The sequence below is a fragment of the Bombina bombina genome, chromosome 9, assembly GCF_027579735.1.
Source record: "Bombina bombina isolate aBomBom1 chromosome 9, aBomBom1.pri, whole genome shotgun sequence".
NCBI lineage: Eukaryota > Metazoa > Chordata > Amphibia > Anura > Bombinatoridae > Bombina > Bombina bombina.
Genome location: NC_069507.1, coordinates 72,203,693 through 72,462,236, shown reverse-complemented (window position 1 = coordinate 72,462,236; position 258,544 = coordinate 72,203,693). Strand labels below are relative to the sequence as shown.

The 258,544-nt window shown below is 37.5% G+C and overlaps 2 protein-coding genes and 1 pseudogene across 3 annotated transcripts; 2 read left to right on the top strand and 1 right to left on the bottom strand.

Annotated features, from left to right (window-relative positions):
- Positions 1-15,015: 15,015 nt before the first annotated feature.
- On the bottom strand, positions 15,016-35,441 carry LOC128639530 (uncharacterized protein C8orf76). Its single transcript, XM_053691670.1, has 6 exons — positions 35,295-35,441; positions 33,526-33,621; positions 31,946-32,089; positions 28,622-29,085; positions 19,979-20,111; positions 15,016-15,393 (listed from the first exon to the last, which is right to left on the bottom strand). The coding sequence occupies exons 1-6, from the start codon at positions 35,391-35,393 to the stop codon at positions 15,238-15,240; spliced, it is 1,092 nt and encodes a 363-aa protein (XP_053547645.1). The 5' UTR covers positions 35,394-35,441; the 3' UTR covers positions 15,016-15,237.
- A 76-nt stretch (positions 35,442-35,517) lies between these two features.
- MINPP1 (multiple inositol-polyphosphate phosphatase 1) lies at positions 35,518-149,736 on the top strand. 2 transcript variants are annotated; one of them, XM_053692220.1, is made up of 6 exons: positions 35,518-35,568; positions 41,380-42,124; positions 43,878-44,075; positions 46,059-46,159; positions 47,821-47,954; positions 147,029-149,736. In XM_053692220.1, the coding sequence occupies exons 2-6, from the start codon at positions 41,509-41,511 to the stop codon at positions 147,417-147,419; spliced, it is 1,440 nt and encodes a 479-aa protein (XP_053548195.1). In that variant the 5' UTR covers positions 35,518-35,568; positions 41,380-41,508; the 3' UTR covers positions 147,420-149,736. The 2 variants fall into 2 exon arrangements, with proteins under 2 accessions (XP_053548195.1, XP_053548194.1); XM_053692219.1 differs by lacking the exon at positions 35,518-35,568 and adding an exon at positions 35,577-35,718.
- On the top strand, positions 52,415-52,533 carry LOC128640618 (uncharacterized; annotated as a pseudogene).
- Positions 149,737-258,544: the final 108,808 nt, after the last annotated feature.

The window sequence follows — 258,544 nt, the reverse complement described above, 5'->3', positions numbered from 1 at the left end:
GCTAAGAATACCAAGAGTACAAAGCAAAATTGGTGATAAAAGTAAATTGGGAAGTTGTTTAAAATTACATGCCCTACTGTAGTTTCTTTTGGACTTGACTGTCTCTTTAAATATTATTTGGTATAAGGCAGATTTGCATAGTAGTAAACAATTGCACCATTTTACAATACTTTATGCTTGATCTTATGAAATGACAGAACCCTTTGGACGTAGGTACTATGTCACACAGAACTTTGCCCAGCATATCGTGTTACCATAGTACCTACGTCCAGCACAGAGGAGCATGTTGCAGTCCCAGGCCTCCTTTACCATATGTAGCCAGATCGCCGATTGTTAAAGATAGTGACACTGTCTGTGTCAGAAAAAAAATAACGCTTGGAGGGGAGGGGGACCCCTACACTAAAGAAAAATATATTAAATGAATAATTATATAAAATACAATTTAAAAAATATATCATAAATGTATTATCAGCAGACTGTCTGCTAGTAACAAACATGGCAGTGGACAGTGGGAGGTAGGGAGTGTAAGAGAGCTGTTTGGGGGGGGGGGGGGGGGTCAGAGAGGTGGGAGGATACCAGTACCTACATTGGTAAAGACTGGGAGGGAGTTCATTTGTGCCATATATATACCATTATGCTCACTCCCATGGAGTTAGTTATGAGACAGCACTGACTGGCTAAAATGCAAGTCTGTCAAAAGAACTGTGATAAGGGGGCAGTCTGCAGAGGTTTAGACACAAGGTAATCACAGAGGTAAAAAGTGTATTAATATAACAGTTTTGGTTATGCAGAACTGGGGAATGGGTAATAAAGGAATTATCTATTTTTTAAACAATAAAACATTTCAAGAAGACTGACCATTTAAGCTATTCAAAGCACACATTAATTGTAGAATTTAACATAAATTGATTTCATAATAATTTGTGCAATAAACATAAAAACAAAATATATTAGCTTAAAGTGTCAGCAATGTCACAACTGGGCTATAAGTAGTGTGCATTATGTCTGTGAAGACTTAATTTATGTCATACGAGCTACTGCTGACTCTTTGGGAAGGTGAAGTTTTTGAAAAACAATCCTAAAAACTATTCCTTATTTAGGATGAATAACCTTTGAATTATAATGTATCTTAAATAGAAAAACATTTCAAAAAATAATGAGACACATAAAGTATGTTAATGTACTCATAGTAATAAAATGTTACTGGGCAGTAAACCATAGTGACATGATAGGTAAAATAATACACTGTATACAGTACAAAATGTTATAAAAAAAAATACAAAATATTTAATCAACTATAGCTGCAAGTAGTTGTTTGTTTTCTTTAACTACTTACCAATTAGAAACAGCTTATTTTCTTCATACTGGGTGGTTTTTACAGCACTATAAGGGGCCTATTTATTATTGTGCGATCGGACATGATGGGATGTAGCGTATCATGTGTGCCGCACATTTATAAATGCCGACAGCATACGCTTTAAAGTGATGGTAAATTCTAGCGTAAGTGAAACACTAGGCTTTACCATCATAGCAAATAAAGGGGACTTTCATTCATGAAGAATAAAATAATTCATTCTGAAAGCCCCTTTATTTGTTAGCAGTGTTTGCTGTGCTGAGCTGCTAAAGGCAGCCCACGGCAGAACTCTATTTGGCTGAGAGGTGACGTTTCCATCTCTTAGCCAATAGCCATGCTGGAAATCCAGCTTTGTGCCTCAAAACACGGCGCCAAGCTGGAGTTCCCGCACGGCTATTGGCTAAGAGGTGGAATTTACAGCACTCTAACTGTAAGCCCATCTGCATCTGCCTATATTGTCTAACAGTTGATAAGAACATATCTGTGGTCCATACTAAGACAAAAAAAAAAGGACAACTCTGATTCACATTTATTTGTATGTAATATTCACGCTCCACAAAAAAACAGACACAAGAAGTACAAATATAAAATGCACATCTCATGAAAACATGATCAATCAAATCACTGTAGGGGGCCGAATTATCAAGCTCCAAATGGAGCTTGATGCCCCTGTTTCCATGTGAGCCTTCAGGCTTGCCGGAAACAGTAGTTATGAAGCAGCGGTCTAAAGACCGCTGCTCCATAACTTGTCCGCCTGCTCTGAGGCTGTGGACATCAATCTGCCCGATCCTATACGATCGGGCTGATTGACACCCACTGCTAGTGGCCGATTGGCCTCAAATCTGCAGGGGCGGCATTGCACAAGCAGTTCACAAGAACTGCTTGTGCAATGATAAATGCCGACAGCGTATGCTGTCGGCATTTATCGATGTGCGGTGGACATGATACGCTACATCGTATCATGTCCGCTCGCACTTTCATAAATCGGCCCCTAGAACTCCCTAAAGTAAGTGCCTATTTGACACCATCAATCAAGAGAATAAATACCTTCCATAGTAAACTACGAAGGTCCATGTAGCCCAACACTGCCTCTGATCTATAGAAAACCACTATAGCATACATGACACAAAAATAGATCAACGTGTTTCATTCTTAAAGGGACAGCCTAGTCAAAATAAAACATGGCGCCAAGCTAGATTTCCCACGCAACTAAAAAATGTGTTAATATAACAGTGTTGGTTATGCAAAACTGGGGAATGGGTAATAAAGGGATTATCTATCTTTTTAAAAAATAAAAAAAAATTCAAAAAGCTTTATTGATATTATAACAAGGTTTTACTGAAAAAGTTGAAATAAGCATGGCATATTTCGATGTTTTACAAAACAGTTAATATATGTGGATAACAAACAACAGCTATAGTTATACGATACTCAGTGAGTGCATGATAAAATCAAACAATCCTGAATTAGGGTACTGAATATAAAATCTAGAAATATGGCGCAGGAATAATCCCTCGTCCATTTCATGTATAATATCCATTGCTTAAAAAGTATGAGCAATATTTTATAAACCTTTATCTTTCCCCTGTTGTCTTAACGGGCCTCTCTGGGGTCCTTAGAGAAAGCAAAATTAAATGTTATGTGGGGTTACTTATTGAAATAAGATATACAATAGTAAAGTTGAATAAGCCAAAAATAAAAAAACAGTTAGAACTAAATTGAGCCATCAGTAAGTGTTATAAGAAACATGTGAACATACTTAACACCTTGTGCCATCAGTTGCCTTGTCCCTAAGGGTTAAAAATATGAAATGGTTTAAACATTTGGTTTTAAACATCGATAAACTTTGGTACACAAAGAAAGGGGAACACATCAAACTTTTTTTTTTTTTTTTTTTATAAAGGTAGCTACGATTCAATAATCTTGTTTTAGAACTGTGTAGAGAAAAAGGCGACCCCTCAAGTATGTGTTTTCCACTATCCTCTCCCCTGCGGTCCCGGCCGCAGGACGCAAAGGGAATATTTAGATTTGAGAAAAGAAGGGTTGCCAAGTTATTGTGATATCAGCTATCACCACATGGTAAGGGAGAAAGATATATGGCAACAAAATACAGTTTAAAAACTAAGTATACACAATCAAAGCGGGCCAGAGCCTTTTACTAAAATCAGCCACAGTTGTATGATGATCTTGTAACTCGGTTGTGAAGATTAGACAAGATTAGTCCCTTGTTTTTGCCTGAGCACACAGACCAACACCTATAAAAGTCAATGACGCTGTTATTAGGATAATATTAGACCAGTTAATTTGAGCAAACGCCGTCTCTGGTATGACAGAATGCTGTAGCACCACATGTATAATCAGATTAAAGGTGACTATACTTGCCGAGTCTGATGTGCTCAAATCAAGGTCTCAAGGTCGCTTTGTCTGCCAGTCAGGAGAATGGAGTATGACAGGTGGCTTAGCAAATCAGTAATCTTAATTAGTCGAGAGAACCCCTCTAGCTCCCCCAAAAACGCACTCAGCTTTAAGTTCTAGCTTGTTTGCGGATCCAATCGAGGCCTACTGCAGCGTTCCAGTGGTCTCCTGATGTTTAAGCAGAGATCTCCTGCGTGTAACTGCTTTTCTCTGGAGACTGTGATGTTGTCTATTGAATTGATGGGATTGAGCAACAACTCCATAGCGATATCTAATTGCTCTGGTGTAGAGAAAATAAGATTCTGTATGATCGTGTCCCTGAAAGTCCAGAGGGAGTCTGCTGCGGCACACCGATGGCGTCATGTCTGAGCAGGGATCTCCTGTGAGTATCCGCCTTTCTCTGGAATCAGATGTAATATCAAGTAGGTTGAGACGTTTTAGAGGTAGCCCCATAGCGGTGTCTGAATTTCCAGGTGCAGGGGTAGTATGGCGACACTCTGTATGCTCTTGTTGCTGTGTAACTATTTCTGAGGTGCGCACATTTTTCAAAGCGCCATTTTGGGTTCCTTGCTTCTCTGTGCTCTTTGTAGTTTTAGGCAGTGCAGCAGTGTTATTCAGCTTGTTGAGCAGGATATCGTACGGAGCTCTTTCCATCAGCATACTCATAAGCTTATCAAATCGTTCAAAATGCGAGCTAAGATGTGTTGCTAGATCTGCGTCTGCCATAGTCGTCACTTTCCTTTAGTGTTACATAGTTCCCAATTGTGTGTTCAGTCAGTTTTGCAGTTCAAAAGTTCCTGATGTTTTTTTTGTGCTCAGCAAAGTATATGTGGTAATATCAGCGTCAAGTAGTTGTAAGCTCAACTTAGGTAAGAAACCTCGGCAAGCCAAGGGGGGTAACGCCACCTGCTCGTGAGCCGCTGCTCCAGGCCCTAATCGTCCAATGCAGTGCCCCAACATCAAAAATACAGCAAGATTTTAATGATTATAGCAATGCCACTGCAAGTGTAACAAATGGTGATAAGATGCTGTAGGATATCTCAGCAAAACGGCGGATTAGAGAGTTATCAGTAGGAGCCCCTGGAAAATGTGACCGCACAGAATCGCTACTCGGACACGCCCCCCCCCCCCCATTATCTATCTTTTTAAACAATAAAAATTCTGGAGTAGTCTGTGTCTTTAAGAAGTAACTCAATAGCCCATACTGAACCAATATGAAATTTACATACAGAAGAAAATATAAAAAAGATAGCACAAAGCACTACAGGTATCTTTACCACTTTCAATTTGATTAAAATGTTACTTGTAGCTTAAAGTGATATGAAACCAATTTTTTTTCTTTCATGATTCAGATAAAGCATGCATTTTTAAACCCTAATTTCTCAACCTGTCGTAAGTGTACACCTGGGGGTAGTTGGGGCATTGGCAAGGGGTACTCCAGAGATTGGCATTCATTTATTTTTTTTCCCCCGATGTTGCTATTGTAAACATGACATATCAAAAGGAAGCTGTGTTTCTCATTTCTACCCCCAGCACTTCTACAGGGAGTGCAGAATTATTAGGCAAGTTGTATTTTTGAGGATTAATTTTTTTATTGAACAACAACCATGTTCTCAATGAACCCAAAAAACTCATTAATATCAAAGCTGAATAGTTTTGGAAGTAGCTTTTAGTTTGTTTTTAGTTATAGCTATTTTAGGGGGATATCTGTGTGTGCAGGTGACTATTACTGTACATAATTATTAGGCAACTTAACAAAAAACAAATATATACCCATTTCAATTATTTATTTTTACCAGTGAAACCAATATAACATCTCAACATTCACAAATATACATTTCTGACATTCAAAAACAAAACAAAAACAAATCAGTGACCAATATAGCCACCTTTCTTTGCAAGGACATTCAAAAGCCTGCCATCCATGGATTCTGTCAGTGTTTTGATCTGTTCACCATCAACATTGCGTGCAGCAGCAACCACAGCCTCCCAGACACTGTTCAGAGAGGTGTACTGTTTTCCCTCCTTGTAAATCTCACATTTGATGATGGACCACAGGTTCTCAATGGGGTTCAGATCAGGTGAACAAGGAGGCCATGTCATTAGATTTTCTTCTTTTATGCCCTTTCTTGCCAGCCACGCTGTGGAGTACTTGGACGCGTGTGATGGAGCATTGTCCTGCATGAAAATCATGTTTTTCTTGAAGGATGCAGCCTTCTTCCTGTACCACTGCTTGAAGAAGGTGTCTTCCAGAAACTGGCAGTAGGACTGGGAGTTGAGCTTGACTCCATCCTCAACCCGAAAAGGCCCCACAAGCTCATCTTTGATGATACCAGCCCAAACCAGTACTCCACCTCCACCTTGCTGGCGTCTGAGTCGGACTGGAGCTCTCTGCCCTTTACCAATCCAGCCACGGGCCCATCCATCTGGCCCATCAAGACTCACTCTCATTTCATCAGTCCATAAAACCTTAGAAAAATCAGTCTTGAGATATTTCTTGGCCCAGTCTTGACGTTTCAGCTTGTGTGTCTTGTTCAGTGGTGGTCGTCTTTCAGCCTTTCTTACCTTGGCCATGTCTCTGAGTATTGCACACCTTGTGCTTTTGGGCACTCCAGTGATGTTGCAGCTCTGAAATATGGCCAAACTGGTGGCAAGTGGCATCTTGGCAGCTGCACGCTTGACTTTTCTCAGTTCATGGGCAGTTATTTTGCGCCTTGGTTTTTCCACACGCTTCTTGCGACCCTGTTGACTATTTTGAATGAAACGCTTGATTGTTCGATGATCACGCTTCAGAAGCTTTGCAATTTTAAGAGTGCTGCATCCCTCTGCAAGATATCTCACTATTTTTTTACTTTTCTGAGCCTGTCAAGTCCTTCTTTTGACCCATTTTGCCAAAGGAAAGGAAGTTGCCTAATAATTATGCACACCTGATATAGGGTGTTGATGTCATTAGACCACACCCCTTCTCATTACAAAGATGCACATCACCTAATATGCTTAATTGGTAGTAGGCTTTCGAGCCTATACAGCTTGGAGTAAGACAACATGCATAAAGAGGATGATGTGGTCAAAATACTCATTTGCCTAATAATTCTGCACTCCCTGTAACAGGGCAGAGTATATTTCCTTGCCTAGGTTTAAACACTACTCAATCACTTATTCGCCTCAAATTGGTAAAACCTTAGATCTGGCTTGTTAGTGACATATTAGGGCTGGAAATGAGCTTCACTGATATGAACAGAGAAAGTGTATTACTGTGACCAAGTGTCACACAGACAAGTGCCATTGTGAAATAGGGTAAAGTGCATCCTACTTAAGTGTGACGCAGTAAAGCAAGACAGATACATATACATCCATAGATATTAATAATTATATGTAATATTGCCACATATTAAATTCTGGAAAACATAAAACAAATAGATTCCTATACGATTACTTAATTTACCTATTAGAAACAAGCTTTGTGAAATCAAGTGATACACATCATTTCCATGTTTGCTCATATAAAAGATCAATAATATTTGTGCTATTTTTTTCTAGATTCTACTATTCCCTTAACATGAGCGTTGTGAAGAAGAATCTCAGTCCTCTAGATTTGTAATTATTTTGTAAATTTAATTTTTGTATTTTGCACTTCAATGCAACTATGTAACACTGTTAGACTTGTTTAGAGATATAATTTTATATACTGACCACTAGGTGGCGTTTATATATTCAAATGATAGGTTTTGATGAAACTGAGCTAAAATGTAATTAGTAACACCTGTTGTAATAGGTATTTAAGTAAGGTGACTAGTGTAGAAAGGTCATATGATTAAGGGCATTTGAGCCCGAAACGTCATGTATTATTGCCTCCTGGTACAATAAAATTGGATAATCATTTACCTCTGATGTGCTGCTGGAATTTTTTATTGGAGATTTGTGCTACAGTTGGGGAACAATCAAATGAATGCCTTTAGGGGTACTTGCTACAAAAAGTTTGAGAAACACTGTTTTAAGCAACTTTCTAATTTACTTCTATTATCATTTTTTTTCTTTGTTCACTTGGTATCTTTATTTGAAAAGCAGGAATGAAATCTTAAGAGCTGGCCCATTTTAGGTTCAGCACCTGGGTAGCGCTTGCTGATTGGTGGCTAAATGTAAATTGATGATAGGAGTAAATTAGAATGTTGCTTAAAATCCCATGCTCTATCCAAATCATAAAAGAAAAAAAATGTAAGTTTGAGTTTGGGAAAGTAAATGATTTAAATGTAACAGAGTGATCTATTACGTGTTGCTGCACTCACTATGGAAGGTTTTTCCCCCACAGCTACTTTGAGACTGGTTTAGGTGTCATACCGAAACTCAACAATGCAACAATTATCTATCATGTAATGATGTATTCTAATAAGGTTGAAACATCTGTCCCAGTGTTAATTCCAGCTGTTATAAAGCTGTCCAGAGAAGCATTGAACTTGTATAGAATACTTTGAAGAAAAACATTAGATATTGTGATGCTCATGTGTGTATGATTACCTAGAATCCACTGTTCAAACAGAAATAGAGTTTCTGTGTTACACAATGATCTATTGTGTATTGTCATAGATAAAAGGGAATATACTACCCAAAACAACACACCAATACATTGTTGTACTATACAGATTCTATACAGATTCCATTATATATAGATAGATAGATAGATAGATAGATAGATAGATAGATAGATAGATAGATAGATAGATAGATAGATATACTCTGTAATAATTTGAAGGTCTTATGCTAAACCACACTACAAGTAATAGAACAGGCAGTGAGTTTTTATTCTTAATCAATAATACAGGGATATAGTGGTTGTTCATCTAAATAACCCCCTAATTTAAACAAATTTAGAGATATTTCCCTAAATGTACTTCAGTTCAAGAAAATGCCTCAATTTGTCATTATATGTCTATTATAATGACCACCTTCCCACACCACCTTAGAGCGCAAAGCTCAATCCCAATGCCAGAGTAAGATGTATATGACAGCGATGCAATATCATTTAAGGCCAATAACATTTTATATCTCATAATATAAGTGCGTCTGATGAAAAAAAATACCCATAACTCTTCTTAGTGATAATAAATTACTGTGCTGATAATTCCAACATCAACACTATATACTGTAAAATTGTTTTGTTTAAAACAAATGAGTTCTAAAACTAATTAATCAGATCTTAGATTGGAAAATTAATTTATATATAATAGCATAACAACCTACAGCAATCCTCCAGGACTGATTTCCTATAAGACAGCCAGGATGATGCTAGATAGATAGATGATAGATAGAAAGATAGATAGATAGAAAGATAGATAATTAGATATGCAAGTGTATTACAGGAATTCAAATGTAACATTTAGTTGAATACACATAAATCCATAAACACAGGCTCACACACACAAGTGATCACACATACATGCATACATTATTTACATATATGTGTATTTGTGTGTGTTTCTATATACAGTAAGTATATATATATATATATATATATATATAGTATATATATATATATATATACATATATATATATTATGATACACACACATATGCAAGCCTATGCAATAAATGTTTACATCGAGACATGTATTTACCCATATCTATTCATATACACAGGTGCACAGACCCATACATACGTGTGTATGCACATATAATCTGATATATTCACTGTATACATATAGTAGTGGCAAATACACACACACGTCACAGGGAGCCGGTTACATAAGGATGGTGACAGCTGCTCTCCAGCAGGTTAGCAGAGAAGAGCAGACGCGCATATCATGCTGTGTACGCGCACTCCGCTATTAGTGGGTCAGTCCTGGCTCTTCCCCCACCCGGGGCATCATGCCCCCAGCCTGGCACATACACGCACAGGCGCTCACCTGTTAGGGACTGGGGATCTCTGCTGGACTCCCGGTTGGGTGGATCACTCAGCACATCTCCCCATACGGTTCCTTAGATAGCGGCTGACCAGATACCCTGCCCACAATCCCCCGGCGTTACTATGAAATTGGGAGACTCTGTGATGAAAAGAAGCGGAGCTTGGAGCAACATGCCTGCCCGACCGCTGGAAAAGTCTGGGGCCACCTAGTGGGGCTGTGAGCTCACTGCAGAGCACAGTGTGGATGGTAGTTTATATAGGGCTTAGTATAATCTGCATTTATTTTAACATTTCTGAAAAATGAATTTGACTTAATATTCAGTTTTACTCAAACAAAATGCATTTGCCTTAGTGGCTGCTTTAAAGGGACATGAAATCAAAATGTTTCCTTTCATTATTCAGATAGAGTATACAATTTTAAATAACTTTTCCATTTATTTCTATTATCTAATTTCTTTCTTTTTCTGTGTATACCTAGGTAGGCTCAGAAGCTGCCGATTGGTGGCTGCACATATATACCTCTTGCTATTGGTTTTCAACTAGCTTATAGTGGTGCATTACTGCTCATTTAACAAAGGATACCAGGAGAATAAAGCAAATTAGATAACAGAAGTAAATTTGAAAGTTGTTTAAAAATGTATGTTCTATCTGAATCATACAAAACAATTTTCATGGTGCATTGTGCCTTTAAACTATCTATTTTACAAATTTGTGCAGAATTTTAGCGCCCACATTAACTCTAACACTTATTTAGAGACCCATAGGGTATAGATAAATTTCCACACTTGTTTCAAATTTTTCCTTTTTAAAGGGACAGGATACCCAAATGTTGAAACCACTTGAAAGTGATGCAGTATAGACTGTAAAAAAGTGGACTAGAAAATATCACTTGAACATATTTATGTAAAAAAGGAAGATATTTTACCTCAACATTTCATCAGTAGCCACATTCCATTGTAATTGGACTTTAAGTAGCCAATCAGGATGCTAGTTCCAGGACTTGCAAGGTAACGTGCACCTGGCATGTGCAGGCACAGTCATGTTCTTTCTCTCCACAGTTTAATGAAGTTTACTATCAAACTTTTGGAGATTTAAGTGGAAATCTCATGAGATCACAGTAAAGCAAAGTGTGACATCAGCACTGGTGAAACTGATTGGATGTTTTTTATTTATTTGACATGCAGCTGGCAGTAGCTGTTCACCAGAGCACTTACTGTTGCAAGATTAAAATTCTTTGAGGTAAAATATCTTCCTTTTATACATTTAGCCACTAATCAGTAAGCGCTACCCAGGGTTCTGAACAAAAACATGGGCCAGCTCCTGCTTTTTCAAATAAAGATACCAAGAGACCAAAGAGACATTGATAATATGAGCAAATTAGAAAATTGCTTAAAATTGCCTGCTCTATCTCAATCATTAAATAAATAAATTAGATTTAATATCCCTTTAACCAAAGAATTACAGCTATGTGCCTCACAGGTACATGAGCTAGATGGCCATGCCTGGTTGCTTCCATCACTCTAAGGGAAAACAGGTAACCTGGGGACAGGGAGCTCAGTAGCTTTCCCCCCTATGGGTTGATGCCCACCCAGGACGCAGACTCTTCCAGCCTTTTTCTATTGTTTGTATGCAACAAATAATTGGGAATATAGACCTCCCTAAGGGTGATGGTGGGCAACCAGATGAGGACCATTAATTCATTATACCCATTTTGCATGTCTGTCTATGATTTCAATATGGTTAAAGGTATATGAAGCCTTTTTTTTAAAAAAAAAGTCATTTGAAAGAGAAGATGGTCATTAATAAAATCTTTGTTCAAATACATTACTGTTTTAAAAATGCATAATCCGCACCAGAATATTTAATTATTTCCAAACCCCCCTGTGACACGCATTATGCGAGTCCTGACACAACTAAAATTTGTTTTAAGCAAAAATTTGTTAAGACAATCATAAAAAGGCCAAATAAAATGGAAAAAGCAGAAAGAAAAAAAAATCTCAATATTTATACTTCTTTATAACTATTAATTATTTAAAGGGGTAAATATTTCATGATTCAGGTAGAGCATTGCAATTTTTAAAATTTACACCTATTACTACCATTTTTTTCTTCGTTCTCTTGGTATCTATTCGAAAAAGCGGTAAAGTAAGTTTAGGAGCCAGCCCATTTTTGGTTCAGAACTAAGGTAGCGCTTGCCGATTTGTGGCTAAAATGTAGCCACCAATCAGCAAGCGCTACCTAGGGTGCATGAACCAAAATTAGGAGCCGTCCCATTTTTGGTTCAATTGCATATTCTCTGGACTAACTAACCAAACAGAAAGGGTAACTCAATATCACTGAGAATCAGCACCTCTTTTTATAGGCCAGAATGGGCACTATCGTCAGTGAGGTCTAGTTAAGCCTCTGGCTCCCATTCATGGAAGAATACCCAGGTAGGATTCAAAACACGGACTCTATAAACATTCTACACAGTGCTTGTTAATTGCAGGAGCTCAACATAGTTCTAATTTGTCAATGCAAAAATTACTATTTATTAAGTTTAACCAACTAAAAACTGAATGACAGTAAATGAGTCATTTGCAAAAGTTTGATCACAAAATAAAATAGTCCTTACTCGTTTAAAAGGATTGTAACACCTGTTTGTCAGAGGGAAATTAAAGCCTAACAATTAATTTAAAATGACAATGATAATATGGACACATTCTGTATAGCCAAAAGTATGTAGACACCCCTACTAATTACTGAGTTTGGTATCAGCCACACCCACTGCTAACAGGTGCATAAAATTCAGCACATAGCCATTGAAATCACCCATAGACAAACATTGGAAGTATAATGGGTTGCACTGAAAAAACTCAGTGACTTTAATGGGATATTAAACACTTGAGATGGTAATATAAAATTAAACATTGTATATATAAACAAATTCGGCTTTATACTTTCATTATTTATTTTTGTCCCCTTTTCCTGTAATTTCAGTTGGAAATGTGAGCTTTTCAGTTCCTGTTTAGAAATAGAAGTGCAGAATACTATATTCCACACAACCATTGGCTGCACACTCTAGTGACACTATTTATAAGCTGTCCCTAATTGGCCACAGCAGAGAAGGTAACCTAAGTTACAATATGGCAGCTCCCTTTGTTTTATAGACACTAGTGTACACTTTTTTTTTCCAATATTATAAACAGCTAATGAAACTTTAAAAAAATACATCTACATGTTATTCTTAGACTAATCTTTTCCTTTGAATGCATCATTCTATCTAGCATTTATTTAGTGTTTATGTCCCTTTAAAACGTGGCACTGTAATAGAATTAAACCTGTGATACAAGCCACCCCTTTCTACGCTTTTAGATCTGCCTGGTCATCTGTAAGTGCTATTATTGTGAAGTGGAAGCATCTAGGATTATCACCAGCCCAGCCCTGAAGTGGTACATTATTGCAAACTCACAGAGAGGAACTCTAATTCAGGAACTTCATAGAGCTGTTGTACAAAAACCTCACATTAACGTTGTACAATGCCAAGCATCAGCTGCAGTGTGTAAAGAACTCTGCAGCAGGGTGTTTCTGCAGATCAACCGATTCCTACAGAATTAGCCAATCATGTCACTTCGGTGACGTGGAATCAGCTGCTTGACCAAAATTAACTCACTGTGGCATGTGTCACCGCATTCCAAATGCCCCACGACACTGAATTATCATTATAGCCATCGGATTTGGCGATGGCCTTTAAAGCGCATGCACCATCATTGTTAACTACAAATCCCTTCATGACCCAATAGATTACATAGAGGAGCGCTGACGCAGAATATTGACCAACCTAAAAATTTGATCAGATAAAAGACACCTGTTGCTAGGCCAGAATTTATAACAAAGCGCATCCCCCTACTATAATTCTGTATTACTGTTTGTTTCCTAAGAATAGGTTAATGGAAATTGCAAACAAAAATATAAAGAGAATGGTGACGTGGATTAATTGATCGCACCACCCAATTATATAGTATCAATTTCATTCTGTTTAAAATGAAGGCATGATGGGATTTGTAGTTAATGACGAAGGTGCATGCTGTAAAGGCAATCGACAAATCTAATGGCTAGAATGTTTATTCAGTGACGTGCGGTGTGAGGAGTGCATGCTCAGTGAGTTAATTTTGGTCAAACAGCTGATTCCACATCACCAGAAGCGACGTGATTGGCTAATCTGAGGATTTGGCCATCTTTTATCACTTTCACTTCAGCTTTTGGACATTGAAGTTGTGTGTGCCTCTGTTAGCTATTTCTCATTGTGTGCTAATTTTTTATCTTGGAAAAAAAAATCTTTTTCGATCAGTTTTTAGCTTTATTGAGTTGTAGCATTTAATCTATAATGCAATAAGGCCATTGCTGGACTGGTAGGGCTCCTGCCTGAAACTTGCCCTTGTTGGGGGGGGAGGGGGGGAGTTTTCGTTTTAAAAACTGCATATTACTGCACTATTTTGTTTTCTCTGGGGAGCAGGGATTATAATTTTTTATGTTTTAAGGAGTTGTAGCATTTAGTTTATATTACAGTGAGTGCATTGTTGGGCTGGTAGGGCTCCTGCCTGAGACCAGGCCCTTGTTGAGGGAAAAAAAGTTTTACATTTAAAGCTTTTGTCATTTTTTTTTTTTCTTGTAGTGAGTGCACCACAGTTTAACTGTACATCACTGCCTTTCAAACAGCTGATGGATGCAGTTGCCCCCCAATACCCCTTCCAGTCATGCACCATTTTTAGCAGAAGCATAGTCCCCTCACTTTACCATTCCTGCGTTGTAGTGTTGAAGGAGGAGTTGGCAAAGGCTGTGTCCAATGAGCACACGTTTGTCCTTCTCCTCCCTTGGAGGTGTATTTTTGAGGTTTATGTACTGTTAGGCCTACCGAGTTCAGTAACTCTGCTGCCTGCCTCTCCTGCTCTGTGATGCTCATCATCCGCCAATACCAAATCCTTAAGGAACTGCTGGCCGCTGTGTCCAAAGGACTCTAAGTAATTCTTTCTCCTCCTCATCTCCTACCAGCAGCTGTAAAGCACTGCATAGAATGATGGGGCTTTATTAAAAAAAAATAATAATAATAATAATTGATTAATAGTTCCAGTGACAATCTTTTCTTTGGGTGTTACTTTACCAACTATGAATGTCAGGGACAGACACTCTAGGTTGACCGTAATCCACAGCTGTTTAACCAATGGGTAGGTCATTTTGACAGTTCTCATATACTCTCATAATAGAGACGTGATTATGGATTATGTGACCAGGAAGCTACTGTAACAACAAGATTCCCAACAAAAATTATAGATTGGTCTTTGTTTATGAAAAAAATAAAAACAAAAAATGTAAGTGCAATTGTATTGTTTGAAATGTATAAATAGATTGCATGATACATAGGGATTTACATAATGTTAAGAACTCTTTAAACAATACAAAGCTTCATTATGATTTGCACCTTAAAATGTTTTAATTTTCCTAACATGTAGAAACACATGACAATATAATTTATTTTAATAAAGTTAATAAAAAATAGTTTTCTCCAAGTGGTCATCAATAGTCTTTATCCTCAAAGTAACTGAATTAAAGGGTTAATCTTTTTAAACCACTTGTTTCTAAATTCTGTATCTGACGGAATTACAAACGATGTCAATGCCAAAGTAGTTTTCGTGTCAACCTGTCCCTCTTCTCTTATTCTGTCAGATGACAAATCTTCTCCCATGACCTGAAAAAAAAAAATGGATTTCGTATTAAGACAGACAAAGACGACGTGTTTTTAACTGACGTTTTGTAGGTCAAGAAAGTCCTAGGAAGTAAATTGCTTAAAGGGACAGTAAATACCGTGTAATTACAACATATTTCGGTTTTGATATGACTGTGCGACACCAGTTATCCTTGCTGCTAGGGTTGCACCGATACCATTTTTTTAACACCAAGTACAAGTACCGATACTAGTTTTCAAATACTCGCCGATACCAATTACCGATACTTTTTTTTTTAATGTCATGTGACAATTTACCAAGCACAATACAGACTATAATTATAAATAAGGAATCTTAAATAATAAAAGGACTGTAATTCAAAAGACATTATGAAATAATAAAACAGTTTTATTTGTCAAAAGTTTACTGAACATGTTTATAAATAAAAAATATACAATAAAATATTAAATTTAAAGGGGTGATGCAATTGGGTTGTAGGGCTGTTATATAACATCAATCTGACATTTGTATGGAGGTTCGACTCTTAAGTTGAACAGTCTTTCACTTTCCACCATACTGCATGGGGCAGAAAGATATTTTTGGGCCATTTTAGCCAGAGCTGGAAATCTGTTTATTAACTGCCCAGTACTTCAGGGGGTTTGTCTGAACGAGGTACAGTGATCTCTCCTACAATAATACAAATAACAGCAATTTGTATTGGCAGAACAGTAGTAAACAATGTTTAGTTTAGTCTCCACTCCAGTTTAAAATGAAATGGGAACGTGCAGTTTGAAAAAACGCCACAAGGTAGCATATGGGTAGGAAGTGGAGGTATCGGTTTAAGTATCGGTGCATTTGCACGAGTACAAGTACTCATGCAAATACTTGGTATCGGTACCGATACCGATACTAGTATCGGTATCTGTGCAACCCTACTTGCTGCAAACATGACAAGGGGGTGCTCACATCATCTCCTCTATGAATAACTATAGAGCACATGAGAAAGCCATTCCCTGCTCTGAGGAGGTGGACAGCAATCACTAGAAATCAACCGTTTTGAATGCGATCGGGTTGATTGACACCCCCTGCTGGTGGCCGATTGGCTACAAATCTGCAGGGGGCGGCATTGCACCAGCAGTTCACAAGAACTGCTGGTGCAATGCTGAATGCGGAGAGCGTAATGCTGTCCGCATTCAGCAATGTCTGTCGAACATGATCCGCTGATCGGATCATGTCAGACGGACATTTGAAAATAGGCCCCAATGTCTTTATTAACAACAATACAAGTAGAAATACCTTTGTGCAATACAAAATCTTTTTTGTTTCCATTTGCTATTATAATCTTATAGTAATACAGCAAAGTAAACATTTAAATAAAATCTATTTAAAATGATATTTCCCACTTACACTTCCATACAAATAAATACAAAACTCATTACACAGAGATCCATTACACTCACATTTATTTAGAAAATTAATCACCATATCTTTTATGGGGGGGGGTTCTGTGTACAATACTAAAATGTACCAAATTTTAAGGAAAATTAAACCTAATACAATACATTAAAAAAATATATAATATATATTTCCAATTCATTTCTATTATCAAATTTAATTTGCTGAAAAGCAGGTAGGTATGCTTAGGAGCGTGTACATGTGTGGAGTACTATATGGCTGCAGTTTTGCTCCAATGTTTTTAACAGTTATATATTATGCAAACACTGCTGCCATCTAGTGCTTTAAAGTGTATAATATTGTAATAGCATCTATTGCCCAATGCATGTGTCTGCTACCTACCTAGGTTTGCTCTTGAAAAAGTGAATACCATTGGAACAAAGTAAATATGATAATGGGCATAAATTAGAAAACTTTCTTAAAATTGTAAGTTGTTTCTGAATCATTGAAGAAAAAATTGGGGTTTCATGTGCCTTGTAGCAACAGTTTTTTTGTTGTTGTTGTTGTTTTTGTTTTTTTTAAATCCTAAACATTTTAACTTTGAAGTAAGCAGTCCTTAAAAGGGACATTATACACTTTGAGATGATAATATCAAATGATAAAATTATATATATATATACAGTGGGGCAAAAAAGTATTTAGTCAGCCACCAATTGTGCAAGTTCTCCCACTTAAAGGGACACTGAACCAAAAATGTTTCTTTTGTGATTCAGATAGAGCATGCAATTTTAAGCAACTTTCTAATTTACTCCTATTATCAATTTTTCTTCATTCTCTTGCTATCTTTATATAAAATACAAGGCATCTAAGCTTTTTTTTCTTGGTTCAGACCTCTGGACAGCAATTTTTGATTGGTGGATGAATTTATCCACCAATCAGCAAGGACAACCTAGGTTGTTCACCAAAAATGGGCCGGCATCTAAACTTACATTCTTGCATTTCAAATAAAGATTCCAAGAGAATGAAGAAAATGTGATAATAGGAGTAAATTAGAAAGTTGCTTAAAATGTCATGCTCTATCTGAATCACAAAAGAAAATTTTTGGGTACAGTGTCCCTTTAAGAAGATGAGAGAGGCCTGTAATTTTCATCATAGCTATACCTCAACTATGAGAGACAAAATGTGGAAACAAATCCAGACAGACAATCTCATTGTCTGATTTGGAAAGAATTTATTTGCATATTATGGTGGAAAATAAGTATTTGGTCACCTACAAACAAGCAAGAATTCTGGCTCTCACAGACCTGTATCTTCTTCTTTAAGAGGCTCCTCTGTCCTCCCCTCATTACCTGTATTAATGGCACCTGTTTGAACTTGTTATCAGTGTAAAAGACACCTGTCCACAACCTCAAACAGTCACACTCCAAACTCCACTATGGTGAAGACCAAAGAGCTGTCGACGGACACCAGAAACAAAACTGTAGACCTGCACAAGGCTGGGAAGACTGAATCTGCAATAGGCAAGCAGATTGGTGTGAAGAAATCAACTGTGGGAGCAATAATTAGAAAATTGAAGACATACAAGACCACTAATAATCTCCCTCGATCTGGGGCTCCACGCAAGATCTCACCCCATGGGGTCAAAATGATCACAAGAATGGTGAGCAAACATCCCAAAACCACACGGGGGACCTAGTGAATAACCTGCAGAGAGCTGGGACCAACGTAACAAAGGCTACCATCAGTAACACACTACGCCGCCAGGGACTCAGATTCTGCAGTGCCAGACGTGTCCCCCTGCTTAAGCCAGTACATGTCCGGGACCGTCTGAAGTATGCTAGAGAGCATTTGGATGATCCAGAAGTGGATTGGGAGAATGTCATATGGTCAGATGAAACCAAAGTAAAACTGTTTGGTAGAAACACAACTCGCCGTGTTTGGAGGAGAGAGAATGCTGAGCTGTAACCAAAGAACACCATACCTACTGTGAAGCATGGGGGTGGCAACATCATGCTTTGGGGCTGTTTCTCTGCAAAGGGAACAGGACTACTGATCCGTGTACATGAAAGAATGAATGGGGCCATGTTTCGTGAGATTTTGAGTGCAAACCTCCTTCCATCAGCAAGGGCATTGAAGATGAAATGTGGCTGGGTCTTTCAGCATGACAATGATCCCAAACACACCGCCCAGGCAACGAAGGAGTGGCTTCGTAAGAAGCATTTCAAGGTCCTGGAGTGGCCTAGCCAGTCTCCAGATCTCAACCCCATAGAAAACCTTTGGAGGGAGTTGAAAGTCCGTGTTGCCCAGCGACAGCCCCAAAACATCACTGCTCTAGAGGAGATCTGCATGCAGGAATGGGTCAACATACCAGCAACAGTGTGTGACAACCTTGTGAAGACTTATAGAAAATGTTTGACCTCTGTCATTGCCAACATAGGATATATAACAAAGTATTTAGATGAACTTTTGATATTGACCAAATACTTATTTTCCACCATAATTTGCAAATAAATTCTTTCCAAATCAGACAATGTGATTGTCTGGAATTTTTTTTGCACATTTTGTCTCTCATAGTTGAGGTATACATATGATGAAAATTACAGGCCTCTCTCATCTTCTTAAGTGGGAGAACTTGCACAATTGGTGGCTGACTAAATACTTTTTTGCCCCACTGTGTGTGTGTGTGTGTGTGTGTGTGTGTGTGTGTGTGTGTGTGTGTGTATATATATGTCCGGGACATATCTCAATAAACTCTGCAATATACTTTTGATTATTTATTTTGTCCCTTTTCCTCCTGCTAGAAATGAAAGTGCAGAACACTGTTATATTCCACACAGCCATTGGTTGCACACTTTAGTGACCTATTTATAACTGTCCCTAATTGGCTACAGTAGAGAAGGTAACCTAAGTTACAACATGGCAGCTACCATTGTTTTATAGACACTAAAACTTTACACTTATTTTGTCAATATTTAAACAGCTAATGAAACTTTAAAAAATACATCTACATGTTATTGTCAGACTAATCTTTTCCTTGAATGCATCATTCTATCTAACATTTGTTTAGTGGAAGATATTATTTTGTGGAAGCTTTAGAGTTGCATCTACTCCATAGTGTGAAGTAACTGCTTCTTCCAATAATAATCATTTATCAGTAAAGGAAAATGACTAACACCTGCACCTTACAAAGTGATCTAACAAAAATAAACTCGCCTCCATCATCAATGTTCTGTTTTCTTCATTTAGTCCAAAATGCGTTAAATATTCTTCTATCTCTTCTTGGCTTTTCAGATTACTTTCCAAAGCAAATGATACCTGTTGGGGCTGTATAAGCTGCAGGAGAAGACTACAAAAGTGCAAAAGTTAGAATATCATGGGTGTTTACCGCTCGTCATTAACATTACAGAAATTATCATATATATGAAAAAACAGCAATCAAACTTGTTTCTGTAAAACATTTTAAAGGGACAGTCTAGCCAAAATTAGGCTTTCATGATTCAGATAGGTTTAGCAATTGCATGCCCTAGGTAAGCTCATATGCTAATTTCTAAGCCCTTGAATGCCACCTCTTGTGCATTTCGATAGTTTTTCACAGCTAGACAGTGCTAGTTCATGTGTACCATATACCAACATTGTGCTTTTATATAAAATGATAAACATATATATATATATATATATATATATATATATATATATATATATATATACTCTGCAATATACTTTTGATTATTTATTTTGTCCCCTTTTCCTGTACTTCCATTCTGAAGCTTTTCCGTTCCTGTTAGAAATAGAAGTGCAGGACACTGTTATATTCCACACAGCCATTGGCTGCACACTCTCGTGACCTATTTATAACTGTCCCTGATTGGCGACAGCAGAGAAGGTAACTTAAGTTACAACATGGCAGCTCCCATTGGTTTATAGACACTATAACTTTAGTTTGGCAATATTTAAACAGCTAATGAAACTTTAAAAAATACATCTACATATTATTCTCAGACTAATTTTTTATTTGAATGCATCAGTCTATCTAGCATTTATTTAGTGTTTAATGTCCCTTTAATGCTAGTACAAAACTGATCCTCAGTGATCTATTATTTACATAAAACTTTTAGCACAGACAAATCAATTTTTTTCATGATTCAGATAAAGGATGTAATGTTAAACAACATCCTAATTTACTGCTATTATCAAATTTGCTTCATTCGCTTAGTATATTTTGTAGAAGAAAAGGCCCGGGAGCAAAAATGCACTATTGGGAGCTAGATGAATACATCAGGTGAGCCAATGATAAAAGCAATATATGTGCAGCTACCAATCAGCAGCTAGCTCACAGTAGTGCATTGCTGCTCCTGATCTTACCTAGGTATGCTTTTCAACAAAGGATACCAAGGGAACAAATACAATTACATAGTAGAAGTCAATTAGAAAGTTCTTTACAAATGTGTGATCTATCTGAATCATGAAAGTTTAATTTTGACGTTGAAGTCAAACAAGTTACTAAGCAGATCTCATATAAAACCCTGCCTGACTGCTACATTATTCTTTCATGGTTCAGATCCATGCAATTTTAAACAACTTATTTACTTCTATTACCAAATTTTCTTCATTCTCATGGTATCTTTTCTTGAAAAGCAGGGATGTTTTGCAAAAATATTATCCATTTGCAAGAACACTAGATAGCAGCAGTATTTCCTGCCATAAAGTGCTCCAGATGCCTACCTAGGTATCTCTTCAACAAAGAACACCATTAGAACAAAGCACATTTGACAATAAAAGTTGGCTTTCATGTCCTTTTAACTTGAGGGATAAAAATGAGGTTTTCTAAAATGTTTTACATTAATATCATTTTCTGGAGTCTGTGAACTTAGGATGGCTATTTAGTTTTATGAATTAGTTAAAACCCTGTGCTGTTCTGCTGAAACAATACAAATCAAACATCAGAATTTAACCCTTTCGTGATGGGCCTAAATTGATGTAAACAAATTGAAATCACATGATTGTGCATGCGATCGCCAGGTTTCAATGTTGGGATCGGATCAGGGAGGCGTTGCCTACGACGCTAGGCACTCCCCTCCAGGCTGCTATCTGATTCAGGAAGCGCTGTTGTCTTCAGTACAGCTAAATGGCTAGGACATTCCATGCCGTCCTAACGGTGCTAAAGCCCAGTGCATGGAACGTCCTAACGTCTGGAAAGGGTTAAGGGACATCAAGTCCAAACATTGTCTTTCATGATTCAAACAGAGCTTACATTTTAAACAACTTTCCTATTATTAAACTTTTTTTTATTCATTTGGTATTCTTTGTTGAAGGAGCAGCAAGGCACTACTGGGAGCTAGCTGAACACACGGAGTGGGCCAATGACCAAGCAGCTTATATGTGCAGCCACCAATCAGCAGCTAGCTCCCTGCTGCTCCTCAAACTATTTAGGTATGTTTTTCAACAAAAGATACCAGAAGAACAAAGCAAATGAGATAATAAAAGTACACTGGAAAGCGGTTTAAAATTACATGCTCTATATATCCCTTTAAATTACCAAATAGAACAGATTGTGAATGTGTTATTGGTTGAAGATTCATTTTAGAGCAGGGATCCTCAATTTTAGTCCACAGAACCAACTACCAAGACCAGATCTTAGTGATACAGTAACTATGGTTACCATCCTGCTCTTACCCAAGGTAATGCCGTAAAGCTGGCTTGTTAGTGATCCTGGGGACTAGAATTGAAGAATTCCATTTTATAACTTCATTTTTTATTTTTTTTTAAACTTCAAGTATGGTGTGCTAGAAATAAAATAGACTTTGGTGATGGCACTGAATGGTTCAAACCTGTATTCAACTAGCCCCTCATTTTAAATGTTGGTTTAAAGAAATTATTTAATACTCCATAGCTATTACTTTACTCTATGATCCTCTGTCCCATCCTGCTGTATATTTTTCCCATTCCCAGCCTTTTTATTGTAAGCTCTCCCTCGGTTTTCTCCTGTCAGTGGTCCCTGTATATCTCCAGCTAGACCTGCCTCTCTTTTTCTGGTCTCACAATGAATTTACCTTGTGCTTCTCCCAGAGCCAACTTAAGGTATTTTGGTGCCTGGGTTCAAGAGTGAAATGATGCCTACCCCGGTATTAACATTTACTAATTAGCATATCAACATACTACTAACCTGGGCACTGACCTTACTAAGCCTGCCTACCTGAATGCACCCAATGCTCACACAATAAGTTGGAAGGAAGTTAGGGAAGAGTTGCCCTTGTCCCACCTTGAATGTCAACCCTGACTGGGCTCTATGTCTTTGTGCATGACAAGGTTATTCTGCTGGGAGCCTGCAACTTCCCCCACTGAGTTAGAGGTTCTGCCTGGGTCTGTTGGACCCACTAGGTCCTATGGTTGAGCCGGCCCTGGCTTCTCCTACTTTCTATATTGTTCTCCTTTACATACAAATACATGACCAGCATGTAATTACCTCTTCTAAAGTGATATATTGAAAGCGCCACTACTGTATACAGACTGATTGCTGCTTTTAGTAGTTTATATTCCCAGCATTCTGCTAATCACTGGGACATGACAGCTTTACTTGTTTTCTACCATGATGAATATCAAGTAGCTTAAAAATCAACAGGCAAATTACAAATTATAAATAAATAAACATATATATATGTGTGTGTGTGTGTGTCCATTGGCTTGTATGGGTTATCATTTTTAGTAATAGTTTATGCATCAGACATTATTAAAGGAACAGTCAAGTCCCCAAAAAAACTTTCATGTTTCAAATAGGGCATGTAATTTTAAACAACTTTCCAATTTACTTTTATCACCAATTTTGCTTTGCTCTCTTGGTATTCTTAGTTGAAAGCTAAACCTAGGAGGTTCATATGCTAATTTCTTAGATCTTGAAGACTGCCTCTAATCTGAATGCATTTTGACCACTAGAAGGCATTAAATCATGTGTTTCATAAAGATAACATTGAGCTCATGCACGTGAAGTTACCCTGGAGTGAGCACTGATTGGCTAAAATGCAAAGAACTGAAATAAGGGGGCAGTTTGCAGAAGCATAGATACAAGGTAATTACAGAGGTAAAAAGTGTATTTCTATAACAGTGTTGGTTATGTAAAACTGGGGGAATGGGTAATAAAGGGATTATCTTTCTTTTTAAACAACAAAAATTCTATGTTGACTGTCCCTTTAACTACATTGGAAATTATCTACTAGTAAAATAATTGTTTTTACAGGGACAGTAAACATCTTGTAATTACAAGTAATTTCTGTTGTGTTGCTGTAGAATAACATAATCAGCCAAGTCATAACATTTGTAAAACTATTTAACATCTTTTTTCTGAAATTGTTTTTCAACAGCCAAACTCCACCCTCCATTTGCTTTATTTGGAAGAGCCAATCAGGCTTGAGTCTGCAGACAAGAAGGCTAAAAAATGGTCATAATGTTAGTATAAAGTGCATTTTTTTGCAGCCATTATAAGTTAAGCTTATTAGGGACATATATGCACCAGAGTTAGCTTTGAGAAGTCAGCAGGGTGAATGAAAAGGGGCAAAATAAATAACAAAAATATATTGCAAAAGTGTTTACGTATGCATAAATAAACTATTACAATCTCAAGAGGTTTACTGTCCCTTTAAAACAAATGCATTGTTTTGTAGTCCCAGGACACATCTCTTTAATGTTGTTTAACTTATTTTGCTGTGGTTAAACACATAAGAGTTGCAGTGTCACTAATCATAACATTATTATTATTTTTTTATCACTATAATGGCCTTTTAAAAAATAAATAAGAAAATATGGCCTAGATTTGGAGTTTTGCGTTAGAAGGGGTGCGTTAGCTACGCATGCTTTTTTTTCGCTGCACCTTTTAAATACCGCTGGTATTTAGAGTTCACAGAAGGGCTGCGTTAGGCTCCAAAAAAGGAGCATAGAGCATAATTTACCGCCACTGCAACTCTAAATACCAGCGGTGCTTACGGACGCGGCCAGCTTCAAAAACGTGCTCGTGCACGATTCCCCCATAGGAAACAATGGGGCAGTTTGAGCTGAAAAAAACCCCAATCCAATCAGATTGAGCTTGCATTCTATTGGCTGTTCCGATCAGCCAATAGAATGCGAGCTCAATCTGATTGGCTGATCCAATCAGATTGAACTTGAATCTGATTGGCTGATTCAATCAGCCAATCAGATTTTTTCTACCTTAATTCCGATTGGCTGATAGAATCCTATCAGCCAATCGGAATTCGAGGGACGCCATCTTGGATGACGTCCCTTAAAAGGAACCTTCATTCGTCGTCTAGTCGTCGAAAGAAGAGGATGGATCCACGCCGGAGGTCTTGAAGATGGAGCCGCTCGTCATCGGATGGAAGAACATAGAAGATGCCGCTTGGATGAAGATTTTTGCCGGTCCGGATCTCCTTTTCTGCCCGGATAGGATGAAGACTTCTGCCCGAAGATGGACTTCTTCAGCCGCCGCTTGGATCAAGACTTCAGCCGGAGGATGGACGTCTTCAGCCCCCCGCTTGGGCTTGGATCAAGACATCGGAGCCTGGACCGATCGGTGATACCTGGTGTGGTGAAGATAAGGTAGGAAGATCTTCAGGGGCTTAGTGTTAGGTTTATTTAAGGGGGGTTTGGGTTAGATTAGGGGTATGTGGGTGGTGGGTTGTAATGTTGGGGGGGGGTATTGTGTTTATTTTTACAGGCAAAAGAGCTGTTTTCTTTGGGGCATGCCCCGCAAAAGGCCCTTTTAAGGGCTGGTAAGGTAAAAGAGCTTTTCTATTTTAATTTTAGAATAGGGTAGGGCATTTTTTTTATTTTGGGGGGCTTTGTTATTTTATTAGGGGGCTTAGAGTAGGTGTAATTAGCTTAAAATTGTTGTAATATTTTTCTAATGTTTGTAAATATTTTTTTATTTTTGGTAACTTAGTTCTTTTTTATTTTTTGTACTTTAGTTAGTTTATTTAATTGTATTTATTTGTAGGTATTGTATTTAATTAATTTATTGATAGTGTAGTGTTAGGTTTAATTGTAGATAATTTTAGGTATTGTATTTAATTAATTTATTGATAGTGTAGTGTTAGGTTTAATTGTAGATAATTGTAGGTATTGTATTTAATTAATTTATTAATAGTGTAGTGTTAGGTTTAATTGTAGATAATTTTAGGTATTGTATTTAATTAATTTATTGATAGTGTAGTGTTAGGTTTAATTGTAGATAATTGTAGGTATTGTATTTAATTAATTTATTGATAGTGTAGTGTTAGGTTTAATTGTAACAAAGGTTAGGATTTATTTTACAGGTAATTTTGTAATTATTTTAACTAGGTAACTATAAAATAGTTATTAACTATTTAATAGCTATTGTACCTGGTTAAAATAAATACAAAGTTGCCTGTAAAATAAATATTAATCCTAAAATAGCTACAATATAATTATTATTTATATTGTAGCTATATTAGGATTTATTTTACAGGTAAGTATTAAGCTTTAAATAGGAATAATTTATTTAATAAGAGTTAATTTATTTCGTTAGATTTAAATTATATTTAACTTAGGGGGGGTGTTAGTGTTAGACTTAGCTTTAGGGGTTAATACATTTATTAGAGTAGCGGTGAGGTCCGGTCGGCAGATTAGGGGTTAATATTTGAAGTTAGGTGTTGGCGATGTTAGGGAGGACAGATTAGGGGTTAATACTATTTATTATAGGGTTATTGAGGCGGCAGTGAGGCGGATTAGGGGTTAATAACTTTATTATAGTAGCGGTGAGGTCCGGTCGGCAGATTAGGGGTTAATTATTGTAGGTAGGTGGCGGCGACGTTTTGGGGGGCAGATTAGGGGTTAATAAATATAATATAGGGGTCGGCGATGTTAGGGGCAGCAGATTAGGGGTACATAGGTATAATGTAGGTTGCGGCGGTGTGCGGTCAGCAGATTAGGGGTTAAAAAAAATTATTAGAGTGGCGGCGATGTGGGGGGGGCCTCGGTTTAGGGGTACATAGGTAGTTTATGGGTGTTAGTGTACTTTAGAGCATAGTAGTTAAGAGCTTTATGAACCGGCGCTAGCCCAGAAAGCTCTTAACTCCTGGCTTTTTTCTGCGGCTGGAGTTTTGTCGTTAGAGTTCTAACGCTCACTTCAGCCAAGACTCTAAATACCAGCGTTAGAAAGATCCCATTGAAAAGATAGGATACGCAAATGGCGTAGGGGGATCTGCGGTATGGAAAAGTCGCGGCTGCAAAGTGAGCGTTAGACCCTTTCCTGACTGACTCTAAATACCAGCGGGCGGTAAAAACCAGCGTTAGGAGCCTCTAACGCTGGTTTTGACGGCTACCGCAGAACTCTAAATCTAGGCGTATGTTTGTTGTTTGAGCCATAATTGTATGTGAAACTGCATTCATTGTTCATTATTGCCTGAGTTCACATAAACAGCCTATTACTGACATTACGGGAAGTTAAAATTAACTTTTGTGATTCAGACAAAGCATAAAGTTCTCTTGCTATCTTTATTTTAAAGGCAGGAATGTAGATCTTAGCAGCCAGCCCATTTTAGGTTCAGCACCATAGATAGCACTTGCTTATTGGAGGATTACATTTACCGACCAATGAGCAAGCATAACCCAGGTTCTCAACCAAAAATGGGCCGGCTGCTATGCATCACATTCCTGCTTTTAAAATAAAGGTAGCAAAAGATTGAAGAAAAAATGATAATAGGAGTAAATTATAAAGTTGCTTAAAATTGCATTCTCTATCTGAATCATGAAAGAAAAAAATTTGGGTTTAGTGTCCCTTTGTCTATTCACAAATTCACTACTTCCTTTTGTTATCCTTTGTTGTAAAATAGTTCCCTTCCATAGGTAGGCTCAGTAGCGTGAACGTCTTAAAGGATTACTTTCTGTTATAATTTTTAAGCCAAACAACTAACATATTAAAGTTAATAAACATTAATTAAAACCTACTGACCTATATTTTCTCCAAAACGAAGTTTCATAACGTTCTAAAAGTTATATCTTTTATTCGCTGATGATGTCACGTTATCCTGCCCACTATTTTCAGCACTGCATGTTCAAAATACTTAAACCAATAACTTTGTGTTTAAAGCGCCATTTTGAAACCTAGGTATTGTAAACGGATTGGTACAGAGCAAAGGATACCCACGGAGTGGGTTTGGAAAACAATTAAATTTGCAGACAAGATTTCTGATATACGGTAGAGATATGTTAATGAAATGCTATTGATAAAAAGCGTATTTGGGGTAGTTAGTTAGTAACAGGCATAGAAAATATTTACTTACAGTGGCCCTTTAAGTACTACATGCAACATTTGCAAAAAAGTGGCACAGCTATACACATAGTGCTCGACACGTGCACACACCTGAGTATGCTCTCAAGGAAAGGTGCTAAATTTTAAAGGATACCAAGAAACAAAGGGTGAAATTGATAACAGAAGAACATTGGATTTTGTTTTTTGTTTCAATTGTATGTTCTGTCTAAATCGTGAAACTTTAATTTTGACTCAGATACATTATAATTGTCCTTTCTATTTGCACATTGTTTAGAGGTCTAAACTATTTATAAATCACTAACACATTGGAAGGGGGGAAAAAAATGAAATAAACTCTTTAGATTTTTTTTTAAGCTTGTGAAATTTTATAACTAAATAATTGGGTATATGAGCTTTTAATTTATAGACCTAATATAAAATGCACATTTTAATAAAGGTCACTCATCACATCCGAACTTTCCCGATACAAGATTTCGAATGACAAAAATAAACAATAATAATAAAAAAAAAAAACAAGGAAATGATAAGAAAAAGGCTAATTGTACAAGCCTATGAGTATAATCTAATTAAACAATTACCTCGCTCTAATGAAGGATGCACAGGAATATATCTGTAGCTCTTCCCTTATTGAACAGTGTTTCAATAAAAATAGTTTGTCCATATCCTCTGATCTGTTATTGAGTCTTGGTTGGACTGTATGATCAACACAGTTACACGTGTGATCGCCTTGGTCAGAGATGTGCAACCTGTGTTGTTCTTCACCAATTTGCTCCTCGTCAGTGGCAGACTTGTTTTCATTCACTACTGTATTGGTTACACTTAAATTTCCATCATGGCGGCACTCTGATATATTAGCGGTAGCAATAAACAACCTCATGTACAGTTCTGCCAGCTGTTTCCAAAACCACGGATTAAAGGGATGTAAAGAAACCAGTTGCTGTAGAGTGGATATGGACTGTAACAAATTTCCTAATCTGTTGTAAATAGTTGTTTGAAGGTTCAGGGCACACGTCAAGTGATCGGTGTTGGATGCACCTTTTTTCTAAAATAGGGCAAGAAAGAAGAATACATTATATGTTAGAATAATGTCACAGTGGTATTTAAATCTATAAAAAGTTAGACTTTTCTCACTTAAAGGGAAAATTAAACTTTCATAATTCAGACAGAGCATGCAATTTAAAAAACCATCAACAACAACAAAAAAAAACTTTCCAATTTACTTTCATTCTCAATTTGTGATCAATCTTTTATGTGCATACTTGCGAAGGCTGCGGCTCCTATAGAGCTTGAGCAAGAGTTCACAGTGTATACATATATGAGTCTGCAATTGGCTGATGGCTGTCACATGATACAGTGGATAGGGAAATAGAATCAATCTTTGAATTTTTTTTAGAAAAAAAAAAATCTGATAATTTCAGATTCTGAGTAAGTGCTATTGCATTATCTTTTTATTGTGCATTTGTGGACTAGGCAATTCTAATGTATTAATTTAGTGGTCCTTTTACAGGCACTTTTGAATAGATTATCAGCCTGCCTATCGCACTGCTAAAATACAATACAATGCAACGTATCCTTTTTATCTTAGGTATATTTGGAAGCTAGAAAAAGCTCATCTTTTAGATTTACTACTATTCTGAAGGAGAGATCGATATCAAAGCGTTATCCTCGGAAATGTAACCTTCCTTCATTGTATGTCTTGAACAGATTCAAAATATTGCTCTGCCCTTAAAGGGACATGAAACCCAAATGTTTTCTTTCATGATTCAGAAAGAACACTCAATTTTAAACAACTTTCCAATTTACTTCTATTATTTAATGTGGTTCCTTCTCTTGTTATCCTTTGCTCAAAGGTTTATCTAGGTAAGCTCAGGAGCAGCAAAGAACTTGTGTTCTAGCTGCTGATTGGTGACTGCATATTTATACTGATCGTCATTGGCTCACCCATTTGTTCCGTTAGAAACCAGTAGTGCATTGCTGCTCCTTCAGCAAATGATACCAAGAGAATGAAGCAAATTTGATAATAGAAGTAAATTGGAAAGTTGTCTAAAATTGTATGTTCTACCTAAATCATGAAAGAAAAACTTTGGGTTTCATGTCCCTTTAATGTGGATGAACAGAAACTCGACAATGAATACTGCCCATTCATTTTTAATTTCTCGTTTTCTGAAATACACTTCCTCCTTCACTGTTTTTAAAACAAATAATTTAATGAATCAAAGGAGACATGACAGAGAAAATTCAACTAATACCAAATTTGCATATGCCTCATTGAATATGGGGTGTTCAACCCTTTCTCAAATTAAAGCCATGAAGCGTCACAGAATAAACCTTTGCTGTGCCTTAAATCCAGAGAGTGCGATTTCTTTGATGGATTGTATTGGCATTTTCTGCACCCTGGTACTTTTTGTTTTCTGTGAATGAGAGTGCGCTGTAAGCTACTTTGTGTGTATGTATATAATATAATTATATACACACACATATACAAAATAGCCCATCCCAGTCAAATACCTTTTTAATATACCATATCCGTTTAACCCTTATAAAAATGTTTTATTAATATTTATATGATTTTTTTTTTACTAAAGGGACACTGAACCCAAATTTTTTCTTTCGTGATTCAGATAGAGCATGACATTTTAAGCAACTTTCTAATTTACTCCTATTATCAAATTGTCTTCATTCTCTTGGTATCTTTATTTGAAATGCAAGAATGTAAGTTTAAATGCCGGCCCATTTTTGGCGAACAACCTGGGTTGTTCTTGCTGATTGGTGGATAAATTCATCAACCAATAAAAAAGTGCTGTCCAGAGATCTGAACCAAATTTGTTTTAGATGCCTTTTTCAAATAAAGATAGCAAGAGAACAAAGACAAATTGATAATAGGAGTAAATTAGAAAGTTGCTTAAAATCGCATGCTCTATCTGAATCACAAAATAAAAAATGTGGGTTCAGTGTCCCTTTAAGAAAGTGTATATATGAGTGTAATCGATTATTTTAATATGTTATTGATGTGTTTGGTGAAGATTTTAACCCTTACACACTTTACTTGAGGTCTTCAGTCACACTAATACTTTGAGTGCAATTTCTGTTTGCGTTCGAGCACAACCTTTTACTTTCAACAACCTCAACCACATGCTTTGGAGTGAAACGCACCGCTGCGGATATCTCAACACTGCTCTTTAATAGACAACGTCTGAATATCTAAATCTTGTTGTTAATAATGATACTCATAATAATATTGCTAAATTTACTTTACAGAGATACCATTACTGAGAGACTGAATTCTGATGTAGGGCCTTTGAGTTGTATGTGTTTCACATATATATTCCCATCTTTACCCTAAAGGTTCCAATCAAATAAGAAGAGTGGATCTGAGCCTAATTGACTTGTTTAAAGGCTGAGGAAGTCATAACAAGTTTTTGACCTTTCACCATAATGATAGCGTTTGTCCAACTGGTGAATAAAGAATAGAAAACAAAATGGTAGCATATAATGTTAGTATGTTTATCTAATCCTGTAATTAAATGCCAGTGTATAAACAGAATCAGCATGTCAAGGAACAAAAAATATTCTTGAATAATAAATAATAAAGCTTTGTGTGGAATAAAATCTGAAACAAATATATAAGGTTCACTAATTCTCCTCAAATTGGTAAAACGCAACTTATATTTTTCTCCTAGATATCAATAATCTATCTATTGGGTACTTAAAGAGCGCAAACTAATCACCCGTGAGGGTCTCAAGACGCTATGAGGGCTAATGAGAAATAATGTTTAACTGTATCATAGAAAAGTGATATAATAAATGTGTGCAAATAATCTGCTCATTTCTACATTTAGTGAATTATCACATGGATTCAACCAATCACTATATAAACAAAAAAAACAACAATAGTATTTCACCAGAATTTCAGCAAGTTCCAAAGCTTCCTCATATCGTCCTAGATGAGCTAAACAGCGTGCCTGGCTTTCCTGCACATCCCTCCTCATAGCAGCATTAGAAGGTGGCAACAGCAGAAAGCAGCTGTTGTATTCTTGAAGTGCTTTCTAAATAATAAAAAAAAATAATTGTGTATATTTCACTCATATTGATGTGTGTAACCACAAAAATGTATCTAGCTGCCAAGTCATTAAAGAGAAACAATATTGTCAATTGCCAAATAAATTAAAGGAACAATAAAGTCAAAATTTATTTTAGTTTAATGAGAAAGTGCACGTTTTTTAAAAATACTATTAAAATCAGGGGCACTTTCATTCATTAAACTTTACATTGCAGCGTATTTTTACAAATATTTACCTTTTTCTTTAGCAAACCCAGACCGCGATCCTCCGCCCACAGCTCCTCTGTACTTACCTCAGCAAACACGAAACCGGGTTCGTCATTGAAGTGCTAAGTACAGCATGAGAAACGGACGGAGGGTCGCGGTCTGGGGTTCCTAAAGAAAAAGGTAAGTATTTGTAAAAATACGCTGCAATGTAAAGTTTAATGAATGAAAGTGCCCCTAATTTTAATAGTATTTTTAAAAACCGGGCACTCAGTCATTAAAATTTACATTAACTTTAAATAAATGGATTAGATAGAGTACAACATTTTAAACTACTTTCCATTTTACTTCAATTATAAATTTTGCTTCGTTGTCTTGGTATCCTTAGTTAAAGACTAATCCTAGGTGAGCTCAGGAATGTGCATTTGTCTTTAGCCTTCTGGCAGCAGTGTTTGTAACTATGTATAACATTACTATAAACATTGTTGCAAACACTGCTGCAATAAACTGCTACAGACACGTGCACACTCCTAAGCTTCTATCAGTCTACCTAGGGTTAAACAAAGAATATCAATAACAAAACAAATTTAATAAAAGAAGTATACTGAAAAGTTGTTTAACTGCATGCTCTTGCTGAAGCATGAAGGAAACATTTTGGGTTTAATTTCCCTCTCTGCAGGTCCTGAGCAACACTTCTACTCTGTATTTAACCCCTTTGCAGGGGTTAAACACACAGTAGTCCTGGGTAAATAGTCACAAAATGACATGCTCTAATGAATTAGAGCATTGTTTCTCAAGCGCTCCTCAAGTACCCCCAACAGGTCAGGTTTTCATTATAGCTGAACCAGTGCACAGGTGAAGTAATCAGTTGATGGGTGAGAGCAGGTTAGTAACCATGGTTACTGATCAGCTGATTATTTCACCTGTGCTCTAGTTAAGATATAATGAAAATCTGGACTGTTGGGGTTACTTGAAAACCACGGTTGAGAAACACTGAATTAGAGCAGGTTATTTTTCCACTATTATGGCCCTTTATTGGCCATTGTGATGCAATTTCTGGCTATATTAACTAAATGCATAAAAGGGAACTGTACAGAAAAAGAAAGATTAATCATTAAATAAATGGAGAAACTAAAACAAAATAAAACACAAATATTTTAAAAAATACAAAAGAAAAAAAAAAAATCTAAAACCTAAATAAATATATTATACACATACCTCAAAGTCTTGCTGTCGGTATGCTAAATCGCCTCTAAATTTTATAGCTGTGATAATCTCAACACTGTCTTCACTATTCACAGCTTTAGAAAACCACTGTGGGGGGAAGCAAGTGCATTAATATTTTTAATATTACTTCTTTCAAACAAATTTAATAGAAAAAAAGAAGACTTACTTTTAGTGCTCATTATTATAATAATTACTACTAATAATACAATTATTATTGCTATTATTATTAACATAACTTAAAACTTAAATAATTTTCTCAGCATTCTCCAATCAAATAGCGGGTTGTGCGTACATGCCTATTTAATATCTCTTATATACTACCACCGCTTACTCTCTGGTTAAAGTTATTTATTAGTTAAGAGAACTAATCTTAAAACATTACAGTTAATACATTTTTTTATGACTTCTAAAGGGTCTGCACCAACCGTCTTTATTGAAGGGACACTGAACCCAATTTTTTTCTTTTGTGATTCAGATAGAGCATGCAATTTTAAGCAACTTTCTAATTTACTCCTATTATCATTTTTGTTTTGTTCTCTTGCTATCTTTATTTGAAAAAGAAGGCATCTAAGCATTTTTTTTAGTTCAAAACACTGGACAGCACTTTTTTTATTGGCGGATACATTTATCCACCAATCAGCAAGGACAACCCAGGTTGTTCACCAAAAATGGGCCGGCATCTAAACTTACATTCTTGCATTTCAAATAAAGATACCAAGAGAATAAAGAAAATTTGGTAACAGGAGTAAATTAGAAAGTTGCTTAAAATTCCATGCTCTATCTGAATCACAAAATAAAAATTTGGGTTCAGTGTCCCTTTAATATAATCTTTATTTTTTGGGGTCAAAATACTAATGGCTGCCCTAACTTTTTTCTACAATAAACATGTTTGTTTACGTATATTAAAATTCTTCTCTTAATACACAGTAGCAGGGCACTCTTTTAAAAAATTATTAACTTTAATGTTTAAAGTTGGTGCACTGCACACTCTTTAGAAGTAATTCAACAAATGAATGAAAGGAGAGAGTATAGAGGGTGACGATAAACCCACTAGATATATAGATAAGAACGTATTAACTTTCATGTTTTAAAATAAGTTCTCTGCCAAAATTTGCTACCACATAATGTTACTGCGCATGCGCACATGTATGTGACCGCTTTCATGAGGAATGTGGCTACTAATTTTCCTCTCCATTGGAATTCCCTACAAAATGATCAATTTGTATAGCCCATATGGACTGGGACTTCATTTTAAATAATAGTGTGATGATTTTCAGATTCCTAATCAAGCCCCAAAGTTTTACATGAATACTGATGTCTACAGAATCCTGCTTGCTCCTTTTTGTGTAATGGGTCTTTTCATATGCAGGGGAGGGGGTCTGCTCTTGCTGCTTTCTCAGCCCCTTCCAGTTGGTGTCCCAATCAACCTCATCAACAGTGCTAAACTGGGAGCTTCTAAGTACGTTTTTAAAAGGTTTCACACTGGATTTTTATATCAATATCTGTGCATATTCTTCTTTATAGTAGGGTCTATTATTATTATGAAAATCGGTGTAAAGTGTCCCTTTAAAGCCAAATAGGGAAATAAATGTAACAAGGTTAGCATTAAGAAATCAGCAGGGTGCATGTCCAGTTTTGAGAGTTAGGCAGGGACACAATATTACAAACTTGTATTACTACAAATAACTAAACATTTCAATGTGTTTATGGTTATGTGAATTCTGTCTTTATCAACCGAGAAGAAGTTCCTCCTAACAAACCTTCGGTTCGCACTGTCTAACGGTGTAAAGTTGACCGCATCGCTTCGTCCGGTCTCTGGGCTCAGCAAACACCGAATCTTCAAAACCCATGAACTCCATACTGTCACTGTACAATACCTAATACTTCCCCTAAGAAAATCAGACACTGCAAAATAGGTCCCACAGATATTTCAACTGCGCATGCTCATTGCCTTTCTTGAAACTTGCTTTTCTACCACGCAGGCGCGGTGCGTTTGCAGGGCTGATGCTGTGATACGCATGCGCACATGATATGGTGAGGAAAGTTGAGGATGTATTGTTTGTTTTTCTGGAGAGGTATCGATGACTGACACTTGGAATCTGTTGTGTTGTATGGGGTGAAGCTTGTTGTGTGACACGGGAGCTAAAAAACACTGCAGAGGCCAGCGAGGTCCTGGTGACTCAGGTATTTGTCATTTTTATTAGCTTCAGACATTTATTCTGAATTGCTGTACTACCTATTCATCAAAATGGAGAGGTTACTTCAAAGTGCATTGCAGATATTTATAAACCATTTATTTACATCAGTACCACCCAAACTTAGTTTGCCAGCTATCCTCAAACCAACTGGTGAACAAGGGGGATCATGTTTATAATTTACTGTGTAACATAGCAGTTTTATTATTCTGCCTCCCCAGGAATTGTATGGGCTCATTTACCCACAGGTGCAGACTTTTATTTAGCTATTGTAGATGCCAACTGGGAGAATTTCATGGTATTAAAGTGAAAATGTTTACATCATTTGTTTTGGTGAGTATTCAAGGGTGCCTGCATATAAACAAATCCAATTAACCCTTTGAGTGCTAAGCACTTTCCCACCTGGGTGCTAAGCTGGATTTGAGTTTTTGTTGTTGTTTTTTTAAGATCCCAAGACCCCCCAACGTTGGGTCTTGGGGGTCTGTAGCTGCTTAGATTCCTAAGATACAGGCTTCTAAGCAGCATACCCCATTTCCCTATACTGTCTATTGCATTTTTTTTTAAATAAAGTTGCCTGGTGATGTCATCATGTCATTGCGCGTGACGCAAAACGTGAAGCCCTGGCAATGCCTGTCACTAAACAGGCCCGATCGCCGGGGTGGGAGTCGATGGGAGCCCTCAGATTGCCCTCAAGGTGGGTGAATGCTAGCAACGGCTCTGAGCCGTCGTCAGCACATGACTGGGAAAATTTGCGACGGCTCAGAGCCGTCGTTAGCACTCAAAGGATTAAAGGGACAGTCTAGTCAAAATTAAACTTTCATGATTCAGATAGGGCATGCAGTTTTAAACAACTTTCCAATTGACTTTTATCATTAAATTTGCTTTGTTCTCTTGGTGGTATTTTTGAAAAGCTAAACCTAGCTAGGCTCAAACTGATTTCTAAACCTTTGAAAATCGCCCCTTAGCTCAGAGCATTAAAAAAAAAATCACAGTTAGACAGTACTAGTTCATGTGTGTCATATAGATAACATTGTGCTCACTCCCGTGGAGTTATTTAGGAGTCTGCACTGATTGGCTAAACTGCATGTCTGTCAAAAGCCCTGAGATAAGGGGGCAGTCTGCAGAGGCTTAGATACAAGGTAATCACAGAGGTAAAACATATATTAATATAAATGTGTTGGTTATGCAAACCTGGGGAATGGGTTATAAAAGGATTACTATCTTTTTAAACAATACAAATTCTGCTGTAGACTGTCTCTTTAAGGAGCACAGCAACTCCCAAGCAGTGCAAGCTGTAATAAGGTAGCCACCACACCTTGAATCACATATCCACACCAGCAGCACTTGAAATATTATAATTACCTTTATTTTACATGTATTAAATTAAATGTAGTAAAATAACTTTGCAATATACTTTATTTGTTCTCCTTTCCTTTAATCTATTCTGATGTTTGTGGGCTTTATAATTCATGTTAAATATGAAAGTGAGGACACAGCTATATTCCACACAGTCATTGGTTGCACACTCTAGAAAACCATTTATAACCATTCCTAATTGGCCTCAGCGGAAAAGGTAACCTTAGTTACAATATGGCGGCCCCCACTGCTTTATCGACATTAAAGGGATACTAAACCCAATTTGTTTCTTTCATGATTCAGATAGAGCATGCAATTTTAAGCAACTTTCTAATTTACTCCTATTATCAATTTTTCTTCATTCTCTTGCTATCTTTATTTGAAAAAGAAGGCATCAAAGCTTTTTTTGGGTTCAGGACTCTGGATAGCACTTTTTTTATTGGTGGATTAATTTATCCACCAATCAGCAAGGACAACTCAGGTTGTTCACCAAAAATGGGCCAGCATCTAAACTTACATTTTTGCATTTCAAATAAAGATACCAAGAGAATGAAAAAGTAAATTAGAAAGTTGCTTAAAATTTGGGTTCAGTGTCCCTTTAAGAGCCGGTCCATTTTTGGTTCAGCACCTGGGTAGCGTTTGCTGATTGTTGGATAAATGTAGCCGCCAATCAGCAAGCGCTACCCAGGTGCTGAACCAAAAATAGGCCGGCTCCTAACCTTACATTTCTGCTTTTTCTAATAAAGATAGCAAGAGAACGAAGAAAAATTGATAATAGGAGTAAATTATAAAGTTACTTAAAATTGCATGCTCTATCTGAATCATGAAATAAAAAGTTTGGGTTTAGTATCCATTTAACATTACCCTTATTTTTTTCAATTTTTAAACGACTAATATCATTTTTAAAAATCATGTACAAGTTATTCACAGCCTAATCTTTGTTTTGAATACATAATTCAAACAATGATTTATTTAGTGTTTAATGTCCCTTTAATCATAATTAAGAGCTCTAAACGCTACGTTGTATTTTTCATGTGCTGCTGGTGTGGATATGTGTGTATATATAAATACCTGTAGATAGTTGTGTCTTTATTAATGTAAGTAATGGTATATATGTGTGCCTGTTGGGTGTCTGACGTACTCCCACCTAACTAATTACGTTTAACTGTGTGTGTATTTTGTGGGTTTAATAAAATAATTTTGTTAACAAAGAAAGCAACAAAAACATTTTAAACAACTTTCTGAGCCTGCAACATGTTAACGTCCTGGACGCCATAAATGCCACAGTAAGTGTATTTCAATGCTCTGTGTCAGTCGAGAGGTTAATCCTGTAGCAAACACTACACAACATAACTATTATTTGATAATATTAAATGACATTGGCATCATTCCAACTCTGGAGCATAACTACAGGGGCCTGAATTTAGATCGGACCCACCCTTGTAGGTGGCCCATATTGTCCTGCAATCAGTAGTGATGTCGCTACAGGGGGCCTGGAATGACCTAGGCTACACCTGCACCTAGGGTTGCTACCTCGGCCATGTTTTCTTCGACACATATGAGTTACACATGCTGCAGAGTGTGCAGGGAGGAACATGAATAGCACTATCCAGGATCACTATTTGTGTGCTGTCCAGGGGTGCAATTCATGTTCCCTTCTGCACACCCTGCAACATGTGTAATTCATAAGTGTCCAGGAAACCATGGGCAAGGTGGCAACCCTACCTGCACCATACATCCCCCCTCTGTATGTATGGATTTGCCTTTAAAATATGGTTGTTGGTTCAGATTTGGGCACCTCAAAGGAATAGTCTAGTCAAAATGAAACTTTCATGATTCAGAGAGAGCAGGCAATTTTAAGCAACTTTCTAATTTACTAATATTATGAATTTCATTCTCTTGGTATCTTTATTTGAAAAAGCAAAAATGTAATCTTAGAAGACGGCCCATTGTTGGTTCAGCACCTGGGTATCCCTTGCTGATTGGTGTCTAAATGTAGCCACCAATCAGCAAGCGCTACCCAGGGTGCTAAACCAAAAATGGTCCGGCTGCTAAGCTTACATTGCAGCCTTTTCAAATAAAGATACCAAGAGAACAAAGAAAACTTGATAATTGGAGTAAATTTGAAAGTTGCTTAAAACTGCATGATCTTTCTGAATCATGAAAGTATAATTTTGAGTAGACTATCCCTTTTATAAGCTTACTACAATATCTCAACTCATAAATTCTATAACATTCAATTCTCCCTTTCCAAGACCTACAAGAAAAATCTAATACTGAATAGTCATAGTTTTACCTTCTATCTGTGGAGACATTAAATTAATACACTTCCTAAGGAAGTAATCATTGTTGACAGCTATTACACTTTGGCAAAGCACAGTTCATATTCTGTCAAATATGTGTTTAGCTTTATTGTCACACAGTTTGAATTACCCACCCTGCAAGAAATTCTAACTTAGTGGCATGGCATGAGAAACAGTTCAATAACTAAGAAGGATGTGGAGAATAGCTCTGTCAGGGTTAGGGAAGCAACATTATCAGCTGAAGTTTGAAAAAAAACATTCTAAAAAAATCACTATACCTAGCATATATTACACTAGGCCTTAGAATGAAATGAATCACATGATCTGAGCCATCTATTCTGGGATTGCCCTACTCTGAAATGCTTTTTGGGAAGACTTGACTTCTGGCTTACAAACGTCACTAAAACGAAGGTGTCTCAGACTGCATCATATACTTGTACTTTAACAAGTGACTCACATTCCAAGCGGATCCACCTTTGTAAACCTGGTATTGCTATTAGCTAGATGAGTCATCTTTCAATATTGGACTGAGGACAGAGCTCGACCATTCAAAAAAAACTAGTTAAAGGGACAGGAAACCCACATTTTGTTTTCTTTCATGATTCAGATCAAATAGAACATACAATTTTAAACAACTTTTCAATTAACTTCTTTTATTTAATTTGCTTCATTATTTAGGTACCCTTTGTTGAAAAGCATAGCTAGGTAGCCTCAGCATCTGGGTGCTATTTGCTGATTGGTGGAACAAGCAGACATTAAGGGAGGTATAGAAAAAAAACGTATTAGGAAGTTTAAAAAAAAATAAATAGAAAAATGTGTCTGATCTACTTGCAAGAAAGGCTGATAACTAGATTACTGTTTATCTTTAGAAACAGCACCTTCATTTTAAATGAAAATTGACATGGCAGGTGGTGTATACAAAATGTTGATTACAGTGATACATAGTAAGACACAAACACAAGAGACATTTGCCTCCAGATAGTAGTTTTCATAATGGGGGATGGAGAATCGGAAGTCTGGGGGCGGTAAGTATTCCTCTTCCCAAGTGGCTTCACATAAGCAAGTTTCTTTTTTGTTTTTGTGTTTTTTTGTTTTTGTGGTTTTTTTATATATGTGTTGGTTTAAATGAACCCTTAAGTCAAAATTAAAGGGACACTGAACCCAAATTTTTTCTTTCGTGATTCAGATAGAGCATGCAATTTTAAGCAACTTTCTAATTTACTCCTATTATCAAATATTCTTTATTCTCTTAGTAGCTTTATTTGAAATGCAAGAATGTAAGTTTAGATGCCGGCCCATTTTTGGTGAACAACCTGGGTTGTGATTGGTGGATAAATTCATCCACCAATAAGAAAGTGCTGTCCACCGTCTGAACCTTGAAAAAAGCTTAGATGCCTTCTTTTTCAAATAAAGATAGCAAGAGAACGAAGAAAAATTGATAATAGGACTAAATTAGAAAGTTACTTAAAATTGCATGCTCTATCTGAATCAAGAAAGAAAATTTTTTGGGTTCAGTGTCCCTTTAAGCTTTCATGATTCAGATAGAGCATGTAATTTTAAACAGCTTTTTAATTACTTCCATTAACAAAATGTGCACAGTCTTTTTATATTAACACTTTTTAAGTCACCAGCTCCTACTGAGCACGTGCAAAAATTCACAGAATATTCGTATATGATACAGGAGGAGTAGAAAAAGACATAACTGAAATTTGTCAGAAAAAAAATCTACTATTCATTTGAAGTTCAGACTAAGTTCTATTGCATTTTTTATCATGTATTTGTTGTTTATGCAAATCTACTGTATTTACTGGTCCGTTAAGAGAAAGAAGTGTTGGCCTAATTTGGTTTATATGAAGTATAGTGATTGTTCGATTGGAGTTCACTCTTGTACAATTTTTTATTATTATTATTATTATTAGCGCCGCAAAATTCTGTAGCCTGTTAACTCAAATATAAATCTTTTAATCTGAACTTTTTTTTTTCCCTTCCAGGGCTTCCAACAAGAAGAATAAAGAAGCTATAAACTAATTGTCCTTACATAAGGTTTTATGACAATTGTCATCTTTGAAAATCAATCAGCTTTAATAAATATATAGCTGTTTTAAAAGATTATCACTAGGATGTTTTTTGTCCCAGTGTCTAGAAGATGTTTTCCCTTACCTGCACAAATTATCCTTATCTCTGTCACCTGGTTTTGCAGTTCAGGACAAATCTCTGCACCCCCTGACCCTCCCAAGTTAGCTTCTTACTTTGGGACAAAAACAAGATATGAACAAGTGAATCCATATCTCCTTGAAAATCCATTGTTAACAAAGATAAAGCAAGATCTCCTGCCAGGCACTTGTACCCCTCTTCAAATAGTTTCTGTAATCAGGCATGGTACTAGATATCCTACATCAAAGCAAATTAAAAAAATGAAGAAAATACATAGTTTAATTCTGCAACAAAGTGATAGTCAATCTAAGCTGGTTAAGGACCTACAGAAGTGGGACATGTGGTACGATGAGTGGATGGATGGGCAACTGGTGAAGAAAGGTGAAGAGGATATGAAAAACCTTGCCTACCGTTTGGCCTCTGTTTTTCCTTCACTCTTCACTGCAGAAAAGTTTAAGACGTGCAGCATGAAGTTCATTACCAGTTCCAAACACAGATGTGTAGACAGCACAAAATCTTTTGTCAATGGTCTTGTACACACTTACTTCGGTATTCCTAAAACTCCAGAAGGCGAACTGGAAGGTAAGCCGTATTTTTTTTTATTTTATATTTTTTTAATGAGGTATCAAAACATATAAATAACAGCAGGTGTAAGACATATTTAGGTGCATCTATCCACGTTACAGAGTATGTCAGAATCAAAATGTGGAAATGTCCTACAAAAGTTCCTCTCCACTCATTGGGGAGAATTCAAAGGGTAATACCTCGATTTTTATAATTCACAGATGTTGGCGAGGATGTGATAGTCCATATCCAATGTTGCTGTCCAAATATAGAACTTTTCTATAGGGTCATCTTATCCAACAGTTCAACAAGTGCAAGGTTCAACATGGTAGACATACAGAACAACTATATGGTATCTTAAGAGCTTAACAATCTAGCTCCAGTAATTATATAAAGTGAACATAGTGCAAAGGTAATAAACATGTAACAGTAGGGTTTGTAGTGTTTCCAGGAGGGGGAGAAAGAAGAAGAGAGAGAGAGAAATGGAAAAGAGGGGGGGGGGGCAGGGGGGGGGGTTGGAAATGTAGGGAAAGGGCAGTCTTGGGATGTTGGTGGTGGGAGATTATCCCAGGGTGTCCAGATTTCTGAATGGAGGTCTAGTATACCTCTATTTAGGAATACCACTTCTTCCATTGTTCTAATATAGGAGAGTACCTCAGTCACTTTATGGCTGTCAAAATGTATATAAATAGGTACTTCCGAGCCTTTCAGATTTTGGGAATTTCTATGTGGAGTAGGTATGTCTCGGGGCCCTTATCTGCTGGGAGTGATAGTAGTCTGCATAATTGTAAAACCTCTATCCATAGTTGTCTAATAACTGGGCAGCTCCACCATATTCTATGTAGTCTACTTGGGACCCAGTGCCATCTCGTCAATAGCTTATAATATAATTTGAAAAGGGGTATGCAGTGTATTGAGCGTCTGGTGTCTGCAATGGCTCTTGACCAATGTTTAGGTTCTATTTCTTTCTGTAGGTCTTTTTCCTACACTAGCATATTATGTGTTTTATGCAGGGAGGGACACTCCAATAAGCATTGGTAGTGTGTCGTCAGTGGTTTGTATCTTTGCAGCCCCTTCATCCACCTAGATTCCCAAATGGTCAGGGGTCTTGGTTCTGTACGTAAGAAACCCCAGCTGTTTAACAGGGATCTGAAGCGAATAACTTCAAATTTGAGTTTGGGGGGGGACAGCTAACTGGGATATCCGCTCAGGGTGGGATGGCCACACAGAACCATTGTACGGGTTACTTACTATTTTAATATTAAGCTTGGACCAGCTATTGGGCTTAGAGTCTGGTAAACCTTTTAGTAGGATACTGTGTATTGGGGATGGGTGAGGCTCAACCATGTTTGAGTGCCGTAACTTGTACCAAAGGCAACTCTTAATAATTGGGTTAGTGGAAGGTATAAGGGAATTGTAGTGTTATGGTATCCAGATGAGATCTGGGAGGAGGAAATTATACGGTATGGATGCTTGTTCTATTTCGTACCATCTGTGGCATTCTGTGTGAATACCCCACTCGGATGTAAGTCGTATTTTTTTTTTTTTTTTTATTTCCATGCTTTATTGAAGTGTAAACTGAAATATATACACTTTTTTCTTACATTGTTTACTTTTAATACATGTTCCTCTTATCTGCTAAGATTTATTGCTAGTTATAATAGTTTTCAATTTTTGAAAGTCATATTTTAAACTGTGTAAAAATTAATAAATATTTCTAAGGACCGTAAATAAATCTCTTTACTTTATTTTTTATTTATTTTTTTACTAGATTTACCATGCAAGGAGGTATTAGTCAATGATACATTAATGCGTTTTTTTGATCACTGTGAGAAATTTGTGGTCGAGGTTGAAGATAATGACACAGCAATGCATCAGGTTGACAAGTTCAAGGAAAGCCCAGAAATGATGAAAGTTGTACACAAGATTTCTGCTCGCTTAGGCGTTCCTGAAAGTGAGCTAACAGCAGGTATGTTTGCATCGTGATTGTTATTACTGGTAGAAATATTCTATTGACTGGTATTCTTATTATTCAATACTAGACTTTTATTCTGTGTATGTATGGCTTAAATTCGAGCTTCTCAAACCAGAGAGTGCCACTGGCAACTTTAAACTTATGCCATGGCACCCCAATTTGAAGCCACCAAGACACCCATGGATACCTAGGGTGGCCACCTCAGCCATGTTTTTTCTGGACACTTATGAGTTACACATGCTGCAGGGTGTGCAGGGAGGAATAGAAGTAGTGTGTCCAGATACACAGTACATGTTACTTTCGGCCCACCCTGCAGCATGTGTAACTCATAAGTGTCCAGGAAAACATCCTCGACTTACCCCCCCTGACCGCAGCTTACTGCTGCCAGGTGCACCTAAAATTTAGCATGGTGCAGCTCAATCCTTTTGTAGGCCTCGCGGCCAAAGAGGGAGAGGACCATTCTTGCGCAAGAGCATTGTTATCAGTCTGAGCTTCATAAAACTTTTAGCCTCCACTCTCTGAGCTTTATGCCACTCTTAGCCTATTCCTTTTCTGAACTCCATAGTTCTCTCAACCTCTCCTTCTTCTAAGCCCCCTTGTGTCCCTGCTATTTTCCTCCTCCTGACTTTCATCTCCCCTGAACCACATACCACTTTCATTCTCTTTCCCCTCACACTCCAAGTCTCGGGTTTCTCACAGCCCCATTTACAAGACCCAGGACCTGCTTAGCCACGTTCACATGAGCACCATACATCTTTCTGCTTCCACACTGCCCCTGTGCACAGGCCCACACAGGAGCTAAGTTGCAGAATCTCTGGTGCTTGTGTTCTCCTACTGACTGTGTGGATTTGCGGCTGCTGAAGTGATAGGATAGCTAGATATTACAACCCCCCCAACAGTAAACAGACATTGTACATACGATACTGTGGTCTTGGTGACATTGTACCATTGCCTATTTAGGTTAACTCTTCAACAAAGAATGCCAAGAGAACTAAAGAAATATTGATAATAGATGTTAAAGGGATACTGAACCCAATTTTTTTTTCTTTCGTGATTCAGATAGAGCATGCAATTTGAATTAACTTTCTAATTTACTCCTATTATCAATTTTTCTTCGTTCTCTTGCTATCTTTATTTGAAAATCATGAATGTAAATGTTATCAGCCAGCCCATTTTTAGGTTCAGCACCATGGATAGCATTTGCTTATTGGAGGCTGACATTTACCTACCAATAAGCAAGCATAACCCAGGTTTTCAACCAAAAATGGGCCGGCCCCTATGCATCACATTCCTGCTTTTTAAATAAAGATAGCAAAAGAAGAAAGAAAAAATGATAATAGGAGTAAACTAGAAAGTTGCTTAAAATTGCATGCTCTCTCTGAATCATTAAAAAAAAATTGCGTTTAGTGTCCCTTTAATTAGAAAGTTGTGTAAAATGTAATGCTCTGACTGAATCATGGAAGTATAATTTTGACTTTATTGCCCCTAACTTCTTTTATACTGATGATACATATATTTTAAAAGGCAAGTTTCCTCTCCTGTTCAGGTCTGAAACCACCATACTTATTCACACCTTCCAAATGTCCCTATTTGAGAGGGAGAGTCCCTAATTCAAAGCTCCTGTACCGCTCTCCTTCGGAGACAGCCATATATCTTTATTTGCAGAGTTTCCCTTAGCACCATTTATAGACATGCCCACTGATCAGCTAGACACTCCCACTTATCATCTAGATACACCCACCAACCTCTCAGGCACGCCCATGACCCTGCCCACTATACACTCCTCCCAATATAACCCCAACCACAAAATAGTGATTGCCCCCTGAACCATCTGAGTCCCTAATACTTGCCACAAAGGTAGGGAGGTATGCTAATTTTTTCATATTTAAAGAGAGGAAACCCCTTGTGTCACTATAATTTGCACCTAGGTGAGATAATAAAATTATGTTCTATAATTTGTTATTGTCTCTATTGCAGACTTAATTCAAGTGGCTTTTTTTACCTGCTCGTTCGAACTGGCCATTAACAATGTTCCACATTCTCCTTGGTGTGATCTGTTTGATGAGGAAGATGCCCTAGTGAGTTTTAATGTCTCATAACAATGGGTTAAACTGTGTGACCAGTGGTTCAGCATTTGCTTATCTGGTATTTATTAATGTGGAATTTTTATCCTAATATAGACAGATTATAAACCAATGTGTAATCCAAGAATAAAAAACTAATACAAATTGCTACTGTTAAAAGTTATGATGTTAAAGTGATGGTAAATCCAAGCGTATAACAAGTGCTAGGATTTACCATCACTAAAAATAAAGTGGAGGTTAAGGGGTATATTTAACAATGTGCGAGCGGACATGATATGAAGTATCGTATCATGTCCGCCGCACATACGCTGTCGGCATTTATCATTGCACCAGCAGTTCTTGTGAACTGCTGGTGCAATGCCACCCCCTGCAGATTCGCGGCCAATCGTATTCGATTGGGTTGATTTCTTTCCGCCGCCTCAGAGCAGGCGGACAGGTTATGGAGCAGCGGTCTTTAGACCGCTGCTTCATAACTTTTGTTTCCAGCGAGCCTGAAGGCTCGCACGGAAACAGGGGCATCAAGCTCCATAGTATTTTTATATAAAAAAAGGGGGCTAAACTCACCTTCTGTGTGCCATGGCAGCTCACTAAACTCTTTCACCTCTAGACCAATAGCCTTGCGTGCATACAGAACGCTGTCAGATGACACGCACGGCTATTGGTTTAGAGGTGCAAACGTCACCTTATTAGTAGAAGAGTGATGTGCCGTGGGCGGCCGGAGCCGTTGAGTTTACCCATATGCAACGGCACATTCAGGTTGCGTTTAGCACCCTTTTTTACATATATTATCACTTAAACTCCACTTGATTTTTAGTGATGGTAAATCCTAGTGTTTGTTAAACACTCGGATTTGCCATCACTTTAAGGTTTGTTGCGATTAAATACAATCTTCATAGTTTGGTCTCAGCAGATATGTTAACATAACAAACTGCAAATTAGGAACAAATAAATGACAGGATTCGACTTGGGAAGCCTGCCAGGGGCTTCTTCAATTTTTAGGACTCAAAAGTCCACACTTTTCAGAAGTAAATTACAGGAAAAAGAGGGCAAAATAAATAATGCAGGTATACTGCAAACTTGTTTTACTATGAAGATTTAGATGTTTTATATTAGAATCTCAAAGTGTTTACTGTTCCTTTAAGGACAATACTTTACTTTTCCAATATCACCTTATGTGGAGTGTCTCAATAATGGTTTATAATGAGACTTTTGAAGGTACATGAGATTTTAACCCCTTAATGACCACAATGTACCCTGTATGTCACTGGTCGTTAAGGGTTTTTTGAGGACATAATAGCACAAGTCTAGCAAGAACACGCTATTAATGCCCTCCCTCCAGCAGGCTTTTTGGAATAGAGCAGTCTCAACGCTGGTGGCAAGACCGCGCTATAAAACAATCAAGTCCCAAAAAAAGGCCAGTGACATACAGGGTACGTCGCTGGTCCTTAAGGGGTTAATCTCGTCAATAAAAGTTCACTTTTACGAATGAGTGCACAGTAAACATTTTCCTTTTCTGTATATAGTTCACATTATGTGGCCATATTACCCTGTCACCAGCATTAGGTGTCACTTTTTAGACAGATCCTGTCATTCAGCTGTACATCAGACTTATAGCCTGAGTAAATTAAAAAGCAATTTTTATATGATTTATGCAGGTCTTAGAGTATCTCAACGATTTGAAACAATACTGGAAACGAGGTTACGGCTATGACATTAACAGCCGATCCAGCTGTAGCCTGTTTCAGCATATCTTCATGCACCTGGACTACGCCGTGTCAGAAAGCAGAAGGTTAGTGGACCTTTATCAGCCGGTTTTTGTGCAATAGATTTTTTATTTTTTTATCATCAAAGTAATTATGGGATTCTCATTCATCTAGAACAAATGCTGTGATTCTCATTCTTGCCTAATCTACAAAAAATATGGTCCAAAATGGACATTTAAGTCATTTTTATATGGTGCTCATAAGCACTAAATTGTAAAACATCTATATTCAAAATAAATAAACTGGCATTTTGTTTGCACAATTCGCAAGGGTTTGAAAATCAAGCCGTTCAGGAACACACCCATTGAAAAACCTGGTACAGTTGATGTAAAGACACCCAACACCCGCCAACTTTACCCCTTAAAAACTGCTTTGTGCAGTTATTTTATTAAAAAAAGAAAGATGCTACAATTTTTTTTATTTTTTAATAAAATACACTACACTGTATTTTGGGGGCATTTGGGGCACATTTATAAAATTAACCTGAGATCTGATCTCTGGTTAATTTTATAAGCGCTAATTCCTACCGCGAGCTTGCAGTAGCAATAACCAGCCACATAATGGCTGATTATTTATTGCGCTCCCACAAACAGGCTAATTTGCCCGCTTAAGGGTGCGCGGTTAATTAACGCTCCACTTGTAATCTGGCCCTTAATGGGCACACCACATTAATTTGTGCTTTAGGTTGCTTAAGTAATATTTATAAACACGAGAAAATTTTATAATATTGCAAAGTATTACAATTCCGCTACTTTATAATTCCACCCGGCTGACAACATTTTCAGTGGATGAGTATATACAGAATACAAATTTATGACAATAGAGATGCTATACCTCATCTTAACACTAGGTGGCAACACTCCCACATCTAATTTGTTTTCTGACACCATAAATGTGGCTGATTTTTAACTGTCCAGATCAGGAAGACAATGGGATAAAAAAGCACCATTAAAGTTACAGATTTTAGTATTTTGATTAAAGGGACAGTATACACCAAAATATTTCTTATTTAAAAAGATAGATTATCCCTTTATTACTCATTCCCCGTTTTTGCATAACCAGCACAGTTATATTAATATACTTTTTACCTCTGTGATTACCTTGTATCTAAGCCTCTGCAGGCAGCCTCCTTATCTAAGTGCTTTTGACAGACATGCAGTGTAGTCAATCAGTGAAGACTCCTAAATAACTTCAGGGGGGTGAGCACAATGTTATCTATATGACACATATGAACTAACACTGTCTAACTGTGAAAAACTTTCAAAATGCTCTGAGCTAAGAGGCGGTTTTCAACGGTTTAGAAATCAGTTTGAGCCTAGCTAGGTTTAGCTTTTCAAAAATACCACCAAGAGAACAAAGCAAATTTGATGATAAAAGTAAATTGGAAAGTTGTTTAAATGTATGACATATTGGCAACATTTGAATAATATATCTAGAAAAAAAATGCACAAATGATTAAAGAGAGTTTTTCTTAAAGGGGTATTCCAGTGCAAAAACCAAATGTGCTATTTCTTTAGAACATTTTGTGACCAAATTAACCCTGTAAAAGGGGTTAATGAGAGAATTATTTTTATTTTTCAACTACTGATGAGGATATAGCTGTTAAACAAATCAGGTGTAGGAATATATGCTTCAATCACTGATGGTATTCTAATCAGGAGTAGAGTGGGGGTGTTCCATGAATGCAAGCTTGACTGTGTTTAACCCTTTGGAAGATGTTAAACACATAGTTATAGAAGAAAATATGTTTAATATAAAATATAAAAATATTTTGTATATATTTTATTTTTACAGCAGTATGTCCCTTTAAATAAATGAGGTTTAATAGAAATATGCTCACTTACTTTAATTTCAAAGGCATCAGAGTACACATGCAATTACCAATACCAGTAGCATTCCTGGTGTATTGTAAATCTATACCCAGTTGGTTCTCCAGAGGTACATTCTTAGCTTGGGTGATCTTTATGCAGAAATAAATCTTTCTATCCACTAATAATATTCAAATATTCTTTATGTCAAGAAGAGACAAAATTGTAGACCTGAAAACAGGATTGTTAAAGGGACATTAAACACAATATATTTCATGCACCTCCTTCTAATTGTGGGTGTCATAGTCAGAGGCTACGGGGCTGTCACTAATGACTGATTAGCAACAGATGTACAATCTCGCAGAGAGAGGAAGAAAGATACAGTGATGATTATTCTTGATTATAAATATTTATGCCTTGACTGGATTTATTAGTTATAGACAACATGCAATCTGGGTTATCTAACAGATGAAATAATACTTCTAATTTATCAAATATCAGTTGACACAAATCTATTTATTAATTATCACAACAAGTAAAGATTAATACAATACCTTGAGATCAGGAGGTATCAGATAACACTTTTGTTCCAGTTCACTGTATTTATGTTCATCTTGGACCAATCAGCTTAGTCCATACCATAAGTAAAAGGCAAATTATATATATATCTTAACATCCTTATACGACTTCATGAATTTGCCTGACATATTGATAATTGTATTTTAACTTTACTCATGCGCAGTTCCATAGCATTACTTAATAGTAATTTAAAATAACGTTTTCTCTATCGAGCACTAAACAGTGTTTTTGATTGACACGAGCAACTGTTCTGAATGTCGCTGTTCTAAATCTAATGTACTCTAAAGGGAGTTAAAGGGATATTAAAGTAAAAATTAAATTTGCATGGTTCACATAGAGCGTGTCATTTAAGACACTTTTAAATTCACTTCTTTTTTCAAATGTGCTTCGTTCTCTTGGTATCCCTTGTTAAAAAAGAATACGCACATATCCTACATTAGTGAGAGCTAGCTGCTGATTGGTGCATGCACACATTTGTCTCTTGTGATTGGCTAACTAGATGTGTTCAGCTAGCTGCCCGTAGTCCAATGCTGTCCCTTCAGCAATGGATAACAAGAGAATGAAGCAAATTTGATAATAAAAGTAAATTGCAAATTTGTTTAAAATTGTTTGTTTTATCTGAATCATAAAATAAAATGTTGTGGTTTACTATCCCTTTAAACTATTACTGACAAATTCCTGACTAATATAAATACTCTAATACTATCTTATATTAATTATATTGTATAACTTCATATTCTATAACTTCACAATGGGTGCTGCCATTTTGGAACCTAGGTTACACTGGAGGTATCTGAAGGAGAGTTGCACATGTGCAAACGCCTCAGCGCTGGAATTCAGTGAAATTGCAGCAACCATGACTAGTGCAGAGGATAACCTCAGTTCTATGCATATAAAATGTATTTAGAGTTTATATCCTTTCAAACATCCTCTTGGTTTTGTGTAAAAGTTGTTCTTGTCTCACGCACTTTAGTAAGGCCAAAAAGCAAATTCTGTAACCATTTAAAAGGACATAAGAGTCAAAATTTAAATTTATATCTGTGAACTTTTAACTTTGCATAGAGGTATTTTTGCAATACCTGTCTTAGAAAAAAATGTTTCTAATTAAAGTTATTACAATATTAAATGTAATTGTACATATGATGTGCATGCCCAGTGCGCCCACATCACAATCTCACTTTAAAGGGATAGTCTAGTCAAAATTAAACTTTCATGATTCAGATAGAGCATGCAATTTTAACAACTTTCCAATTGACTTGTATCAATAAATTTGCTTTGTTCCCTTGGTGGTATTTCTGAAAAGCTAAAGCTAGGTAGGTTCAAACAGATTTCTAAACCGTTGAAAATCGCCTCTTAGCTCAGAGCATATTGAAAGTTTTTCACAATTAGATAGTACTAGTTTATGTGTGTCATATAGATAACATTGTGCTCACTCCCGTGGAGTTATTTAGGAGTCTCCACTGATTGGCTAAACTGCCTGTCTGTCAAAAGCACTGAGATAAGGGGGCACTCTGCAGAGGTTTAGATACAAGGTAATCACAGAGGTAAAACATATATTAATATGTGTTGGTTATGCAAAACTGGGGAATGGGTAATAAAGGAAATATCTATCTTTTTAAAACAATAACATTTCCGGTGTAGACTGTCCCTTTAATTATGACTATTATCTCCCTTTAAACCTCCTCAGTTAGCACAACACAGTACTAAATGCATGTAAATAGATAATAAATAAATAAAAGGTCATGTGCTCAGGGGGCTGTCAGAAGATGCTTAGATACAAGGTAATCACAGAAGTTAAAAGTGTATTAATATAACTGTGTTGACTATGCAAAACTGGGAAATGGGTTAATAAAGGGATTATCTATCTTTTAAAACAATAAAAATTATATTTGTAAACTGTTCCTTTAAGGAGGTTTAGCACTGATTTAACTTAAATTATATCCTGTAGGGGACGCCAAACATAAAATAATGGAATATATAGCAATAGTTTGCTATTTAAAAAATATATATATTGATATATAATGATATCCAATGAATAGTGAAAAAGCTATGAAACATAAAGTGCACTAATGTGTATAGAGGTCCCAAAAAAATACAATATTGAGTCCCACACTATCCTGAATGCACCCGATCCCGTCTGCTCTTGGAAGTTAAACAGGGCCAGGCCTGGTCAGTACCTGGATGGGAGACAGCCTGGGAACACCAGGTGCGGTAGGCTAGAGGCGCCCCCTCTCTCCTTCTTCTTCTTCTTCTGATTCAACTTAGTTATTATTGCAAAGAATGAGTTTCCTATCATGGTTGTTCATGTAAAACTGATATTCCACCTTTTAAAAACATGTGACACCATCGAAGATTAGTCAGGGAGGAAAAAGTAAACAAAAGCTTACATCAATTGCCTAAAAGTATTAACCCAAGTTAAACAAGCACAATTTTTAGATGTATTTTACAGCACGTTTAATTGCAATAACGTTTGACTTGTGATAATGAAACATTTTACACGTTGTTGAAATGTCAAGTTTGATTGTCCTTCAAGTGAAAACTTGCTTTCATTAAACTGCCAAGGATCTTTCCCAGTAGACTATCTTTCTCAAATCAGTTAATTACTGTATTAAGCGTCCTATAATCTCTCACGCTTATCAGAAATTGTATTTATGCTTTCACTAATATTTTCATTGGACAGTTGCTTCATACCATAATGAAATAGGAGCTCCTGATTAGTTACAGATACGCTCTCAGCAAGTCAGGTGCCTGTACAGCGATAGTTCACAAAAATGCGCATTGGCAGGGTGGTAGAAAACACTGGAGGCAAAGGTGTCTTTATTGTATTCCAGAAGAGGAATGCTGGGATTTTGAAGAAGGAAAGTAAATATTGTTAAAGGGACAGTAAAGTCAAAATTAAATGTTCATAATTCAATTGACTTCTTTTCATTTGACTTATATTATCAGTTCTCTTGGTATCCTTTGTTAAAGAGTAATCCTATGTGAGCTCAGGAGCGTGCATGTGTCCTTAGCCAGATGGCAGCAGTATTTGCAACAATATTTATAGCAGTCATGCATAGTTGCAAACTCTGCTGCCATACTGTAGAGTGTCTGTAGCAGTCTATTGCAGCTGTGTTAGCAACTATGTATAACATTGCAAATAAAGAATACCAAGAGAACCAAGCAAAATCGATAACAGAAGTAAATTGGAATTTAAAATGGCGTGCTCTATCCAAACCATATAGGTTTCATTTTGACTTTACCGTCCCATTAAAGTGATGGTAAATTCATATGTATTGCAAAACATATTCTAGATGCTCTTACTTTAACTAGCAGATCGATGTGCTTATATTTAAAAAATAAACTTTTTTTACTTTGTTATTCCGTTTTTATTAGGGTAACCGTACAGTCTAATAATCTGCCTCTCTCTATATTTTTCACAGGGGCAGCTGTGATTGACATCGGTTTTAGCCAATCATCAGCTCACCATGCGCCCCATGTGAATTCGGACCTGCACGCTCCCGTGCTCTCAACTCACTCATTGCTATGGACTGCGCATGCGCAATTCTTACGCTAATTGCGCATCTCTAAATGATAATACTCATTATTATTATTATTATTATTAGTATTATCATGTAGAGATGCGCAATTAGCGTAAGAATTGCGCATGTGCAGTCCATAGCAATGAGTGAGTTGAGAGCATGGGAGCGTGCAGGTCCGATTTCACATGGGGCGCATGGTGAGCTGATGATTGGCTAAAACCGATGTCAATCACAGCTGCCCCTGTGAAAAATATAGAGAGAGGCAGATTATTAGACTGTACGGTTACCCTAATAAAAACGGAATAACAAAGTAAAAAAAGTTAATTTTTTAAATATAAGCACATCGATCTGCTAGTTAAAGTAAGAGCATCTAGAATATGTTTTGCAATACATACGAATTTACCATCACTTTAAGTTAATTTTAGGACTGCCTCATTATGGGGTTTATTATGGTGGGAATTGTGTCCCTTTAAGCCTAAAACTTGAGAGACTGTTTGAATTTTATGTGCAATTAATTTCTATATGCAGTGGTTGTAGGTGCCAGAGTAACTGAAGAATTATTCTGCAGCAGTGAATAGCCTTTTTCTTAAAGACCAGTAGGGGAAGAGAACGTTAGTGAATGAGGTGCTTGTTTAGGATTAAGGGGCACTTAAAGGGACAGTCAACACCAGCATTTTTGTTGTTTTAAAAGATAGATAATCCCTTAATTACAGATTCCCCAGTTTTGCATAACCAACACAGTTATAATTATACACGTTTTACCTCTGTAATTACCTTGTATCTAAGCCTCAGCAGACTGCCCCCTTATTTCAATTCTTTGACAGACTTGCATTTTAGCCAATCAGAGCTGTCTCCATGGTAAATTCACGTGAATGAGCTCAATGTTATCTATATGAAACACGTGAGCTAATGCCCTCTAGTGGTGAAAAACTATCCAAATGCATTTAGATTAGAGGTGTACTTCAAGGTCTAAGAAATTAGCATATGAACCTCATAGGTTTAGCTTTCAACTAAGAATACCAAGAGAACAAAGCAAAATTGGTGATACAAGTAAATTGGAAAGTTGTTTAAAATGACATGCCCTATTTGAAACATGAAAGTTTTTTTTGGACTTGACTGTCCCTTTAATAACAAGTCCTGTACAGTAGCAGAGCTCCCAAACTTTCTGCATCTTGCGGGATTATCCCGGTTAGGGAGCTCTTTGTCACTGCCCCTCTCGCTGCCTTATAAAAGCCCCATTTACTGTAAGTGAAACAAGGAACTGCCTAGCCCAGACCCTACACACAGCATGCTCAACCCTGCACATAACACCATATCCCCAGCCACAGTCGTGACTCTACCCACTAAATACACACAACTCTGCCCACAGGTCTCCCTAACTCAGCCTAAACCTCAAAGTCCCAGATTGCATCCAGGAAATGTTAGGAAGTATACAGTAGATTAATTTGGGAAAGTCTGGGATATTTATAATGCTATCCTAAGGGGTAAATCAGACAGGGATATGGTCAAAGTTTTTATCAATTGTCAAATAGTGTTACATTTTTACTGAGTTATTCACAAAAATGTATTTATACTGAGTTGTCAAATGGAAAAAAATTTTTTTAAGCTTACTCCGTTTGTTTCAAACCTAGAATGTTTGCCCATCAAGAAATTGGGGCAATTGTGACACTGTTATCCTCTAGAATTGCTCACGCAATCTCATCCGTTTAGTTTATCTTAAGAAAATAAAAAGGAATAAAGTGTTAGTTTTAACCCTTTATTTATTGTTCATACATTTTAATCGCACACATTTTCTACAAACTGTATGACGGTTAGAAAACGCCTGGTCGTATTTAGAAGGTTTTCAGTTTGAACATAAAGGGAAGGAAACCACAGAGATCATATGAAACAGACATTATCTCACACACAGTGTAACATAACTGTTGTTACTGCAGTCTGTAGATAACATCTGATATCGGTGGGTCAGATTTTGGGTACTAGTAATCTGAGTTTTCCTTTAAAGCATAAACCATTTAAAGGGTCATGAAAGAAAAATAAAATGCTCTAATGTAGGCTTTTTAAATTAACTTGGCAGAGCAGAGAGCTTTGGATCATCTGGCCCTATGTCTCATATATGCATTAAAGGGAAAGTCTACACCTTGGACATCATAGTCTTACCTTAGATTAAGCTGCAAACAGTCTCTTGCACCTTTTCTATATCATGCAGCAGAAATGGTAACAAAGTTATTTTTAAATGCATATTGTTTCTGGCTACTTTGAAATGGCTGCCAAGCTCAGCCCACTGATGACATCACTATCTGGGCTGCATATGGCATCCAATCACAAAAGGCTCACTACTTGAATTCAACAGACTGTCAATGGTATTCAGCATAGTGCTTAGATGCAGCCTAGATCCTGATGTCTTCAGTGGGTGGAGCTTGGCTGCCATTTTAAAGTGGCTAGAAACAATATTAATTTTAAAATAACTATTTTACTGTTCCTGCTGCATGATATAGAAAAAAAGGTGCAGGAGGCTATTTGCAGCTTTATCTAAGGTAAGACTTTAAGATGACTAAGGTGTAGACTGTCCCTTTATACATGATGTTTGGGGGAAGCTTCCCTACACCCTGTTCCAAATTATTATGCAACTCCTATTTCAGTGTCACAAAGATTAAATATTTTTTTTTTCAGTTTAACTCATGGATGGCATTGTGTCTCAGGGCTCTTTTGATCACTGAACACAATCTCGAACACCTGTGATAATTAGATTGCCAGGTGAGCCCAATTAAAGGAAAACCTACTAAAGGAGGGTGTTCCACATTATTAAGCAGAGCACCATTTTCATGCAATATGGGGAAGAAAAAGGATCTCTCTGCTGCCGAAAAGAGTGAAATAGTTCAATGCCTTGGACGAGGTATGAAAACATTAGATATTTCACGAAAACTTAAGCATGATCATCGCACTATTAAGAGATTTGTGGCTGATTCAGAGCACAGACGGGTTTGTGCAGATAAAGGCACATTGAGGAAGATTTCTGCCAGATCCATGCATTAGATCAAGAGATCAGCTGCTAAAATACCATTACATAGCAGGAAACAGATATTTGAAGCTGCTGGTGCCTCTGGAGTCCCATGGACATCAAGGTGTAGAGTCCTCCAGAGTCTTGCAACTGTGCATAAACCTTCCATTCGGCGACCACTAACCAATGCTCACAAGCAGAAATGGCTGCAATGGGCAGAAAAATACATGAAGACTAATTTTTAAACAGTCCTGTTCACTGATGAGTGCCGTGCAACCCTGGATGGTCCAGACGGATGGAGTAGTGGATGGTTGGTGGACAGCCACCCTGTTCCAACAAGGCTGCGACGTCAGCAAGGTGGTGGTGGAGTCATTTTTTGGGCCGGAATCATGGGAGAGCTGGTCGGCCCCTTTAGGGTCCCTGAAGGTGTAAAGATGACCTCTGCAAAGTATGTGGAGTTCCTGACTGACCACTTCCTTCCCTGGTACAGTAGGAAGAACTATGCTTTCCGTAATAAAATCATCTTCATGCATGACAATGCACCATCTCATGCTGCAAAGAATATCTCTGCATCAATGGCTGCTATGGGGATAAAAGGAGAGAAAGTCATAGTGTGGCCTCCATCCTCCCCTGACCTCAATCCTATTGAGAACCTTTGGAGCATCCTCAAGCAAAAGATCTATGAGGGTGGAAGGCAGTTTACATCCAAACAGCAGCTCTGGGAGGCTATTCTGACACCTTGCAAACAAATTAAAGCAGAAACTGTCCAAAAACTCACAAGTTCAATGGATGCAAGACTTGTGAAGCTGCTATCAAATAAGGGGTCCTATGTTAAAATGTAACATGGCCTGTTAAAATGTTTAAAAAGTTAAAATGTTCAAAGTTTGATTGAAATAGCTTTTGATTTCAGTAAATATGCTGCAAACACAACAAATGACAATTTTCAGTTCTTTACAACCTATAAAGTGTTTTGAAACTTACTGTGCGTAATAATTTGGAACAGTGCATTGTAAGTTTTTTATTTTGAAAAAAATACTGTTATCATTAGGAGGTTTGTTCAATAAAATTTTAATTGTACTTTTAATAGTTGATAGCATGAGAATTATGCTGACTGTTGTTTACATCAATTATTTAGGTAAATGAGAAAGATATCATTTGCATAATAATTTGGAACAGGGTGTAAATAGGTTGGTTTGGAGGCATCGGTTGAGAGAAGTGTATATATACAGCTTTCAACTAAGAATACCAAGAGAACAAAGCAAAATTGGTGATAAAAGTAAATTGGAAAGTTGTTTAAAATTACATGCCCTATTTGAAACATGAAAGTTTTTTTTGGACTTGACTATCCCTTAAGTATATATACAGGAATGGTTGGGAGATGGAACATTGAAAGACTAAGTATATATATAGGAATGGTTGAAGGATGGAATATTGAAACATAGAAACATAGATATTGACGGCAGATAAGAGCCATAGGCCCAGCAAGTCTGCCCGACCTTACCTAACAGTATAAACTTATCTAGTTCGTAGGATAGCCCTATGCTTGTCCCATGCATTTTTAAAGTCCCCCACAGTGTTTGTTGCTACTACCTCTTGAGGAAGTTTATTCCATAAATCAATCACTCTTTCTGTAAAGAAGTGCTTCCTCAAATTACTTCTGAATCTACTACCCTTTAGCTTGAGCTCATGACCCCTTGTTCTTGAATTTTCCATTTTATGTAAAATACCCACAGCCTCAGTTTTACTAAACCCTTTAATGTACTTGAAAGTTGCTATCATATCACCTCTTTCCCTTCTCTCCTCTAAGCTATACATATTTAGGTCATTGAGCCTATCCTGGTAAGTTTTATTTTTTAGACCATGTACCATTTTGGTAGCCCTCCTTTGCACAGATTCAAGTTTGTTAATATCCTTCTGAAGATATGGTCTCCAGAACTGCACACAATACTCAAGATGAGGCCTAACTAATGATCTATAAAGTGGCATAAGAACCTTACTATTTCTGCTGCAAATACCTCTACCAATACATCCAAGCATTCTGCTAGCCTTACTCGCTGCATTACTACATTGTTTACTAAGTTTTAAATCATCTGAAATAATAATTCCCAAGTCCTGTTCCTCGTCTGTAACAGTCAGTAAAGTGTCATTGAGTCTGTAATTAACATTTGGATTTTTCTTCCCTAAATGCATTATTTTACACTTTGCTGTGTTAAACTTTAGACCCCAGTCATTTGTCCAATCCTCCAATTGTTGTATATCACTTCTCATTTTGTCTACCCCCCCTGGAACATCCACTCTGTTGCAAATTTTTGTATCATCTGCAAAGAGACATACTTTCCCCTGTAGCCCTTTGCTGATATCGCAGATAAATATGTTAAACAAAACAGGCCCCAGAACTGACCCCTGAGGAACACCACTAGTAACAGCCCCCTCTGCTGAATGAACTCCATTTACTAAGACACTTTGTTTTCTGTCCTTAAGCCAGCATTCCACCCAGTTCACAATTTTTGAATCTAGACCAAGGAGATATAGTTTGTGAATAAGTTTATTGTGTGGGACGGTGTCAAATCCTTTGCTGAAATCTAGATATGCTACATCAACTGCTCCTCCCTTGTCTAATACTTTTGTTACATAATCAAAGAAGTCAATTAGATTAGTCTGACATGATCTCCCTGAAGTAAAACCATGTTGATTTTGGTCCTCTAAATTGTTTGTCTTTATGTAAGTCATAATTATTTCTTTTAAGAGGCTTTCCATTAATTTCCCTACTACTGAAGTTAAACTAACTGGCCTGTAGTTGCCAGATTCTTCTCTACTGCCCTTTTTATGAAGGGGTATTACATTTGCTATTCTCCAATCATCTGGGACAGCTCCTGTTAATAGTGACTGATTAAACAGATCAGTTAATGGGACAGTTAGCACTGATCGAAGTTCTTTTAAAACCCTTGGATGAATATTATCAGGACCCACTGCCTTTGTAACATTTATTTTTGATAATGCTAACAAAACCTCATCCTCTGTAAAAAGATTACTGTTAAGCTTGTTTCTATTTTGCGTTGCATCCCTTAATGTAGACATTGTATCTTCACAATCTTTAGTGAAAACAGAACAGAAGTAATCATTGAGACAGTCTGCAATCTGCTTATCTCCTTCTATTATTCTACCATCAACTGATTTCAATTTTACTATTCCTACCTTATTTTTTCTTCTTTCACTGATATATCTAAAGAATGTTTTGTCCCCATGTTTTACTGACTGTGCTATCTTCTCTTCTGCATGAGCTTTAACCTTCCTAATTAACTGCTTAGTCTTTTTTTGTTGGAGTCTCCATATTTTCATATCATCATCTGCTTGTGTGTGTCTGTAATTTTTATAAGCTATCTTTTTTGTCTTTACAGCATGTGCTACTTCATTGGAAAACCAAATTGGTTTCCGCTTTCTTTTACTTTTACAGACATGTCTAATACAGTGTGCGGTTGCATCTAAAATGGCACCTTTCACAAATTCCCACTGTTCTTGAACCCCTGTAATAAGAGGGACCCCTGTAATAAAGGGACAGTCAACACCAGAATTTTTGTTGTTTTAAAAGATAGATAATCCCTTAATTACCAATTCCCCAGTTTTGCAAAACCAACACAGTTATATTAATACACTTTTTACCTCTGTAATTCCCTTGTATCTAAGCCTCACCAAACTGCCCCCTTATTTCAGTTCTTTTGACAGACTTGCAGTTTAGCCAATCAGAGCTGTCTCCATGGTAAATTCATGTGCATGAGCTCAATGTTATCTATATGAAACATGTAAACTAATGCCCTCTAGTGGGGAAAAAATGCATTTAGATTAGAGGCGGCCTTCAAGGTCTAAGAAATTAACATTTGAACCTCCTAGGTTTAGCTTTCAACTAAGGAATACCAAGAGAACAAAGCAAAATTGGTGATAAAGGTAAATTGGAAAGTTGTTTAAAATTACATGCCCTATTTGAAAATGAAAGTTTTTTTTTTTTATTTGACTATCCCTTAAGTATATATACAGGAATGGTTGAGAGATGGAACATTGAAAGACTAAGTATATATACAGGAATGGTTGAAGGATGGAACAGTGAAAGACTAAGTATACTATATATACAGGAATGGTTGAGGGATGGAACATTGAAAGACTAAGTATATATACAGGAATGGTTGAGGGATTGAACATTGAAAGCCTAAGTATATATACAGGAATAGTTGAGGGATTGAACATTGAAAGACTAAGTATATATATATATAGTAGGTAATTGATTCAAAGCACTCTCTGGACTTCAGATAATAAAGGCAACATTTATTATGATAGTTGCCTTTATTATCTGAAGTCCAGAGAGTGCTTTGAATCAATTACCTACTACATACTCCTGAGAGCACCCTGGCAGTTGTGGAGAGTTGGTGAGAGTGCAGATACTGAACTTTGCTATATTATATATATATATATATATATATATATATATATATATATATATATATATATATATATATATATATATATATATATATAGGAATGGTTGAGGGACGGAACATTGAAATACTAAATATATATACAGGAATGGTTGAAGGATGGAACATTGAAATACTAAATATATATACAGGAATGGTTGAAGGATGGAACATTGAAAGACTAAGTATATATACAGGAATGGTTGAAGGATGGAACATTAAGGTAGGAAAAATTAAGGTAGGAAAAATCTGATTGGCTGATTGAATCAGCCAATCAGATTCAAGTTCAATCCGATTGACTGATCCAATCAGCCAATCAGATTGAGCTCGCATTCTATTGGCTGTTCCGATCAGCCAATAGAATGCAAGCTCAATCTGATTGGCTGATAGAATCCTATCAGCCAATCGGAATTCGAGAGACGCCATCTTGGATGACATCACTTAAAGGAACCTTCGTTCGTCGGGAGTCGCCAGAAGAAGAGGATGGATCCGCGTTGGATGCTTCAAGATGGTCCCGCTCCGCGCCGGATGGATGAAGATAGAAGACGCCGCCTGGATGAACATGTCTACCGGTCTGGATGTCCTCTTCTTGCCGGATAGGATGAAGACTTCGGACCCTCTTCTGGACCTCTTCTTGCCGGATAGGATGAAGACTTCGGACCCTCTTCTGGACGGATCGGGGATACCCGGCGTGGTGAAGATAAGGTAGGGAGATCTTCAGGGGCTTAGTGTTAGGTTTTTTAAGGGGTGTTTGGGTTAGATTAGGGGTATGTGGGTGGTGGGTTGTAATGTTGGGGGGGGGGTATTGTATGTTTATTTAAATGCAAAAGAGCTTTTTATTTTAGAATAGGGTAGGGCATTTTTTTTATTTTGGGGGGCTTTGTTATTTTTTTAGGGGGCTTAGAGTAGGTGTAATTAGTTTAAAATTCTTGTAATCTTTTTAAATTTTTTGTAATTTAGTGTTTGTTTTTTTTTTGTAATTTAGTTTAGTTGATTTAATTGTAGATAATTGTAGATAGTTTAGTTAATTAATTTATTGATAGTGTAGTGTTAGGTTTAATTGTAACTTAGGTTAGGATTTATTTTACTGGTAATTTTGTAATTAATTTAACTAGGTAGCTATTAAATAGTAAATAACTATTTAATAGCTATTGTACCTAGTTAAAATAAATACAAAGTTGCCTGTAAAATAAATATAAATCCTAAAATAGCTACAGTATAATTATTCGTTATATTGTAGCTATATTAGGGTTTATTTTACAGGTAAGTATTTATTTTTAAATAGGATTAATTTATTTAATAAGAGTTAATTTATTTAGTTAGATAAAAATTATATTTAACTTAGGGGAGTGTTAGTGTTAGGGTTAGACTTTGCTTTAGGGGTTAATACATTTATTATAGTAGCGACGAGGTCCGGTCGGCAGATTAGGGGTTAATACTTGAAGTTAGGTGTCGGCGATGTTAGGGAGGGCAGATTAGGGGTTAATACTATTTATTATAGGGTTTTTGAGGCGGGAGTGAGGCGGTTTAGGGGTTAATACATTTATTATAGTGGCGGCGAGGTCCGGTCGGCAGATTAGGGGTTAAGAAGTGTAGGTAGGTAGCGGCGACGTTGGGGGAGGGCAGATTAGGGGGTAATAAATATAATATAGGGGTCGGCGGTGTTAGGGGCAGCAGATTAGGGGTTCATAGGTATAATGTAGGTGGCGGCGGTGTACGGAGCGGCAGATTAGGGGTTAATAATAATATGCAGGGGTCAGTGATAGCGGGACTGGCAGATTAGGGGTTAATAAGTGTAAGGTTAGGTGTGATTAGACTCGGGGTACATGTTAGGGTGTTAGGTGCAGACTTAGGAAGTGTTTCCCCATAGGAAACAATGGGGCTGCGTTAGGAGCTGAACGCTGCTTTTTTGCAGGTGTTAGGTTTTTTTTTCAGCTCAAACTGCCCCATTGTTTCCTATGGGGATATCGTGCACGAGCACGTTTTTGAAGCTGGCCGCGTCTGTAAGCAACGCTGGTATTTAGAGTTGCAGTGGCGGTAAATACGCCTGTACGCTCCCTTTTTGGAGCCTAACGCAGCCCTTCAGAGAACTCTAAATACCAGCGTTGTTTAAAAGGTGCGGGGGGGAAAAAAAACACACGTAGGTAACGCACCCCTTCTAATGCAAAATTCTAAATCTAGATATAAGTATATATACAGGAATGGTTGAGGGATGGAACATTGAAAGACTAAGTATGGAATCCGGGCATCAGAGTGTTCAAGTAACATTGTATAGTAGGAACATGACTAGACGAAACATCAAATCAACATATATGAAGCAAAAACATTGCCCTTTTTGAATGTTTATATATATATATAAGCTGAATATATGTTTGTCTTATTAGTAATATTTCTCCAGGTGAAAGAATTCAATATGGCGCCTCATAGTAGATCAGAATCTATTCTATATCATTAGTACCTTTCTACATCAGTTGACCTCTAATCTCTTCCACATTCTTTAGAGTCACATTACAGTACAGCAGCACATAAATAAGCTCTTTAAAAACAAATACAAATATATTTAGATCTAGTTAATCTAAAGCCCCTGCAGGTCTCTAAGCCTCCTATTAGCGTGGTAGGGGCTCTATGAAGAAGAGGACCGGGTTATTGCGGCTCTCCAGCCTGCTAAAGGTAAGTATATAGCTATAGGTGAACTTTTGCTTATGTAGCTTTGGAACATTTACATTTGTTTAACGGATATTAATGTAAATGTTCTAAGAATATTTTAAAAGAAATAAATACCGAATAGTACAGCCAACGAATATTCCGGGAAACTAATTTCCCCAATTATTCGTTCTGAAAAATTCGGTCAAACAGAATTTTTCGAGGCTGCACATGTCTATTTATAACTGAGTTGTACTCTCTGAGATGAATGTGCTATTGAACTTGGGTCTTTTTCCAAGTTGCTTAGTCTATATATGATCAAGACGGAATAACCGCTAGGGGTCACCTGTTAGTCAGTTCTCAGCCTCACGTAAACCACAATTTTTTTTATATGGAAAAAGTAATTTTCATACTTCATGCATCTTCTGGGATGCAAGTTCTTCTAACATAACTGATGTGTTATACTATGTTATTCCTGAAGAACATAGCTAACACCCTGGAATAAAGAAAGAAGAGTTTACCTGGTGCAGCCAGTATAATGACAATTTAAGGGGCAGTGTACTGTAGCTATTTCAAATAATAATTCTTTAGATTTGTATATGTATATGAAATAGCTGGTTTTGTTCATTGGAACCACAACCCATTAAAATGGGTTGAGCTTGCAGGGAAATTAGCACTTTCCTTACACACACTTGCTTCTTTATATTATTTCTGTCTGTATACCAAAGCCCTGTTGAACAATGGAAAATTAAAATTCTATTAATTATCTTTCCTAACCTCCCCTGGGAGTGTAATTTCTTCTGCTGGCTAGGTTTACACAGCTTGTCTATAGTCAATACTTAACTATAGAAACTTTCAGTATAGTTAGGGATACCATAGGCAAATTAGCTATTTCAAATGCTGAAATAAAGGTAAATGATCTATTTGTAAACAAGGTAATACACTCCAGCAGGTAAAATGGAGAAAAAAATAGGGTACACATCCCTTTAAAAAAATGGGGACCTAAGAATGATTTTTTTGTACCAAATGCCAAACAAATTTTTCTAATACCTATTGTTATTGACAAGACAGAGCAGATCAATGTAAGGAATTATTATTTATGGTTGTGTTACAGTCCTGAATAAATTCTTTATTTAAACATTCATGGTTCTGATAGTGTATGGGATTTTGAGATACTGTTGCTTCTGTTATCAAATTTAGTTTGTTCTCTCTGTATACTTAAAGGGATAGTAAACCCAATTTTTCTTTCTTTCATGATTCAGATAGAGCAAGCAATTTTAAGCATCTTTCTAATTTACTCCAATTATCAAATTTTCTTCGTCATCTTGCTATCTTTATTTAAAAAGCAGGAATGTAAGCTTAGGAGCCAGCCCATTTTTGCTGATGAGTGGCTTTTTCAAATAAAGAGAGCAAGAGAATGGAGAAAATAAAATATTTAAAAGAGGTTATTCCCAGGTGGTAACCAGGCTGTAGAACAAGCCACTGAGCTGTTGTACGTTCCTGGCAGACAGCTTCTCTTTTTGTATGTATTTGTATTATGATCCTAGGAAAAGTTTCCCTAAGGGTGAAGGGAGTAACCAGACGTGGACTCCCTGCCCAATGTGCTTAGATGGCTATGGCTGCACCTTACTGGCATGGCCTAAAGGAGGCAGAAACAATTGTCTGGGGTTACCATGTTCCTTGTAACCCTGCTACATATATTTCCTTAACAACTGCAAAACAATGCACTTTATACTAAAATAATGGTCATGGCTAGCCTTGTTGTGGCAGACTCAAGCCCAGATTGGCTCCTTCATATAAGGCAATTGGTAGGTGAAGTTTGACTATTGAGAAGCAATTGCAGTAAAAAAAGAGGTTAATTTGTTTTAATAATTTTTAGACTTGGCTAATATATGTGCATATAATTTGCATCAATACACCAGAAATGTCTTGTAATTATGAACTGTTACTGTCCCTTTAACAATGTCCTAGGTATATTAAGGAGAAGGAAAAAAATAAGTTTTCAGTCACACACAAAATAGACCATTTTATGGTGAAATATGCCGTTACAATAATGAGCATTTATGTCATTAAGGGCCAGATTACAAGTTGAGCGCAAACTATCGCTTCCGCAAAAGTGAATTTGCGCTCAAATTAGTAATACCAGCGCATGCAAATGTGCGCTAGTATTACGAGTTAGGTGCAATGTAAACACAGCCTTGCATTCACATTGCACAGAAGCATTGAGCTCACTAGAGCACGTTTCCATGGGCTATATATGTACAGTATCTCACAAAAGTGAGTACACCCCTCACATTTTTGTAAATATTTTATTATATCTTTTAATGTGACAACACTGAAGAAATGACACTTTGCTACATTGTAAAGTAATGAGTGTACAGCCTGTATAACAGTGTACATTTTCTGTTCCCTTTAAAATAACTCAACACACAGCCATTAATGTCTAAACCGTTGGCAACAAAAGTGAGTACACCCCTAAGTGGAAATGTCCAAATTGGGCCCAAAGTGTCAATATTTTGTGTGGCCACCATTATTTTCCAGCACTGCCTTAACCTTCTTAGGCATGGAGTTCACCAGAGCTTCACAGGTTGCCACTGGAGTCCTCTTCCACTCCTCCATGACAACATCACAGAGCTGGTGGATGTTAGAGACCTTGCACTCCCCCACATTCTGTTTGAGGATGGCCCACAGATGCTCAATAGACTTTAGGTCTGGAGACATGGTTGGGCAGTTAATCACCTTTACCCTCAGCTTCTTTAGCAAGGCAGTGGTCGTCTTGGAGGTGTGTTTGGGATCGTTATCATGTTGGAATACTGCCCTGCGGCCCAGTCTTCTTCAGTATGTCACAGTACATGTTGGTATTCATGGTTTTGTCAATGAACTGTAGCTCCCCAGTGCCGGCAGCACTCGTGGAGGCCCAGACCATGACACTCCCACCACCATGGTTGACTGTAGCCAAGACACACTTGTCTTTGTACTCTTCACCTGGTTGCCGCCACACACGCTTGACACCATCTGAACCAAATAAGTTTATCTTGGTCTCATTGGACCACAGGACACAGTTCCAGTAATCCATGTCCTTAATCTGTTTGTCTTCAGAAAACTGTTTGCTGGCTTTCTTGTGCATCATCTTTAGAAGTGGCTTCCTTCTGGGACGACAGCAATGCAGACCAATTTGATGCAGTGTGCGGCATATGGTTTAAGCACAGACAGGCTGACCCCCCCACCCCTTCAACCTCTGCAGCAATGCTGGCAGCACTCATACGTCTATTTCCCAAAAACAACCTCTGGATATGACGCTGAGCACATGCACTCAACTTCTTTGGTTGACCATGGTGAGGCCTGTTCTGAGTGGAACCTGTCCTGTGAAACCACTGTATGGTCTTGCCCACCGTGCTGCAGCTCAGTTTCAGGGTCTTGGCAATCTTCTTATAGCCTAGGTCATCTTTATGTAGAGCAACAATTCTTTTTTTTTAGATCCTCAGTGAGTTCTTTGCCATGAGGTGCCATGTTAAACTTCCAATGACCAGTATCGGAGAGTGAGAGCGATAACACCAAATTTAACACACCTGCTCCCCATTCACACCTGAGACCTTGTAACACTAACAAGTCACATGACACCGGGGAGGGAAAATGGCTAATTGGACTCAATTTGGACATTTTCACTTAGAGGTGTACTCACTTTTGTTGCCAACGGTTTAGACATTAATGGCTGTGTGCTGAGTTATTTTGAGGGGACAGCAAATTTACACTGTTATACAGGCTGTACACTCACTACTTTACATTGTAGCAAAGTGTCATTTCTTCAGTGTTGTCACATGAAAGAATATAATAAAATATTTACACTGTTATACAGGCTGTACACTCACTACTTTACATTGTAGCAAAGTGACATTTCTTCAGTGTTGTCACATGAAAAGATATAATAACATATTTACAAAAATGTGAGGGGTGTACTCACTTTTGTGCGATACTGTGTGTGTGTGTGTGTGTGTGTGTATATATATATAGAATATATATATACTACAATATTAAAAGATAGAACATACTGCAGTGCACAAAGTCATACTGTACTATGGGTTGTAAAAAGTCATATTTATGTGGCATACCAGTGTTTTAAAATGCATGCATAAAAGTATAGCTATTCTCTGGAGCAGCAATGATCCAGGAGCTAGCTAGTGATTGTAGGCTACGCACATAGGGCCATATTTATCAAGCTCTGTACGGAGCTTGATGCCCCGTGTTTCTGGCAAACCTTCAGGCGCGCCGGAAACACAAGTTATGAAGCAGCGGTCTAAAGACCGCTGCTCCATAACCTGTCCGCCTGGTCTGAGGCAGAAATCGACAGAAATCAACCCGATCGAATACGATTGTGTTGATTGACACCCCCTGCTAGCGGCCGATTGGCCGCAAATCTGCAGGGGGCAATATTGCACCAGCAGTTCACAAGGTGCAATGATAAATGCCGAGAGTGTATGCTGTCCGCATTTATCAATGTGCAGCGGACATGATCTGCAATATCGGATCAGGTTCGCTCGCACAATGATAATTCGGCCCCATAGCCTCTTGTCACTTGCTCACCAGATGTGCTCTGCTAACTACAAGTAGTGTAATGCTGCTCTGAATTTGACTTTGTGTTTAATCCTTTTGCAGGGCTTAAACACAAATTTTTAATATGCAAGCAGTAGTGCTACAGGTAGAAAACTCTGTATTTTGGACTAGTTTAGATTTTGGAATATTTGTATCTGTAAAATGGGACAGTTTGGAGAGGTGATGGGACACATATCTTATGTCATTTAGGTAATATTTACATGTCATTATACAGCTTATACATGTAACCTATAGGTAGTTCTATATCATTTCTAATACATGGTACCCACAGAAAGATAGTGCAGTACTGTAATTAGAAAGGTAATTTTTGTTGTTTTAAATAAATATAGACTATTATTTGCATTTTAGAACCCAAAACAAAACGTCAAAGACACAGGCAGAGAATATTTTGACTTAGAGGCAGGAAAAATAGTAAGTTCTCTAAGTTTTTTAAATAAAATATTAACTAAAAAGTTTGGATGTCAGGGTAAGTTTGTATTTTGGAATTCATGATTGAGGATTTGTACCTGTATAATAAATTGCTCTGACATATTTTTTACATCTTTGTTTTCCTGTAATTCCACATATATTTGTATACAGAGACACTGGCTCTAAAATGTGTATGTCTGCTTACTTAAAGGGACAGTAAAGTCAAAACTAAACTTTCATGATTCACATAGGGTATGCAATTTTAAACAACTTTCCAATTTACTTTTATCATCAAATTTGCTTTGTTCCCTTGGTGGTATTTTTGAAAAGCTAAACCTAGCTAGGCTCAAACTGATTTCTAAACAGTTGAAAACCGCCTCCTAGCTCAGAGCATTTTGAAAGTTTTTCACAGTTAGACTGTGCTAGTTCACGTATGTCATATAGATAACATTGTGCTCACTCCCATGAAGTTATTTATGAATCTTCACTGATTGACTACACTGCATGTCTGTCAAATGCACTGAGATAAGGGGGCTGTCTGCAAAGGTTTAGATACAAGGTAATCACAGAGGTAAAAAGTAAATTAATATAACTGTGTTGGTTATGCAAAACTGGGGAATGGGTAATAAAGGGATTATCTATCTTCTTAAATAAGAAAACTTTTGGTGTAGACTCTCCCTTTAATATTTTTGTTGGCTGCTAAACTTTATGTGAAACTGCATTATTTAAACTCAATGTACTTCTTCAATGCTTCTTTCTAAAACATTACAACACATGCTCTGCAAAGCAAAAATATTCCGCAACTGCATTAATGGAAAAGGGTAGTCTTAGTATTTTTAAATTTTGACGTCTCTATAGTCACTGTCTGATCATCCTATTAATAGCAATTAACTTGCCGCCACTAGGGCACATAGATCATTGTTTCTGTAACAAAACGTGAGAGTATTTAAAGGAAAGATCTCTTAAGTGTAAAAATAAGATAAAATATGTATTAGAGCTATACCGGATCACTATATAGGTACACACATTGCTTGTCGGGGTTGTTCTGGTGTATGGTTTAAGCATAACATACACTACTGTGCAAAAGTTATAGGCTGGTGTGAAAAAATGCTGTAAAGTAAGAATGTTTTCAACAATAGAAATGTTAATAGTTTATTTTTATTAGTTAATAAAAAAAATCTAAATCAAATCAATACTTGGTGTGACCACCCTTTGCCTTTCGAAACAGCATCAATTCTTCTAGGTATACTTGCGCAAAGTCATGGATTTTGTAGGCATAAAGTTAAGTGCATGATTGAACAATTATACCAAACAGGGACTAACAATCATCAACTGAATATGTATGTTGAAACACAGTCATTAACTGAAACAGAAACAGCTGTGTTGGAGGAATAAAATTGGGTGAAGAACAGACATACTTTGCTAACATGGTGAGGTTTCTAAAGATAGTTTAATGTCAAGTCATTCACCATGGTAAGACTGAGCACAGCAACAAGACACAAGGTGGTTATACTGCATCAGCAAGGTGTCTCCCAGGCAGAAATTTCAAAGCAGACAGAGGTTTCCAGATGTGCTGTCCAAGCTCTTCTTAAAGTGATGGTAAACTCTCCCCTTTTTAAAATCAGATCTGGAATGTAAGTGCTATTTTAGATGGAGTTTAATTCATTAGCTGTAATGAAGATGCGCTATAACTTACTTTTTATTATAGATATGAAATTCAAATACTTCATGCTCCTCCACCCACTTCAAAAGTAAAATTTTCTGTGAGCTAACAAATTGAATTGTTGTCCAATCAGCACTCTCCCCGTATGGCACTTTTGTTGTAGCTAGAGCATTGATTGGAGAGTAATCCAATCATTTAGCTGACAGGAAAATTGACTTTTGAAGTGGGTGGTGTAATGTGGGGTATTTGAATTTCATATCTATATTAATAACTAAGTTATAGTGCATCTTCATTACAGCTAATGAATTAAACTCCATCTAAAATAGCGCTTACATTCCAGATCTGATTTTAAAAAGGGGAGAGTTTACCATCACTTTAAGAAGCACAAAGAAAACGGGAAATGTTGAGGAACGTAGAGCTTCAGATGAGACACATCATGCTTACATTTCTTCACAATCAGAAGATGTCAAGCATTGCCAACAGCTCAGAATTGGTCAGAAGTGGCCTTCATGGAAGACTTGTAGCCAAAAGCCATATCTTTGACGTGGAAACAAGTCCAAGCGACTCAACTAAGCACGAAAACATGGGAACTTGGGTGCAGAAATATGGCAGCAAGTGCTCTGAGCTTATGAGTTAAAGTTTGAAATATTTGGCTTTAGCAGAAGGCAGTTTGTTCACCGAAGAATCAGTGTCTGCAGGCAACAATGAAGCATGGTGGAGGTTCCTTGCAAGTTTGGGGCAGCAAATGGAGTTGGAGATTTGGTTACAAGAAGACAAAGCCATAACTGAGGCTACCTAAAGATGTTGCAACAACCTAACTTCCTAGTTCCATAAAAAGCTGTGCGCAAGTGTACCTAGAAGAAATTATGCTGTTTTTAAGGCAAAGGGTGGTCACACCAAATATTGATTTGATTTACATTTTTCTTCTGTTCACTCGCTTTGCATTTTGTTAATTGATAAAAAATAAACTATTAACATTTCTATTTTTGAAAGCCATTCTTACTTTACAACACCTGCCTAAAACTCTAGCTCAGTAGTGTACAAAGTCAAACAGATACCACCCCTTCATGAAATCGGAGTTAATTGCAAATTTAAATATCTCTTTGTATGGCTAAATGTTTTATTTCTACTCCCTTCTCCATAAAGCGTAAGGTGGTATGTTGGTGACATAAATATATATTTCCACATTTTGTTGCATTTACGGTGATACGTGTGATAGCTGAAAGATGTGGAAAAGAGCCATTTGTTGTGTGTACCTCCCTGAATGAGAATTACAAGGATACCCCCACGATTTATATTTGTATGCTGACCTTAAAGTGACGTATACAGTAAAATAGTTTTTCCCTTAATGTATTTCTAATGACTTGGTATACCAGCTGCAGAGTATAAAATGTATGAGAAATTGAATTTTCAGGTTTATTTGTGGATATTAAATTGCTGGTTTTGTGCTTTGAAACCATAACCTATTGAAATGGGTTGAGCTTGCAGGTAAAATGAGATCACATTATATTATCACTTTGTGTACACACAGTTGCTTCTTTATCTTATATCTGTCTGTAAACCAAACCCCAATACTTAGAGAGAACAATGGAAAATTATCATTTTATTAGTTCTCTCTTCTACACCCCACTGGGAGTGTAATTTCTGCTGGCTGTGTTTACATATCCTGTCAATAACGTGGACTTAAAGGGACATAAAACAAGTTGGGATAGAGACAAAATATAATATTATGTACTTTAATTACTCTACCTGCAAATTTATACTGCAGTGCCTCACCATTAACCCTTTCTTTTTAGTTTCTGAATTGTAAAACTCTAACTCCCCCACACATTTCCTTTTATGGCTGTATCTATATCCACTGTTGCTTTGGTAGAATGCAAAAGTGCGTAGGGATTATCTGCTGGAGCATGCCTAGAAGCTGTGAACTCAGTTGAAATACAATGCCTGTGTCTAAACACTGATAAGAGGGGTGGAGTTGGCTGTTTCAGGCAGCTAAGCTATGTAATTAATTTTGCTTATTTTTGAAAATTATTTTAAAATACTTGCCAGAAATTTGTAAACAATGTTTTAATGCACTCTATTTTTAATGAATTATCCCTTTTAGGATATGCACAGATCTCAACCTGTTTTATGGCACTTTAAGTCTTAAAACTTTGAGTATAGGTGGGGATACCACAGGTTACATCAGCTATTTTAAATGCCGAAATAAGGGTAAACAAGCTACTTGTAAACAAATCAATACACTCCAACAGGTAAAATAGATCATTTAGAAATAATTAAAGGGGAGAATATTTTTGGGTAAACTGTCCCTTTAAACAAATTAACATGTGTTTTTACATCATAACTTGGCTATTGTCTCTTTACTAACGTGAAAGACTTTAATATTTAGCACTATTATTCCTCAAATAAGATTATTTAACCCACCAGACAGCCTGAATAAATACTCCTGTGCATTGAGTCTTGAGGACATTGTCCAGGTCGAGTTGTCCCATGAGATTTTGTTTTTGGGTTTGTTGGTGTGTTTTAAAGTTTGGAATAAACAGAAAGTTAAACTTGAGCACTAGGTAAGATCCCCAGTTCTGTGCAGGGAGTGTCCTACTCAGAAGCAGCAGAGCATTGTGGTCCATGAGCACATATTTAAGCCTTTTTTTGGGGGGGGATTAAACACACAAATTCCAATGAGCATTCAGATTAGAGCATTTTATTATTGAGTTCAGAATTTTCCTTTAAATGTATCTTCCAAAATTGCACAATATATTGGGGGGGAAAACAACTTATATTTTATTTGAGTAATTTATAGCCTTTTAAAGAACAAAAATATTAATTATGAAAGAACAAAAACAATGCTCTATGAGAAACCGCGTTCTTCTAAAATGTTAGTTTGCTTATAGACCTAATATTGCTGTAAATATGTTTTGTCTGAGTCTGAGATCAATGCATTTGAGCTGAGTCTGTAAAACTAGTGAATGTTTAGTTCCACGGAAATTACAGGATTTTTTTTAACAAGTCTCTTTTCACATAAAATTATCTTATCCAACATATAGATTTTCCTGTATATCACAATAAAGATTCCTAATCTTGCTCTCACATTAGTACAACCCTGTTATGCAACTAGTGTCACATGCATATATTGTTATCATAAAGACATAGTTACAGTTAGCAAAAACACTGCAAATCAATGACATTTTTCTTTCTGTTGTAAAATGTGTCTTATCGATTTAAATAATTTTTATTTAGCATGGGTGAACTGGTTCATGAATTCAGCTAAAGGAAATCCATATATAATTAGCATTGTTATATAACAGGAGAAGTCTTACAGGCCCATTTATCAAAGGGCTTGCGGACCTGATCCGACACTGCGGATCAGGTCCGCAAGACCTCGCTAAATGCGGAGAGCAATACGCTCTCCGCATTTAACATTGCACCAGCAGCTCACAAGAGCTGCTGGTGCAACGCCGCCCCCTGCTGACTCGCGGCCAATCGGCCGCCAGCAGGGAGCTGTCAATCAACCCGATCGTATTCGATCGGGTTGATGTCCGGCGATTCCTGTCCGCCTGTTCAGAGCAGGCGGACAGGGTTATGGAGCAGCGGTCTTTAGACCGCTGCTTCATAACTTGTGTTTCTGGCGAGTCTGAAGACTCGCCAGAAACACGGCCCTTCAAGCTCCGTACGGAGCTTGATAAATGGGCCTGCTGATGTTTTTTTTTTAATGTTTGCATCTTAAAATAACTACTAAAGGGTAATTCTTTATTTTTTTATTATTATTTTTTTTTTTTTCTGAAATGAGGAAATAATACAGACTTACAATTAATATTTCTATCTGCAGGCTGTAGTGCAGAACGACATATAACTTTTGTAGATACCACACAGAAAAAAAATAGTACACATGTGTAGGAATGCTTTAGTGTTCAAAAATAGACTCAGCACTAAGAATATTTAAAGGACCAGTAAATACAGTGGATTTGCATAGACAACAAATGCATGATAACAAGACAATAGTACTTAGTCTCAACTTCAAATAAGTAGATTTTTTTTCTGACAAATTTCAAAGTTACCATGTGACAGCCATCAGCCAATCACAATTGCATATTCTGTGTATTCTTGCACATGCTCAGTAGGAGCTGGTGACTCAAAAATTGTAATTATAAAAAGACAGTGCACATTTTGTTAACGGAAATAAATTGGAAAGTTGTTTAAAATTGCATGTTCCATCTGAATCATGAAGGTTTAATTTTGACTTCTGTCCCTTTAAAGCAGAGTACAAAATACTGAAAGTGTTCTAGAGGTGTTGTTAAGATTTTTCAGCTACACTTGGGCCCAGTATTTGGAATTTAGAAAGAAAGAGATGTCTTGCTATATTTAAGCTTACAAGGTTGTCTAGTTTTTCTTTTATTTCCCTTTAAATGTTTTTAAGTTTTCTTCTGTGCATATGATAGCATGTACTGTAATATAGAGGGATATTTGTTTTTGTTTTAAAGGGATATAAAACAGTCTGTTTTATTGATGTAATAAAAAAAGCAATAAGCAGTGGGTTATACTTGATAAAAATCATTGACGTATGTATTATTTGTCATTGCAAAAGGATTTTACCATATATATATATTATTATTTTTTTACTTCATCTGTGAAGGGTCCATTACTTCCTGTCACAACCCCACAAGGGGGCTGTGGTCTCTACAGGAAGACAAAGAAGGAGATCTTTCTTTGAAGTGTTGCTAGGAGACATCTGCTGCAGCTGTAGTTTATTGCCCAAGCTCAGTAGAGGACTTTTGCTGTAAAATTATGTGGCAGTAGAACTGCAAGATCCCTTTTGAATTATTTTAAAGGCAGATTTTCCTTTACTTCTCCAATAGTGTTCCCTGCATTTCTCTATGTGAAGAAAGACAAGCTCAGTGCACTCCATGACGTGAGAGTTCTGCTGCATTTACACTTTGTGCAGTGTCTATATTGCTTTACACTTCAGGTTAAAGTTTTTTATTAAATTTTAACTTTGCACTTTCTATTATTTTGTATATAGCAGTATATTTAGGATTGTGATTTTACAAATTCTGAATATGTTTTCTGTGTAACTTTAATGCATTAGGATTATACTTTGTATATGTATGTGTATCTTTTACAAATTACATTGCACTTTGTATTTCTTCTATCTAAAATAAAACTGACAGCTTCAGTTTCCTAGAGCAGCGGTCGCCAACCAGTGGTCCGTGAGAAGATGTTGGTGGTCCATGACACCATCAAGCAGGAATTAATCTCAAGAACAAAGGCAACGGCTGCACAACAGGTCCAAAATTAACACAAAGGTTTATTGTCAGAATAAGACCCAGACAGACATGGACAAACAGAATAGTCTGAAGCGTTTTGCGCCCCCTAGTGGCGCTTCATCAAAGACTCAGTTTGCAATGTACAACATTCATCTTTAAATAGGGCCAAATTGCCCACATATTTGCCAGTACAAACATTAAGATAAAAACAAAAGTTAATACAACTAATCTGCAGTTATTTCATGCCCATTAACAATTTGATGTGAAACGTGAGCTGATATATATACATTAGATTCATTATAGTACACCCCTGTCTTATGCTAAACTGTTGGATGTGCTCATAATAATATGCATAGAGTACATCATAAAATATTACCACTGCTGATGTAAACAATAAGGGTACTGAAAAGCCTGCCCATAGCTGGTTAGCAAATGAAAGGTTGCATTAAATATTACATCAGTGCTAAACCTCTGCGATCCCAGGCTTAAATTCAGGCAGCTAGTAACGGAATTCCTCCTAGGGGTATGTTACTTAGAACCTCTTACTCCTACGCTACACTTCAGACCATACAAATTTACTTAATACTCTACCCTAAAAGGATCTCTACCAATAATACAGTTCAGAGTACAAAAAGGAATTAATCTCATCTGATCAGCCATATCCCACCAGTGTTGTAGTAATTGCCAGTAACATCAGTCATGGTTGGCTCACATCCATATTGAGAGCTTTCTGATATAAACTTAATTTATGACTCCAATGTCCATGATCATAAGTAGTTTTAAATAATTCCTAACTGGGGAGGTAACTTTATAGTCTTGTGGTCCTTTTAAATATAATTCTTTTTTTCCTACTTTCTGCCTCTCTGTTTCTAGCTCAAAAGTTGGCATTCATCCTTCATCTGTCATTTGGAAGAATTCTCTCAGTTCTGTCATTCACTTATTTAATTCCAAAAAAAAATCTTAAAAATGTATAAATATGTACATAATGTAAACTTAGCTATGGTTATACTAGTTATGTACAGTGTGTGTGTCTGTGTCTGTGTCTATATATATATATATATATATATATATATATACACACACACATTATAAAGATTTGTACCTTTTTAAAAAAAAATCCACAGGATTCAAACTTGTGAGTTTAGTGGTCCCTGAAGTCCGAAAGGTTGGCGACCCCTGTCCTAGAGAGCTTCAATACTTTCTATGGGCCTGATAAGCAAAGATTCTCTCGTATGGAGAGAAATTAAAATGTAGACTTCACAACAGCTGAACTCACTGAATTTTATAAGAAAAAGGGAGGAACCTGGAAGTCCCAGAGAGATGAGAGATACATCCCATAGAAAGTAAAGAATATCTCTGGGATACAGAATTTTACAGGGAAGAGAGAACGCAATTGGAGAACCGGGGCTTATATAAAGGTTCAGCAAAAGCAAGTTAAATTGTAGTGAAAACAATTCAGTTTAAAGGAACACATAATGCAATATAATTGCATAATTAACAAGTGCCTAAAAAAAAAAACAATTATTTAACACCTACTCTAAATTTCAAATAAGCAGTAGAATTTTTTTGCTGAAATTTATTTTTTCTTCCATTTTCTGGCCCCCTTCATCATGTGACAGACATCAGCCAATCACAGACTAGTAAACGTATACCCTGTGAGCCAGTGCTCAGTAGGATCTTGTTCCCCTGAAAGTGTGAATATAAAAAGACTGTGCAAAATTTGATAATGGAAGTAAATTGGAAAGTGTCTTAAAACTGCATGTTCTGCCTGAATCATAAAAGTTTATTTTGACTTGAGTGTCCCTTTAACAAATACAAAGTGCAATGTAATTTGTAAAAGTTACACAGAAATATACAAAGTATGATCCGAATGTGTTAAAGTAACACAGAAACTTGCAAAACATCAGAATTAGTCAAATCACTGTTGGATCTAAATCTAAATGTATTAAGATAGAAAATAAAAAGTGCAAAGCTTGAACGTAATAATACTGAAGTGAAAAGTAATATGGAATACAAAGCACAAAGTGTAAGTGTAACAAAACTCTCAAATAATACAGTGCTATATTTCACTGGGCTTGTCTCTTCTTCATATAAAGAAATGAGAGAGATCTCACAGTGCTGGAAAGTTTTGCCCTTTTTCTTTTAGCATTCAGTGGGTTCAGCCCCTGTGAAGCCTGCACTACAGTTTCTCTCCAAGCTGGAGAATCTTTAATCATCAGAGAAAACAAGTTGTTAGCTGATTTTTTTAACAAAGTCCGTTTCTTTTTATGTTTACTTTGCTGTAACATTAGTACTGTTTCATATACGCTAATTCATTCTATAACATTTTGAAAGTGTTTTTGGGATGCTGATATCCTTCACAATGGATCCCGTTCTATGTGCCAAAAAGAAAATGCTTACAAGATAGATTGTGCTCCATTGATTATAATTGAGAGTGATTTGCTACTTGAGACTGTGACGAGGAAGGGAAGGTACAGATGTTTTGCGTTGTAATGTTGCAGTATTTTTTTGCCGGGTATAATGGTTTCACTAACTGGTTTAATTGAATCTAGACCTGTATATCTAAAAGTCACTGCTTTAGTACTGAACAGCACACATATATAAAATGTATTGGAATGTAAATTGTAACTGTTGCAGTGGCATCTCTGGGCAGCACATAAAGGGGGGGCACATACAAACCAACCAACAGTTTCCGTAGGCCCACCCATGTTTTGTGGGAAGGAGCAGTGATAGGAGGGGTGAGGCCGGACATGACAGGGTCAGGGCTTGTAGGGGGTTTGTCGGCTGGATTTGGGGCATGTCCTGGGCTTGGCAAAGCTGTACTGGAATGAGCACAGTAAGAGGGGGCACATAATGGGGGGCATCTATTATGCTGGGGGGCTAGTATCTCCCCCCCCTCTAGTGATGCCTCTGAGCCTTTGCGACGATCACAGCTGCTGTTAAATCTTTGCGTGATTATAACTAACAAACATACACCAAAAAAGACAATAGTTCAAAAAGTGTTATTCTAATGTGTAAAATATTATTCTAAAAGAAATAATTATAAAACATATAAAGAAGGTTAAAATGAAAAGCATGCTTGTAAAACTGCTGCCATATTAGGTATGTTATGTAACAAAGAATACTATGAGAATAAAGTCAGGTCTCTTTTGTACGTTTTTACCCCTCTGCTACGGATTTCTCACCGCGTCCTCTAGCCATTGCATGCTCCTTCTGGATTGCCCAATCCTGGGGTCAAATGAATAAATCAGGTGAAACTATAAAACAATGCATACTCAGTAGACTTCTGTTAACTTATGTGCCCTTTAGAAAGTGTTTTGACATAAGAGGAGGGCAAAGGAGGAAATAACTTGTTTTGTTGGAGAACTTCCCAGATTTACTGATCTGTCCTCCTGTTATTAGCTTACACATGTGTTCCCTGTTTTTATATATATTTATATATATATATATATATATATATATATATATTGTGATTCAGATAGAGCATGCCATTTTAAGCAACTTTCTAATTTACTTCCATTATCAATTTTTCTTCATTCTCTTGGTATCTTTATTTGAAAAAGCATGAATGTTAGCTTAGGAGCCAGCCCATTTTTGGTTCAGCACCCTAGGTAGAGCTTTCTGATTGGTGGCTACATTTACCCACCAATCAGCAAGCACTGCCCAGGTGCTGAATCAAAAATGGTCTGGCTTCTAAGCTTACATTCCTGCCTTTTCAAATAAAGATACCAAGAGAACAAAGAAAAAATGATAATGGAAGTAAATTAGAACGTTGCATTAAATTGCATGCTCTATCTGAATCATGAAAGAAAAAATTGAGTTCAGTGTCCCTTTAAATTATGTGACAATATTTATTGGTATCATTTGTTTGCTTACCTACTTCTCTGTTGCACTATACATAAGTAATATTGTATTCCTACTTGGGATGCACCGAAATTTCGGCCGCAGAAAGTTTCGGCCGAAAATTGCATTTTTGGCTATTTCGGTTTTCGTTTGGTTTTTTTTGCCTGTTATTTTCGGTAAAATTATTGTGTATCATGTTTCAAATTTGATGCTAGCCTAGAGCTGCTGTTTAAGTTTATTACTTGACTTACTGTTCTGCATATGAGTTTTCTAGGACTATACTTTATTTGGATAATTGGTAAAAAAAAAAAAAAACTGTTAAATATGATTCTGTTACATAGCACTAAATGAAGAATAATACATTATATTGATATTTATAATCGTTTTAAGTAGGGATGCACCAAAATTTTGTTCGCAGAAACATTTTGGCCGAAAATGGCATTATTTTTTGCCTGTTTTTTTTTTTTTTTTCTTGGTAAAATTATTGTGTAGCATATTATTGTTTTAAGATATTTTTGTCCAATTTTAGTGTGTTACTTTCAATAAAAGTGTGGGATTTTTTAATGGCTCTAATTATGCAAAAAAATAAAATAAAAAAAATAAAATAAAAAAAATTAATTTGAAAAAATACATTTTCGGTATCAGTTTCGGTTTTCGGCCAAGTGCATCCCGGATTTTCGGATTCGGTTTCGGTCCAGAATTTCCATTTCGGTGCATCACTAATTCCTACAAAGGAGTAGCTTAAAGGGACATTAAACCCCATTTTTTTTTTTTTTTTCATTTTTCAGATAGAGAATACAATTTTTAGAAAGTTTGCAATTGACTTCTATTATCAAATTTCCTTTGTTCTCATGTTATTCTTTGTTGAAGAAATACCTAGGTAGGTAGTGTGCACATTCCTGAAGCACTACATGACAAGAAATAGCGCTGCCATCTAGTGCTCCTGCTTATGTATAAGTTTGTTGCAAAGCTGCTGCCATATAGACCAACAGGCATGTGCACACTTCTGAACTTACTTTACTGCTTTTCAACATAACAAGAAAACTAAGAAAAATTGATAACAGAAGTAAATTGGAAAGTTGTTTAAAATTGTATGTTCTATTTGAATCATGAAAGAAATAAAATGGGGTTTTATGTCCCTTTAAGGATGATCTAATGTGTTGTAAAAGAGCTGATGTGCTTAAAAATGTTCTTCAAAGCTATTATGCTATATTATATGTTGCATTTCTGGTTTTACTGAATACTTACACGAAGACTGTGTAATCGGATGCTGTACTGAGCTGCGTATATCTGTGCAAGTAGCTGAGTCATGGTGCTCATGCATTTGTTTTCAGTAGATGAACTTTAGGCCAAAGGCCACATGGGAAAAGTGTACTTCAGTGAAAGTGACAGAACAGGCTTCGCGGGGGCTATTGTAAAATGCTGAAATACAGCACTAGGTGTTTTATAACGCTGCGTTTAACAGCCTCATTGCATTGTCATGTTCAAACACATGAACAAACTGCAGGCAAAGGTTAAAGGAACAGTAAACACCTTGAGATTTTAAAATAAAATCTTTAGTTGTGCAATACATTTTCATTATTTTTCATGTAATTTAAAGGGACAGTCTACACCAGAAGTTTTATTGTTTTAAAAGATAGATAAGGGATGTATATATAAAAACTAAAGAACTACCGCGCCCCTAAGAGGCTAAAGGCTATGTGTGAATAAAAATGTGTATACAAATATAAATTAACAATATTACGTCTAGCTCAGCATGAGAGCCAGACTAACAAAAGCCACTATGTTAAAAATGATGATAAAAATGTAATAATGTAACTTTAAGATCCAACAATTGTATCAAATTATCCGTGCAGAGCAAAACAAAGACAAAAGATAGTTAGCTGAGCAATTAGTGGTCTACAATAGCTAAAAATATATATCAACAAAAGGTTCAGTATAATATAAAACGTAGCCAGTATCTCAAAGAGAAAGGGAAAACCAGAGCCGTTCTCCAATAGGGCGTCCTGGCAGTGGTAGATCCGTAAAGTACAAGGAGATATTCCTGGAGAAGTCAGTTTGGGCAGAACAGCCAAGACCTGCACACATGAAACTACTCACAGGATAGGTGATCTTTGAAGCATTGAGAGCACTACTGGCTCTAAGGGTGTGGATATCCAGAGTGACCGCCTGAATACTCCTCGCTACTTCAACTTCTCCTAGAACTCGCTGATGACATCACCGTGGTCCGCAATACACTTACACAGACAGAGCCGGGGGATTCTCATGCTGACCGCAATTGTGGTTACTTCTAGTAAACACTCCAGCTGCTAATCAGGAGGGACCTGGTATTAACGGTGCCAAGTTCACTAAACAGTCTCTAAGACTAGCATACAACAGACGCTCAGAATGCTGAAAGTAGTAGCTAAAAAGTGACTAAAGTGACTTAGGAACACCAACACCAGCAATCAGTAGAAAATACAAATTTATTAAAATACACAATAAAAAAGTGCAACGCGTTTCAGCCCCTTCCAGGCCGTTATCTAGCTCTAAATAACAGCATATTAGACACCTCTATTTAAACAGCTAACAGCCAATCAAATTGGATGAAAAATTTTAAATAATATCACATTTAAAGGGATTTCTCCAACATAGGTGTGTCCGGTCCACGGCGTCATCCTTACTTGTGGGATATTCTCTTCCCCAACAGGAAATGGCAAAGAGCCCAGCAAAGCTGGTCACATGATCCCTCCTAGGCTCCGCCTACCCCAGTCATTCTCTTTGCCGTTGTACAGGCAACATCTCCACGGAGATGGCTTAGAGTTTTTTAGTGTTTAACTGTAGTTTTTATTATTCAATCAAGAGTTTGTTATTTTAAAATAGTGCTGGTATGTACTATTTACTCTGAAACAGAAAAGAGATGAAGATTTCTGTTTGTATGAGGAAAATGATTTTAGCAACCGTTACTAAAATCCATGGCTGTTCCACACAGGACTGTTGAGAGGAATTAACTTCAGTTGGGGGAACAGTGAGCAGTCTTTTGCTGCTTGAGGTATGACACATTCTAACAAGACGATGTAATGCTGGAAGCTGTCATTTTCCCTATGGGATCCGGTAAGCCATTTTTATTCACACAGTAAATAAGGGCTTCACAAGGGCTTATTAAGACTGTAGACATTTTCTGGGCTAAATCGATCATATTTACACATATTTAGCCTTGAGGAATCATTTAATCTGGGTATTTTTTGTAAAATAATATCGGCAGGCACTGTTTTAGACACTTTATTCTATTGGGGCTTTCCCTAATCATAGTCAGAGCCTCATTTTCGCGCCGGTATGGCGCACTTGTTTTTGAGAACAGCATGACATGCAGCTGCATGTGTGTGGAGCTCTGATACATAGAAAAGTCTTTCTGAAGGCATTATTTGGTATCGTATTCCCCTTTGGGCTTGGTTGGGTCTCAGCAAAGCAGATTCCAGGGACTGTAAAGGGGTTAAATATAAAAACGGCTCCGGTTCCGTTATTTTAAGGGTTAAAGCTTCCAAATTTGGTGTGCAATACTTTTAAGGCTTTAATACACTGTGGTGAAATTTTGGTGAATTTTGAACAATTCCTTCATACTTTTTCGCAATTGCAGTAATAAAGTGTGTTCAGTTTAAAATTTAAAGTGACAGTAACGGTTTTATTTTAAAACGTTTTTTGTGCTTTGTTATCAAGTTTATGCCTGTTTAACATGTCTGAACTACCAGATAGATTGTGTTCTGACTGTGGGGAAGCCAAGGTTCCTTCTCATTTAAATAGATGTGATTTATGTCATAATAAATTTAGTAAAAATGATGCCCAAGATGATTCCTCAAGTGAGGGGAGTAAGCATGGTACTGCATCATCCCCTCCTTCGTCTACACCAGTTTTGCCCATACAGGAGGCCCCTAGTACATCTAGCGCGCCAATACTCCTTACTATGCAACAATTAACGGCTGTAATGGATAATTCTATCAAAAACATTTTAGCCAATATGCCCACTTATCAGCGAAAGCGCGACTGCTCTGTTTTAGAAAATACTGAAGAGCATGAGGCCGCTGATGATATTGTTTCTGAAGGGCCCCTACACCAGTCTGAGGGGGCCAGGGAGGTTTTGTCTGAGGGAGAAATTTCAGATTCAGGAAAAATTTCTCAACAAGCTGAACCTGATGTGATTACTTTTAAATTTAAGTTGGAACATCTCCGCGCTCTGCTTAAGGAGGTGTTATCCAATTTGGATGATTGTGATTATCTGGTCATTCCAGAAACACTATGTAAAATGGACAAGTTCCTAGAGGCCCCGGGGCCCCCCGAAGCTTTTCCTATACTCAAGCGGGTGGCGTACATTGTTAATAAAGAATGGGACAGGCCCGGTGTACCTTTCGTACCTCCCCCCATATTTAAAAAATTGTTTCCTATAGTCGACCCCAGAAAGGACTTATGGCAGACAGTCCCCAAGGTCGAGGGGGGCGGTTTCTACTCTAAACAAGCGCACCACTATACCCATAGAAGATAGTTGTGCTTTCCAAGATCCTATGGATAAAAAATTAGAAGGTTTGCTAAAAAAGATGTTTGTTCAGCAAGGTTACCTTCTACAACCAATTGCATGCATTGTCCCTGTCACTACAGCCGCGTGTTTCTGGTGCGATGAGCTAGAAAAGGCGATTATTAGTAATTCTTCTTCTTATGAGGAGATTATGGACAGAATTCGTGCTCTTAAATTGGCTAATTCTTTCACCCTAGACGCCACCTTGCAATTGGCTAGGTTAGCGGCGAAAAATTCTGGGTTTGCTATTGTGGCGCGCAGAGCGCTTTGGTTAAAATCTTGGTCAGCGGATGCGTCTTCCAAGAACAAATTGTTTGACATTCCTTTCAAGGGGAAAACACTGTTTGGCCCTGACTTGAAAGAGTTTATCTCTGATATCACTGGGGGCAAGGGCCACGCCCTTCCTCAGAATAGGTCTTTCAAGGCCAAAAATAAACCTAATTTTCGTCCCTTTCGCAGAAACGGACCAGCCCCAAGTGCTACGTCCTCTAAGCAGGAGGGTAATACTTCTCAAGCCAATCCAGCCTGGAGACCAAGGCAAGGCTGGAACAAAGGAAAGCAGGCCAAGAAACCTGCCACTGCTCCCAAGACAGCATGAGATGCGGGCCCCCGATCCGGGACCGGATTTGGTGGGGGGCAGACTCTCTCTCTTCACTCAGGCTTGGGCAAGAGATGTTCTGGATCCTTGGGCGCTAGAAATAGTCTTCCAAGGTTATCTTCTGGAAGTGATTCATCCTGTTCCATTAAAAGAACGAGGGATGGGGTTCTACTCCAATCTGTTCGTAGTTCCCAAAAAAGAGGGAACGTTCAGACCAATCTTAGATCTCAAGATCCTAAACAAGTTTCTCAAGGTTCCATCGTCCAAAATGGAAACCATTCGAACAATCCTTCCATCCAGAAAGGTCAATTCTTGACCACGGTGGATTTAAAGGATGCGTATCTACATATTCCTGTCCACAAGGAACATCATCGGTTCCTAAGGTTCGCATTCCTGGACAAGCATTACCAGTTCGTGGCGCTTCCTTTCGGATTAGCCACTGTTCCAAGGATTTTCACAAAGGTACTAGGGTCCCTTCTGGCGGTGCTAAGACCAAGGGGCATTGCTGTAGTACCTTACTTGGACGACATTCTGATTCAAGCGTCGTCCCTTCCTCAAGCAAAGGCTCACACGGACATAGTCCTGGCCTTTCTCAGATCTCACGGATGGTAAGTGAACGTGGAAAAGAGTTCTCTATCTCCGTCGACAAGAGTTCCCTTCTTGGGAACAATAATAGACTCCTTAGAAATGAGGATTTTTCTGACAGAGACCAGAAAAACAAAACTTCTAAACTCTTGTCGGATACTTCCTTCCGTTCCTCTTCCTTCCATAGCACAGTGCATGGAAGTGATAGGTTTGATGGTAGCGGCAATGGACATAGTTCCTTTTGCGCGCATTCATCTAAGACCATTTCAATTGTGTATGCTCAGTCAGTGGATTGGGGACTATACAGACTTGTCTCCGAAGATACAAGTAAATCAGAGGACCAGAGACTCACTCCGTTGGTGGCTGTCCCTGGACAACCTGTCGCTAGGGGTGACCTCCCGCAGACCAGAGTGGGTCATTGTCACGACCGACGCCAGTCTGATGGGCTGGGGCGCGGTCTGGGGATCCCTGAAAGCTCAGGGTCTTTGGTCTCGGGAAGAATCTCTTCTACCGATAAATATTCTGGAACTGAGAGCGATATTCAATGCTCTCAAGGCTTGGCCTCAGCTAGCGAGGGCCAAGTTCATACGGTTTCAATCAGACAACATGACGACTGTTGCGTACATCAACCATCAGGGGGGAACAAGGAGTTCCCTGGCGATGGAAGAAGTGACCAAAATCATTCAATGGGCGGAGACTCGCTCCTGCCACCTGTCTGCAATCCACATCCCAGGAGTGGAAACTTGGGAAGCGGATTTTCTGATTCGTCAGACATTGCATCCGGGGGTGTGGGAACTCCATCCGGAAATCTTTGCCCAAATCACTCAACTGTGGGGCATTCCAGACATGGATCTGATGGCCTCTCGTCAGAACTTCAAGGTTCCTTGCTACGGGTCCAGATCCAGGGATCCCAAGGCGACTCTAGTAGATGCACTAGTAGCACCTTGGACCTTCAACCTAGCTTATGTATTCCCGCCGTTTCCTCTCATCCCCAGGCTGGTAGCCAGGATCAATCAGGAGAGGGCGTAGGTGATCTTGATAGCTCCTGCGTAACCACGCAGGACTTGGTAGGCAGATCTGGTGAATATGTCATCGGCTTCACCATGGAAGCTACCTTTGAGACGAGACCTTCTTGTTCAAGGTCCGTTCGAACATCCGAATCTGGTCCTACTCCAGCTGACTGCTTGGAGATTGAACGCTTGATCTTATCAAAGCGAGGGTTCTCAGATTCTGTTATTGATACTCTTGTTCAGGCCAGAAAGCCTGTAACTAGAAAAATTTACCACAAAATATGGAAAAAATATATCTGTTGGTGTGAATCTAAAGGATTCCCTTGGGACAAGGTAAAGATTCCTAGGATTCTATCCTTTCTTCAAGAAGGATTGGAGAAAGGATTATCTGCAAGTTCCTTGAAGGGACAGATTTCTGCCTTGTCTGTGTTACTTCACAAAGAGCTGGCAGCTGTGCCAGATGTTCAAGCCTTTGTTCAGGCTCTGGTTAGAATCAAGCCTGTTTACAAACCTTTGACTCCTCCTTGGAGTCTCAACTTAGTTCTTTCAGTTCTTCAGGGGGTTCCGTTTGAACCCTTACATTCCGTTGATATTAAGTTATTATCTTGGAAAGTTTTGTTTTTGGCTGCAATTTCTTCCGCTAGAAGAGTTTCAGAATTATCTGCTCTGCAGTGTTCTCCTCCTTATCTGGTGTTCCATGCAGATAAGGTGGTTTTACGTACTAAACCTGGTTTTCTTCCAAAAGTTGTTTCTAACAAAAACATTAACCAGGAGATAGTCGTGCCTTCTTTGGGTCCGAAACCAGTTTCGAAGAAGGAACGTTTGTTGCACAATTTGGATGTTGTTCGCGCTCTAAAATTCTATTTAGATGCTACAAAGGATTTTAGACAAACATCTTCCTTGTTTGTTGTTTATTCTGGTAACAGGAGAGGTCAAAAAGCAACTTCTACCTCTCTCTCTTTTTGGATTAAAAGCATCATCAGATTGGCTTACGAGACTGCCGGACGGCAGCCTCCTGAAAGAATCACAGCTCATTCCACTAGGGCTGTGGCTTCCACATGGGCCTTCAAGAACGAGGCTTCTGTTGATCAGATATGTAGGGCAGCGACTTGGTCTTCACTGCACACTTTTACCAAATTTTACAAGTTTGATACTTTTGCTTCTTCTGAGGCTATTTTTGGGAGAAAGGTTTTGCAAGCCGTGGTGCCTTCCATTTAGGTGACCTGATTTGCTCCCTCCCTTCATCCGTGTCCTAAAGCTTTGGTATTGGTTCCCACAAGTAAGGATGACGCCGTGGACCGGACACACCTATGTTGGAGAAAACAGAATTTATGTTTACCTGATAAATTACTTTCTCCAACGGTGTGTCCGGTCCACGGCCCGCCCTGGTTTTTTAATCAGGTCTGATGATTTATTTTCTTTAACTACAGTCACCACGGTATCATATGGTTTCTCCTATGCAAATATTCCTCCTTAACGTCGGTCGAATGACTGGGGTAGGCGGAGCCTAGGAGGGATCATGTGACCAGCTTTGCTGGGCTCTTTGCCATTTCCTGTTGGGGAAGAGAATATCCCACAAGTAAGGATGACGCCGTGGACCGGACACACCGTTGGAGAAAGTAATTTATCAGGTAAACATAAATTCTGTTATTTAACAATGGAAGATTTAGTTGCATATATCTCAGAAATTCTTTCAATATTGAGAGACTGTTATTGATACTTATGCATGAAAACAGGATTACAATATAGAAATATATATATTATTTGAAAACATTGTCAAATACATATATTTGGAACATTTATAAAATATACTTGATACATAAAATCATTATACAAAACATATAATACACAATAATAAACGTATAATGACATAATTTGATTACTTAACGTGAAAAGAAAAAATAATCATGCACACATATATATAGTGTAATAAAAGGGATATAGGGAATAATGATTAAATGGCAGGATAAACTACATATATCCAACTTTTCAGAGCGGTAGTCTATATTATTACCAATGTAATAAACGTGTAGTAAAATAATATGTGTTCATTTTAACATTATAAAATGTGGATATGTGCCTTCATTTGACTCGAAATAGTTTAAAAGATGTTAAAAATCTGTAAGAATGGATAGAAAATGGATAGATTCCACATAAAGGTGACATCTTTTCAGAATAAAAGAGGTAATACCTTACAATTATACTTGCACCAAAACAAAAAACAATATTAAGAAGAAAAATACTATGTTAAAAAATTTAAAAATATATAATGATGGGAAAAATATCAAAAATAAAAGCTGGAAAATAGTAAAAAAAATGCAATTAAGAACCTAGAATTTGACCATTCTGTACCAATACATTTAAAAAAAATTCCACAATAGTGACCCTAGACATTTGAAATATGTAGATATTTGCAAAGTGCAGAAAGATTGGAGAGGTGGTGACTTTAATATTTAATTACTACAAACAGAAGCTAAGTGGATCTACAATATCAATTTTTTTCAGTCCAAATGAATTAAATGTAGATTTTGACCTCAATGTATTTTTATAATGGCCTTAACTACAACTAAATACACATATTCCTATTTAAAATATCTCTCCATTTTATAAATATATACTGATTATTAAGATATAATAAATATTATTTTTAAAATAAAGATGTTTTTTATTTTCATTTTTATGCCTATATACATATTTTTTTTACTGTTTTTCATCTTTCATTTATTATATTGTTCCCATCATATATTTTTACATTTTTTAATATTAGTATTTCTCCTACATTGGTGTGTCCGGTCCACGGCTTCATCCTTACTTGTGGGAATATTCTCTTCCCCAACAGGAAATGGCAAAGAGAGCACAGCAAAAGCTGCCCATATAGCTCCCCCTCTGGCTCCGCCCCCCAGTCATTCTCTTTGCCGCTCTGAACAAGTAGCATCTCCACGGGGATGGTAAAGAGTATGTGGTGTTAGTTGTAGTTTTTTATTTCTTCTATCAAGAGTTTGTTATTTTAAAATAGTGCCGGTTTGTACTATTTACTCTACAACAGAAAGTGATGAAGAGTTCTGTTTAAAGAGGAGTATGATTTTAGCAGCAGTAACTAAAATCCATTGCTGTTCCCACGCAGGACTGTTGAAACCAGAGAACTTCAGTTGGGGGGAACAGTTTGCAGACTTTTCTGCTCAAGGTATGACTAGTCCCTTTTCTAACAAGACATAGTAATGCTAGAAGACTGTCATTTTCCCTTATGGGATCGGTAAGCCATTTTCTTAGACTCATAACAGAATGAAGGCTTATTAATGGGCTATATACTGGTTGACACTATTGTGGGCTAAATCGATTGATTTATACAATATTTATATGACTTTTTGAATGTTTTGGAACTTGGAAACACTTTGGGAACGTTTTTATTATGCCTGGCAGTCGTTTAGACACCTAATCTAGTCAGGAAGGCCCCTCCACTCTGGTATGCAGAGGGAGGAGGCCTCATTTTCGCGCCTTAATTGCGCAGTTACTTCTGGAAGCAGTGCATGCAGCTTCATGTGAGAGGGTCCTGTGGCCATAAAAAGTGATTCTAGAAGGCTTATTTCTGTGGTGAATAACCCCCAAGGAAAGGTAAAGCCGCAGCAAAGGCTGTGGCAGGGACTGTAGTGGGTTTAAACTGGTAAATTTAACAATTAGCTCCGGTTTGCTCATTTAAGGGGTTACAAACTTGAAATTTGGTGTGCAATACTTTCAAAGCATTAAGACACTAGGGTGCAAATTTGGTAAGGATCGGATATTTCCTTCATAGTTTTTCACACATTCAGAAATAAAGTGTACTCTGTTTAATATTTAAAGAGACAGTAACGGTTTTGTTTAAAAACGGTTTTATTGCATTAATAGCCTGTCTAAGTCTGTCTAACATGTCTGTACCTTCAGATAGAACATGTTCTGTGTGTATGGAGGCCAAGGTGGTTCCCCCTTTAAATGTATGTGAAAATTGTGCCATGGCGTCCAAATAAAGTAAGGACAGTACTGTCACATTTAATAAGGTTGCCCAAGATGATTCTTCAAATGAAGGTAGTGGGGATAGTTCATCATCCTCTCCTTCTGTGTCAACACCAGTTATGCCCGCGCAGGCGACACCTAGTACATCTAGCGCGCCAATGCTTGTTACTATGCAACAATTAACGGCAGTAATGGATAATTCTATAGCTAATCTTTTATCCAAACTGCCAGCATTTCCAAGAAAGCGTGATTGCTCAGTTTTAAATACAGAGGATGAGCAAGTGTGCGCTGACGATAATTTATCTGTTATACCCTCACACCAGTCAGAATTGGCAGTGAGGGAGGGTCTGTCGGAGGGAGAAATTTCTGATTCAGGAAAAGTTTCTCAGCAGTCAGAACCTGATATTGTGACGTTTAAATTTAAGTTAGAACATCTCCGCGCCCTGCTTAAGGAGGTGCTAACTACTCTTGACGATTGTGACTCTTTGGTGATTCCAGAGAAATTGTGCAAAATGGACAAATTCCTTGAGGTCCCTGTGCACGCTGATGCTTTTACCCAAAAGGGTGGCGGACATAGTGACTAAGGAGTGGGAGAAGCCAGGTATACCTTTTGTCCCACCTCCTATATTTAAGAAAATGTTCCCCATTGTCGACCCCAGAAGGGACGCATGGCAAACAGTCCCTAAGGTTGAGGGGGCAGTTTCTACGTTGGCCAAGCGCACGACTATCCCCATTGAGGACAGTTGTGCTTTCAAAGATCCTATGGATAAAAAATTGGAAGGATTGCTTAAAAAGATATTTGTTCAGCAAGGTTTCCTTCTCCAACCAATTTCGTGCATTATTCCTGTCACAACGGCGGCGTCTTTTTGGTTCGAGGAACTAGAAAATTCGCTCAATAAGGAAACTCCATATGAGGAAGTCATGGACAGAATTCACGCACTAAAGTTGGCTAATTCCTTTATTTTAGATGCCGCTTTGCAATTGGCGAAATTAGCGGCGAAAAATTCAGGTTTTGCAATTGTGGCGCGCAGAGCGCTTTGGCTTGGTCGGCGGATGTGTCGTCCAAGACAAAATTGCTTAATATTCGTTTCAAAGGTAAGACCCTTTTTGGGCCAGAATTGAAGGAGATTATTTCAGACATCACTGGGGGAAAGGGCCATGCCCTCCCACAGGATAGGCCTTTCAAGGCTAAGAACAAATCTAATTTTCGTTCCTTTCGCAATTTCAGGAACGGACCGTCTCCTAACTCTGCAGCCTCTAGACAAGAGCGTAACGCTTCCCAGTCTAAACCAGCATGGAAACCAATGCAAGGCTGAACAAGGGTAAACAGGCCAAGAAGCCTGCTGCTGCTACCAGCATGAAGGGGTAGCCCCCGATCCGGGACCGGATCTAGTAGGGGGCAGACTTTCTCTCTTTGCTCAGGCTTGGGCAAGAGATGTTCAGGATCCCTGGGCACTAGAAATAGTCTCTCAGGGTTATCTTCTAGAGTTCAAGGAACTTCCTCCAAGGGGAAGGTTCCACATGTCTCACTTATCTTCAGACCAGATAAAGAGACAGGCATTCTTACATTGCGTAGGAGATCTATTAAAGATGGGAGTGATACACCCAGTTCCAACAGTGGAACAAGGTCGGGGGTTTTACTCAAACCTGTTTGTAGTTCCCAAAAAAGAGGGAACTTTCAGACCAATTCTGAATTTAAAAATTCTAAACAAATTCCTCAGAGTTCCATCGTTCAAAATGGAAACCATTCGAACGATTTTACCAACAATCCAGGAGGGTCAATACATGACTACCGTGGACTTAAAGGATGCGTACCTACATATTCCTTTCCACAAAGATTATCATCAGTTCCTAAGGTTCGCCTTTCTGGACAAACATTACCAGTTCGTGGCTCTTCCGTTCGGTTTAGCCACTGCTCCCAGAATTTTCACAAAGGTACTAGGGTCCCTTCTAGCGGTTCTAAGACCGAGGGGCATTGCAGTGGCACCTTACCTAGACGACATCCTAATCCAAGCGGCGTCCCTTTCCAGATCAAGAGCTCATACAGACATTGTATTAGCTTTTCTCAGGTCTCACGGATGGAAGGTGAACGTGGAAAAGAGTTCCCTGTCCCCGTCTACAAGGGTTCCCTTTCTGGGAACAATAATAGATTCTGTAGAAATGAAGATTTTTCTGACAGAGGTCAGAAAATTAAAGCTTCTAAATGCTTGTCAAGTTCTTCAATCTATTCCTCAGCCTTCCATAGCTCAGTGCATGGAAGTAATAGGACTAATGGTTGCAGCAATGGACGTGGTTCCTTTTGCTCGAATTCATCTAAGACCATTGCAACTGTGCATGCTCAAACAGTGGAATGGGGATTATGCAGACTTGTCTCCCCAGATTCAAGATGGTGGTTGACTCAAGATCACCTGTCTCAGGGAATGAGTTTCCGCAGACCAGAGTGGGTCATTGTCACGACCGACGCCAGTCTTTTAGGCTGGGGCACGGTCTGGGACTCCCTGAAAGCTCAGGGTCTATGGTCTCGGGAAGAGTCTCTTCTCCCGATAAACATTCTGGAACTGAGAGCGATATTCAATGCGCTCCGGGCTTGGCCTCAACTAGCGAAGGCCGGATTCATAAGATTTCAGTCGGACAACATGACGACTGTAGCGTACATCAATCATCAGGGGGGAACAAAGAGTTCCTTGGCGATGAGAGAGGTATCCAAGATCATCAAATGGGCGGAGGATCACTCCTGCCATCTATCTGCAATTCACATCCCAGGAGTAGACAACTGGGAGGCGGATTATTTGAGTCGTCAGACTTTCCATCCAGGGGAGTGGGAACTTCACCCGGAGGTCTTTGCCCAGTTAACTAAATTATGGGGCATTCCAGACATGGATCTGATGGCGTCTCGTCAGAACTTCAAGGTTCCTCGCTACGGGTCAAGATCCAGGGATCCCAAGGCGACACTAGTGGATGCATTAGTGGCGCCTTGGTCGTTCAACCTAGCTTATGTGTTTCCACCGTTTCCTCTCCTCCCCAGGCTCGTAGCCAGGATCAAACAGGATAAGGCCTCAGTGATTCTGATAGCTCCTGCGTGGCCACGCAGGACTTGGTATGCAGACCTGGTGAATATGTCATCAGCTCCACCATGGAAGCTACCTTTGAGACAGGATCTTCTAGTACAAGGTCCATTCGAACATCCAAATCTAGTCTCTCTGCAACTGACTGCTTGGAAATTGAAAGCTTGATTTTATCTAAGTGTGGGTTTTCAGATTCAGTTATAGATACTCTGGTCCAAGCCATAAGACCTGTGACTAGGAAAATTTACCATAAAATATGGAAAAAAATATCTGTTGGTGTGAATCCAAGGGATTCTCTTGGAGTAAAATTAAAATTCTAGGATTCTCTCCTTTCTCCAAGAGGGTTTGGATAAAGGTTTGTCAGCGAGCTCTCTAAAAGGACAGATATCTGCTCTGTCTGTTTTGTTAGACAAACGTCTGGCAGCAGTGCCAGATGTACAGGCATTTGTACAGGCCTTAGTCAGAATCAAGCCTGTTTACAGACCCATGACTCTTCCATGGAGTCTAAACTTAGTTCTTTCAGTTCTTCAAGGGGTTCCGTTTGAACCTTTACATTTCATAGATATTAAGTTACTATCTTGGAAAGTTCTGTTTTTGGTTGCTATTTCTTCTGCTAGAAGAGTTTCTGAATTGTCTGCTTTGTAGTGTGATTCACCCTATCTGGTATTCCATGCAGATAAGGTTGTTTTGCGTACCAAACCTGGTTTTCTTCCAAAAGTGGTTTCCAACAGGAATATTAACCAGGAAATAGTTGTTCCTTCTCTGTGTCCGAATCAAGTTTCGAAGAAGGAACGTTTGTTACACAATTTAGATGTGGTCCGTGCTTTAAAATTCTATTTAGAAGCAACAAAGGATTTCAGACAGACTTCATCTTTGTTTGTCGTTTGTTCTGGTAAGAGGAGAGGACAGAAAGCTACTGCTACCTCTCTTTCTTTTTGGCTGAAAAGCATCATCCGATTGGCTTATGAGACTGCCGGACGGCAGCCTCCTGAACGAATTACAGCTCACTCTACTAGAGCTGTGGCTTCCACATGGGCCTTCAAGAACGAGGCTTCTGTTGATCAGATATGTAAGGCAGCGACTTGGTCTTCTCTGCACACTTTTGCCAAATTTTACAAATTCGATACTTATGCTTCTTCGAAGGCTATTTTTGGGAGAAAGGTTTTGCAAGCCGTGGTTTAGGTAACCTGACTTGTTCCCTCCCTTCATCCGTGTCCTAAAGCTTTGGTATTGGTTCCCACAAGTAAGGATGAAGCCATGGACCGGACACACCAATGTAGGAGAAATCAGAATTTATGCTTACCTGATAAATTTCTTTCTCCAAGGGTGTGTCCGGTCCACGGCCCGCCCTGGCTTTTTAGTCAGGTTTCAAATTTTTTATTTCTGTACACTACAGTCACCACGGCACCCTATGGTTTCTCCTTTTTCTCCTAACCGTCGGTCGAATGACTGGAGGGCGGAGCCAGAGGGGGAGCTATATGGGCAGCTTTTTCTGTGCTCTCTTTGCCATTTCCTGTTGGGGAAGAGAATATTCCCACAAGTAAGGATGAAGCCGTGGACCGGACACACCGTAGGAGAAAGAAATTTATCAGGTAAGCATAAATTCTGTTTTTTCTTAATATTATTCGGCTAGATTACGAGTTTTGCGTTATGAGTGAAAAAGCAGCGTTATGGCTCTTTTTCACTACCGCTGGTATTACGAGTCTTGCAGGTATAGTTGTACCGCACACTTTTTTGGCCGTAACGCAAAGTAACTACCGCGGCTTTCAAAAAGTCCTTTTTCAATGGGACTTCCACAGCGCCTGTATTACGAGTTTGCCTGTCCTTCCAAAAAGTGAGCGGTACAGCCCATAACTGTAAGATCTGTACCGTAAACTGAGAGTCAGCAGTTATGGGTTTTACGCTACAAAGCTGTAACATAAAACTCATAACTAAAGTGCTAAAAAGTATACAAACACCCATAAACTACCTATTAACCCCTAAACCATGGCCCTCTCGCATTGCAAAAACACTAATATAAAATTAACGCCTAATCTGCCGCTCCCGACATCGCCGCCACTATAATAAACATATTAACCCCTAAACCGCCGTACTCCCGCATCACAAACACTATTTAAATATTATTAACCCCTAATCCGCTGTCCCTAACATCGCCGCAACCTACATTACGGTTATTAACCCCCTATCTGCTGCCCCCAAAATTGCTGCCACTATACTAAAGTTATTAACCCCTAACCCTAAGTCTAACCATAACGCCCACTAACTTTAATATATTTAAAATGAATCTAAATAAAATACACTACAATTAAATTAATTACCTAATTTAAATACAATTAATTACAATTAAATAAAATTATCTAAAGTACAAAAAAAACACTAAATTACAGAAAATAATAAAGAAATGACAATATTTCTCTTGCAAGGTGTATCCAGTCCACTGATTCATCCTTTACTTGTGGGATATTCTTATTCCCTACAGGAAGTGGCAAAGAGAGCACACAGCAGAGCTGTCCATATAGCTCCCCCTCTAGCTCCACCCCCAGTCATTCTCTTTGCTGGCTCTAAGCACTAGGGTCTCTCTACAGGAGGGTAAAGTGAATGGTACCGGTTTGTATTATTTACTCTCTGGCAGAAAAAAGATGAAGAATTCTGCTGAGAGGAAGATGATTTTAGCATGTTGTAACTAAAATCCATTGCTGTTCCCACACAGGACTGAGGAGTACCAGAAAACTTCAGTTGGGGGGAACAGTTTGCAGGCTTGACTGCAATGAGGTATGTTCAGTCATTTATTTCTAGACAAGACTGAGATAATGCTAGAAGACTGACAATATCCCCATGTGGGGAGGGTACGCTATGTTCTGAGACTTAGTAAAGAATTGAATGCTTACATAACAGGGCTAATTATGCTGGTTGACACTAACTTAGGGCAATCGATTATTTTACTTAAGAAATACTCGTTGGGAGACACTTTTAAAGCACTTTTGAGTTCTTTCTGGGGTTATTACCCACATGGCTAAAATGTATTCACTTAGAAGTGATTTTTGTAGGCCTCATAGCTCCGGAGTGGAGTGGGAGGGTCCTAATTTTGCGCCTCAGATGCGCAGTTAGAATTGAAAGACAAGTTCATGCTACTTCATATGGAGGGTCCTGGTGCTGTTTGAGGGCCTAAAAGAAGCTTCATTCCCCCAAAACTGATCCCTAAGGGCAGGTAGGGCCACAGCAGTAAGCTGTGGCAAGGTGCTGTAGTAATTTAACCGGTTATTGGCTTTAGGCTTCTCCGGTTTGGGCATTAAGGGGTGTAATCTTATTAAGGCTTTAGGTACATACTGTGAAAATTTCAAAAGGATTTCTGCATTTTTCACTGTTTTCACTGTTTTGTAAAATTGTGTGCTCTTTTTAACTCTTAAAGGCACGGTAACGTTTTTTCAAATTGTGTATTTTATTTGTTTAAAGTGATTTCTAAGCCTGTTTGTACATATTATTAGTCTATAAACCTGTGGCTCCGCCATGGAGTCTAAATCTAGTTCTTTCAGTTCTTCAAGGGGTTCCGTTTGAACCTTTACATTCCATAGATATTAAGTTGTTATCTTGGAAAGTTTTGTTTTTGGTAGCTATCTCTTCTGCTCGAAGAGTCTCAGAATTATCTGCCTTATAGTGCGATTCACCTTACCTGGTGTTCCACGCAGATAAGGTAGTTTTGCGTACCAAACCTGGTTTCCTTCCTAAAGTGGTTTCTAATAAGAATATTAACCAGGAAATAGTTGTTCCTTCTCTGTGTCCTAATCCTTCTTCGACGAAGGAACGTCTGTTGCACAATCTTGATGTAGTTCGTGCTCTAAAGTTCTATTTGCAAGCAACTAAGGATTTCAGACAAACATCTTCCTTGTTTGTTATCTATTCTGGTAAGAGGAGAGGTCAGAAAGCGACTGCTACCTCTCTTTCCCTTTGGCTGAAAAGCATCATCCGTTTGGCCTATGAGACTGCTGGCCAGCAGCCTCCTGAAACTATTACTGCTCATTCTACCAGAGCAGTGGCTTCCACATGGGCTTTTAAAAATGAGGCTTCTGTTGAACAGATTTGTAAGGCAGCGACTTGGTCTTCACTGCATACTTTTTCAAAATTTTACAAATTCGATACTTTTGCTTCTTCTGAGGCTATTTTTGGGAGAAAGGTTTTGCAAGCAGTGGTGCCTTCCGTTTAAGGTACCTGCCTTGTTCCCTCCCTTCATCCGTGTCCTAAAGCTTTGGTATTGGTATCCCACAAGTAAAGGATGAATCCGTGGACTGGATACACCTTGCAAGAGAAAACAGAATTTATGCTTACCTGATAAATTACTTTCTCTTGCGGTGTATCCAGTCCACGGCCCGCCCTGGCTTTTAAGTCAGGTAAAAAAATTTGTTTAAACTACGGTCACCACTGCACCCTATGGTTTCTCCTTTTTCTTCCTAACCTTTGGTCGAATGACTGGGGGGTGGAGCTAGAGGGGGAGCTATATGGACAGCTCTGCTGTGTGCTCTCTTTGCCACTTCCTGTAGGGAATGAGAATATCCCACAAGTAAAGGATTAATACGTGGACTGGATACACCGCAAGAGAAAGTAATTTATCAGGTAAGCATAAATTCTGTTTTTTAAACTAATTAACCTTATCTAATCCCCCTAACAAAATAAAAAAGCCCCCCCCCAAAATAAAAAAAGCCCTACCCTACACTAAATTACAAATAACCCTTAAAATCGTCTCTTTTACCTGAAAAAAATGACAATTCCCCCCAACATTAAAACCCACCACCCACACAACCAACCCTACTCTAAAACCCACCCAATCCCCCCTTAAAAAACCTAACACTAACCCCTTGAAGATCACCTTACCGGGAGACGTCTTCACCCAACCGGGCAGAAGTGGTCCTCCAGACGGTCAGAAGTCTTCATCCAACCGGGCACATTTCGTCCTCCAGACGGGCAGAAGTCTTCATCCAGACAGCATCTTCTATCTTCATCCTTCCGGCGCGGAGCGAGTCCATCTTCAATGTAAAAAAATCCTATTAGCTGATTGGATCCAATCAGCCAATAGGATTTTTTCTACCTTAATTCCGATTGGCTGATAGAATTTTATCAGCCATTCGGAATCTAAGGGATGCCATCTTGGATTACGTCATTTAAAGGTACCTTCATTCGTCGTTAGTCCATCGGAAGAAGAGAATGCTCCGCGTCGGATGACTTTAAGATTGACCCGCTCCACGCCGGACGGATGAAGATAGAAGATGCCGTCTGGAGGACCACTTCTGCCGGCTTCCTTGAGGACATCTTGCCGCTTGGATGAGGACTTCTCCCGGTAAGTGAATCTTCGTGGGTTAGTGTTAGGGTTTTTTTAAGGTTGTATTGGGTGGGTTTATTTTTTAGGTTAGGGCTTTGGGCCTGCAATAGAGCTAAATGAGTAGAATCTCAAAACAGAGATCCTGATAGGGGGCGCACAATATCAAAATAGCAACCCAAAAATGTATATAACAATGAATATCCAAATATAAAAATAAAAATATAAAATAGAACCAAATAGTCCCTTTTGAGGCACAAGGTCCCAGGTAAATCCAAATCAAGGATATAGCGATGGATCCATTCAGCAAAACAGATCAAATCAGTAGAACTGCTCTCTCTTCACATCAAAATGGACTGACGTCTAGAAGGAAAATAGGAAAAAAAGAGAGGCGCTTGTGTGTACCAGTCAGAACAAAACAGAGGTTGAATAAATCCACAACAGGGTACTCACATTTTTCAATAGCACTCATACAGTGCTATCAGGCACATACTGGGTAATCACAGCAACCCAGCTTGCTGGAATTTCAACGTGTATGCAGGAACACTTGTACTTAAAATCCTTAGAACAGGATCACAGGAACAGCTCCAGCAGCAAGAGGCCAAAAGGCCAATGAATCCAATCTCCAGTAGGGAAATAGGTGAATGGTGGTGGGTGTATAAAGAGATCAGTACAGGTTCCAATAAAGTTAAAAGTGGAATTTATTTAAAATGATAAAAACAGGAACCATCAGGCAGGGCATATGATAACCCTCCTTGTACACATGCAACGCGTTTCTCAGCACCAACGCTGTTTCATCTGGCATGTAATACATACTGATCATAACTCTTATATATATATATATATATATATATATATACACCTCACCAACCTTAACAATGTGATCAATTAAGCAATTAAAAAAAATACACACACCTGAGAGTCTCCCTCTAAAGGGCCGACTCCCAGCATTTTAACCCTTCATTTGCGGTACATGCTTCACATTTGATTGAACATGTATAAAAAATCAACATTTGTCATAATTTGTCCCAATCCCTAAATTCTATATCTTATGATAAACTAGAATCCCTACATATATGATCCCTAAGTTATGTACTTTGTATAAACCTAAGATGACTTAGTCTTATTAGGGCAATTTCTAATATACTAATATGCTAATATATGATTTCACATTTATATAGCCAATCAGTGTAATGATCGAAAAGTACACATAAATGGACGTCTCCATATTCATACCTGCTTTATTTGCAAAAGAGACCTAAGTTTGCTAAGTTATATAGCCAATTAGTGTAATGATCGAAAAATACACAAAAATGTTTTATTTGCACAAGAGACTTAGGTTTGCTAGACGGATTAACTGTCACGTTCTATCATGTTTAGATAACCGATCAATGTAATGATCGAAAAGTACACATGTATAGAGATATCCCCACATTTGTACCTGCTTTATTCGATATAGAGACTGATGTTTACCAGAGAGACTTATATGGAAAGCTTAGTTAGATCTGTGCTAGATAAGTAAATGGAACTAGTGGTAGTGATGATGGAAGTGACGTCATATCGTCAAATGCCTATCATATGCTAACAGTGCGATACTACAGCCAATGGTAAAAGCGTAAGAAAAAGTATCTAACTAATAATCAATCATTATGGGCATAGTGTAATGAAATAATACAGAAAGTGTTATTGTATAATGTTTAAGAGTGTAAAAATATGCACAGTATATTGAATATAAATATGAGAGCAATCGACGCAAAGTGTGGTATAGGGATATAAAGATTAGAAAATAAACTAACTATTGCTAATATAGTGTATACAATTCTATATAAATAATGTAATGTAAATGTTATAATTATGCATAATGCATAGTGAACTAAAAATAATAATGAAACAGATAATCATAAACATTAAACATTAAAGGATTACTGTTTTTGCAGTTTTTCAATACACAATAGTCACATACTTTGGTTAATGTTTATCTATTAACATCTACCAACCTATATTTTTTTTAAAACAAAGCTTTAAAACCTTATATTTTTAATATACATTACCCGGCCATGACGTCACCTTTTCCAGCCCACCGTTTTCTGCATTGTCTGTATATGAACACTTTGACCAATTGCAGATCGAGGTTATGCATATAATTAGCCACCTAACCCTTCCTAATAAGCCTGCGCATCAATTCTGGTAAATCGCGCATGCGCATTGCTAATTTTAGAAGCCGAAGTTACCCACACCATAGTTCATTTGACGCTTGCGCATTGGAGGGAACAATCTATGCAATCTGTTAGCCAGACTTTCTACTTATAGAAATGTGAAACGTCTTATCTGTTGCCAAATGTGTTCTGTCTGTAAATGAATACAGCACCCCCATCACCAGTATATTGTGCTATGCACATCACTCTTCTCATTGCACAGTACACAGGTAGAATCCTTTATGCATGTGGCATTTTGCAGTAGCACAGCTGGCAGAGACCATATACTATACTGCTTTGACTTTGCTGGGGGTCCTTTCATTGCAGCTGTTTCTAGTTATTACTAATAAATATGAAATCAGATGATTGTATTGGAATCCATGATCTTCAATAACGTCAGGTCTTGCACTTAAATAGCAATTTGCCCTATGCTTGTAAGCAAGTTAGTGGCTACAGCTCTTCAAGACCCTTTAATAGAAGCAGAACTCCTTTGGTCCGGCATTGATCATACATATTTCTAGTGACAGGTTATTTTTAGATGCAAACGGTAACATTCTGTCCGGTTCTCTGTATATTCTACTATAGAGCTTTTGCCAGCGTCTTATTGGATTATTTGTCTCGGATGGTTTATATTGCTATATGATCTAACATTTGTAATTATATCTAGAAAGCATCACAGAGACCAAATAAACTGTAATAAAATAATACTGTACCTTTAATTTCAAAGCTACTATCAAGATTTGCCAGCAATTTAAAAATATATATATTTAGCTTGTTTGTTTCAAGGGGGATTCTCTTTAGTTGAAAGTCGCTTCAATTGAAATATAGCATAAACAAAGTACAGGTGGCCCTCGTTTTACAACGGTTCAATTTACACCGTTTCAGAATAACAACCTTTTTTTCTAGTCATGTGACTGCTATTGAAAAGCATTGAGAAGCAGTGCATTTATTAAAATAGCCAGTAGTTGGAGCTGTCCGATTGTGTTGCAGCAAAGCCAAGCAAGCTGAAATTAATCAGTTTAACCAGACCTGAGCTATCGAGCAGATTTCAAAGGAACGAGATCTTCCTGTCTATAAATCAGTCCAGATTGGAATTCATAGAAAGAACTGTTTGCAGAAAAATGCAAGTGAAGTCTGTGTTGTGTGATTATTTTATTAGGTTTATAATGCAGTTTAGCAAATGTTTTTGTTAATTTAACTTAGTTTAATTATATATTCTGTGTTGTGTGATTATTTTATTAGGTTTATAATGCTGTTTAGCATTTAAAGTCTTCATTTCAAAGCTTTAAAAATAATGTATTAGGTGTTACTTATGACAATTTTGAGAGGGGCCTGGAACCTATCTCCCTCACTTCCCATTGACTTACATTATAAACTGTGTTTCAATTTACAACGGTTTCGATTTACAACCATTCCTTCTGGAACCTAACCCCGGCGTAAACTGAGGGCTACCTGTATTGAATATTGTATCTAAGTTACATCCTTTGCTCGTTTATTCTAGGGTGATTCTCAAAGCGTTAGCAAGAACAATACTTACGTTAGTTGTGCAGCTCGATCGACTGCTGCTCTATAGATTCTCCTCGCCTAATGTATCTGCAGATGGTGACGGTTGTGACGCTGCGCTAACTCGCGCATGCGCAGTACTTACCAAGGACGCCATCTTTCAACTGCAGTTGTCAGCACGGATTGGGAATCCGTAACGGCTGACTTAGAAGTAGGTTTGGAAATTATAAATATTTCCTATAGCAATATTTCATTAACGCTACATATTTGGTAAAGAATGTATTTGAGAAAAATACTTATTTATATGTATATTAACATTGTATTTAGATTTAATTTCTGACTACAGTGTCCCTTTAAGGGGGATATAAAGACTACGTTATCACCCTGATATCGGTGACAGTACATACTAATAGTAAAGGGCCAAAATTATTTGAAGAATTACAATATAATAATAATTATATAACAAATGTGAAGCATATAGTCCGAAATTCCAGTGTACATTATGCCATTAGTTAAAAGCAGCAGAATCAATAACTTCGTTGAGGCCTTTAGGGACCAGGGATTGGAACTTATAGATCCAAAAGGTTTCCCTTTGTCTTAATTTAGTATATATATTATATTGATGAGCTGGAGGGATATATTCTATGGGAGTAATAGAATAGCTACAGGGTTTCCCAAAATGGCTCTGTACATAATGTCGCGGTACACTGTGATTGAATAACTTTTTCTTTACATTCCGCAAATGTTCGCTCCATCTAGTGCGAACTTTACGGGCCGTGCTGCCCAAATATTGAAGGCCACACTTGCAGATCAATACATACATCACAAATGATGTGTTGCAAGTAATGTGACTTTTTATCTTGAATGTCTCTCCTGTAGTGCTAGCATTGATGGATGTTGTTTTAGGTACAATGTATTTACACATTGAACACCTGGGGTGACCACATCTATATACCCCTCGGGAAGTGTGTTTGGAGGTCTGTCTCTTAACGTTTCTAGACATAACTACCTTGCTGGGTGCAAGTCTCTGTTTCAGAGTGGGCCCTCCTATAAGTCATACATCACTGTATGAGTGCTATTGAAAAATGTGAGTACCCTGTTGTGGATTTATTCAACCTCTGTTTTTTTCTGACTGGTACACACAAGCGCCTCTCTTTTTTTTTCCTATTTTCCTAATAGAGCTAAATGCCCTTTTAAGGGCAATGCCCATCCAAATGCCCTTTTCAGGGCAATGGGGAGCTTAGGTTTTTTTAGGTAGGCTTTTATTTGGGGGGTTGGTTGTGTGGGTGGTGGGTTTTACTGTTTGGTGGGTTTTTTGTATTTATTTTTAAAGGTAAAAGAGCTGATTTCTTTGGGGCAATGTCCCGCAAAAAGGCCCTTTTAAGGGCTATTGATAGTTTAGTTTAGGCTAGGGGGGTTTATTTGGGGGGTCTTTTTTTATTTTGATAGGGCTATTAGATTAGGTGTAATTAGTTTAAATATCTTGTATTTTGTTTTTCTGTAATTTAGTGTTTGTTTGTTTGTTTTTGTGATTTAGCTAATTTAATTTATTTAATTGTATTTAATTTGGGGAATTGATTTCATTGTAGAGTAGTGTTAGGTCTTATTGTAACATAGGTTAGGTTTTATTTTACAGGTAAATTTGTATTTATTTTAGCTAGGTAGTTATTAAATAGTTAATAACTATTTAGTAACTATTCTACCTAGTTAAAATAAATACAAACGTGCCTGTAAAATAAAAATTAAACCTAAGCTAGATACGATGTAACTATTAGTTATATTCTAGCTAGCTTATGGTTTATTTTATAGGTAAGTATTTAGTTTTAAATAGTAATAATTAAGGCCTAGATTATGAGTTGTGTGTTAGCCTTAAAAAGCAGTGTTAAGAGGTCCTAACCCTGCTTTTTAATGCCCGCTGGTATTATGAGTCTTGCAGGTACAGGTGTACCGCTCACTTTTTTGGCTAGACTCGGAAATCCCGCAAGTCCACTTACATCAATTGCGTATCCTCTTTTTTTCAATGGGACTTGCATAGCGCCGGTATTACAAGTCTGATCAAAAGTGAGCAGTAAACCCTCTCCTGTCAAGCCTGGTACCGCATTTAAAAGTCAGTAGTTAAGAGTTTTACACTACAATGCCGTAGCATAAAACTCTTAACTAAAGTGCTAAAAAGTACACTAACACCCATAAACTACCTATTACCCCCACACTGCAAACACTAAAATAAATATTTTAACCCCTAATCTGCCGAACCAGACATCGCCACCACTATAATAAATATATTAACCCCTAAACCACCTCACTCCCGCATCACAAACACTATTTAAATATTATTAACCCCTAATCTGCCGCCCCCAATGTCGCCACCACTAAAATAAAGTTATTAACCCCTAAACCTAAGTCTAACCCTAACACCCCCTAACTTAAATATAATTTAAATAAATCTAAATAAAATTACTACAATTAACTAAATTATTCCTATTTAAAACTAAATACTTACCTATAAAATAAACCCTAATCTAGCTACAATATAACTAATAGTTACATTGTAGCTATCTTAGGGTTTATTTTTATTTTACAGGCAACTTTGTATTTATTTTAACTAGGTACAATAGTTATTGAATAATTATTAACTATTTAATAACTACCTAGTTAAAATAAAGACAAATTTACCTGTAAAATAAAACCTAGCCTAAGTTACAATTACACCTAACACTACACTATAATTAAATTAATTACCTAAATTAAATACAATTAATTACATTTAAATAAAATTATCTAAAGTACAAAAAAAACACTAAATTACAGAAAATAATAAAAAAATTACAAGATTTTTAAACTAATTACAACCCCCCTAACAAATAAAGAAGCCCCCCAACATTAAAACCCACCACCCACACAACCAACCCTACTCTAAAACCCACCCAATACCCTCTGAAAAAAAACTAACCCCCTGAAGATCACCTTCCCGGGAGAAGTCTTCATCCAATCGGGCAGATGTGGTCCTCCAGACGGGCAGAAGTCTTCATCCAGACGGCATCTTCTATCTTCATCCATCCGGTGTGGAGCGGGTCCATCTTCAAGACATCCGACGCGGAGCATCTTCTTTCCACGGCCAACGACTGAATGAAGGTTCCTTTAAATGACTTCATCCAAGATTTCTATAAGCCAATCGGAATTAATGTAGAAAAAATCCTATTGGCTGATTGCATCCAATCAGCCAAAAGGATTGAGCTGGCATTCGATTGGCTGTTCCAATTAGTGGACTTATGCTATTAAAAAATAATTGCATTTTTGGAGCACTATATGGCAGCAGTTTGCAAGAATGTTATCCATTTGCAGGAGCACTAGATGAAAGCAACATTTTCTGCCATGTAGTACTCCAGATGCCTACCTAGGTATCTCTTCAACACAGAATATTGTGGAAACATAGCAAATTTGATAATAGAACTAAATTAAAAACTTTTTTTAAATATTTTCTGTCTGAACCAGAAAACATTTTTTGGGGTTTCATATCCCTTTAACTGTTAATTTATATGTAAAAGATGGAGATTTGAAACTGGAAATATATTTGATAAAAATAAATATATAAATATGTAGATGATGAAAAAAATGAGAACGACTATAAAAATAACTTTTAAAAGTTAAAATGTAAACCTCCTTTACTAGGCTGTTTTCTACAATATAAGACTATTGAAATGGCATGAAAACTTACAGCGCCAAACAAAGGATACTAATATATATATAATACATTTGTTTATTTAAAAGACAATGAACAAGTTACAAAATATAAATTTTAAAACATTGATGTGGTTAAAACCGTCTATAAACTTGTTTAAAAAAATGCTATACAACGCAATGTAGAGGGACAAAAACACTGCTTACCTGGCAAGGAAAAACAATCCACACAACGCGTTTCAGGGCTTCTCCCCCTTCCTCAGGTTTACTTGAGTTGCAACAATTGTTCCTCTAAATTGGGTTGTATAGCATTTTTTTCAACAAATGTATAGACTCACTGTTTTAATCACATCGATGTTTAAACTTTATATTTTGTAACTTGCTCATTGTTAAATAAACAATATATTTTATATATATCGGTATCCTGTGTTGGTGCTATCAGTAGTAGTACCATATAAATATACAGATAAATAAGTATATATACACACATGCTGTTAAAGGTCAGATGTTATGCAGGGACCTGCTACTAATCTCAAGGTAATGTAGAATTTCTTTGCATCTTATATGCAAAAAGACCCCTCTGGAAATTTTGGACGTTGACAGTTATTGGGAGATGATTTGGCACGTGAGGGATAGATTTGCAGGAAATAATGTATCAGTTACAACATTATTTACTAGAAATATTTTAGTGCTGTGTCTTGATGAGTGTGCTGTGGACTGAAATGGTGTACTATGGAGGAGGTAGCATTATAGTAAGGGATGTGGTAGATATGATCCCATACCAGGAGATGCCATACGTGGATATTTATGAAGATATTGCAGTGCAGAATACAGAGTTGATTAACAGAGCATGGTGGAACAATTGCCCTATATTGTGCATGCGTGTACTGCTGTCATTAAAGTAAGCCTGTCAGTTCCAGACAATACAGTTGCCCTTGGTGTTAAATAATTGCAAGGTTGTAGTGTTTCCTGGAGCAATACCTGCGTACGGGGAAGTCTAGCGACCATGACTACATACTTGTGTTATCAAGATGACATAATTGCACTGTTTGCAGAAGAGGATTCGGACACTGACTTTGAAGTATTTTAATTGTTTACCTCGTGATGAACTGCAAACAATATTCAGTACCGGTAGGCCTACTCAGTAGTTAGATTTAATACGTTAGATTTAATATTCTTTGGTTACTGTTTGTTACAATTGCGTACCGTAAAATTGTGTTTTCATTCTTTGATATTAAAATGTATACATTTTTGCTCCTCGTGTTATATTCGGGTCTTGAACTTTTCTCTCATTTCCATAATAAATATCTATCCTTCGCGTTATACTTGAGTGGCGTTATACTCGAATATCTACGGTACTTTATTTTCTTCCTCAGTTTAAGGAAGTTCACTATGAAATCTCACAAGATTTTGTTGAAATCCTATGAGTTCAAAGTGAGAACTTAGCACTGATGAAGCTTAATGGCTGCTGTTTTGTTTGTTTTTTTCTTTTAGCCCATAGATGACAGTAAAAAGAGTAGCTGTGAATCACAGAGCATTTATTCTGGTGAGGTTAAGAAACTGTGAGGTACCTAGAGTTGTTTATGTGATATAAAGTTGTTTATGTCAGCTTTTTACAGATACACTGCATCACAAGTGACTTAACATTAGGGTATCATGCCCCTTTTAAGAGCTTGTACTTAGTGTATGATTATACTCTAAATCTTTATAGATACTGATTGACAAAGTTCCAATGATCACCCAGGTCATCTGCACTTCTGCACCCATGTTCTTCTCGTGCTTTTTTCTTACAGATTATCTCTCCAGGCCATCTGTAGCTTTCCATAACCCTCTTGGATTGTATTCAAAACTAATAAAACTTACTATGTTTTATTACAAAATGATAATGGTTTAACATTAACAGAGAAGTGTGTTGCTGGCCAAAGCAGTAATCGTTACTTTTTGTTTTATGCTTTGGAGCACAAAGTGGACTATTTAAATGGACATTAATAGGTGTATTAGAAACATCAGTCGATGAATGAAGGCAGGAAGTTATTCTGACCCAGTTCCAAACACACAATAGAATTATCACTGGCTGAAAAGTAATAAATGGTAAATCCACAAAGTTTGGGTAAGCAGTAAATTATAAGCACCAACCACTATAAACAATGTTTAAGGATATAAAATCCATGTGAAATATTGTGCTTCTTTAATAAAACTCCAAAATGTAGTTCACAAGCTGATAAAACAGCATGTTATTCATGTAAAAATAGATAGTAGTTTAACAAAGAAGAGATATACCATCTTACCTCCCTTAGAATGTACACCAGTCTTTCCTTGTATACTACTCTCTTGTAGAGTACAAGATGTAGTGGTGTTATGTGGTGGTGTTAAATCCGATTGAGCTGTCCTCTGTATCACCAAGTGTCACCAAACGTCATAGAAATGCTTTTAAGGCAGGGTTCTCCAAACCACAAGTTGGGACCCTTTACTGGGTCGCAACACCATGTTTGCTGGTTCACAACTTGTGTGTGTGTTGTAGGAGAGTCAGTGTGTGTGTGTGGTGTGTGTTTTTGTTATATGAGAGTGTATGTGTTATTACCTATACAACACTTAAAAGTTTGACTACAATCAGGAATAAAGTACACACACATTATAGTCACTTTGAGAAAAATTCCAGCTAAATTTTCATACCAAGCATAAAAATAGGGTTGTGAAAGCATGTGGTATAATTGCACTGGGATAAAAAGTTTGAAGAGCTCTCTAAGGAGCCCAATAACGTAGACAGCCCAGAGCTCTCTGGCTGGGTCCCAATTGTGATATGACATGTGATATAACTGATGTTAACTGTGTATGATTACATTGTACAATTTTTTGATCATCCATCTGGAAAAGCAGTGTTTAAACACTAATTTGTGTTAAATAGAAGTAATTTAACTTATTTAAGTTATTCGGGCATGGAACCCAAATGCCGAATCAGTTGAAAGTGATGCAGAATTTCTGTATAAAGTTGATAAGAAGAAGAAAAAAAAAAGGGAAAGAAAATATTTTACCTTAAAATTTATTCTGGATACCTAAAGTGAATGGGATATGAATATTGAGAAAATGTTGAGGTAAAATACCTTCCTATTTAAATAGAGATGTTATTGTGATTTTATTTCTAGTCGGCTTTATACAGCTATGCTGCATCACTTGTAAGCAATGCATCGTTTGGGTAACATAGCTCTTTAAATTGATTCTGATTAGACAATCAGTATTAGGAGGTACATCACTAATACCTCTGTATTTGTTTCCGTTTCAACATATATTTCAGATAAAAACAATTCCATGTTATGTAATTCATAATGCCCCTTATCTCCCAAGGCATTAAAAACACCCATGGTGGACTGTCGTGTGAAAAGGTTAAACCCCCGTAGTAAATAATAAGGGATTCCTTATTTAAATGGATAGAAGGGGGGGAGGTTTAAATATATATATTATATGATTCACATTTATTATTTATTTCCATTTCAGTGTCAGTATGCAACTTGTCTACCTATAGTATATATTTATAGACAAATTTTTTATGTGGAAAAACAAAAACATTTTCTTTTTAAAGACATGATGAGTCCACGGATTTCATCCTTACTTGTGGGATTTCACCTCCCACAAGGCAAAGAGAACCACAGCAGAGCTGCTATATATAGCTCCTCCCTTCCCTCCCACTCCAGTCATTCTCTTTGCCTACGTTAGTGATAGGAAGAGGTAAAGTGAGGTGTTAGAAATAGATTCTTCAATCAAGAGTTTTGTGTTTTTAAAGTGGTGCCAGAGTGTGCTGCTTTGTCTAGGGTGTAGCCGTAGTCCATATCAGTCTCTTCAGTAGAGCTCTTGGTGGCTTTAAAGCAATGGGAACTGGTGGGACATTATTCTCACTGCGCCTCCCATACATTTCTGCTGCCCTTATTCTGATGGCCTAAGCAAGTCTAACTCAGGCTCTATCACTTTCCACAGGGCTATGGGAGGGAGAGGACCTCTTACACCTGCTGGACTGTCCTGCTGTTGGGCAGCATTAAGGTAAGTGCTAACTTTTTATTCTGGGAAGGATCAAAAACTGAAAGGAGAGCGAGCACTTTATTTTAAGTAACACATAAGGCTCAGCAATATGGGTCTAATTGTGATTGGGACATTATGCTCTCTAAGTTTTTTATTGTTCTGAGTGATGCCGGTCGGGTCGTGTTCTTTTACGGATGCCCACGACGGGCGGGGCTATGTCTTTGCGCGCTTTTCATTATAATCTGCACAGTTTCAGTTCCTGGTTAATCAGGAGCTGTTTTCCGGGTACACAGTGTTTTTACACAGACGGCTGGGACTCGCACTACCACCGCATGGTCTTGTGTTTCAGAGCATAGTGTTTTTTTCAAGACCTTGTCATCGGACTGTTTGGAGAGTGGTGGATCCGGGCGGCAGGTAGGCGCCTCAGCAGAGCTGCTGAGGCGTAGTGGTGTCTGAGGGTTATTATTATTACGGCTACCTGCTGTAAAAATAGGACATTTATTTTCTGCAAGGAAAATAGTTTACTTTTAAATTTTAAAGTCACAGTATTTTTTATGTCATTAAAATTATTTAAAGTAAATTGTTCTATTTAAATTTGGTTGGTTATTGGGACACTATTTTTTTCTACCTGCTGCAAAAATGTTTATCTCCAAAATTTAAAGGGCTAGTAACGGTTTTATTATTGATATCCTACTGTGCTTCAACATGGACACAGGAGCTGTACAAAATGTTTTTTGCTCCATGTGCTTGGATGCCAATGTGGAACCACCAATTCCTTTTTGTCCCTCATGCATTGAGAGGGCTTTAAAGTATAGAGAGAAGATTTTTCATGAGCAAAATATTTCTAAGGCGGATGATTCTCAGGAGTCTAATGCTGAGATTCAGAGTATGTCGCAGCTTTCTCCCCAAGTGTCCCAAGATTTAACGCTCGCACAAGCAGTGCTCTTTACTTCTTCTCCAGTGATTGCTGGAATTACTTTAAAAGACATAGCTACAGTTATGTCTTTCACAATTTCTGATGCGTTGTCTGCTTTCCCTGTGCTACAAGGCAAGCGTAAGAGGAAGGACAACCATGTAGTAAATAAGGTTTCTGATACTATAGTGGCAATCTCAGAGGTACCCTCTCAGGGAGCTGAGTTGGAGGGTATGGAGGTTCTATCAGAAGGTGAAGTTTCAGACTCTGAAAGTTCAATACCTTTGACTGATTCAGAGGTTGTTTCTTTCAAGTTCAAACTCCGTCTGTTGCTCAGGGAGGTTTTAGTTACTTTAAATGACTGTGATTCTACAGTAGTGGTCGCTCCTGTGAAGTCGAGCAAATTGGACAGATATTTTGAAGTTCCCTCTTACTCAGATGTTTTTCCAGTACCGAAGCGAACTTCGGAGATTATTTCCAAGGAATGGGAGAGACCAGGTATTCCCTTTTCTCCATCTCCTATTTTCAAGAAAATGTTTCCTATAGCGGACGCTGTCAGGGAAACTTGGCAGATGGTACCTAAGATGGAAGGAGCTATTTCCACTCTTGCTAAGCGAACTACTATTCCCATTGAGGATAGTTGTGCTTTTAAAGATCCCATGGAAGAAGTTGGAGGGTCTACTTAAAAAGATTTATGTTCACCAGGGTCTGCTATTGGAGCCGGCTGCGTGCATTGCTACGGTCACTAGTGCAGCAGCATATTGGTTTGATGCTCTGTCTGAATCTCTCAGAACTGAAACCACTTTAGAGGAGATCCAAGATAGGATTAAAGCTCTGAAGTTGGCTAATGCCTTTATTACAGATGCTTCTTTGCAAATTACTAAATTAGCAGCTAAGAGTTCAGGGTTTTCTATTCTAGCCCACAGGGCTTTATGGTTAAAACCTTGGTCTGCGGATGTGTCATCCAAGTCTAAGCTTCTAGTTATTCCTTACAAAGGAAAGACCTTGTTTGTCCTGGCCTGAAAGAGATTATTTCTGACATCACCTCCTTCTTCAGGATAAGAGAAATAAACAAATAGGACGACAAAGTAATTTACGTTCCTTTCGTAATTTCAAGTGAAATTCTTTCTCTTCCTCCTCTAAACAAGAAGGAAACTATTCGCAATCTAAGTCTACCTGGAGACCCAACCAGCCTTGGAACAAGGGTAAACAGTCCAAGAAGCCTGCTGCTGACTCCAAAACAGCATGAAGGGCATGCCTCTGATCCTGGACCGGATCTGGTGGGGGGCAGGCTTTCTTTCTTTTCGTTCAGGCTTGGGTACGAGACGTTCAGGGTCCCTGGGCTATAGAGATAGTGTCCCAGGGATACAAACTGGAGTTCAAGAATTTTCCTCCCAGAGGAAGGTTTCTTCTTTCAAGATTATCTGCAAACCAGGTAAAGAAAGAGGAATTCTTACATTGTGTAAAAGACCTCTCCTCCCTGGGAGTAATTGTTCCCGTTCCAGTACAGGAACAGGGGCAGGGGTTTTATTCAAATCTGTTTGTAGTTCCCAAAAAAGAGGGAACCTTCAGACCTATATTAGATCTCAAGAGTCTAAACAAGTTTCTCAGAGTTCCATCATTCAAGATGGAAACTATTCGGACCATTCTTCCATTGATCCAGGAGGGTCAATTTATGACGAAAGTGGATTTAAAGGATGCATACCTTCATGTTCCTATCCACAGAGATCATCACAAGTTCCTACGGTTTGCTTTTCTGGACCAGCACTTTCAGTTTGTGGCTCTTCTTTTCGGACTGGCCACGGCACCCAGAATTTTCACAAAGGTTCTGGGGTCTTTGCTGGCAGTTCTAAGGCCACGGGATATAGCGGGGGCACCTTATCTGGACAATATTCTGATTCAGGAGCCATCTTGTCAGCAAGCAGGGTCCCATACCGACATTGTACTGTCCTTCCTGAGGACTCACGGGTGGAAAGTAAATCTGGAAAAGAGTTCTTTAATCCCGAAAGCAAGGATGAATTTCTTGGGAACTGTAATCGATTCTATATCCATGAGGATTTTTCTGACAGAGGTCAGGAAATCAAAGATTCTAGATACCTGTCAAGCCCTTCAGTCCAATCCTCGGCCGTCAGTGGGCCAGTGCATGGAATTAATCGGACTGATGGTGGCGGCAATGGACATCATCCCGTTTGCTCAGTTTCACTTCAGACATCTGCAGTTAAACATGCTCAGGTTGTGGAATGGGGATTATGCAGACTTATCTCCTTGAATAACCCTGGAGCAGGAGACCAGGGATTCACTTCAATGGTGGTTGTCTCTGGATCATCTATCCCAGGGAACATGCTTTCGCAGACCATCCTGGGTGATTGTGACAACAGATGCCAGTTTTCTAGGGTGGGGGGCTGTCTGGGGTCCTCTAAAAGCTCAGGGAGTGTGGACTCCGGTGGAGTCTGTTCTCCCTATAAACATCCGGGAACTGAGAGCGATATTCAATGCTCTTCTGGCCTGGCCTCAGTTGGCTTCAGCCCAGTTCATCAGATTCCAGACGGACAACATAACGACAGTGGCCTACATCAATCATCAAGGAGGAACGAGGAGTTCCTTAGCGATGACCGAGGTAGCCAAGATAATCTGGTGGGCGGAGGCCCATTCTTGTCATCTGTCAGCGATCCATATCCCAGGGGTGGACAACTGGGAGGCGGACTTTCTGAGCAGGCAGACTTTTCATCCGGGAGAGTGGGAACTCCATCCGGAGGTGTTCTCCAACCTGATTCTCAAATGGGGTCAGCCGGAGTTGGATCTCATGGCATCTCGTCAGAATGCCAAGCTTCCGAGATACGGGTCGAGGTCCAGGGATCCCCAGGCAGAACTGATGCTCTGGCGGTTCCTTGGTCCTTCAATCTTGCATACCTTTTTCCTCTGTTTGCGCTTCTTCCTCGAGTCATTGCTCGAATCAAACAAGAGAGGGCATCAGTGATCCTCATTGCTCCTGTGTGGCCTTGCAGGATTTGGTATGCATATCTGGTATCTGGTGGACATGTCATCTCTGCCACCTTGGAGACTTCCGTTGAGGAAGGATCTTCTCATTCAAGGGCCCTTCCTTCACCCAAATCTAGTTTCTCTGAAGCTGACTGCTTGGAGATTGAACGCTTAATCCTATCCAAGCGGGGATTTTCTGATTTGGTCATAGAGACCATGATCCAGGCTTGTAAGCCTGTGACTAGAAAGATTTACCATAAGATATGGCGTAAATATCTTTATTGTTGTGAATCCAAGGGCTACTCATGGAGTAGAGTTAGGATTCCCAGAATTTTGTCCTTTCTCCAAGAAGGATTGGAGAAGGTTTTATCGGCAAGTTCTCTTAAGGGTCAGATCTCTGCCTTGTTTATTTTGTTACATAAACGTCTGGCGGATGTCCCAGATGTTCAATCCTTTTGTCAGGCTTTGGTTAGAATCAGGCCTGTATTTAAACCAATTACTCCTCCATGGAGTTTGAATTTAGTTCTCAAAATTCTTCAAGGGGTTCCATTTGAGCCTATTCATTCCTTAGATATTAAGTTGTTATCTTGGAAAGTTTTGTTTCTTGTTGCCATTTCTTCAGCTCGAAGAGTGTCTGAACTTTCGGCATTACAATACAATTCTCCTTACCTTATTTTTCATTCGGATAAAATAGTTTTATGTACTAACCTACGGTTTCTTCCTAAGGTTGTTTCAAACAGGAACATTAATTAGGAAATTGTGGTTCCTTCCTAATCCTTCTTCTCCAAAGGAACGTCTTTTGCACAATTTGGACATGGTCCGTGCTTTAAAATTTTATTTACAAGCGACTAAGGACTTTCGTCAGTCGTCTTCTTTGTTTGTCGTTTTCTCGGGGAAACGTAAGGGTCAGAAAGCTACGGCTGGCTCTCTTTCTTTTTGGCTGAAGAGTATCATCCGTTTTGCATATGAGACTGCTGGACAGCAGCTTCCTGAAAGAGTTACGGCTCATTCCACTAGGGTTGTTGCTTCCTCATGGGCATTCAAAAATGAAGCTTCTGTAGAACAGATTTGCAAGGCTGCAACTTGGTCTTCTCTTCACACTTTTTTCACAAATTTTACAAGTTTGATACTTTTGCCTCGGCCAAGGCTGTTTTTGGGAGAAAGGTTCTTCAAGCACTGGTGCCTTCCGTTTAGGTTCCCTTTCTTGTCCCTCCCTTATCATCTGTGTACTCTAGCTTTGCTATTGTATCCCACAAGTAAGGATGAAATCCGTGGACTTATCATGTCTCTAAAACGAAAAGAAAATTTATGCTTACTTCATAAATTTATTTATTTTTAGACACAATGAGTCCATGGCCCGCCCTGTTCTCTGAGACAGGTTATTATTTTTTGTAAACTTCAGACACCTCTGCACCTTGGCTTTTTCCTTTCTCTTCCTAACTTCGGTCGAATGACTGGAGTGGGAGGGAAGGGAGGAGCTATATATAGCAGCTCTGCCGTGGTGCTCTTTGCCTCCTCCTGCTGACCAGGAGGTGAAATCCTACAAGTAAGGATGAAATCCGTGGACTCATCATGTCTAAAAAGAAATACATTTATCAGGTAAGCATAAATTTTCTTTTCCTTCAAAATCTATAAATCAGGGGTATCCGGGGGCCACTGGACAAGAGTTATTCTCCCATGGGGGCCACTTGAACAGAGTGAGTGCTCTGGAACTGGATATACTAGAAACTGGATGTGACATTTACCCAAGTAGTAGTGTATGGTAGGAGATATAGTCCACAATAGACATACAGAGTGTATATTTATCTTGTGAGTGAAGTGATCATTCTTGAACTGAATAAAAAAAAGGACATTTATCAAAGCAGTGCATAATCGGAGTCTACACTGGGCAATGCTTGTCTTTATATTTATTTTGTCAGGGCCTATATAGATCAACTGGTTACACCTCTTAGAACCCTAAAAAAAAGTGATGGGACCAAAATAATATTTTACCTAATAAACATGAGAGGGCCAGATTAAACTATGTTGAAGGCCGCATATGACCCCAGGGCTGGTACTATTGTTTTCTCATTAGTGAATGATTTCCTATCAAAGCAAAAATATATATGTATACAAACTGCAAGATAGCAACTCTTTAATTGTATGCAGACACCAGAGAATGCACAAGATACAAAGAAGGTACGTATGCTGTGTTGCAAGTAAGGAGAGCTAGAGTGGTGGTTGGATAACACTCCTAGAGATGTTTTTTTATTTGTGCTTTGTTTTTTGCGTCACATAATCTTTCCATCGTTTTTATTTCTGTGGCAGAAATAAGTGAAATAATTTCTTATCTTGTCCTTAAAGAGCACTGAATTTTATTATATTTGCACTGAATGTAGACAGTTTGTCTAGTTAACATATTACACTGTTCTGTGCTTTCTGTACTTTCCTTGATGTGGAAAATAAATTTGTGACTTCCGAAGCTCTGATTAGTCACAGCACATTATCTAACAAGGAACATCAGTAATAGTATTTAATGCATATTCTTCTTGTCATTTATACAACTTAATTGTAATCACTCACTTCTAAACAATGTTTCTTTAATTTGTACTCAAAATATTTATTACTCAAAGCTCCGCCCTCAAGGGTCAGTACAATAGGGTTGTGTTAGGTGCAAATGCACTGTGACCTGCAGTTGTAGGGTGGCCACATACCACCCTTTGCTAATCCAGTCTTGTTGTTGCTGCTCCCCTTTCTGCTTTGCATTATTATTTTATTATCCTATTTATCATTTATTTGTAGAGCGCCAACAGATTCCGCAGAGCATTGAACTACTTTTGTAGGTCCAGCAGTCAGGGCCATTGCTCTCAGCACACTCTCCTTTGCAATCACTAGATGCAGAGTTGTACATATAGCTGACTTAATGGTGTCTGCTCAACTGCAGGGACTATGCATCTTATTGAGGCTTCTTTAGGACATATAAGTGGCATAATAGCATCTGCCAAACTATAGAGATCATGTGTCGGATTTGAGAGATCAGTAGGACATATAGGCGGCATAGTGGTATCTGCCCAACTGAAGCGACTAAGCATCTTATTGAGGCTTCAGTGGAATGTATAGGTGGCATAATGGTGCCTGCACAGTTGCATGGACCATGCATTTGATCTGAGGTTTCAGTTGTACGTATAAGTGTCATAATGGTGTCTGCCCAACTGCAGGGATCATGTATCTGATCTGAGGCATCAGTAGGTAATATAGTAGGGAAATTGGTGTCTGCCCAACTGCATGAACTATGCGTCTTATTGAGTCATCAGTAGGACATATATTTGGTATAATGATGACTGTCCAGCTGCAGGGACTATGCAACTTAGTGAGGCACTAGTAAGACATATAAGTTGCATAATGGTGTCTGTCCAACTGCAGGGATCATGTATCTGATTAAGTCTGCAGAGGAACATATAGATTGTATAATGTTGCCTGCGGAGTTGCGCGGACCATGTATCTGATCTGAGGCTTCACTTGCACATTAGCTTACATGATGTTGTCTGCCCAACTGCAGGGACTATGCATCTTAGTGAGGCTTCAGTAGGACATATAGGTGGCATAATATTGTCTGCAGGGATAGTGTATCTAATCTGAGACATTAGTAAGACATATAGGTGCCACAGTGGTACCTTCCCAAATGCAGGGACAGTGTATCTGAATCTGAGGCATCAACAGGACATATTGGTAGCATATAGATGCCAATTTCAGGAAGCCATTAAAGGCCACCTTTTATCTCAGTGCATTTTGACAGTTTTTCACAGCTAGACAGCGCTAGTTCATGTGTGCCATATAGATAACGTGCTCACTTTCATGGAGTTATTTATAAATCAGCACTGATTGGCTAAAATGCAAGCCTGTCAAAAGAACTGAAACAAGGGAGCAGTCTGCAGAGGCTTAGATACAAGTTAGTCACAGAGGTAAAAAAACTCAAGAATGTGTAATAGGGATTATCTATCTTTCTAAACAATTCTGGAGTAGACTGTCCCTTTAATGCAGCATTCTCAGATGTGTACAAACATTTTTTTTATCTACAACATATTTTTATCATGTGTATATGCTATTCTTGTAAATATGATGTCCCTTTAAAGATGTATCATTTAGATTGATTGCAGATAGTTTGAGAAAATATAAGAATTTTAATTGTATAATTATAACATAGTTTTCTGTAATAATTAAACAAACATGAAACTCAAAACTTAACTTTCATGTTTCAGATAGAGCATGTCATTTAAGGCACTTTACAATTTACTTCTATTATCAAATGTATTTTATTTTCTTGGTATCCTTTGTTGAGGGCCACATCTAGGTAGGCTCGGAAGCAGCAATACACCACTGGAAGCTAGCTGCTGATTGGTGGCTTCACAAAGGGGATTTTTGCACTTTTATGTTCCTTTAAAGGGACACTCAAGTCAAAATAAACTTTGACATGTGTCCCTTTAAAGGGACATAATTTGATCAAGTTCACAGGGTATACGTATACTAGTCTGTGATTGGCTGATGTCTGTCACATGATACAGGGGGCCGGATAATAGGAGAAAATAAAAAAATTGTTGTTGGATTGTCTTTTTATTATGCACTTGTTAATTATGCAATTCTACTGCACTGAGTGGTCCTTTGAGCGTGTATTCTGCTATTCATCATTTAGATTACAATAATGATATATGTAATAAAATTTGGATTATCCTAGCTTTAGTGTAGGAATAATCTAGATTTTATTAAGGACAAGGAGACAAGTATTTTGCTTTATCTTTCTGACATGTAGCCATTAAACGCATGACAGATAGATACAGAACATAAACAGTTAACATTACAGAAAAAAGATATGCCAAACATAATGGACCAATGAGAATAACTTCTGAACAAATGTGGAGAACAAAAACCAATCAGCTCTGTTGTAGTGACCATAAAGGGACCAATGACCCCCAATTATTCCTCTTTCAAATTTGCTGCTGAGATGAACAAAGAAAAAGTCATTCATAAAATAACAAACAGGAACAGTCCAAACATGACGATTCCGATTAAAAACTTCATTCCGAACTTGGTCGAAGGGGAAGATGGAGACACCAAACTGGGATGTAGGAAAGACAAACATGATGAAGGAGACAAGGATCTTTTGGAACAATGCAGATTCTTGGCATGTGAAGACACTTTTTAGATTGTAGGAGCTCAGTGAATAAACATAATTAGTAATAAAAAAGACTTATCAAAAAACCACATCATGGGAGGGACAAAACTTAAAAAAAACTTTTGGGGGAAAATACTACTTAAAATCTAGATTATTCCTACACTAAAGCTAGGATAATCCTAATTTTATTACAGGACAGGAGACTCCTATTTTGCTAGTTTAAAGCTGAGGTTAAAGGGAAGAAGAGGGATGAGAAGTAGGTTTGAAATAAAACTGATGAAAGGTGGAGTCAGAGGACCAGTCCGCAGCATTAAGTGTATCCTAAAGAGAAGCTGGTTTGATAAAGGCTTTAGAGGCAGCAGAGCCTCGAACAGAATGGCCAGAAAAATTGGAGTCTACCCCAGCCTCTTTCATGATCCATTTAAGCCAGCGAGCAATGGAGGTGGAAGATACTGGTTTAAAAGGGGGAACAAAAGATAAAAGAAGTTGATCAGAAGATGAAGGAGAACGAAAAGAATTAGTTCTTTTAACATATTCTTTAAAGCATTTGACCACACAGAGTTTAGGAGAAGAAGGGAAGTGGAGGAGAAAGTTTTAGTTCTAGGAGAAATAAAGAATGTTAAACATTCAGGGGAAAAGGAAATAGAATTAGCTCTGACATCCGAGACTCTTCTAAAGGAAAGGAGGCAAAGAAAGGTAGCGAGATTACAAGTAAGTTGTTTTAAAGAGAGAGATTTTTTAGATGGCCAAGAATTGAGAAAGGAAAGAACCAAATCTACACCCCAAAATTGAGAGTGTTTGGGAATAACGGGTGTTTAATTCTTATTGCTTTAAGGATTTTACAAATCTGAGGAAGACGACCCACAGAAAAGTTATTAGTAAGAGAATGACAAGAAGAAATAGCAGATCTAATTTAATTAATAGTCCTATATGCAAGACCTGAATCAAAGAGATAAGAAAGGAAATTAATAAATTGAGCTAGAGGTGCTGAAAAGGAATTCAGATTCCTTTCCAAGCACCAACAATTCCATTTGGTCCAGGCTGCCAAATAGGATTTTTGGGTACCTGGAGCCAAGGATTCCCTGAGTAGTTGGATAGCTCCTGACGAAAGGTCAGAGAGGGAAGGGATTCCTGATATCTTCCTGTGAGGATTGTTAATTGGGTCTTTTGAGGAGATCCAGAATAAGAGGGAGGAGAAGGGGAACCTCTATTGCCATCTCCAAGGGGTAGGGGAACCAAGGTTGGGAGGGCCAAAATGGAGTGATTAGAAAAAGGAGAGAGAATCCTGACGAACTTTGGAAAGTGTCCTGGAGATCATGACAAAAGAAGGGAAGGCATATGCTCCGGACAGAGGCCAAGGTTGGAGAAAACTGTCTTGAAAAAGGCCACATCTAGGCCGAAACGCGTCGACAATTGTGTCTATCATATCTTGGTGCTACGCTATGAATAGGGTGAGTTCCCCTATTTCTACCATCCTGCCTGCACACCTTTTTTTGGTCTACAACCTGGACTTGTTGATCCCCTGCACCCTGGAGTTGCTTGTTGGGGTCTTGATCAGCTAGCTGGACTGCTGTAGAAATCCAGTCTGCTCCTATAGGCATAATTGATTGCCTTTTCTACAAGTGAGTACCCTGTGTATATCTCTTATTGGTAACCCTTGAGATTCCTCATTGATCTGCACCATTGGCGCCTCTATCTATTCTATCTTTACTAAAGGTTGGAGAAAAGCATCCCTTGCTTGAGCCTCTGGATCTGGCCGCCAGCTGAGAAATGGACAAATTTGACAATTGAGGCGAGACGCAAAGAGGTCTATTAATAGAGGGCCTCGGAGAAGGAGGTGATGGAAAACTGATTGATTGAGTTTCCAGTCGCTCCAGTCTTTGAGAAATCTGTAACCCCAATCTGCCACAGCGTTTGAAAGTCCAGGGAGATACTCTGCTTTCACAACGATATTCTGGGCTAGGCAAAAGTAAATGAATTCTTTTGTGATGTCTGAAAAAGCTTTCAACTTGGTACCTCCAAGACAATTCAGGTATTGGACAGTGGAAATATTGTCTATTCGCAGCAGAATGGTAACAGGATGCTTGAAATGAGAAAAACTCTTGATAGCGAAAGAACCAGCAAGAAGTTCTAGACAATTTATGTGAAGGGATTTCTCTTTGGAGGACCACTTCCCGCCTGTATTGGAAGGACTACATCTGGCATCTGATTCGATGACTAAATTCGGGATAGAACAAAAAAAGTCTCTCCCATTACAAGCTTCTTTGTGGTTGAGCCACCATGGGAGTTCTCGTCTGGCCTCGAAAGAAAGGGGTATTTTGTGAGAATAGGGAAAACCTTTCTGGAGATAGAAAATGTTTAACCTTTAAAGGGCCCGATAATGTAGAGGAGCAAGATAAATGGCTTGGATTGAGTATGATAATAACCCTCCAATCCAAGCCACTGTCCTCAGAGAGATAAGGGGGCATATTTATCAAGCTCCGTATGGAGCTTGATGCCCCATGTTTCCGGCAAGCCTTCATAATCTGTCCACCTGCTCTTAGGCGGCGGACAGACATCGCCAGTATTCAACCTGATCGGATACGAATCTGCAGGGGGCGGCATTGCACCAGCAGTTCACAAGAACTGCTGGTGCAATGATGAATGCTGAGAGCATATGCTGTCGGCATTTATCGATGTGCAGCGGACATGATCCACAATATCGGATCATGGCCGCTCGCACTATGATAATTAAGCCCCAAGGTCTTTGATTTGAGTACAGGAAATTTCTTTTGGAAGACTGAGAGTAGATAATTTTGTGTCTATAAGAAATCCTACAAAAGTTAGCTTGAGAAAGGACAAGTTCTGATTTTTTTTTGATTGATGAGACAACCTAGATTGGAAAGGAGATTGGTTGTGAGATGTAATTGTTGAAGAAGGGAATGACGATCCTGATTCATAATCAAGATACCGTCTCGGTAAACTATAAGTCTGACAGATACAACTGGTTTCATTATTTTAGTAAATACCCAAGGAGCGGAAGAAAGGCCAAAAGGAAGGCATGTGTGAATTGCCATGTAAGATTGTTCCATTGAAATTTTAGGAATTTGCGAAAATCTTGTGCTATGGGGAAAGTGAGGTATGCATCAGTAAGATCTAAGCGAACTATCCATTCCCTGTCATGAAGGCAATCTCTTAGGAGGTGAATACCCTCTATTTTGATATAAGTTACATAAAAATTTAAGGATCACAAGTTTATGGCGAAATTTGACATTTTTCTTTTTTTCCAAAAAGAGGTTGCTTAGAAAGCCGCCTAGAGGTCAGGGAGATAGTTCTATGGCTTGTTTTTTAATAAGATTGTTTGCCTCTAAATGAAGGAGGTGTATGTCTTGATGGGGAAAAATGTATGGTATGAGGAAGGACAATTTGTATGGGAAGGGAAGAAGATTCTATCTGAAGGCCCTGAATTGTATTTAGAATCCAAAGGTCTGACGTTCACAGTTTTTTACAAAGAGAGAAAGTCTTCACCCAATTCTTAAGTGAGAAAAAGTTTTGTGAGAGAGGGGAAATCTTACCTGGAGATGGTCTTGATCGGGCTCGGGACCTAAAACCCCTAGACTGCCAGGGTCTGGAACGTGAGGGAAAAAACTGAGTGTATGAAGAGGATGGGTTTTCTCAAAAGTGTCTTTGATTGTTGTATTGAAATTGGGGTCTGTAGGTGTTATATGATCTGCCAGGAAAGCGACCCCTTCCTTTCCCAGCTCTGTCAAAAACACAGTTTGGCTTTAGGATATTTTTCATAGAAGTCTTAGCCTTATTGAGAGTGGAAAAGGTGCTCACATAATTATTAAAGGGACATAATACTCGTATGCTAAATCACTTGAAACTGATGCAGAATAACTGTAAAAAGTGGACTGGAAAATATCACCTGAGCATCTCTATGTAAAAAAGGAAGATATTTTACCTCACAATTTTCTCAGCTCACCAGAGTAAGTCCTGTGTAAAAAGTTTAACTTCAGCTGCTGTCCAGCTGCAGGTAAAAAAAATGAAGAAATGAACTGCAGCCAATCAGCATCAACAGTGCTGAGTTCATGAACTATTTTACTGTGATCTCATGAGATTCCATAGTAAACTTCCTTAAACTGAATAGGAACATAACATGTGTGCATGAGGCTCACTCCCTTGCCTGTCCCGGGACAGGCATATTGATTTGCTGCTTAAAGTCCTTTACAATGAAGTGTGAATACTTAGGACATTTTGAGGTGAAGTATCTTTCTTTTTTACATAGAGATGTTTAGGTGATATTTTCTTGTCAGTTTTTGCAGCTATGCTGCATCACGTTCAAGTGTTTCAACATTTGGGTATAATGGTCCTTTAAGCTCTTTGATAAATTCATCTCTGAAGAGAAGGCCCTTGGCGTTAGACCCCAACTCGGAAAAGGACATATCAGTGAGTTTGGGATCAATTTTCCGGAGAATATATTTCCTTCTCTCAATAGTAATAGCAGCATTGGCATTACCAATATGACACAAAGCTCTTTGGAGCCATTGGCGTACCATTGTAGGGTTAAGAGAAGAATCGTTTTCCACTGCTTCATCTGTAAGTTCCAGAATTTTAGTAAGAGGACCAATGGAATCCAGGAGCTTGTCTTGACAAATCTTCCATGATCTGGCAAGACCTTTTTTTAACATTTAAATCCTGGAGTAGAAATAAATTTGACAATTTTTGGGTCAAATTCAGGGGTGATAGCAGTATTAGTCGGTAAATTAGGGCGAGGGCATTCTGCCCGCATCTTAATTCTAACTTCTCTTTTAAGGGGGCTTCTGATCCAATGTTCCACAAATTCAGAAACATCCTTAAAGGAAAACCATAATGACGAGCAGGGATGTTGTAGCTCGTCTGTATTAAATCTAGGGTTTCCAGCTTTGTCAGTAAATTTATATGAGGTAATTACAGATATTTTTTATTTTGACAACTTTTTATGCCTTTTAGGTGCAGGAGAATCATCAGAAGAGAGGGAATCATAATTTGAAAAAGGTTTATTATCCTATAAATTATAAGTCTTTGATATAATCAACAGTGGAAGAAAATCATTATCACTGAGAATCAGAGGAATCTCTAACTCTTTAATTGTTTCTTTTCCCTCTGAGCCTGAGGGAAAAGGTGAATTATTTTTAGTTCCCACACCTTTGGGAATAGAAGAGTCTGATTTATTCAGACTTTTAGTGATTATACATTTTTGAGGGCTTTTTTATTTCAGGAGAAAGTTTTCTCTTACAAGCTTTTCTAGGAGGGGAAGCCTGAATTGCTTCTAATAATACCCCCATTTGGGAATGAAAATGATTAAATAATTTTGACATTGAAGAGTCAATCATAGCTTGCACTGATTGCTCAGTGAGGGAACTAGTGTGAAACGAAGAGATTGTAATGTTATATAAAAAATACCAATTTTGAATAAACAAGTATACAGAAAAATAATAATAAATTTGGAGATGACTGCTGAAATAAAATCTAAGAGACAAACTAATGTTGAGAAAAAATAGTCTACAATGTAGGGAAAATGTTGCGATGCGTGAAGAGTAAAATAAGCATGTCTGATGTATAAGGGGAGGGAAGCTATAACGTCACAGGGCAGGAACTAAGGGAAGAAAATGGCCACCAGCATATTGGAGCCTAAAGGGAAAATAACAAGGGCGAAGGAGCACGAGCGGTTAAAAAATAAATAAATAGGAAAAAGGACAATTGTGTACACACGAGAGAGCATAAAAAAACAGTAGGAAAAAGGATTTAAATATTTTGAAAAAACGGAACTGTCATAATAAAAACAGAAGGAGAAAAAATAATGGAAAGGAAATATTACAAGAGAAAACTGACAATGTAACTAAAATAATACACAATTTAATAAAATCACAATTAAAGCTGCACTACTTAACTGTCCGTTAAAAGCAAAAGAAAGAGGAATAATTGGAGGTCATTGGTTCCTTAATGGTCACTATGACAGAGCTCATTGGTTCTTCTTCTCTACATTTGTTCAGAAGTTATTCTCATTGGTCCGTTATGTTTGGCATATCTTTTTTCTGTAATGTTAACTGTTTATGTTCTGTTATGTTATGTATCTTTCTGTCATGTACAGCAGAACAACAGGTGATATTTGCGCTAAGTCTGTGTGAATGAAATATCTCCAAAAACGTACAAATCAAATAAAATTAGTGTCCAACTCAGTTCAGTTCAAAAGTGTAGTTACTTTAAATCGGGTTTAGGAAAAAATAAAAAATAACCCTATTAGTTCTGGATCCAGACTCCGTCCCCAGCAGAAATAGTGCCTCCTTTGGTGCTGCCTTTTTTTTCAGCCAGGTGATCCTTTCCTTGGCTCGGTGTATAGAGTATATAGAAAGAAAGAAAAAGAAAAGCTCACACAAGGCACGGCTCAAGTGAAATTTATTAACGAGACAGACACGCAACACACATTGTTGCACTTCCTTAATTTAAGTTAAAAGCAAGCCTCCAGATATAAGTGATGGTAACACTTCAGAATATCCGCAATAGGAACAGTTGTTAAGTCCTTCCAACAACAGAATAGATCTGCACAAGGAGCTAAGTGTGAGGAGGGAGAGACCAGCAGTAAAAAATAAAATAAAACATAAAATGTTATTATTTTAGTTAAATAAAACTATTTAAATTCTTATTATTAAAGGTAATGATTCATTTTCTCTTTTCAATAAAGTACAGCAGAAACTCTCATATACAAATGATAGTTTACCTCGTGATCATTTCAATAATATCCACCTATGTATTTCTAATGGTATAAAACCAAATTAGAAATGTTCTGATATAATAGTAAAATCAATCTGAGAACTAATTATTTTAAAAATGAAACTTTTAGGGGGTTGTAAATATCAATATATTTAGCGCTCCACGTGTAATCTGTCCCTAAGATGGAAATCGTAGGAAAGTTGTGCTATTCTGTTTATAATGGGGATGAAAGATATAGCCGAACAAGCGATGATAGATAGTTGTAAAATAGGTCAAGAAAGGATAGGATAAGGTCATGGCTTCCATCAAGCTTGTAGTAAAGACTATGATCAACCATAACATCAAGCTCATTCACGTAATACTTGTATTGGGGACTACTTGAAATAAAGAGATTCCTTTTCAAATACCCATACTGTTCTAGGGTCATTAACTCTTGTATGGTTACATTTTGATGTATATCCTTAGTCCAGAGTGCCAGCATATGTGTGTCTATTTTTTGAAGACATATCTTGGTTCAATGCCATCTCCCAGACTGTTGTGCAAGGTGTAATTTGAACAGCTAATAAGAGGTTTCACTTGTTAAATAGTCAGTATACTGAAAATCTGGTTTCTCCGTAATGGGTTTCCAATAACTTATACCGGCTCCAGAGTTTACAATGTATGGGAAATCACTCCTTTAGGTTTGTTTTTGTCATATGAAATAACAGTTTTTGCTCTTGGAAACCCTAACCCATTGAAATGGGCCAAAATTTCAGGGGGAGCCGAACTCTTATTGAAAAGTAGTACAGCAGTTATTTTATTTACGCATTTCAGCCATCTTAAAGAAGGCCAGTGGGCGTGGACGAAACACGTAGATTAAATAATCACTATACTACTTTTAATGACTTATTTTGACATTTATTTTAAAGCACCTAAAGAGTGAACTTTATATATTAATCAGCTTAAGAGGTGAATGAACGTTCGATAACAGCTCATGGATATGCTTTCTCAGTGAGGACTGTGACGGCGCAGACAGGTAACTCTAGAGCAGCGTTTCCCAAACCCAGTTCACAGAACCCTTACTCAGGCCTCTGTTTATCAGACCTACAACATGTGGGGCTTTTCTTTCTGTTTATCTTAAAAAAATATTTTAAAATTGTGTTAGTAGGACCTTTAGCAGATTCTCATTTTTCTGTGCAACAGTTTCACATTGTTTGGTTTGGGTTTTTTGGGGGAGCTAATTTTCTTTTTTAATGTTGTTTGGTCCCAAGAGTGGTGCAAAAAGGTCTAATATTTGTAATGTGATGACTAAAACCACATAGTTTACCATCATGTTCAAGATTTTATTACAGGACAGGAGACTCCTATGTTGCTTTATATTTATTTACTACTACCAATGCAGCCATTAAAAGCATGACAGGAAGATTGTATAGAATGAAATAAAAAGAAAAGCGCACACAAGGCACGACTCAAGTGAAATTTATTAAATAGATATACAATACAGTACTGTAATCAGACAGGTAATATTTATATTATATAATACAGCTTATACAGTGGAGCAAAAAAGTATTTAGTCAGCCACAAATTGTGCAAGTTCTCCCACTTAAGAAGATGAGAGAGGCCTGGTATTCTCATCATAGGTATACCTCAACTATGAGAGACAAAATGTGGAAACAAATCCAGACAATCACATTGTCTGATTTGGGAAGAATTTAATTGCAAATTATGGTGGAAAATAAGTATTTGGTCAATATCAAAAGTTCATCTCAATACTTTGTTATATGTCCTTTGTTGGCAATGACAGAGGTCAAACGTTTTCTGTAAGTCTTCACAAGGTTGTCACACACTGTTGCTGGTATATTGGCCCATTCCTGCATGCAGATCTCCTCTAGAGCAGTGATGTTTTGGGGCTGTCGCTGGGCAACACAGACTTTCAACTCCCTCCAAAGGTTTTCTATGGAATTGAGATCTGGAGACTGGCTAGGCCACTCCAGGACCTTGAAATGCTTCTTACGAAGCCACTCCTTCGTTGCCCGGGCGGTGTGTTTGGGATCATTGTCATGCTGAAAGACCCAGCCACGTTTCATCTTCAATGCCCTTGCTGATGGAAGAGGTTTGCACTCAAAATCTCACGATACATGGCCCCATTCATTCTTTCATGTACACGGATCAGTCGTCCTGTTCCCTTTGCAGAGAAACAGCCCCAAAGAATGATGTTGCCACCCCCATGCTTCACAGTAGGTATGGTGTTCTTTGGTTGCAACTCAGCATTCTCTCTCCTCCAAATACGACAAGTTGTGTTTCTACCAAACCGTTCTACTTTGGTTTCATCTGACCATATGACATTCTCCCAATCCGCTTCTGGATCATCCAAATGCTCTCTAGCATACTTCAGACGGGCCCGGACATGTACTGGCTTAAGCAAGGGGACACGTCTGGCACTGCAGGATCTGAGTCCCTGGCGGCGTAGTGTGTTACTGATGGTAGCCTTTGTTACGTTGGTCCCAGCTCTCTGCAGGTCATTCACTAGGTCCCCCAATGTGGTTCTGGGATGTTTGCTCACCGTTCTTGTGATCATTTTGATCCCACGGGGTGAGATTTTGCGTGGAGCCCCAGATCGAGGGAGATTATCAGTGGTCTTGTATGTCTTCTATTTTCTAATTATTGCTCCCACAGTTGATTTCTTCACACCAAGCTGTTTGCCTATTGCAGATTCAGTCTTCTCAGCCTGGTGCAGGTCTACAATTTTGTTTCTGATGTCCTTCGACAGCTCTTTGGTCTTCACCATAGTGGAGTTTGGAGTGTGACTGTTTGAGGTTGTGGACAGGTGTCTTTTATACTGATAACAAGTTCAAACAGGTGCCATTAATACAGGTAATGAGTGAAGGACAGAGGAGCCTCTTAAAGGGACAGTCAACCATAGAATTGTTATTGTTTTAAAAGATAGATAATCCCTTTATTACTCATCCCCCAGTTTTGCATAACCAACACAGTTATATTAATGTACTTTTTACCTTTGTGATTACCTTGTATCTATGAACCTTCTTCCAGCCCCCTGATCACATGACTGTGACTGTTTATTATCTATTGTCTTAAATTTAGCATTGTATTGTGCTAGATCTTAAATAACTTTCTGTGCCTGAACACAGTGTTATCTATATAGCCCACGTGTACTTTCTGTCTCTTTGTGATGAAAAGAGATTTAAAAAGCATGTGATAAGAGGCAGCCCTCAAAGGCTTAGAAATTAGCATATGAGCCTACCTATGTTTAGTTTAAACTAAGAATACCAAGAGAAAAAAGCAAATTTGATGATAAAAGTAAATTGGAAAGTCAATTCAAATTAAAAATCCTATCTGAATAATGAAAGTTTAATTTATACTTGACTGTCCCTTTAAAGAAGAAGATACAGGTCTGTGAGAGCCATAAATCTTGCTTGTTTGTAGGTGACCAAATACTTATTTTCCACCATAATATGCAAATAAATTCTTTCCAAATCAGACAATGTGATTTTCTGGATTTGTTTCCACATTTTGTCTCTCATAGTTGAGGTATACCTATGATGAAAATAACAGGCCTCTCTCATCTTCTTAAGTGGGAGAACTTGCACAATTGGTGGCTGACTAAATACTTTTTTGCCCCACTGTACATTTAACCTAAAGTTAGTTTTATATCATTGTTATACAACACCCTCAGACAGACAGTACTGTAATCAGACAGGTAATATTTATATTATATAATACAGCTTATACATGTAACCTAAAGATAGTTTTATATCATTTTTATACACAGCACCCTCAGACAGATAGTACTGTAATCAGACAGTAATATTTATATTATATAATAAAGTGTATACATATAACCTTAAGGTAGTTTTATATCATTTTTATACATAGTGCCCTCAGACAAACTGTACTGTAATCAGACAGTAATATTTATATTATATAATACAGCTTATACATGTAACCTAAAGGTAGTTTTATATCATTTTTATACATATTGCCCTCAGACAGACTGTACTGTAATCAGACAGGTAATATTTATATTATATAATACAGCTTATACATGTAACCTAAAGGTAGGTTTATATCATTTTTATACACAGCGCCATCAGACAGTAATATTTATATTATATAATACAGTGTATACATATAACCTAAAGGTAGTTTTATATCATTTTTATACATAGTACCATCAGACAGACAGTACTGTAATCAGACACATAATATTTATATTATATAATACAGTGTATACATATAACCTAAAGGTAGTTTTATATCATTTTTATACATAGTACCATCAGACAGACAGTACTGTAATCAGACACATAATATTTATATTATATAATACAGTGTATACATATAACCTAAAGGTAGTTTTATATCATTTTTATACATAGTACCATCAGACAGACAGTACTGTAATCAGACACATAATATTTATATTATATAATACAGTGTATACATATAACCTAAAGGTAGTTTTATATCATTTTTATACATAGTACCATCAGACAGACAGTACTGTAATCAGACACATAATATTTATATTATATAATACAGTGTATACATATAACCTAAAGGTAGTTTTATATCATTTTTATACACAGCACCCTCAGACAGACAGTACTGTAATCAGACAGGTAATATTTATATTATATAATACAGCTTATACATGTAACCTAAAGGTAGTTTTATATCATTGTTATACACAGCACCCCCAGACAGACAATACAGTACTGTAATCAGACAGGTAATATTTATATTATATAATACAGCTTATACATGTAACCTAAAGGTAGTTTTATATCATTTTTATACACAGCACCCTCAGACAGACAGTACTGTAATCAGACAGGTAATATTTATATTATATAATACAGCTTATACATGTAACCTAAAGGTAGTTTTATATCATTGTTATACACAGCACCCCCAGACAGACAATACAGTACTGTAATCAGACAGGTAATATTTATATTATATAATACAGCTTATACATGTAACCTAAAGGTAGTTTTATATCATTTTTATACACAGCACCCTCAGTCAGTACAGTACTGTAATCAGACAGGTAATATTTATATTATATAATACAGCTTATACATGTAACCTAAAGGTAGTTTTATATCATTGTTATACACAGCACCCTCAGACAGACAGTACTGTAATCAGATAGGTAATATTTATATTATATAATACAGCTTATACATGTAACCTAAAGGTAGTTTTATATCATTTTTATACACAGCACCCTCAGACAGTCAGTATTGTAATCAGACAGGTAATATTTATATTATATAATACAGCTTATACATGTAACCTAAAGGTAGTTTTATATCATTTTTATACACAGCACCCTCAGACAGACAGTACTGTAATCAGACAGGTAATATTTATATTATATAATACAGCTTATACATGTAACCTAAAGGTAGGTTTATATCATTTTTATACACAGCACCCTCAGACAGACAGTACAGTAATTAGACAGGTAATATTTATATTATATAATACAGCTTATACATGTAACCTAAAGGTAGTTTTTTTTTATCATTTTTATACACAGCACCCTCAGACAGACAGTACAGTAATCAGACAGGTAATATTTATATTATATAATACAGCTTATACATGTAACCTAAAGGTAGTTTTATATCATTTGTATACACAGCACCCTCAGACAGACAGTACAGTAATCAGACAGGTAATATTTATAGGTTATAGAATACAGCTTATACATGTAACCTAAAGGTAGTTTTATATCATTTTTATACACAGCACCCTCAGACAGACAGTACAGTAATCAGACAGGTAATATTTATATTATATAATACAGCTTATACATGTAACCTAAAGGTAGTTTTATATCATGTTTATACACAGCACCCTCAGACAGACAGTACTGTAATCAGACAGGTAATATTTATAGGTTATAGAATACAGCTTATACATGTAACCTAAAGGTAGTTTTATATCATTTTTATACAGAGCGCCCTCAGACAGTGCAGTACAGTAATCAGAGAGGTAATATTTAGTCTAGTCTCGCAAGGAACTTCAAAGTATATCATGCATCGCTGGCCTATGAGGAGCTTTGTTTTAGGCCCAATGGACCTAGAGCATAGGAAATAATAGATAACTGATGTCTAGAAAACTAGTTTTTTTTTTAAAAAAAAAAAGCTTCAAAAGGAGCATGAACACGTGCATAATAAATGGGGAAGGGGGATATTCAGCGGATAAGCACCGCTATGTATATTAGGGAGAGAGTGGAGGGCGGAGCCATAGAGATATAGAAGTATAGTAGGAGACTTGGGGGGGGGCTATTAATCTTGGTAATGTAGTAAAGTAAATGGGCTAAGATATCTAGTTACCCAGCTATGAATTATTAGTCATGTGAACATGTGGCATATACCTGCCACTTGGGAGCCTCTGCTTAACTAATATAACCATTCTGCAAGTAGACATTGCTTCGCGTATTTAACATAAAACCTATAGAAACTGTATTATATGCTAGTCCCCTCGGTTACAAAGGTGAGCGTACAAAATATAAACCTACTGATCGTAGAGAGATGTACAAGGTTAACAAGCACTAACACATAATGGTGTATAATATTAACTGCAAGGGTGTCTATTCAAAACAAAAATATTAATTGTGCAGGCTGAATAAGCTGTGGAGTTAGCTATTACCTAAATCTAAATTTTTATTACAAGTAAATGGATGTGGTATGTGCTGCATGTACAAATAGGCACATACTGATATATACCCATATGTAAGGTGGCAGTAGTCATTTAGTCTGCTTATTCTAATATATAAATAGGTAAACATCTAAACCTGTCTCAGAGATATATAAAAATATAACTTGGGTGCCCATACTTTGCATACACATGTCCTAGGGTACTACTATAACAGGTATATCACATAACAATATAACACCAGAAAACCAATAACTGTCTAGTCTCTGCTAAATGACATATAAAATAAATTTTCTTAGGAGTATCTATTACATAAAGGAAGGACGATTTAAACCGTCCAATCTGAGATATATTGACTCTTTCAGGTATAAAGAGGAGCAAGTTAACAATAGTTATTATCCACATAAATTTTTACTTCATCTAGCCTCAAATATTACCTTAAGGGGGAATGTGTACTGAAGGGAATAACTTCTCTGTTTAAATATGTAGTGCAATATATAGTTGGGTTATGAAGCCCTGGGGCTTTATTGGGAACGCACTCACCTCCTATGAAACTGATGCAATACCTAAGTCTGGTATTATAAAAAATAACAGATGGGGTGATAAACCCATAGGTCATATAGCTATAATGGGAATAAGTGTCTTAGGAGGATATGCATAAATTCAAGTAATAAGTCATACCAAATCCAGGGTCTAGTAGATAACATAACCGTATAGTGTGAAATGTAACATCCTCTATTACAGCACAGTGTGCTGTCTATTTAGAGATTGCAGAACAGAAAGGACTGCAGTCTTATTACCTGGGGCTATACAAGAGAGGGACTTCTATGCAAAAATGTGGGGACTGCATACCATAGATCCATTAGGTATTGCCCCTATTTAGATGTAACAGGTAGAATTATCCAATATGTACATTAGTGTATTAAGAGGAAAAGCATAGGTTATCATTAAACAGTTAATGCAATATAACAGTTTACGTTGTAGACAGCTTCAGACATATTCGAACTAGCATTCATTCGTACATTAACTAATATTATAGGGAGCTATATGGATTAATAGCTGCAGATAAGTACAAATACATAATAACATAGATAGCAGCCAGGATTGTTTATAACTCAGCTCTATTAACTAGCTGTGAACTAACTCAAGTGTCTGAGCGGGGTCCGAGGACGAATATGTTTATCTTACTCCATAAGCTACAAATTTGTCCATGTGTCCTATAGCGCTGCATATGATCTGCATTTAAGTCATTATGGGCTGAACTAATACTCAATACTCAATAAAGTTAGCCTGAAGTACTTTAAGTCTCACACGAGACATACAGGGATGATCTATAACTAAATTTTTGGCCACTCACTGTCTCAATAAAAGAGATAAGAAACGTGTCTTAAAAGAATCAAAACCAGTTCGTGTCAGAAGCATAACTGGGACTTGCCGGGAGATCATCTGATTGTGCCCTTGGATCCGTCCTATGAAAATAGAGGCCTCAGCCAATGCCCTCTCTTATATAGGGCCTCCATGTTATCCGCCGTCGGCTCCGACATCGTTGTAGCGAGCATTCCTCCTAACTCTCTTCCGCTGAGCTCGTTTACTGTTAGGGGTCCGGCGGGCTGGGACTTCTGCTGAACTGGTCCTCCGCGTCCGTGAGTGGCTCCGATCCTGCTCCCGGACCACAGCCGCTCTCTTTTTGTTTTGGGCAGCGTTTGGGGTAAGTAAATGCGTGCCTGGGATCCATAGTATAGGTAACATACCAGCCTCTGAATCGTCAACATTTAGTAGCTGCGTGTTTAGGCTGTCAGTAGTTTCTGTAGAGTCCTGCTTGTACCATCCTGCAGCTGCATCTCTCTGCTTGGTAGTTAGTTCCCCAATAGTGTCTGGTGCTACGTTCCGTAAAGGAGGGTATACAGCCGGACTTGGTGATTTCGCAATCGATGTCTGGTCGGATAGGGATATATACAGCTTGTTAAGGACAAGCTCCAAATCTCTTTTTAAGTCTCTGAAATGGTCATCTAGGAGTTGTTGCACTTCAGATTCCCATCTATTCAGACTCTCCATTATACTCTAGGTGGTCAGCCGATAACGTTGTTACAGGAGGGTTAGGAAGAAAGAGCATCTATAAGCCAAGATGGCGCTTCGCGCCTCTGTTGCATGTTGTGTAAATTAGTCTTCAGGGTCTTTTCTTGTCATGTAAACACCCGTCATGTATACCGGTACTGAATAGGCATCAGTGTTCTCTGAGCTATCAACAAAGGTTGTAGAATCGTATGATTTTCAGGCAAATAATGTCATTTTCATAAAAGGCAATCAGGAGCTCATGTTATGTGCGACTGATCACTTCGGCAGTTGGCTCCGCCCCAGGCCCTAAAGGTAGTTTTATATCATTTTTATACACAGCACCCTCAGACAGACAGTACTGTAATCAGTCAGGTAATATTTATATTATATAATACATCTTATACATGTAACCTAAAGGTAGTTTTATATCATGTTTATACACAGCACCCTCAGACAGACAGTACTGTTATCAGTCAGGTAATATTTATATTATATAATACAGCTTATACATGTAACCTAAAGGTAGTTTTATATCATTTTTATACACAGCACCCTCAGATAGACAGTACAGTAATCAGACAGGTAATATTTATATTATATAATACAGCTTATACATGTAACCTAAAGGTAGTTTTATATCATTGTTATACACAGCACCCTCAGACAGACAGTACTGTAATCAGACAGTAATATTTATATAATATAATACAGCTTATACATGTAACCTAAAGGTAGTTTTATATCATTTTATACACAGCACCCTCAGACAGACAGTACAGTATTGTAATCAGACAGGTAATATTTATATTATATAATACAGCGTATACATGTAACCTAAAGGTAGTTTTATATCATTTTTATATACAGCGCCCTCAGACAGACAGACAGTACTGTAATCAGACAGGTAATATTTATATTATATAATACAGCTTATACATGTAACCTAAAGGTAGGTTTATATTATTTTTATACACAGCACCCTCAGACAGACAGTACAGTACTATAATCAGACAGGTAATATTTATATTATATAATACAGCTTATACATTTAACCTAAAGGTAGTTTTATATCATTTTTATACACAGCACCCTCAGACAGACAGTGTAGTACTGTAATCAGATAGGTAATATTTATATTATATAATACAGCTTATACATGTAACCTAAAGGTAGTTTTATATCATTGCTATACACAGCACCCTCAGACAGACAGACTGTACTGTAATCAGACAGTAATATTTATATTATATAATACAGCTTATACATGTAACCTAAAGGTAGTTTTATATCATTTTTATATACAGCACCCTCAGACAGACAGTACTGTAATCAGACAGGTAATATTTATATTATATAATACAGCTTATACATGTAACCTAAAGGTAGGTTTATATTATTTTTATACACAGCACCCTCAGACAGACAGTACAGTACTATAATCAGACAGGTAATATTTATATTATATAATACAGCTTATACATTTAACCTAAAGGTAGTTTTATATCATTTTTATACACAGCACCCTCAGACAGACAGTGTAGTACTGTAATCAGATAGGTAATATTTATATTATATAATACAGCTTATACATGTAACCTAAAGGTAGTTTTATATCATTGCTATACACAGCACCCTCAGACAGACAGACTGTACTGTAATCAGACAGTAATATTTATATTATATAATACAGCTTATACATGTAACCTAAAGGTAGTTTTATATCATTTTATACACAGCACCCTCAGACAGACAGTACTGTAATCAGACAGGTAATATTTATATTATATAATACAGCTTATACATATAACCTAAAGGTAGTTTTATATCATTTTTATACACAGCACCCTCAGACAGACAGACAGTACTGTAATCAGACAGGTAATATTTATATTATATAATACAGCTTATACATATAACCTAAAGGTAGTTTTATATCATTGTTATACACAGCACCCTCAGACAGACAGTACTGTAATCAGTCAGGTAATATTTATATTATATAATACATCTTATACATGTAACCTAAAGGTAGTTTTATATCATGTTTATACACAGCACCCTCAGACAGACAGTACTGTTATCAGTCAGGTAATATTTATATTATATAATACAGCTTATACATGTAACCTAAAGGTAGTTTTATATCATTTTTATACACAGCACCCTCAGATAGACAGTACAGTAATCAGACAGGTAATATTTATATTATATAATACAGCTTATACATGTAACCTAAAGGTAGTTTTATATCATTTTATACACAGCACCCTCAGACAGACAGTACAGTACAGTAATCAGACAGGTAATATTTATATTATATAATACAGCTTATACATGTAACCTAAAGGTAGTTTTATATCATTGTTATACACAGCACCCTCAGACAGACAGTACTGTAATCAGACAGTAATATTTATATAATATAATACAGCTTATACATGTAACCTAAAGGTAGTTTTATATCATTTTATACACAGCACCCTCAGACAGACAGTACAGTATTGTAATCAAACAGGTAATATTTATATTATATAATACAGCGTATACATGTAACCTAAAGGTAGTTTTATATCATTTTTATATACAGCGCCCTCAGACAGACAGACAGTACTGTAATCAGACAGGTAATATTTATATTATATAATACAGCTTATGCATGTAACCTAAAGGTAGTTTTATATCATTTTTATACACAGCACCCTCAGACAGACAGTACTATAATCAGACAGGTAATATTTATATTATATAATACAGCTTATACATGTAACCTAAAGGTAGTTTTATATCATTTTTATACACAGCACCCTCAGACAGACAGTACTGTAATCAGACAGGTAATATTTATAATATATAATACAGCTTATACATGTAACCTAAAGGTAGGTTTATATTATTTGTATACACAGCACCCTCAGACAGACAGTACAGTACTATAATCAGACAGGTAATATTTATATTATATAATACAGCTTATACATGTAACCTAAAGGTAGTTTTATATCATTTTTATACACAGCACCCTCAGACAGACAGTACTGTAATCAGACAGGTAATATTTATATTATATAATACAGCTTATACATGTAACCTAAAGGTAGTTTTATATCATTGCTATACACAGCACCCTCAGACAGACAGACTGTACTGTAATCAGACAGTAATATTTATATTATATAATACAGCTTATACATGTAACCTAAAGGTAGTTTTATATCATTTTATACACAGCACCCTCAGACAGACAGTACTGTAATCAGACAGGTAATATTTATATTATATAATACAGCTTATACATATAACCTAAAGGTAGTTTTATATCATTTTTATACACAGCACCCTCAGACAGACAGACAGTACTGTAATCAGACAGGTAATATTTATATTATATAATACAGCTTATACATATAACCTAAAGGTAGTTTTATATCATTTTTATACACAGCACCCTCAGATAGACAGTACAGTAATCAGACAGGTAATATTTATATTATATAATACAGCTTATACATGTAACCTAAAGGTAGTTTTATATCATTTTTATACACAGCACCCTCAGACAGACAGTACTGTAATCAGACAGGTAATATTTATATTATATAATACAGCTTATACATGTAACCTAAAGGTAGTTTTATATCATTTTTATACACAGCACCCTCAGACAGACAGTACTATAATCAGACAGGTAATATTTATATTATATAATACAGCTTATACATGTAACCTAAAGGTAGTTTTATATCATTTTTATACACAGCACCCTCAGACAGACAGTACTGTAATCAGACAGGTAATATTTATATTATATAATACAGCTTATATATTTAACCTAAAGGTAGGTTTATATTATTTTTATACACAGCACCCTCAGACAGACAGTACAGTACTATAATCAGACAGGTAATATTTATATTATATAATACAGCTTATACATTTAACCTAAAGGTAGTTTTATATCATTTTTATACACAGCACCCTCAGACAGACAGTGTAGTACTGTAATCAGATAGGTAATATTTATATTATATAATACAGCTTATACATGTAACCTAAAGGTAGTTTTATATCATTGCTATACACAGCACCCTCAGACAGACAGACTGTACTGTAATCAGACAGTAATATTTATATTATATAATACAGCTTATACATGTAACCTAAAGGTAGTTTTATATCATTTTATACACAGCACCCTCAGACAGACAGTACTGTAATCAGACAGGTAATATTTATATTATATAATACAGCTTATACATATAACCTAAAGGTAGTTTTATATCATTTTTATACACAGCACCCTCAGACAGACAGACAGTACTGTAATCAGACAGGTAATATTTATATTATATAATACAGCTTATACATATAACCTAAAGGTAGTTTTATATCATTGTTATACACAGCACCCTCAGACAGACAGTACTGTAATCAGTCAGGTAATATTTATATTATATAATACATCTTATACATGTAACCTAAAGGTAGTTTTATATCATGTTTATACACAGCACCCTCAGACAGACAGTACTGTTATCAGTCAGGTAATATTTATATTATATAATACAGCTTATACATGTAACCTAAAGGTAGTTTTATATCATTTTTATACACAGCACCCTCAGATAGACAGTACAGTAATCAGACAGGTAATATTTATATTATATAATACAGCTTATACATGTAACCTAAAGGTAGTTTTATATCATTTTATACACAGCACCCTCAGACAGACAGTACAGTACAGTAATCAGACAGGTAATATTTATATTATATAATACAGCTTATACATGTAACCTAAAGGTAGTTTTATATCATTTTATACACAGCACCCTCAGACAGACAGACAGTACTGTAATCAGACAGGTAATATATATATTATATAATACAGCTTATACATGTAACCTAAAGGTAGTTTTATATCATTTTTATACACAGCACCCTCAGACAGACAGTACTGTAATCAGACAGGTAATATTTATATTATATAATACAGCTTATACATGTAACCTAAAGGTAGGTTTATATTATTTTTATACACAGCACCCTCAGACAGACAGTACAGTACTATAATCAGACAGGTAATATTTATATTATATAATACAGCTTATACATTTAACCTAAAGGTAGTTTTATATCATTTTTATACACAGCACCCTCAGACTGACAGTGTAGTACTGTAATCAGATAGGTAATATTTATATTATATAATACAGCTTATACATGTAACCTAAAGGTAGTTTTATATCATTGCTATACACAGCACCCTCAGACAGACAGACTGTACTGTAATCAGACAGTAATATTTATATTATATAATACAGCTTATACATGTAACCTAAAGGTAGTTTTATATCATTTTTATACACAGCACCCTCAGACAGACAGACAGTACTGTAATCAGACAGGTAATATTTATATTATATAATACAGCTTATACATATAACCTAAAGGTAGTTTTATATCATTGTTATACACAGCACCCTCAGACAGACAGTACTGTAATCAGTCAGGTAATATTTATATTATATAATACATCTTATACATGTAACCTAAAGGTAGTTTTATATCATGTTTATACACAGCACCCTCAGACAGACAGTACTGTTATCAGTCAGGTAATATTTATATTATATAATACAGCTTATACATGTAACCTAAAGGTAGTTTTATATCATTTTTATACACAGCACTCTCAGATAGACAGTACAGTAATCAGACAGGTAATATTTATATTATATAATACAGCTTATACATGTAACCTAAAGGTAGTTTTATATCATTTTATACACAGCACCCTCAGACAGACAGTACAGTACAGTAATCAGACAGGTAATATTTATATTATATAATACAGCTTATACATGTAACCTAAAGGTAGTTTTATATAATTGTTATACACAGCACCCTCAGACAGACTACTGTAATCAGACAGTAATATTTATATAATATAATACAGCTTATACATGTAACCTAAAGGTAGTTTTATATCATTTTATACACAGCACCCTCAGACAGACAGTACAGTATTGTAATCAAACAGGTTATATTTATATTATATAATACAGCGTATACATGTAACCTAAAGGTAGTTTTATATCATTTTTATATACAGCGCCCTCAGACAGACAGACAGTACTGTAATCATACAGGTAATATTTATATTATATAATACAGCTTATGCATGTAACCTAAATGTAGTTTTATATCATTTTTATACACAGCACCCTCAGACAGACAGTACTATAATCAGACAGGTAATATTTATATTATATAATACAGCTTATACATGTAACCTAAAGGTAGTTTTATATCATTTTTATACACAGCACCCTCAGACAGACAGTACTGTAATCAGACAGGTAATATTTATATTATATAATACAGCTTATACATGTAACCTAAAGGTAGGTTTATATTATTTTTATACACAGCACCCTCAGACAGACAGTACAGTACTATAATCAGACAGGTAATATTTATATTATATAATACAGCTTATACATGTAACCTAAAGGTAGTTTTATATCATTTTTATACACAGCACCCTCAGACAGACAGTACTGTAATCAGACAGGTAATATTTATATTATATAATACAGCTTATACATGTAACCTAAAGGTAGTTTTATATCATTGCTATACACAGCACCCTCAGACAGACAGACTGTACTGTAATCAGACAGTAATATTTATATTATATAATACAGCTTATACATATAACCTAAAGGTAGTTTTATATCATTTTTATACACAGCACCCTCAGACAGACAGTACAGTAATCAGACAGGTAATATTTATATTATATAATACAGCTTATACATGTAACCTAAAGGTAGTTTTATATCATTTTTATACACAGCACCCTCAGACAGACAGTACTGTAATCAGACAGGTAATATTTATATTATATAATACAGCTTATACATGTAACCTAAAGGTAGTTTTATATCATTTTTATACACAGCACCCTCAGACAGACAGTACTATAATCAGACAGATAATATTTATATTATATAATACAGCTTATACATGTAACCTAAAGGTAGTTTTATATCATTTTTATACACAGCACCCTCAGACAGACAGTACTGTAATCAGACAGGTAATATTTATATTATATAATACAGCTTATACATGTAACCTAAAGGTAGGTTTATATTATTTTTATACACAGCACCCTCAGACAGACAGTACAGTACTATAATCAGACAGGTAATATTTATATTATATAATACAGCTTATACATTTAACCTAAAGGTAGTTTTATATCATTTTTATACACAGCACCCTCAGACAGACAGTACAGTACTATAATCAGACAGGTAATATTTATATTATATAATACAGCTTATACATGTAACCTAAAGGTAGTTTTATATCATTTTTATACACAGCACCCTCAGACAGACAGTACTATAATCAGACAGATAATATTTATATTATATAATACAGCTTATACATGTAACCTAAAGGTAGTTTTATATCATTTTTATACACAGCACCCTCAGACAGACAGTACTGTAATCAGACAGGTAATATTTATATTATATAATACAGCTTATACATGTAACCTAAAGGTAGGTTTATATTATTTTTATACACAGCACCCTCAGACAGACAGTACAGTACTATAATCAGACAGGTAATATTTATATTATATAATACAGCTTATACATGTAACCTAAAGGTAGTTTTATATCATTGCTATACACAGCACCCTCAGACAGACAGACTGTACTGTAATCAGACAGTAATATTTATATTATATAATACAGCTTATACATGTAACCTAAAGGTAGTTTTATATCATTTTATACACAGCACCCTCAGACAGACAGTACTGTAATCAGACAGGTAATATTTATATTATATAATACAGCTTATACATATAACCTAAAGGTAGTTTTATATCATTTTTATACACAGCACCCTCAGACAGACAGACAGACAGTACTGTAATCAGACAGGTAATATTTATATTATATAATACAGCTTATACATATAACCTAAAGGTAGTTTTATATCATTTTTATACACAGCACCCTCAGATAGACAGTACAGTAATCAGACAGGTAATATTTATATTATATAATACAGCTTATACATGTAACCTAAAGGTAGTTTTATATCATTTTTATACACAGCACCCTCAGACAGACAGTACTGTAATCAGACAGGTAATATTTATATTATATAATACAGCTTATACAAGTAACCTAAAGGTAGTTTTATATCATTTTTATACACAGCACCCTCAGACAGACAGTACTATAATCAGACAGGTAATATTTATATTATATAATACAGCTTATACATGTAACCTAAAGGTAGTTTTATATCATTTTTATACACAGCACCCTCAGACAGACAGTACTGTAATCAGACAGGTAATATTTATATTATATAATACAGCTTATACATGTAACCTAAAGGTAGGTTTATATTATTTTTATACACAGCACCCTCAGACAGACAGTACAGTACTATAATCAGACAGGTAATATTTATATTATATAATACAGCTTATACATTTAACCTAAAGGTAGTTTTATATCATTTTTATACACAGCACCCTAAGACAGACAGTGTAGTACTGTAATCAGATAGGTAATATTTATATTATATAATACAGCTTATACATGTAACCTAAAGGTAGTTTTATATCATTGCTATACACAGCACCCTCAGACAGACAGACTGTACTGTAATCAGACAGTAATATTTATTATATAATACAGCTTATACATGTAACCTAAAGGTAGTTTTATATCATTTTATACACAGCACCCTCAGACAGACAGTACTGTAATCAGACAGGTAATATTTATATTATATAATACAGCTTATACATATAACCTAAAGGTAGTTTTATATCATTTTTATACACAGCACCCTCAGACAGACAGACAGTACTGTAATCAGACAGGTAATATTTATATTATATAATACAGCTTATACATATAACCTAAAGGTAGTTTTATATCATTGTTATACACAGCACCCTCAGACAGACAGTACTGTAATCAGTCAGGTAATATTTGTATTATATAATATATCTTATACATGTAACCTAAAGGTAGTTTTATATCATGTTTATACACAGCACCCTCAGACAGACAGTACTGTTATCAGTCAGGTAATATTTATATTATATAATACAGCTTATACATGTAACCTAAAGGTAGTTTTATATCATTTTTATACACAGCACCCTCAGATAGACAGTACAGTAATCAGACAGGTAATATTTATATTATATAATACAGCTTATACATGTAACCTAAAGGTAGTTTTATATCATTTTATACACAGCACCCTCAGACAGACAGTACAGTACAGTAATCAGACAGGTAATATTTATATTATATAATACAGCTTATACATGTAACCTAAAGGTAGTTTTATATCATTGTTATACACAGCACCCTCAGACAGACAGTACTGTAATCAGACAGTAATATTTATATAATATAATACAGCTTATACATGTAACCTAAAGGTAGTTTTATATCATTTTATACACAGCACCCTCAGACAGACAGTACAGTATTGTAATCAAACAGGTAATATTTATATTATATAATACAGCGTATACATGTAACCTAAAGGTAGTTTTATATCATTTTTATATACAGCGCCCTCAGACAGACAGACAGTACTGTAATCAGACAGGTAATATTTATATTATATAATACAGCTTATACATGTAACCTAAAGGTAGTTTTATATCATTTTTATACACAGCACCCTCAGACAGACAGTACTATAATCAGACAGGTAATATTTATATTATATAATACAGCTTATACATGTAACCTAAAGGTAGTTTTATATCATTTTTATACACAGCACCCTCAGACAGACAGTACTGTAATCAGACAGGTAATATTTATATTATATAATACAGCTTATACATGTAACCTAAAGGTAGGTTTATATTATTTTTATACACAGCACCCTCAGACAGACAGTACAGTACTATAATCAGACAGGTAATATTTATATTATATAATACAGATTATACATGTAACCTAAAGGTAGTTTTATATCATTTTTATACACAGCACCCTCAGACAGACAGTACTGTAATCAGACAGGTAATATTTATATTATATAATACAGCTTATACATGTAACCTAAAGGTAGTTTTATATCATTGCTATACACAGCACCCTCAGACAGACAGACTGTACTGTAATCAGACAGTAATATTTATATTATATAATACAGCTTATACATATAACCTAAAGGTAGTTTTATATCATTTTTATACACAGCACCCTCAGACAGACAGTACAGTAATCAGACAGGTAATATTTATATTATATAATACAGCTTATACATGTAACCTAAAGGTAGTTTTATATCATTTTTATACACAGCACCCTCAGACAGACAGTACTGTAATCAGACAGGTAATATTTATATTATATAATACAGCTTATACATGTAACCTAAAGGTAGTTTTATATCATTTTTATACACAGCACCCTCAGACAGACAGTACTGTAATCAGACAGGTAATATTTATATTATATAATACAGCTTATACATGTAACCTAAAGGTAGTTTTATATCATTTTTATATACAGCACCCTCAGACAGACAGTACAGTAATCAGACAGGTAATATTTATATTATATTATACAGCTTATACATGTAACCTAAAGGTAGTTTTATATCATTGTTATACACAGCACCCTCAGACAGACAGTATAGTAATCAGACAGGTAATATTTATATGTAATAATACAGCTTATACATGTAACCTAAAGGTAGTTTTATATCATTGTTATACACAGCACCCTCAGACAGACAGTATAGTAATCAGACAGGTAATATTTATATTATATAATACAGCTTATACATGTAATCTAAAGGTAGTTTTATATCATGTTTATACACAGCACCCTCAGACATACAGTACTGTAATCAGACAGGTAATATTTATATTATATAATACAGCTTATACATGTAATCTAAAGGTAGTTTTATATCATTGTTATACACAGCACCCTCAGACAGACAGACAGTACTGTAATCAGACAGTAATATTTATATTATATAATACAGCTTATACATGTAACCTAAAGGTAGTTTTATATCATTGTTATACACAGCACCCTCAGACAGACAGTACTGTAATCAGACAGGTAATATTTATATTATATAATACAGCTTATACATGTAACCTAAAGGTAGTTTTATATCATTGTTATACACAGCACCCTCAGACAGACAGTACTGTAATCAGACAGGTAATATTTATATTATAAAATACAGCTTATACATGTAACCTAAAGGTAGTTTTATATCATGTTTATACACAGTACCCTCAGACAGACAGTACAGTAATCAGACAGGTAATATTTATATGTTATATAATACAGCTTATACATGTAACATAAAGGCAGTTTTAATTAATTTTTAATATTTTAGTATACATGGTCCCCTCAGAAAAACAGTATAGTACTGTAATCAGAAGTGTAATATTTTTTTTTAAATAAATATAGACTATTATTCGCATTTTAGAACACAAAACAAACAAAGATACAGGTGGAGAATCTTGTGATTGATGATTTTATTTTTGAAAAAATATTAATTAGAATGTTTGGATTTCAGAATATGTTTGGATTTTGGAATTCCGTATTTGGCCATTTGTACCTGTACCCAAGTATATTTGTCCCTAATTGGCCACAGCACAGGAGATAATATAAACATAGTCCAGATGTTTTTGAAGGAGTATGTGCTTGGACTGCAAATCGATACAAATTTGCAGTTTAAATGATTATAAAACATTTATTTATGTGTAGATCTTTTGCAATGCATTGCTTAAAGGGACATGAAATCCAGCATGTTACTTTCAAGATTCAGGTAGTGTGTACAGTTTTAAATAAATTTCCAATTTACTCCTTTTATCAAACTTGCTTCATTCTCTTGGTATCCTTTAAAGTACCAGCAATACACTACTGGGAGCTAGCTAACCACATAGTGTGAGCCAATTAAAAGAGGCATATATGTGCAACCACCAATCAGCAGCTAGCTCCCAGTAATGCACCGCTGAACCTGAGCCTACCTAGGCATGCTTTTTAACAAAGGATACCAAGAGAAGGAAGCAAATTTGATAATAGAAGTAAATTTGAAAGTTGATTGACATTGCATGCTCTATCTGAATGCACCTTTTCATTGCTGATCTATACTGTGTATGTGTTTAATGACTTGTATGTCCTTTTCAATATTTATTGCATATTTATTACCAGTTTCCAAATACTGCAATATAAATGATGCATTTATTTCTCCATTTCTATTTGTTCAGGTCCCTGCAGATCTCCACTCCAGTGGTCATGCAGTTTGGGCATGCAGAAACGTTATTGCCTTTGCTATCTCTGATGGGTCTGTTTAAGGATGAGAAGCCCCTGACAGCTGACAATTTTGCTACGCAAAGTGAAAGAAGCTACCGCAGTGGACGGATTGTGCCGTACGCTTCAAACCTGGTGTTTGTGCTTTATCACTGTGATTTGGCAAAGACCCCAGAGGAAGAGTACCAAGTACAGCTGATGCTGAATGAAAATCTTCTTCCATTTCCTCATTCATCTGAGCCAGTCTGCACATACGAGGACCTGAAGAAGCAGTACAGTCACCTTCTTGAGAGTTGTAACATCAAGGAAGAATGTGAACTAATCAAAACCAGTCCGGATGAGTTGTAATTGCCTTAAAAAACACAGCAGTGTTCTCCCCCGGAACTATTTAATAGCCACAGCACCCGGATAAAAATTAAGCCAGTATTAAGCCAGTATTAAGCTAAAATTAGCTAATATTAAATTGTATTCAATGTTTGTTACACAAATTATCACTAACACATATTATGTTAAATTATACAATTAGTTTTTGCTTTGGATAGCTTTAAAGTGATGGTAAACTCTCCCCTTTATAAAAACAGATCCGGAATATTGGTGATATTTTAGACTGACTTTAATTAATCAATTGTAAGATGCGCTATAACTTACTTTTTAATATAGTTATGAAATTTGAATACCCCACGATCCAGTGCCCACTTTAAAAGTAATTTTTTCTGTGAACTAACTGTTTGAAGTGTTGTCCAATCAGAACTCTCCCCATATTGCGCTTTTGATATAGCTAGATCGCTGATTGGACAACAATTCAAACTGTTAGCTCACAGAAAATTTTACTTTTTAAGTGGGTGGCGGAGTGCAGGGACTTTGAATTTTTTATCTATATTAAAAAGTAACATAGTGCATCGTCATTACAACTGATGAAATAAACTCTATCTAAAATATCGCCAACTTTCCGGATCTGATTTAAAAAAGGGGAGAGTTTACCATCACTTTAAGTAAGATTTATAAATAACAGAAATGTTATAATATTGCACAGTATTACACTGCCCCCACACAGCGTCTTCATAATGCCACCTGGCTGGCGCTGACTTTTCTATGGAGGATACTGCACAGTATACAGCAATAATATTTCTTGTACATTAGAACCGAATTTATAAACAATGATGGCTACAGAGTGACAGATTCAAAACTTATGATGGATACAAAGTGTTATCACTTTAATGCACAACTTCAAGTATCACGAACTGTAAATGAATTAACAAAGTTGAACACATACAGATTAGCCTTAAATAAATTACCCTTGCCATCATTTCCATTTGAGCTTTGCTAATATCCTCAGAGGTTTAGGAAGGGACTGCTGTAATGAGTTAAAACATTAGTTGGTGAAAAAAATCAATTATTCTCGAGCTTTTAAATAAGTGGTAAGATTCAAATTATAAAAATCTTTTTGCAGATATGAACAAAAAGCCAAACCATAAAATAGTCTCCATTTATAATTATTTTTTTTTACAGTTTTTACAATCTACCTCTTAATGTTTCGTATTTCTATTGGCCAAGCCCAGCAGAAACGTATTGCAGTACGGAACTTACTAAGTAGACCCAGTATCTGCCTTTTGAGAATTTTATATACAAACATCATCACAGATGAGATATGAATTGCAGAAATCTAATTTATGGTGCAGCAAGAGTGGTTTTCTTTTTTTTTGCCACAAAAATATTTTTCAACAGTTGCTTTAAAAAGAAAAAAAAAAATCTGTGTGTAAGATATACAAATTAAAAATGTAATTAAATATCAAGTTTTGATGCATGAAAACAATAGCAGTACCTACTTTCCATCCTCAACCCCCCTTGCTTGCATAAGTAATTATCCTCACATGCACTCTTTGTTATATAGCACAATGTTTGGACTAGGACACTGATAAGGGGGGTGGAGCTGGCTACACTTGACAACACTAACGTGTAAGTAATTTTGCAGATTTTTGGAAATTTTATTAAAATACTCATAAGCTTTTTTTTGCACTTTTTTTTTGCACTTTTTGTTTTACACTCTGTTCTACTTTAGTTGACCCTTTTATAATATGCACATATTTCAAAATGTTTTATGGCACTTTAAGATCTCATATATTTACCCAAAAAGACTAGAATTAACCTTACAAGTTGGTTTAAATTAGAATAAAAAAAACACAAGTTAAATTGAGATAGAAAATATATATTGTAAACGAGTAACGATTTATGTAGCATCTGATTAAGAAAGTTTTTGTTATATAAGTTATTGTGCCTATGATATTTGTGAACACCTGTTGTGCTTTAAAAAGTAGATCTATATTCAAATATTAAAATAATGAAACATTTATAGACACAGGGTTTTTGATACAGTTTTTTTTCCCCTTAGAACTTAAATAATGCAGTTGTTTGTACTGAATTAATGATGCACATAATGTATTTATTAGGACATTTGCATTGATTTGACTTTCTCTGTGTCAAGGTATTAAAGATCATACGTTGTGGACAGAGTTTGTAGCCTCTGTCATCATTTTTTATTTATAATCCACAAATATACTTTTTGGTACTATACATGGGTATAATTAAATCCTCATGAGATCAAAAGTCACACATACTAGACATTTGCAAAATGAATGATTTGTTGTGCAAATAAATAATAAAGTTATCCACAGTTTCCGGCATTTAATTCGCTCTGATACTGGATATTAAGTAAAAATAAATAAATAAAGCTCTCTCCCTGCAAGTAAGTGACCTTATCACCGGTATGTATCATTAGTTTTTGCTTTTTAATATAACTCTTTTAAGAATGAATCAGTATTGTTTATTGTATCCATTGAGATTATACATATATTATGTGTATATTGCAGGATGATATACCGTAATGCCCTAGCTCAATTTACACTGTTTATATCAGGATCTCACACAGGCAAATTTTCCACGCCTACCAGGACAAAAATATATTATTGGTTTAGAATATACTACCCAAAGGGGAAAAACTCACACTGATTGGTAGCGTACTCCTATTTAAAGGTTATTTTAATGACTGTATGACATGCCTGATGAAACAGCGTTAGCGCTGAGAAACGCGTTGCAAGATTTATTTTAACCGCAGCTCGTTGTATATGGTTCATTGTATGTGGTTTTATTAGTTGTTCATGAGACATTTTAATAAATGGATTTAAGTTTTAACCACTTTTTGAACCTTGACTTTTGATGAGCTTTAGCTACCTGGTGGAGTTGAGTGACGATAACGACTTACATCCTGTGTTCCTGAGCACCGGAGTACAGCTAGCTGGTTTGCTGCCAAAGAGCCAGCCTGCGCTTAATAATAGCACAATAGGGTGTTTATACAAAATGTGAGTACCCTTGATTCTGTGCAGTTTATTGGAATCTTATCTTTATTGATACACACATGTGGCACCTCTCTTGTTGTTTGATCTTTTTCTAGAAATACCTTTCTTGGAAAGTGTTTTGCTTTTCTTAGCCATTTCATCTGCTAGCAGAGTTTCCACATTATCTGCTCTTTCGTTTTAAGAACTAAATTTGATTAATTTTTTTTACCTAAAGTAGTCTCTTCTGATTCTATCAATCAGGAGATTATAGTCCCTTCACTTTGTTCTAATACTGAAAATTCAAAGTAAAGACTCCTTCATAATTTGGATGTAGTAGGAACCTTAAAATTGAATCTGCAGGCTACAAAGGATTTCAGACAGTCCCCTAGTTTTTCATTTATTTTTCAGGGCCTTGTAATGGCCAGAAAGTTTCAGCTGTCACTTTAGCTTCATAGTTAAGCTTCATGGATAAGCCTCCTCCAAAACATATTACAGCCCACTCAACCAGATCTGTTTCTGCTTCATGGGCTTTCAAAAATAAGATTTTCCATCTTAATATGGGAAGAGTACACAGCTGCATTCCTTACTTTTGGGAAATACTGAACCTGGCCACCAGGAGGAGGCAAAGACACCCAGCCAAAGGCTTAAATACCGCCCCTACTTCCTCATAACCCCAGTCATTCTTTGCCTTTCGTCTCAGGAGGTTGGCAGAGAAGTGTTAGAAGATTTTGGAGTAGTCTCTTATGGAGGGTAGTACTCTTCGAGATGGGAATGGAGTTTTAAGTAGTCCTGTCAGCCTCTCAGTGAGAGCATGGATGAAAGTTAGAGTCCGGAGATGCAGGGAGAGTCTTTCTGCGAAACCATCCCGACTCATATTAACAGCTCCATAGGCAATCAGCGTTGACGAGTTTCGCTGCTTCTTTCTTCACTCAAGTCCATGTCAAAAGCGATGCTATTATCTGTCACACTTGAAGGGCCGTGTTCCTGTTTTACGGTGTGGATTCTGGTTAGATTGTTTCATATTTTATACATGTATGATAACGCAAGAAGACAGGGTCACAGTGTGACTCCTTTTATCTGTATAGAATCAAGGGTTAATATCTCCTTAGGGGGATATTATATGTTTATTTTATGCTGCATTATGTGTGAGATGTTATGGGCTCATAGGCTGTTATGGAATATACAGGTTTCACTTTCACTTTGAGAGCCATGCAGCTTACAAGATTGGCGCGCTTTCTCTCATAGCAGGGACAGTCCTGCATTGTGCACTATGTGATTCATTCCCTCTTCCTGAGCGGGTGTCTATCAGAGAGGAGTCATAAATCTCTGTACTGTCTGGGTCATAGGAGGTGGTGAGTGCCCCAGCAATTGGGGTATAAGGGTGCCGTTTTTTTAATAAAATAAGATGTTTTATTTCTCTAGTTCTCCGGTTATTGCACTAGCGATGGAGGATTCTGTTACTTTAGAGGGCTCTCCCTCTATTCCTAAAGAGTAATTCCTGTTTATATAGTGAGGAGGCCCTAGTTCCCCCTCTCAATTATGTTCCATATGCCTTTATAATGTGATAATATCAAACATGTTTGATACCACGGAGCCGTTCACCTCTGAGAAGTTGTCGTCCAGTGAGGTGCGTACCCTACATTGTTATCGCAATACACATGCAGTTTTCCCATAGCATTGCTGATCCTCCATCTGGAGGGGGCCTTTTTTCACCAGACGTTATTGCGCAGTTCAGACGGCGGTGTCTGCGGCCTTTAATGCTTTAAATTCTATCAGCCAATCGGATTTAAGGTAGAAAAAAATCCTATTGGCTGATGCAATCAGCCAATAGGATTGAACTGGCATTCTATTGGCTGATTGGAACATCCAATAGAATGCCAGCTCAATCCTATTGGCTGATTTTTTCTACCTTAATTCCCATTGGCTGATAGAATTCTATCAGCCAATCGGAATTGAAGGGACGCCATCTTGGATGACGTAATTTAAAGGAACCTTCATTCTGTGTTTAGCCATCGGAAGAAGAGGATGCTCTGCGTCGGATGTCTTGAAGATGGACCCATGCCGGATGGATGAAGATAGAAGATGCCGTCTGGATGAAGACTTCTGCGCGTCTAGAGGACCACTTCACCCGGCTTGGATGAAGACTTCTCCCGGCTTCGTTGAGGACTTCGTCCCAGTTGAGTGAAGACGTCTCCCGGTAAGGTGATCTTCAGGGGGTTAGTGTTAGGTTTTTTTCCGAGTCTGGCCAAAAAAGTGAGCGGTACACCTGTACCTGCAAGGCTCGTAATACCAGCGGGCTTTAAAAAGCAGCATTAGGACTGGCCAACGCTGCTTTTTAAGGCTAAACTCGTAATCTAGGCCAGTGTTTTTTATTTTTATCATTTTACTGGGAGGGGGGTTTGGTAATACATTTTTTTTATTTTTTTCGTAAGATTTTTTTTTTTTTGTAATTTAGGATTTTTAATTGGTATTTTTTTTAATTTTATTAGAATAGTAAGGTTAGGTTAATGTATAGTTTAATGTTAGGTTTATTTTTATTTCACAAGTAAGTTTTTTATTTATTTAAATATAGTTATATTGTAATTTTAATTTAAAGTTGGGGGGGTGTTAGGTTTAGAGGTTAATAGTTTAATATAGTGTTTTGTGTTGTGGGATGCCGGAGGTTTAGTGGTTAATAGGTTTATTTAGTTGTGGCGTTGTAGGAGGTCGGAGGTTTAGTGGTTAATAATTTAATTTTGTGGCGGTGATGGGGTTAATAACTTTTATTTAGTAGCGGGGAGCGGTGGATTAGGGGTTAATCACTTTATGTATTGTCAGCGATGTCGGGAAGTGGCGGATTTGGGGTTAATAACTTTTATTAGTGTCGGAGATGTCGGGGGCTGCAGACTAGGGGTGTTTAGACTAGGGGTTTATGTCTAAATATAACTTTCATTCCCCCATAGACATCAATGGGGTTGCGTTATAGTGATCTCCATTCTGCACTTCAGGTGTTAGAATTTCTAACACTTTCTCCGCATTGATATCTATGGGGGAAAGGTCAAATCAGCTTTTGGCTTTTGTGCGGTTTGGAGCTTAACGCACCATATGCACAGCACAAGGAGGCTTTTCAGTAACTCGTAATGGCAGCGCTATGGTGAGTGAAATAACGCAATTTGTTTGGCGTTATTTTCGCACCCTGTTTAGCGTAATCTAGGCGTATGGTAGCAGTGTTTTGCAACATTGTTTGTAGCTTTGTTATACAATGTTGCAAAGACTATTAATAGTCACAGGATTCAGATGTTGTCTCATTAATTTAAACCACATTAATTAAAAACTCTTGCTATCAATTGTGATGTTGCTATACCAGTAATATGCCAGGATTTTAATTGTGTGCAAGTCACAACTGCTGTGACAGGGTTACCAGTATTTACTAGTCCTGTTGCAAGTAATTGAAACAGGAGCTGCTCTTACTGATGCTAAATTATGTAAATCTTGCCTTTTAGAAACTTTATTTTACTTGTCTGTGATCAAAATCATTTTTTTGCTGTTGCTATGTAACCATTCAATGTTTTTTTAAATAAAGTTTTTGTGCCTGTTACTTCCAGGTCAAGTCATATATATTATCACTTAGGTTTATTTTTGCTTTCACATTTTTTAGCTTTCATCAATAACTGATAATATTATCAAATAATTAACAAGAGGCAAAATCAATTTCTTCCTTAAGATAAAACAATCAAAGGTTAATCCCGTGAACATAGTGAAAAAAATTATTTCCAAGAAACCCTGTCAAATTGGCCTTTCTTTTATCTCCCATTAGACCTGCAGTATCTTATAGAGTTTATTAAGGTTTGTTTTTTAGATATACAATCAGCCATTCACTACTCACTATAAATTGTAATCCATATAGTGTTAACTTCTAGTTCCTTCCTCAGGACCCATCTGGTCTTTAGAGTACCCAGCAAACACTTAAATAATAGTCGGACAAGTTATATCTTACCTATTAGAAAATCCATTAAAGGGACATTAAACACTAAAAAAAATGCTAGATAGAATAAAGCAAGATTAGTCTGTGAATAACGTAGATTTTTTTTTTTTAAAAAAGTTTCATTAGCTGTTTATTATATATTATTGACAAAATAAGTGTAAAGTTTTAGTGTCTATAAAACAATGGGAGCTGCCATGTTGTAACTTAGGTTACCTTCTCTGCTGTGGCCAATTAGGGACAGTTATAAATAAGTGCAGCCAATGACTATTTGGAATATAGCAGTGTTGTGCACTTCCATTTCTAACAGGAAGTGAAAAGCTCATAATTTCAGGATGGAATTACAGAAAATGAGGACAACATAAATAATGAAAGTATCTGTTGACGCTCTACAAATAACCGCTAATAATAATATATTGCAGAGTTTTTTTATATTTATGATTTATCATTTTATATTACCAACTCAAAGTGTTTAATGTCCATTTAACCTGAAATGTCTGTTGTCAACCTCTAGTGACATCAAGAACAATAATGAAATATTGCTGTTTGTGGTGCCAGAAATGTTTCTTCACCCCACACAATGTAGAGGGTAGAAGATCCTTTACTCGAAAATGAGAGTACGATCATTTGTGGTGACCCTAGAAAAACTATACATGCTGTCACCAAACTGGAGATAATTTGCATGGAGAGATAAATTGTCTAACATGGAGATGCACTATTCTCCAAATACATATACAAATTACATGACACCCTTTTTAACAAAAAAATTGCAGTATGATAGCTATCTAAGGATTAAATTACAAGTAGAGCACAATTTAACGCTCCCACTCGAGCATTAACTGCTCTAGAAGTAAGCTTTTAGCACGTTGGTTGCTCTCGTATTATGAGTTGAAAGTAGCCAGACGCACTTAAAAAGCCAAACTTACAATATTGCACATGCGATAACCTATTCCCGCATAGAAGTTAATGGACAAGAAAAGTGTTGGGGGGGGGGGGGGAGACTAACATCCTACTCTCACACAAACACGATTGCATATTCTCAGGTGCACTAACCATGAATATTTCACATTCCTATGTTCTTCATATAGAAGAAAATGTTCTATTTATTGATAAATACACACATATGTATATAAAGTATAAATATATATATATATACAGTATATATATATATACAGGTAGCCCTCAGTTTACGCCGGGGTTAGGTTCCAGAAGGAATGGTTGTAAATTGAAACCGTTGTAAATTAAAACCCAATTTATAATGTAAGTCAATGGGAAGTGAGGGAGATAGGTTCCAAGCCCCTCTCAAAATTGTCATAAGTAGCACCTAAAATATTATTTTTAAAGCTTTGAAATGAAAACTTTAAATGTTAAACAGCATTATAAACCTAATAAAATAATCACAGAATATATAATTAATCTAAGTTAAATGAACAAAAACATTTGCTAAACAGCATTATAAACCTAATAAAATAATCACACAACACAGACTTCACTTGCATTTTTCTGCAAACAGTTCTTTCTATGCATTCTAATATGGACTGGTTTATAGACAGGAAGATATTGTTCCTTTGAAATCTGCTCGATAGCTCAGGTCTGGTTAAACTGATTAATTTCAGCTTGCTTGGGTTTGCTGCAACACAAGCGGACAGCTCCACCTACTGGCTATTTTAATAAATGCACTGCTTCTCAATGCTTTTCAATAGCAGTCACATGACTGGAAAAAAGGTTGTTATTCTGAAACGGTGTAAATTGAACCGTTGTAAAACGAGGGCCATCTGTATATATATATACACACAATTATATATAGGTATAGATATATATAGCAATATGTATTTACAAATAGAACATATTCTGCTATGTGCAGAACATTGGAATGTAAAATATATACGGTAAATACATAATATAACACTTTATTAAATATGGATATTGCATAAATATGCTTTTACATGTTTTCATCTTTAATGCTCTTATATATATGATTGTATATGTGTACATATCTATTTATGTGTTTATATGTGTATATATGTCTGTAAATATATATATATACACACATATGAATACATATGTAGATATATATATATGTATGTATCTCAATCTTAAAGACTTTTGCCTGCTTTTTTTCAGCACCTGGGTAATGCTTGCTGATTGGTGTTGAAATGTAGCCACCAATCAGCAAGCTCAACCCAGGTGCTGAACCAAAAATGGGCCAGCTCCTAAGCTTTGATTCCTGCTTTTTCAAATAAAGATAGAAAGTAAATGAAGAAAATTTGATAATAGGAGTAAATTAGAAAGTTGCTTAAAATTGCATGCTCTATCTGAATGATGAAAGAAAAAAATGTGGGTTTAGTATCCCTTTAAGGAATTTAATCCTTAGTGCTCCCTTAGAGTTGCACGTTTGGGAATTAGCTTTGCATTACATTACAGTGGAATCTGACCCTCGGTTTGCAATGTGTTCTCTTCTACTTCAGAAAACTATTTAGAGAAAAAATTCCTGAGTCTAAAATCTGCACAATTCTTTTTGTGTAAATGCAATGGTGTAGAACAGATAGAAAACCAATATCATATGTAATGAAAACCTTTATCAACATATATTCAAAGTTTAATCAGATGTTAATTCGAATTAACCCTCTGTAAACAATATCATGTTAAAAACATACTGCAGATTTCTTCAAATATTTTAACATTTAAAGGGACAGTAAAATCAAATTTAATCTTTCAGGAGTCAGAGCATGTAATAAGATTCCCCCCATATAGAGTCAATGGAGTAAAAGTGGATAAAAAACTAACACCCTACTCTTGTGCAAACCCGATCTTATATTCCCATGTGTGCTAACCTGTTCTATTTATTTATAAATACATATTTCTTTCCTAAGATATGGTGAGTCCACGGCATCATCAATTACTGTTGGAGAATATCACTCCAGGCCAGCAGGAGGAGGCAAAGAGTACCACAGCTAAGCTATTAAAGGGACAGTCAGGTAAAAAAAAAACTTTCATGATTCAGATAGAGCATGTAATTTAAAACAATTTTCCAATTTACTTTTATCACCAATTTTGCTTTGTTCTCTTGGTATTCTTAGTTGAAAGCTAAACCTTGGAGGTTTATATGCTAATTTCTTAGACCTTGAAGGCGGCCTCTAATCTAAATGCATTTTGATAGTTTTTAACCACTAGAGGGCATTAGCTCACGTGTTTTATATAGATAACATTGAGCTCATACACTTGAATTTACCATGGAGACAGCTTTGATTGGCTGAAATGCAAGTCTGTCAAAAGAACTGAACTTGGGAATTGGTAATTAAGGGATTATCTATCTTTTAAAACAACACAAATTCTGGTGTTGACTGTCCCTGTAAGTATCACTCCCCTTCCCACAGACCCTAGTCATTCTCTTTGCCTACGTACATGGAGGAGGTGAAGATTTTGGTGTCTGACAAAATGATTTCTACAAGCAAATTTTTGGGTTTAGCCGTATTCCACGTTAATCTCTTAAGTAAGGGTAGTGGTGGCTTTCAAGCAGTTAGGGACTTGTAAGGTGGGCCTTACTGGGTTTCCCTAACATTGTGCTGCCCTAGTATAGAAAATCAGAGTAGGTGACTCTGTTCTTTCTTTCCTACAGGTCTCTGTTAGGAACTGTGTCCTTGCATACCTAGTGAGCTGTCTACATGCCGGACAGTGGATTGGCAGGTAAGTCTTTTGTCTTCCAGGTGGGGAGATTATGCACTTACAGTATTCTCTGCATATAATTTATAAGGGACAAGAAAATTCTTAAGTAAGGATAAGTGTGGCATGGAGCAGGGCATTGTGACTGAAACAGTATATCCTTTCAGGAATGAAAGGGTTAAAATATGTGAGGCTCTTTAAGTTTCTAGGAATAGGAAACAATTATGCTTTATTGTGAGGAAAATTAGTCTTATTAGGTGGAGGATTGCGGTCCTGTGACTTTTAGACTGTTATAAAATGTCTGCTTACAATGTGTATTTCTTAACTGGTTAGCGCTTTTGCTAAGAGGGCATTGCATTACGTTGTAAAGCAGAACCAGGAAGAAGTAGTTTTGTCTCTGGATTTACGCCTCTCTTTAAGCCGATCACGTGAGGGGAGTGATACGCTTCCTTCGGCTTTGGTTTCATAGTTGTGCCAGTGGCGACAGAGAGGACCTCTCTGGAGTTGGTGACAGGTAGGCGCCTCAGCTAAGACTGAGGTGTGGGGTTCCTGAGGTTTAGGAGCGCATATCGCTAAGATAATCATTGTTTACCTTTTTCTTTCCTAAGATATGGTGAGTCCACAGAGTCCATAATACAATTGGGAATATCACTCCTGGCCAGCAGGAGGAGGCAAAAAGCACATACAGCAAAGATGTTAAGTATCCCTCCCCTTCCAACAATCCCCAGTCATTCTCTTTGCCTTCAGTGCAAGGAGGAGGTGAAGTTAGAGGGGGCAGACTCTCTCTCTTTTGGCAGTGATTTGGTCTCAGGGAATTGCTGTGACGCCTTATCTGAACGACATTCTGGTACAGGTACCATCTTTTCAACTTGCAAAATCTCACACAGAGATCTTGTTGTCTTTTCTTCATGTTCACGAATGGAAGGTGAATTTGGAAAAGAGTTCCCTTGTTCCGGCCACAAGGGTGGTCTTTCTAGGAACAATTATAGATTCCATTTCAATCAAGATATTTGTGACGGAAGTAAGAAAAGCAAAGATTGTTTCCTCTTGCCTATCTCTACAGTCTTCTGTACAACCATCAGTGACCCAATGTATGGAGGTAATTGGTCTGATGGTAGCTTCCATGGACATAGTTCCTTTTGCCCCATTCCATCTGAGGGCTCTGCAGCTCTGCATGCTCAGTCAATGGAACAGGGATTATGCAGATCTGTCTCAGAAGATAATTCTAGATCAGAAGACAAGAGACTCTCTTCCGTGGTGGCTTTCTCAGGGAACATGCTTTGAGAGACCCTCATGGGTGATTGTGACCATGGACGCCAGCCTAGTGGGCTGGGGAGCAGTCTGGGACTCATTGAAAGCGCAAGGACTTTGGTCTAAGGAGGAATCTGCTTTTCCAATCAACATTTTGGAGTTGAGAGCAATTTTCAATGCCTTGATGGCTTGGCCTCAACTGGCCTTAGCCCAATTTATCAGGTTTTAGTCAGACAACATAACCTCAGTGGCTTACATCAACCACCAGGGAGGAACACAGAGTTCCTTAGTCATGAAGGAAGTGGCTCGGATTATTCAATGGGCGGAATCCCACAATTGCTGTCTATCTGCCATCCACATTCTAGGAGTGAACAACTGGGAAGCGGATTTCCTGAGCAGACAGACTTTTCATCCCGGGGAGTGAGAACTCCATCCGGAGGTGTTTCACAAGCTAACCATCAAATTTGGATTTGGATCTGATGGTGTCTCGTCAGAACGCCAAGCTTCCAAAGTACGGTTCGAGATCAAGGGATCCTCAGGCCTTCCAGATAGATGCTTTGGCAGTTCCTTGGAGCTTCAGGTTGGCATACCTATTTTCTCAGTTTGCTCTCCTTCTGTGAGTCATTGCTCGTATCAAGCAGGAGAGGGCGTCAGTGAGGAAGGACCTTCTACTTCAGGGTCCTTTTCTTCATCCAAATCTCGTTTCTCTGAAGCTGAGTGCCTGGAGATTGAACACTTGATTTTATCTAAGCGTGAATTTTCAGTCATTGAGACCATGATTCAGTCTCGTAAGCCTGTCACTAGAAGGATTTACCATAAGATATGGTGCAAATATCTTTATTGGTGTGAATCCAAGGGCTACTCTTGGAGTAGGTTCAGGATTCCAAGAATTTTATCTTTTCTCCAGGAGGGTCTGGAGAAAGGTTTATCTGTCAGTAGCTTAAAGGGACAGAATTCTGCTCTATCTGTTTTTCTGCACAAGCGTCTGGCGGATGTGCCAGATGTGCAATCCTTTTGTCAGGCCTTGGTTAGAATTAGGCCTGTGTTTAAATCTATTGCTCCACCGTGGAGTCTTAATCTTGTTCTTAAAGTTTTGCAACAGGCTCCGTTTTAGCCTACGCATTCCATAGATATTAAGTTGTTATCTTGGAAAGTTTTGTTTCTCAAAGAGTTTCTGAACTTTCAGCTTTGCAGTGCGACTCGCCTTATCTTATATTTCTTGCAGATAAAGCAGTTCTTCGCACAAAGTTTTTTTTTTCCCGAAGGTTGTGTCGGACACAAATATTAATCAAGAGATTTCTGTTCCTTCTCTGTGCCCCAATCCTCCTCATAAGGAACGGCTGTTACACAACCTGGATGTTGTGCGTGCTCTCAAATGTTATTTGCAGGCAACCAAGGATTTTCGTCAGTCTTCTGCATTGTTAGTTTGTTTTTCTGGAAAACATAAGGGTCAGAAAGCTACTGCTACTTCTCTTTCTCTCTGGTTAAGGAGTATTATTCGTTTTACATATGAAACCGCTGGACAGCAGCCTCCTGAGACAATCACAGCTCATTCTACTAGGGCTGTTTCTTCTTATTGGGCTTTCAAGAATGAAGCTTATGTTGAGCAGATGTGCAAGGCTGCTACTTGGTCCTCTGCATACTTTTTCTACAAGCAGTGATGCCTTCCATTTAGGTATACCTGTCTTGGCCCTCCCTAGTCCTCCATGTCCTTTAGCTTGGGTATTTGGTTCCCAACAGTAATTGAAGACTCCGTGGACTCACCATATTTTAGGAAGAAAACAAAAGTTATGCTTACCTGATAAATTTCTTTCCGGATATGGTGAGTCCACAGACCCACCCTGTATTCATGTTTTTTTTACTTAACCTCAGGCACCTCTGCACCTTGTGTTTCTCCTTTTCTCCATTTTCTTCCGGTTGAATGACTGGGGATTGTGGGAAGGGGAGGGATACTTAACAGCTTTGCTGTAGATGCTCTTTGCCTCCTCCTGCTGAACAGGAGGGATATTCCCAACAGTAATATAGGACTCCGTGGACTTCATCTGAAATAGAAGGAAGTTCTTTTATATTTAAGCTTGAACACCTTTGTGTTTTGTTAAAGGAGGTTTTGGCTACTTTGTATGACTCAGACACTCCTGTCATTGCCCATCCTAAGAAATCTAGTAAACCTTAATAATTACTTTGAGATTTCTTCTTCTAAGGAGGATTTTCCGGTTCCAGACCGGATTATGGATATTATTACTCAGGAGTGGGAGAAGCCAGGGGTATCCTTTTTCCCGTCTCCTATTTTTAAGAAGATGTTTCCAGTCGTTGACTCCAATACAGAACCATGGCACACGGTTCCTAAAGTAGAAGGGGCTATTTCTACTCTAGCCAAGAGAACTGCTATTCCTATTGAGGATAGTTGCTCTTTTAAAGATCCTATGGACAAAGAGATGGAAGTTTATTTAAAGAGAATTTCTTCTGTTATGTGTGATCAGTCCACGGGTCATCATTACTTCTGGGATATAACTCCTCCCCAACAGGAAATGCAAGAGGATTCACCCAGCAGAGCTGCATATAGCTCCTCCCCTCTACGTCACTCCCAGTCATTCTCTTGCACCCAACGACTAGATAGGATGTGTGAGAGGACTATGGTGATTATACTTAGTTTTTATAACTTCAATCAAAAGTTTGTTATTTTACAATAGCACCGGAGCGTGTTATTGCCTCTCTGGCAGAGTTTGAAGAAGAATCTACCAGAGTTTTTACTATGATTTTAACCGGAGTAGTTAAGATCATATTGCTGTTTCTCGGCCATCTGAGGGAGGTAAAAGCTTCAGATCAGGGGACAGCGGGCAGATGAATCTGCATTGAGGTATGTAGCAGTTTTTATTTTCTGAATGGAATTGATGAGAAAATCCTGCCATACCGTTATAATGACATGTATGTATACTCTACACTTCAGTATTCTGGGGATGGTACTTCACTGGAATTACTCTGTAAAAAGTAGATTAAACCTTTTAATAGGTATTTATTATGTTAAACGTTTTTGCTGGAATGTAGAATCGTTTGCATTTTCTGAGGTACTGAGTGAATAAATGTTTGGGCATTATTTTTCCACTTGGCAGTTGCTTGTTTTAATTGTGACAGTTTCGTTTCTCTCTCACTGCTGTGTGTGAGGGGGAGGGGCCATTTTTGGCGCTCTTTGCTACGCATCAAAAATTTCCAGTCAGTTACTCTTGTATTTCCTGCATGATCCGGTTCATCTCTAACAGAACTCAGGGGTCTTCAAACTTCTTTGAAGGGAGGTAGATTCTCTCAGCAGAGCTGTGAGACTTATATATTGACTGTGATTAAAAACGTTGCTCTCTTATTTTTACGTTTCAAATTTAATTATTGTTACTTTACTAATGGGAACAAACCTTTGCTAAAAGTTGTGTTGTTTTCAAGGATTGATGCTATAACAGTTTTTCAGTTCATTATTTCAACTGTCATTTAATCGTTTAGTGCTTCTTTGAGGCACAGTACGTTTTTATTAAATAAGATTGTAACCAAGTTGCAAGTTTATTTGCTAGTGTGTTAAACATGTCTGATTCAGAGGAAGATACCTGTGTCATTTGTTCCAATGCCAAGGTGGAGCCCAATAGAAATTTATGTACTAACTGTATTGATGCTACTTTAAATAAAAGCCAATCTGTACAAATTGAACAAATTTCACCAAACAGCGAGGGGAGAGTTATGCCGACTAACTCGCCTCACGTGTCAGTACCTGCATCTCCCGCCCGGGAGGTGCGTGATATTGTGACGCCTAGTACATCTGGGCGGCCATTACAGATAACATTACAAGATATGGCTACTGTTATGACTGAAGTTTTGGCTAAATTACCAGAACTAAGGGGCAAGCGTGATCACTCTGGGGTGAGAACAGAGTGCGCTGATAATACTAGAGCCATGTCTGATACTGCGTCACAGCTTGCAGAGCATGAGGACGGAGAGCTTCATTCTGTGGGTGACGGTTCTGATCCAAACAGATTGGATTCAGATATTTCAAATTTTAAATTTAAATTGGAGAACCTCCGTGTATTACTAGGGGAGGTTTTAGCGGCTCTTAATGATTGTAACACTGTTGCAATACCAGAGAAATTGTGTAGGTTGGATAAATACTTTGCGGTACCGGCGAGTACTGACGTTTTTCCTATACCTAAGAGACTAACTGAAATTGTTACTAAGGAGTGGGATAGACCCGGTGTGCCGTTCTCACCCCCTCCAATATTTAGAAAGATGTTTCCAATAGACGCCACCACACGGGACTTATGGCAAACGGTCCCTAAGGTGGAGGGAGCAGTTTCTACTTTAGCTAAGCGTACCACTATCCCGGTGGAGGATAGCTGTGCTTTTTCAGATCCAATGGATAAAAAATTAGAGGGTTACCTTAAGAAAATGTTTGTTCAACAAGGTTTTATATTGCAACCCCTTGCATGCATCGCGCCGATTACGGCTGCGGCAGCATTTTGGATGGAGTCTCTGGAAGAGAACCTTAGTTCAGCTACGCTGGACGACATTACGGACAGGCTTAGAGTCCTTAAACTAGCTAATTCATTCATTTCGGAGGCCGTAGTACATTTAACCAAACTTACGGCTAAGAACTCAGGGTTCGCCATTCAGGCACGTAGGGCGCTGTGGCTAAAATCCTGGTCAGCTGATGTAACTTCTAAGTCCAAATTACTTAATATACCTTTCAAAGGGCAAACTTTATTTGGGCCCGGTTTGAAAGAAATTATCGCTGACATTACAGGAGGTAAGGGCCACGCCCTGCCTCAAGACAAAGCCAAAGCTAAGGCTAGACAGTCTAATTTTCGTCCCTTTCGGAATTTCAAAGCAGGAGCAGCACCAACTTCCACTGCACCAAAACAGGAAGGGGCCGTTGCTCGTTACAGACAAGGCTGGAAACCTAACCAGTCCTGGAACAAGGGCAAGCAGGCCAGGAAACCTGCTGCTGCCCCTAAGACAGCATGAATCGAGGGCCCCCGATCCGGGACCGGATCTAGTGGGGGGCAGACTCTCTCTCTTCGCCCAGGCTTGGGCAAGAGATGTTCAGGATCCCTGGGCGCTAGAGATCATATCTCAGGGATACCTTCTAGACTTCAAATTCTCTCCCCCAAGAGGGAGATTTCATCTGTCAAGGTTGTCAACAAACCAGATAAAGAAAGAAGCGTTTCTACGCTGTGTACAAGATCTGTTATTAATGGGAGTGATCCATCCGGTTCCGCGGTCGGAACAGGGACAAGGGTTTTACTCAAACCTGTTTGTGGTTCCCAAAAAAGAGGGAACTTTCAGGCCAATCTTGGATTTAAAGATCCTAAACAAATTCCTAAGAGTTCCATCGTTCAAAATGGAAACTATTCGGACAATCTTACCCATGATCCAAAAGGGTCAGTACATGACCACAGTGGATTTAAAGGATGCTTACCTTCACATACCGATTCACAAAGATCATTACCGGTATCTAAGGTTTGCCTTCTTAGACAGGCATTACCAGTTTGTAGCTCTTCCATTCGGATTGGCTACGGCTCCAAGAATCTTCACAAAGGTTCTGGGTGCCCTTCTGGCGGTACTAAGACCGCGAGGAATTTCGGTAGCTCCGTACCTAGACGACATTCTGATACAAGCTTCAAGCTTTCAAACTGCCAAGTCTCATACAGAGTTAGTTCTGGCATTTCTAAGGTCGCATGGATGGAAAGTGAACGAAAAGAAGAGTTCTCTCTTTCCTCTCACAAGAGTTCCATTCTTGGGGACTCTTATAGATTCTGTAGAAATGAAGATTTATCTGACAGAAGACAGATTAACAAAGCTTCTAAATGCATGCCGTGTCCTTCATTCCATTCAACTCCCGTCAGTAGCTCAATGCATGGAGGTGATCGGCTTAATGGTAGCAGCAATGGACATAGTACCCTTTGCACGTCTACATCTCAGACCGCTGCAATTGTGCATGCTGAGTCAGTGGAATGGGGATTACTCAGACTTGTCCCCTACTCTGAATCTGGATCAAGAGACCAGAAACTCTCTTCTATGGTGGCTTTCTCGGCCACATCTGTCCAGGGGGATGCCATTCAGCAGGCCGGACTGGACAATTGTAACAACAGACGCCAGCCTACTAGGTTGGGGCGCTGTCTGGAATTCTCTGAAAGCTCAGGGACAATGGAATCAGGAGGAAAGTCTCCTACCAATAAACATTCTGGAATTTAGAGCAGTTCTCAATGCCCTTCTGGCTTGGCCCCAGTTAAAAACTCGGGGGTTCATCAGGTTTCAGTCGGACAACATCACGACTGTAGCTTACATCAACCATCAAGGAGGGACAAGAAGCTCCCTAGCAATGATGGAAGTATCAAAGATAATTCGCTGGGCAGAGTCTCACTCTTGCCACCTGTCAGCAATCCACATCCCGGGAGTGGAGAACTGGGAGGCGGATTTCTTGAGTCGCCAGACTTTTCATCCGGGGGAGTGGGAACTTCATCCGGAGGTCTTTGCCCAAATACTTCGACGTTGGGGCAAACCAGAGATAGATCTCATGGCGTCTCGCCAGAACGCCAAACTTCCTCGCTACGGGTCCAGATCCAGGGATCCGGGAGCGGTTCTGATAGATGCTTTGACAGCACCTTGGAACTTCGGGATGGCTTATGTGTTTCCACCCTTCCCGCTGCTTCCTCGATTGATTGCCAAAATCAAACAGGAGAGAGCATCAGTGATTCTAATAGCGCCTGCATGGCCACGCAGGACTTGGTATGCAGATCTAGTGGACATGTCATCCTGTCCGCCTTGGTCTCTACCTCTAAGACAGGACCTTCTGATACAGGGTCCATTCAAACATCAAAATCTAACTTCTCTGAAGCTGACTGCTTGGAAATTGAACGCTTGATTTTATCAAAACGTGGTTTTTCTGAGTCGGTTATTGATACCCTGATACAGGCTAGGAAGCCTGTTACCAGGAGGATTTACCATAAGATATGGCGTAAATACCTATACTGGTGCGAATCCAAAGGTTACTCCTGGAGTAAGGTTAGGATTCCTAGGATATTGTCCTTTCTACAAAAAGGCTTACAAAAGGGTTTATCGGCTAGTTCATTAAAGGGACAGATCTCAGCTCTGTCCATCTTGTTGCACAGGCGTCTGTCAGAAAATCCAGACGTCCAGGCTTTTTGTCAGGCTTTAGCTAGAATCAAGCCTGTGTTTAAAACTGTTGCTCCGCCATGGAGTTTAAACCTTGTTCTTAACGTTCTACAAGGAGTTCCGTTTGAACCCCTTCATTCCATTGATATAAAGTTGTTATCTTGGAAAGTGTTATTTTTAATGGCTATTTCTTCGGCTCGGAGAGTCTCTGAGTTATCAGCTTTACATTGTGATTCTCCTTATTTGATTTTTCATTCAGATAAGGTAGTTCTGCGTACTAAACCTGGGTTCTTACCTAAGGTAGTCACTAACAGGAACATCAATCAAGAGATTGTGGTTCCTTCCCTGTGCCCGAATCCTTCTTCAAAGAAGGAACGTCTTCTACACAATCTGGATGTAGTTTGTGCCCTCAAGTTCTACTTGCAGGCAACTAAGGATTTTCGACAAACGTCTTCCCTGTTTGTCGTGTACTCTGGTCAGAGGAGAGGTCATAAGGCTTCGGCTACCTCTCTCTCCTTCTGGCTTCGTAGCATAATTCGTTTAGCCTATGAGACTGCTGGACAGCAGCCTCCTGAAAGAATTACAGCTCATTCTACTAGAGCTGTGGCTTCCACTTGGGCCTTTAAGAATGAGGCCTCTGTTGAACAGATTTGCAAGGCTGCAACTTGGTCTTCGCTTCATACTTTTTCCAAATTTTACAAATTTGACACTTTTGCTTCTTCGGAGGCTATTTTTGGGAGAAAGGTTCTTCAGGCAGTGGTTCCTTCTGTATAATGAGCCTGCCTATCCCTCCCGTCATCCGTGTACTTTTGCTTTGGTATTGGTATCCCAGAAGTAATGATGACCCGTGGACTGATCACACATAACAGAAGAAAACATAATTTATGCTTACCTGATAAATTCCTTTCTTCTGTTGTGTGATCAGTCCACGGCCCGCCCTGTTTTTTAAGGCAGGTAAATATTTTTTAAATTATACTCCAGTCACCACTTCACCCTTGGTTTCTCCTTTTTCGTTGATTCTTGGTCGAATGACTGGGAGTGACGTAGAGGGGAGGAGCTATATGCAGCTCTGCTGGGTGAATCCTCTTGCATTTCCTGTTGGGGAGGAGTTATATCCCAGAAGTAATGATGACCCGTGGACTGATCACACAACAGAAGAAAGGAATTTATCAGGTAAGCATAAATTATGTTTTATGTTCATCTAGGTCTTTTATGGCAACCTGCAGTGTGTATTGCCACTGTAACAAGTGCTGCATCTTACTGGTTTGATGAATTGTCTGATTCTCTTCAGGTAGAAACTCCTTTAGATGAGATTCAAGACAGGATTAAAGCTCTTAAATTGGCTAATTCCTTTATTTCTGATGCTATTGTGCAGGTGGTTAGGCTTGGAGCCAAGTCTTCTAGTTTCGCCGTACTAGGCCGCAGAGTCTTGTGGCTGAAATCTTGGTCGGCAGATGTCTCCTCTAAGGTCAAGCTTCTGGCTCTTCCTTACAAGGGTAAGACATTGTTTGGTCCAGGTCTAACATAAATTATTTGTGATATTACTGGTAGAAAAGGGTCTTTTCTGCCTCAAGATAGGAAGAATAGAACGAAAGGTCGTCAGAGTAATTTTCAGTCCTTTCTTAACTTCAGAAGTAAGTCTTCCCCTGTGTATTGCCTAATAAAATGTATTTTAACAGTCAAATACTTAAATACCCCAAACTCGTCGCCAAATTATGTATTGTCTAATAAAATGTATACTTTAATACATATGCTACAATCAATAATTTAATTCCTTGCTATTCTTAATAGGTATAATAGTTTATTTACAAAAGAAAAGAACAATCTTAAATAATAATGTATAATAACTTGTTTATATCAAAATAAAATAAATCACTACATCACCAGATCATGCATCATATATTTTCCACTTTGGCTGGGGATTCCCGTCAACTTCAGCCAGAACGATACAGAAGATCTGGGAGTTTCAACTTAATATCCAAACGACACGTCTGCCCTTGAATTGAGAAGTCCAATGAAAGAAGGTCCCAGATCCTTTATATACACTCTAATAATACTTCTTACATTAGTTTTTGCAAAACTATCTATGTGTCTCTTATTCCTGTCCAGATGTATCCGGTCCAACAAATGTCTCAACCATGGATGAGTTATTTGTCTTTTAGAATACATATTGTTTTGTTCAGCATTTTTTCAATCAAAACAAGTTATATATATAAGCTTCAAGTCTATGCCATGTCAGCAACTCAGGATTTATTTAATCACTACATAGATTCATATAGGCCAAGAAGACTGGTTCACATTCATCACACTCTTAACGGCCTGCCATATAACATTTGTATCACATTCGGTCCTTGAACCAGTCTTGACCATATGAATTCGGTCAATACTTTTGTCCTGATGGGGTGTCAAAAGATATCCTGGATTAACAGTCACATTGGCTATATTACAATAGGTGTTGCCATCACATGTGTAATTAGCCTGTTTTCAAATTTGTGTTCGATTCTCCCATCCCCACCTAACAGTTTGACTTTCTGTACAATCTCTTCTCCTGGTGTTATGACTTGTGCCCCAAAAAGCTTTCCATGGAGGCCAATCATAAGAATCCATATACTGAATTTCAGCCATATCTGTAAAAGGTAAAACACAATTTTATTCTCGAAGTTAACATTTGTCCTCAGGTATATATTCCCATTATTCTTTACCTGGTCTCATTACTAATAAAGTTTTATCATTGCCTACAGCAATTACTTTAGCCGCAGCTCGCGGTCCTTAAAGATTTTAAATCCATATTTTGGCACCTATATTTTTAATATTTGATGAACCAAAGCCCTTATCCCCTCTCACTGTTAATGTAGTTGGGGGTTCACTCTTTCATAGTTGCCATGAACAATGGAATTATCAACAACTGAGCTATTCTGTCCCCTTCTTGAATATGTAATATTTGTTTTCCATTGTTCACTAAAATTACTTTAATTTCTCCTTGATAACCAGCATCTATAACTCCTCCCAGTACTAATATACCCTTCATAGTTAAGCTAGATCTTGAGGCTAAGGAGCTATCTAGCATTCTATTCCAGTTTTAATTAATTCTACCTCTCCTGGTTTCAATTATGCTAACTTTTGCCCCTTTACATTTTTTGGGATAAATTAAAGTAGCTTCCGCCCCAGTATCCACTAAAGCGGGAACTCGTTGTACATTACCTCCTTTCCAATGTATCTGCAAATTTACATAGGGGCGGTTATCAATAATCTGTAAAGCATGTGAGAGATTATCTCTCCATCGTCCATATTCTCCCTTATTTATTTTTTTTCAAATGCTGTTTTAATAACCCATTCATTCGCTCTACCATGTGATATAAATTAATATGAACACTGCTGCCCTCAGCAAGTTCAGTGATTTAATTAATTCAAACATTCTTATAAGAGCTCAGGTAAAATAAACAGCACATTTTCCTTGGCAGCATCAACGTTCACTGTAGTTTATTGTCAAAACATTCATAAATTAAAATAAACACATGTATAACCTATGCATCTAAAAATGAGCCTCTCTGGCTTTATAGACTCTTCCAATGCACTATAATGAGAGCACCTGAGCAACTGTGTGGGGTGGGGTGCTAGAAACCATATAGATGTTTAGTCTTCCTACAAATACAAATGTTTCTGCTCACCTTACAACATTATTTTATTAATATTACTTCTTAGGGATGCAAGCAACCAACCAAATAATTACACAAAATAGAATATTGCCGCACATCCCCTTCTATATTATCAAAACATTTTAAATATTGCAAAATAAAAAATAAAAAAAATCACCTAAGCTCATATTTTGTTTAAGCCATTCACCAACTTACAAGTTGTCCCAATGTTGACTGGTCCTAACACTGCAATGTGATGCCTTTCTGGGCTGTAACATTCCTGCTTTAAAGGGCCATGATACCCAAATGTTGAAACACTTGAAAGTGATGCAGCATAGCTGTAAACAGCTGACTAGAAAATGTAACCTGAACATCTCTATGTAAAAAAGAAAGATATTTTACCTCAAATGTTCCTCATTAGCCACATCCCATTGTAAAGGACTTCTAAACAGCAAATCAGTATGTCTGTCCCGGGACAGGCAAAAGAGCGAGCTTTGTGAACACTCATGTTATTTCCCTATTCAGTTTAAGGAAGCTTACTATGAAATCCCATGAGAGTTAAGTGAAATCTCATGAGGTCACAGTGAAAGAGTTCATAACCTCAGCTGTTGATGCTGATTGGCTGCTGTTCATTTCTTCATTTATTTATTTTTACCTGCAGCTGGGCAGTAACTGAAAGACAACTTTTTACACAGAACTTACTCTGCTGAGCTGAGGAAGTTGTGAGTTAAAATATCTTCGTTTTTTACATAGGGATGCTCAGGTGATATTTTCCTGTCAGCTTTTTACAGTTATACTGCATCAGTTTCAAGTTATTTAGCATATGAGTGTTATGTCCCTTTAATTATATATTTCCTGATTTCAACTTTAATAACTTCCCTTTTCGTTTTTTATATTTATTAGCTACTACCTTCATCACAGCTACTTCAGCTACATGTTGATACGGACTCAACATATCAGAAGGATAGCTATTGTTGCATTGCGCTACCATAATATTACCCTCTAATTCAGCAATGTGTATTTCTAATTTTAAATTACACTTACACCAATCTTCTGCTTTCTTATATTGATCCCTATATGCTGTACACACTATCCATAGCCTCTGTGCTAAAGCGGGCTCTTCTTTTTCTCTCTCAACAGGCAATTCTGCTAATGTTTTAACTGCATCAACAAGATTAGCTTCTTTAAGAGTCAAGTTCCATTGTTCACACAACCACTCTCCTTTAGCTACCTCATGTGCCACATCATTATAAGGTAAATCATCCCACCTGGGAATAGTAACGTCTTTGACAACGTTAACCCTTTTATTAAACATTGTTACCCCTAAATAAAATTTTCTTTTGTGAATAAGTTCCTTATTTATTTATGATTTAACAGCATAACACCCGCAACCAACACAAGTATTTTAACAGTCAAATACTTAAATACTCCAAACTCGTCGCTAAATTATGTATTGCCTAATAAAATGTATACCTTAATACATATGCTAAAAGCAATAATTGAACTCCTTGCTATTCTTAATAGATATAATAGTTTTATAAACACTCAAAATTGCTCAACAAGAGTAATGAAATAGCGCAAAGTACAAACCCTATAAATGTAGATATGCAAAACAGGTATTGTATACAACACTGCAGCTGTTAGTTAAAACACATAAAAAATACTAATTGATTAAAAAGAAACAGAAAAAAAACTGCATATAATATATGTTGCGTTATTGGGCAATCCAAAGTCCTTATGAGGATAAATGTCTTTGTAGAATACCGGTCTATAAATTCCTGCCCAAGCAAAAGGGTGACAGTCTTATCTCTTGAATGCTCCGCAGCTCCTCTTAACGAGACAAATCTCCAAAGTGCAGTTTCTAGAAAAGAATGAAAGGAGAGAAGCGCAGGACGCAATTCAAGTGTAGATATATTTATTCGAGTGGAACACACAAAGTATTGTACTCACAAGAGTTCAAGTAAAAACAGGCACATCATGATAAAAGTTGTCCCTCGTGAACCTGCGGCTAGGACCACACTGTAATGTTATGGATCTTCAAATGTCCTTTCGTTGTTTTAAACGTCCGATGTTAGTGTATGCAACAGCGGGTATTTCGGTCTCTCCAGCCGCTACGTCAGGGACACACCTCCACACACCCTCAGCTCAGTACCAATAAGATAACCCCTAGTGCTGAGCTCACTGCACACGAGGACCTACGGTGGCTTCACTGGGTGAAAAATAGAATGTACAGAAAGCTACGTTCTACGCGTTTCGTCCCGTTCGACGGGACTTTCTCAAGAACTAAAGATACAGCTAGGGTTGGGATTTATATATTGATGAGCAACCGGATATCCTCCATGTGCTTTACATGCCAGATGAATAGATCACCGTACTAATTGTAATTGGCATGAAAATCCCAGCTAGATTATCCAAACAGTCTAATGGATATACATGGAATATATTATAAACCACAAGTAAAAAATCATATTTGAGCAAATGTGTATAAAATTATGTTAAAAATATTAAAATAACGCTAACCATGTAAATAAAATACATAAATATAAAGACATGAAAAAAAACCATACGGGTATACAAATTGATAATCTAATATCTATACAATTGTAGTTGTAATTAGCAGTTCATATAATATATATATATATATATATATATATATATATATATACAATACCGTATCAACATGTAAATCCTGAAAAAATGATAAATATTACCTATACACTTACAATTAAAATTAACAATTCATATTCTATATATATATAATACCATTTCAACATTTAGATCCTGAAAAATAAATACCCCGTATATACAATATAAATACTATGAATGTACACATATCAAAAATGAATAATTATTGAGTGCTAAAATACACTACTAATATAAATGGAAAAAATAATGATTAAATAAATAAATAATACCATTTGAGTGTGCAAGTAGTGCTCTATTGCCTAAACGATTATAATAAAAATTAATATTCCCATCCTATGTATATACTATCGTGTCTACAAATTATCTATAATATACATTATATGGACACTATATACTACCAACTGTACTACTAAAAAATTTCCTATCTGCGGCACCATTAGTTACTCAATATAGGTAGATAAAAAACATACTCGAAAATTAAATTAAATTAAAAATCTGCATATATGTATAAGTGTAAACTAAATAAAACATGTTTTGAAATAGTGGGTCAAATGAATGTTTCTTATTGTTAGGATTCTGCATCACATGATCTATGTTCATATGTGTGCCAGGAACTAGATGAATTCACAAGAAGGCCGCTATGTCTAGTTCTATATTCAGACCCTTTGGATCAAGGCAATCCAAAGTCTTGATCCAATAGGTCTCTCTCCGTCTTAATCTCAAAAGGCGATTGGTGTCCCATTTGTCCAGAGGCACCCATTCCACTATACTGACTGAAAGATCTTCAGGATTTTGATTATGATAGTACTTGAAATGATGTGACACACTGTGATTTTCAAAGCCTGCCTCTATATTTCGGATATGCTCCCTGAGCCTATATTTAATTTTGCGTTTCGTACGCCCTATATAGATTTTCCCACATTTGCAGGATTATTGATATACTACAAATGTGGTATGACATGTATATCTATGCTTACAGTTATAAATTTTACTGCCATCATAATTTACAAAGGAAGCATTTTTAACTGAAATCCTAGAACACATAATACATTCTTTGTATTTTCAGGGAAAAAGGCCCACCGGCCCTCCACACCAGCTGGTTAGTGATCCACTAGTTGATAAAGCACCTTTAATTGGTTGGCGTAATTTAGTGGGAGCAATGTAGTTTTTAATGTCTCTATTCTTCCTATAAATTATATCTGGTTTTGGCCCTAGAATATTATTCAGGATAGGATCTAATTTTAAGACCTTCCAATGTTTAGTTAAAATATTCTTAATTTTGTGATGCTGATTGTTATATTTAGTTACGAATTTGGGTGGTTTTTCAGTCAAACCGTCAGTTTTGGATGAGGACTTATTTTTAGTTTTAACTAGATCTGATCTGTTGATGCTATCCACTCTACTTTTAGTTGTATTTAAAAGAACAGGATTATACCTTTTATCGAAAAAATTTTTTAGTTAAAACATCTGCCTCCCTATTGTAGTCATCATTAAATGTACAATTACGTTTAATTCGTTGGAATTGTCCCAGTGGGATGTTGCTTTTCCACTGTTTGAGATGGCCACTATTGGCATTTAATAAACCATTTCTATCGGTAGGTTTATGGTAATTTTTAACTGCCACTAGTTTATTAATATCATCATAAAAGAGGGTCAAATCTAAAAAGGATATTGATGTAATTGAAAGTTCATGAGTAAATGTTAAATTGTACATATTGTTATTCATATAAGTAATGAATTCTGGTATGGTATCTACCGGGCCTTTCCATATGAGTATTATATCGTCTATGAAGCGATAATACTTCACAATATTATTCTCATATGGATTATTTTTCCAAATTAGGTTATTTTCAAAGTGAGATACATACAGGTTAGCATACGAGGGGGCAAAAGTTGTCCCCATCGCCGTCCCCTGTATCTGCTTGTAATACACATTTTCAAATATAAAATAGTTATGTGTTAAAATGAAGTGAATTGCATCAACAATAAAATCAATTTGGTCTCTAGGGAGTCTTGAATTACTCAGTATTTCTTGAATTACTGAGATACCTAGCGAATGGGGTATACTGGTGTATAGAGCCGAGGCATCACATGTAACCCACACATAATCATCACCCCACGGAAGACCCTCAAACTTATTGATCACATCTATTGTGTCTCTGAGATAGGCTCTTGTATCCAATACCATAGATTGTAGATATAAATCTATGTATTTAGATAAATTATCACATAATGAGCCTATCCCAGAGACAATGGGTCTTCCTGGAGGGTGTAGGGGATCCTTATGCACCTTGGGCAAATGATAAAAACTCGCAATCTTAGGTGCTACTTCATAGAGAAATTTAAATTCTTCCATATTAAGGACATTTAGATTTTTTGCATCAGTTAAAAGTACAAGTAGCTCTTTTTTATATTTTTCTGTAGGGTTAAATGTGAGAGGAAGATAAGTGTTTCTATCGTGTAATAAACGAAATGCCTCTTTGAGGTAATCCCTCCTATTTTGTACAACAATCCCACCCCCCTTATCCGCTGCTCTAAAAATAATGTCTGTAGTGTTACTCAAGATTTTAAGGGCAGCTCTCTCTTCTTTTGATAAATTGTCCCTGCAATGAGGCATTTGATAATTAGGAATTTTAGAAAGGGATTCCATATCTTGACATACTAGTTTGTTAAAGATTTTGATATATTCAGACTGGCTATGTTGAGGATAAAAGATAGATTTCTTTTTTAGAGAACAATGCCTCACAGGGAAATCCTCATCCTCCTCATATGTTGATAAATCTGAAAGATTAAGACTCTCTAATTGACTAGTCTCTTTTTCTATCCCTTCCAAAATTCTAATACATTCCTCATCTTCAATGTTAGAAATGGTTGGATCCAGTAGTTGATCCAAATCATAACTATAAAAATACCGTTTCAATGTGAGATTTCTAATAAACCGCTGCACGTCAATGAAGAGAGGAGCTGCGGAGCATTCAAGACATAAGACTGTCACCCTTTTGCTTGGGCAGGAATTTACAGACCGGTATTCTACAAAGACATTTAGCCTCATAAGGACTTTGGATTGCCCAATACCGCAACATATATTATATGCAGGTTTTTTCTGTTTCTTTTTAATCAATTAGTATTTTTTATATGTTTTAACTAACAGCGTGCAGTGTTGTATACAATACCTGTTTTGCATATCTACATTTATAGGGTTTGTACTTTGCGCTATTTCATTGCTCTTGTTGAGCAATTTTGAGTGTTTATATTTGTTATATTGTTATAGGAGTAGCTGCAGTATACCTTATTTAATGGCTGAATCAACCTTAGACATTAACACTTTTGGAGTTAACCAATTAAGGGAAAATAGACAACGTTCTGTGAATTTACTCCGGAGTCAACCTATAAACGCTAACACAGATGACCCTATTCAGTATTTTAGGGATCTTGAAAAATTACTATTAAAAGATGCCAAAGAATGGCAAGATCTTGTACTGCTAGATAACTACATATTACGCAAGGTTATCCCAAGAGGGCTAAGAATATTTAAATTTCCGGCATTCAGTTTGGATGAAGTGGAGTATCAGCTGGAATGGGAACAGATTTTACACAACTGTTCCACTGCTCTAATTAAGCTATTAATTAAATATAGGGAGTGTAAATTGGCTAACTTGAAAACAGAAATAGATACATTAATGGTACAAATCCAACCATATGAGAACATCCAAAAATGGAAAGATCTAAATGTAAATATCCAAAATTGGGTGGATAGTTACGCTAAAGAGTTAGAAGGTAATAAAATTAAAAAATTACAAAGGGACCTGGAGGATTTTAAAACAGATCAAGTCTTTTCATATAAGAAAAAAATCCAGGACAATACCAATCATAAAGATAGAAAGAATGAAGTTTCTGGAAGTAATAATAGTAACTTTTTACAAAAGGAGGGAACAGATAGTACTCTTAACAAACAGCATGGATCTAGACCTGAGGCTAATAATTGGCACAATTCTAAAGGGGAAAATATAAGACATAACCCTAATGGTAGAAATAATTATAATAATTATTTCAGGAACAATAATAAAAACAAAAATAAAAACAATAATTATTACAAAAATAACAATCAGGGTTACAAGAACCAGCATTTTAATTATAGTGGAGATCAGTTAAGGGAATACTATGAGCCCAATTCCTACTATAACTGTAGACATTATGAACAAGGGCATTCTGGATCTTACATAACAGATAATTATTCTGATAAAAACAGGGGTGGGAATCCTCATATACATGAACCGTATAGACCTCAGAGGGCTAATGTTAGATTTACTAGGGAAGAACAACAGGATTATCAAGTCCCCACTAGTAATAGATTTAATGAATTGAGCTACCAACCAGCTTCTCCACGGTGGCAGGAACAGGGAGCCAAGCCTAAGGTACACAATTGGGGTGCTAAGAATACACCAAATAGAGCAAGAAGCAATTCCACTAACAATAAGAACACCAGTAATCAACATCATTTTTTAGGGGTACCCCCTTGAAGAGTTCCAGGGGGAGGACACACAAAGCAAATACACATAGAGGAACCTCTTCAACAGAGGAACCCAAAACGGCCCCTGGAAGACAGAGACATAGAGGAAGTAGAGGAGGAGAAAAAACAAGAAAAAAGAAACAGAGAGAGGTGGAATTAGAACAGGGATCCAAATTGATTTTCAATTTATCGGATCGGTCTTTCTCGAAAGAGGAAATGACTCTCCTTATAAAAGGGTTACATTTTGCACCCACTAGTCCCCCAAACTATTTTGATCTCTTCATTGACGTACAGCGGTTTATTAGAAATCTCACATTGAAACTGTATTTTTATAGGAATGATTCGGATCAACTACTGGATCCAACCATTTCTAACATTGAAGATGAGGAATGTATTAGGATTTTGGAAGGGATAGAAAAAGAGACTAGTCAATTAGAGAGTCTTAATCTTTCAGATTTATCAACATATGAGGAGGATGAGGATTTCCCTGTGAGACATTGTTCTCTAAAAAGGAAATCTATCTTTTATCCTCAACATAGCCAGTCTGAATATATAAAAATCTTTAACAAACTGGTATGTCAAGATATGGAATCCTAATTATCAAATGCCTCATTGCAGGGATAATTTATCAAAAGAAGAGAGAGCTGCCCTTAAAATCTTGAGTAACACTACAGACATTATTTTTAGAGCAGCGGATAAGGGGGGTGGGATTGTTGTACAAAATAGGAGGGATTACCTCAAAGAGGCATTTCGTTTATTACACGATAGAAACACTTATCTTCCTCTCACATTTAACCCTACAGAAAAATATAAAAAAGAGCTACTTGTACTTTTAACTGATGCAAAAAATCTAAATGTCCTTAATATGGAAGAATTTAAATTTCTCTATGAAGTAGCACCTAAGATTGCGAGTTTTTTTCATTTGCCCAAGGTGCATAAGGATCCCCTACACCCGACGGGAAGACCCATTGACTCTGGGATAGGCTCATTATGTGATAATTTATCTAAATACATAGATTTATATCTACAATCTATGGTATTGGATACAAGAGCCTATCTCAGAGACACAATAGATGTGATCAATAAGTTTGAGGGTCTTCCGTGGGGTGATGATTATGTGTGGGTTACATGTGATGCCTCGGCTCTATACACCAGTATACCCCATTCGCTAGGTATCTCAGTAATTCAAGAAATACTGAGTAATTCAAGACTCCCTAGAGACCAAATTGATTTTATTGTTGATGCAATTCACTTCATTTTAACACATAACTATTTTTTATTTGAAAATGTGTATTACAAGCAGATACAGGGGACGGCGATGGGGACAACTTTTGCCCCCTCGTACGCTAACCTGTATGTATCTCACTTTGAAAATAACCTAATTTGGAAAAATAATCCATATGAGAATAATATTGTGAAGTTTTATCGCTTCATAGACGATATAATACTCATATGGAAAGGCCCGGTAGATACCATACCAGAATTCATTACTTATATGAATAACAATATGTACAATTTAACATTTACTCATGAACTTTCAATTACATCAATATCCTTTTTAGATTTGACCCTCTTTTATGATGATATTAATAAACTAGTGGCAGTTAAAAATTACCATAAACCTACCGATAGAAATGGTTTATTAAATGCCAATAGTGGCCATCTCAAACAGTGGAAAAGCAACATCCCACTGGGACAATTCCAACGAATTAAACGTAATTGTACATTTAATGATGACTACAATAGGGAGGCAGATGTTTTAACTAAAAAATTTTTAGATAAAAGGTATAATCCTGTTCTTTTAAATACAACTAAAAATAGAGTGGATAGCATCAACAGATCAGATCTAGTTAAAACTAAAAATAAGTCCTCATCCAAAACTGACGGTTTGACTGAAAAACCACCCAAATTCGTAACTAAATATAACAATCAGCATCACAAAATTGAGAATATTTTAACTAAACATTGGAAGGTCTTAAAATTAGATCCTATCCTGAATAATATTCTAGGGCCAAAACCAGATATAATTTATAGGAAGAATAGAGACATTAAAAACTACATTGCTCCCACTAAATTACGGCCAACCAATTAAAGGTGCTTTATCAACTAGTGGATCACTAACCAGCTGGTGTGGAGGGCCGGTGGGCCTTTTTCCCTGTAAATACAAAGAATGTATTATGTGTCCTAGGATTTCAGTTAAAAATGCTTCTTTTGTAAACTATGATGGCAGTAAAATTTATAACTGTAAGCATAGATATACATGTCATACCACATTTGTAGTATATCAATTATCCTGCAAATGTGGGAAAATCTATATAGGGCGTACGAAACGCAAAATTAAATATAGGCTCAGGGAGCATATCCGAAATATAGAGGCAGGCTTTGAAAATCACAGTGTGTCACATCATTTCAAGTACTATCATAATCAAAATCCTGAAGATCTTTCAGTCAGTATAGTGGAATGGGTGCCTCTGGACAAATGGGACACCAATCGCCTTTTGAGATTAAGACGGAGAGAGACCTATTGGATCAAGACTTTAGATTGCCTTGATCCAAAGGGTCTGAATATAGAACTAGACATAGCGGCCTTCTTGTGAATTCATCTAGTTCCTGGCGCATATATGAACATAGATCATGTGATGCAGAATCCTAACAATAAGAAACATTCATTTGACCCACTATTTCAAAACATGTTTTATTTAGTTTACACTTATACATATATGCAGATTTTTAATTTAATTTTCTAGTATGTTTTTTATCTACCTATATTGAGTAACTAATGGTGCCGCAGATAGGATATTTTTTAGTAGTACAGTTGGTAGTATATAGTGTCCTTATAATGTATATTATAGATAATTTGTAGACACGATAGTATATGCATAGGATGGGAATATGAATTTTTATTATAATCGTTTAGGCAATAGAGCACTACTTGCACACTCATATGGTATTATTTATTTATTTAATCATTATTTTTTCCATTTATATTAGTAGTGTATTTTAGCACTCAATAATTATTCATTTTTGATATGTGTACATTCATAGTATTTATATTGTATATACAGGGTATTTATTTTTCAGGATCTAAATGTTGAAATGGTATTTTATATATATAGGATATGAATTGTTAATTTTAATTGTAAGTGTATAGGTAATATTTATCATTTTTTCAGGATTTACATGTTGATACGGTACACAATTGTATAGATATTAGATTATCAATTTGTATACCCGTATGGTTTTTATTCATGTCTTTATATTTATGTATTTTATTTACATGGTTAGCGTTATTTTAATATTTTTAACATAATTTTATACACATTTGCTCAAATATGATTTTTTACTTGTGGTTTATAATATATTCCATGTATATCCATTAGACTGTTTGGATAATCTAGAGCTGGGATTTTCATGCCAATTACAATTAGTACGGTGATCTATTCATCTGGCATGTAAAGCACATGGAGGATATCCGGTTGCTCATCAATATATAAATCCCAACCCTAGCTGTATCTTTAGTTCTTGAGAAAGTCCCGTCGAACGGGACGAAACGCGTAGAACGTAGCTTTCTGTACATTCTATTTTTCACCCAGTGAAGCCACCGTAGGTCCTCGTGTGCAGTGAGCTCAGCACTAGGGGTTATCTTATTGGTACTGAGCTGAGGGTGTGTGGAGGTGTGTCCCTGACGTAGCGGCTGGAGAGACCGAAATACCCGCTGTTGCATACACTAAAATCGGACGTTTAAAGATCCATAACATTACAGCGTGGTCCTAGCCGCAGGTTCACGAGGGACAACTTTTATCATGATGTGCCTGTTTTTACTTGAACTCTTGTGAGTACAATACTTTGTGTGTTCCACTCGAATAAATATATCTACACTTGAATTGCGTCCTGCGCTTCTCTCCTTTCATTCTTTTCTAGATATAATAGTTTATTCACAATAGAAAAGAACAATCTTAAATAATAATGTATAATAACTTGTTTATATAAAAATAAAATAAATCACTACATCACCAGATCATGCATCATATATTTTCCACTTTGGCTGGGGATTCCCGTCAACTTCAGCCCGAACGATACAGAAGATCTGGGAGTTTCAACTTAATATCCAAACGACACGTCTGCCCTTGAATTGAGAAGTCCAATGAAAGAAGGTCCCAGATCCTTTATATACACTCTAATAATACTTCTTACATTAGTTTTTGCAAAACTGTCTAAGTGTCTCTTATTCCTGTCCAGATGTATCCAGTCCAACAAATGTCTAAACCATGGATGAGTTATTTGTCTTTTAGAATACATATTGTTTTGTTCAGCATTTTTTCAAACAAAACAAGATATATATATATATATATATATATATATATATATATATATATATATATATATATATATATATATATATATATATAAGCTTGAAGTCTATGCTATGTCAGCAACTCAGGATTTCTTTAATAAACTTCATAGATTCATATAGGCCAAGTAGACTGGTTCACATTCATCACACTCTATACTGCCTGCCATGAAGGGTTTGCCCCCAATCCGGGATCTGATCACGCAGGGGGCAGACTTTCTCAGTTCTTTTAAGCTTGGATATGAGATGTCCCAGATCCTTGGGCTGTGGACATAGTATCCCAGGGTTACAAATTAGAATTCAAGACTTTTCCTCTCAGGGGCAGGTTCCACCTCTCAAGGTTATCTGTAGACCAGGCAAAAAGAGAGGCGTTCTTGAAATGTGTACAGGATCTGTCCTCCCTGGGAGTGATAGTACCTGTTCCAGCTCAGGAACAAGATCTGGGGTTTTATTCCAATCTGTTCGTTGTTCCCAAAAAGGAAGGAATTTTCAGACCGATTCTAGACTTAAAGGGACAGTCTACACCAGAATTTTTATTGTTTTAAAAGATAGATAATCCCTATATTACCCATTTCCCAGTTTTGCATAACCAACACAGTTATAATAAAATACTTTTAACCTCTGTGATTATCTTGTATCGAAGCCTCTGCAAACTGCCCCTATTTTCATTTCTTTTGACAGACTTGCAGTCTAGCCAATCAGTGCCTGCTCCCAGATAACTTCACGTGCACGAGCACAGTGTTATCTATATGAAATATGTGAACTAACACCCTCTAGTGGTGAAAAACTGTTAAAATGCAATTTGAAAGAGGTGGGCTTCAAGGTCTAAGAAATTAGCATATGAACTTCCTAGGTTAAGCTTTCAACTAAGAATACCAAGAGAACAAAGCAAAATTGGTGATAAAAGTAAACTGGAAAATTGTTTAATATTACATGCTCTATCTGAATCATGAAAGTTTATTTTGACCTAGACTGTCCCTTTAAAGTGTCTAAACAAATTTCTCAGAATACCGTCCTTCAAGATGGAGATGATACGATCTATTCTTCCTTTAGTGCTAGAGGGTCAGTTCATAACGACCATAGATCTGGAGGATGCATACCTTCATGTTACCATTCACAAGAATCATCACAAATATCTGAGATTTGCTTTTCTGGACAAGCATTTTCAGTTTGTGGCTCTTCCGTTTGGCCTTGCTACAGCTCCCAGAATTTTTTCAAAGGTTCTGGGGGCTATCTTAGCAGTTGTCAGGTCTCGGGGTTTTGCTGTGGCGCCCTATCTGGACGACATATTAGTTCAGGTGCCATTTTTTCAACAAGCAAAATCTCACACGTAGATCTTGTTGTCTTTTTTACATTCCCATGGTTGGAAAGTGAATCTAGAAAAGAGTTCCCTTGTTCCAGCTACAAGGTTGGTTTTCTTAGGAACAATAATAGACTCCCTATCGATGAAAATATTTCTGACAGATGTCAGAAAATCCAAGATTCTCTCCTCTTGCCTCTCTCTACAGTCTTCTGTTTGACCATCAGTGGCCCAATGTATGGAGGTAATTGGACTGATGGTCGCTTGCATGGACATCATTCCTTTTGCTTGATTCCATTTGAGAGCTCTGCAGTTATGCATGCTCAGTCAATGGAACGGGGATCATGCGGATCTGTCTGAGGATTGATCGAGATCAGTCAACAAGAGACTCTCTCCCGTGGTGGTTGTCTCAGGAAAATCTGTCTCTGGGAACATGCTTCCAGAGACCTACCTGGGTTGTTGTCACCACGGATGCCAGCCTGCTGGGCTGGAGAGCAGTCTTGGACTCATTAAAGGCTCTCGGACTCTGGACTTAAGAGGAGTCAGCTCTCCCTATAAACATCATGGAGTTGAGGGGGATCTTTAATGCTCTGATGGCTTGGCCTCAATTTTCCTTAGCCCAGTTTATCAGGTTCCATCGGACAACATCACTTCAGTGGCTTACATCAATCGCCTGGGGGGAACTCGGAGTTCCTTAGCCATGAAAAAGGTGGCTTGGATTATTCAGTGGGCAGAAGCTCACAATTGCTGTCTATCTGCCATTCACATTCTGGGAGTGGACAACTGGGAAGCAGATTTCTTGAGCAGACAGACTTTTCATCCCGGGGAGTGGGAACTCCATCCAGAGGTGTTCTCCAGCTTAACCCTCAAATGGGGGGTGCTGGAGCTGGATCTGATGGCGTCTCGGCAGAATGCCAAACTTCCAAGGTATGGTTCAAGGTTGAGGGACCCTCAGGCCGCTGTGATAGATGCTCTGGCGTTCACTTGGAACTTCAGGCTGGCATACCTGTTTCCTCCGTTTGCTCTCCTTCCACAAGTCATTGCTCGTATCAAGCAGGAGAGAGCATCAGTGATTCTAATTGCCCCAGAGTGGCCTCACAGGATCTGGTATGCGGACCTAGTGGAGATGTCGTCTCTCCCACCTTGGAGGCTGCCTCTGAGGAAGGACCTTCTACTTCAGGGGCCTTTCCTTCATCCAAATCTGGTTTCTCTGAAGCTGACTGCTTGGAGATTGAATGCTCAGTTCTGTCGAAGCATGGTTTTTCTGAGCCAGTCATTGAGACCATGATTCAGGCTCACAAGCCTGTGACTAGAAATATTTACCATTTTGTTTCTTTTGGCTTTCTCTTCTGCTCGGAGAGTCTCGGAACTCTCAGCTTTGCAGTATGATTCGCCTTATCTTATTTTTCACGCTGATAAGGCGGTTCTTCATACTAAGTTAGGTTTCCTTCCTCAAGTTGTTTCGGATAGAAATATTAATCAGGAAATCGTTGTTCCTTCTCTTTGTCCTAATTCTTCTTCTCATAAGGAACGTTTGTTGCACAATCTGGATGTTATGCATGCTTTTAAATTCTATCTGCAGGCGACTAAGGATTTTCGCCAGTCTTCTGCTCTATTTGTTTGCTTCTCTGGGAAACGTAAGGGTCAGAAAGCTACTGCTACTTCTCTTTCTCTCTGGTTGAGAAGTATAATTTGTTTTGCTTATGAGACTGCTAGTCAGCAGCCTCCTGAGAGAATTACAGCTAATTCCACGAGGGCTGTCTCCTCTTCTTGGGCTTTTAGAAATTAAGCTTCTGTGGAACAGATTTGCAAGTCTGCAACTTGGTCTTCTCTGCATACTTTTTCCAAATTTTCCAAATTTGATACTTTTGCCTCAGCTGAGGCTTGTTTTGGGGAAAGGTTCTTCAAGCAGTGGTGCCTTCTGTTTAGGTAACCTTTCTTGTCCCTCCCTAATCATCTGTGTCTAGCTTGGGTATTGTTTCCCAACAGTAACTGATGATGCCGTGGACTAACCATATTTTAGGAAAGAAAACAAAATTTATGCTTACCTGATGAATTTCTTTCTTTCCGGATATGGTGAGTCTACGGCCCGCCCTTTTTTTATTTAAGACAGTTATTTTTTTACCAAAAAACCTCAGGCACCTTCACACCTTGTACTACACACAAATTGACAAGGGCACTATAAAGGCAAGCCCCTCAATTATGTTTGTTCTTAAGATACTTTATATTTCAGTATCAGTAAAAAAAAAAAAATTCTCTCGAGGAGTGGTGCTAGCATTTTATTTCAAAATGCAAAAAGTAGGGATTAGGGTTCCCTAAAAAGAAATGCTTGTTTAGCACTCTTTGCCCAGACCAACTGTAGAGGCAAAAAATGTCTTAAAATGTAACTTTTTTTGTATAATTAAAAGATGGGTAAACACAAACATATTAAAATCCCTATCATGGGCTAAAGAAATATGTCAATTGAAGCGTGTCCCTAAATATGGCTATTTGGCCTTCTAACGTTAATATCGTCTTAGGCGACACAGTATGTGAATAAAGAATCTCTAATATATATTTTGTATCTGTAGTCAATGGTGTGCCCGTTGTGAAACTTTGTCTATTTGACAGATTCCTTTGAACATATAACTTCGTACAATGTGTGCTACTTAGTTACCAAAAGTTCTATATATACATTGTAAAGGTTTGCGTAATAATCGCAGGCTGTTGGTACTATTTGCTTGTGTTATGTATGACTGATACCGTTGTGTTGCGGTTTGTACCTAGTGATTAAATATGTTTACACAATGACTAACAAATCTGTTTATTTCAGTGCAGCATGCAAAATAAGCATCTATTAGGTAAGTGCTACTGCATTATTCACGTTGAATGTATATCAGATTGTGTGTGTTATTTGCTATTTGACGCAACACTATATAAAAAATAGCCTGTCTTTGGTTATGCATCTGTAATTATTCGGTACCATCTATCAGCTTGAATGCGTATGCTGAAGTGGGTTGACTATTAAAAAATAAATTTGAGCAGGTGGTTGTCTACATTAACACTAGTTCATTCAAATTGTATTCTTGGTATATAACTATAATTCTGAAATTACGCTCCACCAATCATAGTCTTACATGTGATTTAACTTGTTTATGATTCTGAAGTCGCAAACAGTTTGGGCAATATAAGGTTAATGTCTATGCTTCAACAAAATTAAAGGGACACTGAACCCAATTTTATTCTTTTGTGATTCAGATAGAGCATGCAATTTTAAGCAACTTTCTAATTTACTCCTATTATCAATTTTTCTTCGTTCTCTTGCTATCTTTATTTGAAATTAAAAAATCTAAGCTTTTTTGGGTTAAGAACTCTGGACAGCAATTTTTGATTGGTGGATGGATTTTTTCCACCAATCAGCAAGTACAACCCAGGTTGGTCACCAAAATGGGCCGGCATCTAAACTTAGATTCTTGCATTTCAAATAAAGATACCAAGAGAATAAAGAAAATTTGCTAATAGGAGTAAATTAGAAAGTTGCTTTAAAATTCATGCTCTATCTGAATCACAAAAGAAAAATTTTGGGTTCAGTGTCCCTTTAACTGTGTGTTACCAGTCCTATAATTTCCTTTAACAAATAATAAAGGTTCTGAAGTAAAAAGAATAGTCCACTATGATGTTTGTGTGAACCGCTTTGCCGTCACCATATCTAGATATTCTAGTCTTTGAGGTGTGGCTATAGTATATGCATCATATTGCTGAATTGCACTATTGCTACGCTCTTGCATTCACAGTCTTACATATAGTCTGATTTGTTTATAGTTCAGGTGTCACATAGAGTTTAGGCAGTGTGGAGTTTGTATCTTTGCTTTTACAAAGTTTGACTGTACGTAACATATGACTTATTTATAGTTCAAGTATCATAAACAGTTTGGGCATTGTAGAGTTTATACCTTACTTTTGCAAATTTTTACTGTGCGTAACATGTCCTATAATTTTATTTGGACCATTGGTAAAGGTTCTAAAGTAAAGAAAATAATTTCCTATATTGCTTGTGTAAACCGTTTTACGGCCACCATGCATAAATATTCTGATCTCGAAAGAGTTTAGAGTTTTCTATTATTCTAATATCAACTTTAGCTTAGATAGATTTAATTTAAAATACAACAACAATTGGGGACTCCATTGTCCCTCTCAACCCCCCTGATGCATTTCGCCTTTTAAGGCTTTATCAAAGGCGGCAGGCCGCCGAGGTTCAAAATATTTATTTCCTTTCTTATGCGGAAGTTCTGCCTCTCTCGAATTATGATTGGATTGTATCGGCTGTCACTCATATTGGGACCAAGTGTGTGATAAGTGGTATATTTAAGGTGGATTCTCTCCTTATTGGCCTATCTCCCAGTGGGTACGTAACTCACATCTTTAAGGAAGACCACTATTATTCCTACGTGAATTTCAGCAGGTTATTAAATATAGGTCTTCTGTTCATAATCATTTTGTAAACTGATTTTCAAGTTAGTATATCTGAATGCAACGTTGATATATTTGCCTGGCATCTTAGTGTTTAAGGGATCCATATGTGACACCCTAGTTGATGTTGATTATTGGTATGTGCAATAATTCCTTGCCTATTTAAATTACATTCCACAATCTTGACAACTTGATTATAGTATTCCCTCAGTATCTGCAGTAAATGATAATGAATAAATTATATGAGTATTCGCAGACATCAGCACACATAACCATCCATTTCAATTGATGATGTTCAATAATAATCCTCACATTCTGTGGGCAAGAACTTAGGTCTTCCTCATTTTAATATCCTACATATACCAACTTGTTGGAACATGTTAGAATCCAATATAGATTTTCCATTCAAAACTTTGTTTTGTTCCCCCTTCCCAGTTCCTTATAAGTGAGTCTAAATACATCTATCTTATTGTGGTGAAATAGAGCAATGCAATTTTGACAGATCTAACGTAGTGATAGGTATTTACCTCTTGGTTGATATACAAAGAATTCCTAGATTATTCCTGATCTAGTGAATAATATAGAGCACCTTTATCTTACGGTGTTACATACCTGTGATGATAGAAAGTGAATGAAAATTATATAAAAAATAAATGTGATTAAAAACTAAAAATATTCCCTGTGTGACAAAATGCAACGAAATAAGATTGTTTTTGTGAATACGCCTATTGACATACGTCACCATGTGGTGACATATAATGTTTTAAATTCTAATATCACTGTGACATTAACTGGAGTGTTATTAACTGAGGTGTTATTTGTGATTTGTGATTTTTTTTCTGCAACCTCATGTGTGTTGCATGTTGTGTCTTTGTGTCACATCTAACAAAGATGGGATCAGTGTGTGTTTTACAAATGGGAGAGTGGTGGGTTGCACACTTTAATAATTATATCATAAGTGCATATGTGTTAAATATAAGCCTGTGTATTATTATTGTAATGGACATAGGTTGGTTATGTTGTTGCTGTATGTATCAATAATGATCATATGTGCCACTCTTTGTAAGAGTATATAATGGTTATTATTCTCATTGGTTCTATTCTAAATTAACTATATTATATATTTAAACACGTAACCATACTCAAATAATTTAAATCTACACTAAAAATTTACAAAGTTACAAAAAACTAACTAAGTTACAAAAAATAACAAACACTAAGTTACACAAAAAAATAAACACTAAGTTACAAAAAATAAAAAATAAATTATCAAAGCTTTAAACTAATTACACCTAATCTAAGGGCCCTATGAAAATAAAAAAAGCCCCGCCAAAATAAAAAAAAAAAACCCTAGCCTACAATAAACTACAAATTACTCTTAAAAGGGCCTTTTGCAGGGCATTGCCCCAAAGTAATCAGCTCTTTTACCTGTAAATAAAAAATACAAACAACCCCCCAACAGTAAAACCCACCACCCACACAACCAATCCCCCCAAATGAAACCCTAACTAAAAAAACGTAAGCTCCCCATTGCCCTGAAAAGGGCATTTGGATGGGCATTGCCCTTAAAAGGGCAGTTAGCTCTTTTGCGGCCCAAAGTCCCTAACCTAAAAATAAAACCCACCCAATACACCCTTAAAAAACCCTAACACTAACCCCCTGAAGATCGACTTACAGTTCTGAAGACCGGACATCCATCCTCAAGGAAGCAGCAGAAGTCTTCACCCAACAGGGCCGAAGTCCTCAGCGAAGCCGGGAGAAGTCTTCATCCAAGCCAGGCAAGGTGGTCCTCCAGACGGGCAGAAGTCTTCATCCAGACGGCATCTTCTATCTTCATCCATCCGACGCGGAGCAGCTCCATCTTCAAGACATCCGACGCGGAGCATCCTCTTCCTTCCGACGACTACCGACGAATGAAGGTTCCTTTAAGTGACGTCATCCAAGAGGGTGTCCCTTAGATTCCGATTGGCTGATAGAATTCTATCAGCCAATTGGAATTAAGGTTGAACAATTCCTATTGGCTGTTGCAATCAGCCAATAGGATTGAGCTTTCATCCTATTGGCTGATCCAATCAGCCAATAGAATGCAAGCTCAATCCTATTGGCTGATTGCAACAGCCAATAGGATGAAAGCTCAATCCTATTGGCTGATTGCAACAGCCAATAGGATTTTTTCAACCTTAATTCCGATTGGCTGATAGAATTCTATCAGCCAATCGGAATCTAAGGGACGTCATCTTGGATGACGTCACTTAAAGGAACCTTCATTCATTGGTAGTCGTCGGAAGGAAGAGGATGTTCCGCGTCGGATGTCTTGAAGATGGAGGCGCTCTGCATCAGATGGATGAAGATAGAAGATGCCGTCTGGATGAAGACTTCTACCCGTCTGGAGGACCACTTCGCCTGGCTTGGATGAAGACTTCTCCCGGCTTCATTGAGGACTTTGGCTCACTTGAATGAAGACTTCTGCCGCTTCCTTGAGGATGGATGTCCGGTCTTCAGAACTGTAAGTCGATCTTCAGGGGGTTAGTGTTAGGGTTTTTTAAAGCTGTATTTGGTGGGTTTTATTTTTAGGTTAGGGACTTTGGGCTGCAAAAGGGCTAACTGCCCTTTTAAGGGCAATGTCCATCCAAATGCCCTTTTCAGAGCAATGGGGAGCTTAGGTTTTTTTAGTTAGTATTTTATTTGGGGGGTTTGTTGTGTCGGTGGTGGGTTTTACTGTTGGGGGGTTGTTTGTATTTTTTTTCCCAGGAAAAAGAGCTGATTACTTTGGGGCAATGCCCCACAAAAGGCCATTTTAAAGTGTCAGTAAAAAATAAAAATAATGTTATATAATTCTGCACATAGTGCAGAATTATATAACATTATATTAGCCAAACATTTCTAAAACCTAATATTCCCTATTAATTAAAAAAAAAAAGCGCTGTTTCACAGACCCGCTCTCTGCTCTCTGCTGAGCGGGTCTGTTATATTTATTCAGCGCATCGGGCCAGCTGTATAGTCACAGCCCGGCCCGACCGCGCCATAAGACTAAGTGCAGCTCGCTCCTGTCAATATAATGGAATATTAGGTTTTAGAAATGTTTGGCTAATATAATGTTATATAATTCTGCACTATGTGCAGAATTATATAACATTATTTTTAAGCTTTACTGTCCCTTTAAGGGCTATTAGTAGTTTAGTTTAGGCTAGGGTTTTTTTATTTTATTTTTTTTATTATTATTTTGATAGGGCTATTAGATTAGGTGTAATTAGTTTAAAGATCTTGTAATTTGTTTATTATTTTCTATAATTTAGTGTTTGTTTTTTTTGTACTTGATTTGATTTAATTTATTTAATTGTTGTTAATTTAGTTAATTTATTTAATTATAGTGTAGTGTTAGGTGTTAGTGTAACTTAGGTTAGGTTTTATTTTACAGGTAAATTTGTATTTATTTTAGCTAGGTAGTTATTAAAAAGTTAATAACTATTTAGTAACTATTCTACCTAGTTAAAATAAATACAAACTTAGCTGTAAAATAAAAATAAAACCTAAGCTAGATACAATGTAACTATTAGTTATATTGTAGCTAGCTTAGGGTTTATTTTATAGGTACGTATTTAGTTTTAAATATGAATTATTTAGTTATTAATAGTAGGTTTTATTTAAATTTATAGTAATTAAATTTAAGTTAGGGGTGTTAGGGTTAGACTTAGGTTTAGGGGTTAATAAATTTAATATAGTGGCGGCGACGTTGGGGATGGCATATTAGGGGTTAATAACTATAATGGCGGCGGCGGCGGTGTAGGGGGCGGCAGATTAGGGGTTAATAACATAATGTAGGTGGCGGTGGGCTCTGTGAGCGGCAGGATAGGGGTTAATACGTTTATTAGAGTGGCGGTGGGCTCCGGGAGCAGCAGGATAGGGGTTAATACGTTTATTAGAGTGGCAGTGGGCTCCAGGAGCAGCGGTTTAGGGGTTAATAACTTTATTTAGTTGCGGCGGGGTCCGTGAGCAGCAGGATAGGAGTAAAACAGTTTAGTATAGTGTGGGTGTTTAGTGACAGTATACCAATAAAACTGGGAAAAAGCCGAAGAGCAGCGAGATCGATGACTGTCAGTTAACAACAGTCCGCTGCTCATTGCCCCGTACTTGGTGTGCAGCTTTTTGACAGCTTTTTTGGTAACTTTGGAGAACGTATTCACATCCGCGGCAGTGAAGCTAGGCGATCTTAGGCGAGCATATTGGTGCCGTCGAATGCAAGTAAGTTGACGGCTTGATAAGTAGATGCTTATATGCAAGACTGTGAATGCAAGAGCGTAACAATAGTGCAATTCATCAATATGATGCATATACTATAGCCACACCTCAAAGAATAGAATATCTAGATATGGTGACCGCAAAGCGGTTCACACAAACAGCATAGTGGACTATTCTTTTTACTTCAGAACCTTTATTATTTGTTAAAGGAAATGATAGGACTGGTAAAGCACAGTTAATTTTGTCGAAGCATAGACATTAACCTTATATTGCCCAAACTGTTTGTGACTTCTGAATCATAAACTAGTTAAATCACATGTAAGACTATGAATGGTGGAGCGTAATTTCAGTATTATAGTTATATGCCAAGAATACAATCTTGAACTAGTGTTAATGTAGACAACCACCTACTATGCTCAAATGTATTTTTAAATAGTCAACCGACTTCAGCATATACATTCAAGCTGATAGATGGTACCAAATAAATACAGATGCATAACCAAAGACAGGCTATTTTTTTATATAGTGTTGCGTCAAATAGCAAATAACACACACAATCTGATACACGTTCAATGTGAATAATGCAGTAGCAGTTACCTAATAGATGCTTATTTTGCATGCTGCATTGAAATAAACGGATTTGTTCGTCATTGTGTAAATATATTTAATCACTAGGTACAAACCGCAACACAGCGGTATCAACCAGTCATACATAACATAAGCAAATAGTACCAACAGCCTGCGATTATTACACAAACTGTTACAATGTATATATAGAACTTTTGCTAAGTAGCACACATTGTACGAAGTTATATGTTCAAAGGAATCTGTCAAATAGACAAAGATTCACAACGGGCACACCATTCACTACAGATACAAAATATATATTAGAGATTCTTTATTTACATACTGTGTCGCCTAAGACGATATTAAAGTTAGAAGCCAAATAGCCATAATTAGGGACATGCTTCAATTGACATATTTCTTTAGCCCATGATAGGAATTTGAATATGTTTGTGTTTACCCATCTTTTAATTGTACAAGAAATGTAAAATTTTAAGACATTTTTTGCCTCTACAGTTGGTGTGGGCAAAGAGTGCTAAACAAGCATTTCTTTTTAGGGAACCCTAATCCCTACTTTTTGCACCTTCACACCTTGTGTTGAGCCTTTTCACTCTATTTATCTTCAGTCGAATGACTGGGGTTTGTGGGAAGGGGAGTAATACTTAAAGGGACACTGAACCCATATTTTTTCTATTGTGATTCAGATAGAGCATGCAATTTTAAGCAACTTTCTAATTTACTCCTATTATCGAATTATTTTCATTCTCTTGGTATCTTTATTTGAAATGCAAGAATGTAAGTTTAGATGCCGCCCATTTTTGGTGAACACACTGAGGCCTATGTATCAAGCCATCTACTTACCTCATTCGCCGGCCCAATACGCTCGCCTACCATCGCCGACGCGGACCTGAATATGTTCGCCAAAGTTATCAAGAAAGCTGTCAAGAAGCCACGCACCAAATACGGAGCGATGAGCAGTGGACTGTTGTTAACTGACAGTCATAGATCTTGCTGCTCATCGGTTTCTTCGCAGCTTTCTTGCTAGCCTGTCACTAAACACCCACACTAAACTATACTGTTTTACCCCCTAAACTGCCGCTCCCGGAGCCCCCCGCACCTAAATAAAGTTATTACCCCCTAAGCCACCACTCCTGGACCCCGCTGCAACTATAATAAATATATTAACCCCTAAACCGCCACTCCCGGACCCTGCCGTCACCTACATTATACCTATTAACCCCTAATCCTGCCGCCCTCTATACCGCCGCCACCTTTATTAAAGTTATTAACCCCTATCCTGCGGATCCCGGACCCCACTGGAACTAAATAAATTGTTTAACCCCTTAACCGCCGCTCCCAGACCCCGCCGCAACTAAATTAAATGTTTAACCCCTAAACCGCCGCTCCCGGACCCCACCGCAACTAAATTAAATGTTTAACCCCTAAACCGCCGCTCCCGGACCCTGCCGCCACCTATATTAAACTTATTAACCCCTAAACCTAAGTCTAACACTAACACCCCCCTAACTTAAATATTATTTAAATAAATCTAAATACATATTACAATTATTAACTAAATTATTCCTTTTTAAAACTAAATACTTACCTGTAAAATAAACCCTAAAATAGCTACAATATAACTAATAATGATATTGTAGCTATTTTAGGATTTATTTTTATTTTACAGGCAACTTTGTATTTATTTTAACTAGGTACAATAGCTATTAAATAGTTTAGCTACCTAGTTAAAATAACTACAAAATTACCTGTAAAATAAAACCTAACCTAAGTTACAAATACACCTAACACTACACTATCATTAAATTAATTTAAAAAAAATAACTACAATTACCTAAAATTAAATACAATTAAATAAACTAAACTATAGTACAAAAAAACAAAACACTAAATTACAGAAAATATTTTTTTTTTACAAGAACTTTAAACTAATTACACCTAATCTAAGCCCCCTAATAAAATAAAAAAATAATTGTAATATGTATTTAGATTTATTAAAGTAATATTTAAGTTAGGGGGGTGTTAGTGTTAGTGTTAAACTTAGGTTTAGGGGTTAATAAGTTTAATATAGGTGGTGGCGGGGTCCGGGAGCGGCAGTTTAGGGGTTAAACATTTAATTTAGTTGCAGCGGGGTCTGGGAGCGGCGGTTTAGGGGTTAAACATTTAATTTAGTTGTGGCAGGGTCTGGGAGCGGCGGTTTAGGGGTTAAACATTTAATTTAGTTGCGACGGGGTCCGGGAGCGGCGGTTTAGGGGTTAAACATTTAATTTAGTTGCGGCGGGGTCCGGGATCCACAGGATAGGGGTTAATAACTTTAATATAGGTGGCGGCGGTATAGGGGGCGGCAGATTAGGAGTTATTAGGTATAATGTAGGTGGCGGCGGGGTCCGGGAGCGGCGGTTTAGAGGTTAATAACGATTATATAGGTGGTGTAGGGGGGCAGATTAGGGGTGTTTAGACTTGGGGTACATGTTAGGGTGTTAGGTGCAGACATCTCCCATAGGAATCAATGGGATATCGGGTAGCAGCGAACATGAGCTTTCGCTGCTGTCAGATTCCCATTGACTCCTATGGGATCCGCCGCCTCCAGGGCGGCGGATTGAAAACCAGGTACGCTGGGCCGGAATAGTGCCGAGTGTACCTGCTAGTTATTTGATAACTAGCAAAAGTAGTCAGATTGTGCCGAACTTGCATACGGCACATCTGGAGTGACGTAAGAATCGATCTGTGTCAGACTAAGACCGGCGGATCGTAGGTTACGTCACTATAATCTACTTTTGCCGGTCTCTAGCCTTTGATAACTATGACGAATCAGCCTCGCCACAAATACGCTGCAGAATTCCAGCGTATTTGCGGTTGACGGCTTGATAACTAAAGGCCACTGTGTTGTTCTTGCTGATTGGTTGGTAAATTCACCTACCAATAAACAAGTGCTTTCCATGGTACTGAACCAAAAAAATAGCTTAGATGCCTTCTTTTTCAAATAAAGAAAGCAAGAGAACGTAGGAGTAAATTAGAAAGTTGTTTAAAATTGCATGCTCTATCAGAATCACAAAAGAAAAGAATTTGGTTTCAGTGTCCCTTTAACAGCTTGGCTGTGGTGCTCTTTGCTGCCTCCTGCTGGCCAGGAGTGATATTCCCAAACAGTAATTGATGATGCCGTGGACACATCATATCCGGAAAGAAAGAAATTTATGTTTTCTACATATATCTCATGGTATTTTGGTGCAATATATATCTATGAACAACAGACGATAACTGCATTGAAAGGTTAAAATGTTCCTTTGTTCAAAAATAAGTTAAAATCCACGGCACACATGTTGATAGCATAAAAACACTGTAGGAATTCCGTCAGTCTGACGCGTTTCGGCTATCTAGCCTTAATCATAGATATATCTATACCTATACAGAGATGATAGGAAATCCCTCGCTGATTCTACACATTGGGACACAAAAGCACATGCGCAGTTCTGCTATAACATTATCATGCAGCCCATTGATGAATACAAGCTGCATGGCTAAGACATAAAAGGGACATTCCGGTCAAAATTGAAATGCACATAGATAGATTACATCTTTGAAAAGAAACATATCTGCAATATAAATATATTGGCAAAAATGCTTCTAGTAAAAGTTATCACTGTTTTATTGTTAGTATTTTTCTCCACACGTGCATGTGAAGCATACCTAGATATTCTCAGTGCAACAGCATTTTAAATAATGCAGCTGCTTAGATCGCCAGTGTGACTTGTATCATGTCAGCAATTAACAGAGAGATTCATACCAGATGATAGAATCACCTTAGGATCTCTGAGCAAGTGCTATGTGATGGTACTGGTGCATGGTGCATACTTAAAGGGACACTGAACCCACATTTTTTCTTTCATGATTCAGATAGAGCATGCAATTTTAAGCAATTTTCTAATTTACTCCTATTATCATTTTTTCTTCGTTTTCTTGCTATGAAAAAAAAGCCATCTAAGCTTTTTTTGGTTCAGTACTCTGGACAGAACTTTTTTATTGGTGGATGAATTTATCCACTTATCAGCAAGAACAACACAGGTTGTTCACCAAAAATGGGCCGGCATCTAAACTTAAATTCTTGCATTTCAAATTAAGATACCAAGAGAATGAAGAAAATGTGATAATAGGAGTAAATTAGAAAGTTGCTTAAAATTTCATGCTCTATCTGAATCACGAAAGAAAAATTTTGAGTTCAGTGTCCTTTTAAAACATTTTTGCTAATACATGTCTATTACAGAACTGCTTCTATTCAAAACTGAAAAGCATCCGTGTGGATTCCAATTTTGTCTGGAATGTCACTTTTGGAATAAGATATCAGAATGATTTACACAGAGAAAAAGAAGGTAATGGATCAATAAAGCTATACACATATGTTTATAATGGCAAAGGTTTTATATTTAAAGGGACAGACTTTCAAGATTCAGATTTTAAATAACTTCCCAATTTAAAGTTATCATCAAATTTTCTTTGTACTCTTAGTATTCTCTGCTGAAAGCTTATTTGCTAATTTTTAAGCCCTTGAAGTCTGTCTCTAATATCAGTGCATTTTGACAGTGTTTGACAGTAAGACAGCGCTATTTTGTGTGTGCCATATAGATAAACATTGTGCTCCCTCCCATGGAGTCATTTATGAGTCAGTACTGATTGGCTAAAATGCATGTTTGTCAAAAGAACTGAAATAAGAGGGCAGTCTGCAGAGGCTTAGATAGACGTTAATCACAGAGGTAAAAAGTGTATTAATATAAATGTGTTGGTTATACAAAACATGGGAATGGGTAATAAAGGAATTATCTATCTTTTAAAACAATATCATTTCTGGAGTAGACTGATCCTTTAACACACACACATACTGATACTTTACCATTACTTTAATTGTTAATATATGCTATAAGTTAAATGTCCCTTTAACACCCAAATACCAAAGGACTATTGGAACTTTGTACAGAGCTAAGCCATACCCAAATCTAAATAGTAGTGAGTGGCATTTTGATACATTTTGGTTTGAGATGAGTGTAATCTATACTGTGAATTGATAGGCCATTTACCTCCCACAGTGGGCTCTAATTCCTGGTTCAATACACTACATTTATTTAGTTTATACTGAGGCATTCATTTTAATTAACACAGCTTCTACTAAAAGAAAATAATCTTTGTCAGTAAGCTGCATTTCTCTAGGTTTTTAACTCACAACATTTCACAGCTTATATTAAGAGGGATGAAACAGAGAATTCCTTGTGTTTCTTCAGGATGTTTAGATGACTGGTATGAAAGATTTGGTGGTTTAAGTAACATTTTCTAACTGTAAATAAAATTGATAAAAAGAAGAAAATCCCAATAAAGAAATGTTATATGAGGTGAGACCTAGAATGTAAGTTTGGCCTATTTATAATGAAATGTGTTATTATTATTGTTTATTTGTAGAGCACCAACAGAATCCCCAGCGCTATATGTATCAAAAATTCAATTTGATATTTTAGATCATTTAGCAAATTACACACATGAATAAATATGTAAACATGTTGCACACAACTGTTATTTATACATGTATTTTTGGTTCAATTACATGTGTTCATAAGGGGGGCAATTCATCTGAATCATTACTTTAGCTTCTCAAATCTCAGCTGCCCTAAATTTACAATTAGTGGCATTTTTACAAGTCCAGTCCAAGGAGAACAAGGAGATAGGTAACACAGGGAGAGGGGTGATTTAATGCACCCATGATATTTAGCTATGGGGTCGACATTTTGCTCCCCAAGTTGTTATGGTCTAGAACCAGCAAGGCTACAATTATATAAAGGTTATTTTATAACCATAGCGGGATTTAGGTAACTGATGTTATTGTTCACTGACATTTCAGCTGAGTTGCTCCAGATGGTATACATTTATATACTAACATTTTTAAGTGTGGGTGTTTTATGGAAGATTCAGTATATTATTATTGATGTACCAGGAAATCCAATATGCAGTGAAATGCATCAGATTCGGTTTCTACAGGAGACTATAATAATACCCTGCATTGTATAATGTTTTAAAATGTCCAAATAAACAACTGTTTTTATCATTTTTAAAATCAGGTTTTTGTATGCACTAAATTTATGAGCATCAATTGATCTAACTTTAATGGGTAGCAACAGAATATACCATCCCAAGTATGTCCTTAGAAAATATATACTTTTATAGGGTTAAATCAGGCTCTAGAGCTGTTTGATATTGTAGAGAAACAACAAAAGGGTACCCACAAAATAATCATCCCTTTATTAATGTTACATGGGGATCCAATAAAACAACCATAATGTTTCTTGGGAAGTCCCCTTAATCATGTGATATGATTAAGGGGACATCATAGCCACATAGTGGCCATGCATAAAAAGGATAAAAAACTAATAGAAATAGCATAAATTACCAATACAAAATGTTAACAGTCAATAAATCAGTAAACAATACAACAGTAAAAATGGACCAGTTTATCGCCCTATTCTCTCCTCTGGGTTTTAGTGTATCCAGCTTAAAGATCCAGTTAACCTCACGTTGTTTCAGCATTAATTCTCTATTACGTTCTTGCCTAGGTGGCTAAACCTGATCAATAATTTGGAAACGCAATTGACTGGTGTTGTTACCAGGTGTAATAAAGTGATATGCAACTGGAGCTGCATCAAATATCACTCTTATGTTTATTAATACTTTTCCGGACCAATCTAGTGGTTTCACCCACATAGATCCGCCCACAGGAACACTTAATTTGATGGCAAAATTGGTACGCCAGCATGGGGAACTGTTGAAATTCATTCAGATTACAAGTACTTAAAAGATGCCAATGTTTGCGTATAATTTTAAAAATTAATGTACTTTGTCTAGAGAATTCAGAAATAAATGTTAACCTTTTAGATTTATTCTTAGACATTGAAAACAAGGTAATGGTGATTTTGTTTTTAGTAAGCAAAGAAAAAATATATTCTTTGCTCTTAGTCATTTTGTATCAGTAGTGCTCACATAATTGTGAACACCTATATATAATTGCTACAGGAATATTCAGATGACCTAGAGTGTCATTCAGATGACTAGAGAGCTTTTGACGCTACACCCAGAAATGAAATCCAAACAGATGTATAATTGCAAAATTAGGAAATGTATCTAGCCTCCAACAGTAGAAAAAAATCATCAAACCCTTGTCACAGATGAGGTTAAATAAAACAATGGATACATTGTTGTAGTGTTTATTTACACGAGGTATTAGTTAAACGTCTTTGATTATTTCCTTGGACTGTGAAGGTCATTATGTGCTGTTTATGTTCTGTATATTGTATTGCAGCATGTCCTTTTGTTGTTTTTGTTTTGATTGTGAGCTTTGTGTTATTCCCCATGAAGCTAATATTTCATACTAGATTAGATTTGTTATGATTCGACTATAATACCACTATTTATCACACGTATTATGTGTGTGCAATGTTTTATAAATTATATTATTCATCTGAATGCTCTAAGACTGTATAGGGAAGAGAGATAGAAGATAGTATGAACTCAAAAATCTTCCATCCCTTTTCAGTTTACTAAAATATGAATTGAATATTGGATGGTCTGGTGTCTCATTTAAAGGTCTCTCTTCACAGACATTATGAATATGTTTATATTCACTGTGTATAATCATTTAAAGGGGAATGTAACATTAATTGCATGATGCATGATCATTTATCTTCATATCTGAGAACAATTTTGCAATGAGTAATGCAGCTTGTAAAAATTAGTAAATTGTTTCATGCTTTATGTTTTCACTGATTTTACGGTCCCCTAGAACAAAAAGGACCTTTGCTAACTAATCATAAACAAATACACACACACATATGTATGTATGGGTATATATATATATATATATATATATATATATATATATATATATATATATATATATGAGAGTGTGTGTGATTCGCAGAGAAGCACTTAATAAGAAACTAAGAACAGCTCAGTAGCTTGTTATTTAATATATCACCATCTGGGAGCAGACTCTTTTAGCCCAATAGTATTTTTTACCGAAAAGAAAAATGATCATTTCAGCCTTTTGTGGGCATCATCAGCGATGTGCAGAATTTTCTCAGGGGCACATTGGGCAGTGAGTTCACATCTAGTTTCACCATCATCCTTAGGGAGATTTTCCCCTGGGTCATATTGCACATTTTTAAGAAAGAGACATGCTCAACCAGAAATGAAGAATACTCCATAACTTATTATTTGGCAGGTCACCACCTGGGAACAAGCTCTTTTAGCTCAATTGTACTTTTTTTTTTTTTTACAAATTATTACTTTTTTTAGAACAGTATATCAGTTTTAACCCAACTAAAATGGATAGTCCGGCCCCAACATACCAAGCTATCCTCTTCTGGACTAGACTATGGTATCTCCAGAGATCCTTTCAGCCTTTTATCTGCCTCATCAGTCATGTGCAGCCATATCCCTCTAAGCACATTGGGCAGGGAGTCTATGCCTGGTTTCCCCCATCACTCTTAGGGAGACTTTTCCCAAGGTCATAGTACATATATTTATAGAAAGATGTGAGCATGAATTGTTGTTTGCAAATGTGTAGTTAGGGAAAGAGATTGGAGCTAGTTTGCTCTTCCTTTATGTTGGTTTAGCACTGTTTCAGCTTAGTTAATAATTATTTTAAAATAAAAATATTTAAATATATAATAATATATACACAATAAAATTCACACCTTTTCTACCGAGCGTGCCCACTTATATTGCAATAATGCTTTTCCAATCTGGGGACCAATTGCAATCTTTTCAAAATTGCTCCACAAGCACGAATGAGTTTTCAATAGAAAAGTTCCTGAACATGTTTTCAGTTGTTAAAGGGACAGTCTACTCAAAATTAAACTTTCATTATTCAGATAGGACATGTAATTTTAATCAACTTTCCAATTTACTTTTATCATCAAATTTGCTTTTTTTCTCTAAGTATTCTTAGTTGAAACTAAACCTAGGTAGGCTCATATGCTAATTTCTAAACCCTTGAGGGCTGCCTCTTATCACATGCTTTTAAATTCCTTTTCAACACAAAGAGACAGAAAGTACACGTGGGCCATATAGATAACACTGTGTTCAGGCACAGGGGGTTATTTAAGATCTAGTACAACACAATGCTAACTTTAAGACAATAGATAATAAACAGTCACAGTCATGTGATCAGGGGGCTGGAAGAATGTTCCTAGATACAAGGTAATCACAGAGGTAAAAAGTATATTAATATAATGGTGTTGGTTATGCAAAACTGGGGAATGGGTAATAAAGGGATTATCTATCTTTTAAAACAATAACAATTCTATGGTAGACTGTCCCTTTAAATGGGGCACTAAAGTTAAAATAAACTTTCATGATTCAGATAGAGCATGCAGTTTTAAGACCCTTTCCAATTTACTTCTATTATCAAATTTTTGCAAACTTACTTAGGCACCTACAAAAACCCAAAAAGGATTAAATAACCCAGAAAACAGGGGAAAGAGGGTTGAGGAGGTAGAGATGGGGGCACTTATAGTGGCGAGCCGACAGTGAGGTGTATACAGTTACCTATGATGTGTTCAACCTCCGTAAGATAGGATACAAAGTCAAAGGTATGGAACAACTACACATCAGGAGGAGGACTCACCTAGCAAACTGGTCACTTCCCTCCGCATGGTCTACCTTAACGCCAAACAAAACTGCCTCGCTCCCAGCCTTCATCCTCGATGGACGACGTCACACCCAAAACTTTTATTTCAACATCATTCAAGTAAAAAAGTGATAAAGGATAGCAGTAGAACAATTAAAATAATTGAGTGCATTAAAATACACTCAATTATTTTAATGCCCATACAGGATATTTAAGACCAGAGGGAGTAGGTAAATCTTATGTCTATGAATACTGCTCATGGAGCTAAAACGCATTAGCACTTGTTCTAGTGCTATCCTGTATCACTTTTTTACCTGAATGCTGTTTTTAGAAGTTTTGAAATAAAAGTCTTTGATTTTTAAAAAAAAATCTGCTACGTGGGGACTCCTTCATCTTTCTGTTATTGGGTATGATTGGCTGATGACTGTCACATGATTCAGGGGCCAGAAAATGGGGCAACAAATTATTTGACAAAAAAAAATACTGCTTATTTAAAATTCAGATTAAGTGTTATTGCATTGTCTTTTTATTATGTACTTGTTAATGATGCAATTCTACTGTATTTAGTGGTTTACATAACAGTTCCCTTAACCCCTTAAAAATGACGAGTCCTATGTACCCTGTGCGTCGCTGGTTGTTGAGGGTTTTCTTACGTATAATAGCAGCGATCCCATCACGAGCAGCTTGACCATGCTATTATACCAGTGACGTGCGCTGAGGTCAGAGACTGGTGAGTCAGTGGCTATTATACCCTCCCTCCTTCCTGCTGGACACCAGAAATAGCACAGTCTCTCTGCTGGGGTGAGATTGTGCTATTAAAAATTAAATTCATATAGAAAGTCCAGCGATGTATAGGAGTTAAATATTAATCTCTTTTTACAGTAAATCATAATTTACATGTGTGAAATTAACCTATTGTAGTCTGAAACTATCCTCATTACTGGTATATAGTCATGATAGGTATTCAGTGCTTGTTTGCTCAATGATTATATTGACACTTTTAACATTCTAAAAGTATTGTTTTGTTTTTTAATATTTCCAATTAATAATTGAAAAATACTTTTGAAATACTGTTATAGACTATGACCATTGTGCTGATTTTCAGACTCCTAACCAAGCCCCAAAGTTTTAAATGTATACTGATGTCTATAGATTCCTGCTTGCTCCTGTTTGTATAATTGGTCTTTTCATATGCAGGGGAGGGAGGATGGTGGAGTGTCTGCTCTATCTGCTTTTTCAGCCAATTTCAGTAGGTGTCCCAACAGTTTTATACTGGATTTTTATATCAGTATCTGTGCATATTCTTCTTAATAATAGTGTCTATTACAAGCTGTTATATGAAAATTAGTGTATACTGTCCCTTTAAAGTACAGGTAGCCCTCAGTTTACGCCGGGGTTAGGTTCCAGGAGGAATGGTTGTAAATCGAAACCGTTGTAAATTGAAACCCAGTTTATAATGTAAGTCAATGGGAAGTGAGGGAGTTAGGTACCAGGACCCTCTCAAAATTGACATAAGTAACACCTAATACATTATTTTTAAAGCTTTGAAATGAAGACTTTAAATTCTAAACAGCATTATAAACCTAATAATATAGATTTTAAAATCATCCAACTAAGTTTAATGAACAAAAACAATTGCTAACAGCACCTAATTAAATAATCACACAACTGACTGCATCATCATCAAACTAAGTTTAATGAACAAAAACGTTTTTTTACTTGCATTTTTCTGCAATCAGTTCTCTGCATTGTTAGCATGTTAGATAATATTGGGTCTGCATCTATTCTATGCATTTCAATCTGCAGTGATTAATAGGCAATTAGGCACCCTCACCTCAAGCTGCTGGACAGGAAGATAAAAGGGAAGTGGCTGCTCGATAGCTAATGTCTGTTCTGTGTACACAGATTAGTTTCGGACCTGTTAAGTTGCATAACTTTGCTGCAAAACAAGCAGACAGCTCCACCTACTGGCTTTTTTAATTAGTGCATTGCTTTCCAAAGCTTTTCAATAGCAGTCACATGACTGAAAAAAAAGGTTGCTATTCTGAAACGGCGCAAATTGAACCCCCGTAAACCGAGGGCCACCTGTACTGCTTTGGAGGCATAGATAACTGTTGATCCCACGTAAAGATTGCTGGAGATCCAATCAACAGAAGCAGTCACACAACCCAGCTGCAGATTGCTCATCATCTTTTTAACACCTCTGTGTGAGTTCAACATATAGGGGCCAATTTATCAAAGTCTGGCGGACATCGCTGAATGCCGACAGCATACGCTGTCAGCATTTAACATTGCACAAGCAGTTCTAGTGAACTGCTTATGCAATGCCACCCCCTGCAGATTTGCGGCCAATCAGCCCCTAGCAGGGGGTGTCAATCAACCCGATCGTACACAATTGGGCAGATTGATGACCGCAGCCTCAGAGGAGGCATACGAGTTAAGGAGCAGCAGTCTTAAGACTGCTGCTTCTTAACTCCTGTTTCCGGCGAGCCTGAAGGCTCGGCGGAAACAAGCGCATTAGGCACCATTTAGGCAATAGTAAATCTGCCCATAGACTTGCAGGATTGGTATTGCTAAATGAAATGCTCTAATTTATTAGTTAATGGTTATACTTCTATCTCCCCTTAACCAAGAATATTAATATATGAGGTGTGCAATTAATTTAGTATAATTTTGACTTATTTTATAACTAATATTTTAAGAGTCTTATATCAAGGAAAGCAATAACTGACATCAAAGGAGGTAAGTTCACCAAATGTGACAGAAAAGCACTTGTGCCACAGCCCATCCAACCATTTACTATTAGACGATTTCATGCATGTGATCTCAGTATCAGCCCAACAATGGTTTACATGCTTGGCTTGCTTTTATAGTGTAAGACATGCCAAAGCACTCTAATTATTGAAAATTGCTTGTGTCCCAGCACTGTGAAGAGTTATTTCCTACCTAACAAAGCCTGGTAATTTATCAAAGGCACAAGACTGAGAAATTGGTTTATAAAACACTCTCAACTCTCTGCCTAAAAAGCTTAGTAATAAATGTGTAAACTGACAGCGGATGTCAGTCAGAAAATATATATAAGTGCTTCACTGTTAAAAAAAACCCCTCAAGATGTTCTAGTTGAAACATTAACTTGGGCATGAAAAATGAAAATTAAACACAGTTGGTCAAAGAGACCATTTGATTTACCCTGCAAAGCCCTAACTGAGAACATTGGAAATATATATTCCACTAAAGCTGGGCAAATAGTTTACAAATTAAAATTAACGGAGAAAAAAATGGTTCTTGCCCTAAAATATGCATTCTAGGGTGAGATCAGTATTAGTGATTAAGGAGACAAGAAAAAATATATATCACAAAAGTAAATGTTCAATACACGATTGCTATTCATAGTGTTGTGATTTTTTTCCCCAGATATTAAATTCCTATTGGATACTCATAGACGCAATACTCCATGAGAAGGTAACCATACTATAGTAATATATTATGAGTTTTGACTTGTTTATACTACATTGCATTATAATTTATTATATTATCCTTCATTATATATTATCTCCTTTGCACTAATTGATAGAAAAGTTCTCCCTCTTTTCCTTTCCCCCCCAACCTAACTTCCTTTTCTTATTATTTCTTATGTTTGGGGGTCCCTTCTTCTTATAAGAATAGAAGAAAAAGAAGAAGGGGCATGGGAGCTAATCCCTCTTCCTTGCTTCTAATTATAAATAATTATTCAATTAGATTCAATAGGAGCCCCATTGGATGTTAATATTTGTCTGGGTAATTATTTTTTTTATATGTTATATTGTGAGAAAACACCTGGTCTAGTTAGATGTTATATTACCTTGTCTTCTGTCGTCAAAACTTGGGGACCGCTATCCTCTTATCCGATACATTGCTCAAATATCCTTGCCCTTCTCTTCTTAGTTGTATTATTCTCCTTTTTCCTGATTATTATTTCTAATATGTTCCACTTTCTGCTTTTGTACTTATTAACACTTAAAAAAACACACATATAATTATATATATATATATATATATATATATATATATAATGCTCAAATATCTCACTCTTCCTAGCTCATAAGACTTATATTTTTATTCTACTGCTATATTATTTCTGCAAAGTGTTGTATTATTCCTTTTAATTGGTCATGAAATTATATTTTTTTTTTAATTTGTTTCCACCTAGATAATTCCAAGCAAAAAACTTGTCTCAATTAATTTTTAATAGACCAAATGTATTTAATCCCTAAACATGATGGTGTTAATTCACAATACCGTTTGTGTATCAAAGTAAGCAAAACTTTATATATATGAAATGGGTAGGCTTCTGATATGAACATATTTAAAAAATATATAAATTTTATAGCACAAACGTTTGCTAAAATTAATAATATCAAAATTATTGACAAGAAGGTATCAGGATGTGATAAGCCATACAAATCAATTTTAAAACCATTCACTTCTGCATATGATCTTAGAAGTTTTGCTAAAGGGCCAATAATCATATTATAAATTACTCATGCACTGGTACTATGTCCCTACACGCCTAGCTAAATTGTCTCCGAGTACCTCCCGCATGTGTTGGCGTAGGTGCAGGGGAGCCAGTGATTTAAGGTATATTTGGTGAAAATGCATCAAAAGCAAAGCCCTATGGAACACATGTTTTTCAACCCTTTCTAGCTTAGGCCTACAGCTCTCTAGGACTCCTGAATTAGCTTTATTATACATAGGAACACACTCCTTACCTAGACACCACAGCTATTTCTGTGTTTACCTCTTAACGGTGGTTAAGCTATCCATAGCCAAATCATGGAAAAGGGAATTGCGTCTGGGTTGTCCCTCAGTTATAAAACTTATAACTTATATATATATTCCAGGGGAAAAAAATATTTTCTATGCTCTAAACCAATCCAATCTGTTCAAATTTATCTAGGCAGATTGGGTATCTTAATACGACCCCCAATGGATGCCCACAACCTAACCAAGTTAGTATTTAACCCCATAATCCTTACCTGCATCTACAGAAGACCTACTCACCACCTCCTTGAAATGTATCTTCTATTTTTCCCAGAACTACTCTGCTTCTCTCCTTACGATATCTCTTTACTCTCTTGTTTCCCTAATTTATTATTAGAAGAACTATTTGCCGTATAGTGCCAGCAACTCTAGGGCTCTAACATCCTCTACCACAATGGCCCCACTGAGACAGTTATAGATGCTAGAAGAAGCCAATACCAATAATAGCTTATGTAATGGTATTGTTAGAAAAGTTTGTCACACTTTCTCTTCTTGTATGTTTTCACATATGTTTGACTTGAAATTGCACTTTTGTCATGTTTCTTTCAAATTGAAAATAAAAACCATTTATAAATGAAAAAAAAAGCAATCACAGAATGTAGACGATTAAATTAATATTTCCGTAGTGACAGAAATGAGATTGACAGTTCATATTTGCTTGTGTTCTCATTTAATAAAAACAAATTGTGATGGATTACCGGCTACCCCGACTGGATAGCTCCACTAAGGATTCTCCCAGTACCTGGAACCAGCCGCTATGTAGCGGAGAATGAGATTTTAGCAGAAGCCCACCCAAATAACTAGACAAACTAGCATTCAGGTGAAATCAGGAAGTACACTTTATTAGGAAACACACAACATTTATACACAAACTGATCTTGATAAGAGTCTTATCAGTCGCTCAAATCTCCCGCCATTCCCGCCCCTTCAGACAGGCTGGCGCCACCATAGTGACCATTGTTCCCCAGGGTCCAGCGGTACAGGAATGGTGCATTCGGGTGATCCCGGGGGAGCAGCTGCACTTCCAGGGTGTCGTAAAGCCCTTGGTCCCCGAGCTGATACAGTCCAAAAAGCGCCCTGATCCATGGCTGGGGGCCGGAGCTATGGATGTCTAACCATATGACTGGAAGGTCGCTGGAGACTAGGTGATGAGGGGGAGTCCAAAACCCCCCAGTTCCAATAGGAGCTCCTCCCTGGCAATCGCCACACCTCTGGTCTTCCCCAAGAGGTAATAATTCCCAGGAGAGCGGAGCTCTGGTACAAAGGACCGCTGGAGTGACCTGGGTTAAAGAGGACTGGGGATCGAAGCTAATGCGGCCGGCCAGCTGAAGGGCGGTCTGCTGAATAATGCTCGGAAACCCGATTTTCAATGGAGCTCACCTCCGTCAACTGGCCCACCTCTTGCCCTCTCCAAGGGTTACCAATCCCCAAGGGAGCGGAGCTCTGGGACAATGGGCCTCTGAAGCTGCCGGAGGTAAAGTTTCCCGGAGAGTGCTGGATGCGGTGGCCGGTTGGTAGTTCCAGGAGCCCGGCCGGCTGGAGAGGGATAGGTCAGTCAGAGATCAGCTCTTTTAAGATCAGCTTCAACATACATTTCTCACAAAAGGGAATAAATAAGGCCGTTGTATGTAGATTCGCAGCAGCAATGTCTGGCGAGCTTGTTGACTCACGCAAATGCGTTGAGATTAACGCAATGGTAAATATGCCCCAAAAAATAATAATTTGTACTTTAATTACTTTACCTGCAAATTTATACTGCAGTGCCTTCCCATTAACCCTTTCTTTTACATTTCTGAATTGTAAAGCTCTATCTCCCCCCCACACATTTCCTTCTATGGCTGTATCTATAACTATTGTTGTTTTGGTAGAATGCAAAAAACATAATTTATGTAAGAACTTACCTGATAAATTCATTTCTTTCATATTGGCAAGAGTCCATGAACTAGTGACATATGGGATATACAATCCTACCAGGAGGGGCAAAGTTTCCCAAACCTCAAAATGCCTATAAATACACCCCTCACCACACCCACAATTCAGTTTAATGAATAGCCAAGTAGTGGGGTGATAAAGAAAGGAGTAAAAAGCATCAACAAAGGAATTTGGAAATAATTGTGCTTTCTACAAAAAAATCATAACAACCATAAAAAGGGTGGGCCTCATGGACTCAATATGAAAGAATTGAATTTATCAGGTAAGTTCTTACATAAATTATGTTTTCTTTCATGTAACTGGCAAGAGTCCATGAGCTAGGGACGTATGGGATAGCAATACCCAAGATGTGGAACTCCACCAAGAGTCACTAGAGAGGGAGGGATAAAAATAAAAACAGCCATTTTTTGCTAAACAAAAAATAATCCACAACCCATAATATAAGTTTATTCTCATGAATGAAAGGAAAAACTTAAAATATAAGTAGAAGAATCAAACTGAAACAGCTGCCTGAAGAACTTTTCTACCAAAAACTGCTTCGGAAGAAGCGAATACATCAAAACGGTAGAATTTAGTAAATGTATGCAAAGAAGACCAAGTTGCTGCTTTGCAAATCTGATCAACTGAAGCTTCATTCTTAAAAACCCACGAAGTGGAGACTGATCTAGTAGAATGAGCTGTAATTCTCTGAGGCGTGGCTTGACCCGACTCCAAATAAGCTTGATGAATAAGCTTGATGAAATAAAAAGCTTTAGCCATGATGCCAAGGAAACGGCAGAAGCCTTCTGACCTTTCCTAGAACCAGAAAAGATAACAAATAGACTAGAAGTCTTCCTGAAATCTTTAGTAGCTTCAACATAATATTTCAAAGCTCTTACCACATCCAAAGAATGTAAGGATCTCTCCAAAGAATTCTTAGGATTAGGACACAAGGAAGGGACAACAATTTCTCTATTAATGTTGCTAGAATTCACAACCTTAGGTAAGAATTTAAATGAAGTCCACAAAACCGCCTTATCCTGATGAAAAATCAGAAAAGGAGATTCACAAGAAAGAGCAGATAATTCAGAAACTCTTCTAGCAGAAGAGATGGCCAAAAGGAACAACACTTTTCAAGAAAGTAGTTTAATGTCCAAAGAATGCATAGGCTCAAATGGAGGAGCCTGTAAAGCCTTCAAAACCAAATTAAGACTCCAGGGTGGAGAGATTAATTTAATTACAGGCTTGATACGACCCAAAGCCTGTACAAAACAGTGAATATCAGGAAGCTTAGCAATCTTTCTGTGAAATAAGTCAGAAAGAGCAGAGATTTGTCCCTTCAAGGAACTTGCAGACAAACGCTTATCCAAACCATCCTGAAGAAACTGTAAAATTCTCGGAATTCTAAAAGAATGCCAAGAGAATTTATGAGAAGAACACCATGAAATATAAGTCTTCCAAACTCGATAATAAATCTTTCTAGAAACAGATTTACGAGCCTGTAACATAGTATTAATCACTGAGTCAGAGAAACCTCTATGACTAAGCATTAGGCATTCAATTTCCATACCTTCAAATTTAATGATTTGAGATCCTGATGGAAAAACAGACCTTGGGACAGAAGGTCTGGCCTTAATGGAAGTGGCCAAGGTTGGCAACTGGACATCCGAAAAAGATCTGCATACCAAAACCTGTGAGGCCATGCTGGAGCTACCAGCAACACAAACGATTGTTCCATGATGATTTTGGAGATAACTCTTGGAAGAAGAACTAGAGGTGGGAAAATATAAGCAGGTTGGTAACACCAAGGAAGTGTCAACGCATCCACTGCTTCTGCCTGAAGATCCCTGGACCTGGACAGGTACCTGGGAAGTTTCTTGTTTACATGAGAAGCCATCAGATCTATTTCTGAAAGACCCCACATCTGAACAATCTGAGTAAACACATCTGGATGGAGGGACCACTCCCCCGGATGTAAAGTCTGACAGCTGAGATAATCCACTTCCCAATTGTCTACACCTGGGATATGTACTGCAGAAATTAGACAAGAGCTGGATTCCGCCCAAGAAAATATCAGAGATACTTCTTTCATAGCTAGGGGACTGTGAGTCCCACCCTGATGATTGACATATGCCACAGTTGTGATATTGTCTGTCTGAAAACAAACGATTCTCTCTTCAATAGAGGCCAAATCTGAAGAGCCCTGAAAATTGTTCCAAAATATTGATTGGTAATCACGCCTCTTGAGATTTCCAAACCCCTTGTGCTGTCAGAGATCCCCAAACAGCTCCCCAACCTGAAACACTCGCATCTGTTGTGATCACAGTCCAGGTTGGAAGAACAAAAGAGGCCCCTAGAACTATACGATGGTGATCTAACCACCAAGTCAGAGATAGTCGAACATTGGGATTTAAGGATATTAATTGTGATATCCTTGTATAATCCCTGAACCATTGATTCAGCATACAAAGCTGGAGAGGTCTCATATGAAAATGAGCAAAGGGGATCGCGTCTGATGCTGCAGTCATGAGACCTAAAACTTCCATGCACATAGCTACTGAAGGGAATGATTGAGACTGAGGGTTCCAACAAGCTGAAACCAATTTTAATCGTCTCTTGTCTGTTAGAGACAGAGTCATGGACACTGAATCTATCTGGAAACCTAAAAAAGTGACCCTTGTCTTAGGAATCAAGGAGCGTTTTGGTAAATTGATCCTCCAACCATGTCTTTGAAGAAACAACACTAGTTGATGTGTGTGAGATTCTGCAGAATGTAAAGACTGAGCTAGTACAAAGATATTGTCCAAATAAGGAAACACTGCAATACCCTGTTCTCTGATTACAGAGAGTAGGGCATCAAGAACCTTTGAAAAGATTCTTGAAACTGTCGCTAGGCCAAAAGGAAGAGCGACAAATTGGTAATGCTTGTCTAGAAAAGAGAATCTCAGGAACTGATAGTGATCTGGATGAATCGGAATATGAAGATATGCATCCTGTAAGTCTATTGTGGACATATAATGCTCTTGCTGAACAAAAGGCAGAATAGTCCTTATAGTCACCATTTTGAAAGTTGGTGTTCTTACATAATGATTCAAAATTTTCAGATGCAGAACTGGTCTGATTGAATTTTCTTTCTTTGGGACAATGAATAGATTTTAATAAACCCCCAGACCCTGTTCCTGAAACGGAACTGGCATGATTACCCCTGACAGCTCCAGGTCTGAAACACACTTCAGGAAAGCCTGAGCCTTTACTGGATTTGCTGGGATATGTGAGAGAAAATATCTTCTCACAGGAGGTCTTACTCTGAATCCTATTACCCCTGAGAGATAATACTTAGAATCCATTGATTTTGGACAGAATTTGTACAAATATCCTTGAAACATCTTAATCTGCCTCCTACCAGCTGAGCTGGAATGAGGGCTGCACCTTCATACGGACTTGGGGGCTGGCTTTGGTTTCTTAAACAGCTTGGATTTATTCCAATTTGAAGAAGGTTTCCAATTGGAAACAGATTCCTTGGGGGAAGGATAAGGTTTCTGTTCCTTAATTTGTCGAAAGGAACGATAACGATTAGAAGCTTTAGATTTACCCTTAGGTCTTTTATCCTAAGGCAAAAAAACTCCCTTCCCCCCAAATGACAGTTGAAATAATCGAATCCAACTGAGAACCAAATAACTTATTACCTTGGAAAGAAAGAGATAGCAATCTAGAGCTAGAAGTCATGTCAGCATTCCAAGATTCAAGCCACAAAGCTCTTCTAGCTAAAATAGCTAAAGACATAGATTTAACATCAATTTTGATGATATCAAAAATGGCATCACAAATAAAATGATTAGCATGTTGAAGCAAGCGAACAATACTAGACAAATCAGAATCCATTTCTTGTTGCACAAAATTTTCCAACCAAATAGTTGATGCAAAATCAGCCAAAGAAATTGCAGGCCTGAGAAGATGACCAGAATATAAATAGGCTTTCCTTAGATAAGATTCAAGTTTCCTATCTAAAGGATCTTTAAAAGAAGTACTATCTTCCATAGGAATAGTAGTACGTTTATCAAGAGTAGAGATAGCCCCATCAACTTTGGGGATCTTTTCCCAAAACTCCAATGTAACTGCTGGCAAAGGATACAATTTTTTAAACCTCGAAGAAGGAATAAAAGAAGTACCAGGCCTATTTCATTCCTTAGAAATCATATTAGAAATAGCATCAGGAACTGGAAAAACCTCTGGAGTAACCACAGGAGGTTTATAAACAGAATTTAAACGTTTACTAGTCTTAATAACAAGAGGACTAGTTTCCTCAATATCCAATGTAATCAACACTTCTTTTAACAAAGAACGAATGTACTCCATTTTAAAAAAATAAAGTAGATTTGTCAGTGTCAATATCTGAGGAAGGATCTTCTGAATCAGATAGATCCTCATCAGAGGAGGATAATTCAGTATGTTGTCGGTCATTTAAAATTTCATCAACTTTATGTGAAGTTTTAAAAGACCTTTTACGTTTATTAGAAGGCGAGATGGCAGACAAAGCCTTCTGAATAGAATCAGCAATAAAATCTTTTAAATTCACAGGTATGTCTTGTACATTAGATATTGAAGGAACTAAAACAGGCAATGCACTATTACTGATGGACACATTCTCTGCATATAAAAGCTTATCATGACAACTATTACAAACCACAGCTGGAGAAATAATCTCCACAAGTTTACAACAAATGCACTTAGCTTTGGAAGAACTGTTATCAAGCAGCAGGGTTAAAAAAAAATGCAAACAACATAGCCCTCTGAGAGAAAAAAGGCAAGAGGCACACAGGAATGGGGTTTAAAATAATGAAAATATTTGGCGCCAAGTTTGACGTACAACACAAACAGAAATTGTTTTGGCGCTAACAACATCCAGAAATGACACACTCTCGTCATCAAAGATGCAACCTTGTGTAATGTGCACTATACATTTAAGACTCTTTTCCCACAATCCTATAAAGTCTAGGTGCTCCCAGAATACATTGCTTGGTATTCTGGTCACACCCTTGTATCAGCCTGACTTCCACTGAAACTTGTCTCAGTTTATCCTCTTCCCTTCTCCTAAGGGATTATTTCTAGTTGGATTTCATCTGCAGCATTCGTTTTCTCTTTGCTGCCTTGGTTCCTGTCAGCACCTACCCTGACTCCTGTGCGGACGCCTCTGCTTCCTTACTCCTACTCCGGACCTGTCAATCTCACTGAAGGCCGGGTGACGTCACCGTCAGCTGCTTCCGGTCTTCTCCATTCTCAGACTGCATCCTCCATTCTCCTTGTGAGTACAGCGTATTGTGCAGTGACTGTTGCCTGATATATTTGCCTATATTCTGGAGAGAGTCCTTTCTTGTATATACACTAACTACAGACTTATGTATGCGCATTTAACCCACGAATCACCAATGTTATATACTACTATATTAACAAGCTTATTTATTCATTCATACTTGTATTGACAACTTATGTTTATTCAGATGCCCTTAAGGAAAGGCTGCTTGATAAACTTAGTAATCTATATTAAACCCTTACTCACATCCCCTTATATTCAGACATAATATAAGGGGTTAATTGTAAGGAACATATACTATATAATTCTATGGAATGCTTCTTGTTCAATCTAAAACTACAGATAACCAAGAAATTAGGAGACTTTATTATATTTCATATTCACTTAATCACAGTTGTTATTTGGGTCATTACAGGAAATACCAAGCCAATAAAAAAAGAATGATGGATCCCCAGGAATTATATAACCAAGTAATGAACCTAGGACAGAGAGTAGCTCAGCTTAGCCAAGGGCTAAGAGAATTACAAATTAAGAATCAAACTCTTAAGGGAATAATTACTGAAGGTCTTAATAAAATGCAGCCTCACTCTGAAACAGTTCCAGAGCCACCAGTTAGTCCTCCTGACATATTCTCAGGGAATAGACAGCAATATAGACAGTTCTATAACTCCTTCACACTTTTTTTCACTAAAACATAAAACATTTCAAAATGAAAGAACCAAAGTTCTAACGATTATTTCTTACTTAACAGGAGAGCCCAGATCATGGGCAGACAGTCTATATGAACAGAATGATATTATACTAAATTCATCAAATGCATTCTTTAAAGCCTTGTCTACTCTGTATGATGATCCACACAGACAGCTCACTGCAGACACAAAATTAAGAGCATTAAAACAAAACAAGAGAGCTGTAGAAGACTATGGGGCATATGTATCAAGCTCCGAATGGAGCTTGATGCCCCGTGTTTCTGGCGAGCCTGCAGGCTCGCCAGAAACAGCAGTTATGAAGCAGCGGTCACAAAGACCGCTGCTCCGTAACCTGTCCGCCTGCTCTGAGCAGGCGGACACACATCGCCGAAAATCAACCCGATCGAGTACAATCAGGTTGATTGACACCCCCTGCTGGCGGCCTATTGGCCGTGAGTCTGCAGGGGGCGGCGTTGCACCAGCAGCTCTTGTGAGCTGCTGGTGCAATGCTGAATACGGCGAGCGTATTGCTCGCCATATTCAGCGAAGTCTGGCAGACATGATCCGCACTGTCGGATCAGGTCCGCCAGACTTTTATAACTTGGGGCCTATATCTGAATTCAAGATATGGCAAAAATATTCAGAATGAAATCTCATATCATTAAAAAACCAATGCAGACTGGGACTTTCTGAGCTCATTAAGGATGAACTTGCCAGATTGGATATTCCAGATGATTTAGAGCAGCTGATGCATTTAGCTATTAAAATAGATCATAGGATAAGAGAAAGGAAGCGAGAAAAGTACTCTGTAGAAAACCCAACCAGACATAGAGAAGCACACATACTTCCTACTCCAGTTAGGCTTAGTGATGAGCCTATGGATATAGGGGTAATAAGGGGCCCTCTATCATTTGAAGAAAAGCAAAGAAGAAAAGAAAATCATCTATGCATGTACTGCGCTTCCAAGGAGCATGAAGTTTCAAGTTGTCCCATCCTGAAAAAATCTAAGAAAGGTAAGGGACAAGACACAACATTTATATTTTTTTCCCTAATGAACAATTGACTTATACTAAATTTCCTATTCTCCTACAGTGGGAACACCATCAGCATCCACTTGACGCTGTTATTGACTCAGGAGCTTTCATGTCCTATATTGATTCTGAAATAGTTAAGATCAATAAAATACCTCTAATTAAAAAAACTATACCTGTGTCAGTACGTTTAATTGATGGCAATCATTTAGAATCAGGTCCCATAATACATGAGACAATACCTTTACTTATGTTATCTAATGATCATAAACAATATATTTCTTTTGATGTTTTATCATATCCTATTTTTCCAGTGGTTTTAGGATTGCAATGGTTGAGATTGCATCAACCTACCATTAACTGGCAAACAAGTAATGTTACATTTAATTCTGAATACTGTGAAAACACCTGTACCCAGAATCCTACAATTATGATGGTAGCAGAACATCCTATACCACCTGAATACACTGATTTCGAGCTTGTTTTCAGTAAAAAGGAGGCAGAAAATTTACCTCCCAACCGATCATATGATTGTGCAATAGATTTGATACCAGGTTCAGACATACCTTATGGTCATATTTTTCCCCTCTCAGAACCTGAATTATTGGAGTTAAAATAATATCTGACAGATAATTTGCAAAAAGGGTTTATACGACCCTCAACGTCACCTGCAGGGGCAGGAATGTTCTTTGTACTTAATAAGGATCAAAGTTTAAGACCTATAATAGACTATAGGGAACTTAATAAAAGAACAGTAAAAAATAGATACCCCTTGCCCCTTATACCTGAACTGATTGAAAGGTTGAAGGGAGCAACTGTCTATACTAAGTTAGATCTAAGAGGAGCGTACAACCTTATTCGCATGAGACCAGGAGATGAATGGCTCACTGCTTTTAGAACGCGATATGGTCTGTATGAATATACAGTAATGCCCTTTGGGCTGTGTAATGCTCCCGCAACATTTCAGAGATTTATCAACGATATCTTTAGAGATCTTTTGGATATTTGTATCGTGATTTATCTTGATGATATTTTAATATATTCATCAAACCTACAAGAACATGTAATGCATGTCAGGAAAGTTCTTTCCAGATTACAAGCTCACCATCTTTATGTTAAACTAGAAAAATGTATCTTTCATAGCCAAGATATAACCTTCCTAGGCTACCATATAACGCCTGGTGGTATATCTATGGATAATGGAAAAGTACAGGTTATCCACGATTGGCCAACACCAAAAACCAAGAAAGATGTTAAAACATGTCTTGGTTTTTCAAATTTTTATAAGAAATGTATTAAGAACTTTGCTTTAATTTCCAAACCTCTTACATTATTAACTAAGAGTACTACACCTTTCCTTTGGACACAAAAAACTGACCAAGCTTTTCAGTTATTGAAAAACAGTTTTATCATGGCTCCTATACTGCAATGCCCTAATCCAAAATATCACTACATTTTGGAAATTAATGCTTCTGAATATGCAGTCGGAGCTATTCTATCACAGCAAGAATCTAACTCAGCTCCTATACACCCTGTGGCATATTTATTACTCAAGGCTGTTAACCTCATCAGAACTTAACTATCATATAGGAGAAAAAGAGCTGTTAGCCATGAAGTCTGCTTTAGAGCAATGGAGACATCTTTTGGAAGGCACAGAGCATCCTATACAAATTTTCACAGACCACAGAAACCTACAATACCTAAAGACACATAAGACATTAACAGCACGACAGGTGCGTTGGAGTCTTTTTATCTCGCGCTTCTCAAATATACTCACATATAGACCTGCAAGTAAAAATAAAAAGGCTGATATACTATCCAGACTTTTAGAAAAGCCTCAGATCAAACCTTCACTTGGTACTGTGATACCAAAAGAAAGTTTTTCTCCTTGTCTTGGAGTTACCATTCCAGCAGATTTAAAACTCAAAAACGAACAGATTCTTGATGTAACCTATCCAAAGGATAGTTTAACTAGAAAGTCAGATGGATTATACTATAATGGAGATAATATATATGTTCCACCAAACAAAAGACAAACTATTTTACAAACCTTTCATGACTCACATTTAACAGGTCACCCAGGTATACAGCATACTTATGATTTGATTAAACGCAACTATTGGTGGCCTAAGATGAGGAATGATATACAAGAATATGTCTCCCACTGTGAAACTTGTTCCACATGTAAAATAAATAGGCAAAAACCTTATGGACAACTACTATCTTTGCCCATCCCAGAGAGGCCATGGACGCACATAGCAGCTGATTTTATTGTGGAACTACCAACTTCTAAATCTTTCAATACCATCTTGGTAGTGGTAGATCTTTTTTCAAAGATGTGTCATTTTATTCCTTACCATAAGTTGCCAACCTCTTTGGAATCAGCATCTTTATTCATTAAGAATATCTTCAGATTACATGGGTTACCTCTGTCTATAACAACTGACCGAGGATCCCAATTTATCTCCAACTTATGGAAGGATTTATGTAAAACACTGAATATTACTAGACGTTTAAGTACTTCCTTCCATTCACAGACGAATGGACAATCTGAGCGCACAAATCAATGGTTGGAAGAGTATCTAAGATGTTTTACCACTCAACAACAAGATAATTGGGCAGATCTACTGCCATTGGCAGAATTCGCTCACAATAATTCCTTGAACTCCTCAACCAAAAGTACCCCATTCTTTATCAATTTTGGGTTTCATACCACTTTCAATTATCTGGAACAACGTGAAAAATAGTTCTCCAGTCGTCAATGACTTGGTTAATACTATCGCAGAATACTTCACTATAACTGCAAATCATATAAAGGCTTCACAGGACAGACAAAAAAAGTTCTATGATTTACAGTGCCAACCCTCACCCATGTATGAACCAGGAGATCTGGTATGTTGTCCACAAAGCACCTACGTTTGACTGCTCCTTCGAAAAAATTTAATAGGTTCTTCATAGGACCTTTCCCTGTGCTGAAAGTGATCAATCAAAATGCTGTAACTTTGGAACTACCTAGACAGTATACAATACACTCTACCTTTCATGTGTCCCTCTTGAAACCATATAGATTGTTACGGACAGAGGTTAATCAGTCACCTGTGGTACCCCCATTGAGCCAGATCGTGAATTTGAGGTTCAGAGTATCCTGGATTCCCGAAAGGTGTCTGGGAGACTTCAGTATCTCATTCATTGGAAGGGATATACCTCTGAAGATGACTCTTGGGAGCCGGCTTCAAATTTATCTGCTCCACGTTTGGTTTCCTTATTCCATCGACGGAATCCTGAACGTCCTCGTCCATGAACCCAAGTGGTGTTCATCTTTGGAGGGGTGATCTGTAATGTGCACTATACCTTTAAGACTCTTTTCCCACAATCCTATAAAGTCTAGGTGCTCCCAGAATACATTGCTTGGTATTCTGGTCACACCCTTGTATCAGCCTGACTTCCACTGAAACTTGTCTCAGTTTATTCTCTTCCCTTCTCCTAAGGGATTATTTCTAGCTGGATTTCATCTGCAGCATTCATTTTCTCTTTGCTGCCTTGGTTCCTGTCAGCACCTATCCTGACTCCTGTGAGGACGCCTCTGCTTCCTTACTCCGACTCCGGACCTGTCAATCTCACTGAACGCCGGGTGACGTCACCGTCAGCTGCTTCCGGTCTTCTCCGATCTCAGACCGCATCCTCCATTCTCCTGGTGAGTACAGCATATTGTGCAGTGACTGTTGCCTGATATATTTGCCTATATTCTGGAGAGAGTCCTTTCTTGTATATACACTAACTACAGACTTATGTATGCGCATTTAACCCACGAATCACCAATGTTATATACTACTATATTAACTAGCTTATGTATTCATTCATACTTGTATTGACAACTTAGGTTTATTCAGATGCCCTTAAGGAAAGGCTGTTTGATAAACTTAGTAATCTATATTTAACCCTTACTCACATCCCCTTATATTCAGACATAATATAAGGGGTTAATTGTAAGGAACATATACTATATAATTCTATGGAATGCTTCCTGTTCAATCTAAAACTACAGATAACCAAGAAATTAGGAGACTTTATTATATTTCATATTCACTTAATCACAGTTGTTATTTGGGTCATTACACCTTGTGAAAGGACTCGGCGTCGACTAACGTAACTTTGCGGCAAAAAAATCTTGCGCCAAAAATGACGCAATATACTTTGGCATTTTGCGCCCTCGCGAGCCTAATTTTTCACGCGAATTAAAAAGAACAGTCAATTGAAAAAAGACTATACCCCAGGTAAGAAAATTTTTTTCTTAAAGAATGGATTTCCCAGATATGAAACTGACAGTCTGCAAAAGGAAATATACTTAAACCTGATTTATGGCAAATATAAGTACAATACATATATTTAGAATTTTATATAAATACATAAAGTGCCAAACCATAGCTGAGTGTCTTAAGTAATGTATACATACAAAAATACACCCATCCACATATAGCAGATAGCTAAACCAGTACTGAAACGGTTATCAGTAGAGGTAATGGAATATGAGAGTATATCGTCGATCTGAAAAGGGAGGTAGGAGATGAAGCTCTACGACCGATAACAGAGAACCTATGAAATAGATCTACTGTGAGGAAAACCATTGCATTCAATAGGTGATACTCCCTTCACATCCCTCTGACATTTACTGTACTCTGAGAGGAATCGGGCTTCAAAATGCAGAAAAGCGCATATCAACGTAGAAATCTTAGCACAAACTTACTTCACCACCTCCATAGGAGGCAACGTTTGTAAAACTGAATTGTGGGTGTGGTGAGGGGTGTATTTATAGGCATTTTGAGGTTTGGGAAACTTTGCCCCTCCTGGTAGGATTGTATGTCCCATATGCCACTAGCTCATGGACTCTTGCCAATTACATGAAAGAAAATGCATAGGGATTATCTGCTGGAGCTTGCCAAGAAGCTGTGAACTCAGTTTAAAAATACAATGCCTATGTCTAAACACTGATAAGGGGGGTGGAGTTGGCTTCTCCAGGCAGTTTAGCTATGTAATTAATTTAGCTTATTTTTGAAAACTATTTTAAAATACTTGCCAGCAATTTTTAAGCAATTTTTTATGAAAACTATTTTTAATTATTTAGCTCTTTTAGGATATGCATAGATCTCAACCTGTTTTATGTTCCTTTTAAGGCTCGTTGGAAACAGGAGTTAAGAAGCAGCAGTCTTAAGACCTCTGCTCCTTAACTAGATCTGCCACCTCTGAGCGGCGTACAGCAATAAACCCGATCAAATACGATCAGGTTGATTAACACCCCCTGCTAGCGTCCGATTGGCTGCAAATCTGCAGGGTGAGGCCTTGTACAAGCAGTTCACTAGAACTGTTTGTGCAATGCTGAATGCTGACAGCGTATGCTGTCGCATTCATCGATGTTTGGCGGACATGATACACTGCAGCGTATCATGTCCGCAGACTTTGTTAAATCGGCCCCATAACTTCAATTTACCTTTTATCTAAGCCTCTGCAGACTGTCTACTTATTTCAGTTCTTTTGATAGACTTGCATTTAGGCCAATGAGTGCTGACTCCTAGATAACTCCATAGGAGTGAGCACAATGTTATCTATAAGGCACACACGAACTAGCGCTGTCTAGCTATAATCATTTTTGCCCCATTAAAAAAATCATGATTTATAAAACATTTTGAAAATATTTGATTGGGAAGCAAAAGTCCCAAATTAATATTAGGATATAGAAAAATGAAGAAAAAGTACTAAAATTGATTTTGACCTTATATAAAGATAGTTATTTTTATGCTGCTGTTCTGCTAAATATGTCATAAAGACATTTTTTTTTAATAAGGGGAATATACAAGTAGCATGACGTACAGCCAATTACTGATAGTTTACTAAATTATAAACTCTTTAATCAATCACCACTATAGACATACACAGGCAGAAAATTCTGTTTATGTCATACTTAAAGGGACACTGAACCCAAAAAATTTTCTTTCATGATTCAGATAGAGCATGCAATTTTAAGCAACTTTCTAATTTACTCCTATTATCAATTTTTCTTTGTTCTCTTGCTATCTTTATTTGAAAAATAAGACACCTAAGCTTTTTTTTTTTTTTTGGTTCAGAACTCTGGATAGCACTTTTTTATTGGTGGATGAATTTATCCACCAATCAGCAAGGACAATCCATGTTGTTCCCCAAAAATGGGCCGGCATCTAAACTTACATTCTTGCATTTCAAATAAAGATACCAAGAGAATGAAGAAAATTTGATAATAGGAGTAAATTAGAAAGTTGCTTAAAATGTCATGCTCTATCTGAATCACAAAAGAAAAAATCTGGGTTCAGTGTCCCTTTAAGAACGGTAAGAAACAAAGGCAATGAGTCTCTTGGCTGGTCAATACAATTAGATAAAATAAATCATTTTAAACTAATCATATTCCTGGAATACTTAAGATATGACAATGTAGTTTTACATGTGCTTATAAGTTATCACTGTCACTAAGTGTAATATTCTACATCTTGTAAATACAAGGCTATTGGTGATATGCTGTGCATTATCTAAACATTTGTGATAAGCAGACAAATATTACTTAAATGCTTCACAAATTAAAATGAACCATCATTTACTATGGGAATGAGTCCTTTATTTCATTTGTAACTTACATTCAGATAGATTACAAGTCTTTTCGGTATAGCTGTAACGCAAGCCTTTTAGCCTGTAACGCAAATTTAGTACTGCACTCGTAAAAATTATGTTTTTTAATGGGATTCCCATTGTGCTGGTATTACGAGTTTTGCGTTCTGGCTAAAAACTAACACCCATAAACTACCTATTAACCCCTAAACCGAGGCCCTCCAGCATCGCAAATACTATATTAACGTTATTAACCCCTAATCTGCCGCTCCCAATATCGCCGCCACTTTAAAAAAATATTAACCCCTATTCCGCCACTCCCTGACATCGTTGCCACTATAATAAACTTATTAACCCCTAAACCACCGCCCTCCCGCATCGCAAACACTATTGAAATATAAAAATTTAGTTGCACCAATGTCAGGGAGCGGCGAAATAGGGGTTAATAACTTTAATATAGTGGCGGCGATATTGGGGTGCAGCGGAATAGGGGTTAATAACTTTAGTATAGTGGTGGCTATATTGGGAGCGGCAGATTAGGGGTTAATAGATTTATTTAGGTGGCGGCGATATCGGGGGCTGCAGATTAGGGGTTAATAACATTATGTAGGTGCCCGGCGATGTTGGTGGGGGGCAGATTAGGGGTGTTTAGACGTGGGGTTTTTGTTAGGGTGTGAGGTTTACACGTTAGTTTTCTTTCCCCATAGACATCAATGGGGCTGTGTTACAGAGCTTTTCTTTCCGCAATCCCAGGTGTTAGACTTTTTTCTGACACCTTCTCCCCATTGATGTCTATGGGGGAAGCGTGCACGACCACGTCAAAACAGCGCTTGTATTTTGGTGCGGTATGGAGCTTAAAAGCACCATATCGCCCGCACAAGCCGGGTTTTTTAAAACTTGTAGTGGCTGCGCTATAGGGGGTTAAATACCACAACTTTTGTTGCATTCGTTACTTTCCCTATAGCGCTCAAAACTTGTAATCTAGCTGTTTGTGATTTAATGATGAACATGCACATTTAAACAACTTTACATTTTATTTCTATTATCAAATTTGCTTTGTTCGCTTGGTATCCATTGTTAAAGAGTAGACTCAGGAGCTGCAATACACTAATGGAAAATAGCTGAACACTTCTGGGAAGCCAATGACAAAAGGCATTTACATGCAACCACCAATCATCTGTTAACTCCCAGCAGTGCATTGTTGCCCCAAAGTCCACCTAGGTATTAAACAAAGGATACCATTAGAGCAAAGTAAATTGTAAAGTTGTCTAATAAAGTCTCTGCTATATATTACTGCTTCTCCCCAGTGTGCTTTATCTTTTTAGCTTGTTCTTGTCTGTGTGCTGTTCACCAGCTTGTTCCTGTCTGTGTGCTGTTCCTCAGCTTTTTCCTGTCTGTGTGCCGTTCCCCAGCTTTTTCCTGTCTGTGTGCCGTTCCCCAGCTTTTTCCTGTCTGTGTGCCATTCCCCAGCTTGTTCCTGTCTGTGTGCCACTCTCCAGCTTGTTCCTGTCTGTGTGCCACTCCCCAGCTTGTTCCTGTCAATGTGCCGTTCCCCAGCTTGCTGCCGTCTATGTGCCATTCCCCAGCTTGTTCCCATCTGTGTGCCGTTCCCCAGCTTGTTCCCGTCAATGTGCTGTTCCCCAGCTTGTTCCCGTCTGTGTGCCATTCCCCAGCTTGTTCCCATCTGTGCGCCGTTCCCCAGCTTGTTCCTGTCTGTGTGCCATTCCCCAGCTTGTTCCTGTCTGTGTGCCGTTCCCCAGCTTTTTCCTGTCTGTGTGCCACTCCCCGGCTTGTTCCCGTCAATGTGCCGTTCCCCAGCTTGTTGCCGTCTATGTGACGTTCCCCAGCTTGTTCCCGTCTGTGTGCCGTTCCCCAGCTTGTTCCCATCTGTGTGCCGTTCCCCAGCTTGTTCTCGTCTGTGTGCCGTTCCCCAGCTTGTTCCCATCTGTGTGCCGTTCCCCAGCTTGTTCTCGTCTGTGTGCCGTTCCCCAGCTTATTCCCATCTGTGTGCCGTTCCCCAGCTTGTTCCCATCTGTGTGCCGTTCCCCAGCTTGTTCCAATCTGTGCACCGTTCCCCAGCTTGTTCTCGTCTGTCTGCCGTTCCCCAGCTTATTCCCATCTATGTGCCATTCCCCAGCTTGTTCCTGTCTATGTGTCCATTCCCCAGCTTGTTCTTGTCAGTTTACCATTCCTCAGCTTGTTCCTGTCTGTGTGCCTTTCACCAGCTTGTTCTTGTCAATGTACCGTTCCTCAGCTTGTTCCTGTCTGTGTGCCTTTCACCAGCTTGTTCTTGTTAGTGTGCCGTTCCTCAGCTTGTTCCTGTCTGTGTGCCTTTCACCAGCTTGTTCTTGTCAGTGTACCGTTCCTCAGCTTGTTCCTGTCTATGTGCCATTCCTCAGCTTGTTCCTGTCTATGTGCCATTCCTCAGCTTGTTCCTGTCTATGTGCCATTCCTCAGCTTGTTCCTGTCTATGTGCCATTCCGCAGCTTGTTCCTGTCTATGTGCCATTCCTCAGCTTGTTCCTGTCTATGTGTCCATTCCTCAGCTTGTTCCTGTCTATGTGTCCATTCCCCAGCTTGTTCTTTTCAGCGTACTGTTCCTCAGATTGTTCCTGTCTATGTGCTTTTCACCAGCTTGTTCTTGTCTGTGTGCCATTCCCCAACTTGTTCCTATGTACTGTTCCCCAGCTAGTGCCTGTCTGTGTGCAGTTCCCCGGCTAGTTCCTGTCTATGTGCTATTTACAAGCTTGTCAGCTTGATTCTGTCTGTGTGCCGTTCCCCAGCTTGTTCATGTCTGTATGGCGTTCCCCAGCTTGTCCCTCCCTGTCTGTGTGCCATTCCCCAGCTTGTTCCTGTCTATGTACCATTCCCCAGCTTGTTCCTGTCTATGTACCGTTCCCCAGCTTGTTCCTGTCTATGTGCTGTTCCCAGCTTGTTACTGTCTATGTGCCATTCCCCGGCTAGTTCCTGTCTATGTGCTATTTCCCAGCTTGTCAGCTTGATTCTGTCTGTGTGCCATTCCCCAGCTTGTTCCTGTCTATGTACCGTTCCCCAGCTTGTTCCTGTCTATGTACCGTTCCTCAGCTTGTTCCTGTCTATGTACCGTTCCCCAGCTTGTTCCTGTCTATGTACCGTTCCCCAGCTTGTTCCTGTCTATGTACCGTTCCCCAGGTTGTTCCTGTCTGTGTGCCGTTCCCCAGCTTGTTCCTGTCTGTGTGCCGTTCCCCAGCTTGTTCCTGTCTGTGTGCCGTTCCCCAGCTTGTTCCTGTCTATGTACCGTTCCCCAGCTTGTTCCTGTCTATGTACTGTTCCCCAGCTTGTTCCTGTCTATGTACCGTTCCCCAGCTTGTTCCTGTCTGTGTGCCGTTCCCCAGCTTGTTCCTGTCTGTGTGCCGTTCCCCAGCTTGTTCCTGTCTATGTACCGTTCCCAGCTTGTTTCTGTCTATGTACCGTTCCCCAGCTTGTTCCTGACTATGTACTGTTCCCCAGCTTGTCCCTGTCTATGTGTTGCCATTCTGTTGTTATTAGGGTAGGATAACCGGATATATAAATTATTTTATATAAAGATGGAGGAAAAATCACACAGGCACTTCTTGCTTCTATGTCTTTATTATACTACACTGCTTCTGCTTCCAGTGTCAGGAGGAAGGAGGAGGTAACAACATAAAATAAACTTTATTTACACTTCTGTTAACATACAATGTATATAGGCTACAACACTGTAAGAGCACTTTCAGTTTATATCTCAACACCCCCACTTGCTCTCAAGTGTTTCATTTTGCATGTTTCCCCCTTTTAAATATATTCTTACATTACATGACTTACATTCTAAACATATAACTCAAAAACTTTTCTAACTTGAATTTTGTTGCATGCTTTGTCATAACATCTGCTACCATCTTGTCAGTTGGATAATACTCAAGAACTATGTTACCTTCAATGATCACTGATCAAATGAAGTGGTACTTGATATCAATGTGTTTACATCTCTGATGGCAAACAGGATTCCTTGAAAGAGCAATTGAACCCTGATTGTCTCCAAAGATTTGGATTGGTTCATAATGACACCCTTTATCCATTACTTTGAGTAACTGCATAAGGTACAGACTTTCCTGTGTAGTCGCAGCCAATGCCATGTATTCCGCTTCACATGTACAGGGAGTGCAGAATTATTAGGCAAATGAGTATTTTGACCATATCATCCTCTTTATGCATGTTGTCTTACTCCAAGCTGTATAGGCTCGAAAGCCTACTACCAATTAAGCATATTAGGTGATGTGCATCTCTGTAATGAGAAGGGGTGTGGTCTAATGACATCAACACCCTATATCAGGTGTGCATAATTATTAGGCAACTTCCTTTCCTTTGGCCACCAGTTTGGCCATATTTCAGAGCTGCAACATCATTGGAGTGCCCAAAAGCACAAGGTGTGCAATACTCAGAGACATGGCCAAGGTAAGAAAGGCTGAAAGACGACCACCACTGAACAAGACACACAAGCTGAAACGTCAAGACTGGGCCAAGAAATATCTCAAGACTGATTTTTCTAAGGTTTTATGGACTGATGAAATGAGAGTGAGTCTTGATGGGCCAGATGGATGGGCCCATGGCTGGATTGGTAAAGGGCAGAGAGCTCTAGTCCGACTCAGACGCAAGCAAGGTGGAGGTGGAGTACTGGTTTGGGCTGGTATCATCAAAGATGAGCTTGTGGGGCCTTTTCGGGTTGAGGATGGAGTCAAGCTCAACTCCCAGTCCTACTGCCAGTTTCTGGAAGACACCTTCTTCAAGCAGTGGTACAGGAAGAAGTCTGCATCCTTCAAGAAAAACATGATTTTCATGCAGGACAATGCTCTATCACACGCGTCCAAGTACTCCACAGCGTGGCTGGCAAGAAAGGGTATAAAAGAAGAAAATCTAATGACATGGCCTCCTTGTTCACCTGATCTGAACCCCATTGAGAACCTGTGGTCCATCATCAAATGTGAGATTTACAAGGAGGGAAAACAGTACACCTCTCTGAACAGTGTCTGGGAGGCTGTGGTTGCTGCTGCTGCACGCAATGTTGATGGTGAACAGATCAAAACACTGACAGAATACATGGATGGCAGGCTTTTGAGTGTCCTTGCAGAGAAAGGTGGCTATATTGGTCACTGATTTGTTTTTGAATGTCAGAAATGTATATTTGTGAATGTTGAGATGTTATATTGGTTTCACTGGTAAAAATAAATAATTGAAATGGGTATATATTTGTTTTTTGTTACGTTGCCTAATAATTATGCACAGTAATAGTCACCTGCACACACAGATATCCCCCTAAAATAGCTATAACTAAACACAAACTAAAAACTACTTCCAAAACTATTCAGCTTTGATATTAATGAGTTTTTTGGGTTCATTGAGAACATGGTTGTTGTTCAATAATAAAATTAATCCTCAAAAATACAACTTGCCTAATAATTCTGCACTCCCATTAGATAAAGCTACTGTGGGCTGTTTCTTTGATTTCCATGCAATCAGTGGACCATTCTTGGTTAGGCTAAAGCAGTATCCACTCATACTCCTCCTATCAGTCACTTTAGAGGCGCAATCGGCATCACTATACGCCTTGAGTTTCAAGTTATCACTACATTTTCTGTAGCACAACTCATAGTCAATAGTACGCTTTAAGTACCTCATCACATACTTAGCTGTGGTTAGATGTTGTTCTGTTGGCTCTGATAAGTATTGTGACAGTTTACTGATCACTCAGCTTAAATCTGGCCTTGTACAGGTCATAACATACAGCAAGCTACCTACTATTAGCTACTATGGTGTCAATCTGGGTTTGCAATCTATCATTCCAAACTTCTCCAGAATCTTTAATATGTATCTCTTTTGATTCATCTTTACCAAACCATCACTTTGTTCAAAATCAATGCCTAGGAAATGTTTGATCCTTCCAAGATCTTTCATCTTAAATTTTGGTGTAAGCATTTTTTTCAAATCTTTAATTAGATCATCAACCCATATTAACAGTATTACTCTATCATGTCCAAATTGTTTGACATATACACAGTGGTCTGCTGGATTTTGTTCAAACCCATTCTCATTTAAATAATCATGCAGCATCTTGTTCCAATTTCTACCTGATTGTTTTAGACCATACAATGACTTCTTTAATTTTAAAACTAGTTTCTCATTTGTTTGCACTTTACCTCAAATTCTACAGGTTGTTCCACATAAATCTCACAATCAATTGGGGCATGTAAGTAGGCTGTTTTCACATCCATCTGGTGAAGAAGTAAATCATACTGTGCTGCCAGTTGCATAAAAATACGTACTGATGTAATATTTGCAGTTGAAGAAAAAACGTCCTTGTAATCAATTCCCTTTACTTGACTATAACATTTAGCAACATATCTGGCTTTGTATGTTTCTGATCCATCAACATTGTTTTTTAATGCATATACCCATCGACCCCCCACTGAACGTTTACCTTCTGGTAAAATGGTAAAAGTGAATGTGTCATTCTCTCTTAGTGAATCCATTTCCTCTGTCATAGCATTAAACCAATTCTGTGACTGAGGTGAGCTCATAGCATCTTTAAAGGTTTGTGGTACAGCAAACATCCTGTAACAATAATCAATGTTTGTTAGTATCTGATCATCACATTCAAAAGCTGAAACATAGTCTTCCAAGTATTGAGGAGTTTTTCTGTCCATTGTTCTCACTCTTAAACTTTTCTATTTCAGAAATTTGGACTATCTCTGGACACTCAATTTCAGTCTGATTAGTCTTTAGTATAGTGGGTGCATAGCCCTCCCTATGGCAATCCTCATCATCATGTAACAGATCAGTTTGAGTCTGTCTTTCAACAACTTTCTTTGTGATAAACCTCTCAAGCCTGTGTTTAAGGACCTTTCCAGTGTCTGGATAAAACACTAGATAAGAGGGGCTGCTCTTGTCATATCTAATAAGAAACCCTCTCTCACATTTTGAATCTAGTTTCTTTCTTTCATATTTGTATGCAAAACATTATGACCCAAAAACTCTCATCTTAGAAAGGTTAGTTTTTTATGCCTGTCAAAAGGTAATAAGGGGTTTGTGCTAACCGGTTATTAAAGCATCTGTTTTTAATATGAGCGGCAATCATTACTGCATATGTCCATAACTCTTTTGGTAATTTACTCTCAACTAACAGACATCTTGCCATTTCAAATAGTGTTCTCTAATTTCTCTCAGCAGTCCCATTCTGATGGGGTGAGTAAGGTGCTGAGGTCTCATGTCTTATGCCTCACTTACTTAGCAGTGACTTAAAACTATTTGCTACAAACTCAGTACCATTGTCAGATCTTATACATTTCAAAACTCCATATGGGGCTGTGTCAGCAATAAACCTTTCAGTGGCTAACACTGCATCATTCTTGTTTTTCAGAAAATATACAAATACTGCACCAGAATAATCATCAGTGCATGATATTGTGTATCTGAAACCTTCTCTAGCTTGTGGTTCTATAGGACCTGCTAAATCACTATGTACTAGTTCTAATGTAGCTGTGGCTCTGGTATCAGGTTCTCTGTTCCTACTCTGAACAAATTTTCCCTGAGTGCAAACTTCACAGTTTAGCCTAGACTTATCAATCTTACCTTTAATTGTCATTCCTTCTACCACATTTTGTAGTTTTGCAATATCATCATAATTACAGTGACCTAAAATTTCATGCCACATTTGAATATCATAACATCCATGACAACTGTCATCATTTTCAACAAAATTATTCAGATAGTAAAGTCTACTGTATTTCTGGATTGTGAATTTGGTACCGTTCTTATGAACGGACAGGGTTATGGAGCAGCGGTCTTTAGACCGCTGCTTCATAACTGGTGTTGGAGGCTCGCCAGAAACACGGGCCCACAATCTCCGTACGGCCCCATTATCTTCATTTGTACTAGTGCAGTATTTTTCAGTATCCTCAAAACTTCTCAATTGTGTTTTAAGCTCTGTAAAAGTTACTTTTCCATCACCCTGTGTAATGTGTATGGCAAACGGTTTAAATTATTCAGGCAAACCTTTCAAAATCATTGCAATCAACAATCCGTCACTTAATGTTTCTCCAGCATTTCTCAGTGCTGTAATGGCTGTCTCTGCAAGTATAATATAGTCTGTCACACTCTCATTTACAGTTTTCTGAAGAGATGTTATTTCAGTGTATAAACTAATTATGCGGGGCTTTCCTTTACCTGCATAATAGTCTCTCAATATTTGAAGAGCCTTTCTTCCATCATCAGCTGCTTCTCTCATAATCAGAGACAAACTTTTATCATCTAAACACTGACAGCTAGATTTAGAGTTTGGCGGTAGCCGTGAAAACCAGCGTTAGAGGCTCCTAACGCTGGTTTTGGGCTACCGCTGGTATTTAGAGTCAGTCAGGAAAGGGTCTAACGCTCACTTTCCAGCCGCGACTTTTCCATACTGCAGATCCCCTTACGTCAATTGCGTATCCTATCTTTTCAATGGGATCTTTCTAACGCTGGTATTTAGAGTCGTGGCTGAAGTGAGCGTTAGCAATCTAACGACAAGACTCCAGCCGCAGAAAAAAGTCAGTAGTTAAGAGCTTTCTGGGCTAACGCCGGTTTATATAGCTCTTAAATACTGTGCTCTAAAGTAGGGCAAGCAAAAGATCTACGGCGCTCACCTGCACCACGTGTATATCCGGCAGCGTTTTCTTCAGCGTGCACACGTCAAAGGAGCCTGTTCCTGTTGGAGGGTGCAGCTGGAAAAGCGTCCCCCTTAGAACGCAAACAAAGTTCCAGTATGTGCAAATTCCACAGCAACTCCTACTCACAGGAAATGAAAAGTCCTTCTATAGGTAAAAACATTTTCTTTATTGGTGGTGAATGCAGGATAAAACCATAAGGGAGCAAAGCTGCTCACATCAGCAGGAAAAAGTATCCGGTAGTGCAGGAAACAGCAGACATGTTTCGTGTGGGATCTCCACACTTGTTCACTGCTATGCTCTAAAGTACACTAACACCCATAAACTACCTATGTACCCCTAAACCGAGGCCCCCCCACATCGCCGCCACTCTATTAAATTTTTTTAACTCCTAATCTGCCGCTCCGTACACCGCCGCCACCTACGTTATCCCTATGTACCCCTAATCTGCTGCCCCTAATACCGCCGACACCTACATAATATTTATTAACCCCTAATCTGCCGCCCCCAACGTCGCCGCCACCTACCTACACTTATTAACCCCTAATCTGCCGACCGGACTGCACCGCTACTATAATAAATGTATTAACCCCTAATCCGCCTCACTCCCGCCTCAATAACCCTATAATAAATAGTATTAACCCCTAATCTGCCCTCCCTAACATCGCCAACACCTAACTTCAAGCATTAACCCCTAATCTGCCGACCGGAGCTCACCGCTACTCTAATAAATTTTTTAACCCCTAAAGCTAATTCTAACCCTAACCCTAACACCCCCCTAAGTTAAATATAATTTTTATCTAACGAAATAAATTAACTCTTATTAAATAAATTATTCCTATTTAAAGCTAAATACTTACCTGTAAAATAAACCCTAATATAGCTACAATATAAATAATAATTATATTGTAGCTATTTTAGGATTAATATTTATTTTACAGGCAACTTTGTAATCAGCCAATCAGATTGAGCTTGCATTCTATTGGCTGATCGGAACAGCCAATAGAATGCGAGCTCAATCTGATTGGCTGATCGGATCAGCCAATCGGATTGAACTTGATTCTGATTGGCTGATTCCATCAGCCAATCAGAATTTTCCTACCCTAATTCCGATTGGCTGATAGAATCCTATCAGCCAATCGGAATTTGAGGGACGCCATCTTGGATGACGTCCCTTAAAGGAACCGTCATTCGTCGGGAAGTCGTCGGCGGGATGAAAATGGATCCGGAAGAAAGAAGATTGAAGATGCCGCTTGATAGAAGACTTCAGCCGGATCATGGACCTCTTCAGCTCCCGCTTGGATGAAGACTTCAGCCGGATCATGGACATCTTCAGCCCCCGCTTGGGCTTGGATCAAGACATCGGAGGCTCTTCTGGATCGATCGGTGAACCCGGCGTGGTGAAGATAAGGTAGGAAGATCTTCAGGGGCTTAGTGTTAGGTTTATTTAAGGGGGGTTTGGGTTAGATTAGGGGTATGTGGGTGGTGGGTTGTAATGTTGAGGGGGTATTGTATGTTTTTTTTTACAGGCAAAAGAGCTGAATTCTTTGGGGCATGCCCCGCAAAGGGCCCTTTTCAGGGCTGGTAAGGTAAAAGAGCTTTTCTATTTTAATTTTAGAATAGGGTAGGGCATTTTTTTATTTTGGGGGTCTTTTTTATTTTATTAGGGGGCTTAGAGTAGGTGTAATTAGTTTAACATTGTTGTAATATTTTTCTAATGTTTGTAAATATTTTTTTATTTTTTGTAACTTAGTTCTTTTTTATTTTTTGTACTTTAGTTAGTTTATTTCATTGTATTTATTTGTAGGTATTGTATTTAATTAATTTATTGATAGTGTAGTATTAGGTTTAATTGTAGATAATTGTAGGTATTTTATTTAATTTATTTATTGATAGTGTAGTGTTAGGTTTAATTGTAACTTAGGTTAGGATTTAGTTTACAGGTAATTTTGTAATTATTTTAACTAGGTAACTATTAAATAGTTATTAACTATTTAATAGCTATTGTACCTGGTTAAAATAAATACAAAGTTGCCTGTAAAATAAATATTAATCCTAAAATAGCTACAATATAATTATAATTTATATTGTAGCTATATTAGGGTTTATTTTACAGGTAAGTATTTAGCTTTAAATAGGAATAATTTATTTAATAAGAGTTAATTTATTTTGTTAGATTTAAATTATATTTAATTTAGGGGGGTGTTAGTGTTAGGGTTAGACTTAGCTTTAGGGGTTAATACATTTATTAGAGTAGCGGTGAGATCCGGTCGGCAGATTAGGGGTTAATTATTGTAGGTAGGTGGAGGCGACGTTGGGGGCGGCAGATTAGGGGTTAATAAATATAATATAGGGGTCGGCGGTGTTAGGGGCAGCAGATTAGGGGTACATAGGGATAACGTAGGTGGCGGCGGTGTACGGAGCGGCAGATTAGGGGTTAATAATAATATGCGGGGGTCAGCGATAGCGGGGGCAGCATATTAGGGGTTAATAAATATAATATAGGGGTCGGTGGTGTTAGGGGCAGCAGATTAGGGGTACATAGGTATAATGTAGGTTGCGGCGGTGTACGGAGCGGCAGATTAGGGTTTAATAATAATATGCAGGGGTCAGCGATAGCGGGGGCGGCAGATTAGGGGTTAATAAGTGTAAGGTTAGGTGTGTTTAGACTCGGGGTACATGTTAGGGTGTTAGGTGCAGACTTAGGAAGTGTTTCCCCATAGGAAACAATGGGGCTGCGTTAGGAGCTTAACGCTGCTTTTTTGCAGGTGTTAGGTTTTTTTTCAGCTCAAACAGCCCCATTGTTTTCTATGGGGGAATCGTGCTTGAGCACGTTTTTGAAGCTGGCCGCGTCCGTAAGCAACGCTGGTATTGAGAGTTGCAGTGGCGGTAAATATGCTCTACGCTCCCTTTTTTGGAGCCTAACGCAGCCCTTCTGTGAACTCTAAATACCAGCGGTATTTAAATGTGCGGAAGAAAAAAAGCATGCGTAGCTAACGCACCCCTTTGGCCGCAAAACTCTAAATCTAGCCGTGAATTAATTCAGCATAAGCTCCCTTATTCTTACTGTGATCTTCATCCTCCTCTTCACTGTCTGCAGGCACACTCAGGATAGTTTCTATCAGCTTCAGCAATCTCAGATGTCCCAAGAATTTAGTCTCCCAAAATTCATAATTCTTTTCATCTCCATCAAAGCAAAGTCTGCTCCATCGGTTTCCTGCATCCCTCCTGGGCCCATAACCTGTTGCCATTCTGTTGTTATTAGGGTAGGATAACCGGATATATAAATTATTTTATATAAAGATGGAGGAAAAATCACACAGGCACTTCTTGCTTCTATGTCTTTATTATAAAACAAAAAGAAGAGAGAGCGCAACCACGACTCAAGGTAAAAGTATTTAATTCCACTTTGCGCTTATGAATATACTGCACTTACAGGATTAAAAAGTTAACAAGCGTCTCTTAAGATCACATACAGTCCTCGATTCTCCGGTCTCTCTTAGCTGTAGCTGTGTCTTTGTTCGTTTCCGTTTCCGGCTTGAGGGCTTGGTATTGGTTTCTTTACCCAATGCAGGAGAAAATTCAACCTTTCCTTTCCAGATATTGATTTCCAACTGGATCTACTAGCGTCTACGCGTTTCGTCTGTCTTCTGCGGACTTTCTCAAGACTTCTGGTAAGTGTATCTTTTTCGTGGGGATCCTCCGTTTAAAAACTGTATGCTCCTCCTACCTCTCTGTCCCAATCCAATCAGTTACAGGGTAATTATCACACCCTCTTTCACCATATGTTGCATGGATTAATGTCAAAAGAGAGACGGAAGGAAACAAAGTATAACGCTCAATTATTAAGTATATTCACCTCCTAGTGTTCTCATTTTCCGTTCTCTACAATCTTCAAAATAGTCCAATCTGTGTTGCCACAGTCTCTCACATTAAAATTCATATACATTCTTTATTTATATACATTCTTTAATATCATTCTTAATAATTAAAACTTTAATACCTATTCTGCCGTATTATTAAATACACTAGGAGGTGAATATACTTAATAATTGAGCGTTATACTTTGTTTCCTTCCGTCTCTCTTTTGACATTAATCCATGCAACATATGGTGAAAGAGGGTGTGATAATTACCCTGTAACTGATTGGATTGGGACAGAGAGGTAGGAGGAGCATACAGTTTTTAAACGGAGGATCCCCGCGAAAAAGATACACTTACCAGAAGTCTTGAGAAAGTCCGCAGAAGACGAACGAAAACGCGTAGACGCTAGTAGATCCAGTTGGAAATCAATATCTGGAAAGGAAAGGTTGAATTTTCTCCTGCATTGGGTAAAGAAACCAATACCAAGCCCTCAAGCCGGAAACGGAAACGAACAAAGACACAGCTACAGCTAAGAGAGACCGGAGAATCGAGGACTGTATGTGATCTTAAGAGACGCTTGTTAACTTTTTAATCCTGTAAGTGCAGTATATTCATAAGCGCAAAGTGGAATTAAATACTTTTACCTTGAGTCGTGGTTACGCTCTCTCTTCTTTTTGTTTTATAGTTCTATCGAGTCTGAAACACTCTGCAAAGTTCAGTGAACCGTGAAGCTGCACCACACTCAAAAGGAAGTTGGGAGATCCTGATATAAAGTTAAAGACACAAGGAGTGCATATTCAACTTCTACCATACTCCCAGAGACACTAAGGTGAGATTATATCAGTATATACACAAGAGATGATGATCATTATTTTATGGAATTGATTTTATATGTATAACACTTTTAGTAAGAAAATATCAACTTGTTTTAAGTCTCAAGGCTACTAATAAATTAACTAGTGACAGTAGATACCAAATTGAATTATATATAACAAATATATGAGTAAATAATATTAAAGAAAAGTAAATCACAGATTCTTTAATATTAAAAGACCATAAAGAAAACTAATATCAATTCATATTTGTGAAAGAAAGTGTACTTCTTTATGGTGCTTTTAAGCCTATTATTGAATTAGTAAGTTAGCGCAGGTTTTTAAAGTAAAGTGTTATGTCTTTATTATACTACACTGCTTCTGCTTCCTGTGTCAGGAGGAAGGAGGAGGTAACAACATAAAATAAACTTTATTTACACTTCTGTTAACATACAATGTATATAGGCTACAAAACTGTAAGAGCACTTTCAGTTTATATCTCAACACTATGTGCCGTTCCCCAGCTTGTTCATGTCTGTATGACGTTCCCCAGCTTGTCCCTCCCTGTCTGTGTGCCGTTCCCCAGCTTGTTCCTGTCTATGTACCATTCCCCAGCTTGTTCCTGTCTATGTACTGTTCCCCAGCTTGTTCCTGTCTATGTACTGTTCCCCAGCTTGTTCCTGTCTATGTACCATTCCCCAGCTTGTTCCTGTCTATGTACCATTCCCCAGCTTGTTCCTGTCTATGTACCGTTCCCCAGCTTGTTCCTGTCTATGTACTGTTCCCCAGCTTGTTCCTGTCTATGTACTGTTCCCCAGCTTGTTCCTGTCTATGTACTGTTCCCCAGCTTGTTCCTGTCTATGTACTGTTCCCCAGCTTGTTCCTTTCTATGTGCCATTCCCTGGCTAGTTCCTGTCTATGTGCCATTCCCTGGCTAGTTCCTGTCTATGTGCCATTCCCGCTAGTTCCTGTCTATGTGCTATTTCCCAGCTTGTCAGCTTGATTCTGTCTGTGTGATAATCAGGCTCTCAGTCTCTTCATCGTAATTGGTTCCCTTTCTATATGTCAGGCTTATTTGACTCTCTGGGGCCGAATTATCAAATGGCAGGCGGACATTATTCGCTGTAGTGAATCATGTCGCCCGACATCGCTAAATGCAGACAGCATACGCTGTCGGCATTTAACATTGCACATTGCCAATCGGACGCTAGCAGGGGGTGTCCCCCAACCAGATCATATTTGATCGGGCTGATTGCTGACCGCCGGCTCAGCGGTGGCGGACGAGTTAAGGAGCAGTGGTCTTAGGACCGCTGCTTCTTAACTCCTGTTTCCGGCGAGCCTGAAACAGGGGTATTTAGGGCCATTCGGCCCTTGATAATTCGGCCCCTCTGTCTCTCTTGCTTGTAAGGATTCAGTTTTTGTCTCGCTTGTAAGGCTTCAGTTTTTGTCTTGCTTGTAAGGCTTCAGTTTTTGTCTTGCTTGTAAGGCTTCAGTTTTTGTCTCTTTGGCATGTTTAGCTCTTTTTTTCTATCTCTCCAGCTTGCTTGTCTCTCTGTGTCAAGTTCTTTGAGTCTCTGCATCTCCAGCTTCATTGGCGCTCATTTTCTCTCACCTCTGTTTCTGTCTCTAGCTTCTTTGACTCACCTTTTTCCTCTCTAGCTTATTTGTTTTTATCTCTCTAGTCTGTTAGACTCACTTCCTGTTTCTCCAGTATGCCTGTCTCTCTTGTTGTCTCTCCAGCTTGCTTGTCTTTTTGTTTCCGCAGTTTATTTGCCTCTCCTTCTGTATCCCCACATTGTTTGTCTTTCTATCTCTCTTTTTCTGTCTCTAAATTCTTTGATTCTATGGGCATATTTATCAAAGTGAGAGCGGAGATGATATGATGTAGCGTATCATGTCCGCTGCACATCGCTAAAATCCAACAGCATTTGCCAGAACTGTTTGTGCAATACCGTCCCCTGCAGATTTGAAGCCACTAGCAGAGGGTGTCAATCAACCTGATCATATTCGATCGGGTTGATTTCTGTCTGCCGCCTCAGAGCAGGCAGACAAGTTAGGGAGCAGCGGTTTTGCCAGAAACAAGGGGCATCAAGCTCCATTCGGAGCTTGATAATGCGGCCCCTAAGTTTGTCTCTGCCGCTTCAGGCGTACTTTCTGTCTCTATAGCGTGTTTGTATCTTCTTCTCTTTTCCCTGCTAGTCTGGCCACATTTTTGTCTGTCCAGCTATTTCTGTCTATTCCAACATGGGTAATTCTTTAGCATTCCTTACATTTTGTTAAGTGACTATTTAATACTTGTTTTATAGTATGATCTATTTATTTATGCTGTATAAGTTAGATTGTAGCAGATTCAGGAGAAATGTAAGGAAGCTTTGTTTTACAGAATTGGTGGTTGATTCATTAAATAAACTTCCAATAGAGGTGGTAAACACAAGGACTGTAAAATAATTAAAAAATGTCTGGGACATGCATAAGGCTATCCTAAGCAAACAGTAACATGTAATATGGGTAGACTTGATGGACCTTTTAGGTTCTTATCTACTGTCAAATTCTATGTTTCTATGTTGCTAGTGTTAACACTAGATACTCTTTATATACTCTCTGTTTAGAAGGTTATGTGTATAAATTAAATAGTAGAAAAGGTATTGCCAGCACACGCCAAAGGATAAAGTTAAAGCAGGTCTTTATTAGTCATAATTAAAAAACGGCGAGTACACTCCAGTTTTTAATTATGATTAATAAAGATCTGTTTTAACTTTATCCTTTGGAGCATGCTGGTAATACATTTTCTACATTTATTGCATTATCCCTGTTGCCTGGCACCTTCGTTTGAGTGGATCAGCTGTTGCTGATTGGACCCATCCAGGGTCACATGGTGGAGGAGTGTCCGTCTTCAGCTCGGTGCCTTAGGGAAGCAATAGGAAGCAGAGCCCCTGGGAAACAGAGCCTATGGCCACCAGTGCATATCGGTGTCACACTTTACACCTCGGCTACCCCACTACTCTTCTTGTGAATGAATCATAGTGGATCACCTGTTTTGGTGAAATTGCTGCATCTCCACTTCTGAGGGCAGTCCACTTCTGAGGGCAGTGAGTGACTGGTCTCGTGGACGGAGATGCCTAAGTATGGGAAGTTTGTTACCGCTTGCTTCATTGAGAGGGGGAGCCATTAATCACTTACCTGCTTGCTTGCTTCTTCTATCATTGCTTATTAACCTTGCTGCATTTGGGACACACTCTTACTCCTGCATCTGTTGTGTGCTTTCACACTTTGCAACTCCACCTTTTCTTATGCTGTTTTGAGCTGGCTGCTCAGCTACTGTACATATTTTAAATTAAATAGTAACATAGTAACATAGTAGATGAGGTTGAAAAAAGACAAAAGTCCATCGAGTTCAACCTATACAAATCTAATATACTTACAAAAAGCTCCAGTTGATCTTAAATTAATCCCACTAAAAGGTGACCCATTTAATACAAGCAATGATATCCAGGAATTTTGTTTCTAGCCAGAAATGTATCTAAACCATTTTTAAATGTATCTAGAGAATTGGCATTCACTACTTCCTTTGGTAATGAGTTCCACAATTGTATTGCTCTTACAGTGAAAAAACGTTTCCATTGCAGGAGATTAAATCTCCTTTCCTCCAACCTTAAATTGTGACCTCTTGTCACAAACAATTTTTTTCTTGGAATAAACAGAGCTTCTGCCATCTCTGTATATGGGCCTTGAATATATTTATATAAAGTAATCATGTCACCTCTCAAGCACCTTTCTTCTAGAGAGTTTGGCTAGCCATTCTCCTTATTGAATGTTTAAATCAAATTTAATTCACAGAGTTAGGATGTTGGTGAGTATTTTGAGTAATTTGAGTATTAAATTACCATTGTATGTTTTACAGATTGTCAATTAATGACTAATTGTACCTTATTGAGGGAAACCAAAAGATAATGACCCACTGTTGGCTACTATTTAAATTTTAAAAAGGATGCCAGCAGCCGATACTGTTATTTTCAATTTGGTAACCAGCTAAAATTTTATGTTGTGGTGTACATGGTTAAGGTGAGTTGGCTGATATATGTAGACTTTGGATAGATGCTACATCTCCTGAACTGTGACGTAAATGGGGTTTTGCCAAATAAGCATCAAATTGTGATGACAGATTAAAGCAAGAACCAACTTTGAAAAGTTTTAATAAAATATGTAAGAATTTACATTAATGCACACAGAAAAGGTAATAGTATTTTTTCCCTCTAAGCATAGAAACATAGATTTGATGTCAGATAAGAAACATAAGTCCAACAAGTCTGGCCACATTTCCTATAAAGTATAATCTTAATTTGTTTGTAGGATAGCTTTATGCTTATCCCAGTTATTCTTGAAGTCCTTATGAATCATCAAGATAGACTGAGTATATATACACTTCTCAAAATGATTTATCACCATTGGAATTATTTAAAAAAAACAGTCTAGACCCAATACTTATCCTTTATTACTTATTGTTACATACCAAACAAACATCTTGCAACAGGTTCCACATCTATAAGCTTGTAAGAAATACATGAAACTGTTAAATAATCATCTTTTGTTAGAAGCTGAAAATGGCCGCCAAGCTCTGCTCACTGCTTTCGTCTTGTCCAGTTAGCTGTTTTCTTGTATTAGAGTTTAGCAGTGCACGTTTCATATTTTTCAGTTAGCTATTTTTAGATTGCATATGCACAAATCAGCGTGTGCAACTAGGAAAACTTATTTAAGAGTCGATTGTGATTGGAGAAATTTAACATACCAAAATATACACGCAATATGTGGGTGGAGCTTAGTGGCCATTTTCAGCTCCTATCAAACCATGAATAGCTAGATTTTTCATGTGCTAAGTGTTTCATGTGCTTAGCGTGAGTTATTAGTGGTGTTCCTCAGGGGTCAGCTAATTGGCCTTTTTTAACATATTAATTTATCAGAAATATTGATAATTGACTGTAAGATAAAGTACTTTTTTTGCAAATTACACTTATAACAGTGTCAATACCCCAAGAGAGGTGAAATAAAAATGGAGGATTGAACAAATAAGTGGGATCTAGAATTTAACTATTTAAATTACAAATAAAAATAAATTAGATTTAAAATGAACAAATGATAGACTTTATGCTTGGTAAACAATGCAATAGCTTACCATGTGAGGTCAGTTGGATGCTTCATGACCTTAATGGGACATGAAAGTTGAAATTGTATTGAGCATACAAAAAAGTGCCATACACATGATTTGAACACTACATGTATAACTTTGTTACAAACACTACTGCATTTTAGTGCTTAAGACACATGCAACCTACTGAACATATGTAGATATGCTCTTACCAAGAGACCAAATTCAATTTGATCATGGAAGAAAATTGGAATGTTTTTTCCTAACTGCATGTTCTATTTGAATCAAGAAATTGTAATGCTGACTTTCAGGTACATTGATGATTTATAGCTTAGATGAAGGGAGAGAGAAGATATGGTAGAAACATTCATTAAATTAAAACCAAGAAACCTGAGGATGAAACCATTTTTCTACAAAAAAAGTAAAACAAGAAGGGTTCATGCGTTCTAGCTGGAGGTTAGCAGGTTCAGGAGTAATATGTGAAAGTACAGAAAAGGTGGTTTATTCATGGAACAGACTTCCAACCAAGCTGATATGGAAAAATACTGTAAAGGAATTAATGAATGACTGGGATATACATAAAGCGAACGTAAGAGCTGATTAAGCTTCAACTTTAAAAGGAAATAAAGCGAGACTCAGTGGACCATATGGTTCTTATCTGTTGTTCTTGTCTATGCTACTAGCATTATAGTTTTAGGCTGTTATATTAGTAATACCCAAGTAATGAAACAATAAAAGCTTTAAGTAAATCAATAAATAAACAGTGATAAATGTCTCCCTTATTTTCCTTGAAATTGATTATATCATATCACATAAATACTATGAGATATTATTTAAGACATGCAGAACAAAATCTAGCTTAGTCATAGTGACTTTTATAAGTTAACCTAGGAAGGCAATGATGTGCTTTTTTCTGATACTTCAGTGATATGAATACTAAAATTCAGCAAACCTGTGTTGCTTAAAGTAACGGTAAATAATCAAGTTCTATAATGTATAATGGTAAAGTACATACTATGCGAATCCAAACCACTGTATAGTAATTACTTTTAATTCAATGTAATTTATAAAACTATCTTTTTTATTATTATTATTATTATTATTATTATTATTATTATTATTATTATTTTTCTTGCCTCTTCCATTTCTCATTCTGCATTCTAGTGTTGTAAGGAGCAATCCCATCAGCTCTCTACGTATACTTAACAGCACACAGACAGGCTGGAAAAATCTTTGTCCATCAGGGGCGCGATCCGATATACGCCGCAGGTTTCAGATCAAGTGTGGAAACCTGCGCCGCCTGTAGTTTCAGCTCGCACATCAAGCTATCCCATATACGGCGCCGGCATTTGCTAAAGTGCCGTAAGTCTGACAAACTAGCGATGTCCAGAATCAGCGTAAGTACAAATTTCTGGAGTCGTCAGTGACTTACGGCACTTTAGAAACTGCCGCTGCATAAAAAAACTGACTAAAATATTAAATCTCCCGTTACTGTCTAACACGCCTCCCAAACATAGCCCGACATGTATACCCCTCTATCCGCAATCCCCCCTCTCACTCCTAACAATAAATATATTAACCCCTAAACCGCCGCTCCCGGACCCCGCCGCCAGCTACATTAACTATATTACCCCCTAATGTGAGCCCCCTACCCCGCCGCCAGCTACATTAACTATATTACCCCCTAATATGATCCCCCTACACCGCCGCCACCTATTTTAACTATATTAACCCCTAATGTGAGCCCCCTACCCCGCCGCCACCTACATTATATGTACTACCCCCTAATCAGACCCCCTTACACCGCCGCCACCTTTATTATAATTATTAACCCCTAATCTAATCCCCCTACACCGCCGCAACCTATATTTAATGTATTAACCCCTAATTTAATCCCCCTACACCGCCGCCACCTATAATAAATGTATTACTCCCTAAAATACTAAAATGTCCCTACCCTAAACTAAATTACAAATAGCCCTGAAAAGGGCCTTTTGCGGGACATTGCCCCAAAGTAACCAGCTCTATTACCAGCCCTTAAAAGGGCCTTTTGCAGGGCATTGTCCCAAAGTAATCAGCTCTTTTACCTGTAATCTGACCCCCCTACACTGCCGCCACCTATATTAAATATATTAACCCCTAATCTGACCCCCCTACACCTCCGCCACCTATATTAAATATATTAACCCCTAATCTGACCCCCCCTACACCGCCGCCACCTATATTAACCCTAATTATATTATGGCTAATATAGTTAATATAGTTATTATATTATATATATTAACTATATTAACCCTATCTAACCCTAACACCCCTAACTTAATTATTATTGCAATAAATCTAAATAATATTAAGATTAATATTTTTTTAAGATAAATGACTAATAGATGGACACCATCTATTAGTCATTTATCTTAAAAAGCCCTATTAGGGAGAATATGCTCTACCTATGTTCCAGCCCTGTTAAATGCTGAAATGCTAATCCAGTGGTCCCAGCTGGTACAATTATAGAGCCAGCCCTGCTGGAGGGGAAAGCCATGCAAATTAGCACTACTTACTTATCCTTGGGCTTCAGAAACTCCTGGTACAACTTTGATGTGTGTTTAGGATTGTACTGTTGGAAAATAAATTCTCTACCACCTAAATTTAAGTCAGGGATAACATTTCTCTGCAGCATGGAGATGTACTTCACTTTGATCAAAGGGAAGTTAATCTTCTGCAAGTCACCAACTCTAGAATAGGCACAGCAACTCTTACACCTGAATATTTTATGCACCATATGCAAGTGTAGGCTTTAAAACACTGTATTGTTAGCCACTCATGCTGCTATTTCCTCACATGAAATCAGCAACTGAAATTGAAATAAAAAAGATCAAATTCCAGTAATTTTCCCTGCATAATTAACTATCAGCTAGATTACCAGTTTTGAGCACTATCGGTAAATTAACGACCGCCACAAATGCGGCGGTATTTCACCTCCCTATAGCACTGCTATTACAGGTTTTAAAAAAACTGGCTTGCGCGTGTGATATGGTGGCGTTGAGCTCCATACCTCACCCAAATACAATCGCTGCTTTGACGATTTCCCCATAGACATCAATGGGGAGAGCCGGCAAAAAAATAGCCTAACACCTGCGATTGCGGAAACAAAAGCTCCATAACGCAGTCCCATTGTTGTCTATGGGGAAAGAAAAATTACGTTTAAATGTAACACCCTAACATAAAAAACATGTCTAAACACCTCTAATCTGCTTCCCCTGACATCGCCGCAACCTACATAATGTTATTAACCCCTAATCTACTGCCACCAACATCGCTGCCACCTACATAATGTTATTAACCCCTAACCTGCCGCCCTTAACATCGCCTCCACCTAAATAAAACTGTTAACCCCTAATCTGCCGCTCCCGATTTCGCCACCACCTACATACAGTTATTAACCCCTGATCTGCTGCCCCTAACATCGCCGCCACCTAAATACACTTATGAAGCCCTAATCTGCCGCCCTTAACATCGTCGCCACCTACATTACAATTATTAACCCCTAATCTGCCGCCCCAATGTCGCTGCCACTATACTAAAGTTATTAACCCCTAAACATCTGGCCTCCAACATCACTAACACTAAATAAACATATTAACCCCTAAACCTAACCCTAACTCTAACGTAACCCTAAGCCTAAATCTATCCCTAACCCTAACACCCCTTAACTTAAATATAATTAAAATAATTCTAAATAAAACTTACAATTATTACCTGAATTTAAAACTAAATACTTACCTATAAAATAAAACCTAAGCTAGCTACAAAATAACTAATAGTTATATTGTAGCTAGCTTTTTTTTTATTTCACAGGTAAGTTTGTATTTATTTTGACTAGGTAGACTAGTTAGTAAATAGTTATCAACTATTTACTAGCTACCTAGTTAAAATAAATACAAACTTACCTGTAAAATAAAACCTAACCTGCCTTACACTAAAACCTAACATTACAATAAAAAAATTAAATTAATAAAATTCAATTATCTAAATTACACACTAACACTTTATTACACAAAATAAAAAACAAAATTATCAAAAATAAAAACGAATTGCTCCTAATCTAATACCCATTTCAAAATAAAAAAGCCCCCCAAAATATAAAAAAAACCCTAGCCTACACTAAACTGCCAATGGCCCTTAAAAGGGCCTTTTGTGGGGCATTGCCCCAAAGAAATCAGCTCTTTTACCTGTAAAAAAAAATACAAACACCCCCCAACAGTAAAACCCACCACCCACACAACCAAACCCCCTAAATAAAAACCTATCTAAATAATCCTAAGCTAACCATTGCCCTGAAAAGGGCATTTGGATGGGCATTGTCCTTAAAAGGGCATTTAGCTATTTTACATTGCCCAACCCCTAAGCTAAAAATAAAACCCACCCAATAAACCCTTAAAAAAACCTAACCCCCGACGATCCACTTACAGTTTTCGAGGACCGGACATCCATCCTCATCCAGCCGGCAGAAGTCTTCACCCAAGTGGGCAGATTCCAATCAGCACATAGAATGTGAGCTCAATCCTATTGGCTGATTGGATCAGCCAATAGGATGAAAGCTCAATCCTATTGGCTGATTGCAACAGCCAATAGGATTTTTTCCCCTTCATTCCTATAGGCTAATAGAATTCTATCAGCCAATCGGAATGTAAGGGACACCATCTTGGATGACGTCACTTAAAGGGAAACTTCATTTTCCATCGGCGATCGTAAGAAGAGGATGCTCCGCACCGGATGTCTTGAAGATGGACCCGCTCTGCGCCGGATGGATGAATATAGAAGATGCCATCTGGATGAAGTCTTCTGCCGGCTTCGATGAGGACTGGTGGGTTTACTGTTGGGGGTGTTTGTATTTTTCTTTACAGGTAAAAGAGCTGATTTCTTTGGGGCAATGCCCTGCAAATGGCCCTTTTAAGGGCCATTGGCAGTTAGTGTAGGCTAGGGTTTCTTTTTATTTTGGGGGGCTTTTTATTTTTATAGGGCTATTAGATTAGGAGTAATTCATTTTTATTTTTGATAATTTCGTTTTTTATGTTGTGTAATTTAGTGTTTATTTTTTTGTAATTTAGATAATTGTATTTTATTAATTTAATTTATTTTATTTTATTGTAATGCTAGGTTTTAGTTTAAGGCAGGTTAGGTTTTATTTTACAGGTAAATAATAGCTACAATATAACTATTAGTTATTTTGTAGCTAGCTTAGGTTTTATTTTACAGGTAAGTATGTATTTAGTTTAAAATAGGAATTATTTAGGTAATAATTGTAAGTTTTATTTAGATTTATTTTAATTATATTTAAGTTAGGGGGTGTTAGGGTTAGACTTAGGCTTACGTTAGGGTTAGGTTTAGGGTTTAATATATTTATGTAGTGATGTGGGAGGTCAGAGGTTTAGGGGTTAATAATTTATTTTAGTATATTTCGTTGTGGGGGGCTTGCGGTTCAGTGGTTAATAGGTTTATTATAGCGCCAGTGTGGGCGGCGGCAGATTAGGGGTTAATAATATTTTAATAGTGTTTGCGATGCGGGAGGGCGGCGGTTTAGGGGTTAATAGGTTTATTATAGTGGTGACGATGTCTGGGAGCGGCGGAATAGGGGTTAATACATTTTTTAAGTGGTGCCGATGTCCATAGCGGCAGTTTAGGGGTTAATAATTTTATTTTAGTGTTTGCGATGAGGGAGGGCCCAGTTTAGGGGTTAATAGGTAGTTTATGGGTGTTAGTGTACTTTGTGACAGTTTAGTTATGAGTTTTATGTTACAGATTTGTAACGTAAAACTCATAACTACTGAGTTTAGATGGTGGTACGGATCTTGTAATTTTAGGCTGTACCGCTCACTTTTTGGCCCCTATGCAAACTCGTAATACCGGCACTATGGAAGTCCCATTGAAAAATGACTTTTTTAAAAGTGCGGTACTGACGTTGCGTGACGGCCAAAAAGGTGTGCGGTACAGCTATTCTGACAAAACTTGTAATAGTGGCGTTAGGGAAAAATCTTCCAATGGTAGATATTTAGATTTGTTTTATTGACAAAGAAGTGGCTTAAAGGCTGCTTCCTATGTTTTTTTGTTTGTTTTTTTAATCAAAATTTTTTATCTCAAAATCATAAGTAATACGAGCCAATTCGATATGAAAGAATTAACAAATATTAAGCATAAAGCGCATGCTTGGAAATCACACACTCATCCACAGCCCTGGAATAATCCTCTGACATGGTACCAACCCATACTGCTGAGCGACACTGGAGAAAATCTTGGAGTTCAGCTGACATTCTTCACTACAAGTTCATCTTGAACGCCTACTATTCTGCCCTTAACCTTTATAAGCAACATTATTTCTCTACTCTTAACTCTACTCTTTCTTCAAACCCAAAGGCCCCTATATATGCTCAGAGCAGGCGGACAGGTTATGGAGCAGCGGTCTTTAGACCGCTGCTTCATAACTGCTGTTTCTGGCGAGCCTGCAGGCTTGCCAGAAACACAGGCCCTCAAGCTCCGTCCGGAGCTTGATAAATGGGCCCCATTATGTCTGTTCTCCACTTTCAATACTCTTCTCCGCCCATCCCCACCTCCTAATACAACTTCTCTCTCAGCTCAAGATTTTGCCAGCCACTTCAATAACAAAATCGACTCCATCAGAAACTAAATCAACTCTCAACATACTACCAGTCTCACAACCCCTCCAAATCTTGCAATCATGCAAAACCCACAAAGCCATAAATTTAGCTCTTTCACCCCTGTTACTGAAGAAGTTTCTTCCCTTACACTGTCCTCTCACAATATGCAACAATATGAAAATGAATTAACCACTTTTAAGAACAGAAAATGGGATGTAGGCACAATGGATTACAAAGAAAAGAGGGTATACCCCTGGCTATTGAGCCCTGAGAAAAGCAGGTCACTCCTTGATGCAAAACCACAAAGACCTTGGTATTACAGACTCAGAAACCTCATGTTGTGGATAGCTCAGGTAATAGTTCTTATTCAGATGTTCCCCTTAATTCACAGACACAGGTACCAGTACAAGCTGGAGGAGTGGTGACTCTCTCAAAAACCTTGAGAGGAGAAGGCCACATATCAGGAGGGGGTATAAGAGGAAGACCCCTCAAACAAAGAAGGATATGAAAACCAACATTGGTTTAAACTTGAGTTCCCATACATTGACACTGATTGAACTCAGGGTGTTAAATAAGGGACTCTCATTCATTCTGACTAGTTACAATGAACCCTTTGAAAGCTTTTTGGACATTCAAAAGTTTAAAAGAACTCTGAGACTAAAGGAGCATTTTGGAGGATCTCAAGGTGAACTAAATAAATTTAAAATCAGGAGCCACTATGATCCATCTAGCTCCAATGCTAGTATCAAGACCTACACAAGGCTGTTTTCTGACCAGGCCAATAATACTTTTCAACAAGCCAAACATCAGTGTAGGAACAATATGCTCACAAAGGAACGTAAGGCACTAAAATCCTTTAGCAAAAACAATTTTATCATTTTCCCTGAAGCTGATAAGGGTGGTGCTGTGGTGGTCTTGGACTACCAATACTATCAACAAGAAGCTCTGCAACAGCTCAACAATCTTAATGTACAGACAACTGCCAGGGGATCCTACATGGACCTTTAAACAACAAGTGGATCAGTCATTGCAGAGAGCACATTTGGAAGGTTGGATTGATAAAAACCTTATGTCTTTTCTCACTGTACAATTCCCTCGAGTACCGGTATTCTACACACTACCAAAGTTGCACAAGCATGCCACCAAACCACCGGGCAGACCAATAGTTTTGGCTATTGGATCGCTCCTGCAACCCATTGCCACATTTCTTGACAGTCTTTTGCAACCATTTGTCAGGAATATACCATCTTTTCTGCTAGATTCCATGACACTAATTGGTGATTTGAAACAACTACCTCCATTGAAAGGAACTGAACTGCTGGTGACTCTAGACATTGTCAGCTTATACACAGTTTTTCCTCACATACAAGGCTTGGAGGCGGTACAGAATCATCTGTGCAGATACCCCTATATGGGACCAATGATGGAATGGATCCTGGAATTACTTGAGTTCTGCCTAACCATGGATTACCTCAGATTCGATAATATCTTCTATTTGCAATTGCTGGGTACGGCGATGGGGTCCAATATGGCCCCATCATACGCCAATTTGTATATGGCTGAATTTGAGCAACACACAACCATTTTATTGCAGCAAAAATAAATAAAGTTTTTTAGAAGATATATAGATGATCTTGTAGCTTGGGATGGTTCAGAAACAGATCTGTGGCTATGGTTTTAACAGCTGAATCAGAAAATACCTACACAACAGTTTAAGATGCAATGTAATCACAATACCATAGATTTCTTGGATCTAAGAATCTATAAACAGCAAGATAGATTGTGCACTACTACTAAGAAAACAAATAGCAATTCTCTACTAGTAGCTACTAGTTGTCATCCTCCAGCTCTCAAGAGAGCATTACCTGTTCCCAGTTTAAACTGGTTATTCGCAACAATAGTGAACAGACACAAGCCAGACAGCAATTACTAGATATGCGAGACCGCTTCATCCAGCGGGTTATGATGTGACCCAGATTGATGCTCAGCTATCAACTTTCTGGAATATGGAACAAGAAAAGCACTGAAATTGATAACAAATGGAATGATGAGGAACCTAGAATGACGTACTTGACAACCTATTCCGTTGATAAAAAAGATCTACCGAGGGTAATTTGGAAGGACTGGCATATTGTGAACTCTGACACATCATTATCATTTGTGAATATGAGTTCCCCTAGAGTGGGCTTTAAGAGATCTAAATCTATTCGGGACACTCTAGTTAGAGTCGACCTTGTTGAGAGCTACAGACAGACAACATGGCTCAATCAACCTAAGTTGGGCTGCTATAGATGTTTTAGGATGCACCACATGCAGTGGACTCAGTAATACTAAAACGTTTGTGCATACTTTGACTAACAGAAAATTTCTTATCAAACATATTGTAACTTGCACTAAATACATAGTGTACCTACTACATTGTCATTGTGGTTTATACTATGTAGGAAAAACTATTGATGATCTGCGTACCTTTATGGCCAACCATAGGACAGCAATCAGGATGGCAATAAAAAAACAACAATCTGAACAACCAGTTGCCAGGCATTTTGCCATGGCTGGCCATACGGTAGCGGATTTACGGTATGTTGTATTTGACCATGTTCCCCTTTTTCTAGGGGGGGTCACAGAGCTAAATTACTCTTGCAGAGGGAATCCAGGTGGATCTTCACTTTAGACACCTTGACTCCAAGAGGACTCAACGCTAACCTAGATTGGCACTGTTTTTTTTAAATAAATGTATGGGGAATGTTAATCTATCATACAGTGTAGTAACAAGTGTCAAATATTGCTCTAAAACTTTATAGTGTAGTTGGTAAAAGACATAGGATACTCTTATTAACATTTATTAACTTATGCCATGGATCCTTTTTTTTGGAAAGTTAAAATACATCTTGGTATTTTGTTAGATATGTGTGAGACTTAAGATAGACTTGTAGTATGCAGGGGTAATATTTGTGCTATACCGCATAGGTTATGACTGTACTATTCTGCTATAAAGTTGCTTTGTATTTGCTTTTATTGTTTTTAGATAGACGCGAGTTCCGGTCACCATGGTAACAACTGGACCTGTGCAGTAGTACGCCATGGAGGTTCTGGTGACTTCACGGGTGTTGGTGTTGGGTAAGTTATATATATGATGTATTTTGTACTGTACACTTATGGTCTGAGGATGGGGATAACATCCCTGAAACGTCACTAAGCCTGTTTAATAATTTTTTAAAGGATTACAAGTCTCGACGAGTGCTTTCTTGCTTCATTATATATTTTTATATAAATATATATATATATATATATATATATATATATATATATACAGTGTTGTGCAAAAGTCTTAGGCCACCCCCAGCTTTGTTGTTTTAGCAAAGTTTTAATGGCCATCTATATTTATTTTTCATTCTTTTTATTAAGATAGAGACAGAAAAAACAGGAAATATGTACACAAAATATAAAAAAAGCACAATTTTCAGAACAAAATGGCTTCTTCTGGCAAAAGTCAGTATTAACATAAAACAACACTCCGGTGGCACTCAAAGTATGGCAACAGTGCCTTTATTCAACTGAGCTCAGTTGAATAAAGGCACTGTTGCCATACTTTGAGTGCCACCGGAGTGTTGTTTTATGTCATATATTACAGGACCCTGGAAAGGGAGGTCCTCCTGGTGTGCACCATTATTGTTTCAAGTTTGGAGATACAGGACATTTGGTCAAGTGATCCCATACTGCCTCTATAATATTCAGGTCTGAACTCTGTGGATGCCAGTCCATGACTGTCAGTGTTTTATCAGCTGCTTTTCTCCCCAAATATGATTTCACAGCATTAGCAGTGTGCTTGGGATCGTTATCATGCTGAAAAATAAAACCATTCCCAATCTGGAATGGCATGTTGAATTAAAACCTATCTGTACTTTTAAGCATTCATGATCCCATCAATTTGGACAATTTCGCCAACACCACTGGCAGAAATGCAGCCCCAAACCAAGACAGACCATCCACCATGCTTCACTGAAGGCAACAAGCACTCATTCTTCCATCTCTCTCCAACTTTTTTTTTTGTCCTTGACCTCTTCTGATTCTTTAAATTTCTTTATAAGTGCTTGAATACCACATCTTGAGTATCTAGTTTGTTTGCTGATTTTCCTTTAAGAGTGGCCTTGCTGATGCAAACGTATGATTTTATGTCTGTCAAATTCTGTGATGTTTGGCATTTTTAATCGAATGATGTGATTAAAAGTTGCATGTAATTCTTAAGCATGCCTTGCACAGACCTGGTGTAACAGACCTTTTTCATATCAGTCATTTTGACTTGAAATAGTAGGACGAATACAGGAGTTAGCAATGACATTAAATAGGGTTCCATTCCATTTAGGATTGTAAGAACCAGGTTCCTGCTATTGCTCAAGTGTAAGGGGAGGTCACACTGATACTTGCCACTTAAGCCTATAGAAGCAGTTTTTTCTGATTTTTGTTTCTGTTTTTTTTAATACTGCATAAAATTATCTTGTATTTTCTAGTTGTGTTCTAATAAAGAGACTGAGAAATAATAATATGTGGTCATTATACCATTGCTAAAACAACAAATCTAATGGTGGCCTAAGAATTTTGCACAGTATTATTATACAAAATAAAAATTATTATCTAGCAGAAGCAAATAGACTCCTTAGTGACACCTTGACTTATTTTAAATTAAACTCTAATCCAACAGATATATTTCTTAAAGAATATAAATCACTTTTAGACACTGCAAGACATCATAATATCCTCAATGAAAACAAATATAAGTTTTTGGATCATAAAATACCTAAAATGGGAGTATTCTACCACTTGCCTAAAATACACAAACAAGCATCATGCCCCCCCGGAAGACCACAATAGTGTCCGGAATTGGCTCCTTGACCACTAAGCTGTCTGAGTATGTAGACACATATCTACAACCCATTGTCCCCAAGATCATATGTATGCAACACCCCTCATACTATATATAAAATGTCTAGTATCATTTGGGAACCCCATTACAAATGGGTGACCCTTGATGTTAGCGCATTACAGGGAGTGCAGAATTATTAGGCAAGTTGTATTTTTGAGGATTAATTTTATTATTGAACAACAACCATGTTCTTAATGAACCAAAAAAACTCATTAATATCAAAGCTGAATAGTTTTGGAAGTAGTTTTTAGTTTGTTTTTAGTTATAGCTATTTTAGGGGGATATCTGTGTGTGCAGGTGACTATTACTGTGCATAATTATTAGGCAACTTAACAAAAAACAAATATATACCCATTTCAATTATTTATTTTTACCAGTGAAACCAATATAACATCTCAACATTCACAAATATACATTTCTGACATTCAAAAACAAAACAAAAACAAATCAGTGACCAATATAGCCACCTTTCTTGCAAGGACACTCAAAAGAGTGCCATCCATGGATTCTGTCAGTGTTTTGATCTGTTCACCATCAACATTGCGTGCAGCAGCAACCACAGCCTCCCAGACACTGTTCAGAGAGGTGTACTGTTTTCCCTCCTTGTAAATCTCACATTTGATGATGGACCACAGGTTCTCAATGGGGTTCAGATCAGGTGAACAAGGAGGCCATGTCATTAGATTTTCTTCTTTTATACCCTTTCTTGCCAGCCACGCTGTGGAGTACTTGGACGCGTGTGATGGAGCATTGTCCTGCATGAAAATCATGTTTTTCTTGAAGGATGCAGACTTCTTCCTGTACCACTGCTTGAAGAAGGTGTCTTCCAAAAACTGGCAGTAGGACTGGGAGTTGAGCTTGACTCCATCCTCAACCCGAAAAGGCCCCACAAGCTCATCTTTGATGATACCAGCCCAAACCAGTACTCCACCTCCACCTTGCTGGCGTCTGAGTCGGACTGGAGCTCTCTGCCCTTTACCAATCCAGCCACGGGCCCATCCATCTGGCCCATCAAGACTCACTCTCATTTCATCAGTCCATAAAACCTTAGAAAAATCAGTCTTGAGATATTTCTTGGCCCAGTCTTGACGTTTCAGCTTGTGTGTCTTGTTCAGTGGTGGTCGTCTTTCAGCCTTTCTTACCTTGGCCATGTCTCTGAGTATTGCACACCTTGTGCTTTTGGGCACTCCAGTGATGTTGCAGCTCTGAAATATGGCCAAATTGGTGGCAAGTGGCATCTTGGCAGCTGCACGCTTGACTTTTCTCAGTTCATGGGCAGTTATTTTGCGCCTTGGTTTTTCCACACGCTTCTTGTGACCCTGTTGACTATTTTGAATGAAACGCTTGATTATTCGATGATCACGCTTCAGAAGCTTTGCAATTTTAAGAGTGCTGCATCCCTCTGCAAGATATCTCACTATTTTTGACTTTTCTGAGCCTGTCAAGTCCTTCTTTTGACCCATTTTGCCAAAGGAAAGGAAGTTGCCTAATAATTATGCACACCTGATATAGGGTGTTGATGTCATTAGACCACACCCCTTCTCATTACAGAGATGCACATCACCTAATATGCTTAATTGGTAGTAGGCTTTCGAGCCTATACAGCTTGGAGTAAGACAACATGCATAAAGAGGATGATGTGGTCAAAATACTCATTTGCCTAATAATTCTGCACTCCCTGTATATACGAATATTCCACATACATTGGGATTGGAAGCCACCAAATTTTGGCTCAATTACCACCCCTCTCTCCCTCTACCTCAGAGGGATTTCCTACTGGAATCTATTAAATTAATTCTAGAGACAAATTACTTCTGGTTTAACAATGAATTCTATCTACAGGTTAGCGGAACCGCAATGGGAACAAAATTTGCCCCGAGTTACGCTAACTTGTACATGGGATTCTGGGAGGAACATCATATTTGGGAGAATAATCCATTTTCTGAATATATAGTAACATGGATAAGATTTATCGATGACATTTTACTCATATGGAATGGTAATGAAGAGTCTCTGAAAAGTTTAATTTATTATATCAATAGTACTGATTATAATTTGACATTCACTGACAAAATGAGTAATAATGAAATCGAATTTTTAGATCTTATTTTGTTCAGTGAAAATGGTAATATCATCTGTACTAAATTATATAAAAAGCCAATGGATAGCAACGGATATCTAAACGCAAAAAGTTGCCATCATCTGGGTTGGATAAAAAATATACTATTTGGCCAGTTTCAACGATTGAGAAGAAACTGTACCAAATGGAAAGACTTTGAAACAGAAGCTACAATTCTAAAGGATAAATTTATTTCAAATGGCTATACAAAAAAGATAATAGAAAATGCCTATGATAAAGCAATTAATCTGAATAGGAAATCTCTATTGGACTTTGAATCTTGAGCTGTTAAAGATATAAATGGCTTAAATCAAACTAAAAAGGGACAAATGAGCTCCACACAAGGAGTTACTATGATCACACCATACAATGAGGGAGCGAATGAAATTAATAGAATTTTTAACAAACATTGGCACATCCTGAAAAAGGATGAGCTTTTAAAATATATTACTGACATGGGGCCTAAGATAATTTTTAGGAAAAATAAAAACTTGAAATCCATTTTGGCTCCTAGCAAAATAAAGAGTAACCAAGCTAGTACAAACTGGCTAGAAAAGAGATCTAAGGTTTTTTTTTAAAATGTAATTGGGCAAACTGCATAGCATGCATTCACCACTATTCAGGAAATAAAGCAATCAAAATCATTGCCTCCAATACCAATAATAAAATTGTGGAAATAAACACTTTGGTCAATTGCGAAACAGATTTTGTGGTATATTTACTCCAATGTGGGTATAGCCTACAATATGGGGCCGCACCACCTGACCCTATAAGAAACGCCTTCTGGCGCATCGAACAAATATTAAAAATGGAGAGAAATCACATAATTTATCTGCCCATTACAAATATTATCATAATAAAGATCCTTCTTGCCTTAAAGGCACAATTATAGAATTCATTAAAGCCAATACAAATGAGGATTAAGAACTAACCCTAAGACTTTTGGATTCATACTATGGAAACTAAGATACCAAAAGGGCTCAATAAGGATATTGACTTGGCAGCCTTCTTAGTATAAATCAACTTTTTGTACTTTGTTTATCAAATCTTATTTTATATTATTTCGACTCCATATCAAATTCTCCTCTCTGTTTTATTATTACTAGCATAGGTGTATGAAAATTGCATTTTTTAGTTAGTATCCTTCAAAGGGTTTTCTTTTGTTTATATTTATTCATGTTTTGTTATTTATGGACAACTGTTTATTTATTTAAAACATATATTTTTAAATCATTATTAAGTCTAGTTATTAACTGCTGGATTTATTTATATTCACATGCATCAATTTTATTATTATGTATATATGTTATATAGATATGTCTAACATGTATCCATTAGATCTATTTGGTATTTTGCATTATGTACTTAAGTGCGTGCAATTTCATATCAGAGATTAATGTAATAGGTATTCTGATGTTGTCTAACTATATACTATTACCTATTTTTATAATGTTTGAATAATTCTTGACTGTTTGTTTTTTATCGTAATGCATTTTTTGTATAACCTGTATGTTTTTAATTCTTTTAATTCTTGCATTATGCTAATAGATAGAAAACTTCTATTTAAGGTACATATTCTATGTTACGGCGCTTCATATATTTCTATTTTTATGTATTCATGTAAGGATATGTTATTTTACTTTTAACAAGATAGTTTTTATAGGTTATGTTTTTAGTGCACCTCTTCTTACTCTGCAAGTTATATTTGTCAATATTTTAGAACAAAAAGTAATAGTGACAAAGTAATCCACCTTAAATTTCAGTAATCCTGATGTCCCGGTCACATAATAGTATCACATGACTGCTTGTGACCAATCACGTGCTCCGTCTTGTAACCAATCACGTGCTCCGTCTTGTAACCAATCAAGTGCTTCATTTTACGTACCAAATTTAAAGCCGCTTCCATTTAAACTCAATACTATACACATCAAACGTACCCCTCTGAGGAAGAAGTTTACTTCGAAACGCGTCAGGGAAATTTTTTATTTATATATTGAGTGATTGTCACTCCTGGACTGGTGCTAATACTCACGGTTTCCAGCTTCCCCACCTATGTTTAAGTTTTACCAATTTATTAACTCATACTGCTTGAGGTTCTGTTTGTGAGTGCTTTTATTATTTGTGTTAACTGTCTTTTTAATAAAAACATACTTCACTATATATTTGTGATATATTGTTTTCACAAGTAGGGCTTGCACTATGAGAGGTGAGGATTCTGCCGGATAAGTGAACTACCATACTACAGGAGCGGCACTTTAGACTGCACCCTCTGGTTCCTCTATTCCACTCTGGAATAACGTATAGGAGACCTAAGGGAGCATTGCTCTATCCATATATAGAGGCTACTTACCTCATATGGATTGAGGTAATTGAAATAAGTGTTTTGCTATTGGGGATCATACCCCACACTGTTTTTTCATTTAAGAGTTCCATATTTGCTCTGTGGCGCTGATCATATATATATATATATATATATATACAGTATATATATGTACAGTATATATCTGTCTAGGATGTATTTAGGGCTAGATTACGCGTGGATCGTGCACTCGAGTTTGAGCGTTAAAAACCACTAGTTATTTTTTTGCACTCAGAAAAAGTAAAAAGTTTGTACTCTCATGTTCACAAAGTCGCAGTAACAAATAGAGTTTGAGAATTCACAAAACAAAATATCGCATTCCCCATAGACTTCAACAGAGCAGAAAACGTTTAAAAAAAAAAAAACACCCACAAGTAGCGCAAACACGATCACGATTATTTAAAAGTGCAACATAAGAAGATAATATTGTATATTTCATAATCCAATGTTCTGCAAATAGCGGAATGTGTTCTATTTATTCTAAAAGAGATAAATAGATATATATCTGATTTATACAAATACATATTGAGATAATTGAGCAAACGGCCATGAAAACCCTATATCTCTCACATGCAAACGATAACGCTCCACTCGTAATCTATCCCTTAGTATTTAATGTTCCTTTAATACATTTTTAAAACTGTTCCAGTCTCACAATTTGCTCCTTCACATACTTCTGCCAAAAAAATTAATACACAAAACCCTTATTCTACAGTCCTAATCTTCTTCCCTCGTTTCTATAATTATTTCCTTTTAAAAGAGAGCATCTTGTAGAAACAGATTTCAATGAACTGAAAGGATTACTTGTAAGAAAATGAATTTCACTATTCAGCATTTTGCCTCCTTTTCAGTTTATGATGAATTAATCATATGGGTATATCAATAATTTGTATTGTGGCTTGTTATAAGATATATGGATTGGTATCTACATCCCAGGTATTTATTTCATTCACTTAATTAATTCTGTATTACTGAAATATGAAAATATGTAAGCTTACAGCTATTAAATATATATTTCATAAATCATTTTAAATTGTAATTTCAAATAATGATCTAACTTTATTAACTGATTTAAAGGGACACACAAGAGCACACTTAAAATGTTCTTGCTCACTAGAGTATTTTATTATTACAAAATTGCTTGTAAGTAACTGTGGCCTTCATCCCAGAGCTAGATGTTTTCTTTTCTTTTTTTTTAAGCGATCACAATCTTACAAAGCCAGAGAGGGCTGAGCCAATCAGGGTTGTGCATAGCCACCAATCATCGGCCATATTCAGCACTGGAGTGGGAGTGCATTGCAAATCAAGAGCTGATTTGCAATGCAGAAGTAGCTCTATGCAAGAAATAGTACAATAATAAAACTCTACTGCACTAAAGTAGAGGTCAGCAAATATTTTCTATAAATGGACTAGGGTTGCCGTCCTTTTCAGAAAAATATACCCGCCGTACTCATTAGCATAAATCAGGAACCTATACTGCTAGGACTGTTTTTAAAATGATCATTTGTGGGGGCGTGACCAAGCAGCTAACATGGCTGGACGCATTATCTGCAGCTCGCCAGAAAATCTACCTAACCTGCTGAATTTCGCTTTCTATGGACAGAATCTACAGCAGGGATTCCTATTAATGAAAGTATGAGCTCAGGGCGATCTGCAGGAACCTATTCTAAACTATATTACAAGTCTCTATCTCTACACTCGAAGGGCTGAGGCCTACCCGCATGAACCTGGCGTTCCCCCCCCCCCCTGGCCGCCTGGGTTAAGGGGCCGTATACAGAGCCTTAAGGGAAGCTCCTATCAC

Excerpts from the sequence above, each read along its gene's own strand:
- LOC128639530 (XM_053691670.1), bottom strand. The coding sequence starts at position 35,393 with ATGGAGTTCATGGGTTTTGAAGATTCGGTGTTTGCTGAGCCCAGAGAC. Across the intron at positions 32,090-33,525 it reads ACCGACAGCAAGACTTTGAG|AAAGCACTTCAAGAATACAA; the intron begins GTATGTGTATAA and ends TTTATTATTTAG. Across the intron at positions 29,086-31,945 it reads TGGAACTTGCTGAAATTCTG|AAAAAAGGTGCATCCAACAC; the intron begins GTGAAATACTAT and ends GCCCTATTTTAG.
- MINPP1 (XM_053692220.1), top strand. The coding sequence starts at position 41,509 with ATGTTTTTTGTCCCAGTGTCTAGAAGATGTTTTCCCTTACCTGCACAA. Across the intron at positions 42,125-43,877 it reads TCCAGAAGGCGAACTGGAAG|ATTTACCATGCAAGGAGGTA; the intron begins GTAAGCCGTATT and ends TTTTTTTACTAG. Across the intron at positions 44,076-46,058 it reads TGAAAGTGAGCTAACAGCAG|ACTTAATTCAAGTGGCTTTT; the intron begins GTATGTTTGCAT and ends TCTCTATTGCAG.